Below are 288,358 nucleotides of genomic sequence, written 5' to 3'. Positions count from 1 at the left end.
TACCGAGCTCATCCTGAGTAAGTGCGTGGCCCAAAGCCACAGAGGATGCCCGTGGTGGAGAGGAGAGGACCGCACTGGGAACAGTCAGCGAGGCGGAGGCAGATGACGCAGGACGGAGAGGAAGGAGGGGGCTGGACCTCGCAGGACTGAAGAAGGGACAGACACGGTCTGGTGATCGTGTGAAAATCACTTCACCTCCATGTGGACAACGGATTAGGGACACTAGTGAAGAGGGTCTTACAGGGACCCGGGGAGAGGTTAGGTAGTCCTTAATGAATTAGTTACCTTAATTAAGGGGACCCTGAATTAATGAAGGGTAGGCTCCTGGTAGTCGAGATGGGAAAAGCCATCTTTTGGAGGTTGAAGAGCCTCTCGACAGGGCTTGCTAACAGGTTGGGTATATGAGGAGGGGGAGAGAGAAATGAAGAAGTTAACCTTGACGTTCGTCTTGAGCTCTGGGTTGATATGGATCTCACAAAGGCAGGAGGGAGACGTTGGAGAATCTTAGCAGAAGGTGTCCTGCAGCTATTGGGAACATGATACCCGAATCCTACAGGGGGCGCAATTGTGCCCCCATTGCATCCATGCAGGAAGGAAGCCCAGGGAGGTCTAAGGTTCAGTTGCTTGCCATGCACACCCCACTCTATCGTGGAGCTTGTGTTTGAGCCCGGTTCTACCTCTAAGCAACTGAGAAAGTGAGCTCTGTTGCATAATTAAGGTTTTCAAGATCCTGGGTTTATCCTTTTAAGAAGTGAAATATTTGACTTTCAAACGTGGATGGGAATTTGCCCAGACCAAATCAGAGACTTACCGTTTCCTCGATGCCCCCCTGGGAGCCCCGCACGGGCAGCCAGTAATGAACGTAGCTCGGCCCTCGGGTGAAGATGCCCCCTCCGGGTTCTCCAGGGTGTGTGGGCCGTGCCGTGTGCCTGGTGGTCCAGATTGCCTTGCTTTTCCTGGGCCACTGAGGAAAACTCCCTCACGCACCTCCTCTCCAGTTTTATTCCTCATCGCCATCGACGAGAAACAGCAGGCTGTTCCTGCTCTTGCCAATTATTACTAATTTTCTGGGATTTGTCGGCTGCCAATGTAGGTTGCAACATCAGAGATCAAGAACACACGCCTGTGAAAAAAATTGGAAAAATAAGGTAGTCTTGGAGTGAGGGCCAGAGGGTTTCCCTTATGGAATGAATGATGCATCTGGGCGTCGGGCTTTTGGCTGCGCAGAGATCTTCTGGGTTCACATCCGGAATCAGAAGCTTGCGGAGGGCCGGAGAAGTCCGATTTCTGGATAAACAAGGAGGCTGCCAGCCCGAGCTCTCGGCCTCCCTGGGTGAGACTGTAGCTCTTGCTTAGACCACTGTCGCAGACACGGCTAGTTACTGGCTGGATACACATTCCCCCCGTTTTACTAATTAAAGGAATCCCAGTCAGGAAGAGACATCAGTGTGTCCAGCCACATAGTTACCTTCCAGTCTTCTAGGCGTCCTTGCAGCTGGGGGTGGCCCTGTGACATTGTACTTGTTGTGAGCTTAATCGTGTCCCCCAGATCACATGTCGAAATCCTATCCCCAGGTCCCTGGGAACATGACCTTATTTAGAAATGGTATCTTTGCAGACCTAAGAGGAGGTCGTTCCCGAGTAGGGTGACCCTTAGCCAACATGACTGCTGCCCACAGAAGAAGAACAGACACAAAGAGATCAAAACACACAGGGAGAAACTCAGATGACAACAGGGACCAAGATTGGGGTGATGCCTCCAAAAGCCAAGGATGGCCAACCACATGGGAAGCTGGAAGAGGTCAAGGAAGCATCCCCCCAGAGCCTTCAGAGGGAGCGTGGCCCTGCTGACAGCTGGATTTCAGACTTCCAGCCTCCAAACGGTGAGACAAGAGATTTCCGCTGTTTTAAGCCACTTGGATTGGGGTACTCGGTTGTGGCAGACCCAAGAGGCAAACACAGTACTGAGGAATGGGAACAAAAATCTCTAACTGTGTCCCATCCCTTATGGAAAGGGAAGGTTCCTGGCTCTCTGGCCTTCCTGCCTGGTCAGGGACATGCGGTCTGAGGTACAAGCATAGAACCCAAGCCAAGGACAGCAGGGCAGAAACGCATGGGGTAACGTTCCCCACCTACAAATAGAACAGTAAGATCTGAGTGCCACACCCTGTCACTTCCTTTGGACACGAGGGTAAGAGTGTGGAGAGCTGTTGGCATCTGTTCGAAAGGCAGTGAAAGAGGGCCGTCTAGGTGACTCAGTCGGTTAAGCGTCCAACTCTTGATTTCGGCTCAAGTCACGATCTCATCGTTGTGAGATCGAGCCCCACATCAGGCTCCACACTGAGCGAGGAGCCTGCTTGGGATTCTGTCTCTCTCTCTGCCCCTCTCCTGCTCACGCTTTCTCCTGCCCCCCGACCCTCCATCTCTCTCTCTCAAAATAAATAAACATTTAAAAATAAATTAAAAAGGGGCGCCTGGGTGGCTCAGTCGGTTAAGCGTCCGACTTCGGCTCGGGTCATGATCTCAGGGTTTGTGAGTTTGAACCCCGCGTCGGGCTCTGTGCCGACAGCTCAGGGCCTGGAGCCTGCTTCGGATTCTGTCTCCTTCTCTCTCTGCCCTCCCCACTTGTGCTCTGTCTCTCTGTCTCTCAAAAATAAATAAATGTAAAAAAAAAAAAATAATAATAATAAAATAAATTTAAATAAATTAAAAAAAATAAAAGCAGTAAAAGAACATACCACAGCAGGCAAATAAGAATAAACCAGAATAATTGTTATTATTTTAGGGACAGCCATGCTGTCAAACACCACAGCAAAGCATCTGAAGTCACTTTAGAAAACATAATAATCAATATTAGCAAACAAAATCAAGATACTATGAGGGGAATGATTTTAGAAACATGAGAACCGAGGCTGCAAACAGAGGTTCACAGAGTCCGATGAAATTTACAATCAGAGACACTCACCAAGACCATGTCTCATAAAAATTTTAAACCACAAGGGAAAAGATAGAATTGGGCAATCACCCAAGCAGACAAGGCAGGTTACAGCGAAAGGGTATGAATCATAGCTGCCTTTGATTTCTCCAGGAATCTACCTTCCCAAAGACAAAAGAAATACATCTATAGGTCCCGGTGCGGCAGCAAACAAATGACCTGAAAACTAGTTACGCAAACAACTTGTCATTCATTCCTAACACTGCAGAATGATGCCTCAGACCTGCAGAATGTCCTTATATGGCCCTACATAGATCAGAACCCCTAACACGATGCCGTTATGTTTGAGAACCTAACATGCACTAAGATAAGCAACAGCAAACCCTGAGGAAATAAAGGGCTATTTATTAAATGGAGTTAAGCTAATTGCATAGGGATGCGGAAATTAATTTAGACCTACGCCTCGCATCATGCCCCCAAAATAGACTCCAGATGCTTCAAGAAGTTAAATAATTTTAAATATGTGAAATTCGGGGGAAACTTGCTAAAAATAGATTTGAATATTAATCTCAACTTCAGAGAGAGGCTAGCTTCTTCAAAACGGAATCGACAGGAGAAATTGCAACGGCAAAGAGCATCTGACCGCCTCGTTGAAAATTTAAATCCTTAGTATCGCGGAAGCCAAGAAACCTAAAACCTAAAATCATATGGAGCTACGATGTGTCGAGCTGGTGCTGAGCGTCAGGTACGACACCAGCAAGGACGCGTCACCACATTTCCTCTCCGGCAGTGCTACCCCGCTTTGCCAGGGAGGGAGGAGGCTGCGTGCTTCCCAGCTTCCCAAGAGGGGCTGCGGTTCCAGGGGACTGAGGGGGGAGGGGGCGTGACCCGGAGATCGGGGAGCCGCTACATCTCCAGGCTGGAGGTGCAGAAGGGGCAGGGGTTGCTAAGGATACAGGAAAGCCACCAGCACCCCGGGCTGGAGGTCACAGCCTGCGCTCAGCCCCACGCTACTGGAGCTGCTGTCCCCGAGCCACCACCAGGAGCACCAGGACTGACACCTTCACCCCCACTCCTAACATGGTGCCAGGGCCTCCCTTTGGCCAAATCTAGCTGCTCTCCGGCTAGCAAGGGAGGCTGGGACGCATAGTTCAGCGGCTTTTGGCCCTGCACTGTGTGGCAGGCAGAATGGTGGCCCCTATCCTAACCCCCAGCCCCTGTGAATGTGCCCGGGTCGGTGGCAAGGGGGACTGGGGTTGCAGGGGGAACCAAGGTTTATAACCAACTGACTAAAATAGGGAGATTATCGTGGATAATCCAGGTGAGTCCAATGTTCTTTTTTTTATTTAAAAAAATTGTTTTAATGTTTATTTTTGAGAGAGACAGAGAGAGACTGAGTGCAAGCGAGGGAGGGGCAGGGAGAGAGGGAGACACAGAATCCGAAGCAGGCTCCAGGCTCCGAGCCGTCAGCACAGAGCCCGACGTGGGGCTCGAACCCATGAACTGTGAGATCATGCCCTGAGCCAAAGTCGGACGCTCAACCGACTGAGCCACCCAGGTGCCCCAGGTGAGTCCAACGTTCTTAAAAAAGGAACCAGGGTGGGTGACACCTGGGTGGCTCAGAGCGTCGGACTCTTGTCGGACTCTGAGCTAAAGCTCAGGTCATGATCCCAGGGGTGTGGGGCGGAGCCCTGTGTGGGATTCTCTCTCTCTCTCTCTCTCTCTCTCTCTCTCTCTCCCTCTGCCCCTCTCCCCCACTCACATGTGTTTTCTCTCTCTCAAAAAAGAAAAAAGGAAGAGAGAATCCGAACAGAGACCAGAGAGAGGGCAGGGTGAGGATTCGTCTAGCATTGTTGGCTCTGAAAATGGAAGAAGGGGGCAGCGGGCCAAGCAGACAGCTTCTAGAAATGCAGAAGACAAGGAATCAGCGTCTCCCTTAGGGCTCCAGGAAGGGAACACGCCTTCATGTGAGCCCAGTGAGACCCGTGTTGGACTCCCGATCTACAGAACCCTAAATAGTAAGAGTGTAGTGTTAAGCCACTAAGTTTGTGGCAATTTGTCATAACAGCTGTTGGAAACAGATGCACTTTCTCCATCTCAGAGGAACATTCTGAGTCACCCAAAGGGTTGCTGCTTAAAATGAAAAAGCAAAAGGCCCAGGACTCCGAGTTAGCAGAGCCAAACTTCCCTGTTCTAGGGACCTAGAGCCTCCAAGAAAGTGCTATTATTAGCTCTCCTTTCTAAATTAAGAAAGGGAGGCACAGAGAGGTTAGGCACCCTACCTAACTAAAGTCACACAGCTATTTCGCGACAGTTCCAGGATTCGAGCCCGGGCAGTCCGACTGCAGGCTGTGTTCTCATCTACTACCTTATACTGTCTTCTTCATGACGAGCCGTGTAATTTTTGTGTTTTTTTTTTTTTTTTTTTTTGCCATGTAATTTATAGCAGGAAGACACTGGAAAAATCTCATTATCTGACAACAGGATTAAGTCAATTGTTACCATGCCTCAACTCAATGGGAGTTACGGAGGTTTTGAAAATGATAAGTATGAGCAACATGGGGAAATATTTACAATGTGAAATGAAAACAGCAGAATGCAGGATTACTCTTACCCCCTGATCACAATATGCCAAAGCCTTAACAGGAGGGAGAGGAAATGGAGAACTCGCTGGGGAGGGTGCCAGGAACGAGGGCCCGTGGCCTTTCGTGGCTCCTTTAAAATTTTTTTTTTTTCAACGTTTATTTATTTTTGGGACAGAGAGAGACAGAGCATGAACGGGGGAGGGGCAGAGAGAGAGGGAGACACAGAATCGGAAACAGGCTCCAGGCTCTGAGCCATCAGCCCAGAGCCCGACGCGGGGCTCGAACTCACGGACCGCGAGATCGTGACCTGGCTGAAGTCGGACGCTTAACCGACTGCGCCACCCAGGCACCCCTCGTGGCTCCTTTATATGAAGGTGGTGCCAGAGCTCACAGTACGGGATGGTGAAAGAGACGGGAATCTGTTGTCAGACAGACGGACCGGGGCGACCAGGAGCCACTCAAGCTCTGTGTCTCGTGTAGAACGGGAAAACGCCCTCACTGGCTGCTATGACGGTCTCATCAGACGAGGTCTGCAAAACTGTGGCTGCTGTTCGGTAACGTCAGCCCCCTCCCTCTCCCTGACCTTGCCTTTGCCGAATGTTTTTAACAATATAACGGTTTTTGAGACCCTAGCGCTTTTAAGGCTTATGTTGGGGTCACGAAATGTTCCAAGCTCGCTTATCTTGAGGACGATGGGCAGGGCCATCGTGAAGCCCAGGAGGGGTCAAGAGGCTGCACGGGCTCCCGGCTCCCCCGCTGGTGTGTCAGGCGTGTGCCCGTGCTCCGGGGACCCTCACCAGTCGGGTGGCCGCCGTCCGTCACGCAGTCATCTCTAGGCGCCCTGCCGTGCCTCCTGCCTTCCTTCTCCCCTGGCCCCAGGCAACCGCCCGTCCGCTCTCGGTCAGACTGGTGGTTTTGAACCAGCAATTTGGATGTGTTGCCAGTGAGGGCTGCAGTCAGAGTCTACACTCTTTTTGGGTAATGAAATAGGAATGAAATTATGTCGTGAGCTTACGGGACAAGGCAATCGCAACCTCCACTTGTGCATTGATAGCTGAGCTCTGATGAAATAACTGTCTAGAGAACAACTCCTTTTTAAGTCTCTCTCAGGGCGCGATGTGTACTCCAGTAATCAGCAGACAGGTGAGCGGGTCTAAACGTCTCCGCTGTCCTTTAGCAGATATTAGACATCCTGTTGGAGCCCTTTGGGGCTTAGTCAATGTCGCCAACGCGGGCTTAGATGATTGACATCTAAGCCAGGAGCCCTGGTTCCTGGTTTCTACCCGTCTCCTTCCCCGAGCCCTCCAGACCCGACTCCCCAGCTTTGGAAACTCTGCCCCTTCCCAGTGCCTCACTGCCAGGGCCGTCCTCCTCTGCGTAAGTGCCGGGTGGCTCTCTCCCGTGCCTGTCCGGGGCGGGTCCCTAGTCTGAGCCTTCCAGCACCACAGCACCGATCTGATTCCGGCTTGGATGGGGCTGCTTCTGTGGATGTGACTGCCTGGGCTGAAGTGACTCACAGAGAAGCCTTCTTCGTTCTCTCCCTGGTTTCCCTGAGGCCAGGTGGGGTGGGAGGCGGGGGTTCAGAGCGGGCGAGAACAGACCGGAACTACCAAATCTGGGACATCAGGTATATAATTGTGACTTAACACAAATGCGGGAAAATATCAGCCATAAGAACAGCCCTCGGTTGATCCTACTGAGAAGTTACAAAATAATCACAGCCTGGGGACCGGAACCAACAGAATGTGAGGCGGTAACCGACGGCCGGAGGGTGGTTGGTTACCTCCTAGAAAGCACGTTCTAAAAAGCAGGGGTTTGGACCCCTGCTCCATGCCCCGCAGATCGCGTCCTCTGTGATCGTTATGGAAACTCCTAGCCTTGGTTTCCCCACAGGATGACACAGCCACTTCTGTGGATCCCAAGGAAACCATCAAACACCGTAAGTAAAACATCTCAGTGTCCAGGAACAGACCAATAAATGCTCAATAAATGCTCCCTCCTCTCCTTACAGAGCACTGAAAACTCTATTTACTCTTCCAGATGGGAGACTTTTTAAAAAATTCATGACATTCATTTTTTTTTTTTTTCAATTCACAATAGATACACTCCAGAATAATTCCCGGATGGGTAGGTGCCTCCCAGATATCAGTGAGAGTTACCAAGGTGCCTCCCAGTTACCAGTGAGAGTGCAGGTGACAGCTGATGGCCTGTGACTGGCCCACTCCACACCCCAGGAAAGTCGTGACAACCTGATCTTGACTGTGGCTCTAAGGCGCTAGTGGCCCACCCGGAAGGAGGCTGCCCAGCCAGGAGCGGAAGAACGCAGTGCCCCATCTCAAACTCAGAGCGGTACAACCTGGGGTGCGCATAGCCATTTGCCAGCTCCAGAACTGGAAAACAAGAGAAAATTTGCCCAAGTCTGACTTGTTTTCCCAGACCTCAAAAGAAACTAATCTCCATGGAACAAATATCTCATATATTAATCATTTGGAATTCTACTCCACTCCTCTTCAGACATTTAGTGAATGTCTTATTAGCTAAGATGCTGAAAATAATTTCTAAAATAATCAAATAGAAGTCTAAATTATTGTTTTACATTACTTCTACAAGTGTTGGGGGGTACCAGATGGCTTGTAGGAACAACGGATTCTACAACTATTCTCGTGAAAAAGTGAATTACGAGTATCCGTGGATATTCTGGCTCAGAACCTGAAGCTTTCCAATGGCAATTAAAACATGTGACACTGGTAAGGGGATAGAAAAATCCATGGAACAAAGTCGAGAATCCAGAAACATGTTACCTACTAAGGGTCTGATGAAGATGCTATTTCAAATCAGTAGGAAATAGACGGACTAGTCAGCATATGGTAGTGTTACAATGGGCTACCCATTTAGAAAAAAAATTAAGATTGTGCCCTAACTCTTATCTCCTACATGAATTTTGGGCGCATTAAATATCTAAACATATGTCTTCAAATCTGGAAGGAAATTTAATGACCTTTAAAAAGGAAAAAAAAAAAAAAAGCCAAAGCATCCAGGAAGGGTTCACTATGAGGTCTCTCCAGTTTCAACCCCCCTTCTCCCTGATGCCGGGAAAGAGGTCTTTTCCCAGCGGGTCTGCAAGTTATGTCCTTCCGATTCTTGCGCTCATGCCCCTCCTCACCACCACCACCCACTCTAAGCCAAATGCCAACATGGAAGAGAGGACGTAGAAATTACTAAGACCTTTGGCAAGAAAGCAACCTCCAGCCCACCTTCTCCTCTGTAGTCACTTTCAGTTCCTTCCTTGGAACATTTCAATATATTCTGGATGAAAGGAAGTAGGAGGGAGAAAAACATGGTTGTACCCAAATGGGAAAACAACTCAGATGTGCCTGTTTAATGGAGGCTAATGGTAAATGCTAGTTACAGGAAATAATGGAAACCGTGTAAATTACAAAGGCTTCTAGGAGGAGTCACCATGGCTCAGGAAGATGAGTGGGCATTAAGCCAACAACAGGAGGGTGGATGAAAAGGAAATTAACACAGAGACAGAAGGTAGAGGGGTCTCTTTCCATCTGAGAGATAGAGAGAAAACAATCAGCCCCAAAAAACGTTCCCAACAGACAACAAAGACTCAGAAGAGAACAAGGAAGATAAGCGGCGGAAGAAAATTCAAAGGAAATCAGTTCGTATGAATGAACCAGCGTTAAACGGGCTTCAGATTTGCTGACTGTGGCTTTGTGCCTCATCCTGACCCTGCCACGTCATCCCGATGGCTCCAGAGGGAGTGAGCAAGCCTCCGAAAAGTTAGACTTGCCCAAGTTGGCATGGTCAGTGAAGGCTGGAGCGGGGACGCAGACCCAGGCCTTCTGACTTCACATACGGGACCATTTCTATTGCTTCATAGAGGCTTTGTTGAAAATTAAAGGCAGGGGAGAAGTGAAGTCAGGAACCAAAGGGTGGAACCTCAGAGGTCCCAGAGGGACTCCAAGAAACTCCGGATCTCCACCAGAGCACAACCGAAGACTAATTCTGGGAATTCAGTGCTTCGAAGCACGTATTATATATTTGCTGGCACGCTTCCTATTTTTAAGAGCAAATTTGATGCCCAGAAGACTTGTAATTAAAGCCCACACAAGCAGCATCCATGACTGCACTCTACCCTGGTCAGGGAGAGCATCCGCCTCCCCAGGCGCGGAGCAGGCGACATCTCTGAGGCACCACGCCCCAAAGCATCGGAGACCGGAGTCCAATAAGGGCACTTACAAAGGCAAAGAGCCGCAGCATTTATTTTTAACAGACTTTAAAATGGCATCCTCGCGACCGAATGGTTTTGCTTTGTGACCATGCTGCCCCAATCCACCTTCAGAAGGCAGGCAGGAAGGTCCTGCAGAAATGACTCTCTCGGGGGCGCGGGAGGGACAGGGGTGGTCTGTGTCTGCTCTCAGGATACCCTGCGGTTTCCGACCAAAGAGCAAGGGTTGGAGTTGAGAGCAATTTCCAAAAGCAGGGAAAAGCTGTCGGAGGACTGCATTTTAGCTGAGCCCAAAGGTCAAAGAAATCATGGTCTGTCGGGACTCGATCAGACTTCCAAGCTGGGGCCCTAAGGACTCTTGGCGGGACTCTGGATGGAGCGGCTGGGGAGCCTGGGCAGAAAACTGGCTTTGTTGTTCGACTAACTCCAGGCTCAAAATTGCCAGCCCCCGGGGCGGGGGCTTGAGGGGATTGCCTACCTGTCTGAGACTTGGTCAGAGCAGAGTGGGGGTCGGGGCCTCTACGTTCCGATGAGCCGCATCCCCAGAAAGGAATCGACATGGCATGGTTTTGCTACATTTCATGATTTCCCACAAACTGCGTCGGGTCGCATCCTCCCTTTTGTTCTCTGGTCTGCCCCTGCCCCATCCCGCTGTGACCCTAGGGTCTCTGGCAGAGAGAGCAGGGGTGGGGGCAGGTCCCACAGGCTTCCTCCGCCGCTGACCCGCAGCGGGGATAGATGGATTTCCTTGGGTGAGGGCTGCGGCTTCCTCCGGTTTCTCTGGCCCACCCCAAACCATCCTCTGTCCCCCTGGAGTCCAAATGGAAACGACACTAGTTAAAAGGCGGTTCAACAGGCTGGATGAAAGGCGGTAAAGCGTGGGATTCTTCCAAAGGAACCAAAGAGACAAGTTGGGAACGGGGCAAATGCAGGAGTAGCCGGTTTGTCTCCCAAGCCTCCAAAGACCTCGGGGGTGACGAACCGGCAGTAAACCAAGGACCGCTTAGTGAGGACTCGGGGAGCTTTGCCAACCGGTATTTGGTTCAGTGCTCAGGGTGACGTGGTCAGGTGGATAAGCAGGTGTGAATGTCCCTGTGTGGACAGCGGATGGGAGCCTCTGCTTCCTGACTCCCTGTCCGGTGCTCTTATCATGGCCTCCCCTCCCCCCCTGTCCTGGGCTGTTCTCTGCTAGACGGTGCTAGAAGGTGGGTGTGATATTCAGCCCCCTAGGGGACATGAGGTCTCAGAGAACCAATGAAGACATCTCTTCCCTCGCGGAAATGGTATCCATACATTTAAATTGGTATCTTTATAATCAGCTTAAGGGCTTCTTATTTTAATATAGCAGCTGAGAGGCAAAATCAGGTCCCACTTCAAGCGCTACCAAAATCTGCTGTGTGGGTAGCTTCTCCGATGTGGAAATGAGGCACCCTTAACAGCCACCCACACAACAGCCTAATTTTCACTCAAGAGTCGCTATTGAAAAAAAAAAAAAGAAGAAGAAGAAAAGGTGACTCAAAACCACCAGCAACTTTGAATTTAACTTCGGAAAATCTCTAGTTGATGGAGCTGGGGACTCGTCCAAGCAGAGTGAAGACCCCAGCGGGGGCGGGGCTGGACTCCAGCTTTAGGCCCCGGTCAAGGTCTCGGACCCGGCCTGTCCTTCAGGCACGCTGCAGCTGGGTCACCGTTCTTGGGGACGAGGGGTGTGCGTGCCCAGACTCAGATCCACGTTTACACCTGAACCCCAGAACCACAGTTGTGAAGGCGTCGTTCACGAGGCAGTCGAGGGAGAGTCCGGGAGGAGGACAAGTCAGCTCTCCCGGATCGCAGGAAACACTGATTCCTTCCGGGCCCCCCAAAGCTGTCGCTCAGCCGGCCTCGTCACCTTCCGCGTGACGCGGGGACGGCCGGCAAGCTGGTCCTCCCGCCTCGGCTAGGCCCTGCCAGTCTCTACTCCTCTGTCAGGCTGTGGTCTCCCTCAAATCCCTGCGAGGACATCCCGGGCTCCCTGGAGCTGACCCTTCCCTCCCCCAGCATCCCCCAGCCCCTTTGGCCTCACATGCACCCTCCGAGGGACCCACATGGCGGAAAGCAGGAAACACACTTTGTAAATACGACGGGCTGGTCAAATGGGATCTGCTACGGGAAGGAACAAAGTAAACAACCAGGAGGGACCAGAGGGAGCCTCTCCCCAAAGTCCTGCTAACAGACAACCGATGATTCCGTACCAACCCTGACCGAGGAGCCGGCCTCAGAGAAGACGGTTCTGGAACAGACTGTAAGGGGTGGGGGAAGCCTGGTCACACTCAGAGGAGCCCCTCAGACGGGGTGAGACGTGCACACAGCACAGCAGGAGTGCTCCCGGCCCAGGCTGTCTAACACGGTTGTCAGTAGGAACCCTCCTGGGGGACCACACGCCCCCCCTAAAGGGTCTTCTGCTTTGTCTTGTCGCCCGGTGAGTTCCTGTGCTCTCCCTCTGCGGTCCCTTCACACACCCTCACATAGCGAGAGGCCGAGCTTTGAAAGACAACAGCTGCTTCTTGTTTTTGTTAAAATATCCCCAGTGTTTGGCTAGGAGAGAAGGAGAGAGGAAGAGAGAGGCAGGGGACGGGGGGGGGGGGGGGTGAAATACGCATTCACACATAGTTAAAAAAATTAATCAAGAGTGATAACAAAAGTGTCATGTTCCCCCTCTCTCCCCATCACCTAGCGTCGGTCCAACCCCAACAATATGCCAGCAATATGTGGGTATTTCCACCCCACAGGTGAGGCTCTCGGCTCCCACGTTCTCCCACCCCTCTCCTCTTGCCTTCCGAATTTTCCGATGATGCCGCTTTGAGTCCTTAACCAGCAATAGAAGGAAGTTGTTCCACATCTTGGCTAATAGTTGTATCTTATGAGACTTTAATTTTTCGTCAGTCTCGGGGGGGGACGGGATATTAAGTGATATCCTACAATGGTTTGAGTCTACATTCCTTTATTTACTAATACGGTTAAGTTTCTTTTCATTCTTAATTGGCTCTGTGTTTCCTCTTCTGGGAAATACTTCCCTCTTCTTTTCTTTTTCTTTTTTTTTTTTTTTAATTTTTTTCAACGTTTTTTATTTATTTTTGGGACAGAGAGAGACAGAGCATGAACAGGGGAGGGGCAGACAGAGAGGGAGACACAGAATCGGAAACAGGCTCCAGGCTCTGAGCCATCAGCCCAGAGCCCGACGCGGGGCTCGAACTCACGGACCGCGAATCGTGACCTGGCTGAAGTCGGACGCTTAACCGACTGAGCCGCCCAGGCGCCCCGAGAGTGATTTTTGTATAAGGGTTGAAGTCAGTGTCTGATGACCAGCTACCCCAGCTCCACTCATCAGACAGTCCGTCTTCCCTCCACTGAACTTTAGGACCAGCTCTGCCAACATCATGTGATCTTGGGAGCCCCGCCACTGGGTCGCCCGTCCTCTGCTTGTGCATCTCTGAGCCAACACAAAACTTCCCCAGCTACCTTTGCTGTGTAACACGCTCGAAACCCCAGAAGGCAAGCTTCCCACCCAGCTCCAGTCTGGTTTTCTTTCAAAGAGTTCTTAACTGTCCTCAGCCTGTCATTCTTCCATATAGCTTTTAGGATAATCTTGTTGGGTTTAAGGAAAAATCCTACCGGGGTTTTAAAATTAGAATGACATTAAATCTATAGACCAATTTTGGAAGAATTCACATCTTTGTAATATGGCGTCTTTCCATCGATAAATGTAGCTGGATGTTTTCCTTAACGTCGCTCAGTAAATTTTACCATTTTCGCCATAAAACTTGGGCATATCTTTGTTAGATGTATTTCTAGGTAGCTGGATTTATTTCTGTTTGTTTGTTTTTGTTTTTGCAGCCATTGTCGATGGTTTTTTATTTTAAATGACAATTTGTAACTGACGTGTGGCGTATGGAACTACAGTTTTTAGTTTAAAAATGAATCTAGTATCTTGTTGAACTCGTATGAATTCTGATTGTCTAATCTCTTGGGTTTTCTACATAATAGTCATATCATCTGCAAAAATACGACAGTTTGGTTTCTTCTTGTTCAATCTTTAAAACTTTTATTTCCTGTTTGCATTGCTCTGGCTGGAACTTCTTGTACCACATAAAATTATATTGTGGGGGTGGGCATCACTAGCTTTCTTTTTCTGGGTTTCACCAGGAATTGCTTTAACGCTTCACCATTAAGTAAGATGGTATCTGTAGGTTTTTTGTAGATATCCGTTATTAGGTTAAACATGCTTTCTTCCGAATCTTAGGTGCTCAGATTTCTTTCCTTTTTTAAAAAAGTCACACGTGGATGTTAAATTGTATCCAATGCTTTTCATGCGTCTATTGAAGTCACTGTATTCTTTCACCCTGTTAATGTGCTGAATTACATGAACAGCATTTCTTTGGGGGCAGGAGAAATTGAGGTTTAAAAAAATGAAGAAATATCCTGTAATCAAAACCCTTTGTGGGGCGCCTGGGCGGCGCACTTGGTTGGGCATCTGACTTCGGCTCAGGTCCTGCTCTCGCGGTTTGTGAGTTCGAGCCCTGTGATGGGCTCTGTGCTGACAGTTCGGAGCCTGGAGCCTGCTTCGGATTCTGTGTCTCCCTCTCTCTCTGCCCCAACTCCGCTTGTACTCTGTCTCTGTCTCTCTCTCTCAAATAAATAATAGCATGAAATAAATAAATAAAATAATTTATGGCATTAAATAAAGCATTAAATAAATAAAATATAAATAAATAAATAAAAGCATTCAAAAAATTTTTAAAATAAAACAAAAACCTTTGCTTAAACCTCAGCCTTTGTTGGCTGATTGGATTGCTAAGCCTGGAAGACACATATATCAAAGTACAACAGTCATGTCGTATGGACAAAAACTGTAGGAACCTGATAGCACCACTTCCCCGATGAAGAAATGAAGGCTGTTGCTCTAAACGTGTGCGTCTGAGAGGGAATTCGGATGCCCCAGTCCCCTGTCAAATGTTGCTTGGAGGAAGAGAGCTCAGGCCCTTAAACTGTTTTTGTCTAATTTATTAATTATTTAAATAACAAACATCGACTTCTTTGTTCCCTTGAATCGCTAACAATGAACACTTCTCCCCCTCGGCAGCCTGGCCCGCCTTGGTCAAGAGCAGGAGATCTCAGACGACTTCAGCTCTGATGGCGGGAACAGCTGTGCCCCTCCTGGGCTCATTCCTCCAACAGCCTTCGCTCTGCTCCATCACCAGGGCCATCATGTCTGTTACTAATTTTCTTTTCTTCTTTTTTTTTAATTTTTTTTTATGTTTATTTATTTTTGACAAGGAGAGAGAGAGAGAGAGAGACAGAGCGTGAGCGGGCGAGGGGCAGAGAGAGAGGGAGACACAGAATCGGAAACAGGCTCCAGGCTCTGAGCTGTCAGCACAGAGCCCAGACGCGGGGATCGAACTCAGAGCGCGAGAGCATGACCTGGGCCGGAGTCGGACGCTCAACCGACTGAGCCACCCAGGCACCCCCGTTACCAAGTTTCTCGATGCCAGGAAGATATCTGGCCTTCGGATAGCCATCCTGCACCCCATTCTCCTTTTTCTGATTAATTTTATACTTCCTGAATATCATTTCAGTGGATGTTTTGGAGACAGGAGAGGTATGCTCGGCTCGCCATTTTGAATCATAACCCAATCAGCCCTTTAGTGCCCAGGAAATCAACCAGGGAGCTCAGAGATAGGATCATGGGTCTCCCTGGCTTCATGCTCCAGCCCCTTTCCTCTGTCCTGAGACCTCGGTTCACATTTGCTCCCTGGAACTATCAGCCTGTGAAAGCAGGAACCAGGTTCTTTCTCCAGCACCAAGCACCCGGGCTTGGCAGACGGCCCCCACGCAACACGCGTGCGTGGCTTTCTGAAAATAAATATCTGTTGAATGACTGAACCAACAGTACAGTCAGATTTTAACAAGGCCTCTGTAAATATATCGGACAAAAGACTTCCTTTTTCTTCTGCATTTGAAAAACCGGGGAGGGAATCTTTTTAATTATGAAAAATTGATTGTTTTCTTATCTCAGTTCCACAGTGCAGTCTGGAAGAGCCCCAGCCCTGCTGAGAAATAATTCACAGACCCCTGCGGAAGGTATGCCATAGCCCAAGCATGAACAGTGTCGGGAAGATTCCATCCCTTTTCAATATCGGAAGCTGTTTTTCAGGTGCAGGAAAAGTCCTTCGGGATCAAAGTTCCCGCCCGACTTCTGAAAGTAAAGGCGGTGATTCTAGGGGGCTTGGCTATCATGAGAAACTGTAAAAATTGCACTAGAAAATGTCTAGGGCGGAAGCCAACCAAATGTATGCATAATGAACCCTCTACACAGCTTTCATGGTTGTGCGGATTGACTATGTAGCAAACCAAACTATGCTACCCCCAAATTCACCAAGTCCCATACCAGAACCTACGTCCTCTGCCATTGACGTACGTGGGCACCTCTGTACGATCTATCTTGCGATGCCCTGGGGGTAGTGTAGGCTCCGGCTTCTCTCACCAGAGAGGAGGCAGCTCCTCGGAGGGGAAAGCTGCAGGGACCCTAGAGATGTGGAGTCTCAGCTTGCTCAGGGCTCTGCCCACGGGCTGGGCCCCACCATCTCCCGGGGACACCCGCCTGCCTCAGCCCACACCCGGCAGGAAGCAGAGAGGAGAGAGACGGCACGAGGGCTCAGTCCCAGGGACCGTGGAGCCCTGGTTCCTCTCTGGAACTCCGGCCTCCCGGCACCAGCTCTCACACCTCCCCTCCCTGGGCCGACACGCCGGGTCTATCCCCTGCCCACCTGCCGGGTCCCACCCAGACATGACGACCGATATAGCCTGGGTCTTCGGGGAGGATCCCGATTTCCAGTTCTCTGGCCCATTGTCCTCCGAGGACACTTACGGAAGGTTCATTGTTTAGAATCTGAGTTTGGTCGTCTCTCCTTCCAGCCCCTCTACCTTTCTGTTCTCAACCCTGTACTCCAGCCTGCTCTGGAATACCGGCCATCCTGGCTCCAAACCTGACGTGTTCCAGAACGTTCAACCTTCCTGCCGCCCACATCTTAGATTGGCACAACTGTGGGCATGTTGGCAACCTACCTAGATGCGATGAAATAACCCAGCTTGACCCTTTACAATATGGACCCTGGCACCTCTACCCTCACTCACCCTGTGCCCTGCCCCACAGGGGCAGTGAGAAGTGAGAAGTGAGCCTTTTAGGAATCCATCCCCAAAGATGAGGCCAGTCTTGCACCGAGCGCCTGTTGCTTTAGATAATAATGGTGTGGGTCTGCATTCATCATGACTGTTTTCTGGGGCCACAGGCTGTATCTGCTGGCGATGAAAGCAGTCAATGAATGGTAACAAAACCTCCTTCAAAAATCAGGCATCTCGTCCCCAGAGCCAGAAGCCTGGTTTCTAAATAGGATTCTCCAATAAAAGGCACCAGGGCTTCCTGGAAAAAACGCCTGATTCTAGGGACGGAGCAGGAGAAGTACAAGATAAACCTGAAGAAGTCTGTAGTTATCAGAAGGTAAAGCAGTCCTCAAAAAACAAAAGGACGGGGCGTGTTAAAGGGACCCGGAATGGGGCGCCTGAGTGGCTCAGTCGGTTAAGCGTCCGACTTCGGCTCAGGGCGTGATCTCTCAGTCCGTGGGTTCGAGCCCTGCATCAGGCCCTGTGTAGACAGCTCAGATCCTGGAGCCCGCTTCGGATTCTGTGTCTCCCTCCACTGCTTGCACTCTGTCTCTCGCATTGTCTCAAAAATAAATAAATATTAAAAAAATTTTTTTTTTTTAGTAAATAATAAAGGAAGCAGCTTGAAAGAGTCAAAGGCTGGGCCCGTTTGAGCAACAGAATAAATAGCATAGCATGGACGACTGCTCGAAGTACAAAATACATCGGCAGGGTCCACCTTGATTATAAAGAAACACTTGAATGAGTAAAGAAATGAGATAAGAGACAAGTCTTTCGTACAGAAGAATTCCAAGAATATATGTACGGATTACCCATCCAACAGGTGGAGCTTTTCCTTTGGGTTCTGGATGATATGCTTGAGTCCCGCATTGGGTGAGCCCCGCTTGTCTCTCTCCCTCTCTCTCTCTCTGCCCCTTGCTCACTTGCGCCCCCCCCCCCCGCCACCACCACTTGTGGGATTCTCTTTCTCTCTCTCTGACCCTCGCTCACACGCGTCCTCTCTCTCTCTCTCTCTTAAAAACGAAAAAAGAAGGAAAGTTGGTGCAGTCCACATAAAGGCCGGGGTCCCAAAGTAAGGTCCCAATGTTGATTTTTGTCATTTTGACAAACAGATCATGGTCATGTACACTATTAACGGGGGAACCCGGAAGAAACTCTCTGTACCGTATCTTTGCAACTTTTCTGTGAACCCCCAAATTAAATTCATTGCAAAATAAACGTATTTAAAACAATTTTAAAACAGGGGTCTCTAAACCCTCAAGCCCTGCACAACTCAACGCAGCCTTTCCAAGGAAACGCGTCCAGGATGGGAACCCCAATGTCGTTTCTGCCTCCAGTGACAAAGGAACCAGAAAACGTGCCGTTCTTCGTTGGCCTCTATTCCCAGGACTGGAGCAGGGCTAGCCGCCGGCCAGGCCTGGTTTTCTGAGTCTTGTCTGCGCGACCCGGAAACGCAGGGCGACCCGGAGGCCGTGAGATCAGGGGTGACGTGAACAGCAGCCCTGCAGGTGGCCCGGTCTTGAGTTCATCCCTCTCTCCGATGGGTAAACCCCAGCACTTCCCAGGAGGTGTGCAGCTGGTGTATAAACAGGGAGGGTGCAGGAAGGGTCAAGAGACAGCGGTGTTGGCTCCCTGCTCCCCAAAGCCTAAAGTGAAAAATCCCGCGGGAAGCAGGCAATTTCGGGGAGCCTGCCGGGAGATGCCAAATGCAAAACGCTGCCATCCCAGCGTCCCAAACGCAGACAGGCCCTTGTTCCTCCGGGGCAGCCACGGACGGTCAACACAGCAGCAGCTCAAGGGTGTCTCCCAACCCCAGGGGGGGAGTGGTTACTTAGCGGTTACCTAGACCAGAGTACTTACCTAGTCCGACCCCCCCAAACCCCGGAAGGTGGAGTCACCATCCTCCTTCTAAAGAGGGCAGGGAAGGGGTGGGCAAGGACAGGGCCGGGTCCCGCTGTCCGGGAAGAGAGTGGGCTTTATCGCCTGAGACGGGAGGAGGTGCCTGGCCCAGAGGACTGAGCCGCACCAGAGGCTGCCCCAGAGAGGCCGGCGTGGGATCCGGTCGATGGCGAAAGCAGACACTGGCCTGCTGGGCCCCCGCCATGGCTGAGCTAATGGGAAAGGCACGGGCGCCGTGGAGTTAGTCCCCAAGGCAGAGGACGCTTGAGGGCACCTGAGTCCTCCAGACTCAGAGGTTGAAGCCCTGACGCCCCTGTGACTGTGTTTGGAGAAAGGGCTTTTAGAAGGTAATTAAGGGACCGATGCCTGGGTGGCTCAGTCGGTTAAGCATCTTGATTTCAGCTCAGGTCATGATCTCATGGTTTGTGAGTTCGAGCCTCGAATCGGGCTCTGTGCGGACATTGAGGAGCCTGCTTGGGATTGTCTCTCTCTCCCTCTCCGCCCCTCCCCTGCTTGTACACTCTCTCTCTCTCTCTCTCTCTCTCAAAATAAATACATAAACTTAAAAAAAAGAAGGCAACTAACATCAAAGGGTAATGAAGTCAGAAGGGTGGGGTCCTAATCTAGTAGGATTGGTGGCTTTATAAGAGGAGGAATAGAGAGAGATTTCTCTGTCTCTCCCTCTCCACGTGCATGCACTGGAGAGGCCACGGGGAGACACAGAGAGAAGGTCGCCATCTGGAAGCCAGATAGATAGAGAGTGCTCACCGTAAATGGAATCCGCCAGCACCTTGAATTTGAACATGCGGCTTCCAGAACTATCTGTTGTGTAAGCCCCCCAGTCTGTGGTGTTTTGTTATAACAGCCTGAGTCAACCAAGACCTCGGTGCAGACGGGGCTGCTTCACAGAGACACATCCGAGCCGCCCTGGGGCTTGCTGGGCAACCAGAGAAAGCTTCCTGGGGGAGGAGGGCCTTGGCTGAGAAATGGGGATGGAGAAAGGACGGGGGGGGGGGTAGGGGGGTGGGGAGACCTCCCCAGGAAAATGGTGATTGAAGAGACAAAGCCATCTTCCGAAAATATGTTCTGGAAAGATGCTGTGCTCTTTTCTGTGGTTAAAATTCCACGTTGTGTCAAGAAGATTTATGTTTCCATCTTAAAAAAAGAATCATGCCAGGCATTTTAAAAAAACCTCTTAAAAATAGAAAAATGAGGAGAAACGAGCGGTTGGAGAAGTAGAAATGTGAAGCTGATGTGTTTACTGCTTTAGGCCAGAGGAAGAGTTGAGGGGGGTGGTTCGTGGGTCTCCCCTTCTTCCCGCCCCGAACCCACACACCGGAGGTGTGGTGCATGCACCTGCTGTGAAGACGGCCTGCCCGGAGCGCAATGAGTAAGCAGCGAACCCATTTTCTCGGGTCGGGAACGTGCCTGTTGCTGAGGGAACCAGTTCCGAAAAGAAGGGAATCTGAAGTGAATGCCTCGTCTCCTCTGTTTTGCCCCAAAGTGACTGTCGGAGCTGGCTTCGCAGAGACGAGTAGAGTCTGGTTTGATTCCAAGTTAGGAGACATCCAAAGTTGCAGCCAAGTACGATCAAAGAGGCCAGTGTCTGAGCAAAACCCCAGACGGGTGTGTGGGATCCCCGTGCAAAGCAGGACTGAGGCCGGAGGGCCCCGAAGAGGGGCGACTGACCCTGCGGTCAAGGGTGGCACCGTCCTAGAAGGCCCGCGGGGTGGGAGGGTTCCCAGGCAAGCGCGACGCAGACCCCCGGGGCCCTCCCGTGCGGCAGAGGATGGGGCAGCGGTGAAGAACCAGACAGGGAGCAGGTGTCCGTGTGGACACAGAGCGCCGAGTACCCGGGGCCCCGACCTGCCCTAACTCCCCTGGTACCTAGAAGCTACCCAGGAAGAAGGAGGAGGCCCCAGACTGACCAAACCTAGGTCTCTGCCACTTCTGGTGAATGGCACTCTAAGTTTAAATTACGAATAACAGAATAAAAAGGAAGATTTATTTCTTGAAGACCACTATCGGCTACACTTCATTTCGTGCAGCCAATTTTATTCTAAGTTCCTACCGTGGGAAGAAGTACATTTGGAAAGAAGGAAGATAACTCGCCCGTGGGTCTATTTCCTGCCCCGGAATCGGGTAACGAGACCAAGGAGAGGATTTGTTTCCGGAGAAAGAGTAACAGAAGGTGAGGGTAGAAATGTGCGCGACTCAGGCCTCCTGATGGCCTCCTGGGTGCCATCCGGGTGCCCAGGGCTCCACAAGAACTCTGCACCTGACTCTCCCTGGCCAGGAAGTGCCTCCGGGTCACAGCCCCACCTCCCTTGCCCTGTAGACCTTTGCAGGTGGAGGCTGTGTTTGCTCCTCTCTCCGCCCGCGCTGACTGCAAAGTCAGCCTTCACTGAGTGAGTGTTCACTGTGTTTGGGGAAAGGGAACGAATGTAACGAAACAGCAGAAAACAGCATCACAGGTGTTTAAAAGGAGAAAGAAAACTGAAGCCTGTGTCTCTTGAATACCACCTGTGGTTCACTCCCACAGGTATTTAAATATATCAATTTGGGGCGCCTGGGTGGCCCAGGGGGTTAAGCGGCCGACTCTTGATTTCAGCTCAGGTCATGATCTCATGGGTTCGTGAGATCGAGCCCCGCATGGTCTCTGTGCTGGGATTCTCTCTCTCTCTCCGTCTCTGCCCCTCAGCCCTGCTTGCCTGCTCTCTCTCTCAAAATGAATAAAGAAACATTAAATATATATATATATTCTTTCAATATACCCAACACCCTAAGGTAGATACATTAATTGCATTTTGCAGATGAGGAAACACGCCCAGGGAGGTTAAGTGGTTTTCCCAAAGTCACTCAGCTGGTAAACGGCAGAGAAATTCTTTGAACCCAAAGGTGTCTTGCTCTAAAAACCTTTGCTCTCCCCACTAAATTGGTTGCCTGTGACAACTGTGAAGGAATGTCTGTGGGGCGAAGGGCCACTCACCTCCTCTTTGAAAGTCACACCCCCTTTTACAGGCCTTACTCATGGAATCGCACCCACCACCGAGCATCTTGCTTGTGTAAGGTGCCCGCCGCAGGTGCTGGGGGGGGGGGGACAGTGGCACCAGGCACACAGCCCCGCCTTCTGCTGCTTGTCCGGGACACCCGGGGCCCCGGGGGCGGTGGGAGGATGTGGGAGAAGCCCCCTGACTCAATCACAAGTCCCAGAGCTTAACTTGAAACCCGTCAAGTAGGATCTGGTTCAATTAGCATAAAAGCAAATTAGCAATTACCAAGCTGTCAAGTCACAGCAGAGGCTCAGGAATTTCAACAACTATCAAGACATCATTTAAAAATATTTAATTCCACTTACATCATTCCAGCTGGGGAATCAGATTGCTTTTGCTTGGTTAGAGGTGTTCTTTGGGGAAAAGCTTGAAAAGTGCCAAAAAGTTTCTCCCCCCACATAATGAGCAGACACGCGGAGAGCTGTGTAGACACGTTAGAGAGTTACATGGAATAACAAAGCATGTTACCCAGCTTCCTGGAGACAGTATAAACTTCAAATAAGATTGGAAATCCATCATGCCTATGTTGATCAGATAATTAACAACATTTGCTGTCAGTGCCGTCTAATGCTACAACGCCTCAGGACGGTCCCTTTCTGCACTTAAACTTCTGAATCAGGCTTCCGTGGACAGGTAGTCACAGGTCCTGGTTCTCCGAGGGCGAGCAGCTCTCTCTGAGGGTGTGTCCCCAACATCTACAGACAGCAACCCTGTGAGATAGAAATTATTATCCCCATTTTACAGGTGAAGAAACCGAGGCATGGGATGTTTAAGGAACTTGACCAAGTGATAGAAGCCATATCCAAACATAATGACTGCAGATCTAGAAAGTGCTTGGATGAAAAAGCCAATCTCAAAAGGTTATATACCGTAAGGCTCCATTCGGCAACATTCTTGAAATGACGAAATTCTAGAAAGGAAAGCAGATTAGTTGTTGCCAGGGGGTGGAGTCGGGGTGCAGGGAGGAGGGAGGGGGGTGTCATTATATGACAGCGACAGGAGGGATCGTTGTAGTGTTGGAACCATGCTGTGTCTTGACTATGGTGTCAGAGATGCGGACCTTCACACGTGATAAGGTTGCACAGAACTAAACATGCACAGAATCGAGTACGTGTGAAACCGAGGTATCTGAATCAGAGGCACAGGTCTATGTCGATATGGCGGTGCTATTGGGCTCAGTTCTGAAAGATGCACCCATTAGAGGAAAACGGGTAAAGAAAACATGGGGTCTCGCTGTGCTGTTTCTTAGAATAACTTATAAATGTATAATCATCTCAAAATCAAAACTTCCAGTTTAAAAAATAGCATTTATAAAAAGTGCATGGGGACACCCATCAAATGTAGTATATATCTAAGAGGCTGTGATGTGATGTGCAGAATTTGTAGTTGTTTCCATCTGTCTAACAACATGTGTTTTTTAGAGAATGAACAACTGGGGTGGGGGGAGGGCAGGGGAAGAGAGAGAGAGAGAGAGAGAGAGAGAGAGAAGTTCAAGCAGGGTCCATGCTTAGTGTGGACCCTGATGTAGGCTCGATCCTCTGACCCTGAGATCACGACCTGAGCCCAAATCAGGAATCAGACTCTCAACCGACTGAGCCACCCAGGCACCCCTTCTCTAACAACTTTTACAAATTCTATTTTAAGGTTCTATACATGCTGTGAACTTCAACTAAAAAAGGTATAATAAAAATAAATGCGTTTTGGCTTAAAAAAAAAAAAGTGCTCAGAAATTTAGAGGAACGATTCCCTTCTTGCTGAAAGAATGATGAGGACGATGTTTGAGTTCGGTCTTGAAGGATAAGGATAAGGTGTGTCTTGACAGGTCAGGTGAAAAGGAAGAATGTTCCATGGCGAAAGGACAGAAGCCAAGTTCAGACAATTCAAGACAAATACAGTCTGGGTTTTCGAGAACTGGTCCCATTCAGACAGGATGCACAGTCCCAATCCATACTTGCTTAATCTTCAACAATGTTGATTTTTTTTTTCAGTTTTGGGGTAAAGTTACATTCAGTTTTTGTTTTCCTTTTGAACGTTTTTTTTCTACTTACTTAAAAATTGCGTGTCTCCCCCTGCGCTTGTCCTCTCAATGCCCTGTTCTCGGCTGTCGAGGAGACTCCGCTCGTGGTGGTGGGAAAACCATGGCTCGACAACCAAAAGACCTCAGTTCAAATCACTATTCCATCCCTCGCTTGCAAGCTATCATCCCACAAGTATCTGGACTTCAGTTTCCTGTTTTGTAAAGTGGAGATTATATTACCTACCTTGTAGGGTTGTTATGACCACCCAGCAGCACGGTATACGTCAAAGTGCTTTGCCAATGGCAAAGTGCTAAAGAGATGTGAATTGCTAATATTGACAAACTCACTCACATGAAGGTATGCATTACTGATAACAGCTTCGTATCCTGCTCTTTGAGGACAATCACTGTGGGAGACAGTACAGGCTTGGAAAAAGGCAGACCCGATCCAGATTCCCGATATGCCACTGCATTAGGGGAACCTCATCCCCTTGTGCAAACCCTGTCACGTTTCAGTTTCCTGATCTGTGAACAGGAGTAAGAGAACCTCACAGGGTTGTCGTAAGAATGAAATTGTGACAAGTAAGCAACATACATTAAGTTCAGCGAGATAATTTCTATAAAGTACGTAAAATATATGTCATTCGCTATTACTATTATTATTAATATTTCAAAGGAGTGTCTTTTCAAGTGATGGGAAGGTAACCCCTGGGCTTGGCTTAGATGCATTCTACTGCCCAACCCACGCTCTTCCCGCCCCGACCTCACCTCGGTTTCAGCCGTCCATCTTCCTCCACGGTCCTAAAATGCCCACCTCACTCCTTGTGCAGAGGCCTCCTCAGTCATCTCTTGCTTAGTGAAGCTCATTCTCTAGTGGATTCTGCCGGAAAGCATTAGGGTGCAGTGTTCCCCAAGTTCTTGTCCGTTTTAAAAACTGTCTTACAGGGGCGCCTGGGTGGCTCAGTCGGTTAAGCATCCGACTTTGGCTCGGGTCGTGATCTCACGGTTTGTGAGTTCGAGCCCCGCATCGGGCTCTGGGCTGATGGCTCAGAGCCTGGAGCCTGGTTCCGATTCTGTGTCTCCCTCTCTCTCTGCCCCTCCCCCCCACTCACACTCTGTCTCTCTCTCAAAAATAAACCAAAAAAAATTTTTTTTAAATTTTTTCTTGGATTATCATTTTGAATATTAGCTCTGTCTCATTTTATTTCTTTCCTTGGGGATTCCAGTAACACGGATGTAATTCCCTCCTTGAGTGTCCTTCCCACAACTTACTCTCTAATTTTAGTTGTTTCCATCTTTTTAAAAAAAATTTTTTTTAATGTTTATTTATTTCTGAGACAGAGAGAGACAGAGCATGAGTGGGGGAGGAGCAGAGAGAGAGGGAGGGAGACACGGAATCAGAAACAGACTCCAGGCTCCCAGCTGTCAGCACAGAGCCCGACGCGGGGCTCAAACTCACGAACCGTGAGATCATGACCGGAGCTGAAGACTGGTGCTCAACCGACTGAGCCACCCAGGCGCCCCTCTCCAATTTTTTTCCTGAACTCAGTCGCCCTTTTCTTGATCTCTTCCTAGTTGTTGTTGTTTACATCTTTCTTCTTAGTTTTTGAACTTCTGATTCACCGTGGTTTTATCCTCAAATGCATCTTTGAGTATATTTAATTCTGTTCGAACTGTCCTCTGGTCTGGGGCGCTGCTAACACTGGGTGGACCCCTCGATCTTTTCCGTATCGGTGCCTGTGGCATCGGTGTTTTGCTGGACTCCCGGCTGAACTTCACTCTGTCCTGTCAGCGGGAAAGTCCAAGGGCTCCAGTGGATGTTTTTGTTTGGTTCGTTCGGCAGCGAGGGCAGTGTTTGCATGTTCTCCCATGTGTGGCCCATTTTTCTTGCAGGACCCCAAACTTTCTCCTCTTGTTCCTGCCCCCTTCCAGCACCCAGTTTTTAAAAGACTCCTTCCTCTCTCCCTCCCTATTTGCCTTTCTAGCCTCAGAAGCTGGCTTTTATTATTTATTTAATGTTTTATGCGTTTTTGAGGGGGGAGGGGCAGAGAGAGCGGGGACAGAGGATCCGAAGCGGGCTCGGTGCTGAGAGCAAAGAGCCCGACGCGGGGCTCGAACTCACGAACCGCGAGATCGGGACCCGAGCCGAACTCGGACCCTTAACTGAGCCACCCAGGCACTCCTAGAAGCTGGCGTTCTTAAAGACAGCTCCTTCGAACTACACGTCGTTTTAAGTCCCTTCCTGGAGTCTGTGTCCTGATCTATCCAAAGACACTCTTCATGTTTTCATATTGAGGGTCCATTTTGTCTTTGTGACGATGGCTGTGGACCAGCTTCAGGCTCCTCACCAGCACCACTCTTCTCTCCTGCTTCTGTTTTTCCTGGTTGACTTCACTGTCTTTTTTTTTTTTTTCAATGTTTTTTTTTTTTTATTTTTTTTATTTTTGGGACAGAGAGAGACAGAGCATGAACGGGGGAGGGGCAGAGAGAGAGGGAGACACAGAATCGGAAACAGGCTCCAGGCTCTGAGCCATCAGCCCAGAGCCGACGCGGGGCTCGAACTCGCGGACCGTGAGATCGTGACCTGGCTGAAGTTGGACGCTTAACCGACTGCGCCACCCAGGCGCCCCCACTGTCTTTTTTTTAAATGGTTATATATTCTTGAGACAGAGAGAGAGAGAGAGAGAGAGAGTGACAGAGCGCAAGCAGGGGAAGGGCGGAGAGAGAGGGAGACCCAGAATCCGAGGCAGGCTCCAGGCTCTGACCTGTCAACACAGAGCCCGACGCGGGGCTCGAACCCACAAGCTGTGAGATCATGACCTGAGCCAAAGTCGGAAGCTTAACCAACTGAGCTACCCAGGCGCCCTTGGACTTCACTTTCTACAAAGCCTGAGGTCGGGTGAAGAACATGAGAAATTGTGTTATTGGATTTGGTGGATTTTTTCTCTCGTAACTTATTTGGAAGAATGGGCATTCTCTGCCTTCGAATTTTTCTGACAGTGAACATATGTACAGATTTTTCCCCAGAGCATTAGAAATGAGGGAAGACTCCCGAATTCCTTTCATGAATCAAGTGTAACATTGGTACCTGTGCCTGATAAAGACGGGAGGAATATAAGATCGCTACGAACCAATATCACTCGTGAGTATCAATGCAAAAATGCTAAATAAACTATTAGCCGGAAACATAAAATACCACGTTAAGAAAACACTTAAGAAATGAACAAGCCGATTTCATCCCAGCAATGCAATATTTACAACATGTGGGGCTACACAGATTAACTACAGGGCTCAGTCGTATGGCATCTGCCAAGGCATCGTGAATATATAGAAAATCAGCTTGCCAAATGAAAGGAGGAATATGAATTATACATCCAAAAACCCACCCAGACAGCACGCAACGCTTTTAGGAGACAATATTTGTCAAAAGTTGAGTTAGCGAACACATCGAAACGCACTTAAGGCAGGGTTTTGACTCTCGCTGGATGAGTTTCAAACACCTTTGTGTCCATGTTAACGCTGGCTCCTTCCCTGAGCTGTGTTCAGATATAGATGTTGTCGTCCTCTTCCAGCAAGGACGGGGCCAACCGTTCTAAGGTGCCCCTTCCCCGGGCCCCGGCCTCCTCTGAGCCACGTGTTCTCCTGAACTGAGCCACGTGTCCGTAGACTAAGCTACCACGGTGGGTTTGGTCCGTCCTTCAGTCCTCCTCCCTCCTGTCTCATCTGGTTCGCCCTGGTTTCCAACGAAAATGGCTCTAACAGTAGGAAAAGGCTAGTCCTACATTCTAGGCCCTGCTGTGCTTAGTAGGTGCAAGATTTTAAACAAAACACAGAATGGTCTACCTCCGTTTCCTCGTCTGTAAAATAGATCTTCATCCTTCACGGGGTTGTCGTAAGGCTGAAATGATCTAGTCCTTTGAAAGGAAGAAAGAAACACACGCAGAAAAGCGCAAACATACAAGTACATGGTCCTTGTTGCATAAGGGGGACAGGGTGGCTGTCATTGTAAGCTTTGGGCCAGGAAGTCTGACAATTACTACAGTTTAATCAAGAATACATCCTGGGGCGCCTGGGTGGCTCAGTCGGTTAAGCGTCCGACTCCGGCTCAGGTCATGATCTCACGGTCCGTGGGTTCGAGCCCCTCGTCGGGCTCTCTGCTGATGGCTCAGAGCCTGGAGCCTGCTTTGGATTCTGGGTCTCCCTCTCTCTCTGCCCCTCCCCTGCTCATGCTCTGTCTCTCTCTGTCTCAAAAATAAATAAAAACATTAAAAAAAAAAAAAGAATACATCCTAATTCCCCTCCCCCCCATCTAAATTTACAGCTTAACAATAACTACTTTAGCCAGGAAGCTCTAACTGCTTTCATTCAATGAAATAAAATGAATGTCTCATTTCGCTCGTTCTTTCACACAGAGAAAATTCCTCTCAACAATTACAGGAAGAAATCACGTGACAGAGACAGTTCTCCGGTGACTAATCTTGTGGAATACCTGTCTGTCTCCTCCTCGGGTTCCAGAACAATCTACCCACTGAGAACAAAGCCGACTGACATGCTCTTCCCCACGCAGAGAATGCACAGGCTGGTTCCCAAGGCTTGAACACCCACCATCTCTCCAACAAACAAAAGCCTGACAATTTGTGCAGTGCTCTTTCTTTCTTTCTTTCTTTCTTTCTTTCTTTCTTTCTTTCTTTTTTAGGTCAAAACACCAAGTAAAGATCAAAGACATTTGAATTTGAAATATACAAATCCTTGACACTTCGGATTGGGATCTCTGCCTGGGACCACAAAAGAACATTCAAGTCTTCTGACATATTTGTAGCACGGGGTAGGCTCCCTCGACCCTCGAAATCCCTGTCAAAAGAGGTCTGCATAACGCAAACCCGCTCATGACCTGGTGGTTGATTAGATTACAACAGAGTCTCTTCAACAACTTCGTTTATTAAAAAAAAAAAAAGTTTTGGGGGCGCCTGGGTGGCTCAGTCAGTTGAGCATCTGACTCTTGGTTTGTGCTCAGGTCACGATCTCATGGGTCACGAGTTTGAGCCCCGCATCAGGCCGTGCACTGGGATTCTCTCTCTCCTTCTCTCTCTGCCCTCCCCTACTCGTGCTGCCTTCTCTGTCTCTCTCGAAATAAATAAATAAATAAACTTAACCAAAAAAAAAAAAAAAAAAGTTTACTGAACTCCCATTATGTGGCAGGCACCACACTGTGTCTCAGCTGCCCAGTGCAGAACACCCAGATGGGGTCCCTGCCTGCGGGGATCTGACCATCCAGGCTGACAGACTCAGACATTAATCCAATAACTAGACAAGCGCCTCGCTCTCCCGAGGCGAGGGTGTCGAGGAAGGCTTCACGGTCTTCATGGTTGCAAAATGGCTGCAGCTGTCTGGGCATCACACCCAAATCTCACAAGGGCTAGAAGAGGTTCCCCTCGGCCAGACTTGTTTCTCATACCTGTGTCAAAGCCAGTCACAGAAAAGAGTGAGACCTCCGTGACAGGACTGCACCTTCAACTAATGCCATGGTAGCATCTAGACAGAACCGGCCAAGATGAGGGAGAGAGAGATTTTGAATGACAAGCCAACTGCCCACTTCCCCCTACTGGGTTCCAGGCACTTCTTTTTTTCTCCTTGTACCGTTTCATTTTTAGTCACTGTAAGCAAGGACTTTGAATGCCAACCGCACAGTCATTACAAAGGACTTTTGCTGCACCAAGAGAACAGGCATGCCCTGTGGAGTTTATTACAATGGATTTCCATTCCATTTCATTTGTTTAGTAGAAAAGTCATATTCAAAACTCACATTTTCCTCCCCTCTGGGGGCCTCCACTGTTCAGATTCATACCATCAACAAGCAGTCCTAAAAGCCTGTCGGATAATCTAAATGAAAAGGAGAACAAGAAAGATTTCTGTGTTGTTTGTCTGTAATATCCTAGGGCAAGACTTGAATTTGTTCATTTGGAACAATATTGCAGCTTGCAAAGCCTATGAAAACTCTCAGTGCTATAAAAACATCTAATAAATGCAGCTCTTAAAAACAAAATTAGTACAGGAACAGAGTTTCTTTGTTATTCCGTAGCTTTAAAAACACTAACAAATAAAGTTAATGTGATATCTTTAACTTAAAAGCATTAGATGGTTTTAGTATCTGGGCTTCAGCAGATGATGTTTCATGGAATTCGCAAGTACGGTGACCACAGTCCATTTTATGAGAGTACTTTTTTAAAGTTTATTTATTTTGAGAGAGAGAGAGAGAGAGAGAGAGAGAGAGTACAAGCAGGGGAGGGGCAGAGAGAGAGGGAGAGAGGGAGAGAATCCCGAGCGGAGCCTCTCTCAGTGCAGAGCCCCATTGCAGGGCTCGAACCCACAAACTGTGAGATCGTGACCTGAGCTGAAATCAAGAGTCGGACACTCAAGTCGGAGTCACCCAGACGCCCCGAGCACCTTTTGTGTGTGAAGATGCCTTACCCAAGGACGCTCCCACCCGTCCCCCTGCTTATAAAGTGTTGCCTTCAATTTCCCGATGAACACCCTCCCACCCTCCCCTAAGCCCCCACCCCACCCCCACTCTCGTCCCCAAGACTCACACATGACTCCTGGACATCGTACCTTGTCTCTTAGCTCCGTTCCTTTGCCCAAGATCTCCCTCCGTCTAAAGTACCCCCCCACGTCGCCACTCCCTTCCTTGCTCAGATAATTCAGCCCATCCTGCTTCTTAGTCTCCGGGAACATGTCCTCAGTGCCCGCACCCACTGCCATCGACCGTGTGCTGGGACACTCGGCGAGTCCTCTTTGCCCCACATGACCCCTCATTGCACTACTACTCTGATAAAGCCAGCTTCGCCACGGACACTGCCCTGGGCCCCACGCTTCCGGGGTGCCGCTCTGACCTTCGCCAGCTACCCCTCCCCGTGGGTCAAGGCCGAGGAGATGCGCCCACCTGGAGCCCATGCCCCTCCCGATCCAGATGGTGCTCCAGGTGCCCAGGCTTCTGGGAACTCCCACTCAAATGACCTCCAGTGTGCTTTGGGCCACCCTCCCGAAGGGGACACAGGCTGGTGGGCACACAGGCTCCTGGGGCCAAGGACGAACCAGGCAGTGGCCGTTGGAGAGGCTGGAGGCAGCTGAGGCTCCTGACTCCCGGGCATGGGGAGAGAAGAGACGGGCAGACCTTGGCGTTGGGCTGGGGCTGGAGGTCACCGTACGGCCGCCTTTCCACACGAAACCCCGATTCACTCAGGAATTCTAAAGGCATTCCTTGCCTTCCAGGTACTCGTGTCAAGACAGGAGAAGGGGTTCTGCTTCCTCTAACACCTCATAGTAGACGGACGGGCCACGGGTGTCCTCTTGTGCCCCCGGCCCGCCCTACAAGCCTTAGGGGCAGGTCTGCGACAAGTCCCCTTGCGTGATGCTCGGTATGATGGGCCCCTGGGAGGGTTGTTGGTGCGGGTTGTCCTCCAGACTTCGGGGGATTGGCTGAGGTAACCTTTACCTCCTGGAGTAGCCAGGTGGCCTTCCCCAGGGGAGACCAGCCCCCACCCTCCAGAACATTCTCTGGAGAACTTCTTACAGCGTTGACCAAGTAGCCTGAGTTCCAACAGCTTGGTGTTTCATATCAATTGTTTCTGTTTGAAATTTGCCTCGCGGTAACACTTAGGTTGCAGTTTTTGTGATGATATTTGATTCTGAGGGAATTCAGTCTGCCACAGTAACTTCGATGGAAGATTTCTTGCGGCGCCATAGAATCCGCTGCCCGCTGAATGTGGGCATCGGGCGCTGTGCCCGCCGGGAGACGCGGCTGGTGGTCACATTTTTGTAACTTGCGACACTCTGGACCAGGGGCTCCCAAGTGCCCGACATATAGAGACGACACAGAACCACAAAAAAATCGGTCTGGGGCAGGCACAGGGATCTGGGTCGGCCAGGATTTTGTGAGTTTGGGTTTTGTTTCGTTTTGGTTTTCTAGCTTCCCGGGCGATTCCAGGGGACTTTGTGGGGCGGTCACTGCCCCAAACTAGCAAGGGGCCCGGGTTTCAATTCCGCAGACCCTCATCACATGCCAGGCCCTGTACCATTTGGTTGCACGCGTGATCTTCTTTTGAACCTTCCCGGCCATCCTGTGAGATAGGAAGACTTCATTCTCCTCTCCAACAGAGGAGACAACGGAGCTAGGGGAAGGCTGAGTGGTTCTCAAGATCACAAGCCGAGTTCATGGTGAATCTAGGGCTTAACTAAAGACTTCTGGCTCCAAGGCCAGCGGCCTTCCGCGGGAGCACCGGCCAACGGCAGCCTTGAGAAATCGCTCAGCCCGCACTGCGTTAGCAAAAAGGTTTATGGCCCAGCTTTCTCTTCGGAGACGTCAGTTTGTCAGGATAATTCCCGGTCGCTGCGCATTCTCCACATTTAAGAAAAAAGCCTGGCAGCAGCACTTAGAAGTTCAGGTGGCTCCCGCCACGATGAAATCAGGGCTGGCCAAGGGAACCATGGCGTTTCTAAAGACGTCGGTCTCTGAGGCCATAATGGGCCATTAGTGAAGGGAAAAGCTCTCAGTCCCCTGACAACGCCGTTTAATGCAAGAACACGAGAAAGCTTTTACAGCTTCAAGAGCAAACGCACGAGGTTTCACTTTTTCAAACGCGGTTCCCCCATGAAAGCTCTGCCCTCAGAACGGTCCCCAAAGGGTATTTCTTGCCAGTAATTTTGCAGTCGTAACGGCATCGGCTTGTTTCCTACGGTTGTTTTCAGAAAAACTGGTGCACGGATCCTGTTTGTTCAAAGGTCCCTTGAGAGATGAAATCTGCTTTTAGGAATTGTTGCCATCCATCCCCCAAATAGCCTCTTCTCTCTGGCAGAAGGAACTGGGGACTCGCCCATCTTTCTTCCTGTCTCCTTATTGCCCTCTCTCCTCCCTCCCTGAAGGCCCGTTGTTCTGCACTCCAAGCACAAAGCACCCCTCTCCATTCTTCTTTCACGTGACCGTGACCCTGACCGTTTTCTCCAACCTCTTTTCTTCCTAGATACGCCGGTTTCTTGGCCGCTCTGATATTTCTGTGGAGCGATCGGAAGGGTCGCGAGGAGTAAAGTTTAGCGCGAAGCCTGAAGATGTCTTTGGGGCTCCCCCTTTTTTCCCATAAACACAAGCTCTTTGCTTGGATAAACATCTCTGGGTAGCTATACGGCTTTACACACAATGTTTACAAACTGTATAACTAGTCCTACACTATGCTTCTAAATATATATGTATATATGATTATATCATATTCGTAATTAATATATAATATATTTAATATAATGCATACCTATACTTGAAGGGTAGTGATTTGTATACACTTTTTTACACAACCACATTTCTGCATTACCTTTGTTTACACAGATTTTGGGGGGGTTCTTTTGGGTTTTTCAGCGATAACATGTGACAATAACGATTATTTTACCTCTTCCTTTCTACTGTGTTTGCCTCATTTCTCTTTCTCATCTAATTGGCATAAGCTCTTTAACAATGTTAAATAATAGCGTGATACAAAGAACTTTCAGAAAATTCACCGTATGTCAGGCCACAAAGAAAATCTTAGTAAACTTCAAAGAATGGAAATTGTACAAGCAACATCCTCCGATGGTAATACGACAAAAGTTGTGATGTCAGCAATACAATAAACAAAAAAATCTCTTCTACCTGGAATTAAGATACATACTATTAAACAAACAGAACCTACAAGATGGGCAAACATCTTGTAGGGCAAACAGAACCTACAAGATGAATTTACCCAGCTTCTTGAAAATAAAATGGACTGAAAACATATCAGTACCGACGGGATATGCAAAAGCAATTATCCAGGGAAAATGTATAGTATTAATGTCATGTAAGTAGAGTACGACTCTGGATGACAGAGTAAGCTAAAAGAAAACAGAAGAAAAAATAAGGATAAAGCAATTTAAGGAGTTAAGAAAAAGAAAAACAGTGGAAGTAATAATAAAAAATCTGGCTCTGAAGGTGAAAACCCTCAGAAAAAAAGACAAATCATCAGCTAACCTAACCAGGAAAGAACTAAGCCATACACCTGATGAGTCTACTCCGAAAAGCACAGACCCATCTCACTAGTGAACGTCAATGCAACACCCTTAACTAGAAAATTAACAGAGAGAATCTAACAGCTTTTTACAAAACATTTGCAATCCAAAACTCGTTCATGTAGAAAACCCAATAAAATAGCAATTAAAAGATATCTCCTTGGGTGCCTGGGAGGCTCAGTCAGTTAAACATCCGACTTCGGCTCAGGTCGTGATCTCGCGGTACGTGAGCTCGAGCCCCACGTCAGGCTCTGTGCTGACAGCTCGGAGCCTGGAGCCTGCTTTGGATTCTGTGTCTCCCTCTCTCTCTGCCCCTCCCCTGCTCATGCTCTGCCCCTCTCTCCTTCAAAAATAAACATTTAAAAAAAGATATCTTCTTAACATGTTTTCACATATATAATATATATATAACGTATTATGTATTATATATATGATATATTATATATAATATATATATATATATATATGATCCAACATTGCATTAAATGGAAAACACCTGAAGATTTTCACTAAAGTGAGGAACAAGTCAAGGATTTGTCAAGGAACAAGACAAGACAGTGTTAGCACTGTATTGGAGTATTAGCCAATGCAATTAGGCAAGAAAAAACAAGAAGAGGCATAAGAATTAGGAAAAAAAAAAAAGGTAAAATTCTCACTATCCACAAATGATGCGATTTTATCAGTGGAAAACCCCCAAACAGCGATGGAAATACTGTTACAAACAATACAATTCAGTTAAGTAGCAAGGTACAAAACGAACATAGAAAAATTGATAGCTTTCATACGTAAGAACAGCAACCACTTTAAAACATACTTCATTCATATCTAAAGCATTCATTCATTCAAGTCTACAGACTTTGTCACAGTTTGTGTTCTCGGGGAAGCAGCTGCCAGGATGGAGTCAGAGTGCAGAAAGTTGAAAGTGAAGGAGGCTGTGTGGGAAAGGAAGAGCCCTCAGACCCCTCATCTGTGAGAGTCTCCACCAGCCCAGCAGGAGATCCGGAGTTAGCGTCGTCCTGTGTTGGTCAGAAGAATAGCCAGGCTATTAGAATGGCCTGACTCAGCCGATGGCCAGGGCCCCCCTGAAAACATAACCAGCACAAGAGGTGGACTCGGATATTTTGTGATGTATAATAAGAAATATATATTTGGTCGTCTTCCTATTTCTGGCAGAGCTCCGGTGAAACCCTAGGAATTTCCTAAGTGATGAGAGCCACAAAGTGTCTTTTGCAATGTTAACGAGGTGACTTTTGGCCCCACTGAGGGATCTGGCTGGTTGCCAGGCCCTTTCCAATTCATGGGATTGGAAGGTTGGAGGCTTCAAGCCCACTGCCTGACCTCCAGGGACAGGAGAGGAATATTGCAAATGTGATTATCAGAGGAATTGACAGCCAATGATTTAACCAATCACGGCTATGAAATGAAAACTCTACAAAATCCCCAAAAGGATGGGGTTCAAAGAGCTTCTGGGTTGGGGAACACACGGAGATTTGGGGAGAGTGGCACCCTAGAGAAGGCATGGAAGCTTTGCACCCCTTTCCCATGCTCTGTGCTTGATGCACCTCATCCCTCTGTCCGTTCCTGAGTTATATCCTTTTATAATAAACCAGTAATCCAATAGGTACAATGTTTCTCTGAGTTCTGCTAATTAATCGAACAAATTAATCCAACCCAAGAGAAAGTCATGGGAGACTCCCATCTGTAGAAACTCCCACCTGATCTGTTGATCAGATGCCCATATGACAACCCAGACTTGCTACCTGTAAAAGAAGGAGGGGCAGTGGCAGGTGGGGAGTGCAGCCTGGTGGGACTGAGTCCTTAACCTCTGGAGTCTGACACTATCTCCAGGTAGGGAGTGTCAGAACTGAGTTGAATTGTAGGACAACCCGCTGGCATGAGAGAATTGCTCGGTGCTGGGAGAAAACCCGCACACGCATTGGAATTGGGTGCAGCATCTTGTCCTGGAAAAAGTACCTGCTGGAGACGATCAGCTAACCGCCTGCTTCTCGCTGGAGAGACATTTGAGCAGCGTGTTTCTGTGTCTTCCAGAACATCCAAAACCCACATGGGAAACAAAACTAGAAAGCGCTCTTGAGACAACAAAAGGATGCGAACAAATAGAAAGACATCCTTTGTTCTGACAAGGAAACTCAACATCATAAACATGTTAGTTCTCCTGAAATTAAGTTAGAGGTGGAAATGCAGTCCAATAAAAATATCATCAGAGTTTTGGTTTGTTTGTTTGCTGGAGCTGAACAAGTGGATTATGAAGTTCATTTGGAAAAACAAACAAGCAAGCAAAAAACAAGCGAGTTTTAAAAATTGTTATTTATCGGAGGAGAGAAGGAATAGGAAGGATAGAGAGAACAGGTTTAGGTGTCAGTCTTCCCTGAATATGCGTGTTTTATAGATTTGATGTAAATATTTTACGTATTTGGAAACAATAATACACTTTACAAAGCAATCCCTTAAAATAAGGGCAAAATAAAACAGATGACCCTCTCCGTGTCTCTGCATGTGACCCATCCCCATAGAGAACACTATTCCAAGTGATTTTAAAGCATGGCATCTTGATTTTACCCACCAAGGGGGATATAGCCTCTGAACAAAACAAACACCCCCGCCGAAGAGGGCTTAAACTGATTTTTGCTATTCATGTTATTGGTCATAGTTTTGTAGCATTACTCCGAAACTATTGCGTGTGCATTTGTGGCATAAAAAAATAAGCATTAGGTTCAACTCACTGAAACTGGAATTTGTGGAGTGGGAGAAGGAAGTGTAGCGTAAAGTCAACAAGCCTAACAAAAACTGCGTAAGTCTGTAATTTGCTAGTGAGGGCCACTAACAAACATGAAAACAATGACTAATCCAGAAATAAGATGCTCCCCCAGCTCCCAGTTGTGGTCACTAACACCATTTCTTTTTATTTATCTGTTTATTTATTTTTATCTTGAGAGAGAGATAGTGCATGAGCAGGGGAGAGGGGCAGAGAGAGGGAGAGAGAGAATCCCAATCAGGCTTCGTGTTCAGTGCAGAACCTGACATGGGGCTCGGTCCCACGACCTGGGATCACGATCTGAGCTGAGGTCAAGAGTCAGACGCTCAACCAACTGAGCCACCCAGGTGCCCCAATACCATTTCTCACTAAAAGGAAGCCAGGCCTCCTTGGAGGAATAACTGATTCCAGGCCTGGGACAGGCAGTGTGATGGAGAGCCCAGAACATATTCACACCAGAGGCAAGGAGTTATCAAAGATTACTAGAGTCATGGTGAATGAATTGACGAGTAAAGAGAATCCCACAGCCCAAAATTGGATAATTTGAGCATTAGCAAGGTTAGTCACCTCAAAAGATCAAAACATACCAAATATGTCTAAAATAGTGAGTTCACAATGATAGGAAAAGCAAAACGTAAAATTCCTCATTGGTCACCTTTGGGGAATACTAAGAAACCAACTCTGGAAAACTGAAAGATTAAGAGACAGAGTCAAGCATTTATCCTACTGTTCCCATATGAAATGTACCTTGGGATAGCCAAAGAGTTGATGAGGGGAATATTCTTTCTACTGAAGGAAGCCAGCTTAAGAAGAAATGGTAGAGTTAGACTATTACCACTTAGCAACCTCTGAGGAATTAATAGTTGTCAGCAATAATCATCGAAGGTTGTTGACGTCACAAAAAGAGACCGCCAGATACTATGTGCCTCCCGATGGAAATACGTAGCTCATCTATGAAGTAGGATTCCCCCCCAAATTAAACCTAAGACCGATGAAATATTTAGATCTAACTACCAATTTACGAGAAAAACAGTGGACAGAGGAACATGTCAAATGACACCATGGAGGGGCGCCTGGGTGGCGCAGTCGGTTAAGCGTCCGACTTCAGCCAGGTCACGATCTCGCGCTCCGTGAGTTCGAGCCCCGTGTCAGGCTCTGGGCTGATGGCTCAGAGCCTGGAGCCTGTTTCCGATTCTGTGTCTCCCTCTCTCTCTGACCCTCCCCCGTTCATGCTCTGTCTCTCTCTGTCCCAAAAATAAATAAACGTTGAAAAAAAAATTAAAAAAAAAAAATGACACCATGGAGATGTAATCAGCGAAATCCATACCATGGGATATTGAACGGGACAAACAGTTGGATTTCCTCACAATAACAAAGAGTGGGGGTGAGGTGGGAGCAGGGCACAAGCCCAGATGACGAGAGTCCTAAATTCTTACGCTGAGAGTTCTGTCAGCCACTCTCAATGTACAGTTTTATTTTCTTATATGTTGAGTTTAAACAGCATTTGGATTTTCTGTTCTTTAAAAATTTTGTAGCATTGTCTTGTGAAGTCATCTGGATCTTGTATTATTTGTTTTGGAGGTAGTTCCTTGACTTTTTTTTTTTTTCATGCCACGTTAATTGATATGTTTTAGGTTTTAGGTTTTCTAGTTCCTCTGGGGTCATTCTCAGTCGTGTGTATTTTCATAGAACATTGCTAATTCCATCCAGGTGCTCACATGTATTTGCAGAGAGTTGAACAAATAGTAGGTTGAACCATCGACATGTGGTTCCATCTAATGATTTTCAGCAGAATCATTTTGTTTTACTTGGGGCACCTGGATGGCTCAGTTAAGCATCCGACTTCGGCTCAGGTCATAATCTCATGGTTCATGAGTTCCAGCCCTCCTCAGGCTCTGTGCTGACCGCTCAGAGCCTGGAGCCTGCTTCAGATTCCGTGTTTCCCTCTCTTTCTGCCCCTCCCTTGTTCTCTCTCTCTCTCAAAAATAAACATTAAAAAAAATTATTTTGTTCCATTATAGTTTCTTATTTTGTATATTTATGCTTCCCTTCTTTTTAGAGATTAGGTTAGCTAATGGTTTATCCTTTTTATTTCATTCTTTACCCCCCAACTCAGCTTTTGGATTTAATTGCCATTCTTATGTGTTTTCTGGTTCATTTTATTTCTGCTTTTATCTTCATTCACTCCTTCTTTCTGTTTTCTTTAGGATTATTTTGTTTTTATTTTGCTACTCATCTGTCTTGAAAGTTTAACTTGGAAGCAGGACAGGGCACATCGGGGCTGCCTGTTTCAGAAGACAAAAAGACGCACGTTAACCGGGGGGCTGGCCAGGAGCCTCTGGCTTGCGTCAGCTGTGACATTCACAGAAGAGCAAATTCCGGGGGCGCCTGGGCGGCTCAGGTGTGTGCGCATCCCACTCTCTGCACAGGTCACGGTCTCAGTTTCATGAGTTCGGGCCCTGCGTCTGAGTGTGTGCTGGCAGCTCAGAGCCTTCTTGGCATTGTCTCTGTCTCTCTCCCGCTCTCTCTGCCCCTCCCCAGTGCTCGCTCTCTCTCAAAATGAGCTAAAAAAAAAAAAAAAAAAAAAAAGCAAATTCTGGCTGCAGGCATGCGACTGAAACAGAGAGAGGAAGCGGAGGGACAATCATTCTGGTTCTAGCAAGTCAGGGCTACTAAGCAGCTCGTTCAGCCCGCGAGCGGCTGCCACGAGGTTGTACGTTTCAGATCCGTTCGCAGGGAACATAACTCGCGCCTGCGCAGATGCACTCTCGGATCCGACGGAGGGGCAGGGACTCGGAGGCAGACGCCCTTCCCGGGAGATGGGTGGCCTCCGACAGGTCACGTGGCTCAAGGACTCCCTGATGGCCACCTCGCCACCCCCCACCCCCCGAAATGCCTGCACGGGGTTCCCCAGCTCGCGTGGCCGCTCCACATTCCGCCCTTTCTTCTCCCACGGGCCAGACTCCTTCTGTCTTTCACCGTCAGCCAGTGTCTGCTTCTCCGGGTTCCCAAACTAACCCCAGAGGTGCGAGGGCTGCTGCAAGAAAACAGGCAGTCAGGCAACCCCTCGGGGGTGGGAGAGTTACTCCTTAGACTGGATTCGAAGTGGGGGGGAATGTTAAGACTGGCAAGCAAGAGTTCATGGACGGGGACACTATCTGGAGACACAGGATTGTCTTGAGACACACAAGGGCCCTTGCCAGGGGATGTTAGGGTCCAGAGTCATAGGGACCCGGTGGTGACTGGACCACCAGAAGCCAAGAGGCCGCAATTCCCATGACCAGCAAGGCCCCTGGCTTCCTTCTTTGTGGTAAAAGACAGTACACAGTTTACCTTCCCCTCAGAGGGGATATCCGTGCCTCCCCCCGACCCGTTCATGGGCCCCGATGACATCCCTGAAGGGGCCTTGGCCCTGAACCGGCACCGAGTGTGTCTGCAGGCATTTCTCCCAGCAAGGGGCTGAGGGGACGGTTAGCAGAGCTGGGTGCCCACCGGGGCGAGATCGACAGGCGGCCAACGGGGCACCGCTGAACGTTTACGTCCAATAAAACACGAGAATGAGGGAGCCAGGGGCTGAGGGCGGCCACCCTAATTTTAAAAATTATGGCCCCTTGCTCTGTTCCCAGGACCCGAACCAAATGTTCAGATCCCAGACCTACTAAGTAAGCGGCCGGTGCCCTCGGGGAAGGTCCCCAGGCAGATTTTGCCTCGATGGTGCCCCGAGTCCTTCCCCGTGGGGACCTGCAGCTCCTCACTCGGGTGGCTGTAGGCTGGGAAGGGAGAGTCGGCAGACATGTTGAGGATGACGGGACATTGGCCTGAGTTGACTCCGATCCCCAAAGAACCACCCTGTTAGAGTGGGGGCCTGTGTGAGCCACGTAACAAACAGGGTCCAGAGCAATACAGCTCACAGAGGCCCTACGGGATCCACGTGCCCCCCCTGCAGTCACTTCCCTTATCGAGGTGCCCCAACTGACCGTGACCCAAACTCACCACCTGCCCTCCACACCTGCTGCTCCTGGATGCCTATCCGAGACCACCACTGTCTACCCGGTCACCCAAGCCATGGTGGGATGGCAGCTGGGCCCTCCGGGTCTCTCCTCAAACCCCAAAAGGAACACTAAGCCCATACAGCCCACACATCCCGCAGACTCTTTCCCAAACCAGGGATGGCCCTCGGGGCCAGGCCTGCTTTGCTTAAAGCAAGGCAGAGACGAGTGAAAGCAATGAAGCGACGAAACACCTAGTCGATCACGGAGACCCTCCCCGCACAGCTGTTCGTCTCAGAGAGGGGCGGCTTTGTCGGTGCCTGGTTTTTGACCCAAGGTGACGTCACACAACATTCAGACAACGACCACGTATGGCTTCAAACCCCTGCGCTGGCGAGGCTTCTCCTTTTTACATGTCAGGCCTATTCAGGACAGGAGTCGCCTTCCTGGGGCAGACTGGGTGGGCGGTCTGCCCACACCCACGGAGAGTGGCCGGGGGCGCCTTCTGGACACAGCTTCCTGAGCAGAATGTCCTCATTCGAAGCAGGTTCCATGGGCCATCCCCTCTCTCTGTTCTTTAGTAAGAACGTTAAAAAACACCCAGGCAAATTCTGGGCAGAGTGATTTCTCAGAGGGATTTTGTAAGTAGTACACGTTCTGGAAATGGGTAATTTATCTTCTAGAAAGGGGCACACAAAGCTTCCTGTCACTTAATGACAGCAGACAGCCCTCCCATTTGCTTCCCAGACGGAAAAAGAAAACAAGTCGTGAAATTGAGTGTCACGTGCCCTGGGGTGCCCTGGTCCTCCCAGGACAGGCCCTCCAACATTCTGGACCCCCAGCCTCCCTGGAGCCCCGAGGGTGAAGGCAGTTGCAAAAGGAACCTTCTGTTTGATCTTCTAATGGTTTCTGTTGGTTTATAAGAAAGCTAGTGATACGTGTGGCTTTTCTGTATGCGGACATTCTAATGAATTCCCTTACCGGCGCAGTTTTTAGCTGATTCTCTTGAGGATTTTGTGTGTCTCCATCCGTGAGCAAATAATGATAATGTCGTCTCCCCTTTGTCAGCGGCTGTGCATCTTAATTCCGCTTTCCGCCTCTCAACAACAACTGTTGTAGATCCCTCGAGTTGTTGGGAATGATGAAAGGGGGGCTGAGCGGCTACCGGTGGATGGGTTTGGAAACAGGAAGTAGCTGGGAGCGTTTGAGGTAAAGAATTAGCTAACAACTTCAGTTCTTCCTGAACATTTCGGTCCAAAGCCCGTAAGCGGTGCTATCAGGCAGGTGGCCCTGTGAGGGCCAGGAGGAACTGCAGGCCCAGGGTAAGAAGTCAGGGTCCGGTCACAGAGAAAAGGGGGTCTCTGAGGCCTGGCGGAAGCAGCCCGCTTGGGTGTCGGAGCCCAAGAGTGTGAAGAAGGTCTTCAGACGAGGAGGTGGCCCAATACCAGTGTCGGAACCAGAGCCGAGTGAGGGGATGTCCACGTAATGGGGGTGGCATGAGATATCGGAACCCAAGCGAGGTCAGGGGGCGTCCCCACGGAGGGAGGGCCAGGAGGCAGCCCAGCTCAATGGGTTGGAGCCCAGGCAAGGTGGACACGGAGAAGGACATCCACGGCGGGTACAGCCTGGGCAGGGCGTCCAGCAGGGTGAGGAGACCTGCCGGGCGATCTCCTGGCGCAGGATCGGAGAGGGGAGCATCTGCTTGGGGGAGGAGGTAGTGCCAGTGAGAAGAGATTGGTCACGTTGCTCTAATAGGTAAACACATAAGGATAACGGGAGGCCCGTCTTCTGTCGTAGAAGTTGAGTTTACAAATTTGGAAAGAGGGAAACTTAAGCGAGCCCTAGGGGGTTGAATTGCATTAGAAAGTATCTGTGTGAACTTGGGGTTTGGAGATAGATGATAGATAGATAGATAGATAGATAGATAGATAGATAATAGGTAGATAGATGATTGATAGATGACAGATAGGTAATATTAGGGGTGAAGATGTCTTTCGACTCTACTTTCCCTTCCTGATTTGCAGTCACACTAACTCATGCACGTACGTAGGTTTTGAGTCTGCATGTTGTTTTTCTTTTAAAGTGGGTAATACCATATAATCTTGTTCACAGCTGGCGTTTTCCACTTCAGAATATCTTGGAGGCCAACCGTCCGGGTCAACAGAAACAAATCTAGGGTGCCTGGGTGGCTCAGTCAGTTGAGCGTCCAGCTCTCGGTCTCAGCGTCGGTCGTGATCCCGAGGTCGTGAGATTGAGCCTCACTGTCAGGCGCCACACGGGGCATGAGGCCTACTTTAAAAAAGGGGGTGTCTGGGTGGCTCAGTTGGTTGAGCGTCCAACTCTTGGTTTCAGCTCAGGTCATGATGTCAGTGTCCCGAGATTGAGCCCCCCCACCCTGGGCTCCGTGTTGGGCATGGAGGCTGCTTAAGATTCTCTCTCTCTCCTTCCCCCCCTCTCCCCCATCTCTAAAACAAACAAATAAAATCCGTATTTAAAAAAAAGCAGGGTGTTGGCACCTGGGTGGCTCAGTCAGTCAAGCATCCGACTTCGGCTCAGGTCGTGATCCCCCAGTTTGTGAGATCGAGCCCCGAGTGGGGCTCTGAGATAACAGCGCGGAGCCTGCTTGGAATTTTCCCCTCTCCCTCTCTCTCTGCCCTTGTCCGCTGCTCGTTCCCTATTTCTCTCTGTAAAAGTTTTCCAAGAAAGTAATATATACCTAAATATCTTCAAACTTCTACGGCCTTAAGGAAGAACCACTTGAGAGTTGGAAATCCCTGCAAGTTTACGCGTCAGTAATTAGCCGTCCCCGCATCCCCGAGGAAAAACTCGGGCTTTTATTTTCAAGGGCAGAACACCAGCGTCCAGCTGGACCGGCTGACGAACCCCGTGGTGGGAATGTCGCCGTTCAGCTGTGCGGGGGCCCCCGCACCGACACCCCTTCTCGAGAAAGGACAAATACAGAAAAACCCCAGGGCAAAGCGCAGGCCCGTGGGAGGCCCGCAGGTGTCATTACGGCCCCCGCTGCGCCCTTCTCGCCGGAGGAAGTGTGTGCTGTGGCCTGTTTTATTCAAAGAGGCATCTCTCTCTGCTGTTGTCTGGGGTTGGCAGCTCCTTCTTCTAATAAATAGCCCAGCTGTTTCCCTTCCCAACTGTCTCCCTCTGACCCAGTGCGCAATTGCAACAGCACAGGCGGTGGGGGATCCTGCCCCCGGAAGGCTAGTTTTGCAGGTGGCCACAGAGAGCAGTGGACAGAGCTCCCGAAGTCGCACCCAAGAGCAGAGAGGTGATGGCCCTGCTCTGCTTTAAGCTGGCCCAGGGCCCCTCCTGGGGACCCCGGACTGCTCATCTGAGCGCCTGGCAGGGTGGCTTCGAGGGTGATGATGTCCTGGTGGACCCCGTCTCCCTTCTCGACGGGCCCGGGTGGGCGGGACGGGGTGGCCCAGCCGGAAGGGGAGGGGACCCGAGGGTCAGTGAGAGATGGCATCCGAGGCGGCCAGGGAGGAACTCCAGAGGAACGGAACGGGGCAGGCAAGTCTTGGGTGAAAACGGAAGACAGAGAAGGGGAGCAGGGTTTCAGGGGAAGCTGGAACAGACGGATACGTGAAGAACGAGAGGGAAACCAACACTGTGGGCCGGAGTACCCGGAGCCAGCTGTGGGGGTCAGCTGGCCAAAAGCAAAACACGAGGCCATGGGGTCACCTCTGCCAGCCCCCATTCACCAGGCCAGTGTACTTCACACCCGCCCCCCCCCCCCCAGCCTGAGCGAGGCTGCCCTGGGGCACAGTCCTGGTGCAAAAAGACTTGCCCGTGGGAGTCACCTCGCCCAGAAATGCCTGTGGGCTGCCCCTCCCCTCCTCCCCTCACCCAGACACCCTTTCACCAATGACTGACCTATATGGGGACACAAAAGGCCGGGGCGCTTCAGCCCTTCTTCCTCTCTTTCTCCTTTTCTGCTGCTTTGACGGTGGACACAATGGCTGGAGCTCCAGCAGCCAGTTGAGACTGTGAGGCTGCCTTGCGATTAGAGGTGATGCGCAGCAAAACAGAAGACGGAAGGAGCTCGATGACTTCGTGCAATCACCACACCAGCCCTGGGTTACCTCATGTCTTAGCCCGTTTGAGCTGCTCTAACACACTACCAAAAACTAAGTGACTTGTAAATAAAAATGTATTTATTTATCTCTCATAGTTCTGAAGCCTGGGAAGTCCAAGGTCAAGGTGCCCAGAGATTTGGTGTCTGGTGAGAGTCTGCTGTCTGGTGTATAAACGACTGTCTTCTCGCTGTGCCCTCACTTGGCAGAAAGGGCTATGGAACTTTCTGGAACTCTTTTATAAGGTCATAAGACCATTCCTGTGGGCCCCACCTTCAGGACCTAAGCACCTTCCAAAGGCGTCACCTCCCAACACCATCACATTGGGGATTAAGCCTCAACATATGAATTTGGCTGGGGGGGGAGGGGACACAAACATTCAGTCTGCAGCAACTACCTCTGAACTTTTGTGTGAACTGATAAGCTAACTTTGTGCGGTTAAGCCTCTGTGATCCGGCTGAGTCACTAGCGGTGAGCCTAATCCTAACCGATACGTTCTTTGCTGTTCCCTGACCTGCTCACAAGGAGAGTCCGTTTGTCCCCTTTCATTCTGTGTTCTCATATTTAATGTGACTTCCTCAGCATCTAGTAATGAGTTACACAGTGTTTTGTTGGGCTTGATTATCTTTCTCCCTTAAAAGCAATAAAACATGAGGGATTCTTCGAGAACATAAAATCAGGGGCACCTGGGTGGCTCAGTCCAGCTGGTTAAGCATCCGACTCGTGATTTTGGCTCGGGGCGTGATCTCATGGTTGGTGGGATCGAGCCCTGCATTGGGCTCTGTGCTGACCATGTGGAGCTTGCTTGGGATTCTTTCTCTCCCTCTCTCTGCCCCCCCCCCCACATAAAATAAACTTTATTTTCAAAAGAAGAACATAATATCAGCCATCACCATCTCAGTAAGTTAAATATTTCAAGAGCAAAAAGGATTAAGTTAATTTATTTATTTTGAGAAAGAGAGAGAGAGAGAAAGCAGGAGCAGGGGGCAGAGAGAGAGGGAGAGAGAGGGAGAGAGAGAATCCCAAGGAGGCCCTGTACTGTCAGCACAGAGCCCAATACGGGGTTCAACCCACACACCGCGAGATCCTGACCTGAGCTGAAACCAAGAGTCGGACGCACAACCGACCGAGCCACCCAGGCACCCCTTAAGGGTGAAAAGGGTCTCTCTGACCCAAATATTGATGATCCGAGTGTTGCGTGGAAATGAGCACCAGTCTGGTCGCACGGGGGGCTGACTGCTCTCCCCCAGACCCACTGCCCCCTTGTCAGTCTGCCGGCCCTGGGGGAGGGGGCAGTAGAGGAATCAGGAGACCCAGTTTCGGGCCACAGCCATAAGTAATTCCCAGATGAGGGGCCCTGGCACCCCCCCCCCGCCACTGCTCCCCAGGGCCTCAGTTTCCTCACCTGTAGAAAGAAGGAATCCTGGCTCCTTCTGAGATGAATGTTCAGTGACTTCAGGATCACATAATAGCCACGGGGGTGCCAGGACTCAAATCACATTTCCATGCAAGGTGAGGCTCCCCAGGTGTCCTGAGTGGAGAGACGGGCCCAGCGCGAAGGTGTGGCCGGTAGACGGGCCCTGCCTCTCACTAACCACCCCGGCACTGACCAACGGTTCTCGGCCCCACAGGCCCTGAGATGAACTGAGCAGTTCACCCTCCCATGGTCCCCATGGCAACAGACACAGAGGGTCGCTCTGCGCGACTGGTTATACAAAAGCAAACGGATTTTCTGCTCCATGTTTCTTAGCGTCTTGGTGTTTCACAAAATCCAAGGACTAACTCGCTCTTGGCTTCTCCTGTGTTTTCCCTGCAGATCCCTCCGCGCACCCGTGGCTCGTGAACCCGGAGTCAAAGAGGACGGATGGAAAAGGAGGGGTCCACCACGTCCCCGGGTGCAGGCGGCCCAGAGGCCTGGCCTCACGCCCCACAGTGATGGCTGGGCAGGGACCCAGGGCTGAGTGGGACCCGTGTGGCCGAGCAGGGCCGCTTGGACCCTTCCCAAAGCCGGCCTAGTGGAATATACAGAACGACGAAATCCTGATAGATGCCATGACATGGATGGACTTTAGAGACATTTAGGGAAATGAGCCAGACACAGAAAGACAAATGCTCTAGGGTTCTCAACTGAAGTACTCAGAGCAGACAAGTTCATAGAGGCAGGAAATAGAGTAGAGGTTGCCAGGGGCTGGGGGGAGGAAGGGAGGGCTATCGTCTGATGGGGACTGAGTTTGAGATGATCAAAAGTTCCAGGTGTAGATAATAATGATGGTTACACAGCAACAGGGATGTTTTGAACGCCACTGAATTTAGTCACTTACAAATGGTTACATTGATAAATACCATGTAATACATATTTCACGCAACTTAAGAAAGATACCCAGGGGCGCCTGGGTGGCTTAGTCGGTTAAGCATCCAACTCTTGACCTTTTTTTTTTTAATGTTTATTTATTTTTGAGAGAGAGAGAGAGAGAGAGCGTGAGCAGGGGAGGGGCAGAGAGAGAGAGAGGGAGACACAGAATCAGAAGCAGGCTCCAGGCTCTGAGCTGTCAGCACAGAGCCTGATGCGGGGCTCGAACTCATGAGCCATGAGATCATGACCTGAGCCGAAGTTGGACGCTCAGCCAACCGAGCCACCCAGGCGACCCTCGGCTCTTGACTTTGACTTGGGTCATGATCTCACGATTTGTGTGTCATTGAGCCCTGCGTTGGGCTCTGTGCTGACAGCATGGAGCCTGCTTGGGATTCTTTCTCCCTCTCTCTCTGCCCCTCCCCTGCTTGCTCTCTCTCTCAAAATAAATAAACTTCAAAAACAAATTTTTTTTAATACCTACTGGTCCAGGAACAGGTGCTTAGTCTTGGCATCAGAAATGGGGCGAGGGGTCGGAAGGGGGGAGAACGGTGTGCTGGGCTGGGAGGGCCAAGTCTGGGCTCATCACACGGCTTCCGGGGGACCTAGAGAAGCTGCACCTGGGTCTTTACCGTTGACCAAACTTGGCCTCCGGGTGCCCCCAGCACTGCCCGGGCACTTACAGTTCACCCGACAGGGCCATCCTCCGCAGATTAGGCAAATGAGCACCCTGGCCTGTTGCTCTGCCCCCAGCAGTGACAAATGATCATTACTAAGGAGGAAAGCATGGTCCATTTGTCATTTCTGACATGAGAAGTCCAGAAGGTCCTGGTGACCGTGGAGTCCCCTTCCTCCAGGATGTGACAGGCCATTTACCAAGCCTGTGCGGGATCTTTTATAGCCGTTCAATTTACACGAAGCCAGCACAGCTTGGGGACTGAAGCAATATAATTTTAACACTTAATTACTTCGCTTCCTCATTGACAAGACAGCTGCATCCGATGCAATTTGTCATTTCATTAGGCAATAAATATTGAAAACAGCAAATAAACCAATGTGTGCCACCACAGCTCGACAGCCCGTGGGCTGACGCAGAGGGAACGGAGGCATTAGGGACCCTGCACCCTTCTTCCTCGAAATCAGATGCAACCGCCTGTTTGGGTCCCATCGGCCACCACCACCATTTCCTACCACGGGTACATGATTTGGGGCAATTTTGACCCCAAACTGCCGGTTCTTTAGTTTGAAGACACGAAGCCACCTTTCTTGGGTCCCTGACAGACAACCCATTGAAAAGGCAGGATTGTTTCCCTGCCCCACCTGCCGCAGGCCTTTGTAACGCTCAGGGCATCTCCCGGCCACGTGGGAGACAGATTTTCAAGGGAGGAGAGAAGTGGGGGGACTCTGGACACCAACGAGGGAGCATGATGACCTGGTGTGGAGGAGGCCGGGCTGGGAAGGATCAGGAGAGGAGTGATGGCTGATGGACGGTCATTCCGGACCAGGGGGACCACGAATATCAAGGGGGGGGGACCCATGGCCTGGCCTGGACAGCAAGGAACCCCAACCAGACCAGACGTACCGCGGGGGACCAGGTCGCTGTGAGCTGATCTCACAGGGTTTCAAAGCTCTCCAGGGACAAGGCCTGGACCGGGACCCTCTCTCTCTTTCACACACACACACACACACACACACACTCCGATACCCAGCTCTATTCACTCTTACAGCTCTTGGGGGTGACGGCGACAGGAAGAGCCCCTGACCCCCTCCCACCAGCTTCCTGGAGGCTGAGGAAGCAGGGCCAGCAAATGGTCAGCTCTCTCTGCCCTTCTACCCTGTTCACGCTCTCTCTACAAAGAAATAAATTTAAAATAAAATGAAATAAAAGAACTTGTTTAAAAAAAAAAAACACATTGACCCTGTGTTACCCATATTCTTATTATCCCATTTAACTCGGAAACAGCCATGTGAGGTAGGTGCCTTTAGCTCCGCCTGCCTAAGGTGACCCAGCCAATAAGTGAGGCGGTGGAGACTTGAACCCGGATCTGTATGTTTTTTCCCTTAGCAGAGCCAGCAAAGCCAGCAGAAGTATCACTTCTCCTCTTAAGCCTTCAACCTGTAGAGTGACAAACTTTCTTCAGACTTAGTGCTCCCTCCAATCCTCCACCCAAAGTCAGCTCACACATCTGGTAGTAGTCGTTTACACTTTAGTGAGAATTTAAGTCCCCGTGCTACTTGTCCCAGAAGCAGTTTGCTTGTTCCAGCTCCTCTGCAATGGGAATTGTCTTAGCCAGCTTGGTCTCCCGTAACAAGATACCATTATGGAGGCTAGAGGTCCAAGATCAGGGTGCCAGGAAGGTCAGGCTCTGGTGAGACCTCTTTGTGGTTGGTAGATGAGTGCCTTCTTGCTAAATCCTCCTACGGCTGAGAAGGAGGGGCCCTCTGGTCTCTTCCTCTTATAAGACTCTCATCCCATCGTGAGGCCTCACCCTCATGATCTCGTCTAACCTAACCACCTCCCGAAGGCCCCAGCTCCGAATGCCAGCACTTTGGGGGTCTGGTCTGACTTGGGCTCAGGTCACGATCTCTTGGTTCACGCGTTTGAGCCCCACACGGGGCTCCCTGCTGTCAGTGCAGAACCCACTGTATCAGACAGGTCCTCTGTCTCCTCTCTCTGCCCCCGCCCCCGCTTGTGAGCGCTCTCAAAAACGAATAGACCTTTAAAAAAAACTTTTCTTAACTTTCTCTTTTATAGGTACACATGTAAGTTTTTACAAAAATGCTGAAGTGGGAACATATCAATCGTACCGATCATACTTTGTTGTATTGGCGGGTTTCTTTCTTTCTTCTTTCTTTCTTTCTTTCTTTCTTTCTTTCTTTCTTTCTTTCTTTCTTCTTTTTTCTTTTTACTTTTGGCTGCCTCCCCCCCCCCGCCCCCACCACCTTTCCCCACCACTGTTTCTCTGGAAAACCCAGCCTAAGACCGACTTGAGAACCCAGATTAATATACCCACAAACCCAAGTTGAGAACTTAGCGTGTATACATCCAGAGTATGATAGGAGAAGATAGGATTCAGTAGGCAGAGAGGGAAAGATTAGGGCCCGGGGTCCCTGGGTGGGGAAAAACACCTATTTAGGAACAATGCTGGGAGTGTCTGACCACAGCAAACCCCCTCAGGTGTAAGGTCCCTCTTAAGAATGTAGGGGCGCCTGGGTGGCTCCATTGGTTAAGCGTCCGACTTCGGCCCAGGTCAGGATCTCACAGTTCATGAGTTCAAGCCCCGCGTCGGGCTCTGTGCTGACAGCTCAGAGCCTGGAGCCTACTTCGGATTCTGTGTCTCCCTCTCTGCCCCTTCCCTGCTCGTGCTCAGTCTCTTGCTCTCTCTCAAAAATAAATAAGTATTGTAAAAATTCAAAAAAAAGAATGTAACAGACCCCACCTACTCCCCCTCAGGGTTCCCCTCAGGAGTTTGACAAAAGACCTAAGTGAGGCCATAGGCCACCCCTGGTTCAATGGACACGAGCCAATCAGGAATGGACAACCCAACACCCAGAGCTATCCGGCCAATAGGGTTAGGACCTGGGAAGCAACGAGGGGGAAGGGGAGGTGGGCGCTGACCAGAACCTTATAAAACAAGGACCCTTGTCTAGAGTCACAGGCATTCGCTTTCGCAAGTCCCCTCTCTGTAAAGAGAGCTTTCCTACTATTCTCCCTTTCTAATCTTACATTCTAATAAACCTTTGCCTGCTGCTCGTTGTATGCCCACCTCTCCATTCTTCGGAGCAGTGAGACGACAAATCCCGGGGACTGTGGTCAAAAATCCTGCCACAATAGTTCCCTCCCCACCCGTGTAATCCCTTCCAGATCAACACACACGAAAGCCAGCATGCTCACTGGAGGTAAATTAGGAAATTTCTCAGAAAAAGGCTCTAAAAATTCTATCAAGTCTACTCCGTCTTTAACAGCCCTCCCCCATTCTTCTAGCCTGTCCAACCCCACCGTGTCCCCCAGGAAAAGACCCCTCCTCACCCCATCTGCAGCCCGTCTCTGACCTGTCTCCTCAGAATCACCCACCCAGCCCCGCAGCTCTTACCAAGCCCCGGCACACCTTCTCGGTGCTCCCAAGGAAACTTCTGTCCGTTCTCCAAACACCAAATCATACTGAGGCATAACTTCTTATTTAATGCTTTCTTTTCTTTTCTTTTAAATAACAAAATGGAAGTTTCACGACAGCAGGAACCACGCCTCTCTCGGTCAACACGGATTTATCAGGCGGTGGAGGGGAGAAACGGGAGGGTCTGGACAATGCAGTCAGGGGACTCCGTGAGGGCGATTTCCACCTGGGAGCTCTGGCAAGATTATTCTGTCCTCACTGCCGTCGATCCCCGCGCGTGGGGACTGGGTGAAGCGGTCTCTAATCACAAGGAACGTCTGTTAAGAAGCTAAGTCTGAATTTAAGCCTCTTTAAAGATACGTGTGATTCCTAACTTGTATTAACTGCTGTGCGGACAGAAGGCTGGAAATACTTGCAAAACCAAATCCATGATTCAGGATGACAGCAAGCAAGAATTTGGAAATCAGTGGCCTGGGTCATTCCTCGAAAATACTAGAAATTGAAATGATTGATCTGTTACCCAAAAAAGCACCCCAGAGAGAACACGAAGCCAAGCAGGAATCCATCCTTAATTCAGAAATGTCCCCCCTCCCCCGCCCCCGTCAAGGAGCAAGGCATCACTGTCCCTCATGACTGATTTTACAGCCCCTGCTTGAAAATTCCTGTGTAAAAGAGGAATCAACAGTAGACCTGTTCTCCTGGAAGCTGGAAGCTGAGAACCACAGGAAGATATAAACACAAATCAGCCGGGAAAGTGATCAAAATCATCCTTTTCAGACGAAGAGAAAGATTGGAGCACATCTTGGAGATTTGGCAGAAATGACTCTTAGCGCGAAAACCTTTGAAATAGACCCACATGATTGCAGGTGTCATGCAGGAAAAACCAGACGTTGTCTAATCCTGGGTTTTCTCGTTCGGTGGAGTTTGCAACTTTCATTTTACGTAAGCTATTCTGCAGGTCTCTAAGGCGTAACTCAGATCTGCTTTGTATGCTTGCCAAGGGTTTCTTTCTACATTGTGTCGATCCTTTTGTATCGATTGCCTTGGTCCATGTGAGCTGCTATCACTCAAACACTGTGACTCAGGTGGCTTATAAACAACTGACATGTATCTCTCACAGTTCTGGGTGCTGGGAATTCCACGATCAAGGCCCTATTTCTGATTCATAGATAATCTTTTCCTTATGTGAGGAGTGGTAGAAGGAGCCAGCGAGCTCTCTGGGGCCCCGGTTGTAAGGGCACTAATCCATTAAAGGCCCCACCCCTCCATACCACCACCCTGGGATCTAGGACTTCAACAGATGAATTCAGGGGTGGGAGGCAATGCAAACATTCGGTCTATAGCACGGGTTAATGCCCTGGGCTTTGGGATCATTTCTTTTTATGTCTATTTTTTTTTTTTTTTTTTGAGAGCAAAGCACCAGTGGGGGAGGGGCAGAGTGAAAGGGGAAGAGAAGATCCAAAGAGGGCTCTGTGCTCATAGCGGCGAGCCCGACACAGGGCTCAAACTCACGAACCACGAGATCGTGACCTGAGCTGAAGCCAGATGCTCAACGGACGGAGCCACCCAGACACCCCAGGATCATTTTTGCTAAGAGATTACCTCTAATGTCTAAGTCAAATCTTAATCCCTAAAATACCCCCCAAGGTATCTCAGATCTGTCTGGACACACCTAGACAGAGAACATTGTCTAAATTTATCGACTACTAAGGGGCGCCTGGGTGGCGCAGTCGGTTAAGCGTCCGACTTCAGCCAGGTCACGATCTCGCGGTCCGTGAGTTCGAGCCCCGCGTCGGGCTCTGGGCTGATGGCTCGGAGCCTGGAGCCTGTTTCCGATTCTGTGTCTCCCTCTCTCTCTGCCCCTCCCCCGTTCGTGCTCTGTCTCTCTCTGTCCCAAAAATAAATAAATGTTGGAAAAAAAAAATTTAAAAAATAAATTTATCGACTACGACATCATTTCCACAAGACCCTTTTCAAAACTTACTAATGAAATTGCAAAACGTTAACATCAGTTTCAGCTAGCCCGCCTAACATCCAGCATGTTGCGGAAGAAAGAGTGTTGGATGTTTGCGAATAGGTGCAAATATCAAACTGGATTGTCTTTATCTGTGAAACTCTTTGAAATGTACAATGAATGGAAAGGCACTTTGCTGTTGACAAACCCCAGATGTTCCTCTCTGGGTTTTTGGGGTTTTTTTTCCATTGCTCTATAAAAACTGATGGATTCCGAAATCTTCAAAATATATCTTAGTGCACAGGGGAGCCCCCAAATGGAGTCAACCTTAGCTATAAGACTGATGGTTCCGCCATATTCGTTTTGCCTCTACTTTGTCCCCTCTCCCGCTCACGTCTGCATCATTATAATTTTCCTTATAAGTGCGTCTGACTCATCTCTCACCTAGCGGTACTTTTTAAAATTGTCCCCGCACAGAAGAACCTCTCAGATGGATAATTAAGGAAATTACAACTTGTATTTGTTCAGTAATGGTTTTTCAGCTCTGTAGAAGGGTAAGGTAGCACCATAATGAATTCAACATTCCCAGGCATCTCTTCGACAATTACCAAAGAAATGAATCGAATTTACCATGGCATCCTTTGGAGCTGCATACACAGAAAAGAGACAGCTGGTCTGTGTTACACAGCACAGAATCCCCGGCACAAAATCTTGGGACAGTGCAGAGCACATAGAAGGCTGACATTTGAGGGGAACGAGGTAGAATTTCAAGGGCTTGATAATAACGAATTTTAGGGGCACCTGGGTGGCTCAGCCGGTTAAGCGTCTGACTTTGGCTCAGGTCATGATCTTGTGGTTTATGCTGACAGCTCAGAGCCTGGAGCCTGCTTCAGATTCCGTGTCTCCCTCTCTCTCTCTCAAAAATAAACATTAAAAAAAATTTTTTTTAATTTTTTGCAATGTTTATTTGTTTTAATGTTTATTTATTTTCGAGAGAGAGAGAGCGTGAGCAGGGGAGGGGCAGAGAGAGAGGGAGACACAGAATCCGAAGCAGGTTCCAGGCTCTGAGCTGTCTGCACAGAGCCTGACGCAGGGCTCGAACCCACGGACCACGAGATCCTGACCTGAGCTGAAGTCGGACGCCCAAATGACTGAGCTACCCAGGTGCCCCTAAAAATTTTTTTAATAAATAAGTAAATTAAATAATAATGAATTTTAAAGCACATTTCCCCCCATATAACTCGGTGTGAACCTCTCCCTTAGGAAAAGATTGCAAAACTGTGCTTATAACTGATGAGCTCTACAGACACATTTTTTCTTAATGTTTATTTATTTTTGAGAGAGAGAGAGAGAGAGAGAGCATGCACGAGAGAGCAGGGGAGGGGCAGAGAGAGAGGAGGGCAGAGGATCTGAAGCGGGTTCTGCACTGACAACAGAGAACCCGACGTGGGGCTTGAACGTAACAAACCACAAGATCATGACCTGAGCCAAAGTCGGATTCGCAACCGACTGAGCCACCCAGGCGCCGCAGTCCCGTGTTTATTTCTGTAACAGGAATGATCCAGAAAACAAGATTTCACCATGCTTCCTTGTCCACCTCCCCTGAAACGTCCGTTGTCTGTAATTTGGCCAAAATACGTAACACTGAAAATTCCAGCAAGTTCAATGTTACCATGTCTTTTCCCTCCTTGACTGATGGACCCTCTGCCAGCATCTCCTCCATTTAGTTAAAAAAAAAAAATTTTATTGTGGCAAAATACACATAACATCACATTTACCATCTTAACCATATGTAAGTGTATAATTCAATTAAGTGTATAATTCAAGGAGAGAGAGAGTCCCAATCCTTGATGGCAACATGGAGCCCGACGCGGGGCTCGAACTCACGGACCGTGAGACCACTCCCTGAGCCGACCTCAAGAGTCAGACAATTAACCGACTGAACCCACCCAGGTGGCCCCAGTATTTGTCTTTTTGTGACCGGCTTGTTTCACTCGGCATAATGTCCTCAAAATTCATCCACATCGCACTACGTGGCAGAAACTCCCTCCTTTTGAAGGCTGCATAATATCCCACTGGAGGCACATGTCACCTTTTGTTCATCCACGAGGATGGGTGGTAGTTGGAGGGTTGGGAGGGTGAAGACTGAGTGCCCCCCGGGCACGGGGTGACGAAAGTGTTCTAGTCAGCGGTGGTGATGGTTGACCAGCCTTGTGAATTTACTCAAACCCGCTGAATCGTCCGCTTGAAACGGGTGAGCCTTACGGCGTGGATGTTACAGCTCAGCTGAAATAGGGCGACTGTCCCGGCCGGTCAGCTTGCACCGGCCGGGAAGAGCTCTCCTGGGGGTGTGGGGCCCAGGGAGAGAAGGATCGGGAATGGAACGGGATTCCAACTGCCCATAAGTAAGGACATGTTCCCCCTCCCCCTGCATCCGAGCCCGTCACTCGGCGCCCATCGCTCTCGGGGCACACACCCCTTCAGACAGGTCCTGCCCTCCCTGTACCTGAATAACCACCAGGTGGTGACGACAGCATCGTGCTCCGGCTCTGCTGGTAGCCGGGCACCTCCCCATCTCGAAGTCCGGTTCCAGACCCGAGCCTCGGCTTCCCCGGCAGATGTCAGAAGTGCAGGATCTCAAGCCCCGCGTGAGACCTGCTGAGTCAGAATCTGATTTTAACGTGATCCCCAGGTGACATGAGCCTCCTTCATCCTCCTAAGCCTTTAGCTTCTTAGGGTTAAAAAAAAAGGGGGGGGATTCATTTCCCATGTATTCTTTTTTTTTTTAATATGAAAGTTACTGTCAAATCGGTTTTCATACAACACCCAGCACTCATCCCAACAGGTGCCGTCCTCAATGCCTATCACCCCACTTCCCGTTTATTCTAACGCAGTGTCATATTACCATAAGCAACGCTTCTGGGTAAGAGGCTTGCCTACGTGTGTGTGTGCGTGTGTGTGTGTGTGTTTGCATGCACAGATGAACACCTAGCAGGGGTCCCGGCCACTACAGAGAAAAGCAGTTCTCAAATGAATGGCTGTTTAGATGAATGATTTGTGAAGACCTAACATTTATTGAACACCTGTTAAGTGCCGGGTTCTGGGCTAAGGGATTTCACGCACATGACCTTTCTTAATCCCCATGCAAACCCTCTGAGCAGGCTGCTTCTACCAGATTTCCAGGTGGTTGCAAATCCATGAACAAACAGGAGCACTTACTGGGTCTAACGGCACCCTTACCAACCGAGGAGCTGGGAGAAACGACAACTCAATTAAACTAACAGATGATTATCCTTTGGAGTGGAAATATTTCTTCTAGAACTCACCTAAGTGGGATTTATCCATTGCATATTACAGTCGGACACGTCGGCCACGATCTTCTTCCGGAACGTGATTAGAATACACGTGTCCGCTTTTTCCCACGAGACCAAGAGAGGGCATTTTCCTTCCTGTCTTTGTGAGTAAACCTCAGCCTCATTGTCTGACCCACTAAGGTAACATTTACAAGTGTAATTCTTTCCGGGCCCCACACACTGCCTTTTCCATCCAAGAGCCGGGCAAAACGGCTCAGAATAATCCAGAAACAGAAACCTATTCTCTCTAGTCGTGTTGTTAGCGAGCCAGCCAGCATGTAGATTGCAAACCTTGGTTACTGAGCGAGAGAGATCGTCACCGCTGAATGAGGAGAGAGCCCACACGGTCCCAAATCCCTGAGCCGAGGGGGAGGGTGCGCGCTGCCTTCCCGTCCCCTTCGGCGACCCCACAGAGGTGGGGGTGGTGAATGCTCTCGGGTCACCGGATGAGGGCACTTGGGACATCCCCAAGCATTCCAGCACCTGAGCCCACAGAGCCTTCACGGAGAAGACACCCCATCTGCTGTGTGCCCTCAGCCAAGTGACTCCAACTTGCGGCTCCAAAGTCCCCTGGCAACCCAGTGCTCTGTGATCATCGCGACAGCTACCAACGTTTGCCAGGCACCGTACTGAGCTTCTAAACTCCAGAAGCACTGTGAGAAACGCCAGTGTTCTTAGACGTATCCATCAGAATCACCCGGAGGATCTCTTAAAACACAGATTAGTGCCCCCCCTGCCCCCATGACATGGCTGCCAGACGTAGGAAATGAAAATACAGGATACTGACTTACATTTGAACTTGAGCTAGGCAACAAATATCGTTTAATGTGCGTGTGGCCCCAATATTGGATGAGTAGTATTCCCCGTCTGTCCGAGATTCAAATTTGCCTGGATGCCTCCTAGTTTATCTGGCAACCTCACCCCCCAGGGTTTCTGAATCAGCAGGTGGCGCTTGAGAATCTGCGTTTTCAAGAAGTTTTCAGGTGACGCTGCTGGCCTGCGGGCCACACTTGGGGAACCCCCGAGGAAGGTAATGTTTTCATCCCCATTTTACAGGGGAGTAGAATGAGGCACAGGGAGGTTCAGCAACTGCTCCAGGGCCAGACAACCGTGACTGGGCCCCGACAGCCTGGCTTCAGGTCTGCTCATTGGCCACCTGGTGGGTTGTTTCTTCACACACTCGCTCCCTTAACTCTGTTCTCCACACAGACCAGAGTAATTCTTCTAAAACTGAAGCCGCATCACGTCACTCCTTTGCTCAAAACCCTACAGTGGCTCCCATCTTCCCCTGAGTAATAGCCACGTCCTTACTGTGGCCCCCGAGGGTATCCGATGTGGCCCTGCCTTCCTCTCCCATCTTATTATCCTCACACTGGCCTCCCTGCTGATCTTTGGACACTTCAGGCAGACTCCTGCCTCAGGGCCTTTGCACTTCCTGTTCCCGCTGCTTGAATACTTTTCCTTAACCCATCTCTCCCCGGGTCTGCGCTGCAACCTCCTTCGTTGGCATCTTCCCCGATTACCCCACCTAAGACAGCACCTCCGTCTTCGTTCTCTATCCCTTCGTCCTGTCCTATTTCTTTTTTTAGGAAGGCTCCACGCCCAGAGAGGGGTCTGAACTCACCACCTTGAGATTAAGAGTCTCACGCTCTACGACAGAGCCAGCCAGGCCCCCCCGCCCTGACAGATTCCCTTACCGCACTTACGACCATCTAACCTTTTGTGTGGATCCGTCATTGTCCAACCCGCCATTGCCAAGAAACGATGCCGACGTGTTATGAAAAACAGAGTGAGGCATTTTATGCAAAATCGTCACTCGACGTCGCTATCAGAAATGTCTGAAAAACACCAATCGTCGTCGGCTTTGGGGCATAAACACGGAGCTCAAGTATCAAGCATACGTCCCGGCCCCACGGACAAAAAAGGCCGTCTTCTTAACACGCAACCGCTTGCTCGGAAGGTAATGTGTTAATCCACATGCATTGGTTGCCAGCGGCAGCTCAACATTCAAGCAGAGGCCTAGAATTAAAACGTCTCCACTTTTCTTTAGCCAGTGGTAGTTCTAATTATAGCATTCAGGCTGGCACGCGCATTTATTTACTCATCTCTAGTCCTGGCTTATAATTACGAGCCAGTGCATTGTACCTTGGGAAAGGGGGTGACGCATTGTTACGGTGCTTTCTGGGGCCGCATGTGATTAGAGCAGGGCGGTTAAGGAAGTTGGGGCGTTATTCATTCCTATAATTATGCCGTCTTCTTCCCTCTAGTGTGTGGGGCCAGGGCCGTGACACACACACGGGGAATGAACCCGTGAGTCTGTGTCCCACGGGAGGAGCATGCGAGCCACCTGCCCCCAGTTCCGGTCCTCCCCCTGCCCTCACTGCCCGGTGAGGTCAGAGAAGCCCTCCGAGGGGCTCACGGTCCCGCAGTTGTGAGGCTTTATCTGACCCGCTGGGAGAGGCGAAAGCAGGTGCTCAATAAATATTTGTAAAATGAAGGAAATGTGTCAATAAATGAAATCATTAAAGAAAAGCACTCAGCCCCATTTTGAACGTTCCTTTCTATTTTTAAAATTAATTTATTTTTTTTAGTGCTTATTTATTTCTAAGAGAGAGAGAGAGCACGAGCTGAGGGAGAAGGCAGAGAGAGAGAGAGAGAGAGAGAGAGACAGAGAGAGAGAATCCCAGGCCGTAAGTGCAGAGCCCGATGGGGGGGGGGGGGGGCTTGAACTCACGAACTGTGAGATCGTGACCTGAGCCAAAACCAAGAGTCTGACTCTTAACCGACTGAGTCCCCTGGGGGCCCCTGAATGTTCATTTCTGACAGCGTATCTCTTATGACAGCGCCCCAGAGTAGTCGTGATCCTACTATAGAGGCACAAGATTCAAATCCGGCTGCGTTTAGCGCCTCACTGCGTTTAGCGTCTCACCGGACAAATTACTGAATCTCTCTGGGCCTCAGTTTGCCTACCTGTCAAATGGGATGCGATGACGTTCGCTTCACACGGCTACCGGGAGAAACGAGGGAGGTGATGCGTGTGGAGCATATGGTGTCAGATGCTCAACGGACAGTGATTCTGTGGCCTCACTTGTGCCCTCCCCCACTCCACCGACGCAGTCACTCAAAGCCGTTCAGAGGGCAACCATGAGCCTAGCCGGGTGGATTCTGTTTCAGGTCACGCTGAGGGCCATGGTCAGTCTTACAACTGTCCTTGTTTCTTCCGCTCCGATATCCTCACCAATGTCCGTCATCTCCTGGCCAGGGCTCAGCTAGGAGGGGTGGTTCGATGCCGCCCTAGAAGAAGAGCAGGGTTGGTCAGTGTTCCCCAGGCCACAGCTCTGAGAGACGGCCCCCTTGGGGCTGGCCACCCTGTCACACTGTCCTAGAAACCCAGGGGAGCACGCGGACCCGCATAGACCAGCCATCCACCCCCACACCTCTTCTTTCCCCCATTAACTCCAGACACACACAGGATTCTCCCCCAACTGCCTTTTAGTGGCCCTGACCTCCAACATGCCTCAAGGCAACCAGCACTTCCTGTCATAAAGCGCATTTCTGGATTGACTTCCCAAATTTGATCTCCGTGGTTTATCACAAGAATCCAAATAATAGCATTGTGTGAAACGAGCGTCATTCGGGGCTTCGCAGAAAAGTAGAGAACAGTGTTTCTCAAGGAGTGTTTCTCACGGCCCCCATGGGAACTAGCTTGTGTTTTCATTTGACACAGATATGGGGGCGCCTGGGTGGCTCAGTCGGTTGAGCATCTGACCTCGGCTCGGGTCATGATCTCGCGGTCCGTGGGTTCGAGTCCCGCGTCGGGCTCTGTGCTGACAGCTCGGAGCCTGGAGCCTGCTTCGGATTCTGTGTCTCCCTCTCTCTCTGCCCCTCCCCTGCTCGTGCTCTCTCTCTCTCTCTCTCTCTCTCTCAAACAACAACAACAAACATTCATTCCGTGCAGTTCTGCAAACATCAGGGTGTGGCAGCTCTGGGTCAATCAGGTACCCACCCCCCCCGCCCCCCACCTGAGGACGGCTGCTGGTTCACACATACCTTCCTACTTCCTCACCACACGCCCACCACAGACCAGACCCTGACGTCAGGAGCCAAGGGCTCGACCTTGGGGAGCTCTCAGTCTAGGGGTGCAGGCTCGGTTCTCGCGCTGGGTAGGGGAGAAGTGTTCTCATTTCTTTCTCTCCTCAACTCCTGTCCCCTAACAGCTGTCTCGGCCTCAAGGCCGGGGCCGGAGAAGGTCCCACTTCGGGAAAGACAAAGATGTGGGACAGAGGCACCCTCAGCTGCCAGTGGGAAGGTTCCGGCGAGGTGGGTGCAGGGGGAAGGGACGGAGGCAGCTGTGTGGGCAGGGGCCACCCCGCGGCTTGGCATTAGGAAGGCTCGCCGGGCGCCGCGTGCGGGCTGGGTGAATGCTGCAGGGTGAGGAAGAGACAGGGGCCCTGGCCGAAGAAGTCGTGCCCCCAAATGTGGCCCAGGCTCTGAACACGATCCAAAAAAGCAGCCTTGGGCGTCCCTCACAGTGAAGGCGCCATCAGGGACGGCCCAGGAGGTGAGGTCCTGGGAGGACCACGCTGCTCCGTGGGGACCCTCCGAGGCACGACCTCGTCCTGAGCCAAAGCAACTCTCATCTGCGAACAAGGGGAAATTCCACGTCAAAAATGTGCTGCAGGCTGTCAGTCCCTCGCCTTCCTTCTGGAATTCAGCATCAGAGCCTCCAACAGCTGTGTCCCTGCCCAACTAAAATACTAAAAGAAACGTTTTCGTGTTACAGAATTCCTGTGCTTTGCCAGACTCATGTTGTACATTTTCGCGACCATTTTCTGGGCTCCCCGGAAGGCTAAGAAATACACCCAGAAGGAGAGCCTAGCCGAGGGGCCGCGACAGCACTACCGATTTGCATACCCAGCACAACGAATCCGAATCCGAGGCTGCCTCTTGTCCTCACGCCTCTGTCCTTGTAAAATCACCTTCCGGTTGAAAAGAAACAAGTGCATGGGAGCCCGACCCTGAGCCAACGGTGCCTGCCTGTCTACACCGAGAACTCCCCCGTGAGGACAGGAATCAGAACTCTCATCGGCCGGGCCCCCTCTGTCTGGCTTTACTTTGTCCATGTGGCTACAGCTGAAGTTGTGACTTGGGGTTACCGTGCAGTTGAACCACTCACCTATTTTACAGATGGGAAAACTGACGCAGAAGAAGCAGGTGCTTTGTATACAGCAGGCAATACAAGCAAATTAAAATAAACTATTTTTAAAAGATCGATGAGGGGCGCCTGGGTGGCGCAGTCGGTTAAGCGTCCGACTTCAGCCAGGTCACGATCTCGCGGTCCGTGAGTTCGAGCCCCGCGTCGGGCTCTGGGCTGATGGCTCGGAGCCTGGAGCCTGTTTCTGATTCTGTGTCTCCCTCTCTCTCTGCCCCTCCCCCGTTCGTGCTCTGTCTCTCTCTGTCCCAAAAATAAATAAACGTTGAAAAAAAAAATTTAAAAAAAAAAAAAAAAAAAAAGATCGATGAGTGCATAGGTTCATGTCAGGTGAATAAATAATTAAATTCCACAGGTGATAAAGCCAGCTGGAGCCAGCTGCCCCAAGTCCTGCTCGGGCCATGCCACAGCATCTGATGTGTCCGGTGGCCGTGGGATTGGTGAAGGCGTGGCCTGGGGAAAGGAAGGTCCCCTGCCCCTCCCTTTCCTGCTCGGAAGGTTTCTCCCAAGTCCTATTCATTCCTCATGGGGGCTTAGTTTTTGAATCAACTCCGTCCTTAAACTTCACCAGATTCCCTGACTGATCTACTATTTAACTTCAACTGAGATCCACACATTCTGTTACCAGACTTCTCACGTCATAGGAAAGGCAATTTTCCAATGAGAGAGAGAGGGTAAAAATGTTTCCGGTCACACTAATTTTACATTTTCCGAACTAGCTTATGGCCCAGGAAAGTCAAAGAGCTACAAGGCCCCATCACAGATCAACCCCGAAACCAGGCAAGGAAGAAAGAGGTCAGTGGTAGATGTAACTAGAGTGTATTATACTAAGCAAAATAAGTCAGAGAAAGACCGACACCATATGATTTCACTCATATGTGGTATTTAAGAAACAAAACAGATGAACATATGGGAGGGGGGAAAACAGAGAGGGAAGCACACCATAAGAGATTCTTAAATACAGAGAACAAACTGTTGATGGAGGGGAGGGGCGTGGGGGGGATGGGCTAAATGGGTCCCGGGCATTTGGGATGATGTTGTACGTAAGTGTTGAATCACTGAATTCTACTCCTGAAACCAGGATTGCCGTGTGTTAACTAACTAGAATTTAAATATACATTTGAGAAGAAAAAAAAAAAGAGTGGTGGAAAGAATTAAGATTTTTACAGAAATAGAAACTAATGAATTGACCAAAAGAGCTTCAGGAAACACCAAAGGAAGTATTTCAAAAAGAAGAAAATTAAACCTAGAAGAAGGACTGAAATGAGCAAAGATAGCAAATATGCCAGGAAAGCAGAACCAGCGCTGAGTAAATAAAAGTTATAGTTAATTTGAGGAGAAATAAAGACAAGGTGGAACTCAAATACCACGCAAAAATAACACGTAAAATTGGATGAGTGATTATAGTGAAAACATTCTAAAATTTGTGTATTTTATGGGGCGCCTGCCTGGCTCAGTCGGTTAAGCATCTGACTCTTGATTTCGGCTCAGGTCATGATCTCACAGTTCACGGGTTCGAGCCCTGCCTCGGGCTCTGTGCTAACAGTGCAGAGCATGCTTAGGATCTGTCTTTCTCTCTCTCTCTCATCAAAATAAATAAATCAACTTAAAAAATAAACAAAATAAAATTTATGTCTTTTATACCAAATGTTTGGGTGAAGGATAGAAAAACCGCAGAGCTTTACAAACTGAGTTAAACACATACGTTAAGGACAACCACGAAAAAACATTTTTTTAAAAAGGCAATTTTCCAAGAGCTAAAGAAGAGAAATAGAGTTTATTTCAAAGTAATAGAAGAAATGGAAATTTTAAAAATCAGGCTAAACAGAAAGTAGGAAGTAAGATTGTGGGAAAAAAATCAAAATATCAATAATTACAATAAAAATGGACTAAACTTGCTAGTTAAAAGACAGAATCTGTCAGACTGGATTTTTTGCTTTAGGACAGCCGTATGCTGTTTATAAAAGACTTACCTAAAACATAAGTGCTCGCATTTAAAATAAACGGATGGGGAAAGAAATCACAGGCAAATATTTATCAAAGGAAAATGAGTATAGTTACATTAATAGGGAAAAAAAAGGCCACGTGCTTCATAAGACAGCAGACTTATCATCTCATAATGAAAAGCACACCAGAATGGTCTAACAGTCTTGAGTGTTACACATCTAACAACACAGCCTCAAAACAGAGAAAAACCTGACCTTTTTGGGCCCTCTTTCCTCATTCACAGAAAGAAAATCAAACACGCTGGAGAACCAGCGTTGTGAGGGGTCGGGGAACTGGCGCACGGGAGTCATTAGAGCAGAAAGTGCTGCCTAGAGTAGGTGGCCATTGTCAGGGAGACACCCACCTTGCACGGAGAGACAGGGTAGACACATTACGGCTTCTGGAAGCTTCTGGACCACTCTAGATCCAGGGGTCCTTTGAGAAGCTGATGAAACCGACAGATCTCCTCTGTACCCCAAAACTGTGCACCTGCAGAAAACATCACAAATAATTTCAGGGGTACTGAAGGACACTCCTGAGATTTTTCAGGTTTCTGAGATAAGGAGAGGAAAGTGACGCTCCTTGAGACCATGCCGCGGAAGGAATGTCCAGAGATGGGGGGGTGGGTCTCATCTTAGGGAAGAGGTCTGAGAGCCATCCTCAATTACAGAGAGGGCCATCATGAGCCTTGCTCTCAGCAGGTCTAGGGGGCAGAATTGAGACCAGTCAGTGAAGCTGACTGTGGCAGTGAAGCTTTCTTAGAGGGGGGAGGCAGAGACTATCAGAGAGCTGGGTGGGAGCTCGCGATTAGGCGGTCACGAAAGGAACGATTTTTGAGCTGCGACTGAATGGCAAGAGCGAGCCAAGCACAGCAGAGAGCGTTCCGGAGTAGAACAGCGTGCAGACATAAGGGGTGGGGGGCAGCTTGGTGGAGCGGGAGCACAGGTGGGACACAGGTGCAGTCATGAGGCTGTGGGAAAGTTCTGTTTTGGTGTGTACTGGGAAGGATGAGCCTGTGTTGGCTGAAATGAAACCCAGGCTTTGATCGCTGAGATCGGTATAATCACTGAGAAAGTGAGAAAATTAGCCCTGCTGGCTGGCAAACTGGGATAAACAAGTTTTCCAATGGGACACAGATGAAGCCAACAGAACAAAGGAAACAAAGAAACCCAGGCGAGGCCGTGTTGCAGCTGCAGAAATGACTAACACTCTCCCTCGAATCGGCCGGCACAAGGCTCCTTTCCAAGACTTGAGTTCCTCTGTGGGAGCGCCCCCTTGCTGCAGCAAGCCACATACACCCACTGCCGGGACTACGGGGGTGTTCTTGTATCTATCTAGGGGGCTGCAATGTAACCAGAACCGTATTGGCCAGCATTGTTCTTACTAGCCCGAGGGCAGTTTGCTAAGAACCTTATAAAGAATTTGTGACATTTCATGTTGCCTTAACCCTCTGCGGTGACCGCTATTATTACCACCTTCTTCCCAGGAAATGGCACTGAGGCTTAGCAAGAAAACTAGAAAATAGCCGAGGGGGATTTAGACCAAGCCCACCCCCACAAGGAAGCTGTATTCCCGCGGCTACACATGAGCAAAGCTACTCTCAGCATTTGAGGGTTGGTGAGGGCGAGAGCTGGCGCTCCGATCCAGGTCTGACCCCTAAGTGCTTGCTTTTAACCAACATACTTTACCACCTTCCGGGGCAGAAAGCCAGTGAGTGAATTTCAGCCCTCATGCAAAATGCAACTGGCTTCCCCATCTCCGATCTCGAGTGCACTTGGTCCCAGAAATGTACAAGATGCAAAAGTAGATACGTTCTCCTTCCCTGGAGGCACTAACCCCTCCACCAGGGAGGGCCCCCGAGTGCACACGCACCACTGGTGTTGGGGATCGGGAGCAAACATCTTTCTTCCAGTGCACAACTGTGACACTTTAAGGGGCTTCCTCAGGTCCCGGCTGAGTTTGCGGTCTCCTGAGGACCCCTCCTGCTTTACAGATTCCCCACCAGTTTGTGGAACCCACGTGTGAGAGGCAGCTGTTGGCCTCTACCGGAATCAAAACAAGGCTACTATCGGCTAAATGATCAGCAAGCAATTGTGCACGAAATAGCCTCCTGCCCACGTTGGTTTTGCAGCCCGAAAGCTAACTCCCCCACCGTTTGCTTCAAATATTACTTCCTGTTCCGAACCACTGTCAGATCGTCTCCTTTAACAAGGCTTCCCTGCCTCCCTGGGTTAGAAGAGAACAGATTCCACCTGAGCAGCGAGGGAGGGGCGGCAGGAAGAACTCGGGCCCCAGGAGGACTTGATGGGGGATCGTTTCCAAGCTGCTCGACTTTCCAGTTTTGAGAGAGCGGGCAAGCCCTCCGAGCCCATCCCCGCCTCCCTCCCATTAGATCTGATGTACAGACGCCTGTCCTCCTATTTTCCCTCCTGCTTTGAAAACCCAGAACGGGGACACCTGTGAGTCCGGTCCTCTTCCCCAGCCTTCGTCCTGGGAGGTGACAGCTCACTGCGGCCCTTGGGGATCTGCTCCTCGTGCTTCTCACCAGAAGGCCGCAGAGGCAGACCCGGAACCTGGCCAACAGCCAGAGCACGGTGGCCAACGGCTAGGCGTGCGGCTGAACCCAACGAGAGTCCCCTCGGCCGATGTGCAGCGAGCCCACGGAAACCACCACCCAGTGTCGCAGTGAGGAATGACGGGCTAAGTGTCGGTCTGGCCCCACCCGGGAAACTGGGAGCCAGTGCTCTCAAGTCCCGAACTCCCTGACGGCTTCCAAGTGAGGGTTTTTTCAAGGGCAACACCTGAGAAGGTGGGCGCCGTTGACTGGAGCCCCGTGAGGTCGTGTTAGAAAAACTTGTGTTGCTGCTTCATCCGGGCCCCTGGAGGTGATTCCCTGTCAGGAGATTTGCAGTGTGAAAAATGCCTCCATTCCTCACGTTGGGGGTGTCACCAGGTACGTCTGGTGACTATCTTTGCGGTAACGCGGATTCACTACGTGTCCTACGGGCTCCCGTGAATGACAAGCAAGCGTCCCTATCTCTTGGGCTTAGGCCTACACGTCCCCCCAGCCGGGCCGGGGGGTGCTAGGACCTGACAAGATGGGTGCCGGCTTCAGTGGACCTGTGTTCCTCTGACTCTGAATTCCCACCCTCCCATCCGAACGCTCGGGACTTGTTTCCTCATCTGTGAAACAGAGAAGGGAAGACCCATGTCTATTACGCAGGGCTCTCTAGAGAAAAAGATGTACAGATTTAGACACGTAGAGTTAGGGAGATCGATGGCCAGACACAGATAGATCTGTTGTAAGGAGCTGGCCCACACGATCACGGAGGCTGACAAGTCCCCAGAGATGAGGTGATGAGTTGGAGACCCACGAGAGCCAATGGCATAAGTTCAAGTCCAGCAGCAGTCAGGCAGGAAGAGTTCTTCTCCTCCTTCTTTCTTCCTTCTTCCTTTCTTCTCCTTCTTCTTCTTTTTCTCCCCGCCTCCTCCCCCCCTCCTCCCTCCTCCCCCCTCCTCTCCCCTCCTTCCCCCCCTCCTCCCTCCTCCCCCCTCCTCTCCCCTCCTTCCCCCTCCTCCCCTCCTCCTCCCCCCTCCTCCTCCCCCCTGTCCTCCTCTTCCCCCCTCCCCCCTCCTCCTCCCCCCCTCCTCCCCCCCCTCCTCCTCTTCCCCCTTCTTCTTCTTCTTCTTCTTCTTCTTCTTCTTCTTCTTCGAGTTCTTCTTGCTCCGAGTTTTTGTTGTATGCAGGTCTTCCGGTAACTGGATGAGGTGCACAGGTAGAGTGATCTGTTTTACTCAGTCTGCAGATTCAGATGAGCTTGTTCTTAGGAGGCAAGCTGCCGGTGGTTGTTGTGCTTCGCTGGACTTTAATCCTCGGTCTCTCCCTCCTCGGCCGCTTCCACATTCTAGACCGGATCCTCCCTGGAAGAACGAACTGAGCACGGACACTCGGCGTGGATGTGCCCCGCACTTCCGAGTTGGCAGGGCCGCTCACGTCCACCCTCCCATCCTGCCCTCACCAGCAGGACCAGGTCAGGGCGGAAGACGGTGGCTCGTCCACGGTCTCCCGGGGGTGGGGCTGGAGCTGGGACGGAGGTCTGGCGGACACAAATCCCACGCTCTGTACCTGGCCAGGTGCTCTCCTCCACACCCCCAGGCTGCCCAGCTGCTCCCAGCTCCCAGTCTCTCACCTGGGAGACGGTCAGGAGCAGCTGGAGGAGCTCGGGGGAGCCCAGGGGCAGGGGTGAGGTCTGGCAGAGCAGGCTCCTGGGGCTCAGACCTGCTGGGTCAGTCACGGGGGCTCTGAAAGCCAAGGGCAAGGCAGCCTGACCTGCTGTTAGAGTGTAGTACATCCCCTTGATTTGCAAAAAGCTCCTGTTCTCATAACTCCCAATCCTATAAACCACTGGAACCACAGAGCTTGGGCTGAAGGGATCCTAACACCATCTGCTTCAGGCCCCCACAGACCTCATCTGGGCCAATAATCAGACTGTAACCACAGGTTCCGTTTTTAAATATCGAGATCCCGAGGGGTGGGGGAGAGGGGAAAGAAGGTGATGGGCATCGAGGAGGGCCCTTGTTGGGATGAGCCCTGGGTGTTGTACGGAAACCAATTGGGCAATAAATTATATTTTAAAAAGTAAAATAAAATTTAGCTCAAATTAAAAAAAAATCGAGATTCCTTCATACCACTAGTAAATAGCTGCCCCCGATCCGCCCCCCGCCCCGTCCCCACGACTCCCCTCTCACCTCTCACTCCTGCACACCTGCAGGCAGCCTCCAGTCCTTTCTGGCTGGTGCCTGGGCCACACCTGTGGTTGACCATTTGGGTATCACCCCCCCCCCCCCACCTCCACTCAGAGCCACTGCTGCCTGAGGGCTCCTTGTCAAGCACGGGCTTCCCCCAGGGCCACTGCTGAATTCCTTCAGGGACCCCTTCTCTGGACATCACATTCATTTCCATAGTATCTCGCCTTCCCGACGCCTGGCTTCTCACAGGGTCTGGGAGAACAGAACAGGAGGAGGGAACCGCCGAGATGAGAGCGGACGGAGGAGGCAAAGCTACATGCTGCCCCCAGCTGCCCAAGATGTGCATTGCAACCACCTCCAATTCAACTACTTTCTCCTCAAATGCATTCAGCTGCCCATCAGTGGGAAATTACAGAATAAAGAAAATAAAGACGATGTCCCCGGGATATTTTTTCCAGTGCTTAAAGTGCCCCCAACTTCCGGGGATCCAGAGTCTTCAGAATATAAACCACTGAGTTTATAGGTAAAACTGTTTATGTGGGATGCTTTTCCTCTGCAAATAATAATTTAGGAAGAGATCGGAAATGGCAGTCAGCAGGGGCCCTGGTCCTGGCACCTCATTTCCTGCCCATGGAACCAGTGGGGGACGAATCCAGATATGATCAACCACCCCTAGGAGGCGGTTATACTCCGGTGAGAAATGCAGACGTACTCTCCGACCTGAAGCGCTATGCGATTATTATTATTTAGTAGGCTTCGTGCCCAATGCAGATCCCAACGTGGATCTTGAACTCACAACCCCGAGATCATGACCTGAGTTGAGATCAAGAGTCAGAGGCTTCATCGACTGAGCCCACCCAGGCTCCCTGACAATTATTATCGTTAACGTAAACGTCTATCAGGGAATATTTATATTATCTCCCAGAGCCTAGATTGGTATAGAGTGCCTAACTGCTGAAAATTATCAAGGATGTTCGTGGGGAAAATGGGGACTAGTTAAGTGTTAGAAAGCGAAATCACGGAAGTGCAAAAAAGTTAACACAGTGTGGCTGAGACCACTGTCCTCAAGAAAGGCCTGCTTGCAAGATTGGCCCTTCGCTGGTATCTGGGAACCCAGATTTTGGGAGGGTTCCCTCCATTCCCTGATAATAGGCTCCCTATGCCTACGCTGTGCTACGATAATTCCTGCTGCTGAGAACCCGCTTTCCTTCTGGGAATCTGGAATTTGGGGACGTGCCACACGAGGTGCCTATATGACTTGCCCCCAGTGAAAGCCCGGGGAGCTGACTCTCTAAGGAACCTACCTGGTCGGCAATCTTTGACACGCACGTTGCCACAACTCATTGCTGGGCGGCGGGTCCCGAGTGACTCCACAGGACAGGGTTTAGAAGCTTTTGCCTGATTTCCTCTGGACTTTGTCTCATATGCCTTTCTCTTTCCTGATTCGACTTCCTTTCCTCTGGCCAAAATAAATCAGAGCCATGAACATTGCCATATGCTGAGTCCTGGGAGTCCTCCCAGCAAATCATCAACCTGGGGGTGGTCCCAGAGACCCCGATCGACACCCAGCTTCCAGTTCTGGCGGGACCAGCAAAGCTGACACACTCATGCCTGGCTAGAGAGCAACATTGCCCTGTGTACTGCGTGTCATTAAGATGTCCCTATCCTCTGACTCCGTCATCCCATTTTGGGAATATGTCCTGTTGAAACAGTTCCACAGAAAGAGGCACAAAGATATTCACCGGAGCTCATGCTAAATCCGGAAACAAAGTAAATGCCCAGGAAGAGGGAAAATGGCTAAGTAAATTATGTCACATCAATTCTAAGAAACGGATTAAAGTGAGATGTATAAAGATCACGGAGAAACACATGAAAAGGTGTTTCCGATGTTAACTTTTTTGAAGCTGAATACAAAACGGTGGGTACACTGACAGCAAAGAAATAACAAACAGTGACATCAAAAGTGACTCTTCCAAAGTGAAAATGGCCTGGGATGCCACGGGGGTGTGGACTTATCCACAAATAAATTAACCTTGACCGTCGCCGTAGGGATAAACTCAGAACTCTCTGGGGACTTGGTAGGAGCCTCTGGAAAGGTGTGAAAGGTGGCCCCAAGTCCTCTGGCTTTCATCACCTTGGATAAAGCGTTCAGGGTGTGCGCCTGGGGGGAAATGGAGGTTGGTGTTAAGCCAAAATTTTTATCCGGGTCGGCGTTCCAGGGCACAGGAGGGAAGCCTAAACTACACAAGCAAACACTTTCCCCACCGCAGCCCCTGCTTCCTGGAGCCCCGCCGCCCTTCCCCTGAGCCTCATTTGTCTCGTTCCCAACTCCCGCAACCCACCTCTGCACCGGCTCCCTGAGGCCCCTGGGCGCTGCCCCGCAGCGGGGAGCTCCCCCTAGGGACCCGCCCTCCGCCAGCCAATTGGGGAAGGGGCGGGGTCTACAGGAAGTGGGCGGGCTCCTTGAGCCAGCCCCACCCACGTTTGCCCCTGAGGCTCCACCCCACCCGGTTTAGCGAATTCTCCCCTGTTGCTGGCACTTGGCCCAGTGGGGCCCCACCTGTCACTGCACGTCAGAGGCTAGGCTGTAGAGTTCTACCAGAACCCACGTTAAGGTCCTTAGGGTTGCGAGAAACCCATTAAAATACAGCCCCAGCAAACCCCCAAATCCAGGCATTTTTGTCCTGTCCTGGAGAGTTGTATATAAAGTTAAATCACAAGATGTGGGGTGTGGAAGGGGCAATGACTTGCTCAAGGACACCCAGCAAGTCATTGGAAGAGTCATTGGACACTGGAACCCAGTGTCCTGATTCCCTCCAGGCTGGGCTCAGTGACACCCACCCAGAGTGGATCTGAACACTTTTCCAGGTCAGTGACTGAGGAAACAGAATGTGTTCAAGCAGCACCGGCAGGTGAAATCTCCCCCAAGCCCCCCACATTTTTTAATTTTTTTTTAATGTTTATTTATTTTTGAGAGAGACACAGACAGAATGTGAGTGGGTTAGGGGCAGAGAGAGAGGGAGACACAGAAGCAGAAGCAGGCTCCAGGCTCCGAGCTGTCAGCACAGAGCCCGACGCGGGGCTCGAACCCACGAGCTGTGAGATCATGACCCGAGCCGAAGTCGGTCGCTCTACCGACTGAGCCACCCAGGTGCCCCATGCCCCCCACATTTTATTTTGAAAAATGTCAAACACATAGAAGCGTTGAAAGAATGGTACCGTGAACACCTATATACCCATCACCTAGATTCTACAATGAATGTTTTGTTCTATTCGCTTTGTCGCATTTCCATCCCTCTACCATCGGTCAGTCTGAAATGGTTTCTAAGTTAAATGAAAAGCCAACCCCCACAGAAATATTCAGCCTCTACACTCACCAAGCCCTGGTTCATCCTGGAAGCACCTGCTGGCCTTGTTGGTCCTGTTCCTTGTCTCCGGAGCGTGTGGCCGGGGGACCCGGGCCAAAGTATCTGAGCAAACCACATTGCTATTCCAGGCTGTTCCAAGCTGCTCTACGTCACAGCCTGTGGTTGGCCTTACAAGAGGTGTCCCACGCGGCAGGCACCGCCGTCTCTAAACACGCTCACGGGGCCCCTTCCAGAGGTTCCAGGAGGTAGGAGCTGCCACTCCTTGGCAAAGCAGAGACCCGTCCCCGCTGTGCTGAGGGCACAGACACCAAAGAGACAATAGCCACCGGGAAAGCCTGTTTCTGGGCCCCCGGGGTTCCACCCAGTTCATCTTCATTGGGAAAAACGTCAAGGTCACTGAATGCCAGCCTGCGCCACAGGCTCACGCCTCCTCCAGGGAGGAGGGCGCATCACACCGGCGCCCGCCCCGCGCCCGGTCGTCCACACTTCGTCCACCTTCTCACGGGAGCCCTGCATCCACGGGGGAGCCGAAAGGATTCGGGTTGCCAGTTCCCAGGCTCCCAAAGGGGCAGGGGCTGCTCAGGGTCACGCGGCAGTTGGGAGGCTGGGCCCAAAGCCCCACATCCTGTCTGGGAGCCAAAACAGGTGTCTTTTCTCACCGCCCCAGAAGTCCGGGCTTTGATCCCTCTCCCCCTATGCCGTATTGAGGTCTCCAGCCAGGCGGGCAGGGGACAGAACTGAGGGGCAGCTGAGTTGGGCCTCGCACAGACATCTCACACACACACACACACACACACACACACACACACACGCCCTTCCTTTTCTTTCCGGAGCTCACGTGGGTGCCGCCCAGTTCCCAGGACAACAGTGAACACAGACAGAGGCTGAAAACGAAGCTGGGCTCAAGGGCTGTCCCACCACTCTGAGCTTGGGGTCTTGAGGGGCGGCGACCCCTGCCAGGCTCCCCTGGGGTTCAGAGGGAGGGGGGATCCCAGGAGGGTTCCGAGCTCAGACAGGAGTCTCTCTGTCTCTGTCTCTCTCTCTCTCTCTCTCAGTCTGTGTTTTTGTCTCTTTCTCTCTCCCTCTTCCTCCCTCTGTCTCTCTCAGTCTGTCTGTCTGTCTCTCTCTCTCTCACACACACACACACACACACACACACACACACACACACGGATCCATGGGGAGTCACCCCCACCCTGGGTTCCAGAGAACCACATCCGCTGGGTACCGGCTCCCCTCCACCAGGCCGTCCGCCTGACACAACTCCACTGCCCGGAGCGGCCCCGCGGTGAGCAGGGGTCTCGCTGGCGGTCGCCGAGCCCCCCGGGCCCCTGGAACTGATGGTGTGCAGCAGGATCAACTGTGGAGGGAGCTCCTGGAGGCCGAGAGACGGGGCCAGCGGCGCCGGTGAGTGCTCTGCCTGACCCCCAGCCCAACTCAGGGTCTAGGAAGCTTCTGGAAACAGAGAGACCGATGAGAAGGAGTAAGCCAGGCAAACGGTGTTGATGGAGAAGTGCTCGGGGCCAGGGGGCCGGGAGCACATGCCTTGGCCGGACTTGAGCCGGAGGGTGGGAGAGGTGGGCAGGGGCCAGGTGACCCGCCTCGTTCATTCTGGGGTCCCGTCTGCCTTTGGAGTGGCCCCTCTGGCTGGCGCTCCCGGGACTGACTGCGGGGGGCCGGCCAGGACACGGGGCGGGGGGCGGCTTTCTGGGGGAGCCCTGGCCCTCGGACCAGGGGAAGGACGTCCCTGCAGGCACCACTCGGTCCAGACGCCGTTAGGAGGGCCACCTTGTCGGGCCGCGACACGGGACGGCCTGGACCTGGCTCCCGGAGAGTGCACTCTCAGCACAGGGCGGCCAAAGAGCTAGCGGACAGACGGAAAAGTAGAGTGTGACTGTGTCATGGGGAGAGAGGCACTCCGAGGGCCTCCGGGACGACACGGCACTCAGGAGGTAGGGGTGACGCGTCTCCTGCCTGGATGATTAACGGAGGCGGCTCTGGGGTGGAGACTCGGAGGGCCGGCTGGCTTTCAAGCCCCCGAACCCCGTCCAGGTAGAGCCGGACATCAGTAGTCCAGAGCTGGGCACTGGACCCACAGGGACAAACAGCAGAGAGGTGGCCAGGAGTGGAGGGGAGGGAGAACGGAAGTGACCGCCAAGAGACACGGGGTTTCTTTTGGGGGCGACGGACATCGTGGCGATGGTGCACAAGTCGGAATATACCGGAAACCACTGGACCACACACTGTAGGAGGATGAACCTTATGACATGTGGATTTGATCTCGAGTGAACCAAAAAGGAAACCGGTGAACCGAAAGAAAAGAAACTGGCCCTGGAAAGGTGATAAGCTTTCCCTGGAAGGGCATGACGGGTCTCCAGCGGTGAGGTCATAGCACAGAGCTGGCAACGTTCAGTCGCTGGACGGAAAAGTAGCCAGGAGACTGAGAAAGGCGGCCAGAGAAGAAGGGGTCCCAGAAACCAAGAGGACAGGGACATCCAGAACCGTTCAGCACGACAGAAATACGAGTCACAGGCGTACTTTTCCATATTCTAGTAGCGACCTTAAAAAAATGTAACAAGAAATTAGGGAAATCCATTTTAATAACACACGTTTTTGTGTTTTTTATTTATTTTTGAGAGAGAGAGAGAATGAGGGAGGGGCTGGGAGTGGGGGGTGGGGGTGGGACAGAGGATCGGAAGGAGGCTCTGGGCTGACAGCAGCGAGCCGGATGCGGGGCTTGAACTCACGAACTGTGAGGTCATGACTTGAGCCAGAGTCGGACACTCAACCGACTGAGCCACCCAGGCACCTCTTCATAACATATCTTACCGGAAATATTATCTTTTGGGCATGCAGTCAATATTTTAAAAAGAATTAAAGAGATACTTGCCTCCTTCTTTGTACCAAGTCTGTGAAATCCGGTCTGTATATTTGGCACTGACAGCAGACCTCGACTCACAGGTGCTCGGTAAACCAACCTCCTGGGGTTTTACAGACAGAGAAACTGAGGGCCCAAGAACACAGTGACCTCGTCAGGGCCACACAGCAAGCGGGCTGCAGGCAAAGCCAGGACAGGGGCCCCGAGTTCTCTCCTCATACCTGCTGCCTCCCGCTAAGTCTTAGCCAGGCTCTGAGGCCAAGGCCCGTGCCTTCTGTCAACTCAAAACCAAAGCTGTTGAAACGTGGCTCCCTCGTGACAGGAAAGGGGGTGATGGTGGGGGGGGAGGGTCAGGACACTTGGGGAAGATGGAAGGAAATGAACGGGCAGAGCGGGGAGAGTGCGGCATAGAAGGGCAGAGGGGAGACAGGCCCCCAGGGAAGGCTCGGGCAGGAAGGTTCCAGATGTCTCCAGATGGCTATACACAGGAGACTCAGTTCAAAGCCTGAGCATGGACTTTGAACAATCAGGCGATTTGGAGAACAACCAAAAAGAACCTCTAGAAATAAAAATCTGTAACGTGGAAATACAAAACACAACTGGAATGAGGATTCATAAACTCAGATAGACGCGTTGCAATTACTCAGAAAGACAAGGAGGGGGACCCCACGGAGGGATCAGAACCCTAGAGAACAGAACCAACATACCCTTCACCAGAGCTCCCCAAGGAGAGACTGGGAGAGATGAAATATTTGAGGAGAAAATGTCCAAGAACTTTCTAGAATCAAAGAAATGCATGCCTCCACAGACACTGGAGGATGTGCTCCACGGCAGGAGAGTGAACAAGGAAGGAAGGCCCGGGATTCAGAAAGAGAGAATCCCCGGAGTGGAGGTCGGGACGGCAGGAGCAGGTCCTGGGCAGCAGCCCTGGTGGGCACTGGGCGACCCGGGCTCCTGGACGGTGGCCTCCGGAGAACAAATGTGAGAGAGACAGCTGATTACCTGTTGCATCTGATTGTGCAGAAAATCTTGCCGCAAGGGGCTTCACGATTTTGTTGGAGGGTTTGGAATCAGTGATACGAACAGAGAAAGCTAAAAAAACGAAGGAGAAAAGATGGGAGGGGCGTCTGGGTAGCTCAGTCCGTTGAGCGTCCGACTCTTGATTTTGGCTCAAGTCATGATCCCGGGGTCATGGGATCGAACCCTGTGTCGGGCTCAGTGCTGAGCACGGAGTTTGCTTAAGATTCTCTCTCTCCCTCTGTCTCTCTCCCATTTGTTCTCTTTCTCTCTCTTTCTCTCGAAAAAAGAAAACAGGGACAAGATGTGATTATGAACCCTAGAAAAAATTTTAAGCCGTACAAGGAACTGAGCTCATATGATCTTAGGTAGTTGCTCCGTGAAGTTCATTTACAGAAACCCGACGATGTAAACAATACATATCAATTGAGCCAAAATCTAGCACAGAATAATTTTGGAGGAAGTGAGGGGAAGGAAAGGGGCAAGAGAGCTAACTCAAAATCTCCCATAATTGAAAGTCCACAGATACGCTTAACAGTTTCAAAAACTCAAGAAATGGCAACCTAGGTTTATTGTTCCAGAACATGGTGGCGAGACGCCCAAAGAAACAGCCAAAGCCTTTTAAACTTGACCCCAGGCTGGGGGCGCTCAGGGGCTGTGAGGACGGGGGCACAGAAGCCTGTTTTTATTATGTCTTATGGAATTGTTCAACTCCTTAGGAACAGATTAAAATAAAAATTACCCTAGCAACAAAGGTAACGCCCTTCTCCTCATGATCCCTGTGTCTGTCCCTGTCCCCTGCCCCTTCCCGCCTTCCTCTGCCGCGCGCACCGGACGCGCAGTGGGTGAGCGGAAACTGGTTTTTCTTCACAAAATACTCGGGGGCTCCCCTGTGGCCCTAAAGATGCAGAGGCACACGGCGGGGGGGGGGGGCGGGGGCTGGCACCACTGGGTTTCTCACCGCAGGCTACGTCCCCTGGCACCGTTCATTCCACCCAAGGAGACGTCAGGAATGCTGGAAATATTTGTTCGTTCTGTAGGACGCGCACTGGCTGCGTTTTCCGTGTTTGTTTCACTTGATCACGGAAGCTCCTTCCATGACGTAACACGTGCATCGGCGGCCTCGACTCATTCCCTTGACGCCGCGAAAGTCCCTTATAAAAAAATGCCACAGGGAGATGCAACACTGCCCACGTGTTTTCCTTTCCAGGGCTCAGAACTGGAGTTTCTTGAAAGACTGTGATCCCCTGGTAAGGCCAGCGATGTTCCTGTCGCGCACCCTTGAACCGGGAATGTCCCCGCACTCATCTGACATTGATTGAGGACCTACTGTGTGTTAGATGCTGGAATGTGCAGAGACAAAAACCAAAATGCTCTCTTGTTTCAAGACACTCGGGGTCAGGGGAAGAGAAAATGCTTCGAGCATTTAGGTATTAGTTCTCCCCAGTGTTTCTTGATTTTATGAAGATGAACCAACTAGAAATGTTTTCCCCCGTATGAGGACGTCAGCCATGTGTAGTGAGGGGTATGCGGTGTTTTCCGTATGGAGAATGAGCTTGGGCGGGCATATTTGTAAACCAATTCCCCGCTTTGACATCGCCACCTCCGATCCATCCTCCATATTGCTACTGGAGTAATTTTCCCAAGCCACAAAACTGGCCATATCCCTCCCCTGCTTAAAATCCTTCAATAAATCTGCGTGTCTCGGGGTGGCTTACAATGCTTCTCGCGATCTAGCCCTGCCTGCCTCCCCACGCTGACCTATACGCTGTTTTGGTGAGGCCTCTGTGCATGCCGTTCCCCTGCCTGGCGTGCCCTTCCCACCTTGTCCGCGTGAGGGGCTCTTAAGTCTTGGTCATCCTTTAAGACCCCACTCAAGTGCCTCCTCCTGTGACATCTTTCCTGAGCGGGCTCAATCAGATCACTCTGTTCTTGACTGGCCAGCGTATCCAACCCCCCCCCCCCTTTGGTAGAGCGCGTCGTGTTTCAATGCTCAGTTTCACCAGGCAGTGGGCTCCCTGAGAAGGGACAAAGATGGCTTCATCGCTGTACCCCACCCGCCAGCTGTGCCCTACCCTCCAGCGTCCAAAAAATAGTTGGCGCTCCGTTAATGTCGGAGGAGTGACCCAATGGGAGAATGGATCATGAGACCTGAAATCCTACACTGAGCTCCTGGTCTGGGCTCCCAGCCCCCGGAGTCCCCCTGCCAGGAGCTAGGTGTTAGCCACCCGATCACCGAAACCCGAGTCACGTCCAAAGGTGGGGCCCCCCGGGCACGGGCCTTCCTCAGTGAAAGCCAGCATCCTATTATTTCACTGGCCCGGCAACTTCTATTCGACACGGGGTAGCACGGAGTTAACCCTTGTTTAAACAAGGGCTCACCCGATTATGCTCAGCTCATGCATTTACTCACCTCTCAGTCACCAAAGTCACCAGAAACACGTGCGCAAATGTCCAGAGCGGCACCCCCAGACTGGGAATCAACCCCAACGCCGTCCGCGGCAGCAGGGGTGAATGGTGGGGAATGTTCGTGCAAGCCACGCAGTGGCACGCGGGGTAGCAAGGGCAACGAATGCGCTGCAGCCACACCCAGAACAATGTGGATGAGCCCGGAAAACGTTCAGGGGAGAAAGGAGCCACGGTCTTCTTAAGATAAAAGAGAAGACCAAGTTCAACACCGGGCAAAACCCGGGAATTAGAGAGGGAGCCCAGGACGCGTCGGGGGTGGAGACTGGCTGCGGGGTGGGGAGGAAGCGTGTCCGGGTCCTGTGGTCATTTCTCGATCTGGGTGCGGCTGCCCAGACAGGCCCACGTCGTGGCGGCTTGTGGAGCTGCACGGGCACGATTTTTCCTGCGTGTGTGTTAGACTTCGAGTAAAAGCTCACCCCGAAACCAACCCTCTGCGCTCCCACCGGACGTGAGGCAGCGTCTCAGGTCACGGGGATAGAGAGAGGAGTCAGACCCGGTCCCTCCCGGGTCCCTGGAGGTCAAGCATCAAAGTGAAGGGGTCAGGGGAGCGGCCGAGCTAGGGAGCCCCGGGTGAGGAAGACGCATTTGGCCATAGATGAGGAGTCTCCTGACCCTTCCGGGCTCCCAGGTCAGAACTGGGACGGAAGCAGCCGGAGAAGGCAGCCTGCTGAGGCCACCTGCCCCCTGCTCCCTGTGTCCCCTTCCCTGCTAAGGGCTTGGCCGCCTGCAGGCCTCTCCTGCTTTCCCTGCCGCCTGTGACACAAACTGTCCCCGCTCTCAGGGCGAGAAGAAGGCGCCTGTGACGTTGCCGGAGAACGTGCCTTTCTTTTCCGACGCAGTCCCCAGTTCCACGAACCAGGTGGTGGGCAGCAGGGTGGACACGCCCCTGGGGCAAACCCTCGGCGGCATGGACTTCTTCTTCGTGGAGGGGGTCCGGAAGAAGAACCTGGAAGCCGAGCTGCAGCCCATGGAGGAGGAGGAGGGCCAGGGCCGGCGGGCCTGCCCCAGGCGGGTGTGCGAGTGGCGTGGGGAGGCCGCGGCCCGGGTCAACCGCCCACGCGTGCCAACCAGCCCCACCCGCCCTCCCGCGGGGCCCTTCCGAGCGCCGCACTGGCCCATTTCCACACACGAGATCAGAAGGACTCCAGGAACCCGCCCAGGGTCATAGAGCAGGTGGCGGTTGGGACTCCCTCGCAAGGTCGGTGACAGGCCCTGTGTGGCGTTGAACAGGTTGTTCGAACCCTCTGTGCCTCCATTTCCCCACCTGTAGCCCGGTGCGTTTGTTTCCCCTTAACGAATGGCCACCCAGCGAGTGACAGAAAACAGCACATATGTATGATCTCACCCCGCTGGTTGTGCCCGGGCCTGGAGGCCAAAGGCCTCTTGCCGGTAGGGTAACATATCCGCGGGCCCCAGGGATTAAGACATGGGCGCCACCAGTGGGCCAGGTTTTCTGCCACCGCATACAGAAGTAATAAAAGTACTGATTTTATAAAGTTGAAATGAGCTTCCGCTCAGAGCAGCCCCCGGAACCATGGCCTGAGGGTGTGTTTGCGGAGGACGCCCCTCTTTTAGGAGGGAGAATAGCATCCCGGCGAACCATCCAGGGAAGATGCGGGTCCCCACACAGGGGCCGCGGAGAGGTCCGCTCCCGGGTCAGTCTCTCCGTCTCCCTCGTCCCCCGCGTGATGGTCTGCGAGGTCACGGTCAGGCTGGAGCTGAGCCGGGAGGAGCCGTCCCACGGAGCCCGAGCTGAGGCCCCGTCAGCTGCCCCTGGGAGCCTGTGACCCGGACCCACTCCAAGCCCTCTGTGCTCCGGGGAGGACACGGAGGGGCGTGGGCCCGGGCTCAGCCACAGCAGGAAAGGGGAGCAGGGCGCCTGGGGTCCAGATGGGGTCTTTTTTATGTTTATTTATTTCTGAGACAGAGAGAGGCAGAGGACGAGCTGGGGAGGGGCAGAGAGAGAGGGGGAGACACAGAATCCGAAGCAGGCTCCAGGCTCCGAGCTGTCAGCACAGAGCGCGACGCGGGCCTCGAACTCACGAGCAGTGAGGTCATGACCTGAGCCGAAGTCGGCCGCTCAACCGACTGAGCCGCCCAGACGCCCCAGGATGGGGTCTTATTTCCATTTGAGAGAGAGGGTGAAGCAGGAGATATTCTGGGAACTCCCAGGAGGTGGGAAGGGTCGAGGTTAAATGCAGATGCGGGGAGAGGAGCCCAGCAGACCAGAGGGAATCATCCAGAATCCAGAGCTTCTCTGCCTGCCCCTGGAGGGAGGGAGGGAGGCCCGGGGACGGGCGTGGGCTCCGCCACTCCCTGGGAGAACAGCCACTTAACGGACAACGCGATTGTTGAGCACAGGCTCTGTGCTTGGCACAGGACCTGAATGGTCTCTTTTGTACGGATCATTGTCACCGTTTGAGAGGTTTGGAGACTAAGCCAAAGCTCCATTCCGTCCGGCCAGGGTCCCACAGCTGGCAAAGAGCCAGGCTAATGCCTGACTCACCATCCTCTCCTCTCCGGGCCTCAGTCTCCACAGCTATAAAATGGGGGAGGAGGGACTGATTGCCAGGACCTCACCAACTCAGGGCTGTACCTCTGGGCACGCAGGGGTGCAGGGGAGTACCGAATCCTGCCGGTTTACAGGTGCATGCGTCGGTTGCAGTCGTGCTGACATCCCACTCCGTCTCTGGCTCCCGGGTCCCCATGATCTTGACTGGCTCGGCTGGACTTGGCTCGAAGCTGCAGGGGGGGGTCCAAGTCCGTCCATATGTCTCTCATTATCTCGGACCCACGGCTTCCTGGGGCATGTTCTCATGGCACACGCGAGTCTTCTGCGTGTGCACATCCACTGACGTTTCATCGGCTAAGCAAGTCACGCGGCCGAGCCCAGCCTCCCGAGGGCAAGAAAGCACACTCTGCCCACAGCGGGAGCATCAGAAGGCAAATCTGGGCTGAATAATCGTCCCAACTAGGACGCAGAGGATCTGACCAATTCCATGAGGGCCTCTGGGCAATAGTTAGTTCTTTGTAAACTGAGCTGGTCCTTGAGAAAAGGTCAGGGAGATGGGGGAGGGGAGGGCTTTTCTGCTGGATGGGAGAGACAGTGCCAGAAAGGGCTGCAAGGCACGGTGGGGGGCGGGGGGGGCGGGGGGGGGCAGCCGGGAGACCAGCGCTGAGCAGAGAGCCCTGGGGAATAGCCTCGTTCTGCACCCCGCCTGTGCGTGGTACCATCACGGGAGACCCCTCCTCACGGCCGGCCAGCTGTACCTTCCCTTCCCTGCCCCGTCTGCCCTCTTCTTGAGAGGATGCCTGCTTCCACCTTCCCACAAACTGGCCACGTCACCCACTGGGAGCCAAGAAGATCGGGGCCACGGGGCATCTGCTAGATGTCTCCTTTGGAGCGGAACGAAGAAGGATGGATGGGCCAGGAGGAGAAGTGGGTACCAAGCCAGCACCAGCAAAGGCACCAGGAAAGCCGAAAGGGGCATGAGAAACAGGGAGATGAAGCCAAGGCCAAGGCCAGGAAGAAGCTGGATACAGCTAATGAGCTAGTGAGGCTGAAGGGTTCTTTCTGCCTTTTTTTTTTTTTTTTTTAAGTAGGTTTCACACCCAGCGCAGAACCCAGCGCGGGGCTTGACATCATGATTGTGACATCAGGACCTGAGCTGAGATCAAGGGTCGGATGCTTCGCCCACTGAGCCACCCAGGGACTCCTCTGTCCTCGCTTTATCACTGCTTCTCTGAGCACCCCTGCCTCATTCTCCTCTCTGAGGCAGAACCAGATTCTGGTTATTAATAATTAAGATGATTATTAATAATAATAAAGAAGCCATGAGTTCATATCAATAAATGTTTTCAATCTTAAGCAGAGGAAGAAAAGCTCTTCTCTACTGGAAAACGTAGAATAAATGATAAAAACAGAAAATCAGGGGCGCCTGGGTGGCTCAGTCGGTTGAGCGTCCGACTTCAGCTCAGGTCACGATCTCGCGGTCCGTGAGTTCGAGCCCCACGTCGGGCTCTGGGCTGACAGCTCGGAGCCTGGAGCCTGCTTCCGATTCTGTGTCTCCCTCTCTCTCTGCCCCTCCCCGTTCATGCTCTCTCTCTGTCTCAAAAATAAATAAACGTAAAAAAAAAAAATTAAAAAAAAAAAACAGAAAATCACCGTTTTATCACCGACTTCAGTAAGAATCAGTAAAAGACACTAAACGCACTGGGTAAAGATTCACAGGGAGTGATAAAAGGTGACGTCTGGGAGACTCCCCTTAACCACGTTGTTAAACTTATCCTCACTAACAAGAGTACAGCTGACATCGTGTGGTGTGACCCGCTTCCTGCCTGATGGGACCCCCTGTGGAGGAGCACCCACCTGGGGAGCACTCCCCCCCCACCCCCTATAACCTGAGCCACATCATGAAGACACGCTAGGCACAACCCAACGGGGGGGGGGCATTCTGCCGAACAGCCGGCCCTGATTCTTCAAAACGTCAATATCAGGGTGCCCGGGGGGCTCAGTCAATCGAGCGTCTGACTCTTGAATTTGGCTCAGTTCATGATCCCAGGGTCATGGTCAATTGAGCCCCACATAGGGCTCCACGCTGAGCATGGCCTGCTGAAGATTCTCTCTCTCTCTCTCTCTCCTTTCCCTCCCCACCTTCCTCTGCACGCTCTCTCTCTTGCTAGAAAAGATTTTTTAAATAACGAAAAAAAATTTTAAAAAGTCAAAGTCGTAAAGGACACGGGGTGGCTGAGAATGTGATCTACATTACAGGCGGCACAGAGCACGTTCTGGACCAACTCCCACGACAAAGCAAAAGTGTCTAAAGGACACTTTGCAGACTAAAGTCAGAGGACAGGCACTAAATATTAGACAATAGCACTGCACCAATGTTAAATGTGCACGGCGCGATAATCACATCAAGGTTATGTAGAAGAATGCCTCCCGTTCTTTTTTTAAAATGTTTTATTTATTGTTGCAAGCGAGAGCGAGTGTGAGTGCGGAGGGGCAGAGAGAGAGGGAGACGCAGAATCCGAAGCAGGCTCCAGGCTCTGAGCTGTCAGCACAGAGCCCGATGCAGGGCTTGAACCCACAAACTGTGAGATCATGACCTGAGCCGAAGTCAGACGCTTAACCAACGAGCCACCCAGGCGCCCCTGAATGCCTCCCATTCTTAAGGGATGTACGAGGAGTAGTTAGGGGGAAAGTGTCCCGATGTCTAAAACTCCCTTGCAAATGGTTTGACCACAACAAAATGTGTGCGGTATGTAAATAGAAACAAAGCAAATGTGGACAAGAATGTTAACAATTGATAAACCTAAGTAAAGAGCCTACGGATGTTCACCGAAGTGTTCTTGCAACCTTTCTGTCGGTTTGGGAATCTTAAAAACAAACACACATGGTGACAGTGGAATGGCCACGGCCAATGGTTCCTGGGTTGACGGCTCCCCTCCTGAAAAGCTGGGATGATAACGGAATCCGTCAGCGCTCAGCCCCGAATTCCCCGGGAAGATGTGGCGTGACCAGCTTCCGGGGTGGGGGTCAGGCTGGTGTGACAGGTTGTCACCCGTCTAACCGTGTAGATGGGGAAGAAGCACAGGTCTTCCAGATGGGGACAGGTGTTGTGGGCTGGAGAGATACCCCATTGGGTGTGCACTTAGCCCCTATCCTGGCAACTCCCCACCCGCCTAGGATACAGAGGAGTCCCCAAGGTCAGCCACTCGGATGGGCCAACATGTTATGGGATGTCCCAGCTGGGACCTGGGGCCCGGGGCTCCCCACCTTCCTGCAGGGCCCAAACCTGACTCCACCTAGAGCCACCCTCTCCCCACACAGCCTCAGGAGCAAAGCCAGTATTCACGAATCCCAAAAATACTTTGCTAGTTTGCACTCGGTAGGGAATCACCATAAATGAAACGCCTACTGTGTACCTCGCAGGAAATTTGTGAGGTGCATATGATTATCACCATTTTAAAATGAAGAAATTGAGGCCTAGGGAAGCTAAGGACTCGACCATCTCGTGTAGCCGGTGAGGGCCATGCTGGGAAGACAGCAGAGGCTTGCAGGACGCCTGGGTCCCGCGCCCACATCAGCCACATCCGGGGCTTCATGCAAAGCAGCCAGGGCAGGGAGAGGCTCACAGCCAGGGGGAGACCCTCTTCCTGCAGCCCCACCGCAGCCGGCGGACCCCCAGAGCTGGCGGCTTCTGTCTTCGGCCTGGTGGTTGTTTGTCCCCCACCAGAGAAGGAGAGCTGCGTCTCACAGAGCTGCCTTGGGCGGAGAGCGCTTCCAGAAGGGAAGGGGCAGGCTGGGCCCCGGGCTGGAGCCACTCTCTCCTGGAGCTGTTCCTGCGGAGCCAGGATGAGCAGAGGGAGAGCAGATGAGGAGGGAGAAGAGGGAACCGCAAAGTGGAGAAAGCCTCAGAGCTTCAGCAGGTAAGGGGAGCGCCATGATGCAAGCCACGCGGCAGGCCCTCTGCAGATTCTAGATGCTTCTACCGTTGTCACTCCTGCTACCGCAAAGCCTTTGATGCTTGCGAGAAGGCTCCTGACTCCCCCGTCTTACTTCCTACAAGCAGCAACTGTCCGCTGATGAGCAATCAAACCCCACCGCACGTACGAAAGCAGGAACAGCTTGCACCCACATCACATTGTCTGAGAATGCGCTGCGTTCACTGAAACCGGGGGGGCACCTAGTCAGCTGTGTGGGTTCCCCTTGCCGTGACGCCTCCACAGCCCTGAGACACAATCCCGGATCCAGACAGAGCAGAGGTGCTCCCCGTCGGTGCTCCTGAGGGCAGGCTCACCACCTCCTTCTCTTCCAGGGGTGTCCTCTTCCCCCCTGTGTGGTGCCCGGCATGCTCGTGCCCTCTTCCGTCTCTATTCTCAGCTGCTCACGGGACAGAACCCAGAACTCAAAACCACAGGTCCACGGCCAAGTCCAGACAAGTCCTTTGTGTTCAGAGCAGCAGGGCACTCTGGAAGGGTCAGGGAGAGTGGGTGCGGAGGGCGGGGAGTCCCCTTTGCCCCGAGATGGTCGCAGACACAGCCGTGGTGATGTCTCTGCCAGACTTCCTGCAGCCTTGGTCCTCGCAGCTGGCCCCTGGCCCTGGGGCTCAGACACTCTCTCTCTTCCCCACGCCCTGGGTCCCAGGCCCTCTCCAGTCCGCCCATCTCCTTGCACTGGGAGCCCTGCAGCCTGTCTGAGCCCTCCGCACTGGAGGGAAATGAGATGGGAAACTGTGGGGAATAGGCTTAGAAATCCCCCGGGCTTACACCAATGGGTTAAAAGGCATAAAGAATTGCAAAGCCATAGGGTGCTCTCACCTAAGTTTGGGTAAATGAGATAAGACCCCCAGAATAGAGAGGGAGGGGCAAAGGCCCCAGAATAGAGAGGGGGGCAAAGGTCCCCGATACAAAGGTATATGAGGTAAGCAAGATGAGGCGTTCAGGGCAGAAGCGCCCCCCAACTTAGTACTATAGCAGGAAGCTGCTTACACAGGAAGGAAGGACCAAATTAGGTAAGCAGGTAAATAGAGTATAGACGGCTGTGCTTCGGGTGAAGCTGCCCAGAGCAAAGATGATGAACAAAAGAAAATGTGCCTTGTTAACCCTGAGGTTAAGTGTCCTACCTGTCTCATCCCTGAGGCTAAGATAAACCGAGGTGGTGCCTCGTGTAGTGTCCGCTGTAAACATCCTTCCACCTGACTGCCCAGTGCCAGGATTTTGTTTTGTTATTAACCCGACCCCCTAACCCTGAATATCTTCAAGACCCCCTTTCCCTCACGTCCATGAGTTAATGTTCATAGTTTCTCTGTGCACGTCCATGGCCATGTTTGTAAGCCTTCTGATCCTAATAAAAATGGGGCAAGGACCCTTACTCGAGGCACTTGTCTCCTCCCGGACGTTAGCCATCTCTCGCATTTTAATCCTGCGTCCCGCTCGCTTGCTGGACAAGAGAGAACTTTAGACCCACAGTCTGCGACAGGAAATCAGGGCTACATGGCATGGACTTTGGACAAAAAGCTCCCACTCACCCTATGGTGGCCTCAGCCCTCAACCTTCAGCTTCGACACCCACACATATCAGAGCACCAACAGTTTAGACCGGGTCCGCCCTGCATGACTCCCCCCCACACCCTAGCATCCAGGGAGGCACGAGCAACAGAAATTTTGTCTTGTGTCCGAAGCTCCCCAGATCCTGCTAGCTTTGCCCTGTAGTCTCCGTGCTGCAAGCTGAGGGCGCGGCCCTGTGAAGTCACTGTCTGTGACGGTGGAGCCACAATGAGGCTGGCCCTGGCAATCGGGCCTCTCGCGTGACCAAGCTCCTGCCGAGCAGGTGCGTCCCCAGGAGGCCCAGAATGCAGAAGGCACAACCCCAGGACCCTTCCGCAAGTACAGAGACACAGCAGTGGGTCCTTCTGGGACAGCTGGGCCGGGATGCCCTGTGGCAGGCCCCAGCTTCGAGAACACTGGGCAGCAGCGGAGGCAGCCTCCTGCGGTGGGGGACACACACACACACAGTTCGCCTCCCGGGGACGTTCTTCAGCGAGTTTTCTGTTCCTTAGAGACTCTTTCCAACATCTGCTTCCTCGTTCTTACGCTGCTCAACACTGGGTGACCATAATTAAGCTAACGAAAGCGGGGGGCCGTGTGGTCTGTAACTGAACCTTCACCAACACATTCTTCTTGGCAGAGAACTTCCGGACCCCTCAAAGTTCCAGAACGTCCCGTCGTCTCCTGGGACCCCGTCTGGGAGGCTCGCCCAGACTCGTTTTGAATTTACCATAGGGAGCAATGTCACAAGCGTGCAAGTCTGTGACGCAAAGAGAAGTTCCGTTGACCCTTTGGTTCCCACGGGCCGTGGCGACCAACTGAGCCACCCAGGCGCCCCTGGGTGTTTTTGTTAAAAGGAAGATCCTGGTTCAGCAGGTGTATGTGATACATGATATATATATGTGTGTGTGTATATATATATATATTTCAATATATACAGAGTATTATGAATATATATATTATGGACTAAATTCTATCCCCCCCCCAATTCAAATGTGGAAGCTCTAACCCCCCAAACTGATTGTATTTGGAGACAGGACCTTTAAAGAGGTAACTGAGGTCATAAGGGTGGATCTCTAGTCCGACAGGACTGATGTCCTTATAAGAAGAGCGAGAGGGGGTCACCTGGGTGGCTCAGTCGGTTGAGCGTCTGACTTTAGCTCAGGTCATGATCTCAAGGTTCATGAGTTCGAGCCCCACATCGGGTCTGCTATCAGCACAGAGCCCACTTTGGATCCTCTGCCCCGCCCCCTTTCTCTGCCTCTCCCCTGCTCATGCACATGTGCGCACACACACTCTCTCAAAAAAATAAACATAAAAAAAAAAAAAGGAGACCAGGGATGTGTACACACAGAGAAAAGCCTGTATGAGGACACAAGGAGAAGACAGCTGGGGAGAAGGGTCTCCCCAGAAACCAATCTTGCCAGCATCTTGCACTCCCAGCCTCCAGAACCGTAAGAAAATAAATTTCTGTTGTTTACGCCACCCAGTCTATGGTATTTTGTTAAAGCAGCCTGAGCAGACTAATACCACACACACGCGCGCGCACACACACACACACCCCTCACCCTAGCTTGGTCTCCTAAGAGGGCAGATTCGCCTGACGCCTCAACAGCACTGAGCACATCTTATCATACCAGGTCTTTGTTTCTAAACACCAAGCTCTATTTATTAAAAGGACTCGAGGCTCCTTAGGCGAATGGCTGGTTCCTAGAGAAGCCAGGGAGCCCTATGTAGTAGTCAGGGCACGACTGAGCCAGAGAGTCGCAAAGACACACGGCTGGTGGTGCCAATCCAAGAGCGCCAACGTTCCGATGAGTGCGGGGAAGCCGCTGATGTACCCACCCTGCGGAGGAGAAGACTGAAGGACCAGGAGGTTGAATGAATCACCTACAGTCACACAGCTTATAGGTGTCAAAGCTGGAGCCACCAAGCCAACCCAGCGTCTCGGCTTACACCAAGCTGGGGTGGGGGGACAGGGGTGCCTATGGAGAGTAGAAAGGGCGCTGAGCCCCGGGAACAGGGAAGGGCTCCAGCTGGTGCTGGTCCCTGGACAGGAAGGACGCTGCCTCCCCAAGAACAAAGGAAAGGGGTTTACGTCCTTGCCACGGTGATGCGGGAAAAGAAGGCAAATGAAAAATTAAGTTCCCTTCCTGCCTAGAGCCCACTGACAAGTCCTTGAAAGGCAGAGTGACCTCCCTCTAGGAGCTCAGCTGCCTTCAGGGTGACACTTCGCTGGGGGCAAAGGAGAACCTTGGCTTAACTTTGTCCCAACCTCAAGGATACTGTGAGTCTACCTCCTTTACCTAAACCGCCCCAAGACATATGCTGGGAATCCCACGCCAAGCTTCTGGCCGCAGTATAAACATCTGAAGGGTCTCAGGACTGAGGTTGTATTAAACGGTTTCCCTAGCAACAGCTAGCCCCTCAGGGTCCTGGAAACTGGAAACCTTGCTTCCAAAATATCTTAGAGACTTCCTTTATCCCTGTGCCCCTCCCAACCTGAGGGTATACAATGAGTTACCCTTCAGGACCCCAGTGAGGCTCCTCCTGCCCACGGGTCCTGTCCCCGTGCTATAATAAAATCACCTTTTTTGCACCAGAGATGTCTTCAAGAATTCTTTCTTGGCGGCTGGCTCCGGACCCCTCGACCCCCACCATCACCCCAAAACTTCATCCACAGTAAATCCCCCCCATTCCCATAACCAACGCCCAAAATTGTCAGCTCACAGCTCGTCTTGTTTTGTCCACACTCCCACCCTTCCACGCAAGCCCCCAACCTTTTGAAGCAAATTCCAGACGATATTAGCTCATCTGTGAGTATTTTTCCGGAGCTCTAGAAGATAAGAATTAAACACGCACACTCTTTCTTTTCCTCTTAAAAGTTTCCTTCTGGGAGCGCCTGGGTGGCTCAGTCGGTGAAGCCCCCGACCTCGGCTCAGCTCATGGTCTCATGGTCCGTGGGTTCGAGCCCCACGTCGGGCTCTGTGCTGACAGCTCGGAGCCTGGAGCCTGCTTCGGATTCTGTGTCTCCCTCTCTCTCTGTCCCTCACCCACTCACGCTCTGTCTCTCTCGAAAATAAAATAAACTTGAAAAAAATTTTTAAAAAGTTTCCTTCCGAACATCCTGTTTCCCTTAGCTTAGAAGGAGGACTCGATACCTGTTTTTCTTCTTCCAGGGTAAGGTTTTTGATGGCCAGGTGAGGGCTGGAGGCGCAGGGACAGACAGAAGGAAAGCCTGGAAGCCTGGCTGAGGTTCACGGTACCAAACCAGCCACCGTGGATTCTGGCGTTGCATTTTGGTGCCTTTTTTTCTGCTCCATGACCGGGACCTGCTTCTGCGATTCTGAGAGCTTGGAGAACACACCCCGCCCCTTCATCTTCTGCCGCGTCTACCTTCTTTGATCACAGAATCTATTTAACCGCCTTAAGAAAAAACGTTCCCTCTGAAGTGGTGAAGGGCGGGACTTCCAGGGGCCTGGAGGGCTAAGGCCCGGGTGGCGGGGAGGGGCGCCCCCCCCCACTCAGCTTCGGGAAAGGGCAGGAAGTGAGCCGACCCCGGGCCATTCTGGCCCCTCAGTGACCCCTCAGTGACGGCCAAAGCCTGTAAACGAAGTTGGGTCCTTAACGTCCTTCCAAGTTTTCATCTCTGAAATGCATAGTCAGAAAAACGAAGAAAGGAAGGCGCTTAGGGAGTGCAAAACCCCAACGCCACGGTCCAGCCCCCCGTGAGGGGGTGCACGTCCGCCCTCCCGGGATTCAGCCTCGGGAAAGCGGAACCGTCTGGGGGGTCTCGGGCAGCTCGGCACCCCGCGAGCTTAACACGGAGAAGTGACTCCGCAGCGCGTCCGGTCTGCGGAGGGCACCGCCCAGCGGCCGCCCCGGGACGGGGCGGGGTCGGGGCGGAGCGGGCAGAAGGGGCGGAGCGCTCCCCGACTGGGCGGCCCCGGGGCGGGGTCCCGGCGAGACCCGCACTAGGTGGACGGCGGGGTCCGGGGTGGTGAGGGGCGAACGCCGGCGGGGTCGGGAGCGGAGATCCGGATGGAGGAGCGGACCCCGGGCGAGAGTGGACCCGAGGCGGACCTGGGGAGGGGGCGGGGCAGGGGAGAGGAGCACGGGCGGGGCGGGGCAGGGCGAGGGAGGGGGCGGAGATCCGGGCGGAGGAGCGGACCCCGACAGGGCGGACCCCGGCGGGGCGGCCCAGGGCGTGGGCGTGGGCGCGGGTGCCCAGGGAAGGCGGAAGGACGCGGCGCCCCGGGAGGCCCAGCGCTGAGTCGTTCCCCCTCCCTCGCGCCGCGGCCGCCTCCGCCGAGCCCCCAAGCCCGGAGCCGGAGCCCCCAGCCCCGCCGGCGCCATGGAGAAGCTGCTGCTGTTGTTCTGCAACTGGAGCACGCTGGGCGTGTGCGCCGCGCTCAAGCTGCCGCAGATCTCCGCGGTGCTGGCGGCGCGCAGCGCGCGGGGCATCAGCCTCCCGAGTTTACTTCTGGAGCTGGCGGGGTAAGGCCGGGGCGGCGGGGGCGGCTGCCCTCCCCGCTCGCCTCTGCGGCCCGGACGGCCCGGGCGCTCAGGAGCGCGCCGTGGGTCTAAGTAGGGCCGGGGAGCGGGGCCGAAAGCGCCCGGCCGCTGGGGGGCACTTCCCGGGACCGCTCGCCTCCCCTGTTTATTTGCCGCTCCCCGCACGGACTGCGCGTGCCCAGCTTACAGATGGGGGAAACCGACCCCTGGCCAGGCCCTCACCCCGCCCGTTAGCCGCAGCGCAACCGCGCGGCTTGGAACTAGGCCATTTGCACCTGAGGCCCTCTGATACACATCCGCCCTGAGTTCCCCCTCCCCCCGCCGATACTCCTTAGCTCGGGTCTCGGTTTCCTCGCGTGTAAAGCGAGGCGTTGATCCTCCGCCTTTAAAAAGTTAACACCTGGGGTGGGAGGATTCCGAGAATGGGGGGGCTCTTTGGAGGAAGGGCAGAAAGACGAATCGGGCCAGAGCCAGCCAGAGAGGAGCCAGTGCCGCTGGGAGAGCGCTTATCCGTCCGAAATCGGGAGTGGATGCCTTGACTCAGTATTTAAAGATGTAAGCGCGAAAAGCAGAGTTCTAAAACTCGGTTGGGAGGCCTCGAATTGGTGGGAGAGCGGGGCACGTGAAGCCCGGGAGTCTACCCGCGAGTCCCTGGCAAGGCCGGTCCTCCCCACTTTGCTCCTCGCCGCCCCCCTCCCCCCGCCCCCAACCGGGTTATCACACGGCGACCGCGCGGGCGGGTCCTCCGCGGAAGCACGACCCCCGGGGGCCTGGGCTGGAAAGTAGCCTGGGGCAAGGGAGGGAGAGGAAGACCTTGGGGGTGGGGGAGGTGGGGGGTCCTGCGCCCGGCGCGCCCAGTGGGGGAGATGCTTTATCAAGAGAGTCGCCCGACTGGCGGATGTGTGACCCGGCTCTGATTTGCAAACGACCCCACAACGCTGGGACCCCCCCCCCCAAGGCTGGATAGCGAGGATTGGAGAGTTCTCCACCGCCTCGAAGTGGCCGCCGCGTCTGTGCGGGTGGGGAAGGGAGAGGGGGAGGAGCGGTGGGGGAGTGTCCGGGAGGGCGTGGACGGCCTGGGGGAGGGCCACGGTTTTTAACGGGTCCCTGAGCCTGGGAAGGTGGGGCTGGCCCATTGCGGGGTGAGTGGAAGTCCGACTGATGCCCAAGGAGGCGAGTCGGGAGCCTGCCCACACGCTACATACAACCCGGCAGGCGCTGCCAGCAGGTGTCGGCTGTCACTCTATCCAACCGTGCACCTCGGCAACACCTGCCCTCCTGGCGATGGACTTGGGCTCGCGTGGGCGGGGGAGCCGGAGTCGGCGCGGGAGGCGGCCTCGTGCGTGTCCCGCGGGGATCGCCGTGCAGGCGGAGGGCCGGCCGGCCTGCCGCTCACGCTTCGTGGAGGCCCAGGCACGCAGGGTGCTGTGTGCGCCTGGCTGTGTCTAGGCCCGGCCGGATGCCACCCTCTCCCCGAAGCTGGAAGTGGTCAGGCGCTCCCTCCTCTGGATTCCGAGGTTTTATCTACACCTCGCTTTATCTTACTAGTGGGTCTGTGTGGTGGCGCTATTTTACTCGATCCTCAGGGCGCCCTAGGGAGTAAGCATTGTTTTCATCCCCAGAGAATAGTAGTAGCCTGAGGCGGAGGAAGTGACGCACCGTGCCCAAGTTCACCGGCAGCAGCAGGGCCCTAGGTTTCACCCGGGGCTGGCCCTTTCCATCCTGAAGCCTGGCTCACCCCCGCTCTCCACGCTCACTGGGTTTTTCCGCTTCCTAGACTCGTCAGGAATATCGTGGGTGGGGGAAGCGGGTTGGCAACACCCTGCCCCCTTCCCTTTTCCTTCCCCAGCCTTCGCTGGTGAGGGCCCTGGAGAAGCTGGGGGGCACCGCAGGCCTGCCTGTGCCTGGTGCCCGCCTGCCCACCAGCGCCCCTTACCGGGCCAGGAGCAGGGTAGCAGCCAGAATTCCGGCGGACAGAACCCGGAGGGCATCGCCATCAGGGGGACCCTTTATATCCTGGGAAGCAAAAGCCAGAATAAATTTCTTGGGGGACGTCTACCTGCCTTGGGTCCTGATCTGTTAACGCTGAAAGCCCATTTTTGAGAGAACCGGGTCAGTGGGAGCATAAGCTGTATCTTAGTGAGACCAGAAAATGGCTTTGAATGCGCATCGGCGTGAAGTGCAAGAAAATGCCTGGATTGTAGAAATGCCTCCAGACGTGTGCAGGGCGACAGCCACACGCCCGCGTCAGCAAAGAAAAGGAGCTGACCAAACCTCCACTGGAGGCCCCACGTCTAGTGAGGGGGAGGCCTGCGGGGCAGACGAAGATGGCTCAGCCGGCCGGGGGAGGGGGAGGCTGGCTGCGGGCCGCACCGTGTCTGGCGCAGAAGGCGGCACAGACGGGACCCCAGGCAGACGGGGTGGGGAGGGGGGGGGGTGCGCCCTGCCAGCAGGCTGCTCATTTTCTCCGTTGCTGGAACAGGTGTCCCAGACAGGTTCCGGGGAGGGGAAGCGGGGAGGAAGTTGGCAGGAAGTGCATAGCGGGCACCTCTCTGCCCAGGCTGTGCCAGCCTGACGTTCCGCCTCCCCCCGCCCCCGCCCGCGCCCGGGTTCCCCGGCTGATGGGAGCGCGCCTGCCTCAGCAGCTCCAACACCCCTCCTTCCGGGCCTTCCAGGCATCCCTCCTGCTCTGCCCCCTTGTGCCCTCCTGGGTTCCAGACACAGTTCGGCTCTCTGCACCTGCTCTGGAACCTTCCGTGGATGGCTTTTCAGACTCCCGATTCAGGCTTCCGCCCAGACAAGACAGCCCTGGGGGGGGGGGGGACCCCTCTGCTTCCGCTCCCCAGGCCCAGCAGGCCGACTTCTGGTGTCTGGCTAAAGATTCCTTTGGAAGAGGCTCCAGCGGCTCTCGAGCCGCTGCCTCTGTGAGCGCATGTGTCGTTTTTCGTTCAGACCTCTAGCCTGTGTGTGGAGGAAGGAAACTCGAGTCACTTTGCAGAGCGGACCAGGAATACCAACAGGTGTGTGGGGCCGCGGGTCAGACACCGTTCGGCCTGACTCTATTGTAAGGAGGGTTCTAATGTATTACTTTTTGATGAAAAGAAGGACATTAAAAATCAAAGAAGGACACCTAACTGCCCCCAGGCCACAGGAGTGGCAGATGGTTGTCTTTGGACGTTTGGATCCCCGAGAGAGAGAGAGAGAGAGAGAGAGAGAGAGAGAGAGAGAGCGAGCGCGTGCGCACTGCAGCCTGGCCACCCGGCCTCCCTGGAGGGCCACAGTGGGGTGGGGTTGGTGGCAGGCACCACTGCTGGTGGCCAGGGAAACTCATGCGCTCGTCTTCGTCTTTTCCCTGAATTCTCATATGACCTTGGTTTCTTGGGCCTCAGTCTCCCCAAGTGGTCTGTAAAATGTGGAGGGCACGGTGGATGGCCGTGACCTCAGCTCTGACACCCTAGGGCTCGTGCCTGTCCTGAAGGTCTGTGGCTGTACTCTGGGGGGGGGGGTGCGCTCAGTGAAGAGCGAGCAGGTGGCAAAGACCCCCCAACGCCTGCTCGGATGTACCGCCCGCTCATTCGGCAGGGTCCTTGTCCAGGCTTCCCGTGCCCGGGGCCCCGCTGGCTGCAGCCCTGAGCTGAAGCTGCCCCCTCCCCTGGCCCCCTGGGCTCCCCCTCAGATGTGGACCGAAAGGTGCCAGAGGCCTGGTCTGGAGACCCCCGTCCCCGGGCCACCGCTGGCCTCCCCCACTCCCCCCATCCTGTGGCCCTCGCCCCCAGCTCAGCCAAGGTCGGAAGCAGGATCAAGGGCACAGGCTCCCCAGCCCACTGGGTGTTTTGTGAACCCCCCCCCCCCCGAGCTGAGGAAATGAGAGGGGGTTACGTCTGGATGAGTGATGGAGGCTCTGGTTCACCTGGGGGATGAAACAGACTCTGAGGGGACAGCAGGGGGACTTAGGTTCTTAGGGAGCTGACTGGCTGGGCCGAGGGCTGGAGAGGCAGGAAGCTCAGGCCTTTTGTCCCGACAAGGGTCGGGTCCTGGGGTTTTTACTTGCCACTCCCCACCCCCCAAATTCCAGCCTCTCAGAACTAGAATTTTCTTTTTTCTTTTCTCTTCTCTTCTCTTTTTTCCTTTCTTTCTTTCTTTTTTTCTTTTCTTCTCTTTTCTATTTTTCTTCTCTTTTCTTTTTTCTTCTTTCTTTTCTTCTTTTTTCTTTCTTTACTCTTTTTCTTTCTCTCTTTTTTCTTTTCTTCTCTTTTTTCTTTTTTCTTTGCTTCTCTTTTCTTTTTCTTTCTTTCCTTCTCTTCTTTTTTTCTTTCTTTTCTTTTTTCTTTTTTCTTTCTTTTCTTCTCTTTTTTCTTCTTTCTTTTCTTTGCTTCTCTTTTTTCTTTTCTTCTCTTTTTCTTTTCTTTTTCTCTTTGCTTCTCCTTTTTCTTTTCTTTCTTCCTTCCTTCCTTCCTTCCTTCCTTCCTTCCTTCCTTCCTTCTTTCCTTCCTTCCTTCCTCCCTCATTTATTTTGAGAGAGACAACAACATTGCGAGTGGTGGAGGGGCAGAGAGAGAAGGGGAGAGAGGGAATCACAAGCAGGCTCCCCGCCACCAGCGCAGAGCCTGTCGTGGGGCCTGAACTCACGAAACCGTGAGATCACTACCTGAGCCGAAACCAAGAGTCGGACGCCCAACTGACTGAGCCACCCAGGCGGCCCTCAGAACTGGAATTCTCTTAAGGAACTGACGACTATTCGTGCCTCTCGCCCACTGCTCCTCCTCGACGGGCCAGCCTGGGGCCAGAAGTGCCGTCTCTTCTCGTCCTGGCCTGCCGCTCGGGCCTCTGTGAAACTCACTTGTGCCACCATCTCTGGGGACTTGGCAGCGACCACGTGCACCACGCCCAGCTCCCAGTCAGTCCCGGATGCTCGAAAAGCTGTGGACAGTATTAAGTTACCGTGTGCGAAATCTCCCCCCACCCCCTGACGTTTCCAGGTGCCAACCAGCAGGTCCAGGGTTTTGCACACGAACCCGGGCTCCTGGGCGCTGGCTGGGCCTCCCCGCCGCCCTGTGCTGGGCTGGCCCCAGCTCAGACGCTCCCCCTCTCTCCCCAGTTTCCTGGTGTTTCTCCGGTACCAGTGTTACTATGAGTACCCGCTGCTGACCTACCTGGAGTATCCCATTCTCATCGCACAAGGTAACCGGCCCCTCGGACCCCCTCCGTGTCGGGCAACAGCCCTTGGGCCCCCCTCCCGCCTCCCTCACAGCCTTTCTCTTTCAGACGTCCTCCTCCTGCTGTGTGCCTTCCATTTCAACGGGAACGTGAAAGGAGCAGCCCCGTACGTGGCCGTGTATCCTTTGTCCAGGGATCCGATGGGACTGGGGAGTCAGGTGCTTTTGCCAGATCTGCGTTCTTATGGTCAAACTAAAAAAGATCCCAAATGCGCGTGAGTGAATATGTACCCTGCCCGGGGCCTCCCTCCCGAGCCCCAGGCACCAGGCCGGTCCCAGCTTCATTCTTCAGGGGAGGCGGAGACATTTCTTCTTCCCTGAGAAAATGTCGCCAAAGTATGTGAAGTCATAATAACGGGAATGTCTGTCGTGAACTCCGAGGCCACTAACGCGCCCTCTCTGCCCGACAGTGTGGGCGTGCGGGTTCTGGACGGCTGGTTCAAAGCGAAAATCGTGGCCAAGACATTAGAAGGGTCTTGGTGGTGGCGGGTGGGCGGGGCATCTGGTCGTGACACAGACCTATGCTCACTCACGGTGCCTCTTCTGTGAACAGGGGCCGGGCTCTTGTTTCGGTTCTGTAAACCTTCAGAGGTTCTCTTGGGAATTCACGGCCCTTAAAAAGCCAGGAAAGCCTTTCCAGTGGCAGCCAGTTAATGCGGCCGTGTCTGCGAAGTGACCCGAGCGGGTTACTCGTACACCCGCAGGGTGGAGGCGAGAGGGAGGGCACCCTTCCTGTCTGCGCTGGGCTGGGCTGGAGGCTGGGGGACACCTGCTGCGCCCACCCCCTGGGTGTTCGTGGGCACAGGCCGGGAGCTCCCTAAGCTGCAATCGTCCTGTCCCGTCCCGCCTGTGAAATGACACAGTCATGCCTACCTTGTGGCAAGGATCGCAGTACCAGGAGCACAGGACAAGCTGGGCAAGCGGCAGCCTCACGGCGGCTGTCCGACTGGGCGGCTGTCCGACTGGGCGGCTGTGTAGGGAGGGGACTGAGTCCTGACCCCCTGCTGTCTGTACCCATCCTCCCCACTCAGCTTCTCTCTGCGCAGCTCTGCCCAGCCGGCAAAAGGGTCTTGAAAACAGCACTTTGAAGATGAAAAGCATCGTGCCGTTTACCGTTTAAATAAAATACGACAATTTGCCTTTGTACGGGTGGTGAGGCTGTGGACTGCAAAAACTGGGCAGCTCCCTGGGTGAGCGGAATACTTATAACCTCCTCCTGTGAGTGGTGATGAACCAGAAGTAGGGTTACCATAGTAACTGATTTTTTTTTTTTTAAGCATAAGTATGTCCCAAATATTGCGTGGGTCATACTATACTAAGAGACTATTTTTGTTGGTCTGAAAATTCAAATTTAACTGGGTGCCCTCTGTTTAAGAAACTGAGTTAGAGTGTTTTAAAAACAGGATTTCATCTGCCTAGGTTCCAGCTGCCATTCTGGCGTTGACCAGGTTGCCAGGAATTCGTTCTAGTCACACCGGGCATTGTCTCTTTCGATCCCTCCATTTAAGTAATGTCATTCATTATAATCGTAGCGCGTTGGGTCCCTGTGACGTGCACCGAGGCACTGAGGGGGTAGATGGGGCAAAGGAATGTTAAGACCATTTTGCGGATAAGCAAACCAAGGTCAAAAGAAGGAATGGGACTTGCCCAAGGTCACAGCAGAGGCTGGTGGTCATCCCCTCACCGGCCCGGCTTCTGGAGCCGGACTTTCTGTGCCTTTTGCCGCCTCACTGGGCGTGATGAAAATCCGCTCTCGTTCCTCCTGTCCCCACCTGGGTTTACACTGGGGTTAGCAGGAAAGGGGGAAAGAGAGTTTCACGTGACCCCAGTTTTGCAGAACGTGCCTGCCCTATAATGTTGAGCTGCTTCTTTAAATGCCTCACTTTTGACATCACCCTGGAGAGGTCTGCATAGCTGGGAATGAAGTGGGCGGGCAGAATCGTTCAGAACCACAAAGGCAGGGCGCTTGGCAGTTTTCTTCCGTGATCTGCTGTTATGTTGAGCCATTTTCGTCTTTTCCAAATCGGACCGGTCCTCGCAGAGCCTTTCCCAGGTTGGCTTATGTGCGTCACCTCCGTGCTCTTGGCGTGTCCCCACGGGCGCGGGGTGGGGGGCGGCCGAGCCACTGCTGTCTCCCTTAGCGCTCGGTAGATTTGTGGCCTCGTGGTTCGTCCTTCCCCTGCAGAAGTGGATCATAGATCTGGCCATGGTAAGTGCATCGCCCCTGGAGAAGAGAGACCGCCGTTCCTGCAAAGAACTTGATGGGCCGAGTGTTTAACCTGCTAATTGAAGGATAAGGGGGTGAAAGCGCAGTCCTACCCCAATGTTACAAGACGTTAGTCTCACTCAGGCGTTTGGTAACATTTTCTTACTTCCTTTTTGGGGGGGCCATAGAGCACCTGGCTGGGGAGGTAATTAACAGCAACAGAACGAGCGACGGTGGTAGAATGAGCCTAAAATAAAGAGCTTCTTACCAGGTTAATGATTACACATTGGCTACATACTCATTTTTTTTTTAATTTTTTAATGTGTTTTTTTAATTTATTTTTGAGAGAGAGAGAGAGAGAGAGACAAAGCATGAGTGGGGGAGGGGCAGAGAGAGAGAGAGGGAGACAGAATCGGAAGCAGGCTCCAGGTTCTGAGCTGTCAGCAAAGTCTGACGAGGGTCTTGAACTCACGAACTGCGAGATCGAGACCTGAGCCGAAGTCAGAGGCTTAACCGGCTGAGCCACCCACAGGCCCCATACTCATGATTTTTTTTTTTTACCTTTGCCCCTTTCCCCCCCCGAAACATTTTTGTCCTTGGAAAACGGTTAGCCCTGTGCGTTTATTCTACCTTGGGTAAGGCCCCAAAGTCCCATAGTGTGAGAATAGGACTCCGAGCGTGGGTCGGGGAGCATTTGAGCCCAGATCCTCTCTCCAAAGTGACTGGATTCCGCTTCTCCACCCAAAGGGAGAAGGAGAAGGATCGGTGGTCACCAGTCACTGCCTGCCACACCCAGGCTCATGAACTTCACCACCCCCTCCCCAGCGCCTTGGCTGTGACCCTTGCTTGGAAAGCAAACTTGGCTCCGTGTTACATTCCAACCTTGTGACCTACGGGGAGCAAATGGGCAGGGTTTTAGCATAAATATGTCCCAAATACTGCACGGGACGTACCTATGCTAGAAATTACTTGTTGTTGATCTGAAATTCAAGTTTCCCCGGGCGTCGTGTATTTTTATTTGCGAAATATTTCTGGGCCTTGGTTATGAAGATTCCTTCTTCTTGATTCCGAAGATGGCATTTCCTCCTGAAGACGGATCCGGTGGAAGGTCCAGCAGACGCGGTTAGCGTATCTGCTCGGCAGTGGCCTTCCCCCCTGACACGAGTGGCAGGGCCCTACCTAAGTCCTCGTGCCCAGGCTTTCCGAGGCCCGGTCCTCCGTGCTCGCGGTCCCGACCGGACTCCCCACCAGCCGGGGCTGCAGACGCCGTCTTCCCACCTGGGGTCAGTCGTCCGAGCCATGTGCTCCCGGCGTGACCTGTCTTCGGATCTGAGCACAGGCCCTTGCTCTCTGCCTGGAGTGCTCACTCGCCCGGACTTCTCCACAGTCCTCCCATGTCCCAGCCGCCCTTCCCTCCTCCGCCTTTACCAGTACGTGTTGCTGTAACCCAACAAGAACGGGTCAAGGGCCAGCCCCGCGACAGGTGCGGCGGGGGAGCGAGCAGAGCCAGACCCGATGCCCCACCCCCCACCCAGTCACGTTTTCCTCCTGAGGGTCGGAAGTTAAACGAGCTGCTCCGGTCGAGGACACCAGCCACTTGCATTCGAGCTAGAGCCAATGGCGCTTGCTGGTCTTCACCTTGGCCTCTCTGTAGCATTTGCTGCCCCAGCTCAGGATTCCTCCTTGGATCCTTTGGTTCTCTTGACTTCCGGGGCGCCTTGCCCCTGGTGTCCCCTCCACCTACAGCACCGGGCCGGGCCCCGCTCGCCGGGGAGGGCGCTGTGGCGCCGCAGGCCAACTCGTGGTGGTCTCTTACCTCGCGGGGCAGTAGAGGACCTGAGCGCAGCCCCTCAAGGACTGGTTGGAATAGCTAGAAATTCAGAGCCCGTGTGCCTCGCCTGCTGCTTGGACTTTATGAGTCTGTGTGTTCAAAGCAGCATGGTTTTCCCCAGGCTCTAAAACACCCTATCTCTCTATCATCTGTCTGTCATCTATCCACCCATCTGTCCATCTATCCATCCATCATCTATCTTATCTATCTACTTATCTATCCATACACCTATCTTATCTATCTTATCTCTCCGTCTATCCATGCACCCACCCATCTACCTTATCTATCCATCCGTCTTATCTCTCTATCCATTCATCCATCTATCTTCTCTATCCATCTATCTTATCTCTCTCTCTCTCTCTCTCTCTCTCTCATCTGCTTTTATTGGCAGGTGGTCAGATGGATAAGCCTTTGTGGCCATGCAGTGATCCTTACTCCCACCTCCGCACCAGCTGCACGCCCACCAGTTACCCACTGAACAGTGGGATTGGTGCATTTATAAACCAGCATCTCGCTGCTGCCTGCTTTCACCGAACCCGGGCTTTGTCCTTGTACAAACCGGTTGTCTCTTGTCCTGACAGTTTGGCTTCAGAAGCGCGCTCAGTACATGGCGCTCTTGTTTCTTTAACTGAGGGACTCCTAACTTTCTCATGTTTTGCCTGCAAACAGAATCTAAGTACTTTCATCAGCGTGGCCAGCAAGTTTGCTCAGCTCCAGTACCTGTGGAAGACCAGGGACTCAGGCACCGTGAGCGCCCTCACCTGGAGCCTCGCTGCATACACCTGTGCAAGTAAGAGCCAGACGCCGTCCCCCCTGTCACGGTCCCACAAGCTTTAATCCTTTGCACATAGAACCTCCAAGTGGATCCGTATTTATGATTCTGATGGCACGCGGGCTACTTTCCATTCTCTGCAAGATCCCTATCCCACTTGCTAAAAACAAATGTGAAACACCCCTTTCTCCAAAAATTTGGCTGAACATCAACAGTCCTCTTTTGCTCTTTGAAAAGCATCAATAGGTTGATTGTATTGAATCCACTAACTTGTTTTTAAAATATGACCCTTTCTGATGTAACAGATGAGAGATGAGAAGCATACATTGGCTTTTGAGAATGAATAGACTTTGCCAGGGTGTTTCCCTGGAGCCATGTTGTTTGGTCTCAAGTTCAGAATTTCCACTGTTCATCTGGATTCTTGCAGGAACCTAAAATATATATATATATATACATATATATATGTATATGTATATATATATACACCTATATATATGTATATATATACATATATATACATATACATACATATACATATATATACATATACACACGCTATTTTAGGTAGAAAACTTTAAAAATTCAGGGCTATGACGTTACTTAGATTTATTAGTTTTAGGTATTTGAACTATGCTTCATGTTTCTTCTGTGTATTAATGGACCGATTTCTCCATCAGGGGTTTCTGGAAGGGGTCTTTACATCCCAAGTTATGTAAAATTAAGGCTTCTTGGGTTTTATTTTTAGCTTGAGATGTTGAAGTGTTATGATATATATATACACACACACACACACACACACACACAATATATATATATAGTTAGGAAATATATATACATATATACATGTATATATGTATATAGATGTAGATATATGTTTCTGGAATTGCTGATTTGATATATTACTTATTAGCTCCCTAATTTTACCTTCAGGTAATCTTAAGTGTTGTTTCTTAAATTTTCTTGTAGGAAATCTTCGGAACTTGTAACTTTAAAGACCATGTATTACATTTCCATCTGTTTTGCATGGTACTCTGTGCTTGCACAAGTCCTTAAATACATATTGGATACATGACAAACCGAGGATTATAACTTTATGGCGAAAAAGTGAACTGGCTTTAAACCTAATTTCCTAAATGTGTGATGTGTGAGGCAGAGGGAGAGTTTTGTGTGGGTGGGTTCGGGTCAGGAAGGAAGGGCAGGCGTGGAGTTACAGGTAGTGTCCTCGAAATCCCACGTCACATCTCCCACACGTGTCTCCTGTGGCCACGAAGGAAAGCGCTGTACCAGACAAACGAATTGAACGGAACAGTTCTAGTTAGACCTTTAGGGAAATCATTGCCCTTTGCTGGGCCTCAGTTTCCTTTACCTAGACAATCTCTACAAAAGAAGGGGGTCAAGTTCAGTCATTTAAAAACCTTGCTTTTCGTTAGTGGAAGCCTTTCTTTATTATTATTATTTTTTAATTTATTTATTTTGAGAGAGACGGCGTGAGTGGGGGAGGGGAGGGGCAGAGAGAGAGGGAGAGAGAGAATCCCAGGCAGGCTCCGTGCTGTCAGCACACAGCCCGATGTGGGGCTCCAATTCATGAAGCCGTGAGATCATGACCTGAGCTGAAGTCGAGAGTTGGACACTTAACCGACTGAGCCACCCAGACATCTCTGTTGTTAGTAGAAGCCTGTCTTTAAAGTAAACCTTACCAGAAGTCCCATACGTATGAGATTTTCCAAACGTGCTCTTTGGGGTGGGGGAGCTGTGGCTGGGCACACACCGTGGGTTCTCAGCTTCTCCCCGGTCCCTTGGGCAACACTGCTTCTGCTCTTGGGAGAGCCTCAAAACCACTGGGCTAGGACGCGTGGCTGGCTTTGAGAGGTTTTATAAAATACAGTACCGATTTGGTGTTCCGTACTAGCAAGATCTTTCAGGAACAGTTAGCATCTATTCCTGTATTTGAAATGGGAAGACGTTAGCTGAATACCGACATAGCTGAGAAGCAAGTTGACATTGCTGAATATCTTCTCTTACAGCAAGAATAATAACAACGATAATGACCACCGGCGATCTTACGAGTAAGCGAAATCTTTTTTCTTCCCATTTTTTTGGACTGCGTGCCCTTGGTGGCTCCTTCCAAGTTGTCTCAGGGTTTCACGGATCAGCTTGCTCCACGTACAGTTAGAGGCCACGGTGTATTCCCGGGCGTCAGCCCCTGCTTACAGGGCTGAGCACCTACTTCGTGTTAGCGCCGGGGATCCGACCTGCAGCACGAGGTCGTAGACTGCCGTTTCGTGACGCTTCCACGCCAGCGGTGGGTGGAGACGGACGGTGCGGTCAGCGCACAATTAGCTACTCAAGAATACTGGGAAATGTGTTCTGGAAAAGCAGGCCAGGAGGAGCACCTGATGGGGGAATGTGACCTGGCTGGAGGAGTCTGGGGAGGTGAATTTGAAGAGACAGATGGGGGGACGGGGGAAGAGACGATGACAAGCCCGTGAGCGGGAGACACGTGGCTTAGCCATGGAGAGTGAACAGGAGGGCTGGGGGTGAGTGAGGACGGACTCTACTGAGGTGACAATCATTTGACCCCCACATCCTTTTTTCAGGGGGACACTGTGATGGAGGAGAAAATACGTGGGTTGATGTAAAAAGAACTTAGTAATTCCCTAGGCTGTTTTCCACTCCCCAGCCAAGCGTATACATTTTTGGAAAAGAATGAAAACAAATGGTGTCACCCGTTCTATGAAGACTAGAGACATGTCCCTGGTACACATACCGCTTAATTGTTCCTTGAGAAATATGGCTACAGGAGAGTGAGGCACCCCTGTCCCTTTGCAGAGACTGTGTTTTGGGCTGCAACACCTTCTGTCAGCAGTGAGCAAAACACTAAAAGTACTGTGGTCAAACCATAAACTTGGGTCAAGTGGGGAAAGATAGGTCTGAGTCTTCTCCGCAGGACTTGAAGAATCCTGTGTATGGGAAGAAGAATCCAGCCGTAAGGAAACAACAAAACGAACCTACGTATTACAATTTTGGAAGATTGGGAATGTTCTAGCTATGGTTTGCTTTGTAAATAAAGTGACAGCTGTTCCTGAAAGCAATCAGTGTATCTGGGGACAGTCTTTTAAGAACAGCTTAGCTGGTATCTTACAAATGTTTCACAACCACAAAGATACATTAACTGTCCTCAGGGGAGTGTTCGTCGAGTCCCTTAGGGTAAAGTGCTCTCCCCCCAGAAATATTTGGAAGCAGGGTTGTTGAAAAGTTCCCACGAGGCGGTGTTGTGAATCTTACGTGGTAGACGGGGGTAGGGGCGGGCAGTTATTTAGGCTTTTAGGCTTCTACTTAGAGCGGTAGGGCAGGAGTGATTTTGCATTAGAATGTGAAAACAGTACTCTTTAACATACTTTTTCTTTTTGATCGATTTCAGTTCTTACACGTTTCGTGATCATGCTTGCTTTAAACGTGTGGGTAACCACCACGGTCCTTCGCTACAGGAAGACGGCGGTAAAGGCCGAATAACAGGTGCGCTGCCCCTCCACACGAAGTGGATTCCTAATAACTGAACCAAAGCTCACTGCTCAATCAAGGTCTCTTATAAGTTTAGTCAATGGCTTCAGAAACGCTGAATTGAAGCCAGATGTATTTTGGACAGGAGCCACTTAAACACTTGTTGAGAAATGTTGATTTCCTTCCCACTCCTCCCCTTCGTGAGGCGGAGGCAGGTCTCGGACACCGGCAAGTCGGGCAGTCAAGACAATGCTTTTCAGCTTTCAGAATCTTCTAAGAAATAAATCCTCTCTAGAGCACAAATGATTATGAACGGAGTGGGATTTTACTCAGTCAGAAGTGAAATTGTAGTAAATTACCAGGGTCACTTTCTGGGGCGGTTTTTTTTTAATATAGATGTAACAGGATGGCCTTGCTGTATCACAATACATGATAATGCCTCCTTAGGCTATAGGAAGGATATCGAGGCAAGCAAAAACGTAATTGGCTCGAGGTTATATACCCAAGTAGTGCTGTAACTTCATATAGTGCCTTTAATTCCTAAGGAAAGGTCGATTGGCTGCAGTCTCTACAGCAGTAGGATGAGGCAGTCCCGATGAACTTTCTGATTCAAGCACAATGCTGCCATCTTTAAGAGTCACACCTTTGAAAAACAAAAATGTCCACTGAAAATAGATGCAGTAAAAGGTATTGCTGGGGTGCTGTCAACTTCTTACGGATTTTCTCCTTGTTATATTCTAAACGTGATGTTAGGATTATCGGACACTGCATTTTACCGTAAAAGTTTATAAACGCTAGAATTTAAAAGCTCTTTCCCTTTATAATTGAATGGCATTGTTATACATAAGTAAATGATGTTTATTAGAAAATGTCTTAGTGTCCTATGTAAGTTAAATAAATCATTCTGTAGTTTTTAAAATCCTAGTTGTCATTTTTTTATTTATGTAAGCTCTACACTCAACGTGGAGCCTGAACTCACAACCCCGAGATCGAGTCACATGCTTATATTAACTGAGCCAGCCAGGCGTTCCTCACAGTTGTCAATTTAAAAAAAGTCCAAGTGAACCTTTTCTCATATGTAATTATAATCTAACCATTAGGAATAAATAAATTAGGTGATTTGAGTCCATTTTATTTAAATATACTTATTAGAAATTTATCATTGCTTAAAGCTTCTCCTTTAAGAAAATACTATCTTAGGGGCGCCTGGGTGGCCCCGTCAGTTGAGCGTCTGACTCTTGATTTTGGCTCAGGTCCCCATCTCATGGTTCGTGAGCTCAAGCTCCGCGTCGGGGTTGCACGCGGACAGGATCCTGCCTGGGATTCTCTCTGCCTTCCCACCCCCCCATTCCACACACTCTATGCCTGTCTCTCTTAAGTAAACTTAAAAAATAAAAATACACACTCTTAGGTGAAGAGTTCCCCATTTTTCCCCCCTTTGGCAGAAAAGGGAACAAACATTTGAACTATTCCAGATATCCTACACACATTATCATATTTAATCCTACAACAATCCTGTAAGGAAAAGTCTCCGTTTTACAAAAGATGTAAACACTGAAGCTGAGTGAATAACCCGTCCCGGATCCGGCAGCCAGTAAGTATCCTAGATAAGAACCCACTGGTTACAGGGGCGCCTGGGTGGCTCAGGCGGTTGAGCATCCGACTTCGGCTCAGGTCATGATTTCGCGGTTCATGGGTTCAAGCTCTGTGTCGGGCTCAGTGCTGACAGCTCAGAGCCTGGAGCCTCTTTCGCATTCTGTGTCTCCCTCTCTCCTTCTGCCCCTCCCCCCGCTCATTCTCTCTGTCAAAAATAAAACAACAAAAAAAAAGAACCTACTGATTACCAAAGAAATAACTTTCTTGAAAACTACCTCTCAGCAAAACAGGCACTCTGCGTCTTTTCCTTATCCTGGACACTCAAATGGGATTGTTCGATTTGCAAGTCCCTCAAAATACCTAACTCAGGCCAGCAACAGACTCCTTATTGAAATTCTATTTTTATTTCTCCACGGACTAAAAGACACGGCTGAGCATTCACAGGTCTGTGACCTTAGTTATGATTTGTTTTGCTACACACCCATCTTTTTATATGTATCTTTCAGGGAAGGCAAACATTCTGGGTAAGTATCAGAAGGCCGCAGCATTCCGGGACTATTTCACAGGAAGAGTATGAAAATGCTCAGGTCTTAATTTCTTTTATTTAATTTTTTTAATATAAAAAGCAGGCATAAAATACAATTACATTACTACAAAGATGCAACAAAAATTTTTTTAAAAAGATCGGGGGGTACGATTTTTGTTCAGAGGGGACAGCTGATCAAATATTTACGATTATCTAAACCATGCAATTCATAACTTAATACAATTCCAAACAAAACTCATTACTATGGGGAAGGGAATCAGGGACAGGCCCCCCAAGCATAATATTCAGCACTGTCACACAGCGCCTATTTTCAAAGTGCTTTGTGAATCAACTATGGTGTCTTCACGCCAGAGGGAAACTGGAGCCTTCTTCCAGGGGAGGAGACGTGATTCAGTAGCAGTGTCGACACAGACCGAGAAACTCAGAAGTGACTTCCTCTCACAGAATACTAAACATGTTATTTAAAGCATGTTTCAATAAAGTAATACAGCGTCTAAGTTTCTCTATTTTACCACCAGAATCCTGTGGGAACAGATTAACAACAGCAGCAAAATTTCTTCAACTGTGGTTTGGCAAACCTAGAGTATTTCTTTTTGAAGGTCTACAGATGAACCGACACAAAAGACATCGTTCAGAGCCAGATTTGTGACTCCAGCACAGGTCAATTTTAAAACACTCACCTTATTTTAGATTTCTCGGTATCCTTTAGATAGCTAAAGGCATTTACAAATTTCAGATTTTTTAAAAATCTTGCTTCTAGATAGCACGTTTTAATACTTTTCAAAACCTCACTATACATTAATTTTTACCAGTAACACCGGCACCAGTTTTCCTTCTACTTCGGTCTCGCTATCCCCACTAAAGAAAAGTACAAAATCCAACTAAGAAAATCCCAGTATTCACTACTTCTTAGTTCTCAATAGGAGGTATTTATGGCTCTAGGAGAAATCAGGTGTGAAGAAATAAGCAACTTTCGGTCTTGCATTTATCTGGGAAGCTTTGGAGCCTCAAGAAAAAGAGAAGCTGGCACAAAATCGGGTTGTTAAACCGAGTCAATATTGTATTTAATGAGTGCTGGGAAGAGGACATTTGGATAGGGGTATGCATTCATGCACGTACGTGAAATGAGCAAAAGGGTAAAAAGCAAACTCTTACCCAAGGTCAGAATTTTTATTAAGCGCATTTCCATTAGCTGGAGAAACGACCTAAAAACCCTTATGTTAAACCATATAATGTGAAGAATCTCCATGGGAGAGATTTTTTCCCACCCCTCAGAATACTTTCTTTTCCCCAAAAAACTTCACATTAATTTTCCTTGTATAGTTGCAGCACACCATGATTCTCCATATTCTCTAATATATACAGCATTCAAAATTTAAACTTTTGCCATTTTTACTCAAATATTTCAATTACTCATGTGTAAACTTCAAATTATTTCACCTTAATAAAGTTTATTAAAAATATATATATATATATACTCTCCAATTCAGAATAATATGATAGAACCTCCCATAGTGTAACAAAATCTTTATATAAAATATTAATTCAGTCTCCTTTTAACAAGTCTAATGAATGGAAATATTTATTCTATATAAATTTTATATAGTTCTCATTTTTAAATCTTAAAAACAAAAAAACAAAAACAAAAACAAAAACAAAACCCCAAAAAAACAAAAGCTGTGTCCCCAAGCCAGAACCGCAGAACATCCCGGGGAGGGAAATGGCATGCGTGTCCGGACTCAGCACAGACAGCGTGAGAGAGCGTAGGCGGGACAATGTGAGAATGACAAGATTCAGGTTTAGTCCATCAGGCCAGAGGCCACGGTTCAATTTCCACAACAGTGTCTATATTTTGGGGGTCTAACTCTTTAACCATTTCTACACTGACCCCAAGGGGAGTCAATGAAAATATTTCCTTCATTGAAATATTAGATGATGTATTTCAGTATCACACCAACTCTGTATGTATATAAAGAGACTAATAAAAGACTACATACTTTTTTCAAACTTGATAACTTAGCATTGATGCATACTGTAGCAGTAAAAAACACATTTTTCTGGGATAATGAGAAATATGGCAGAAGTGGTCCTGCATAACCTACAACTTCAACATCATTTAAAAAATAAAAATCAAGTTAAGAGCCTCTGAGGCCACTTCTTCCTAGTCACCAGTTTTCTTAACCCAATGCTGAAATATTGCCATACTCAGTTGTGTGTTTGAGGGATCACATTTAAATATTTAAAATATATCTACAGTATGTCTTAGTTTTCTTTATATTTGAGATAATCTTAGAATCTTGAGTGTGAAAATGTAGCAACAGTCACAAATGTCTCTGCCAGAAATAAAAACACATCTAGGGTAGCCAGCAAATTCAAAGCGAAGCAAACATTTCCTACTCATACACTAATACTGAGGTCTGTAAGCAGAGTGGGATGAATAATAAACATAAAAGATATATTAGTTCCAATATTATCCATTATTGTTTCTATCACGGGTACTTAAAAAAAAATTCTGTTATACAATCAAGATAGTCTGACACTGATAACTATTACATGTAAAAATAGTGCACTATTTTTCTTTTGCAAAGCGAATTTGCATCCTAAGAGCTGGTAAACACTTTTTGTTCAAAATACAGAAAAAGGTGAGACATTAAAAAAAATTAAATTAAGGCATTCAAAATGGGTAAAGTTGCCTATCATGAAGCATTAGGAAACTGACAGAATTAACTTCAAACTTCTTGTTACAGTAACTGCTTAAACATGATCATGCAGCTTCCATGGGGTATACACAAATGAGGGATACAAACTTCGTTATGGCTTTATACAAGTGCATAGTTGCAACTGCAGTTTGTTATGATATCTGATTACTGTATGTAAAAAAATAAATGGGACATTTGAAGAACCCTCTTGCAGTAATACAGTACTATGTATATGTGTGTGTGGGGGTGTGTGTGGGGGTGTGTATGTATATATATGTACATATATGTATATATACATACATACCCCCACACACACCCCCCCACACACAGTATAATGGTCACTTCTTAAAGATGCAGTCTCCATCACTGTAGTGGAACCCATTCCCAGACTCTTCTGGTGAATGTGCTGGTGAAATCTCTCTGTTGAAGCTGAAAAGATGATTTCTTTAACTCTTCTCAAGCCTTTTGTGCAATGTAGTGTGAGTGACTGCCAAGAGAGCTTCATGGAACAACTTTGGAAGAGTTGCATGATATTCTTACTCTATTAACCAATCACTGTTGGTTCAACATGTTGCTCCAAAGGAGAGCAGAAAATCTCCAAGATTTATAATTTATATTGCAGGAATAAAGGGAAATGTGTGTGTGTGTGTGTGTGTGTGTGTGTGTGTATCAGTCTCTCAGGAAAATATAGCTTTTTAAGAAATTTTGGGCCATCATATTTCAGTCTTGTTTTAACTGGAAGAATATGACCACCTTGAATAACAACTGCATTCACAGAAGGCAGCTAGCTGGAAAAAAAGAAAAAACAAAGTTAGTTGATACAGTAAAATACTTTAAGAGACTGTTAAATTCTTTGAAAAGGCATTCTATTTATATCATTAAACTATGTAGTCTTCCAACCCCTATGCTTTTAACACCTAAATCATACATAAAACATATTTACTATATTACTTTTCTGATTTTTAGGTACATGCAATTATATCCTTATATTTTCCTACAAACACAACACACAAGTTTTAATACGGTTAACTGGCTATTAGGGTTAGATAATACGTCACGGAGTAAGTCAGGGGAGTGTTAAGTTTGCCTTGGAGATTAAGTGCTCCCGACTCATGTAGCTGAACGAACAGTGGACTTTTGGATCAGGTTCTATTGGACTATTTGACTCTTAGTCACATTTTTTTTAAATCTATGACATGGGAACAAACACATTGTTAACAGTAAATATATGTAAAAATCTCTGTAAATCTTGGTTATAAACACCTCCCAATGATACATGATTTAAGTCTATTTTTGCAATATGCTCCCTTAGGTTAAGGCAGATATTACTTCTTTTAAATCCATTCTACGTAAAAGGTTTAATCATGAGGTTCAAATTTCCTTTAGCCACCGTTAACCGAAGTATTTTTTTTTTTTTTTTTTGTAACCGAACTATTTTATTTGTTCTACAAGCACAAGAACTTTCACAGCATATCAGCAGCATTCTTCGGCAAGAGTAACATTATCTTTTCACAAAGCAAACGTTTCACAGCATCACAAAGAAAAGCCAAATCAGAAACAGCTATTTCACAGCACTAATTAGACTTACAAAGTTTTTACAGTTTCAATTCTTGCGGGTTAGAAAGAAAGAGGAGGGAAGGAGAGAGGGAGGAGGGAAAAGGAATTCCATGCTATGTTCACAAACTAATACAGTTGTAGGAACTTGAAATCATTGTAAATTTCACTTGTCTGAATATCTGAATATAGATTCTTTGGAATGAAAAAAGTACTAGAATTAGCTTCTTTTGTTATGTCTGCATGTTCTATTCCTAAGATAAAAAAACTAATTCAACTGTATTGAAAATATGTAGCTAAAAAAGATTCTGAACATAGCATTTCACTTTTATAACTTAACATGGAAATTTCAGTTAGAAGCTTTTCTGAAAACTACTTTTCAAATATATTATTAAAAATAAAAACTTAATAAAATTCAAAAACTAGTCAAAACCAATGAAAACCCAAGTGCAAATCACATGCACTACTTGGAAATACTAAGATAACTCATTTTTCATTTTTTGATTTACCCCATTTATTTCTTCAGAAATCAAAAACATCGTCATCATCATCACCACCATCAACATCATCAAATGACCAATCCCAGTCTTTAAATGCCAAATCAAGCAATCTGCAATAGGAGGTTTGTAAATTTACACTCTGACACTTTAGAAATAGCAGTTTAACATGCTAATTATCTAGAAATCACACTTTGTGCTCCCTTCATCAGTAACAACACAGTCAAAATTACGATGGTAGCACACAGGGAACTCTTCTTTCCCTTTATATATAAACGCATATAATGTACATATACAAGGTATGCTTTCCAGAATACCAGAGAACCAGATGATATTTGTGGATAAGATACAATCTTCTCCCCACTGGGCCCAGATGATGTAATTAACCATCCTGATGCCTACTCTGATTTGAGAACTATGAAAGCTCAACACCTGTCCACACTCCCTTCACAAAAGGACCCAGAGTACCAGCTCACATTTTTCTAGAATAGTACCACAAGTCCTAGTTTAAAGAGAGAGTAACACTAAGAATGCAACTTTCTCGATTCTAGCAGGACCCTATTTGTTCAATGGGTCACTGATAGTGATGCTCTCTGTGAACAACTATGAACAAGAGAAAAACCACAGGTATACAGTAAAACTTGGATTGCAAGTAACTTGTTCTGCAAGATGAGCAAACGTTTCTAATAAATTTTAACTTAATGAGCGAGCAGTGTCTTGCAATACAAGTAGTAGGGGAGGTTGAATGTCATGTGATCACAACTGAGCCAATGGTGTTCTCCCTCTCTCTCTCTCTCTCTTCTCTCTCTCACTGTGGGATTGTGGGTGATCATCTCCCATGCTCTGATGCTTGGTCTCAGACCATGGTGTTTGGCAAAATCAGTGATTTTTCAGAACGTTGGAAGGTGCCCACAACTGGCACTAGTATATTTTTTGTCACTTCAAAGCATCTATGGAGGGGCACCTGGGTGGCTCAGTCAGTGAAGTGTCCAACTTCAGCTCATGATCTCACAGTTTGGGAGTTTGAGCCCCATATGGAGCTCTCTGTTCTCAGCACGGAGCCCACTTCAGATCCTATGTCTCCCTCTCTCTGCCCCTCCCCTGCTCGCTCTCTCAAAAATAAATAAAAACATTTAGAAAATTTTAAAACAAAACAAAGCGCCTATGGACAGTCCCTTGCTGTTCCACACGAGAGTAAGCTTAGGAATGCTTTGCTTCATTCTAGGCCAGACTGCCTGCAGATACAGACCCTTTCCTCTGCTGCTTTACTGCCAGTTTCATGAAATACAGTATATGGCAAGAGTTTAATAATAATGGACTGTAGGCAACATCAGTGCAAGCTTACACGATGGCCCCCATGCAGAAAAAGGTTCCATTGAGCCAACAGATTGTAGTGATTCCATTAGTGACAGTGAAAGTCATCCTACACAATAACCCTCCTCTCTCGTCTCCCTCACACCAGCCACAAAGGCTTTCAAAGGTAGGTAAATACAGGCTAATCTATTTTTCTTTATATCTTGTATTTTCTTTATTATTTTGTATTATATTACAGTACTGCAATCATTTTTATATGAATATTTTTGGGTTTTGGAACAAATCATCTGAGTTTCCATTATTTCTTACAGGGAAATTCACTTTGATATACAAATGCTTCAGATTACAAGCATGTTTCTGCAACGAATTATGTTCACAAACCAAGGATTTACTGTATCAGCATCATAGCTACTTATCTTCGCTGAGTAAACTGGACTTAGAGCAGGGATATATGTGGTCTTTTCTTTCCAATCTAATCCAATCATCTAATGCAACATCCAATGTAGTGTTAACTTTTTCATTGTTGTAACTGTGATGTTCATGAATCAACTTATGCCAAGGAATTCATATGGCCCCTAAAGTCTCATCTGTGACTTCAACTTTAAAGTTAGTTTCTGAACTTTAATTTATATGATTTACTCAAAACTATTTATAATGCATATTCACAGGTGTCATCCCAAGAGATTCTGATATAATTGGACCACAGGGGTAGTGAGGCCTAAGTATCTGCATTTTAAAATAACAAACCTGAAATGAATTCTGATGCAGCTAGTTGACTTTGGTAATCACTGACAGAGTATGTTGATGGATGGTTACCCTAATTTAAAAGTAAACAAACCCACTCAAATTACTCTACTTTAAAATGTGCTAACTATAGAACAATATATAAGAAAACACACAAATACAATTATTCACTTAGACACATATCACATTTTTCTAGGCTTACACAGACAGTAACTGATAGCTAAGGTACTGCTTGGGAGATCAGTGGGCCTTCCTGATCAAGCCCCAGCTTTGAAAAATCTGCATTTCATATCCTTCCAAAACCTTTGAAGTGTGTGTGAAATGTGCACCTGTGTCCCAGTCTTCAAATTTCAAAAGTCTGGTCACTAGGCTGTTAGCACGATGTCTGGCAAGACTTCCCTTACAGCATCACCACCCCCGCCCCGCCCCCCCCCCCCCCGCCAGCCCCTTCCAGTCAGCCATCGAATTATTGTCATTTCACCTTAAGAAAGCTTTCTCTAACTTGGTTTCTTCCCTCCATTTTCAATATCAGTACCTTAGTGAAGGAGCTCATTAAAGTCAACACATACCAATCTCCTGCTGAAAGACTTCTATCTGAAGAACAAAATAAACACTCCTCTAGCATAGTGTACCCGGTCCTTTTCAACTTGGCTCAAAGTTTTCTCTCCAGTGTCAGCTTCTTCTCCCTGTCATACCCTCGCCCCATCTTAATCCAGCACATTATAAACGCATAATACGCAAGTAATATTGACAACTCAGTGCCTCTACAAGTCAACATTTTGCCTACCACCGTCTTTTCCCTTATTATTCTTTTTTTTTTTTTTAAATTTTTTTTTTTTTTCAACGTTTATTTATTTTTGGGACAGAGAGAGACAGAGCATGAACGGGGGAGGGGCAGAGAGAGAGGGAGACACAGAATCGGAAACAGGCTCCAGGCTCTGAGCCATCAGCCCAGAGCCTGACGCGGGGCTCGAACTCCCGGACCGCGAGATCGTGACCTGGCTGAAGTCGGACGCTTAACCGACTGCGCCACCCAGGCGCCCCCCCCCTTATTATTCTGCCTGGAAAATTACTGATCTTCCCTTTTTGGAGACGTTTCTTGATACCCTTAGGCAGAATTCTCCATGCTTTCCTTTGTTCCCCTCTAACACTCACTCATGCTTCTTATTATGAAAAAAAAATTTTTTAAATAGTACTGTAACTATCTGTTTGATTTCCTATCTCCTCCCTTAAATTGATCAGTAGGGATACACTTCAGGCCCATGAAAATTATTGCCAAAGACTGCTTTGGAAAGGGAGCATTACAACTTTGAGTTCTGCTAGAAGTATAGTAGACTACCCATTTCTTTACATCTCGCCAATACTATGTTTCTTAATCCTTACCAGGTTGGCAGTTTTAATTTCTTTGCTTAATAATCAACTTGATCTCGTTTTTGTATTTATAGTAATGCTGCATCTGCATGTTCCTCAGTAATGTTTATATTGGGAAGAGGCAATCTTCTTTTTCTTAATGACTTATCTATATACAAAGATACTAACCCATCTTTCTTATACGTATTGCAAATATATGGTATTTTTAAAACTTACGAGGCTTTAGCTTTTGATTACTCAATCTCTAACTTTCTTTGCTTTTACTCCTAAGAAGTTCTCCAATCCAAGATCAGACACATACTCCCCTATTTTCTTCTACTTCACTGAATGGATTTGTTTTTGACACTTCAAGTTGTATATAGTTTTTTTCATTTTCCCCGAAATAAGCAGTCTGTTAACTTTCTAATGTTTATAAATGGAAAAGAACAAAACTAAAGTAATGATGACGTAAGAGCTCCCCCGACACTTAAGTTTTAACAGGGCTGGCAATGCTTTATTTCTTAAAACTGGGTAAATGAGCATTTGTTGTATTTTTGCCTTATACTTTTATGTGTGGCTTAAACACTGGATTTTTAAAGAAGACCTTGAAAAGGAAAATAATTAAAGAGAAATGCCCTCAGCAGAGACCAGCATTCTGTGTCCTGCTTTGGAACAAACTAAGGATCTCTCCAAACTATTTTGATCACAAATCAGTATTTTATTCACAAATTTCCTACTTTTCTAGCAAGGTTTTTTTTTTTTTTTTTAATTCAAAATTATCAAGAAATCATTCCCCTGGAATAGCATTTCTACACATTCTGCCTTATAAGCTGTCAATTCATTTCTACTGTTCTCACTGTGAGGCAACGTGGTATTACAGCAGAGGATGTGGGATCTGGAACTAGACCATCCGGACCTGAACTCACGGCTTTGCTGCGTGTTAGGTGTGTGACCGCAGGCGCACAGTGCTTCTGTGCCTCAGCCTCCACATCTGTTAAGTGGAGACATTAACGGCTAAATCACAGGCTGGTTATAAGGACAAATAACTTACATAGTTAAAACTCACAGAAAGAGCGCCTGACATAAAATATGCCCTCAAAAATACTATTTTACATAACAGTAGCTAACACTTACTTAACCATCAACTTAAAACACTTCACTACAGAGAAAAGGAAGTGCTGCAAAGACAGTTAAGAGGAGAATGAGAACCAAGAATGTCACAAAAGCCAAAAAGAAAAAAATGTAATGGTGTGGTCATTAACAAAGACAACTACTGAGGAAAAGTTAAAAAAAAAAAAAAAAAGACAGATTAGATGTTTATGGGTATTATCTTTTAGTGTACACATAAATACGTACATACTTATATATACATATTTGATGATGTCTAACAAAGCCAAACATTTAAGAAAGACACCGTGCATATTAGTTCAAATAAAGCTGGGCTGACACAAAGAGCTAGATATTATATTACTGCTGACGTCTACCAGAAATGCTGTTCCTAGATGTTCCTGAATGATCCTTTAACAGGTCTACCCTTTTATCTATAGGAATGTTATAAATTTATGAGTAGAATGTTAAAGGCCATCAAGTCCAATGCTTGACTCCCCTCCAGAGCCGTGTGGCTGTCAGACTACACACACGTGACAGGCTGAGGAGGGTGTTCTTCCACAGTGTCACCCAGCAGTCACTTGACTCAGGTACCAACAGTGGTGACAAGGCACTTACTATTCTAGAGCAAGCCCAGCCTTCCAATTCTGGAAATCTCTGATTGCCTGATACCTTTCCCTTGCTGAGTTACAAATGTGCCTCTATGTTTGGTTCTTGTTCTAATATGTCATCCACAGAAAAGTTCTTTAAATCTTTACTGCTATTTATGATCTCCCATCCTTCCAAATCATTTCTTCAGAAGATTAAATATCTTTAGTCCTTAGGGCATCTGGGTGGCTCAGTCAGTAGAGCGTCCTACTCTTGGTTTTGGCTCAGGTCATGATCTCGCAGTCAGAAGATCAAGCTCTGTTTTGGGCTCCACGCTGGGCACGGGGCCTACTTAGATCTCTCTCTCTCCCTCCCTCTCTCCCGCTCACATGTGCGCACGTGCACACTTACTCTAAGGAAAAAAAAAAATCCTTAGTTCCTTCACTTGCTACACGTGTAACACTTTCAAATGACCCACTACTACCTCGGTTACTCTCTTCTGTATACCCCCCAATTTGTGTATGCTACTCTTAAAATGCGACACCCAAAATGAAATGGAAACTGGAGGGTGATTCACGTAAGACAGACACAGATACAATTCTATGAGTTAATGAAGCAATGGAGGCACAGATGTTAACAATGAAAATAATGCTGCAGATGCATAATAAAGTACAAAATTACATCCTAAATGTGCCCATCTCTATGCTTTAAGCTTCAAAGAGTATATATTAGATGAAAAATATTCACAAAACACCCTATACATTTTACAGTCAGTTTTGATATTAGTTTCAGCTACATGCATAGTTGTGAGAGAAAGAAATCCCTATTACTTACTGTTGCTATGCAAAATGTATTAAAAAATCAGTGAAGAATGATTCGAAGGGCGGGGCCAGAACTAAAATAAAACAAAAAGCAACAAAAATAAAAAGTAAATGTGCCTCCAATAGACCATAATGCTGAACTGGAGGGAAGGGGATGACAAAGAAAGTATTTACAAGGAAGTGAACATGAAAACTGTTATGTAATTGAAAATATGCCCCAGTTGGTCTGAAAACTGCTTCATAAACGAATTCTGTATGTTATCACAAGTAGTGAAATCATTAACTTGTCAAATTGCACAGAAGAGTAAAATGTATCAAAAGGATTGGAGTTCTTATGGTCCCGACTCTGAAATTATTTGCCCTTCTAGAGTCTCAATCAAAAAGAAAGACAATAATACCTATCTGTTCTACTCCACAGAAATATTTTAAAGTTCCAATGACAGAATATATGGAAAGCTGAATGAGAGAACAGATTATAGAAGCACTTTGGAAGCTGTAAAGCATGAGATATTGTAAGCTATTGAAATAGCACAGCATCTATGCATTAATTGTTCAATATTAATAACAGAAATTTAATTTTTAGATGTTTTGCACATGGCACACAGAATGACCTTCAGTGTCTCTGAATTCTTTGAGCTTCTTCAGCTTAATTACTATCATAATCGCTAATTTTATAGTATTTAATTTTCCCATACCTCACAGAAAAATTCAGCATTTTCCCTGCTAAAACCCCAATTCAACCTTGAAATACTAGTTTCAAGAAAAGTTTCACTTAAGATGTCTGTGGTTAGAATGCAAAGGTCTCTGATAACACAGCCAGGGCACATCATTACTCATGCCCTGAAGGCCCTGTGTTAGGGAACAAAAAGGATGCCCAAAACTGGATACCTGATCTCAGTGTATACTTTATCCTTTAGCCAACCAAATCTTCACATTCATTTCAATAAACAGCAATATTTACAAATGTCGTAGTAGCTAGTAAGCCAAGAAATGGTTATTCTGAACCAAGAATTAAATTACTATGACGTCGCCATATGAAAATGGTACCATCGAAATGTTTTTTGCGTTCATCATTACCTCTGGATTTACTTCCTAGTCCCAATTCTGCCTCAAATATAAGGCACACCCACTTTAACCATTAATCAATATCTGCATTTTTAAGGTTGATCTCTATTGCTCTTTAAATGAGAAACAAGTTATTATTCTAAACTTATAGATGTGAAATTAAAACTTAAGGAAGATTTTGATCCTGCCTCCCAAGTTGTCTAACATAAAAGAGGTTTGCAATATTAAACACAATATGCATACCTGACACTTACGGATCTGTGCGTACATCCTGTCTACTAAATCACTAAATCAGTCAATATGCTTACAAAATCTCAAAATATTATGATTATATACATAAACATGACAAAAATGAACCCTTTATGTATTTTAGGTTGAATTTAATATGTGTGTGATTTAGTAAACAAATCTGTGTTACGTTTAACTGAATCAATGAATAAGATATATACACTAAGATAGTTTCCAACATTTGGTAGTCCACAGTTCATTAAAATACCAAGCAAAGGTACATTACCATCAGGAAAATTTGTAGTTGAACACAAACAGCGAAATATTAAAAAAGACACTGTAATTTTTAACATTTTTATTTATTACCTTGGTTTGTTTGGGGCAAGCTGTCGACTTGGCCGTCTAATAGACTGGTTTTGTTGTATCTTCATTGAAGTTCTAGGAGATGACCGTGCAAAAGGGTCTGGAGCTGGAGGCTTTTTAGGTATCTTTTTCACCAACCGACTAACCCACTTTTGCTGCTCTTCTGTAGAATTTGCCAATAACAATAGGTTCTTGGCCGTCGAAATATCGTAATAAACTAAAAAGAAATATTTGGAAAAAACTAATGTGTTTAAATGGACCAGAATGTAAAGAACATTGATGGAACAAGTAATTTACTATTTACCTTTGCAAGGTGCTATAATCTCCTCCTTTCTGTCCATGTGATCTTTATGACATTTAATGTGGCAGCGGCGGCACTCTAACGCAGGGGGGGGTTTGAACATATGCCATAAAGGCTTCATACAAGCCTCACAGTTGGTTGGGAAATGATAGAGGGTAGGAATGAACTCATGTCCCTTATGGCAAATATAATTTGACTTTTCTCCCACGGGCTCCACGGGAAATTCTTGTTCCTTCTTACTTTCTCCTTCATTGGCATACAGAATCTATAAATAGCAAAAAGAATGATGAATGATTTCCAAACAGTTTTATGTAGTAACAATTCTTACAGTGTAAATAAAATAAAAATTAGCCTAAATTATTCAATGAAAAGAAAATGACATTCAAACATTAGTAGGTTCCGTCTAATCAAAAGCTTATATGAGAAAAGCCTTTAGACAGTCACTTGGTTCCCTTTTCAGGAAAAAATCTATCTTGTTCAAATGTGCCTCCTTATTTTATCCAGGAGCTCTTACTGTGTTTCAGCAATTTTATCAGAATAGGCCAAAAGGTAAATTTTTGCTTGATGGGTATCAGAAAGTTTTTCTGGGAGGGAGTGTTCAACTCAATCCCCCCAAAGGGATGTGGCAATTATACAAAGTGATGCTCTATGATTCTCAAAAACTGACAACTGGGTGATAACTGCTAACATAGCTTTAATGGCAAGATTTGTATTTGGAGAGTTGAGGAAGAAAGAGGAAACGATGTATAATACACCCCAAATAAACATTACAAGTATCCAGAAAATAAGTGGCCAACTCTCCCACAGTACCCCAAGCACAATGGTTTTCACATAGAAGGAACTCAGTAATTGTGGGTTTGACTAATTTTAAAACGAACGTAGAACAGGGAAGCATTTGGCTTCACTTTAAATTGGAAGTAAAAGGGCTACTGGGTGCAAAATTCAACTTTACAAACAACTTTAACTTTATAGAGAGCTGAGCTTAAAATCAGAAACAGAAGAGAAAGGGTATAGTTTAAAAATGTCGTAATGAGGGGCGCCTGGGTGACTCAGTTGAGCGTCCGGCTTCGGCTCAGGTCACGATCTCACGGTTCCTGAGTTCGACCCTCCCATCGGGCTCTGTGCTGACAGCTCAGAGCCCGGAGCCTGCTTCGGATTCTGTGTCCCCCTCTCTCTCTCTGCCCCTCCCCCACTTGCACTCTTCCTCTCTCTCAAAAAAATAAACATTAAGAAAAACTTAAAAACTAAAATAAAAATGTCGTAATGAACCTTGAACAAAAGGAAAGCAAAGGCCAGAAACAGGATATAAACATACTACAGACTTTACCAAGACAGAGAGGAATAAAGATGTATCCAAACAGAAAAAGCATGAAAGACACAGAAGGCTGTTTACCTGAAATATCCTTGGAATTTCTTTAGCATCTGCTCTATATACATCTGTTTGTGTAACTGGTCGGACATGAAATAATTTGCTATAAAAGATTTTTAATAAAGGAATAAAATATTACTAGAGGATCAAATTACATTAGTTATCCTATACTTATGTCGGAAGTTAAAATGGACTACTTTGACCCACGTTAGAGGATAGGATAGGATACCTTGCTTCTATTAATTCAATCACTCCTTGAGATTTTGAGTATTTCCAGGAAGTCAGAAATTTTCTAATTAGCTTCAGAAAACATGTTTTAGCTAACTCTATACCCCAGACTTTCATCTCTATGAGGCAAATATGAGAAAATGTAACAACAGTACAGTAGGAGCTATACTATATATATTTATGTATAAATAGCACTAACTTAACAAAAAGGTCACATTTGTCTCATACACTTTACAAGAGAAAGTTTCTAAATAGTCCAATAAAAACACTTACTCTATATCTAAAACCATGTAAGGATTAGATTGTTCTTTATCTTGTTCACTGTCATAGAAAAGAATCTTCTTACTGCTTACAATCACATACTGTTAAAGAGGGAGAGAAGGAATTAATGACTAAAGTTAATCTATGTATCACATTTATTTTCTTTGAAAACAAATTCTACAGCAACAAAAATCATGTAATACCTAAGTTAAATAACTAAACAGTTCTCATTATATCCTTAAAAGGTCTTCCTTAAAATAACAACAAGTTTATAGTTTGCATATATATTTTTTAAATAAGCAAATTGGGAAGGATATTAATTCAAATATTTTTTAGACTGATTTAGCTTCAAAATTCAGTAAGCACAGGTAGCCTTATTGCTATGGTCTGAATGTCTGTGTTCCCCCCAAATTTTTATGTTAAACCCTAACACCTAATGGAAGGGGCTTTGGAAGGTGAACAGGCCATAAGAGCAGAGCCCTCATGAATGGGGTCAGTGCCCTTACAAAAGGGGCTCCAGAGAGATCCCTAGCCCCTTCCACCACGTGAGAACATAGCACGAAGTCTGCACCTAGAAGAGGGCCTTTACCAGAACCCAAATATCCTGATCCTGAGACTTCCAGCCCCCAAGAACTGTGAGAAATAAAGTTCTATTGTTCATACACTACCCAGTCTATTCTGTTATAGAAGCCTGAACAGACTAAGATATTTACCAGAAATGAACATAATACCAATAATCATAGTAACAGAGGAAAAGAAATAAATAAGCCTTTCTATCATAACCACAGTTGTTTTCCCACTGAAATAGCAAAACACTGAAGTCAATAGGCTTCTGTTTTCCTAGCATCAAAACCTGTTTTATTATTAACAGCACATTAATGATGAAAGGCTTTTTTCACAAAGATACATAAAATCACATCATTCCAAATCAAAGTCCAAAGTTTTATGCGTCTAAAAGTTCTAGTTATATGTATCTTACAACTACAAAAGTAAAATGGCTAGAGCCAAACCAAAAGCAAAATAAAAGAACCATATTCAAAACTACCAATTACCTTTTTAACCCATCCAAATTTCTTAGTGTTGTTTCGCACAGGCAATGAAAGCCATCCTTCTAGTCTTGATTCTATCAATAAGCACAAGATATGAGGATAAATATAACAATTCTCCTAAGAAAATGAGAACTATGATAACATTTTAATAGAAAAGTCATGGAACAAATCAAGTACGCCCCTCAGAATTTATCATTATATTATTATCTAGGCTGTAATAATGATGCAGGATCAGTATAAGCAAGTTATGAAATGCAAAACAAAATCCAGGTTATACCACATTGGAACTACATATGCTATAGTTTATATGGTCAAATGCCCCCTGCTGATTAAATTCGTGCATCTGCAAAGTTCAGCAGAAAAGGTGCAAAAAAAGAGAAGCAGTTCTCTATTCTCACTGATACAACTATATGAGAAATTTTTTTCCTTTGGAAGAAGGCCTAATTATAGATTTACTGCATATATATCTTCTTTGAAGAGAAAATCTTTTAAGTTATTAATTACATGTTCAGAGAAAATGGATTTTTTAAATGGCTAAAATAAAATTAAATGAAGTTGTGTAAATTACAGATCAAATGTGGTTAATAAGTAGCAGTATAACCAGAAGATTTCTAAATTCCAAAACAGCAAAATTGGTAAAATTCTAGTTCAACAAAGGAAACTGCCTGAGTCCTTAGAATTTGTTTCAAAGGCATTTGATCAGTATCATTTAATGAAATAACTAGGGGCAAACCAGCATTTTTGGAGGTTATTCTAATAATCACCTACTGAACTATGCTAGGTGCTTTCCATAAATTGCGTCACACAAGGACACAACTCTGACTCCAGTACCTATCTATACTCTCTTACATCAACAACCTCCAGACTCTATAACAGAAATGCTGCCATTAAAAACAGCCCATATACGGGCGCCTGGGTGGCTTAGTCGGTTAAGTGTCCGACTTTGGCTCAGGTCATGATCTCGCGGTTCGTGGGTTCAAGAGCCGCATTGGGCTCTGTGCTGACAGCTCAGAGCCTGGAGCCTGCTTCAGATTCTGTGTCTCCTTCTCTCTCTGCTCATCTCCACTCACACTCACTCTCTGTCTCACAAATAAATAAACATTTTTTTTTATTTTTTTTTTTTTCAACGTTTATTTATTTTTGGGACAGAGAGAGACAGAGCATGAACGGGGGAGGGGCAGAGAGAGAGGGAGACGCAGAATCGGAAACAGGCTCCAGGCTCTGAGCCATCAGCCCAGAGCCCGACGCGGGGCTCGAACTCACGGACCGCGAGATCGTGACCTGGCTGAAGTCGGACGCTTAACCGACTGCGCCACCCAGGCGCCCCTAAATAAACATTTATAAAAAACAGCCCACATAATGTGAAATGTCTGGATGTGGTCCTACACCAACTTAAGGGACTTAATCAGATGATCTAACAATTTGAGCGAGACTGAAATTTACTGCTAAAATCTAAAACTTCAATACAGTTACTTATGATTTATATTATATACTGTTTTATACCTGGGAAATGTGGCAACAATATAAAAAAAACTATAGCTATTTCACTTTGCATTCAATTAGTAAGGGATTAAATTTTACCTCATAGTCAGCTGCTCATACACTGATTTCCCACGGCATTTACATTAGACCTGCACTTATACTAACTTTGTGTTCAACATAGTGATTTTATGTTTTCCGTCTAGTTTTTCACTTAAACTCTAAGTCCTTTCAGGACCGAGACTGGGTTGAACTGTCTTTTAAGGCTTAACACAATGTTGACTAGCTAAGCACTCAGTGAAAACCTATATACATCCTCGCAAACAGTCTACGTGCTTTTTTTGTACCGTCACTCTTGATATGAAACTTCAGGAAGAATTTCTTGTTGGATGAAAATGGACGAAACAGACGGTAAAACCATACGCTCTTTAATGATCTGAAGTTGACAAAATAAGTCTATCAAATATAGTAGCAATGCCATGTGACAATACCTTTAAAAATTCTTTATTCATGCAGCACTTTCTTTTTAACGGAGACCAGAACAATTGGTTAGTGGATAATTAGTCAATGTTACAAAAACTTTGCAGAAGGACTGAAATTAAGGGGAGGGTGACAAACCCCAAAGGTGAAAGATTTTCAGGATATCACCTGTACCATCAGGTTCCGATGAAATAGGTAAGTAAGGCAAAGATTCTTCTTCTGAGTCAGAATCAGAGTCAAGAAGCATATGAGAACTGGAAGGCTTAGTGGCAATATTGAGAGAAGTAGAGGAACGTTGGTAGGTGAATGACAAGGATTCCATAGTGCGTGACTGAGTGATATGAACTAAACATCCAGCATGAGAGGAAGTAAGAATGCAGAAAGAAGTTAAGAGAAAATAAAATGAAAACCTGAAAAGAGAGCTTCCTGTAATACATAAAGAGCTAACTTAAGCAAATATGTGGAGTTTTCTTTTGCATTGTTTCGCAAACATTTTTCTCAAAAATCAATAAACACTGTAAGTTTAAACTGTCATTTGAATCCCCACTCCAAGGAGTAGGCTTTTCTTAAAGAAATGACAAACATTTTTCTCAAGAGCAGAATCAATCATAGGGCTTAAAACAATCAACTGCTTTATCTTTAAGACGAAGCCGTTTAATAAAAATAGCCTAAGAGCTGAAAAGAAATCCATACCTGGAAAGCCATCATCTGCCTCAGCATCCCCTGGTCCACTGCCTATACTGGAACTATCCAGACCAATATGCAAGGCCTGGAGCTGTGACCGCAGCTGCTCAATGTCACTGTCTTTACTGTCCAGGGCCATCTGCAGTTCAATTCGAATCTGGCTCTCTTCAGCTATTTGCTACAAGAAATTAAATTACATCAAATTAATCTGATGCCACATACCTCATAATTTCCTTTAATTCAATTAACAATTATGAAGTAACAGAAATGTCCTATAACCAATAAAATACGTGCAGACATGAAAATAATTCTTCTTAAAAAGAAGTCTTCGATCTAGAGTTCAGAAAGTATTCTTACAGCCTGCATTTCATTCAGTTCTTTCTGATACTTGATCATCTGCTGGGTCAGTTTTTCACGTTCAGATTTAAGCTCCATGTGTAGCTTTCTATTCTCTTTCTCTTTTCTCCGCACATCAGTGTCACTACCACGCTTGACAGGTTCTTTTCGATTCATGATCTCGGCCAGCTTGTTCACAGCCTTCAAAACATAAACATAACTATGTAATAAAATACATCGATGCTTCTTGATAACTCACCAAGAGCAAGTTATATGACCACTAATAATCTCCTTCCCTATACATACAGGGTGACAGAGAAACACTGTCTGTATTAAGTAACACACCCTCCATTACTCGTTACCCTTCTCCAACCTACATTTGTTTCTCACGCTCATGTTTTCTAAGAAATATAATTTAAAATGTTTAAAGTACATCAGGTATGATCTAATGTCACTTTCTATTACTGTGAGTTTTTAGTTCCTAGAGAGACTTTTACAAGGCAGATCCACTTTTATCCTGGAGGAAGAGAATGCGGCACTGGCATCACATTAATAAAATACAGTATGTTCAACCAGAGAACTAAGCACGTGGGGCCCACAAAGATTCACGCAGCATGTACAACCATAAATGTTGGCAGAAGGATGCTCAAATGTTTACTCTCTCTAGTTTCTTAAAAGCAGAAAAACTTACCAGATCACAATAAAAAATTAGGAGGGAGTGTGATTCCATATGGAAAAAATAAGGAAACCGTAAGTAAACACTGAATTGGACAAAGTTAATAACCACATCTAGCTTCTTCTAATCTGGCAAAAATCAGGTAATTGTGATTGGTTCACAAATACTGATTCACTCAATGACTGCTACAGCCAATCTGTAATGCTGGAAGTAAAATGTAAAAGAGAGAAGAAACTGAAAGAATTCAAAATCATATTTAGACTTTATTACACATACTTGAGTTTTCAGTGTTCTCTCTGTTAATAGTTGCTTCTCAAATTGTGCTTTAATAGCGGCTGCACTTATCTCCTCATCTTTCAACCGTGATAGCTCTGAAATATGGAAAAACGCAAAAATTATATTAATAATTACAACAACTGACAAAACATCAGGCATATTTAAAATATAAACCTTATTCTTTGTTCATACATACGTTCTTGGGCATCTTTTAATTTGTTATTTAATTCTTCTTTCTCATTTGCAAGATTGGCAACATCACTAGTTAGTGTCCTGTTAGTTTCTTCAAGCTAAGAACGAAAGTGGAAAGAAAATCATATCACAATTTACAAAATCTAAGTTATAAAGCAATAATTCAAAATGAAAATATCCTAGAATGTTGCTAAAATTCTTATTTTTCTAAGTACATCTATATCTATGCTTCGTGGCTTTGTGGAACCTTATCGAAATTCACCCTTGGTGAAAACTTCACTGACTGTGATAGACTTCATATGCACCCCAGGAAGCAAAAACATTGCCCTTCTCTCAAAAATCCTTAGCGGTATTTTTAATGAGAAAAACATTTAATAAACTAAAAACAAACAAATACTATAACAGATCTCTGCATTTCATCATGCAGAATAAACAAATTTTTAACTGTAGTATTTCCTCCAGGACATTTTAAAACGAAATAAAATTTTACTAAAGAAGCTGACATCCTTTTTTATTCTCTCCAAATCCTATTCCTATTCTTCCTTCCCCAAAGAAATTTTATTGTGAATGATATGCTCATCCTTCCCATCAATGATTATATCCTTTTATTACAAACACGTAACATATAGCGTGGTTTTATGTGATTTTAAATTGTCCATAAGCAGCATCACACTGTATCTTTCTGTAAATGCTTTCACTGGAGATCATATTAAGAATTAAATTGTTGGGATGCCTGGGCGGTTCAGCATTTAAGCATCCGACCTTCGACTTCGGCTCAGGCATGATCTTGTGGTTTGTGGGATGGAGCCCTGTGTTGGGCTCTGTGCCGAGAGCACAGAGCCTGCTTGAGATTCTCTCTCTCTCTTTCTGCCCCCCACTCTGTTCTGCTCAAGCATGTGTACTTTCTCTCTCTCCAAATAAGTAAACTTAAAAAAAGAATTAAACTGTTGATATATAAAGATCTAATTAAATCATTTTAACTGATATAGCAGTCCCATCTTCTACCACATACCATTTATCCATTCATTCGTCTACTGAGAAGACTGACTGCTAAGACATTTGAATTTCTTGCTATTACAAACATTTATGCTGCTATAAAAATTGTACCTGAATTTCTCTACCATATTTATCTTAACATCAACTTTCTTTGCATTATGTGAATATTTCATTTTTCATATTTAGAATAAGTAATATTTAAATTGCCACATTATACACTATACTATACCATACTAAATCTATACTCCTCATAGCTTTAAATAAGAATGTCATTTCCCACACACCCTTCAAACACTTGAAATTAGATACTGAATTCTGCCATCGTAATGAATACGAAATGGTATTTCAAAGTTATTTTATCTAGCCTTTCTTAAAGAGTATTTAGGTTAAGCATCTGCTTATGTTTTTAGGGTTTTCTCTTTTGGCCAATTTTTCTCTTGGATTGTTTAACTTCTTCTCATTGAGCTCGAGAGTGCCACATGTGTTCTAGATACAAATCCCGTTTAATGAAAACATTACAAGTGTCTTCTCCCTGCAGTTTGTGGTCTTCTGCTACGGTAAGTTCTGGATTTTGTTCTGTTTAAAGTTTTTTTCATCTTTAGATCTTTAAGATAGCTAGAATTTATTCTTGTTATGTTGTAAAAGGTAAGGATCTAACTTCATTCCTTCCCACACAAAAAGAGTCATCCCAAACCTTTCACTGCATCTGTATCCTTTCCCACCGATGTGTCTGTCCGCACTGCTCTCACAGACCAAGGTCTTTACGTGCGAGAGTCTCCTTCTGGCCTCCCTACTTATTTCCGCTGAACGGGAATAAGCATCCCTGGCTCCAATGCCACACTTGCTAATCAATGTACCATTTTAATGACCCGGATAACTGATAAAACAAATTCAACTACTTGATGTTTTCCTTCTCTTTGAAATTCTCATTATAATTTTTTTTCAACTTACATATGACTACCTTCATGGTAGTTTCAAGATTCTTTTGAACTAAGATTTGTTTAGCAAGAAAAAAATGGTTTACACTGTCTTCTGCTTTGGCTTTTTCCCTTTCCCTTTAGTCCTTTCACTCCGAATTTACCAACAGGCAGAGCCATTGCAAGTAGTTCTTTTTTTGAGCCTCTTTCTGCCAAACGACACCGAGAAGCTAGTGGTTAACTGGATAAAACGTCCCAAAGCCAGAATATACAACTTTTCATTTCTGTCTGCAGTACTTTCCTAGAACTTCTAAGTAACATGTGTGATACAGTAATTTAATTAAAATCAAAAAAGGACTAAAAAACTTTACTTACAGATGCAATCGTAGCATCTTTTTCAGTGAGCTCCTGTTTGTGTCTAGCCATCATCTCTTTGATCTCAAGCTCTTTCATGATTTTCTCTTTTTCCAAATCAGAATATTGCTCTTCAGCAATTGAACGAGCCAGCTGCTCAGAATCTGCTTTGGTCAAGGTGATCTCCAGTTGAGCAGCCAAGGAGTCCCTACATTTTAATGATACATAATTTTAATGTTCAATTTTCACTAGGAAGTCAAAGTTTCTAATACACTTCATCGACAAATTCTTACTGAGGGCACAGCAGGTACTGTTCTAGGAGCCGAGTGCCCAGTTATCAACAAAAGGGATAGGAATCTCGGTCTGTACCTTTCGTCCTCAAATTCCTGTTTCTTCTGCTGTAATTCTTTACAAAGTTTAGTCTTTTCTTCACATTCTTCTTTAAGTTCTCTCACCTGTGTTTTATAGAGAGTCTAAACAGCAAAATAGAACAGAAGAAACACGTCACCGCCATTATCACCATCAGCAGGAACATTATTTCTACATTCAAGGTCTATCTGCACAAAAAGTCAAGCTGAACACAAATATGTTCCTGAACACTGAGTAATGTTGGGCCTCCGAGCAAACTAATAGTTTAATGGGCTTTTCTAGTAATCAACCAAGTAACTAATACAAGTTCTGCTAATAACTTGGAAGCTGGATTTAAATTTTTTTAAATTAATTATTTATTGGGGGGGGGGAGAGCGCGCACACACGCAGGCCCGTGTGAGAGAGTGGGGGAGGGGCAGAGAGAAAGGGAGACAGAGGATCTGAAGCAGGCTCTGTGCTGACAGCAGAGAGCCCAAAGCGGGGCTTCAACTCACACACTGTTAGATTGTGACCTGAGCCGAAAGTCAGACGCTCAATGGATTCAGACACCCGAGCGCCCCAAGAAGCTTGCTTGTCAACTGGGTATCAGAATTTCTCATTAAATGACACAGATTGGTAGGATAAAGAGGCAAAGAAGTATACTAATTTAGACAAGGCAATTTGTTGGCTTAAATAAAACAAAGGTGACATTACTACTTCATATTTTAAAACTGATTTAAAAAATGCAAACATTAAAATGACAATTTCTTCATGAAAATTCTTCCTCAAAAAGCAATGTTTTTTTAAATCAACTTCACTGATGTGCTTAGAACTATTTTTCTAGCAATGATAATAGATTTCTGTTAAGCTATCAATAGTCATTTGCCCAGCTATTCTTTCTACATGGATTGTGTGGTACAAAACATCCTATCCCAATCTGTCTGATGTTTGCTAGAAGAATCTATCCTAAAGACAAGAATCGTTTTCCTCATTCTGCAGCAAACTTTTAATTCTACAAACACGACAATTTTTCAAACTAACGTATCCGGAACTTACTGAGAAGTACTGCTCTGCTTCAAGCTGATCTTGGAGTTCCTTCATTTGCCCGTCTGCATCTTGACGTTCTCTGTGGGGACATTAAAGCAAAGGTTCAAATAAGCTACCTATATATTAAACCAGCAACTCTTGAAATGTGGCCTAGGGAACCACTGGGCATCCCTGGAGCCTTTAAAAAAAAGAAGTCCCAAGAGGTCAAATTATTTTCGTAATACTAATCACCAGTGTGGTGGGTTTTTTTGTTTTTTTCAAATTCTCATTCTCTCACTAGTAAGTATAGACTTTTTTTTTAAGTTCTATAACATATGATGTCATCATTCCAACAGCTAATGAAATATGTTTGTATGCTCTTGTGTTTTACAATTTTCTCAGTTTTGGGGCTCAGTCAGCCGAGCACACAACCCTTGGTTTTAGCTCAGGTCACAATCTCACGGTTCATGGATTCGAGCCTGCATCCGGCTCTGCGCCGATAGCACAAGTCTGCTTGGGATTCTCTCTCTCTCTGCCATTTGTGCTCCCACGCTCTCTCAAAATAAACAAACATTTAAAGTAAGTAAATTAAACAAATAAAATTTTCTCTGTTTTGATTTCTAACACAAAAAATATCATGAGATATAACTCACATAAACAAAAATTTTGGGGGGCCCTTCATAATTTTTAAGAGTGTAAGTGGGTGCTGAGACCAAACAGTGATATATTAGAACAGTAATACTAAATTACATATTCTCACACGTTCACTGTGATCAGCCATTTCTGCCCAACTAGTAGAATTAAAAGAGGACCTGAGAATTGGTCATCTTAGGATGAGTGAAGAAATAACTGAGAAGGGGCCAGAGGGGAGGAAAGACACACAGGTTTTTATGTTTATTTTATTAAAAAAAAAATTTTTTTTTAGTGTTTATTTGTTTTTGAGAGAGAGAGACAGAGTACCAGCAGGAGAGGGGCAGACAGAGACAGAAGAGGAGACACAGAATCAGAAGCAAGATCCAGGCTGAGCTGTCAGCACAGAGCTCGACGAGGCACTCGAACCCATGAACCCACCCAGGCGCCCCTAGCTTTTATGTTTAAATGTAGATGTTTAAATTGCACAGATCTGTACATTTTGTAAAAATTCACGAAGCTCTACATATCATTTGTGTATTTTTTCTGTATGCATTATTACATATATGTATGCATATATCTTCAATAAAAAAATAAAATTAAACAAAAAATACGTAAAATAAAAAGTGAGCCTCACAACCCATTTAAGAGGTTGTGTTGAAATGAATTCTGGAGTTGTTTTTTTTCTTTTTTTTAATGTTTATTTATTTCTGAGAGAGAGACAGAGAGAGAGAGAGAGAGCGCGCGCAAGCGAGAGAGCACGTGCAAGTAGGGGAGGGGCAGAGAGAGAGGGAGACCTGAAGTGGGCTCTGTGCTAACAGCAGAAAACCCAACGTGGGGCTCGAAACCCACAAACTGTGAAATCATGACTTGAGCCGAAGATGGAGGCTTAATCGACTGAGCCACCCAGGCACCCCCAACCCTAGGGTTACTAAGAAAACATAAAAATCACAATTATTCCAAGTCTAAGCTAAGGGGAAAAAGGCAAATTGGAGAAGAACACCACATATATGATACAATTAGAAAACAAAAACGCTCCAAAATCTACAAAAAACTCAACCCTACATACACTGTACAGATACAGAAGAGTAACGAACTATCACAGTAGATTCTTTCTGGCGAGATGAACTACGTCTGCAGTCATTAAGGGGAACATTTACTGTTTAGTCTGAGTATTTTATAGGGAAAAGACATTTAAATACCACCTAGATATTTAAAAATATACACAGCAAGAAAGACTCAGACCAAATGATTTAATCATACTGTTTTCCATCTGTGTGTTACTTAAGGCTTTTATTCTTATTCTCATTTAACATAATTTGGTCACTTTGTTTACTTACTGGCTCTTAAAACCTCCACATAAAGAAAGTTATCACTCATTGTCACTTTATGTGTTATATCTGTATTTTACTATTGAGGTGCCTGCTATTAAAAGCGAGGATTCTAATTTTTCTGAGTCAAAAATGGGAAAGATGCTGATTAATACTATATAAAAGGTCAATTTCTGGAATGATCTCATCATCACTGGCTAAGCCCATTTGCAGCAAACCTCAGTATAATTTTAATATCCTCGAAGAGCTGCCATCATCCACTTACGTGTAACTTTAAACACCTAACATTTATTAGGTATTTAAGACAAGTACTTTTCAAAAAAATAACCCATTATACGTACATGGTTACAATGAAAAAGTACAGAATGGCACAGAAAACATCGGCCAGAAAGGTAGCGGTCTCTCTTTCCACACGTCTTCACACCCTCAATTCACTCCCCTGGAGGAATTCACTTCGTTTCAATTCTGTTTTGTTCTTTTGGTAACTACGTCCACATCTCAGCTTATTTCTTGACACAAATTTAAACTCTTCTTTACTAGTTCCCTGCTGCCAGAGTGGGGGGTTAGCTCTTCCTATCCCTCACCTCTCCCCAGCTCTCCTAACACAGCCGTGTCACTGGCCTCAGCCATACAGCCAAGCCTCACTTCCTGCTCCATCAACCACAAACCACAGCTTCCCCAGTCCGGGATGAGAACCGCAATACTCCCACCCACCCTTTCTCTTGTTTTTGAAATTTGACGAGAACACGTCCAAATGCGGGTCTTTTCTTCACTTGTTTTCGGTTGAGTCCTTTCAATCTGACGACTTCTCTTCCCGCCACGGGAAACCGGTTTTCCATTATTTCTCTAACAACCTCCTCCTCTTCCTTCCTTCTCTAGACTTCTCTGTCTGGGGCTAGAACCCCTGGGCCACACACATCTTCTTCGTCATGCCCTCTTCTACCACAGTCGATGAAATTTCTTTGAACTTTTCTTTAAACCATCCTAATAAATGTATATGCGGTCATTTTTCATCTTTAACAGCTCGTTCTCATTCTGGCTGCCCTTTTTGCTTTATGCCGGCTTCTTGTTTAACGGAAGTACTATCTCCTAGAAGTTTTGATCAATACTAATTATTACTAATAGGCTTTTTTTTATTTGTTTGTGCTTTCCTCTTCTTTCCTTAATATATTCCTCATCTGGGGGTACGTTTCCTTTTTCTTTATCACAGTCTTTCTCTTTAGTACTGAACACTTTCCTCAAATGCCTGGTGATACTTGGTTATTCATTTACAGAGGCGGCAATAGGTAGAAGTGGTAAAAAAAATCGTTGGGGAAGCAAATATAATCTCGAGGATAACAGCGGCACTGAACACATTACTTAAACAGAAAAAGAGAGCAAATGTGGTCAAGCGAATGATCAAAAGAAAACCCCCAGGTAAACCAAAATTAAGATAATTTACATGTGGATACTCATATATATGAATAAAACTTTGTCTCAAACAATTTACTTACTTTCGAAGTTCAGCATTCTGCTTTTCCAAGCTCATTTTCATTTCCATGAGATGATTATTCTCCTGTTTTAACTGCTTTTCTGACATTTTTAGTGTGTTAACTTGCTGTGTTTGCATCTTCAAGTCATTTTGTGTAAGGCAGCGCTTTTGAGTTTCTTGCTCTATTTTTAATGTCAAGTTTCTGATCTAAAAAATAAATTGTATACTTGGTATATAAATAAATTACTTTGACTTTGATTTATTTTTTTAATGTTTATTTATTTTGAGAGAGACAGAGAGAGAATGAGAGAGTGAGAGTGAGAGTGAGAGTGAGAAATCATGAACTACAAGATCATGACCTGAGCTGAAGTCGGACGCTTAGCCGACTGAGCCACCCAGGCACCCCTTGATTTTGATTTTTCTTATCAATGAAGCTTGCAGCAAATATGATCATGCAAAACAGATTTTTGTCCTTAGGCAGCTAATTCACTTCACAGTAAAATATTTTTTGTATTTCTGTTGTCGTACTTTTTAAAATAAAATATGGTCGTTAGGGTAAAAACTTAAAATTTTAAATTATGATTCATTTAGCTATCATCCAAATTCAGTAAAATTAAAGGTTGCAGATTGTAAGAAAAAAATTTTAATTATGAAACCAACATTATGGATAAACCTACGTGGACTATGAATTCATTACATAGTTTATTATTACTTATTAGTAAACTTCATACTCACATCTTCATTTAGCACATCTTTCTGCTTAAGGAGTTCATTTATTTTCTGCTGTGACTGTTTGAGGTCACAGTCTAATATAGAGCATCTCTTCTCAGCTTCCAGCAACAGGTTTTCCACCTTCTGCTTTAACGTCCTTTCCTCTGAGAGGTTTTTCTCCATTTCTATTGCCACAAAAATGGACACAGTTGTGCATTCACATACCAAGAAAGCGTATCAAATACGTGGCACCATGCTATGAAAACCGTTGTAAATGATGCTGCCTTAAAAACATTTTTTTAAATTTCTAATTTAATATTTTCATCACTCTCCCTAATGTGTTTGAAATGTCAACAGTTTCACGCTTAGAAATCAGGAGTTTTATTTCCAGTGTCCAGAAAAATCGACCACTCTGCAATATTACATCTATTCTAACTGAAGTAAAATTGTGCCTTCACTTATGATTCTAAAAGAGGCTTACATCTTTTTAATAAAGACATATTTTATTTTCCTGCTACCCTGTGCCTCTTGGTGTTACTTTTCTTACCCTAAAACATCCCAGGTAGATTCTATGACGTCTATGGCTCTTTCCATATTAGCATATTACTATGCAGAGAAGGACAATTACGCTTTGGGGAAATGGCAAAGGACAAGCCGCTGGGACCAAAGTTCCTAAGGTTAAACCCTGTCTCTGACACATCCTAATTATTTACAAGGGCACGTTAGTTAAGCTCTCTGAGGCTCATTTTCCTCATCTGTAGAATGATACCAGTACCTGTTCTCCCTTACAGGGATGTTACGAAGATTCTTAGTTACTATCTGTGTGGCACTTAACAGCTGGTTGGCATACAAGAAGAATTTGATAAGTGCTCAGTATTTAAGGACAATGTTAAAAAGACCTAAAGAGAATGTTCACAGTATTATTTTCAAAGAAAAAAAAGCAAAAAGGGTATAAAAATTTCAGAAAATATACAAAATAGCATCCTGATTAGTAAAATTGTGGTTAATCTTTACTTACTTCTTTATACTTTCCTGAATTTTCTAAATGATTTGTAATGAACTTTTAATTTGTTTTATTAATCAGGAAAGGCTTTTAAAAGTGAAGAACAGGCAAAGTTTATGTCTAAACAAGTGATTTCATATTAAATGTCAGTTATTACCATTAAAGGATTACCTTTTGATGTACTGATTAGAAAATCTTTTCAAATCCAATTGGGCTCCTCTGCTGTTTCATACCTCATGCTCGATATTGAATTATCGTATTACAAAGTTATATAAGGGAAAATTAAGCCTATGAATTTTCACTTTTTAATGAATTGCCTTCAAAAGTGTGGAAAAAATGAAACTATTCTTCACATTCTACTAATAACAGCTAATATTTCTAAGCATTTTCACGTGTCATTGCACTTGGTCTTCAAAACAACCTAAAACTCTTACCTGTCTAAGAAGAAACAAGGCACAAAAAAGGTTAAGTAACTAGACAAGGTCACATGACTAGTTTTCATTAGTAAGCCATAGTCTTAATCAAAGGAAGCTACGGAATGGCAGTGGAAAAGCCAAAGGCTTTTAGAGCCGGTCTGAGCACCAGCAACATTTAAGTTTTGTGTACTCCTATAAACTACGAAAGTCACCATACATCTTATGTTAGTATTCTAAAAAGGAGTTTGAAAAAAAAAATGGTAGGTACTATTACTCTGAATTGGTTCATTTTTATCAGTTCAGAGATAACACATGGACAGATATACTCACTTAAAAAAACAACCACTCTAATGTGGGCACAGAGAATAGACAGGGGCATAAGTGAACTTACTGAGTAGGTGATGAAAACACAGATTCTATGACTTGTTTTGAGTGGTGGTTACACGTGTGTATTACAAACGCGAGAAGTGCAACGTGACTGCACTTGAATTACACCTCAAAAGAAATTCAACTCTATCTTCTAGGCCCCTGACAGGGAAACATGGCCCACTAATTTCCACTCTTGTAATTAGATTTTTCTAAATAAAGCACTCATTTCATCTCTTAACATCCTTAATTACTGCCTTAAACTAAACTGATTTTAACCAAGAAAGCTCCAATTTAAATTTCATTCATTAATTAAAAGGCTATTTTTTTCCAAATTATTCATAAATGTTATGCTTCAATTTAAAATAAAATTTCTGCTTAAGAGTTCTATGAATCTTTCGCAAGAGTCTTTTATTAATTTCCTTTGGAATTTCAAATCCTTCGTAATTATGAACAGTCAGTTAGGAAAACAAGAAATTATCCTAAGACAATTCCAAGATACAGGCTGGTTTGTGGAAAAGTTAACTCTGTTATTTTACCCTATATTCATTAGTGGATGACTTTGACCAGATCTAGCTAGTATCTTCACCATGACAGAGTTCAAAATATTCAATGAGCTTGTATTCTAGTTAGGTCAACTACTATTTCCAAAATACTTATTTTGCATAAACTGGCAACAATTTTGTTATACAAACTGGTAAATGTCAAACTAAATATTACAAAAATAGCAAATCCCCCCAAATCTGAAAAGATACATCTAGAACCTCATGCTCTTTATGCCTGTTACTTTTGCTATCACTGAAATATTCATTTCTCTCTGATCCTTATATTTGGTTGAATAATTCGGTATTTGGGACTTACATCTTAGAAATGATCATTGCCATAAAGAGAAAAAATGATATGTATGTAAAGCTTCCCTAATGTTTTTCTTTCCAGTTCTCAATATTTGACAATAAAATATAAAAAAATATTTTTCAAAATCAAGAGTTGACTACAGAATCCATTCTTAGGAAAATGCTGCAGAAAAACCCTCTTAGAAAAAAGGCATACCTTTCATGGCTTCTGATTTTGCTTCTTCAATGGATTCATAAATTTTATTTTTATCTGCCAGCCGTGTTTTTGTAGCCTTATGCTCAGCTTCTTCTTGTTCTAAGCTCTGCTGTATAACCTTCAGTTGGTATGTCATATCTATTTCCATGTTGTTCTTTTCCTATTAAAGATTTAGAATAGCAGCGATCAACAAAAGAGACTGGCTCACAATTTCAAAAACTTATAAAGCTGTTTTTTACAAGCTAAGAATGTTCAATACTTTCCCTCCCCCCTTCACTCAAACTTCTTGTAACAATGATCCACGGAATCCACCTGTTCACCTCCTGCTGAACCTACGGCCCATCCCTCCACGCTACCGTTTGGAGATCTGCACTGAGAGTGTGTGATCTCAAGGAAGTAACGCATGATATTCTCACCACCAGATTCGACAAACACTTTTCAGTAGTTACCCCATTTTGACTCACTCTTGCCCTGAAACTATTTCCTTGACATACCTGAGTGCACTCACTTGGCTCCCTGCTTCCTGTTCTCATCTTTTCTGTCACCTATGAAGTTTCCCCCCAGCTATTCCTTAAATGCTGGTCTTCTCTGGAGGCAGCGTTCTTCAGCCACTTCAAGCTTCTATATCATTATTTCTCACCTTTAAAACCTATCTAATATTTCCCTTTGCTGTATCTGATGACAAATTTTCAGGATCCTCTACCACTTACCCTGATGTTCCACATAGGAGACTTGTTTTAAGTTGGGACACTTTAATAATAGAAGTCAATCTATTTTCTCTATATCCTCAAAAGATTTTCTAATTCTTTGTTTCTATAGTTTGTATCATATATGTAAATATTTCTTTTGTTTTTCAAATAAATCCTTAATACTGAAAATGATTTTTTTCTTTTTTTAAGTTTATTTGAGAGAGAGAGACAGCAAGTGAGCATGCGCAGAGGAGGGGCAGAAAAGCGGGGGAGGGGGAGAGGGAGAGAGGGAGAGAGGGAGAGAGGGAGAGAGGGAGAGAGGGAGAGAGGGAGGGGGAGAGGGAGAGAATGAATCCCAAGCAGGCTCTACACGGTCAGGGCAGAGCCCGAGGCGGGGCTTGAGCTCACTAACTGTTGAGATCATGACTTGAGCCAAAATCAAGAGTCAGATGCTTAACCAACTGAGCCACCCAGGAGCCCCTAAAAATGAGGTTTTTCAATCCAACAACAGAGGAATCAACTCTGCCCTGAAAAACCATTGCTCTAAACAATCTTTTCTGAGATAGGCCCTTGCATTCACACAGCTTCAGCTACTTCTGTACCAATGACTCTCAAACATTTCTAGCTTCAACACAGTTTACTCCTTTACGAACATCCTAAGGCACCTCAAACTTAGGACTAAAATAGATTTTGTCATCATTTCTTCTAAAAGAGCTATTTCCCTTCATTCTTCTCTCCCCTTTATTCTTTATGAATTACTGTTACCATTATATATCTTGTCACCATGTAAGAGCCTAGAAGTCCTCCTTAAATACCACACATATGCCTTATCTGAGCCATCACTAAGTGCTACCAAATATTCTATCTCCAGATATTTCTCAGATTCACCCCCATTTTCCATCCTTTTAACCACCGTACCAGTTAAGTCTCCATCATCTGAATTACTGAAAACATCTCTGACCAGTCTCCCCCCCTCTTATCTTGTCCTCCTCAAATTTATTCTCCACACATGGAACACAACGATCTATCTTAAATTAAATGTATGTCTAAAAAGAGCATCTAATTTAAAGCCCTTCAGTGGCTGGGTCCGTTGCCTAGAGAAATTAAGTTTAACAGAACATTCAAACTCTCACGTGATCTAGCTCATGCCTAGGTCTGTAGCTCATTCTGGTCAGTGAATTCCTCACACTTGACATGAGAACCACACTGCAGTCTTCAGGTGCATTTTGGCCTGATGTCTATTTTTATAAAATTTCACTGGAACACAGCTACACCCACTCCTTTACGTATTGGAGCAGAGCTGAGTTGCAACAGATTATATGGCCCTCAAAGCCTAAAATATTCATTGTCTTTTGCTTAAAAGATTAAAATCTGTTGGCCCCTGCTCTATACTCCAGAACTATTGAGCACTTAGCGTTAAATAAACCAGCTATGCCTTTTCTGTTTCCCATCTTATACTTTTGCTCCTGCTGTCCTGCCCAACTCAGAATGTGCCTTTGCCCTGCCAACCAATCCTGCCCTGTCAGATTAGGGCTTCGTCCTGTGCGTCCAATATACCCTGTCCATTCTTCGAGCAGTCTGTTTACCACGCTGTGTTAGAATTATCTGTGTACTTTATTAGTGACTTTAGGTACTACTCCTTAGATTGTATTTTTTTTTAATGTATTATTTTTTTAAGTAGGCTCCACGTCCAACGTGGGGGCTTGAACTCATGACCTAGAGATCAAGAGTCACATGCTCTACCATCTGAGACAGCCAGGAGGCCCCACTGTGGGGCTGTTAAAGGCAAGCAAAGACTGCATCCTGATATTTCTACCACAGATGATACATTAAATACTTGAAAGAATGGACAAGTGAACAAAAATAACACCTTAACTGCACACAGCCCAAAAATCATCCCTGGCTTACAGAAGTTTTAAAGAAAAACTTTTCAATGCCAAAAGCCATTGTAACTTTCTATCATTTTAAAGATACGTTGTAGTCAAAATCTAAGTTTTCCTTGGGTCCCTAGGGAGAAACATCCACTGAAACCATACCGATACCCCTTATTTTAGAGTTAACTTTTCCAATCTAAAACTCTTTGTCATTTTCCTACAAAATATAAAGCTGAACATGTTTTACCTTCTCCAAATCAGTAAATCTCTCCTGTAGTTGTCTCTTCTCCATCTCTACTTTTGCTAATAAGATTTTGCCATTCTTTAAGTCTTCTTCTAGGCCAGATATTCTACCTAAAATTGCAACATTTTAAAAACAATAAGCCCACAAAGTATATATATGTTAAATTAAGAGTAAAAAATTTTGAGAAGTTTTAGAATTGTTGGTAGAGTGCTTTACGGCTAAGTCAACTGGAACCCAAACCGTCACTCTGGGAGGTGGTTTTTGATAATTTAAAATATTTCACACTATTTGAAAGCAAACCTTCTATTCATAAAATTTTCTATCAATGCATTCCATATGTTATGCTTCACATAACAGAGTAGTATATTCAGAAATGTGCTATTCCAGCACATACATCCATCATCTAAAGTTATTTCCGAAATATAAATCATCAAGATGAATTCAAGTGCAAGCTCTACTTTATAATACCTTGTAAGTCATTAATTATCTCTGATCCGTGGGTTCGGTCCCTCCTTTCAGATTCTAGAACTGACTGAAGATTGATAAATTCCTTTTCAAGTTTTAACTTGGCAGTCTCCAGCAGACAATTTTTATCTTGAAGATCTCTATTGTTAGATTCCAGCTGCTGAATCTGTTTTGTACTTTCTGCCTGGGTTTTTCTTAATCGGGCTGCAGTATCAGATTCTGTTCTCAGCAAAGCATTGGTTTCATCCAGCTGTTATTCCATTCAAAATCAAACAGACAACAACAAACACGAGTGTATATAATGAAAATACTTCTGTTTATCAGCCTGTTACAAACTAAAGTAAGAAACAAACCTAAAAATAGTTTCCTAATGATTTCCCTTTAAAATCAGAGGCAAAGGCCTTTCTGTAACATTTCCAATTAAAATTAGTATGAGTAAGTTATCATCAAGAAAATTCAATATCCTATTACAAATGGAGATTGACCTACTTGTCTCTGGAGTTGATTTACTTTCTCAGTGGATATTTGAGAGTTCTGATTCCTTTTTTTCAAATCTTCAAGTTGATCCTTTAAACTGTTAACTGTGATAAAAAAAAGCATTTCAGTGGCAAGCTTCGACAACACACACGTACATACACATTTAATTTTTTTCTTGGTAAGTATTTAATATTCTACACCACAAACCATCGTTTTCCAAATTTCGTTTCTTGTCTGCTTCGTGATCAGCTTTCCGCTGATATTCTGCATTTTTGTGCTGAAGAAGTGCCTTTTCTCTTTCTAATTGTCTTAATGCTGATTCCACATTTTTCCTTAAGGTAATCTGAAATAATGTTTAAAGTTACTATCAAAGGAAAGTATGTATAAAAATCAAATGAAAACACTATTTTAGTATTTCAAGCAGATAAAAAAGAACTTTAAAAAAGGCTGTAACTGCTGTTTTGTTAAAACTTACAGTAACGTTTTCCATTACTTTCAAAATAGCACACCTCTCTTAAATTACTAAGACCATACTGTTAATGGTTTACTACTGAAAGTCAAACTTTCCGTAACTTCCATTACCACTGAACCATCTTCACTTAATATAAACTATGGATCTGAAATGTTAGGAACAGAAATTTAAAAGAAGAAACAATGGTCACTTTCTGTTGTTAAGCCAAGTAATTGACACAAATGCAATTTTTTTCACGTGAAATATCTACACATTCTAAATTCACTCAAGTTTGCAAACCCATAACAAAATGAGGCTTATCACCAAGGTTATCCTGTAACCTGTTCGCCAGTGCAACATAAGGTGGGTCTTACTATGTATCAAGATGGGTGTTAATATGGTTCTCAGACAACTCTCTGCAGGGAAGGCAGGCATCACAACTTGTAGCAAACAAAAATATTAATGAAAAGCACACAGCAACTTTACCTCCTCTTCTAGCTCCTTTGCTACCTTCTCAAGGCGAGTATTAACAGATCTAAAGGATTTCAAAAGAAACAGTGATTTACAATAAAAACATTTACTTAGTATAAATTCAAGATGATCATATAATTACTTTATAATTCTTCCTTTTTGGTAAAACGTTTGAACTTAAATTTTAAAAGACAACATTTCGTTATCTAAACAACATACTTGCACTTCTGCTCTAATTCTTCTTTGGCTTGTATCTCAGTGCTAAGGTGTTCTTCTAACGTGTATAGTTTTTTCTGAATCTGTCCGGAAACAAGAAACTACAATTATAAATTTTGGTCACATTTAAAATATGAGAGGCTTAAAGACAAGGATAAGCTGTTTTTTAAGCTTCATATAAGATCCTTTATAATGGTACAGTTTTTGTACCTTCTTAATGTGACTTTTACCAACATAAGGAAAAAATTCTCCATCTCTTGCTTTCTATGTATGTAAACATGACGTAAATATACGAGTGAGACGCTCTAATCTTGGCAGAATTCTTCTATGACGCCAAGTCTCTCATTCATTATGAGTAAAGGAGACCCTCTGATATGCTCCACTGTTCTTCTGCAGATTATTTATGTAAAAATACTGTCACACAGTGTACTTACAAGATGAAAAGGTCTATATCTGAAACAAATATTTGGAATATTTAACTGCACTTGCTCAAAAATATATTACTTCTCTTAAAAATGAGAATTTAAGTTCTTCTTTATATCTTTCTACACAGTGCCAGGAACACTACTATAAGGAGTTACAGTCAATAAGTCTTCCAGGAATGACGGCTAATTGATTATAAGTCATTTCCTTGCCATGCTTTACATCTTCTTCTAGGCCAGATATGTTGATCTTTAAACCAACTGCAATTATATTACGTACTAAATAATCCATTTTTGGAGCATCATTACCTTCATAAAGGGCTCAACTTTTTGAGTGCCTTTTATGCCTTAGGTACCATGTTAGGCACTTTACAAATACTGTCTCATCAACCCTAACAACAACCCTAAAAAGGTGGTAGGTAGTGTTGTATGTACTCAATAAAGAAACTGAAACTCAAAAAAGGTGAGTAACTCTCTAGATGGCTTAGCTAATAAGTGGCTGTGCCAAAAATCAATCCAAGTCTATTAGATTCCAAGGCCAATATTCTTTCTAGTGATTAGGTTTCTTTAAGAAACTCATGGTTTCTTAAATATTTTATACATCTTAAGCAAAACTATCATTTTTCCCTAATAAGAACACACAGGCCAATGAACAAGTCATGTTTAACTACTTTTGGCTATTATTACATTAGTATAATTTGATCACGCTTGTTTTCACTTGTTCATTCAAAATTCTTACTATCAGTTATATATCCTTAATAAATAAAAATAAGAAAATTACATAATAGATACTTAAACAATAAATCCATAGGGGCAATAATAAAAGAAATACTTGGTAGAAACAAGGCTGGGAACTTCTCTCTTAAGTAGATGTAGCACTCCAAATGCTAGGTGGAAAATGGCTCTATCAAAACATTGTCAGAGGGATGTGTTTTTCTCAGTTTTTCAACATAAGTGACATCAACATACCTCTTGGCTTTCCTATTTAAAACAAAACAAAAAGGAAATTTAAAATGTATGCATGCTTTATAAAATTCCTAAAATAAATCACGCCAAAATTATCTAACCAATCTTTTTACTTTCTATAAATTTTAAGGAGAAAATGTTAGCATCCTCATTAATGTGTATGCGTGCGCACGATTTACTTTTGTGTATGGTTACAAATTATAGAGGCCGCAAAATATTGTTAGTTTGATAAAATTAACCTTTGTTTGAATTCATTCCCACTCAAAATATTAATTTCTCCACAATTTCTGTACCCTTATAGCTTATTATCTATATTCTTTTAGAGTACTAAGATTATGAAATTTTCTGAGATTGTAGATGTTTATAAACCTATCACTTTTTTGCTATTAAAACTATGCCTAAAAGCTATGTTTAATTCATCTTTTTACTAGCCACCTATCTTCCACAATACTACCTGTCAAATAAATCCATCATCTCAATGTTTTGTGAACTGTATTACAACAAAGAACACCAGAAAATGGTTCAAAAAGTAGCATCAAATGAACTTTTTAAACACATGGATATTACTAAATTAGTCGAACATGTGACTAAATAGTAAAAATTTATACATACTTCATTTTTCCTTGACTGTATTGAATCATTTTCTCTGCAAGATGGAGAGTCACTTAATAACCTAGAGGGAAAGACAGGAGATAACTTCTTTGCATGTCATTTTAATCCATTTTCTAATATCCCCAAATTATTCTCATAATTAAACTCCAACCACAAAGATTTCTCTTGTTTATTTACTTCAACATATTTTAAATGAAGCACTGTTTTCCCCCTTTAGACATTTATATCATTCTCAATAATTTAAAATGCTGCACTTGTTCTGCCCCCCACTCTTATCTGATGTTCTAGTCTTTAATACTGTTGAGACTGGAGTCACTATATGGCCTATACCTTCCCCCTCTTCATCTCATTTTGAGTTCCTAGAACTATCTTATCTAGATATCTTCTAGAAAAGAGACCCCTCTCCTCCTTTTCAAAGATAACATCTCTTGATTCCCAGGTCTTAATACAGAAGTCATCACTTCTATTTAAATATCAGTATCTCACTTTAACTGGGTCCTTCCTCACTGCCTATAAATATGCTTGGGTTTCTCCATGCACTCATATCCTCATCTCGGTGAGCATGACAAGAGTTTTGAGAGTACTACCGTTGGCAGGGTGTCCAACTCATCCTGGTCTACCTAGAATTTTCTCAGTTTCAGCATGAAAGTCCCTGGCCACATCCCAGAAAGCCCCTCGGTCCTGGGCAAACCATAATGGTTGGTCACCCCTACCATTCCATACATGGAAGTACCAAGTTTCTCAAATATGTTTCTCCAATGTCTTTAATGCCTCGCTACGTGTCAAAGTCAAAAGTCCCTCAGTATAGCACACAATAATCACCTGCTGCTTAACTCCAACAGTTTTTAATCTTTACACCCAATACTCACTGCAGTCAATCAGTATTTACTGGTCTCGTGCCAGGCTCTGTGCTACATGGAGAGATTGTAGGCAAAACACTCGCAATCTCATTAGGTCTTCCAAATGATCAAAATACAGCAATAAGCACTTTGTGTTTGCGCCCTAGGACCACACTACTCTGTCCCAACGCGTGCTAACACGCCACACTTTGGCTTCCATGGTTCACCTGCCCACAACTGTCACCTAACCTCCCCACATCTCGGCCACTCAAAACCCTTTCTTGTTTTTACAAACGCCACCCCTTCCCTGAGGTCTTACCTGACTTCGTACCCTCACCCCAAAGATGTGACTTTTATTTTTCTTCAGAATCATTCTATTTGAACCACCTCAGATATTTTGGTGCCCTTCTTTTTTTCCTTTTTTAAATGTATGTATTTTTTAATGTTGTTTTTTTTTTTTTTTTGGTTTTTTTTTTTTGAGAGAGAGAGAGAGAGAGAGAGAGAGCGTGAGCTGGGGAGGGGCAGAGAGAGAAAGGGGTACAGAGGATCTGAAGTGAAGCAGGTTCTGTGCTGACAGCAGAGAGCCCGATGAAGGGCTCAAACTCACAAACTGTGAGATCACGGCCTGAGCTGAAGCTGGATGCTCAACTGACTGAGCAACCCAGGTGCCCCAAGATTTATTTATGAGAGAGAGGGAGAGAGAGCAGGGGAGCAGCAGGCACAGCGGGGGGCGGGGGGGGGGGCGGGGAACAGAAGACCCGAAGCTGGCTCTGTGTGACAGCAGCAAGCCTGATTGGGCTCGAACTCACAAACTATGAAATCATGACCTGAGCCAAAGTCAGACGCTGAACCGACTGAGCCACCTAGGTGGCCCAGTACCTTTCATAAGGCAAATATCACATTCTACCCTTCATTATGACTATATTATTCTCTTATATCCCTCATTAGTTGATAAGTTCCTTCAAAAGTACGTATTTGGTCTTACTCTATATCCCCCAAAGAATACAGAACAGTGCCTTGCATTCATTTGTAACTGAATACAACATTCAGAAATAATGGAATTAAATGAAAAGTAACTTTTGATAATCCTTTTGAAAAAGTCAGCAGTTTAAAACAAATGAGCACTTTATCTTCTATAGTCCAGAGTATCACAGTAAGACAACTCTTACAGCACAATCTTGAAAGCAATAAAAATGTAACAAACAAATCACATACAAATTTTCTCTATAGTAGGTAAATCCTATAAAAGGCAGCTGATTTCCCACAAAAGCTTTAGGAATTGGGAAGGTTTCTACATCTCCTTTATCATCTTCGATGTCATCAAAGTTGCTGCTGTCTATGTCACTGCTGAGTTCAGGTACTACAGGAGCTGCCGCTGTTAGAAGAAAAGAAATGAATTGTTTTATGCATAATCCAAATATACACTAGCCACCCAGATTTTGTTTTATATCAATTACAATATGTGATTGTGTGATACTAGCACATGACATATTAATAATATATAACTAATCAATAACATTATGATTTACCATAGAAAATTCTGGTAACATGGTTTACATTTTATCATTTCAAAAAATGAAAACCTTATTAACTATTTATTACTATATCAGATCAGCTTTATCTATAGATAAATCTACTAAACAAGGAGAGGAATATGGTATTATTATAGGTACTAAAATTGAAAGCAGCAGTAACTTGCACATACATTCTTCAGTCTTCGGCTTTTTATACTCTGTAAGTAAAATATTTCTTACTCTTAAAATGAATTAATGTCAAATATATATAAAGTTAAAATGAATTACTATGCTTATTCTAGTATTCATCAAAGTGTGCTCTCCATATAGTGATTTATTAATTCAAACTCATTCAAATTCAAGGCTATTTCCCTGATTCTGAAAGTTATTTGGATTCATAAAAAATGTGCCAAATTAAGAAATCTATTATAAAAGTATTAAGAAATATTGCTAATAAATACAAATTAGTTTAAGATATTGAGGAACATTAATTTAGTTATGAATACTGCCACAGAACAAGTTTGAAATGAAACCTCCCAATTTAAAAGTAGTATCATTAAGAATATCAAACATGCTTATTAATTCAAAAGAGGAATCAATCTTTGAGGTTTAAAATGTGATGGAATGGAAATATTTAAAGTTACTGACTTACTCTCTCTTATGTTATCCCAATTCCACTGATCATTCTTAAAGAAAGGATGTTGTTTGATTTCTTCTACCCCATTTCTCCCAAGTCGTACCTCCCTAAACAATACAAGTTAAGACTGTATTATAAAAAGATTATGAAAAAAACAAAAAAAAAATAACTCTTATCTTGACAAGGATCAAAATAAGGATCACAAATGACTTTGAGATATCTTAAAAAAAAAATTTTTTTTTTAACGTTTTATTTATTTTTGAGACAGGGAGAGACAGAGCATGAACAGGAGAGGGTCAGAGAGAGGGAGACACAGAATACGAAACAGGCTCCAGGCTCTGAGCTGTCAGCACAGAGCCCGACGCAGGGCTCGAACTCTCGGACCGCAAGACCATGACCCGAGCCGAAGTCGGCCGCTTAACCGACTGAGCCACCCAGGGGCCCTGAGATATCTTTATCAAAAGTTTCAAGCTTAAATGTTTTTCAAAAACAAGCAATGCCAATTTTATAATATATGATCTCTCTAGATTAAAAGGACTGTATAGTAAATGCCATGGAAAAGGAAATGTATTTCCCTCTGTAGTTTGTATCAAACAAAAGTACACATGAGGCTTTCAAGTAAAAATATTCATCTGCATGGGCCAAAACTGCATGACCAACTTCATGATGGAAAATGAACACAGGTCTAACTTTGATACAGAAGAGTTACTCAAAGCCTCTCTAATAAAAATGTTATTTTAAAAATCTCTTAAAAAGAATTCACACATTGCTAGAAGCTATCAGTATTAACTCTGATGAACAATTTCATTCTTTGACCTTTTGAGTCTTCAATGAAGATTGTATGGACATAAAAAGCATCTTTTTTTTTAATATATGCCCCTGGAGCTATGTTTAATAGAAACAAACAAAAAAAAAAAAAAACCTGTAAACTTTAGAGGGAAGTACTGCTAGCACAATGAGGGCATTAAATTCTTTTCAATAATGGAAAAGAAATTGAAAAGAAAATATCTTTTCTCCATCTACAATCATTCCTTGGACTGCACCACCACCCTGCAATAAACTGTTTAGGCAAATTTCTCATGAATGGTACTCCTTTCATTAACATGTGCTATATATCCTGTTTTATATTATACCTTTCAGCACAAATTATGGTCATCCTCATCAACCCATCTAGTCCCAAATCAAACACTATACAGGATCTGTTCTGAGTTTATCAGCATGGATTGGTAATCACATATTAACAAATCTTGTAATTGATAAACATATTAAAATGACTAACCTCTCTAATGAGAAAAACTAACAATGCTTCAGATGGAAATAAAATCATGATATTCAGTTTGATGAAAATGAAGAAGTAACTATAATCAACGGATATACACCCTGATGTGACTTCTCTGGGTGTCAATTTTGCAACATCACCTCATTTTAATTAATTTTTTAATTACCATCCAAGTTAGTTAGCATATAGTACAACAGTGATTTCAGGAGTAGATTCCTTAATGTCCCTTTCCCATTTAGCCCATCTCCCCTCACAATCCCTCCAGCAACCCTCTGTTCCCTATATTTAAGAGTCTCTTATGTTTTGTCCCCCTCCCTGTTTTTATATTATTTTTGTCCCTTCCCTTATGTTCATCAGTTTTGTATCTTAAATTCTTCATTATGAGGGAAGTCATATGATATTTGTCTTTCTCTAATTTTGCTTAGCATAATACCCTCTAGTTCCATCCACGTAGTTGCAAATGGCAAGATTTCATCCTCTTTGATTGCCGAGTCATACTCCATTGTACATATAGACCACATCTTCTTTATCCATTCATCCATCGATGGACATTTGGGCTCTTTCCATCCTTTGGCTATTGTTGATCGTGCTGCTATAAACATGGGGGTGCATGTGCCCCTTTGAAACAGCACACCTGTATTCCCTGGATAGATACCCAGTAGTGCAATTGCTGGGTTGTAGGGCAGTTCTATTTTTAATTTTTTGAGGAACCTCCATACTGTTTTCCAGAATGGCTGCACCAATTTGCATTCCCACCAGCAGTGCAAAAGAGATCCTCTCTCTCCACATCCTCGCCAACATCTGTTGTTGCCTGAGTTGTTAGCCATTCTGACAGGTGTGAGGTGGTATCTCATTGTGGTTTCAATTTGTATTTCCCTGACGATGAGTGACGTGGAGCATTTTTTCATGTGTTGGTTGGCCATCTGGATGTCTTCTTTGGAGAGGTGTCTATTCATGTCTTTTGCCCATTTCTTCACTGGATTATTTGTTTTTTTGGGTGTTGAGTTTGATAAGTTCTTTATAGATTTTGAGTAATAACCCTTCAGCTGATATATGATTCGCAAATATCTTCTCCCATTCTGTCAACTGCCTTTTAGTTTTGCTAATTGTTTCCTTCCTTGTGCAAAAGCTTTTTATTTTGATGGTCCTAATAGTTCATTTTTGCTTTTGCTTCCCTTGTCTCCGGAGACATACTGAGTAAGAAGTTGCTGTGGCCGAAGCCGAAGAGGTTTTTCCCTGCTTTCTCCTTGAGGATTTTGATGGCTTCTTACATTGACGTCTTTCATCCATTTTGAGTTTATTTTTGTATATGGTGTAAGAAAGTGGTCCAGGTTCATTTCTCTGCATGTTGCTGTCCAGTTTTTCCACCATCATTTGCTGAAGAGACTGTCTTTATTCTATTGGATAATCTTTCCTGCTTTGTCAAAGATTAGCGGGCTATATGTTTGTGGGTCCATTTCTGGGTTCTCTATTCTGTTCCATTCATCTGAGTGTCTGTTCTGGTGCCAGTACCATACTGTCTTGATGATTACAGCTTTGGAATATAGCTTGAAGTCGGGAATTGTGATGCCTCCAGCTTTGGTTTTCTTTTTCAAGATTGCTTTAGCTATTCGGGGTCTTTTCTGGTTCCATACAAATTTTAGAATTGTTTGTTCTAGCTCTGTGAAGAATGCTGGTGTTATTTTGATAGGGACTGCAACATCAACTCATTTTAAAGTGTGTATCCTAGAATTCTACCTTTAAGATCTTATCCTCCAGAATACATGCAAAGATATGAATACATGAGGACAGTCACTGCAGGACTCCTTGTAACAGCAACTGGCTAACAATCAATATGGTTTGCTGAGAAATCACAGCACTTTTGAGCTCGAAATGCCCTCAGCTATCATTGATTGAATCTGACCCCATCATTTATGGATAAGTAAAATTATTTCCCCCCAAAGTAAAATAATTTCCTTAAGATCATAATGCTAGTGTGTCAAGTTTGGACTGCAGTGCACACACCGGTTATAAATGTTGCCCTTTGATAGAATGACTCTTACCACAAATCTAAAAGAATTAAATAGAAAGGCCAAGGAAGAAACTCCAAAGAGTTTCTATCTTCTCCTTTTGAGGCAGGTTTTCACAACACTGTTCACCCATTTTGTTTTAAAAAAATATTGAATTTCCCAGGCAGACTTACTCATATTCAAATGCAAATATAAAAGGGCTGGGAAGGGGGCACTCCCAAGTCAAATACAAACAGCTTTTGAGATTATAACCAGTCAAGTATGTATCTGCACAAAACACCCTTCTCTCAAAAGATGTACAAATAAGAGTCCTATGGCTTAATTACTTTTAAGGATAAAATGTGAATAACATAAGCCTTATTTCTTTCAAATACATTATCTTACCAAGTTCTATTTTTCTCTTTTTAGACACGAAGGTTAAGGTCAGAGTTAAGATTTCAATGGGATTGCGCACACATAACTACGAGAGTAACCCAACACCAGGCCTAGCAGTAGGAAAAGCCTCACCCAGAATTAAATGCAATTTGGATAAAGAGAACGAGATTTCGTATGCAAATAAGAGATAGCTATGCTTTCGTTTCTACGAATTTAGAAGTTAAGGGCTCTCTACAAAGAAATTCAATGTATATTACCTATCTGTTAAGAAGGCACAGATGAGATTCTTCGCATGTTTAGAAATTTCTGCATCTTCTGGGAAACACAGTGAGTTTTTATGATCCATAATTTTGCTATATGTTCCTACAAGTGAATCTGCATAAAATGGAGTATCCCCTAGAATTCCAAGAAAGAAGACACAGAGTGTAACAGAGAATGCAAATTAAACACTTTTCATAATATTTAAGTATGTTAACTTTAAATTTGTCAAGTGCATGGAAGGACAAATGAATTCAAGATTTTTCTAGGGCCATTTTTAACTGCAATAGAATCCTTTAAATGAAGTCCAGTGCTAACTAACCTGAGCAGGCAGGCACCAGAGTAGGCTCAGAATACTGTAAATCAGTGTCATTCAAACTCATTAAATTCAACTCTCAGAGTTGAAAACAATAGCAGGAATTTAAATGGTCCCTTCAAAGGTGTCATGTGAGTTCCTCCAAAGTACATTATTTTCTAAATCCCTAGAAGACTTCAGGCAAATCCTAGAATATATTCTACTTTCAAAAGATTACAAAATGCACCTAACGTATCATCAGTTTGGGCCAGAGGTGGGGAGAATGGACAGCTACCAGGGAACACACTCTGCATATAAAGCAATGGTGGGGTGCCTGGGTGGCTCAGTCAGTTGAGCATCTGACTTCGGCTCAGGTCATGATCTCACAGTTGGTGAGTTTGAGCCCCGCATCGGGCTCTGTGCTGACCGCTCAGAGCCTGGAGCCTGCTTCGGATTCTGTGTCTTCTCCTGTCTCTGCCCCTCCCATGCTCATGCTGTCTCTCTCCCTGTCTCTCAATAATAAATAAACATTAAAAAAATAATAATAATAAATAAATAAAGGGATGCACTTCAATAACAAAGGCCCAAGACAATGTAGGTCATACAATAACATGAGTTTAAGCATAGCAAGATCAGTACTACACACACAAGATGGTCACCAAGAGAAGGCAACTTAGGCCACAAAAACGGTCCATGGCTAATTATTATTTAAATTTGAGACTTACCAAAATATTCTCATTTTTTTTTTTCAGTAATAATCATACTCAACTATCCCACAGATTTCACAGATTTTCCGCTACCAATTTTTTTAGGGACATCCTCTAGAAAATAAATTCTTCAATTTCTAAAAATATATTTTCAACTCTGAAGTTATTTCATATAATGTTATCAGCCTTATCACACTTGCCCCAGAAAGTAGATTTAGCTATATCTGCCCTCATCCCCAAGCCAGATGATTCAGTCATTGGCTTCCTTAGCCACAAGATATTTTTGTGACCCCAGTACTTTGGAATCAGAAATCTTAAGAATGAAAGTGATGATATAAAAAAAGTTTTGGACTACATGAGCCTTTCAAATTTTGATTTGGTCACAGTGAAAGAAATTATTAAATATGCCTCTGAGTTTTCTGAGAATGAAATACTATTATAAAATATTTTTATCTTGATAGTCAAATAGGTCAATTAACTATTAACGATTTTACTAGATTTACTAACCATAGATAAATACAACAGAAGAAACACAGTTGACAAGAATCAATTAGGTAACATAATTACATAAACTAAAGAGTACTTTTAATCCTCTATTATTATTGAAACAAATATTAACAGCTTTACATTTAAAATATTTACAACAAATACTTGGTCAAGAAAATCTTGGACTGGAGGCCCACTGCAGTTGTATACTTGCTTCTTATTCTAACACTGTCTTTATACAAAAAGGTCTACTGAAAGATTATTTCCAGCAGTATACTTTTAATTCCTTTTATAATCCACTAAATCACTCTGTCAGTACAAGGCTTGGTTTTAATTTTCCAATAACAACCTGTCATAACTGATAAAACTAATTCCACGTTTTAAAAAATTCCACTTCTTTCCACAGCACACAATTAATTTCCTCATATTTTCAAATTCTTCACTTAAAACTAAAGTGGTATCAGGTGGGTTTTTAAAAACAGAACAAGTTAAAATATTTACTTACCCACCAGCATCTCAAAAAGGAAAACACCCACAGACCACCAATCACATTCTCGCCCATAGTAACCATCACCCCCTTGTGATTTGAGAACCTCAGGTGAAATATAATCAGGTGTTCCAACTGCTGTATCACAATGCACCATGCCTGTCTGGGTAGAGAGCAGAGATCAAGAAAAACAGTTGTATGTAAAACCATAGACACATAAATGCAACGAACTCATTTATTATTATATACATAGTGGCTACAAATTGCTACCAATAGAGCTTCATTGCTGATATAGCTTTAGGAGGACAGGAGGTAAATGTATCACGAAATGCTTAGAAGTGTCAGGATTACGGGAAATCAAGGGTAACTTTTCAACTCTAAAATATAGGAGGCTTCATCAATGAAAGAAGTAAAAAGTGGTACACTGCATGGGAATTCCATGCAAATCAACACCTTTTGTTACTTTTTCTTACACTACTAATTAGTTAGGAGGGCAGTTACAAGGAAGTACAAAATGTGATCTTAAGGCACTAACCTGGAGAAAAGAATTAGGAAGCTTTGGTATTTTCAAAGGAACCGGCAGTATTTAAGATTACAAAGAGCCTAGTTTGGAGGGTGGATAAAAACGGTTCTTATTATTAAGAAAAAAAATGGGGGAAATAGATCTAATGTTTAAATTAAAAGATCTTAACAGTTTGAAAGCTATACCACCAAGCTGCATATTTAGAAATACAGAGCTGTGGCACGAAGGTTATTTGACAAAATGATAAAAACACCATTATCTGTGTTTAGTTTTGGTGTGTAATAAGATACTCCCTATCTGATGTCTTTTTGACAAGGACAAGAACTATCATAAATACAAGTACGTGTGTGCGTGTTGTAGCATATATATGTGTGTGTAGGTTTGTATATGTGTGTGGGCTGTAAAATTAAATCAGTATAACAATATAACACTAAATAATACTCATTCACCTTTAGCTCTGTCCAAACCTGCTAAGATTTTATAGATGAATTTAAATGCCCTCCATTTCCTTTCCCTGCCCAGTGAAAAGTATGTCACCCACGCTGCTCATAAGGAAGCTACATAAATTCCCCCATACTAAGTATTATGACTTTTCTTTGGGAAAAGGAAGTTCCATGTATTTTATAAATATGATTTATGTAAATGTATTTAATAGCAATAAAATATGTTAATCATAGGAAATTAATTTCAAAAACAATCTTTTCATTCCTCATATTAGCAACAATTCAATCATTTTACTTTCCCAAGAATACAGCAAATAGAGCATAAAAGCCATTTTAGTTTGAATACAAATAAAATAAAATTTCTGAAAATAATGGGGCAAATTATGAGGGTGATAATTTGTATGGATCAGTACTTAGGATAAAAGATGAAAAAATCAGTACCTGACTTCAAAATGCAGAGCATAAAATCAATTTTTATCATGGACTATCCTAAACTTCTACTAGAGGAAACATTAAGAGATTTATTTATTTATTTATTTATTTATTTATTTATTTATTTTCTATTTGAGAGAGAGAGAGAGGGAGGGAGGGAGGGAGGGAGGGAGGGAATCCCAAGTAGGCCCTGCACTATCAGCCCGGGTGGAACCTGAGGCAGGGCTCAATTCCACAAACTGTGAGATCACGACCTCAGCCAAAATCAAACGTTGGCCACCCAACCGAATCACTCAGGTGCCCCAGAAATTAGACTTAAAACAAAATTAGTTAGCATTCAAAGGTTTAGAGGAAGGAGAGGAAAGGGTAAGATACAAAAGTAACTGGCATAAAGTTAGGCTGTAAAGGCTTGGATAAGTCAGGCTTGAAAGGAGAGCCCATGACATGACAGCTAGGGCAGAAAAAGAGCAAAAGTCAAGAAACAAGAATGACATCATATAAAGCAAATTCAAGAAATGCAGTGAAGTCCCAATCAGCGAACAGTAAAGCTTCACAACAATGAAGACAGGAAAGGTAAGATGGAGACCAAGTTTAATAATCACTTGCAGAATACTTTCACAGGACTAAAGAACTGACTTAATAGCACTCTGCTTTTGGAAAAATATTCCAACCATAGTTTCTGACCAGCATATTGGAGGTTGAAATTTTTTTAAAAAAACATTTGGGAAAGATATTTTAAAATTATCTCCTGGAGAAGTTCTCATATTATGTGAGTACAGAATCCACATTTATGACAAGTCTCTTAACGTATTCTAAAGAAATACAGGAAGGGCAAACCAGACACTAAAAAGACCTGGTTTACCTAGGGGTGGTGGGTGAGAGGGTGGAAAGAAGGAAGTATGGGAGTGGGTAGTAGGAGTAAGGAGGCAGGGATCCTTCTCTGAGCATGCAGTTGTACAGTTTTAATCTTAAAACCAGGGAAATGTTTCACACATCTTAAAAACTGTAAACAAACAATTAATATCAACCAGGATGTGTGTGAGGGAGGTACACTAAATGGAATACATATAGTAAGAAATGAACCTGTTTTGTACATTAACAACATAACCACAATAAATGGGGTAAGGATAAAAGAAATGACCTAAGTAACTTTGGAAAACAGTATCTTTAACATATGCTATAAGGCTAAACACAAAAGGAACTGCACAAAAAATAATACATTCTAATTAATAAATCAGTTTGTCACAGAGGTAGGAATTGGTAATTCTGAAATAATTTTAAGTGTATCCTAGAGGTGAACAAGTAGGTAAAGATAGTGTAGACAATGAGAGCCAGGTTTCTCATTGACTGAAAAAGCAATTATCAAACAGAAAGGAGGAGGATGCGAATGAACCCTGCGGTGTAGGACAAGAATCAGAATTATCAGTATGAACTCAGAACTTTCAGTAGCCTATATATACAGACCCATAAGTACAGAATTAAATACGAATGTGTGTGCATGTGGATTAGCACATATAGTCTATTTGGTATACACGTGTCTGCTGTCCAGGGCTAGAAATAATGACACTCCAGGGGCAAGAAGCACATCGAGCGCCCAAATACTGATTTCTAAATACCATTCTTTTTGTTGTTAAGTTTTATTTATTTATTTTGAGAGAGACAGAGAGCGTGGGGTAGAGGAGGGGCAGAGAAGGAGAAAGAGAGAATCGCCAGCAGGGTTTGCACTGCCAGCAGACAGCCCGACATGGGGCTCGAACCCACAAACTGCGAGATTGTGACCTGAGCCGAAACCAAGAGTCAGACACTCAATCGACTGACTGAGCCATCCAGGCGCCCCTCTAAATCCCATTCTTGAATAAAAGAAATCTGAGCTTCTTAGAGAAGCAGCTGATTCCAGAGCTGGGACAGAGAAGATACAAGACAAGTCTTCGACTTACACTGCCAAAAAAGAAGAAAATGCTCCAAAAAGGAGGTGTGTCCAAAGGACACAGGAGTAACCTGAGGAGCTTTTGCAAGATAAGAAAACTTTGGAGTGAGTTTCAAGGTATGAGTAGGAATCTGCCAAGTAAACTGTATTCGACATCATATATGAAGGCCAGGAATCATGAAATTATTGATTTCATGGCATAAAAAACAACTAAATGTAATTTAAGACCCCTGAACCATAAGGTGCAAAAGGTCAAATGATAGAGAATGAGGGTGAAAAGTGGAAGGGATCATGTCATCATAAGAAGCTTTGTATGATGGGGCGCGTGGGTGGCTCAATCAGTTAAGCATCCGACTTCGGCTCAGGTCATAATCTCACAGTTTGAGTTCAAGCCCCGCGTTGGGCTCTGTGCTGACAGCTCGGAGCCTGCTTCAGATTCTATGTCTTCTTCTCTCTCTGCCCCTCCCCAATTTGTTCTCTATGTCTCTCAAAAAATAAATAAACGTAAAAAAAAAAAATTTTTTTTAAAGAGAAAGAAAGAAAGAAAGAAAGGAAGGAAGAAAGAAAGAAAGAAAAAAAGAAAGAAGCTTCATAGGACAAGCTAAGGAGTTTGAACTTTATTCAGTAGATGACAGAAATCTAAGCAGGAGAGCAACATAAACAGGTATGTATTTTCAAAAACTTCCTCAAAAATACTTTAAATAGATCAGATTAAATGGTTGCTAAAATATATCTGGCATTTTATAATGGATAAAGTATCATAAATGAAGAGATTTACTAAAAACACAAAATCAGTCCATCACAAATCATGAGGTTGGTCCAGGAAACTATTCTTAAATGCTTCCTGTAATGGGGTACCTGGGTGGCATCTGACTCGGTTTCAGCTCAGGTAATGATCTAATGTTTCTTGGGTTCGAGCCCTGCATCAGGCTCTGTGCTGACAGCAGGGAGCCTACATGGGAATCTCTGTCTTCCTCTCTCTCTCCCAGTCCCTTCCCCACTCACATGCTATCTCTCTCAAAAATAAATAGACATTTATGGGGCGCCTGTGTGGCTCAGTCGGTTGAGCGCCTGACTTCGGCTCAGGTCATGATTTTGCTGGGTTTGTGGGTTCGAGGCCCGCGTCAAGCTCTGTGCTAACAGCTCAGAGCCTGGAGCCTCTTCAGATTCTGTGTCTTCTCCTCTCTCTGCCCTTCCCATGCTCATGCCGTCTCTCAATAATAAATAAACGTTAAAAAAAAACCCCAGACATTTAAAAAATAATAATAAATGCTTCCTGTGAACGTGGGAAAACTTGTAAATGGCGTTCTTAATTATCAGACACATTACGGCCTCAGCTTGACTGCTACATAGGCAGGAGTCTATTTGCTTCATTTTAATAATTAAAAATAAGTACTTGCACCAGGAACTCCTTTCTCAAATAGGCACATCCCCTGCCTCATAACCTTCTTGGGCTAGCGGAAAGTCCTACTTCTTCTTGTGTTCTGTCTAAAAACAGCCCAACTGGTTTAGAAGCCCATCTCCGTTTGCACTACACAGCGCCCAAGGCACAAAAAGCTGCCTGTTATTCCAGTTATCTCCTGGGGTACCAATTATTACTTTCATTTGGGCTCTGGTTACAAAGCTGCATAGCTTTTGAACGGTCTGTCCCGACCGCGTCCAAAAACCTGTTCTTCTTCATGTATAATTTTGCAGAAAATAGGGTTTTTTTCAGAAACCCGAGTAGAAACACCTCCATTTTTAAAAACTGATGTCATTTCTAGAAGGGTTAAGAACAGTAACAATTTGCCAATTAGCTTTTAAAGAAGTATAGCCTCAATTTAATCAAATAGTATACACTAGAATATTCAGGGTTATAATTTTACATTATTTCTAAGTAATTTAAAACACTAATGTAAAATGTGCCTTAAAAGTTGGAAAAGTGGCTATGAAGTGCCTAATGACGAGCAAAGAAGAAACTCAATTTACCCAACACAAGCAAGTAATTTCAATAGCAGTACTTCTCGGCTATCATGGAGATACACCTAGATATAAATATACCACACTGGGGCATTCACGTACATCTACATATTTTTTCCAGAGAGAAAAAGAATAACAGCATCAAAAAAAACCTGTATTAACCACAGTTTATTAATGAGCGAACTTAATGAGATATACCATTACTCTTAATGAACTGTGACAGTAACAAATTAGTCTAGTCCTTGTATAATTTTTAGTTGTATTTTATTTTTGCATTTATCCATGGCATATTGTTTCATATGATGCCAGAAGAGCTAAAAAATAATTTGAGAATCTCGGTCAATATTGTAGTAAAGGGTTGGCAAACTTTCCTTTAAAGGGCCAGTAAACATTTTAGATTTTGTGGCCACACAGGATCTCTATCTACTACCTTCTCCCTCTCTTTTTTTTAACGATCTTTTAAAACCGGACAAACCGTTTTTAGTACAAGACAGGCCACAGGCCAGACCTGACCCACACCCCAGGGTGCTGATCCCATCCACAGACAAGCAGATGAAAGAGAATGAGCCAGGAGCACCTCTAACAGCTTTGAGGCCATAATGAGAATCAAACAGAGGCAGATAAAGTGATGAACCTGAAATATGCAACAGCACTATTTACATTAACGGCTAAAATAACAAGATCATGAATTCTATGTACTACAGTTTTTAATAAAAAAACTCCTTTGTTCTTCAACATACATAGTTGTTCTCATCATTATTATTACTTGAGGCATGGAAGTTTGGGGTAAAACAAACAACATTTTTAAACTTCAATATTTAAAAAATACCTATTTCGCTACATGGAAAATAAGAATTTCTGTTCGAAAGACACAAACGGGTAGCTGACCGGAAGATCTGTGGAGTCACTGTCGAGATTACATAAGGAATTCTTCACTTCAACAAGTTGCTTTTAAAAGGGTCAAAAGACACACACAAGTAATTCAAGAGATAAACGACTGGCAATTACATGAAGAAAAGTTTGCTATCATTAGTTATGAAAGAAATGCAATTTCTTTTTTAAGCTACTACCTTACACCCATGGAACTGGTAAGAGTTAGAGAGTGAGTAATAGGAAGGGGGAGTGACGACACGGAGACAGGGTCGCTAATGCACTACTAGCAGGGGCTGTAACAATCACAGCCATTCCAGAGGTCAGGTAGTTCGTACTTTACATATCCTCTGAGTCAGCAGTCCCACCTCTAGGTATGTATTAGAGGAAACCCTTGTCAGAATACACATGGGCCACACCTAAAGATGTTCAACATCTAAGTTTAACTAGGCTCAACATGGCACTGTTGGTGGCAGGGGAATGGATGTGGTCTAGGAATCCAACATAAGGGGGAATAAGTAAAATTAACAGATAGACCCTACGGAATACTAAGAAGCAATGAGCTAATTTACATATATTAGAAAAGATATAAAACAGTGTTGAGCGAAAGAAGTTTAAAAAAATTACATTCATGCCATGATACCATTTACACATATGTACATCATATCAATAGCGTGCAAGAACTTATAGTAAACACATGACACTGGTTGTTTATCAGGGAAAGAGAGAATAAGACTGAAACAGAAAGGGGGAAAACATTATAAAATAAAAACAAGATGAAGCCTTTCTGTTGACTACTAACAACAATAAGCGATGAACCAAGGATTATGATTAGCTCAGCTATATGTACCTGACTTAAAAAATAGTACATAATTATATAAACCACGTTTTATTTTGTCTTATTAAGAGACAATTTAAGATATTTAAATTGCTAAATTTAGTATTTACTTACATGCTTGTAAGATTATGCTATAAATACCATATTCTGTCCTGTTTCTCACACTCTATATACCCCTCTTTCCTTAGTCATTTTCATTTTCACTACCCTAAAAACATGTGACGTGACTTATTTCTCTACACCCTCCCAAAAGTTTTTGGTTTAATTAAAATCAGAATACACTCATGGAAGTTCAACACATAAACATCACTCACTTTGTACAACAGACATAAAAAAGTTTAGCATCCTATTAGAAATTATTTTATACTTTATTTTCATTGAAGATAATTTTTACTATTAACCATTTCATACTATTTACTATTAACCATTTCATACCACAAGAGGGAGCTCTGGGGACAAATGCTCCATCTATTAAACACGGACTCATGAATGCAGAACATGGACACAAGGACAAAATCCAGGAAGAAGACCAAAGGAGAAAGGAATGTTAAGTATTAGTTGAGTAGACAGGGCATACAAACCTAGATACGTGAAAATGGCCTATGAAACAGCACAAATTCTAAATAAGTGAGAACATTAGGAAAGTGATCCATCAGGTTAGGATTATAAGGAAGACTTTCTAAATGAGGTAAAATCTAAGCTGAGCTCGGGACATTACAGATCGCTGATGGGGGCAGTATGAGCTATAGAAGTGAATGTCACACAGGTGGCATGAGTAAGAGGCAAAGAGAAGGAAAATCAGCTTACTTCAAAATAAATATCTTTACAAGATATTCTTTTTTTCTTTGGTAAAGTATTCTGGTTATGAAATATGAATAGCTATACAGGCATACTGGAAGGTTAGAAACACCATACAAAAGATGGCATCCGGTTTGCTGTCAATTTACATTAACGTTTAGAAAGTCTGATGGATGTAAGTCACCCCCCAAGATCCAACAGGGAAACTAAAAAACGAAACAGGAATTATACGGTACACTTATAGAGAAAAAGAGATAAATTTTACAACAGGAATAAATCAACATAATCAGCTATGACGTTAACACTACTGAATCTATTGATCAAAATGTGAATTGTTTACCAGGTAAAGTACACAACAGATGACGTCCCCAAATTTATTCAATGTGGTTGACGCAGACAGGGTTAGCAGGTGATAGGATCATAAACTTCTTACCTTAGCTTTTTTTTTTTAAAGGAAAAATACAGAAATAATAATGGTGATGGAAATACCCATGTACCTTAATTTACATTTTGTGTCTTATTTCTTCACCCGGATCATTTTACACATGCAGTAGTTTTGATTGGTAGCAACTGCTTATCAACATTCTATGAGGAAGATGCCTAAAGTTATTTGCATTCTTATTTCTCTTATATTCACCAAATCCAATGCTACATAATTATAAATAAAGCACTCTGTAACAAGATGATCAGTTAAAAAAAGTTTTGTTTCAGTCACTACACAGTTAGCAAAACTAAATTTATCTTTGCTCAACAAAAATAAAGATTTGAAGTTTCTTTTATTTTTGTTTTTAAAAAGTAGCATTTTGGGGGGAGCCTGGTGGCTCAGTCAGTTCAGCGTCTGACTTTGTTTCAGGTCATAATCTCGCGGTCCGTGAGTTCAAGCCCCATGTCGGGCTCTGTGCTGACAGCTCAGAGCCTGGAGCCTGCTTCGGATTCTTTGTCTCCCCCTCTCTCTGCCGCTCCCCAGCTCATGCTCTGTCTCTCTCTCTCTCTCTCAAAAATAAATAAAGATTAAAAAAAATTGCTTTTTAAAGTAGCATTTTTTTACTTGCTTATTACTTACTTCATCCATCTTCATACATGTGCCAAAATCTGCTAACTTTAGATGTCCATGTTTATCCAAGAGCATGTTGTCAGGCTTTACATCTCTGTGAATGAGACCCATGGAGTGTATGGCATCCAGAGCAAGAACAACTTCAGCAGTATAAAATTTGGCCCACTTTTCAGGGACATCGTAGTTACTCATAAGGTTTACAAGATCTCCACCAGGCATGTACTCCATTACCATGTACAGATACTTATCATCTTGAAAAGCACAAAAGAGCTGGAAAACAAAATGGGAAGGAAAAAACATTTTTTTAGAAAAAAGAAAACCAAAAGCTTAATAGGAACAAAACCCAAAAGTATCATTACTGCTGAAAAAGGCAAATTATTTTACAACCAAGAGAGTTTAATTCTATGAAATCTTTGATTTTAGATTTGGACATCTTTAATGGAAAAGGAAGTATCAGACAAAACTTTTTATATGGTTATCTTCCTCATGCTTATTGACAAGAAACACATAAATGAGTCATTTTCCCTCTTAGAGAATACAAAAATCTATTTAAATAGAAATATTTTAAAAGAGGGGCGCCTGGGTGGCTCAGTCGGGCAAGCGTCCGCCTTGGGCTCAGGTCGCGATCTTGCAATCCATGAGTTCGGGCCCTGCATCAAGCTCTGTGCTGACGCAGAGCCTGGAGCCTGCCTCAGACTCACTCTCACTCTCACACTCTCACACTCACTCTCTCTCTCTCTCTCTCTCTCTCTCTCTGTCCCTCCCTTGCTCATGCTCTCTCTCGCAAAAATAAACAAACATTAAAAAAAAGAAAAGAAATATTTTTAAAAGAGAAACAGTAAAAATGAGGAACATAAAAGGTAAAAAAAAAAAAAACCCAAAGAATTCATAATTTAAAAAAAAAGCTTTCTGAAAACAAAACAAGTTACTGCACCTAATTCACAGAGAAGAAAGCTGAGGAGATAGAGGCAGTTGAGAAAAACCTTTGAGATACCACATTCGATGGACAGAAGAAGAGGGAGTGAGTAAGCACCACACCACTGGAAAAGAGCAAGTCCCTGGTAGCCACAGTTAAAACAGGGCCTTCTCTCCTATTCTCCACGATTTGCTCCTAAGCAGCATATGGCAGGTGCTACCAGCACCTAGACTAGAGCAGTGGCAGTGGGACCAGAGATATTACACCTAGCTAGGTTGCTACTGACCCCCCCCCAAGAGACAGGAATCACAAATTCAGAAGAAAAGTTATTTGTATATTCCACCCACGTCCCACCCCACCCCCCCAAGAAGCAAGCAACGCAAACAGAAAAGGTTTCCATAAATAGGGAAAAACTAGAACCGAAGCAGTAACTCATGCTCAAAGTAAAGAAAAAGAATTCCTACAAATCAATTATTTCAAACAAACAAACAACGTAATGGGAAAATGAGGAGACTTAAGCACGCATAAGAAGATACTCACATAAGAAGATATTCAAAGACGAAAAGGCATGAAATTTCATTAAAGAAAGGTAAATTTAAATCACTGGAAAAGAAACGCCACTTCACAAGCACAAAAATGATCAACTTTTAAAAGTGACAATACCAAGTGCTGGCAAGGACAAAGGGAACTTAGAAACTAAACCTCTATAATCACATTGAAAAAAAAGCTATTACCACCTACTAAGATAGACTACAGGTACCCAAAAATGCCACTCCTAGGAATAAACGCAGCAGAATTAAGTACAAGAACATTTACAGGGCACCTGGGTGGCTCAGTTGGTTAAGCGTCCGACTTCGGGTCAGGTCATGATCTCACGGTTCGTGAGTTCAGGCCCCGCGTCGGGCTCTGTGCTGACAGCTCAGAGCCTAGAGCCTGCTTCTGATTCCGTGTCTCCCTCCCCTCAGCTCCTCCCCTGCTCACACTCTGTCTCTCTCTCAAAAATAAATAAAGATTAAAAAAAAGAAATTAAAAAGAAGAAACATTTACACTACTTGTAACAAATAACATTTTGAAATATACCAATAAATTATGATATATACATGCAATGGAATAAAACACAGCAATGAAATTAATAAACTGTAGCAATCTAGATTAGATAACTCTTTCCAACATAATGCTGAATAAAAAAGCTAGATACAAAAGAGATATTCAGCGATTTCACTTATATAAAGTTCAAAAAACAGGAAAACTAAAGATCACGGGTGCTTGTTTAGGTGATACACGAGAAGGAAAAGCAAGGAAATGATTACTAATAAAGTCAGAAGAGTGGTTATTTTCGGCGGAACACACGAAGGTAGTGATTAGGAAAGAGTGCAAGAGAACTTCTGGAATTCTGGCAATGTTTATTTTTTGACCTGAGTAGTAAATACATGGGTGTTTGCTTTGTGATAAATCCTGTTGTTTGTTTTATATATTTCTCGGTGTCTGTTTTATATATTTCTCGGGTATGTCACAAATAAAATCTTTTTTTTTGTTTTGTTTTAAAGTATGACATGGGGCGCCTGGGTGGTTTAGCCGGTTAAGCATACAACTTTGGCTCACAGTTCGTGGGTTCGAATCCCACATCAGGCTCTGTTCTGACAGCTCGGAGCCTGGAGCCTGCTTCAGATTCTATGTCTCCCTCCCTCCCCCTGCTTGTGCTCTTTCTCCCAAAAATAAACATGAAGAAAAAAATTTTTAAGACAAAAAAAATATTTTAAAGTATGACAAAATTAAAGCAGGACTCAAAAGGAAATTTATAACTTCAAATGCATTTATAGGTATTTCTCCTTATCCTTTCAATATGCAATAATCACACAGGTCTCTGCACTGTAAAGTAAGGACAATAAAAATTAGGCAGATAAAGAAACTAGAAAAGAACAATATACATCTAAAGAAAACTGGAGCTATGGAATTTTTTTAAAGCAGTAAATAATCACACACAAAAAAAACAAAGTAAGGGTGTATTTTGTAAATAAAACAAAAAAAACCACGTTAAGACTAAAAAATGTACATATACTCTATTCAATACAAAAGTGGAAAAGAAGACGGATACCGTCACAGAAAATATAAACTGACTCAAGAGGTAAATAAAAACCTGAATTAGTCAAAAATCACATGAGAAAAATAAAAAGGATGATAAAAGATCTAGTTGGGAAGAAGGAAAGGAGGGATCGAGTACAGAAAAAATATCCGAGTTTTAGGACAGCAAGCGCTCTCTCAGAAGAAAGGGAGAAAAGATTGGGTAGGAGAGCAAAAAGTCTTTCAAGAATTCTAGTAATTTTTTAGTACTTCAAAATTAAAAGATTAAAATTAGCTATGGAAAAATGTTAAAATTTTCTAAACATATGTAAGACCAAAACCAAAGAATGCTTCCAGATGGCTTATCAGGCAAGCAAGAAAAGCCATTTACCAATAGCGAATTAATTAAGTTGTGTTTCATTGCATCAGCAGAAGAAATGTGTCCAGCGGAAATCAACTCAAGGCTATCAGTCTTTCAACAACAGTTGCTCAAGGAGTTGAGGACACTGGGGGCAATATCAGTAGTCAATTAAAAAACAAGGTAAATGATTTTGAGTGGTTTTTCTCAGCTCTTGGTGAGTCAACAGATGTTGCTGATACTATGCAGTTATTACCATTTATTGGAGGAGTAAGTGCCAAATATGAAGTAAAGAATTAGCCTCTATAAACAGTCTGCATAGGTCAAGTACAGGCAAAAATATTTTCGAAGAAGCTGAGAAAACACTAATTCAGTACAAACTGAAGTAGGTGTGTTAACAAAAGACGGTAGTAAAAATATATGTGGAGCAGAAAAGGTTTTCATTGGACAAATTTACAAAGCTTGTGAAAATGTATGACATTTAAGTCTGTAGTTAGTCTCTGTAATACTGATCTTATATAAGAACTCAGTGGAAAATACATTTGAATCTCATGTAATAAATGAATACTGTTAATGGTTGTTATTTGCTCTTTGTGGACTTAACCATCTTCATCTGTTTTTGTCAGAAATAGAAGATGTGTATCCTGACTCACTTTCCATACAGCAGTTCAATCAACGGCTTAGCACTGGGAAAGTTTTATTGCAATGATCTGCGCTTAGAGCTGAAACTGAAATTTTTCTCATCAAGACCATCCTCAACTACTATTACTGAACACTCAATAGCATGGAAATTAGCTTTAGCTGCAGCCTTAATAATGTTTCGTAATTAATACAACCTAAAATGACAAGGTAAAATAGGGCTTATATACAAAACTTAAACTTTTGATGACAGCTAACATCAAGCCCCTTTTTGTACTTCCCATTGCTATCAAAATCAAAACAAGAAGTGAGCTCTCCACTCAAGTGCACAAATTTGCAAGGGATGTATTTTCTGAGCTCAAACTACAGTCTCACAGTTCCAACGGTATTTTTTTTTTCTTTTTGCTGTTTCATGTTTCAAAATCCATTTAAACTCTGTAATTGAGAAGCTTCTACCCAATCTGCAGTTGGAAGTAACTAACCTGCAGTGTGATGACATTGTTACAATGTAAATATCAAGATAAGAATTTAACAGAATTCTATAAACATCTTCCAAGTGATAAATATGCTCAATCAGAATCCTCTGCTCGAGGTCAGCATCAAGTCATAAATAAAGTATTGGGGGGCGCCTGGGTGGCGCAGTCGGTTAAGCGTCCGACTTCAGCCAGGTCACGATCTCGCGGTCTGTGAGTTCGAGCCCCGCGTCAGGCTCTGGGCTGACAGCTCAGAGCCTGGAGCCTGTTTCGGATTCTGTGTCTCCCTCTCTCTCTGCCCCTCCCCCGTTCATGCTCTGTCTCTCTCTGTCCCAAAAATAAATAAACGTTGAAAAAAAAAATTAAAAAAAAAAAAAAAAAGTATTGGTATATACTCTTAACAAGTGATGAAAATGGCACTTTACCTCTGTAGTCTTCCCCTAAAAACTCATAACCTGAATCTAAATAATGAGAAAAACATCAAATTCTAATAGAAGACTATACACATATCCTACGATATTAACTGATAAGTAATCCTTAAAGTTGTAAAGGTCATCAAAAACAAGGAAGTCTGAGAAATTCCCATAGCCAAGAGGAGCCTAAGAAGATATGATAACTAAATGTAGTAACATGCTATCTTGGATGGGATCCTGGAACAGAAAAAGAGCACAGGTAAAATGAAGAAAATCTGAATCAATTATGGACTTCAGTTAATATAATGTATCAATACTGGTTCATTATTTGTAACAAATGTACAAAACTATGATGTTAATAGAGGAAACATTACGGGGTGGGAGGGTGGTGGTATTATGAGAGCTCTCTACCATCTCCTCAAGTTTTTCTATAAATGTAAAACTTTTTAAAAATAAATCCTATTAATAAATAAAAAAAATATGCTGATGGATAATAGTATCTGGCAGTACCTACCTGTGTGAAAAGGTATTTTCTAATAAAATATGTAAAAAATCTTATTACACATTAGCATTAATAGAACATCTACAAACATTGACTGTGAACCCCAATTCAACAAAATGTTATTGCCCCAGAAAATAAATTCACTCTTCTCCTTAACAGACTTGTATTTTAAAAAATTGTACTTTTTATCACATTTTGAATTTCATCAACAATGTGAAGAAATGTGTTTTCTCATTATATAAACTATCAGCGTAAAAATCTTTGATTTGTGGACATCTTGGGCCACAAAGTTTAAAATATGTACTAAATGCCCCTTTACAAAAAAAAAAAAAAAAAATTGCCAATTTCTGGTGTGACTGAACCATGGTGAGACCGGCCATGGTTGGTAACTGTTGAGGCTGACTGAACAGTACACAGGGATTCAATATACCTTCTTTCTACTTTGGGGTACATTTGAAATTTATCATAATAAATTTTAAAAGCTAAAATATTTGTCATTAAATATACTGAAAATTTTTGCTTAAAAGATTTGCAAGCAAGGGGCACCTGGGTGGCTCAGTCCATTAAGTGTCCAACTTCAGCTCAGGTCATGATCTCGCAGTCAGTGAGTTCAAGCCCCACATCAGGCTCTGTGCTGACAGCTCAGAGCCTGGAGCCTGCTTCAGATTCCGTGTCTCCCTCTCTCCCTGCCCCTCCCCCACCACTCAAAAATAAACATTAAAAAAAAAAAAAGATTTGCAAGTAAGTTCAATTCAGCCTCAGGGAATGAAGAGTTTCTATTTTATATAACTGTACCAAAGCTCAGAAAAAAGTGGTATGTTTCTCAACTATTTATTAGGGTAGTCTCACCATGATACGAAAACCAATCAAGAAAGCCCATGTGTTTTTTTTTGTTTATTTCTATGAATATAATTTATTGTCAAATTGGCTTACATACAACAACCAGTGCTCATCCTGCCCTCCTCAATGCCCATCACCCATTAAAAAAAAAAAAAACTTTGAATTAAATCAAAGGTCAAATGTCACTTATACACACAAACAATTCCTTAAAATATTAGTAAATCAAATTCAGTACTCTATTCAGAATACAAAATTATAGCAAGTGGCATTTTCTTTACATGTTATATTACCTTGAAAAAAAATTTAGTGTACTATAGTAACAGATTAAACAAAAAAAAAAAAACCATCTTGAAAGCAGCTAAAGAGAACATTTTTAAATACTTCAACATTATTCCTGATTAAAAAGTACTTGGTGAGCTAAGCACAAACAGACCAAATCCTTTACCAGCTTACTCAGAAAGCTTCAACAAACATCAGACTTAATCATTAAGTTTAAAATAATGAAAAAGATACGGATAAAAATTTCTACTAATTCAACACTATACTGAAAGACTGAACCAGTGTTATTTTTTTGGCATTTTATAACGTCTACATTTTTAAAAACCAATTTTCTTATGCCTGAGTTTCTTCTGAACATATTTGATGGCAAGCAGTTTACTGAAAAGCAAACTGTATACAGAGAGATATACTATCCTGTTATGGGAGGGCTTAATATTCCAAAATAATCCAAAGAACCAAAAATATCTATCAATTAAAGCAATGCAAGAAAAAATTGTAGTGTATTTTTTTAACAGAATGAAAGGCTAATTCTAACTTCATAGAGAAAAATGATTAAGAACTGCCACAAAAATATTATAAAAGGAAATCAATGAGAAGACGTGCCCTACCAGATACAACAATGTGATTTTAGTGCAGGAACAAATAACAAACCAAAATAACAGAACAGAGTCAAAAGAAATTCATGTGTATATGGTAATTTAGTCAATGATATAAAAGACATTTCATTTATTTCATGGGAAAAAGGCATTTCTACAAATGGTATTGGGCGTGGCTGCCCATTTGTGAAAATCTCACACATATAAAAAAATAAATTCCCGGTGACTCAGAAATAGACTCCCACTCCTCTCAAAATTAAAATATAAAAAGTTAGGGGCGTCTGGGTGGCTCAGCTGGTTAAGCTTCCGACTTCAGCTCAGGTCATGATCTCACAGTTGGTGGGTCCAAGCCTCACGCTGGGCTCTCTGCTGACAGCTCAGAGCCTGGAGCCTGCTTCAGACTCTGGGTCCCCCTCTCTCTCTGCCCTTCTCCCACTTGTACTCTGTCTTTCTCTCTCCCTCTCAAAAATAAACAAACAGTAAAAATAAATTTTTTTAATAAAATCAAATATAAAAATTTAAAGAAAGTATAAAGGAATATTTTTATAAATTAAGGATGGGGAAGGTATTCCCCAGCAAAAATCAAAATACAGAATGCATAGATATGACTACATTTATGTTTAAAGATTCAATAAGCAACAGACAAGTAATAGTCCAAGAGAATATATTTCCAACATATATAACAAAGAATCATTATACAGGGTCCATTATCATTCTAATAAATCACTTTTATTTTTTTAACGGTTTTTTTATTTTATTTTTGAGAGAGACAGAGACAGAGTGTGAGTGGGGGGAAGGGCAGAGAGAGAGAAGAAGACAGAATCCGAAGCAGGCTCCAGGCTCTGAGCTGTCAGCACAGAGCTCGACACGGGGCTCGAACCCATGAACCACGAGATCATGACCTGAGACAAAGTCGGGTGCTTAACACTTAACCAACTGAGCCACCCAGGCACCCCATAAATCGATTTTAAAACAGCGAAACGACACAGAGAAAAATGGGATAAGCAATAAAGGAATACAAATTACTAACAAGCATATGGAATACCTTGAACCTCATAATTAACCAAGGAAATGCAGCTTAACACAATAACATCTTTTTTTCTTGAGGATATGACTAATACAAATTTTAAATAACTACAATTTCCAGTATTGGCTAAAATGCAGTGAAATAAAAATGTTAAATAATTAGAGTAATATAAACTCATACAAACCTTTTTTTACACAGTAATTTGGCACCATCTATCAAAGTGTCAAATGGGCACACCATATGACCTAGCAAATCCAATGCCAGGGATCTAAAGAAATATTCATCCACGTATTAAAAGATGGAGGTGTAAGCATGATTAATTCCACATCAAGGATAGAAAATGTACAAGATTGGTCTGGAACTTCCCACAATATCAGATAGCAAGCTATCAAAGACGGCTAAGTTTACAGCAAAAGGACTCAGGAACTGGGGTGTCTGGGTGGCTCAGTCGGTTGCACATCTAACTTGAGCTCAGGTCATGATTTTGCAGTTCTTCAGTTTGAGCCCCACATTGCAGTCTATGCTGGACAGCTCAGAGGCTGGAGCCTACTTTGGATTCTTTGTCTCCCTCTCTCTCTCTGCCCTTCCCCGACTTGTGCTCTATGTCTGTATCTCTCTCAAAAATAAACACTAAAAAAAAAATTTTTTTTAATAAGGAAAAGAAAGGAAAGGAAGAAAGAGGGGAGGGGAGGAGGGAGAGGAGAGGAGGGGAGGGGGAGGGGGGAGGGGAGGGGAGAAGATGGGAGGGGAAGGGAGGAGAAGGGAGGGGAAGGGAGGGGAAGGGAGAGGAAGGGAGGGGAAGGGAAGGTAAAGGACTCAGGAACCAACCTGAACAGGACAAAGGTGTCAAACTTTGAGCATCAATAAGATATTCAAAGGACTGAAACATCAAACAGGTTTTAAGACTGAGTTCAAAGTGATACATCACCCCCAAAATTGTTCACCTTTAGAGAATAAAAGGAAACTAATCCTTTATTTTGAAAACTGGTAAATATAAGGAAAAAAATAAAGGATTTATCCTGTCCTTCCTGTCCTTCTCTACCCAGAATTATACTACTAGATAACCAAATAGTAAATGGGGGAATATTTTTCTTTATAGAACTATTCCAGTCAATATAGTAAAAAAAGAACGACTAGGAGGGTAAAAAAAAGGCATGACTGAATTGGAGCATCACCATTCTGAAATCCTTAACAAATTAACGGACCTAGGCATTAAGCACAAGTAGCTGGTAAAATAACAGAGAGAAACCAGACATTAGCCTAACAGAAAAAAAAAAACACTGCCCATGAAGTTGCCCTGCCACCCTCTCCAAAATCATACCTGATTCTGATCCTCTATATCCAATTACCAACTTACAAAGTTAAACTACACAAAGACAAAAGCAGCAAAATCCAGGTTTCTTCCACAAATAAACTGATGAGACAAAAGAAGAGGAGGGAAACCCTAGATTGAGAAACTTTAAAAGAGATACCTAAACTTAAATTTAAAAAAGCTAAAAGTAAACTGAAGTACTTAAGGGTACACACCTACTTAGCTGTATAAAACTATAAAGAAAAATAAGGAAGTGTTCACCATAAACATATGGACATTAGAAAAACAGGCAAAGAACACAGTAAACTGTATATAAGAGATGGCATTAAAAAGTCTTCTATATCAGCAAAGGAGTAAGTTTTTTAAAATATGCCAATATTCCTCTATTAAATTCAAATCACACTAAGAATATATATTAAGAAATAGAGATGGGCCAAAAATATATGGTGTATCATAATTTATATAAGAAAAATTCTTAAAGCCCTTTCCAACAAGAGTATAGTAACAAAGTATGGGGACCTTCATACAATTAAATATTGAATAGTCATGAAAAAATAAGCACTGAGATGTGGGAAATAATCTGCTAAAATTGATTACAGTATATGCTATGACCCATTCATTTTACTGCAAGGTAGGTTCCTAACAGAAATGTGTGAACATATGTACCAAAACCCATATGAAAGAGTTCATAACAGCACTATTCACAACAGACAAAAAGTAAAAACAACCCAAGTGTCCATTAACTGATGAGTGAATAAAATGTGGGATATCCACACAATTGATGATTATTCAGCCATAAAAAGAAACGGAGGGCTGACACATGCTATTCATGAATGAACATTAAAAACATTATGCTAAGTGAAAGAAGATATCACAAAAGACCACATACTGTATAATCTCATTTATACGAAACACCCAAAATGGGCAAATCACAGACCTAGAAAGCAGATTAGTGGTTGCCAGGAGTTAAGAGTTAGGGTGAATTGGGGAAAAACTGCCAATTGTTTCAGGGTTTCTTTCTGAGATACAAAAATGTTCTATAAATGTACTGAAACTCTGTAAATATATTGAAAATCACTGAAAAATAAAATTAAATCAATAAACAGAAATAAGTCAGTCATTTTTACAAGGTTTCACACAAAATCACACATTTCAAACATATAATGGTGCATGGAATATCCTTTATCATAGAGATAAATAAATGAAAGCCAGACTTATGTTACTTTTTCAATTGTACCATGTTTCACTACTGACTGGCGTCCACAGACCCATTAACTTTTTATCTCAATGAACATTTTATAAGGGTCCACTTAGCAACATTAAAGATCAGAACTAGAAACAGCAATGATTCTGTTACTATGAAAGCAATTTAAAGCTAACAGTGGAATAATTTATTACCATCATTCCTTAAGTAAATTATTATGATATACGATTTGCTACAAAAATTTTAGTTTTCGGTACACATATAAGAATTTCTATTCACTAGCTACAATAACAGAAATTAAGTGGAGAGAAAGCACTGAAGCTCAACACCGTTAAAAAAGCAATAGTAATGAGCTTTTAAATTACATCGTCATTCACGTGGCAAAATTTTTTACCCGCAAATTGCCTTCCACAAGCAAGGTATCAAACTCCCAAACCATTTAGTAAGCATTCTGAACATGCATTCGTACATACCTAATCTTACTCGTGATACTCGTTCAAAATGGTTGCACAATTAGATATTAATATAAAAACATCTTTAGAGAAGCAAAGCTAATAAGGGATAAAATTGACAAGGAGGCAAAATACAATTATAAATTCCTCACTTCACAAACAAGAGGCTGACTCAGGAAGCACAATGCTGTCGTACACAGTAGGTAATATATAAAGGACTCGGAGGATTTTCAAGATTTTTATTGTAGGAAGTTTTGGGTTTTTTTTGAGACAGGCTGGTTCTTGTTCCTATTATGTAAATCGTGAGAAAGTGTAGGCAGGGAATAACGGCACACTGGTAACCGATCTAATTCTTCATAAAGGAATTTCTAAAAAGTTGCAAATAATACTTGATTTCACACACCAATTTAAGAATTACATGTCATGTCTATATGACATACTATTTAGGAACATTAAACAAGCATATCGAATCAGATCTTATTAAAAATGACAGCACTGTTACTATAGGAGATACAGGACTTTCAACATACAAAATCACATCTCATGGATAATAAGCACTTACAAAAGAAGGAAATAAACTTAGAAAAGTTTGTAGGCTTACCTGAACCACCCAGGGACTGTTGGCAAAGGCCATAATATCTCTCTCTTCCCAGAAAAAAGCAGAATCTGATCTTTTTATCATTTCAAACTTACTAAGAAGCTTCATAGCATAAACCTTCTGTGATGCCTTATGACGAACCTATAGATTTTTTAAAAACACAAAAATAATTTTATGAGAGAAAGGTGAACAGATACTATTATTCTATTATTAAAGACTTTCAAAGAAAAAAATGGGGAATAATTCAGATAAAAGGAGTATAATTCAACAGAAAGGCATAAAAATTCTAAATATGTATGCATCTAATAAATAAGCTTTAAAATTCAGGAACCAAAAACTGACAGAACTAAAGAAAGAAACAGACAAATCCATAACTTAAGTTGGAAATTTTAACATCCCCTCTCAATATTTGATATAATAAGTAAACAAAATATCACTATGGATATAAGGAAATTCACCCCAGAATGAACACTGCTTAATCAAAAGTCATGATTACAAAGGTTTTTGTATTAAGTTACATCACTTCTCATTTTAAAATATTTTAAAATTTGAAGAATCTTGACATATTTTAATTTTACATAAAAAGAATCCTATATGCAAAGGGTCAAATTTACGATGAGGGCCATACATTATATCTATCTTCTATATTAAATTACTAAACTGGAAACACAATTCCTTCTTTTTGAGAGTGTTAGGACATTTATAGAATGCTGAAAATAAACACATGTGAAAGCAATATGAAAACATGGACGGTGGGCAGGGGATTAGGGCACAAAGGATCCTCATCTGAAAACCAGAAATCCCTTCCACAGCAGACAGACCAGATTTTTAACTGATTTGTATCAGATTAGCAAACTATCTCAAAGCAAATTCCAACAACGCTGTTAAATGTTGCTTTAAAAAAAAAATGTTTACAATATTATTAGAGGAGCGTGGGCAACCTGGGTGGCTTAATCGGTTAAGCGTCCAACTCTTGATGTGGGCTCAGGTCATGATCCCGCATTTGGTGGGATCGAGCCCCACATGTTGGGCTCTGAGCTGACAGTGTGGAGCCTGCTTGGGATTCTCTCTCTTCCTCTCTCTCTCTCTGACCCTCCCACACTCGCTGTCTCTCAAAAATAGGCAAATTAACATTTAAAAAATAAAATAAAAGATTATTAGAGATTGCTAAGGTACTCCTTCTATATTTATGTCACTCTTCAAATCTTCATTTATTCTAAGAACAAATCAGATTTGGAATGCTTCCTAACTTCATCAGAAAAAGTAATCCATTAAACATTAAGGGTCACGCAATCACTTTATACTGTGATATTACTTATGCTGGACTCGTACCGTGACAAGAGTTTTAAAAATTTTGTAAAGCAAAGCTATGACCAGAAACTAAAACCTCTTTGTCAGCTGATAGAAAATAGAAAATAGAAAATAAAAAATTAAATATTTTTAATGTTTTATACTGAACCAAAACAAACCAGGAACAAAAAGACCATTCAAATACACAAAAATTTATACAACATAGGTATAATTCTCTGAAGATGAGAAACAGACTTATTCACTTTACTTTCGCCGATTCTTTATGCAAATCTATTCCCTCTCTGTGCTTCCACAGCACTTACAACAATCTAGTTACGTGTCTGCTTCATAAACTCCTTTAGTCAGAGTATAAACTTTCATTTGCGGGGGGCTGTCTGGTGGTTGGCAAAATGCTGAATATGCAATTCAGCAAACTCAACAAAATTATGTCTATTTCTATATGAAAGCTTTACATTTTTAAAAAAAATTTAAGTGTTTATTTTTGAGAGAGAGAGAGGGAGAGAGAGAGACAGGGCACGAGTGGGGGAGGGGCAGAGAAAGAGGGAAACTGAGAATCCGAAGCAGGCTCCAGGCTCTGAGCTGTCAGCAGAGCCCAGTGAGGGGCTCGAACTCACAAACTGCGAGATCACGACCTGAGCCGAAGTCGGCCGCTTAACCAACTGAGCCACCCAGGCTATCCCTGAAAGCTATAAAATTTTTAATAAATAAAAGCTATTTTGCCTAGATGCTCTAGTTAATGAGGCCTGAGTTTCATTTAAATTACTATGATAGGACACTTAACTGGCTCGTAACACAAGAGTCAGGAACCACCAGCTTGTAGCCTTTGACTTGATCTATAGAACAAACATTAAGAGGCAATAGTTGTATTCATGCCAAACAGCTATCTCATACTTTGAAAATTCATTAGCACTAGTATGACAGCGAACTACAATAAAGCGCTGTTACTTTAGGAAAGCTGGTTTCCACTGATCTTCCTTCTGAGGATGTCTCTTTCTGAAAGATTCTATTATAATCTCCCTCAGCATCTCTGTACACTCCCCTTTGTTCCTTCTCTATTCAATATGGATGGATAAACAGTCAGATATAGTAGCCATTCATTACCACACTGTACAGAGTACTGCTTAAAAGCAAGGATTTAGATGTCAACAAACCTTTGCAAAAATCCTAACTATTTGTGTGAACTATGTGGCCAACTTACTTAACCCCTCTAAGTTTCAATGACTTCATCTACGTAAGAATCTCACGGAACTGTTGCAAAGACAAAATGAGATTATGAATAGAAATACTTATTAGCACATAGAATATACTCTATAAAAATGTTATAAAAATGTTAGCTAACACTGCCATGTTCACTCTATTATGAACCTTTACCTGACAGACAAAAAAGTTGCTCTTATTCCAATGTTTCTATTTGTTAGAGAAATGATGTTTATATTCCTCATTTTCAATTTCAAAAGTACACAAGTACAAAAGCACTATCTAAATGATTCTCGCTCTCATGCACTTTCTCCCCCTTTCTCTCTCTATATAATATAAAACACACTAAAAACAGGTGAAAGAGTGAACACCGGTTTTATCTCAACTGATGGAATTCTAGGTGACTTCTATACCCTTATATTTGCTTATTTGTACCTTCTACAGCAAATATGTACTTCTTAAAAAAAACTTTTAGGTAGATGAAACATTCCTAAATGTACTAGAGACAAGACATGTTTGGAAAATCCTGAAATGGACCTAGATCTCATGGAACATTTGCGGACAAAAACTTTCAAAAGACATTCTGTTTTGTTGTTTTTAAAATTTTTTTTATGTTTATTCATTTTTGAGAGACAGAGCATAAATGGGGGAGAGGTAGAAAGAGAGAGGGAGACACAGAATCTGAAGCAGGCTCCAGGCTCCAAGCTGTCAGTACAGAGCCCAGCATGGGTCTCGGACCCACGAACTGTGAGATCATGACCTGAGCTGAAGTCAGACGCCTAACCAACTGAGCCACCCAGGTGCCCCTCAAAAATCATTCTTAACAAAATGCCTCATTTGAGGTTTTCAAATTGATTTTATTTATTTATTTTTTTTTAGCGTTTATTTGTTATTGAGAGACAGAGAGAGACAGAACATGAGCAAGGCAGGGGTAGAGAGATAGGGAGACACAGAATCTGAAGCAGCTCCAGACTCTGAGCTGTCGGCACAGAGCCTGATGTGGGGCTTGAACTCACAAACCGCGAGATCATGACCTGAGCTGAAGTCGGTGGCTTAACCGACTGAGCCACTCAGGTGCCCCACAAGTTGATTTTTAATATAAAAAAATTACAACTGGGGCTCCTGGGTGGCTCAGTCAGTTAAGTGTTCAACTCTTGGTTTCGGCTAAGGTCATGATCTCGCAGTACATGGGTTCAAGCCCCACATCAGGTTCTGCACAGACAGTGCAAAGCTTGCCTGGGATTCTCTCTCCCTCAAAGTAAATAATAAACTTTAAAAATCTATGTATCAAAAATTACACTAGATTATTTTAATAAGACAATCCAGTTTGACAGACCTGGAGCAGTTAGTTTGTGTTGCTAAGGTTTCCACTAAAAATGCAAAACGAGCGTCTTCATGCTTTTGTCTGGTCTGGTTGTGGCAGCCAAGACTGAACGAGGGAATACAGGAATCACAAAAACATGGAGGGAAGGAGATAATTCTTGCCAACTCAGAAATAACCTTGTAACCAGCAAATTCACTCCAAAAAAGGAAGTAAAAATTTGAGTTAACGTGACAAGTGTTAGAAAATCATTTCCCTTATACTCTTTCCTTCTGGTTGATTCTACTTTAAAAGCTTAGTTTAAACCAATTAAATTAAAAGCAAGCCAGTGGGAAGGGAAAAAAAGAAGATCCTCATCTCACAGCTGCCTTGAGTCCCGTCACTGATCATCTGTATCCCTGAAGCACACTGGATCCCAGGAAGCCTCTCTGCCCAGGGATCATGAAAGATCACAATTAATTCACTTCAATAAACACTTTCTATGTTTCAGGTTCTGTGTTGTACAGGATATAAAAAGACAAGAAAAATCCAATCACAAATATGATCTGGCTGCACACACATATTGCTTACCAATGTCTACAGCCGAACTGACAAATGGCCACATGGTGAGGGCTCTCCCTTTTTCCTTGCTGTTCTACACATATTCTTCCTAAACTGTGTACTTGACTAAACATCATCTCTCCAGATTATAGGCAAACTATTTTCATATAAGTGGCTATGAGCCCCAGATGGGAATGCCAAAAGTATCTGAAAGACACGATACCTACTCTCAAAACAACATATAAAAGGATTCAAAGAAACAAACATATAAACTACAGCACAAGGCATAATATGGTAAATTACATAAATTTATGGAATTAAAAGATGCATAGGAAATATCACACTCAGATAAAGGGTAGGAAGAAGAAGAACAGGAAAAAGTTTTCTTTCAAAATGAACACAGAGAAAGTGAAACATGATTGAAGAAAGAGACAAGAAAATAAGGAGCATGCTCTGAAATGAGTAGCATGCCCAGGATGAATAGCATAATGGAAAATAAGATTTCAGAAACAAAATTTGTGACATCTTAAAAAAGGGCCAAGAGGGCCAGGATGAAGACTTCATGCTTCATTTAGTAGTTAAGGGAGCCATGAAACACAAATGAGAGATACAATAAATACATTTTAAAAAGATCAAATTGACAGCAGTTTATATTAGGCAAATCAGATCTGTATTTCCTACCTTTTATGTATGTCAGAAAGAAAACAGAAAACATGTTAGAAAAGCCCCTGATTCTACTATACCCATACCCAAAATGGGGGTTAAGATAGGAGTGATACATGAAAACACAAGAATATGAAGAATGGGAAAAAAAAAAACAGTCAAATAGCAATGTGGGTCCAGCTGAGCCTGAACAGCATGAATTACAGATTTAATAAGCACGGTCTTGATAGTTTCTTCATCAGCACTTGCCAATCCAAAAATCAACCGTACAATGGAGAAACATTATTACAGCAGTGGAAAACCAAAGAAAATACTAAGGAGATACTTATACCTGACTAGAAATCAAAGGGTGTCTTGGATGACAGTGATGACAGTGAACCAAAAAAATTAGGCTGGAGAAACGTTATGAGTAGGACTCACTAACAAGTTAAATTTCTTAAAATGAAGAAAAGAGAAATCAATGACTTCCAATTTTTGGCTTGAGCAATTGGATTAATAGTGGAGTCATTAATTAAGATGGGTTACAACTTTGTGGAAAAGTTAGAGAGGGAATCAAGCATTCTAATTTTACATGTTTCAGATGTGACACATCTTTTTTTATTTTTATTTTTTAACGTTTATTCATTTTTGAGAGACAGAGACAGAGAAAGAGGGGGTGGGGCAGAGAAGAGGGAGACACAGAATCCGAAACAGGCTCCAGGCTCCAAGCTGTCATCACAGAGCCCGACGCGGGGCTCGAGCCCACGAACCACTGAGATCATGACCTGAGCCGAAGTCGGGTGCCCAACCGACTGAGCCACCCAGGCGCCCCTTACATGTGACACGTCTTAATGGAGATATCAAATAAGCCACCACGGACAGGAGTGGAGAGCAAACAAGAAAATTCTGAATAGCAGCTATGAATCTGAGCCTTGACATCATATGGACTATATTTAAAGGTTGAACTTTAAATAGGAATAGGTTGAACGCACCTCAGGAGAGAATGCAGATCAAAGAAACAAGAGCCTGGTCTTTGGAACTACGATATTTACAAGTCAGGTGGAGAATGAACCACGAAGGAAACTTCGGAAGAGCCAGGAACACCGGAAGAAGTGGTATTTCAAGAAAGGAGAGCAGAATACTAGTGAGAGATTGAGTAAGAGAAAACACCGTGCAACCAATAAGGTTACACAAAGTCTCTATTTCTGGCACAGAAAAATGATTATGACCATCCAACAAAGAAAACAGACTCTGGAGTCCTCTACCTAGGTTCGAGTCTCAGTTCAACCACTTAGTGGTTATGTGAACTTCAGCAGGTTATTCATCCTGTCTGAATTTCCCTCTCTGCCAAATGGGCATGATAGTAATAACATCTATCTGAAGGAGTGCTGTGAAGGAAGACTGGTTACTATACAGAAGTTGCTTAGAAGCCTGCCTGGAATGTAACTGCTATAAACGTGTGTGTTATTATTTAATATTACATTAAAAAACCACAAATTACAAAACCATGTATATGATTCCTTAATACACATATAAGACACTCATACATTACACAAATCTTTAGAAGAAACAGAAGTGAGAAAGCCATACATCAAAATAATAAAAGTAATTATCTCTCAGTAGTGGGACAATCAGTGATTTTAAAAAGCATAATGCTATCTCGCTTCTACTAGAAACGTATTTGTCACATAAATAAAAGAATTTTTATTTTTAAGGAAGAATAATCGGCATTGATGCAATTTTTATAACTCAATAGGGAAAGGTTTTAACTTTTCTAGAATGAAAACAATTACAATAAAATATAAATACCCACTGAAAATAATTTGGTCCTAGTTTTGTATCAGTTCCCAATGTTTCCAACTATCAAAGCACTAAAAGAATACCAACAGGCTAGTTACCTTTATGTTTGAAAATGAAATAAAGAGAAGACATGATAAAAGGAGATTTTCACATTTTATCCTACCCAATTCTAAGCAATTTAGACCTTTGAGAGCAAGAATGCATTCATATATTAGTTGTGTAGTTTTACATAAAACCACAGGAAAAATTTAATGAATACTTTTCTTAAGAAAAGTGAGCAGGGAACATCACAAAACCAACTAAACATGTGGCCCCGAACTCCAAAATAAGATACAACTTCAAAAACAAAAATGCTAAGGGCGCCTGGGTCACTCAGTTGGTCGAACGGCCAAGTTCAGCTCAGGTCATGATGTCGCAATTCGTGGGTTCGAGTGCCACATCAGGCGCTGGGCTGACACCTTGGGAGCCAGGAGCCTGGAGCCTGCTTGGGATTCTGTGTCTCCCTCTCTCTCTGTCCCTCCCCCACTCACACTCTCTCTCGAAAATAAGCATAAAAGATTTTTTTTTTAATGCTAAACATATTTCCACTATTGAACAGGAAAACTTTTTATACATTTCCCCAATAAAGAATCATAAATAGGTAATTCCTAAGATACATGCATTACATTTAAGAAGGTTAACTTCGAACTCTCTTTTAGAAGCTAGGCCACTATTTCTTTTTGACACTATAATAGTGGCCAGCTCAAAATAAAAGCTCCATGAATGCAGGTGCCTTGTCTGAGTAGTTTACCTATACGACGTATTGCCAAAGCTTATAATGGTGACCTGACATTAAATAAACATTTACTAATCAATTAACAAAGGAATAGTAAAGAACAATGTATATTCTATCACCAGAGATGAAGACTAAATATGTACCTTAAGAAGACATTTGCCAGGCTAGAATTCATACCTTTCTTTTTCAAAGAAAAGTAGATTATGTCCTATGTAACTGTAAACAAAGAAATAAGCATGCATACCTGTTCAAAAAGGTAATTTCACTTGAAACGTTCATCCCAACACACATACACATGCTGCTATGGGATGAACTGTGTGCTGTCTCCTTCTGACCCCCCATATTTTGAAAGCCAACCTCTAGCACCTCAGCATGTGACTGTATTTGGAGACAGAGCCTATAGAGAGGCAAGTAAGTTAACAGAGGCTATTAGGGTGGGTCCTAATCCAATCTGACTGGTGTCCTTCTAAGAACAGGCAATTAGGACACACAGTGACACAGGAGGCACAAGCAAGCACAGAGGAAAGACAATGTGAGGACACAACAAGGCAGCGCCATCCACACGCCAAGGAGAGGCGCCTCGGGAGAAACCAAACCTGCCAACACCCTGATGTTGAACTTGTAGCCTCCAGACGGTGAGAAAATTAAGTTTTGTTGGTTAAGTCACAGTAGGTGCTTTTTGTTAGGGTGGCTCTAGCAAACCAACACACATAAATACATATAAAATTTAGAGCAACACTTCGGATTATTCATTTACCATTAAAACATTTAGGGGCGCCTGGGCGGCTCAGTCGGTTAAGCATACGACTTCGGCTCAGGTCATGATCTCACAGTTCATAAGTTTGAGCACCGAGTGGGGCTCTGCGCTGATAGCACGGAGCCTGCTTCGGGTTCTCGGTCTCCCTCCCCCCCCTCCCTCCCCCACCCCCTCTCTCTCTGCCACTACCACTACCACCCCCACTAGCTCATGCATGCTAGCTCTTGTTCTTTCTCTCTCTCCCCCTCTCCAAAATAAACATTAAAAAATATTTTAGAAGATTAAAACATTTAAATTTATAAATCCTTAGAAACTGGCAAAAGTGACAACAGACAGTATTTACTTAATACCTACAATGTGCCAGATCCCTCCCTGGTAAGTACCACACATGTAGAGCTTAATTTAGTCCTCAAAAAATTTCTTGTATGTTCCATTATTACTGCTACTCTGAGATAAGGAAATTAAAGCTTTGATGACAGAAAATCTACACATGATAGAATAGAAACAAAAGTAGTTGACTCTGACTATTCTTCCGAAGTATCGCTCTTAATCAACCTCATATACAGAATATTATTATTTTCCATAAAAATGAGATGTGATAAATGACCTAAACAGTAGAATCTAAAAATAGTGGTATCAGATAAGATCACCCATGTTACAGACTTTTCATGATATAAAAACATAAATACACATCACCTCTGTAGATGGGAGAAAAAAGACAATAACCAATTCTGCCCACCTAGAATTATAGAACTTTTCAATCTATAAATAAATGCCTTTTTCAGGTGAGGAAATTTAGGCTCCAATAAATTAAATGACTGAGCACCTCCTCTTTTTTTTTTTTATTAAAGTTTATTTATTTTGAGAGAGTGTGTGTGAGCGAGGGAGGAGGGGGAGGAGGAAGAGAGAGAATCCCAAGCAGGTTCCACACTGTCAGCTCAGAGCCCGATGCAGGGTTCGAACTCACGAACCATGAGACCACGACTTGAGCCAAACTCAACAGTCAGATACTTAACCGACTGAGCCACCCAGGCACCCCTGTACTTTCTTGACTCATGGCATTCTTACATGCTATTCCCTCTGTATTTTGACTCCCACCCCAGTCCCTCTTCTTCATGTGCCTAACTTCTTTACATCTAACTCAAATGTCATTTTCTCACAGTGAGGTCTTTCCTAACAACCCTACCTGAATTAAGCACATCCCTCCGTTATTCTCTCTCATAACATCCAGATCTTTTCCTTCATCGTATTTATAATTTGAAAATACTTCACTTATTTAAAGTAAAATTCCTTATCTCTTCCACAGAAGTACCACTTTTAGAAAGATTGAGGCTATATTATCGCATCTTTAGAAGCTAGCAAAGCTCCTGAAGCAAAACAGATCCTGATTAAATACTTCATTGATGGAAGGATACATGAACCATTTCATGTGTGGCAATTAACTGCTAATATTTACTAAGCACTTACTATATTGTAAGAAACTGTTCCAAATTTAATTACATATATTTCTTCCACTAATGCTATGGGGTTTAAATGTTACTGTTATCTTCATTAGCAGATAAGACACTGAGGCAGAGAGCGATTAAGTAACGTGTCTGCACGGACAGCTAGTCAGCAAGTCAGAAGTCAAGTGTAAGCAGTCTGACTCTAGCTCTTAAATACTACAGTATAGTTGCTGTGGCACACTAAAGTTACTTTTACAACGAGAATTTTCTTTGTAGAAACGGACTAGTGGGCCCTCTGTGGTAATATATTTTTAACCTGACCAAAAAAAGTATTCCATAAGACAAATCTGCACCTACTATTGTAAAACTTTCTTTGGATGACTAGAAAAACATAATCATAAAGATGTGCCAAATGTGGAATACTGCCTACACAGCTGTCAAACTAATTTATCTAACACATGCAAATCAACTTTAAAAGACGATGGAAGAAGCACTTGGACCTTTCATTTTGAATCTTCTCCTTCTTTTCAAGACTCCCTGCCAAAGGTAACAGAACAAAGAGCTAACGCCAAAACAAACATGCTCCAAGTTCTTAGGTCAGGTCAGCAGATTAATGGAATGTTAAAGTGTTTCTCATTTTTAAAAACATGTGAATTTGTTTTATAGAACATAAAATTTGGAATGGAAAGTTAACAACAAAAATAAAACCCTCTTCTTTTCCTTTCCTTTCTTGAACGTACTGAATTTGAATTATCAAACTGTCACATTTCCTTCAAAAACAGAATTCCAAATTCTATTCTCTCTTATCTACACTGAATCCTGATTATGAAGAAACAATGTATTTATTTCAAATACTAGTTTTATGAATTTATGTATCAAATAGGCAATAATTTTAATAGTGGCTAACAGGGAACACTATAACTAGGCTTATTTTTTTTTAATTTTATTTAGTGTGTATTTATTTTTGAGAGAGAGAGAAAGAGGGAGAGGGAGAGGAGGGAAGGAGAGAGGGAGGAAGAGAGAGAGAAAGAGAGACGGAGGGAGAGAGAGAGAGAGAGGGAGGGAGAGAGAGAGGGAGGGAGGGAGAGAGAGATCGAGTGTGAGCTGGGGAGGGGCAAAGAAAGAGGGAGACACAGAATCTGAAGCAGGCTCCAGGCTCTGAACTGTCAGCACAGAGCCTGACGCAGGGCTCGAACTCACAAGTGGTGAGTGTCAGAGCCAAAGCCTGACACTTAACCAACTGAGCCCCTCAGGCTCCCCAGGCTTATTTATTTTTAATTCACTTAATCCCCTATAACAAACCCATGACACAGGTATTCTATAGTTTGGAACTCAGAGAGATTGAGAAACTTGTCTATAGTCACTATAATCTTTGGAGTTAGGCCAAGGCAGAGATAAGATTCAACTACTTTATATTTTCCACTATCTTACAGGACCTGTCATAACTCAACTACCATGTAATCTAATCTCTGACCCTCCCCCCGCCCCCGCTCCCCCCTCCAAGCGCATTCTACTAGCCGAAGTTACACCACTTTCACAGACTCAAAACAAAACAAACAAAAAGCACATTACCTTCCAAGGCAGCCCACTCCTCAAATCTACTCCAAATTAACTTCTCAATCCCTTCAACCGCACCTCAGATGGCATCATTTCAACTCCCTGAGCGTTCTATCCCTTGAGTACCCTCTACCAACATGCCTTTTAAGACAGGGCAACAGTGCACAGAGAATGAGTTTTCCATTATGGCCCAATCATCTCAAAAGAGAGAACACAACACCTATATCAAAGCAATCCAAACTTCCTTTACTATTTTGGACAGCCACATCACCAATGACTCTTGCTTAGTTTACATTCAAGGAAAATTGTTCTTCAATTTATAATTACTGTTAAGGAATCTATTTCTTGAGTTCTTCACATCTAAGTACAGTTCTTTATTCTGGCTAAATTTCACTTCTATTGGCCAATGGCCTTCCCAACTAATGTTTTCTGGATTTTGACTTATCATCTGAAATCATCCTCATACTTCAGTTTTAACTCATTTGCAAAATTATTCACCGCGTCACCACTGCCCCCATACAATAAATGCCTTATTAATAAAGTGGTGAATAGGAGAAGAGGGAACTCTAAAATCTGTCCCTGGGCATCTCTGTCCAAGGTACAATTCATGCCTTCCTCAGTCTCCTTAGGATACAGCTATTAAATTAGCTGTCTATTAAATTATATGTCTATGAAATTATAAAACTGTCTGTCCACATGCTTATTCATTGACATTTCTCCACATCCTCTTCAAGCATGACAGACTTTTTCAAATATCTTATAGATATACATCACACCTATTACACTACCCTGATCTACAAGTTCAATAAACCTATCAAAAAAAGAAGGAATGAAAGAGAAGCAAAAGTGACTGGTTCCTAAAGAAATTATGCTAACACACAGTGATCAGTGTTTTTCTCATGCAGAAGAACACTACTGAGCAAAAGACAGAATTTGACCCCATAATTTAATCAAAGAGATTAAGATTAATCTCTCTAAGATAGTGGAAAATATAAAGTAGTTGAATCTTATTTGTAAGGACAAAAAGAGTGGAATTTCGTATTCGAGTGACAAAAACAGGAATATTATTACAGTTCCTCATGAATACAAATGACATTTATTACAAACATTTATATTTCCAGTTGGTACCACTTTCATCTGCAAAGATAAATTTCATATGTACTTTCAGTTATTCTTATGGCTTTCAGTTATTGCAATGTTTCTCATATTATCCAAATAAAATCTGTTAAGGAAGAATAAATATTATTAATCTGAACATATTAAATAAAAACACAATAGTTCTTGTGGAATATTAACTGCTGGAAAGGTCATGTACGAAACCACACTGGCCTGATTCTCAATCTCAGTGTTTCAGAGTTACAAGAAACGTGGGTATCCGTTTACGATTATCTCCTTTTACAGGTGAAGACACTGAGGGTTTTCGGAGATGGAATGATCTGACCAAGCTCACAAAACTAATTCTGGCATGGCTGGGCAGAAAAATAACATCGACTCAGGGGCTGTTGGTAATATTTCACAAAACCCTGTCTTTAAAAATGATATAAAAGAAGAAAACAAATACTTTCTTACCAGCTGCACTTCACCAAAAGCACCTCTCCCGATCACTTTTACAACATCATAGTCTTCTGCCTTCATCTGTAGACCTCTGATTTTTTTCACAATTTTCTCATCTGCAATAAAGAAGATTCCATTTATAAACAATACGTTACAATAATCACCATATTTGTAAACAAATTTTCATTTCAAGAAACGGGGATTAGTTTTTAGCTAAATCTGTCAGTTCTCAAAGGTTGCTATTTAAAAAGCTAAGATACATATTAACTTTACATGAAAGACCCAAAATGCTACGGTTTATTAACACATATAAAACAAACAGTACTGACAACCAAAAAGTAAGAATTAAGCTATTCTGTTGCTTGACAAGATGACAGCTGAACAGTGAGGATCCACGCGTCCTAGCAGTGCATTCTGAATCACGGCAGAGAGCTGCTATGAAATTACTTGCAAGGCTAATCTTAGTAATAAATTTTCATAGTCTACTTCTTTGGGAAGTAGCAATCACATATTGTAGATATAGTATCTAAAGACAAGATTGTTTAATCATGAAAATAGCCCAGTCTCTAACAATTCCAACTTAAAAAGCTTACTATGATGATATAAAGTGTGTATTAGATTATTTTGAGAATTTATTCGTAGAATTCAACCTCATTTACACCTTCACTCCAACATCAATACTGGCAAATATTAAGTTACCGTATATATGACAATAATTGTTATCGCATTATCTTTCATTACCTAGACCGACATGTCTACATTCATACAAACATAAGGCTCATTAAGTCTCCTAAGTAGTATAAATCTAAGTCTTAAAATTGTTGGTATTAATTTAAAAGTTCTCTTTGAACTGCCATAAATAACCTGTGCTAAACTTAGTCTGAATAATTTATATAAAATCTTGAACTTTAACATACTGCAACTAGATCTGCAGTTTTTCTTTAAAAATAAAGAATGCTAGCATTTAAATGAATCAACTAGCAAACTAAATAGTTTATAGACTATAATATTAATCAAACATAAATCTCTTATCAAAAGTATAGTTATAGGATCAAATATGAAGGTTACTCACATCTATTTAAGAAATTATCTATATTCTTGTTTTTCCTCAAAGCAGGAAAATCCAAATCAAGGACCAAGGAATTTAAGCCATCCTGTTTGACAAAAAATTAAAAAAAGGAAAAAGAAAGTTGTTACAATTTCCAAATATTAAAAAAAGTCTTTAAATTTTATATGTTGTTCTTGCTAAATAAATATCAATCTACTTTGATATAAAATTGTCCAATGGTTCCATATCCAACAGTTTTAACTCATTTCCTAACTTCTGCCAGAGAATATTATGAATGATTGTATCATGTTTTCCTTTGTTATTTTAGCCAGTAGAAAAATATCAGTTTAAAATATGCACCCACTATTATTTCTGCTAGTCAGATGTCTTCCTTTCTCTCTTTAAATGCCTAGTAAAATTTCACCACGCTTTTTTGACTTTAAGAAATGCACACAGGGGCGCCTGGGTGGCTTAGTAGGTTGAGCATCTGACACTTGATTTTGGCTCAGGTCATGATCCCAGGGTCGTGGGATCGAGCCTCATGTTGGGCTCTGCGCTGAGCATAGAACTGTTAAAATTTTTTTCTCTCTCTCCCTCCCTCCGTTCTCCCTCTTTCCCTCTCTCCCCCCTCTCTCTGCCTCTGTTCCCCACTCTCTCTCTCTCTCTCTCTCTAAAATAAGAAAAAGAGAAAGAAATACACACAGACTAAAGAAATTAAGAAAATAATCCCATTTACAACTGCATCAAAAAGAATAAAATACCTAGGAATCAATTTAACCAAGGAGGTGAAAGACCTGCAAACTGGAAACTGTAAGATATTCATGAAAGAAACTGAAGAAGATACAAATAAATGGAAAGATATTCCCTACTTATGGATTAGAAGAGTTAATATTGTTAAAATGTCCATACTACCCAAGCAATCTGCAGATCCAATGCAATACCCATCAAAATTCCAATGGCATACTTCACAGAACTGTAACAAATAACTGTAAACTTTGTATGGAACCACAAAAGGTAACAAATAGTCAAAGCAATTTTAAAAAGAACAAAGCTGGAGGGATCATCCTCCCAGATTTAAACTATACCACAAAGCTATAATAATCAAAACAGTATGGTATTGGTACAAAAACAGACACATAGATCAATAAAAAGGAAAGTCCAGAAATAAACCAATACATATATGGACAATTAATCTTTGACAAAGGAGGAAGAACATATGATGGAGAAAGGACAGGGTCTTCAATAAATGGTGTTGGGAAAACTGGATGGCAACGTGCAAAAGAATGAAACTAGACCACTGTCTTATACCGCACACAGAAATTACCTTGAAATGCATTAAAAACTTTAACGTAAGACCTGAAACCATAAAATTCCTAGAAGAAAACACAAGCAGTAAGCCTTTTAACATGGTTTCAGTGACATCTTTATATGTATCTGACTCCAAAGGCAAGGGAAAGAGAAACAAAAATAAAGGAGACTACATCAAACCAAAAAGCTTCTGCACAGAGAAGAAAACGTACTGAATGGGAGAAGATATCTGCAGACCACATATCTAATATGGGGTTAATATTCAAAATATATAAAGAAATCATACAACTCAACAACAACAAAAACCCAAAAATTTGATTTAAGAAATGGGCAGAAGATCTGAAGAGACATTTCTCCAAAGACAGATAGTACATGAAAAGAGTTCAACATCACTAATAATTAAGGAAATACAAATCAAAACCACATTTCTCCAAAGACAGATAGTACATGAAAAGAGTTCAACATCACTAATAATTAAGGAAATACAAATCAAAACCACAATGAGATTTCACCTAATACATACTAGAATTACCAAAGAAAAGAAGTAACAAATGTTGGAGAAGATGTGGAGAAAAGGGAACCGTCGCACGCTGTTGATGAGATTGTAAAGTGATGCAGCCACTATGGAAAACAGTATGGAGATTCCTCAAAAAACTAAGAATAGAACTACAATATGAGACAGATATTCCACCTCTGAGTATTGATCTGAAGAATATGAAAACACCAATTTGAAAAAATATTTACAACCCTAAGCCAACTGCAGCATTATTTGCAATAGCCAAGATATGGAAACAACCTAAGTGTTTATCAACAGATGAATGGATAAAGAAGATAGTGTATATACAATGGAATACTAGTCAGTTAAAAAATGAATGAAATTTTGCCATCTGCAATAACATGGATGGACTTTGAGGATATTGTGCTAAGTGAAATAAGTCAGAAAGAGAAATACCCTATTTTCACTCATATGTGTAATCTAAAAAAACTCAAATGGACAAAATAAAACAAACGCAGACCAGTAGTTACCAGAAGGGAAGGGGGTGAGGGGTGGGGGGTAAACAAAATGGGTAAAGGGGGTCAACTGTATGGTGATGAATGATAACAAGACTCGTGGTGGTGATCACTTTGTAGCATATACAAGATGTCAATTATAAAGCTGTACACCCGAAACTTATACCATAAAACAAAAAGAGAGAGAGAGAGAGAGAGAGAGAGAAAGAGAGAGAGAGAGAGAGAGAGAAAGAGAGAAAGAGAGAGAGAAAGAGAAAGAGAGAGAGAGAGAGAGAGAGAGAGAGAAAGAAAGAAAGAAAGAAAGAAAGAAAGAAAGAAAGAAAGAAAGAAAGAAATACAACCCGACTAAGGAAGTTCCCATTCACTTAACAAGCATTGATTTTTTTTTTTTTTGGCCTAATGCATACAAAGAACAGAACAGAAAAATCCAAAAATAAATGACACTAACTATCCTTACACTCAGGGAACTCAGTCTCAAAAGTAAATTTCCCCTAAAAACATAAATACAGGAAAACACAATGTTCAGATTTCTTTTCAAGTTTTCTATATTTTCTATACTTTTTACAAGCATACATTAAATTTATAGTCAAAATAAGAAAAAGTACATACATATAACTTGATGAGGGTTAAGAAAAACTAATAAGAAACAAAGTCTTTAATTACTCAAAGGATATGTCTATGAAGGTAACAATATTTCTAAAACACTATTGCATATACTGTCTTCATCCCCAAGTAATTCTGAAGAGGGCATGAAGAAGTACTCTTCATTTTAAAATATAAACTAAGGCTTAGATAGTAAGTGACTTTGACTTGTCCAAGTTCATGCCCATTAGGAAATGACATAGCAAATACTACTTAAAACTTAAAGGTCCAATATACTTAACTCATCCCTAGTGTCAATGGCCAGACTAACACCAAGAGGAGCTTGGAAGAGTAAAGAAGGAGCTTAAAGAACTGAAGGATTGCTAAAAAATAAAACAGCAATTAAAAAGCCTTTTAGGAATGTGAGTACGGTGGAAAATGGGAAAATTAGAAAGGCAACTTGAGTTTTTAATTTACTAATTACAGAGAAACTGCACATCCTATGTTTATTTACCATTCAGTTATACTTCATATTTTTAATTTTCATTCTTCAAATATTTTGTTCACATTTTATGAAAATATTATTTAATAACAGAAAGGGCACAGGTGTTAAGAGTAAACTACAAAAATTTTTTTATCAAAATTAAAATTCTTTATAACCCACTGATATCATCAATGCAGACACATAAAACAATCTTAATTCTCCTGAACTGAAAAAAAATACATTAAAAATAATAAATATTCAACTCCCAGTGAAGCTGAGATTATTCAAGTCACACTTTGAGATCCCACACATATATACACCCACAATTTCCCTCTCCAGGACAGATGAACTGCTTCAAGGATTCCAGCATTTTAGCATACTTGGCTATTTTTAACTACCAAATTATTGCTATATCTTTTGGGCATAATTTTGCTATTGTTAAACAGCAATAAATTTACTGGTTTAAAACGTAAAATCTGAATCACTTATTTTTTTAGGTATACCCATAATTAATGGCTTTAAATCAAAGAAAGGTGCATTTATTTGGAAAGCCTTCTTCTGTACCTCCATAACCTACCTCTACAAGAATTAAAAATTTTAATTGACAAGGCAAAAGCTTCTATTACAAGAAGAAATTTCTTCTTCTGGTTCAGAGACTTTTCAAACAAATGGAATATGAACACTTTATACAGATATGATAAAAGTAACTGCATTAAAATCTCCATCTACACATTGGGGTGCCTGGGTGGCTCAGTCAGTTGGGCGGCCGCCTTCGGCTCAGGTCATGATCTCGCGGTCTGTGGGTTATAGCGTCAGGCTCCGTGCTGGCAGCTCAGAGCCCAGAGCCTGCTTCCGATTCTGTCTCCCCCTCTCTCTCTCTGCCCCTCCCCCTGCTGTCTGTCTGTCTGTCTGTCTCTCTCAAATCATAAACATTAAAGAAAAAAATTAAAGTCTCCATCTACACATAACGATGAAAAAAGAAATCCTTTGGGAAAAACAAAAAAAGCTACAGCTTGACATTAATAAAAGGATTGAATCCCTGCTTATCCCACATCCTCCCTACAAGTTATCACAAGAAGATGGGATCATGTAAAGATTAAATAGTCAAGAAGAAAATCTGGAAATAACTTATAAATGTTTCCCATAATATATCCTACCAGGGTAGAGTCAGAAAGCTTTTTCAGCAGTTGTTCAACTCATCAGTAATACCATTTTGGTTTTCTTAAGCCATTTTTAAAGATCAAATAATACCTCACCTGTGCATTGTTTTTTTTTTTATATAGCATTTATTTTTGAATAATACTAGAATACTTTAATCTGCTAATAATTTATATCCGAAGAAAATGTATGGGGTAATATATATTTTAAAATGTACATTTATACTTGAGGTTTTATATTTATAAATTTTCACATCTGAAATGTATTCTATTTAGTATCACTTATCAAGAAACAAATTATGAATTTTTTTAAGACACCAGTATCTTCAGTATATGAAATTAATACTGAGATCCAATGCCTAGGTTAGCTCAGGACTTAAAAACCTGTGTCTCTGATCGTCCTTGTTATGTACTTTCATATAAAGCCCAGGCAGTGAGATTTTTTTTTCAGTATCTGTGATTTCAACAGATTCCCTTTGTAGAAAGTGATACTAGGCTGAGATAAAAAAAGTTTTTTTAAAGAATAAAACTGAAAGAAAAGCCTACTACCAAAACTCCAAAGCAATGAACAAAATTAACACTACTTGTCCCTTTCATCACTTCCAAGTGCATATAAATGACAGGACCACATTTAAAAGAACATTCAAAAACAAAACAAAACAAACAAAAAAGAAAAGCCACCTACCACTGCCAAAAAATATTCAAGGGCCAAAGAGAAAAATGCCAAATAATGAATAGGAACTAAAGGCACAAATATATAGAAGATTTAAGGGCAGGGAGCAGTAAAACCAATGGCGGAAAATTAAAAGGGCCTTGATGTGGTAAAGAACCAAAACCAGACTGATTACTGGGAAAACAGTAGCTAGAACGAAAATCTCAGCCCCAAAAGAAACTGAAAGAAGTCTCACTGCCCAAGTTCTATACAAAACTGCACAACTAGGTAAGTCAGATACAGCTTTCAATCAAGTCCTGAGCTAACCTCCGAAAACCTGCCCGGTTACTAAATCCTCCACATCTCTAATATTACTGGCCGAGAAAACATGAATCTCCTCCAATACTGGACTGTGGTTATCTACATGTGAAAAGTTAACATCAGAGGCAGAGGAAGGCAGAGAACAGTGCATTATACTACTGCCTTCCTGAACAAATAGGTACAAGCCAACACCCAATTTTTCCCATTATAATGATCATGGTGGAAAATATATATGTAATGGCTTATTTTCCTAACTTTTCCTGAATGCAGAGCCTTTAAAATTTTAAATGCCAAGAAAGAATGAAGTGCTGGACTTGATTTCACTTTCACTATAAACTGCCCCTAAATATCTGTTTTAAAATATCCAAATAAATGGGGCGCCTGGGTGGCTGAGTCGCTTAAGTGTCTTTCAGCTAAGGTCACTTTCAGCCCAGGGTTTGTGAGTTCAAGCCCTTCATTGGGCTCTCTGCTGTCACCGAGCCTGCCTCAGATTCTCTGTGCCCCTCTCCTGCTTGCACTTTCTTTCTCTCTCAAAATAAACTTTAAAATAAAATAAAGTAAAATAAAATATCCAAATAAAATGCATTCCTCCCCTCTACTCCCCCAAAAGGAACAAGTTTGGAAAGACTTCACCAACTGGGAATGCCTGAAGTGATAAGCAAAATGATAGAGACACTATGCTAGGAATTTCAATTGTTAAATGCAGCCCAAAATATCCTTTAACTGAAAATTGTATAAAATTATGAGTTGTCAGCATATGGATAGTATTTTTTAACTGGGTAAGATCACTAAAGGAGTATAGACAAATAAAAAAGGACCAAGGGACTGAGTCCTGGGATATACCAACATTAAGAGAATGAGAAGAGGGGACTAAGAAGGAACCAATAAAGGAACACTTGTGTTATCTTAGCAGCAAGAATGAGAGAGTGATACATACATAGTCAATGTGACTTGTTTCAAATATAGTTATTTAAGGCTGTGAATTTAGCAATGTGGAGGTCATCAGTTACTTTCATAAGAGCTATTTAAACTATAAATTTGTTATTTTCAAATCACCATTCATTACCTTCTTACTACTTCTGTTTTACTATGATTGCTGTACTCGCATTTAAAAAACAAAACAAAAACCTTCTTGAAGACATTATTTTGGGTTCACACTCACAGACCTTAAATAATACCTAGCATTCCAACTTGACCATAGTCAATATAGTATTTATTACTAACAAAAGGAAGTTTTCTAGACTTGTTTGTGCCATGTACTGTGCAATGCATTTTTACATGCAGTCAACATTTTAATCCTGATAACGAAATATAAGCTAGGTTACTACAGTTATACCCACATCAGTAGGCACAGAAACTAAAGTTATAAGGCAGGTTAAACATCTGCCCAAGCCAACAGTTTACAAGTGACAGTATTAGAATTTTATGATACATTTATATTTTAAACATTACTGAACTTAATTAAAGTTATTCCTCTAATAGAACACTGAACAACATCCAGGTTTTAAAGTTAAGAGCACAAATGAATACGAAACGTATTTTCTGTGTATCTGCTATACAGATAAGTAACCAGGAAATGTTATTTAAATGAATTCTTCATACATTTTCTCCTTCTGTTATTCCAACTCCAACTACAAATACAAAACTAAAAACTGTGGGACCAAAGAAATCCAACTTAGCAAATAAAATATAAATTTTTAAGCCACCCATATGCACGTGGAGAAACTTCTGAAACTTAAGTATACTCCATATTATTTTTACACTATACCCTCTATCTCACCTAGAAAAATCTAAGTCATATTAATAGATCTGCTATCATTTATCAACATCAGATGAGTAAAATCCTTAATGCTTATTTTACAATATTTAGTCTAAGATCTGTCAGTCAAATTAAATTAAATAAACTAAATGTATCCTGTCACCTAACAAAAAAGAATCTTTAAAGAAAAAAAGTCATCGAGGAAAGTAAGAAATAAGAGTATTGGGTGAAAGTGTCTCACACACATTTTGCATCCTATAAATTAACTCCACTATATAAACTTGAGTAGCTAACTTAATGAAGCAAAAGAGAAATTTTCCTATTTGCTTATATATATTTTCAACTACCTATAGTTACCATAAAATGAGTTCTTAAAACTCCCTACTGCCTTAAAACAATATATATGGTACATTAATGAAGTAATACATTTCTAACAGTAACATTCATATTTAGAACACTTAAAGATGAGTAATTATGGGGCGCCTGGGTGGCTCATTTGGTTAAGTGACAGACTTCGGCTCAGGTCCTGCTCTCACGGTTTGTGAGTCCGAGCCCTGTGATGGGCTCTGTGCTGACAGCTCAGAGCTTGGAGCCTGCTTCAGATTCTATGTCTCCCTTTCTCTCTGTCCCTCACCTGCTCGTGCCCTCTCTGTGTATCTCAAAAATAAACGTTAAAAAAAAAAAAAAAAGAGTAATTATATCAAAACGTATTTAAAATCTGAACTCTGAATTGTAGGGGGAAGGAGAACCTCCTTGAACAAAGAATACAATTTCCACTGATACTAAGCCTTTTTTTTTTTTTAATTTAAGAAAGAGAGAAAGCGCGTGAGCCATGGGGAGAGGGGTAGAAGGAGACAGAATCCTAAGCAGGCCCCAGGCTCAGCGTAGAGCCCAATGCTGAGCTTGGTCCCACAACCTTAGGTTCATGACCTGAGCAGAAATCAAAAATGGACATTAAACTGACTGAGCTACCAAGGCACCCAGATCTTAAGTCTTTCCAAAGTCTCTGTATTTGAACAGGTTCCTGATTTCTAGAGCCCTTTTTACCCTCACATACCAATGTGGCTCAGCACAGCATTCTTCCAGTTCCTGACTTTATTTACAATTTTGAGATTTCTATTTTGTTCATCATTTTTTTTTTACATTTTTTAAATACTGTGATAAAATATTATTTATCTTGATTAATGTCGGTTTGGGGCACCCGCTTCAGTTTTGTGCCTACGGCAAAGTGCCTCACAGGCCTAAGCTTGGCCCCGGCCCTGGTGCTAAGAGACTGAAATCTCTGAGACACTCATGAACAATTTCATATTTTAATTTTTTAAAACTGTGCAAAGAATCATAAGTTGATTTGATCAATGCTTTAGAAAAAGAATTAACCGAAATATTAAGTGCAGAGTTAATGGCGAGTATGCCGTGTTAATAAAGCAGCTACTGTATACAGACAGCTTGCGTACCAGACACGGTGGCAAACACTTTCTATAACATCACTTCATGTAATTCACTGAATTTTCCAAGTAGACTGTAGAAGCAGGTGTTATTAACATCATTTTTTTTAATTGAAGAAATTAAACTTAGAGAACTTCTCAGAATCGCACAGTTAGAAAACAGCAGGGTTGGGACTGGGTTCAATGCTCCTTCAAGTAATTACTAGTTTGTTTGGTTTTTAAGCTTATTTATTTTGAGAGAGAAAGAGAAAAAGTGGGCTCTGAGGAGGGACAGAGAAAGAGAAGAGAGAGAATCCCAAGCAGGCTCTGTGTTGTCAGCAAGGAGCCCAACATGGGGCTCGATCTCACCAACTATGAGATCATGACCTGAGCCCAAGTCAAGAGTAGGCCGCTTAACCAACTGAGCTACCCAGGAGCCCCAGTAATTATTAGTATTTTTAGTATTTAAACTAAGTTCTAAATTTTTTCTTCTAAAAATATTAAATCAATAGGAAGATATGAATCAAAGTACTATGCATAACGTAGTATATTGTTCAGAAACACATGAATAAAATTAAGATCAAATTGTACTTGTATTACTGTACTTTGGTTTATAAATCAAAATTGTATATCTTTTCTTCTAAAAATAAAGTTTTCCTCCTCAAGGAATATATAGTATTTTACTACTCCCTATAGAATAAAACAGAAAATCAGTTACTTTCCTCCTCATTATAAAATATCAGAAAAGTTGTGGCGCCCGGGTGGCTCAGTCGGTTAAGCGTCCGACTTCGGCACAGGTCACGATCTCTCGGTTTGTGAGTTCGAGCCCGGAGTTGGGCTCTGTGCTGACAGCTCGGAGCCTGGAGCCTGCTTCGGATTCTGTGTCTCCCTCTCTCTCTGCACCTCCCCCATTCATGCTCTGTCTCTCTCAAAAATTAATAAACATTAAAAAAATATTTTTTTGAATTATCATGATAGTTAATACATCATCTGATTGAATCCTATTCCTAATTTAACACTGGTATTCAGTTGAAAAACTACTAGCAGATAAAATTAAAGTTGTTATTCTAATACTGATTGTAGATAAATCAAACTTAAAAAATATTTTGCGTATCTGTTACTCACAAAATTAAGTACTATACATAGACTTTGGGACACGCCCCACTAAAAAAACTCTGCCCATTCAAGGTAACAAATATATACAAAGAAAATAATTAGTATTATTAAGAATAGAAAGGTTGGAGATGATAATGGCCAATAACACAAAGCAATGTTTATTATATCTTTGTGGATGTATGCACAGAGAAAGCGAGAGAGTCAAGCCACTCTAACAATAGAGCTATGCCAGCAGTTTTCGAATTTTGAAGGTAAAGTTTTGTTTACTAGTGCCTTCTTTACTAGAAGGTAAGACAACTTGAGTCACATTTTCACTCAAAGACTAAGAACAATCCTCCAAATCTCTGTTTCCAGTCAATTGTTTAATTATACAAACAGAACCATCTCCTTCATTTTATAACTAGAAGTCTGCCCATAGGATTTCCACCCACCAAGAACCTAAATATAGATCATTTCCACAAGTTGTGAAATTAAAATTTAAGCTTCATCTCCAAACAGACCTTATCCATTTGATCCATCAATCACTCAATAAATGTTAGTTATTTTTATTTCCAGAATTTTCAATACCACCCAAATAGATATTTTGCATTTACAGATTACATTCGAGAGATGTAGGGGCATAAAGTGCTTTATATTTGGCTTTTTCATCTAAGCCTATCAGCACATCTTTGATACTAACAGATGGAACCAAAAACAGTTCCTGGGGCGCCTGGGTGGCTCAGTTGGTTAAGCATCCAGCTTCGGCTCAGGTCATGATCTCATGGTTCATGAGTTTGAGCCCCGTGTTGGGCTCTGTGCTGACAGCTCAGAGCCTACAGACTGCTTCAGATTCTGTGTCTCCCTCTCTCTCCGCCCCTCCCCCACTCATGCTCTGTCTCTCTCTGCCTCTCAAAAATAAATTTAAAAAACATTTAAATAAAAGTTACATTACTAACTTAATGTGTTCCATAAAGAAAACTATTTTACTTCTTTAAATTTCATTTTCAACATCAGTATAATACAACATCTAAATCACAGGGCTAGTCTGACAACTAATCATGTATTGTTTATAAAGGTTAAATCTGAAAATGACTAGTCACTATACCTATTTTTTTGTTATGAATGTACTTACATTGTAATCCACTTAACAAACTCTTTTTATTCCCAAGTAGTTTTCAATCTTCAACTTTATACAGCTTGAAATTTTATTTCAGCCAATTAAAATCTAGGAATGATGACCTACAACACATAAGTGTTAGGAGCAACATTTTGATAGCAAGAAATTCAAAGCAACCTAAAAATTTGGTAAAGAAATACTAAGATTTTATTAAGGCTTGTTAGAGCTATATTAAGCAACCATTAAAAATGATGGTTATAAAGATTATGTAAAAACTAATATAAAATATTAATGCTAAAAGAAAGCACAGAATATATTGAATGTATGATCATTCTACTTAAGGGAGTACGCATATGAAAAACTTTGAATGGAAATGCAACAAAGTAAATATAGAAATGTGATATGATCATGGAGTTATGTGGTTTTGTTCTTTTCTTCCCCTAAATTCTAACATTTTTTTGAGGTACATTTTGTAACTGATAATATAGTATAAAATCTAAGTGTTCACTAAGTGTCCAAGATATAAAGTACTAAAGAACACACTTTAACAAATTTAGATTTCAAAAAAGTTACTCATTTATTACCTCTAGCTTTCCTTATTTCTACTGAAACATGTCCTATTTTAAATTCTAAAACTTTTCACTGTTCTGCCTCCTACAAATCATATGTTCTTTTTCTCCCTGAGAGCTCTCTGGAATTCAAATAAATGTTGCTTCTACCCAAAGCTTGAACAGGAATTTTTATAGTGGTTAACAGATTAATTTGGGAAGACTGGACTTTCCATCCAAAAAGCAAGGTGGGTCGCTCCATCAACTTAAATTCTCTATTTCCTACAATAAAGTATTATTTACATATATTCTATATATTTCTTGTCCAGCCTCCTCCTAAGTATTTTACATTTTTGTGGTTATTATCACATTTAACTAGGTTGGGCATGTGAAGGACACCGAGCTCCTTTGAGAAAAAAATTAAAAATTTTTTTTAACGTTTGTTCATTTTTGAGAGACAGAACGTGAGCAGGGATGGGGCGGAGAGAGAGGGAGACACAAAATCTGAAGCAGGCTCCAGGCTCTGAGCTGTCAGCACAGAGCTCCACGCAGGGCTCAAACCCATGAATTACGAGATCTTGACCTGAGCCGAAGTCAGACGCTTAACCAACTGAGCCACCCAGGCACCCCTGAGAACAAAATTTTAAACGTTCCCAAATGAAACATATTTGATATACCCCATTTCTTACTAATTAATGTTCAAATACATATTAGGCAATTAAAAACAAATGTGATTTCCTTAAAATTCTGTTTAAAACTTGTACAGAAAAGTAGTATAAACTTCATGAAAAACATGAATGAGGGGTGTGGGGCCGGTGAACTTTATACTCCAGAACCCCCCTCATCCTGACTCAGGTGCTAATTATTACATCATAAGATAAAAATGAGTAAGTAATTCCTCTTCAAGTTTGCTAAATTTCAACCAAGGTTTTCTATTACAAAGACATCCTCCACTTTTAAATTCTTACTTGTGTTTGAAATGCTGGCAGGGAAGGGGTAACGTGAAGTCATATAACCTTATACTCTGTATCACATTTCCCAGGTGAAGAAAAATACGTTTCTTATAACTCTTAAACTTAGATGAGAAGTGGACAACTGAACTGCTGGGTGAATGAGATGGAATGAAAGGAATTTCAAACACAACACTTATCCTTGCCTATTATTAGAATTTGGTATGTCACTAGCTCCTAGTAGTATTTTTTTAAACTATAGACATTTAAATCTCTCATTTTATTATTTTAATGTTTATTTATTTTTGAGAGAGAGAGAGAGAGAGAGACAGAGCCCTAGCGGGTGAGGGCCAGAGAGAGAGGGAGGCACAGAATCTGAAGCAGGCTCCAGGCTCTGAGCTGTCAGCACAGAGCCTGACAAGGGCTCGAACTCATGAACCATGAGATCATGGCCTGAGCCAAAGTCAGACGCTTAACCACCTAAGTCACCCAGGCACCCCTAAACCTTTCATTTTATACCCCACATAAAAGCAATCATTGGAAATATTCCAATCACATCATTATTCTGACACATATAATATCCTCAGTTTTCCAGTCAAATATTAATCACATCTAAATAATAAACTTCTGAAGGCATAACCAAGTTTACAAACCAAGCTCTCATGAAAATCAGAGGGCAAAAATATATACCCACAAATCACATTAGGACATCAATGTACATTGAGCACCAACTCTGTGCCAAGGGAAGTCACTTTCTTTCTCATTTAATTCTCATAAAAACCCCCACTGTGAAAAGGAATGTAGATAATGGAGAAAAGCTTTTGGACAGAGCCATTTAGCTACATAACAGAAGCAGAAGTTCTAACCAGAAGCAGCTATTTCTACTCCCCATACAACTACTACTAGAAAAGAGCAAAATAAAAAGTGTTTGTAAAGTATACACCCTTTTCCTTCTAATTATATATGTAACTCTGCAGACTCAGTGGCCCCATACTTTTACTGAAAAAGTAAAATATTCTTCTCAACAGGGGCGCCTGAGTGGCTCAGTCGGTTGAGCGTTCGACTTCGGCTCAGGTCATGACCTCACGGTTCCTGAGTTCGAGCCCTGCGTCGGGCCCCGTGCTGACAGCTCAGAGACCGGAGCCTGCTTCGGATTCTGGGTCTCCCTCTCTCTCTGCCCCTCCCCCGCTCGCACTCTGTCTCTGTCTCTCAAAAATGAATAAATGTTAAAAAAAAATTTTTCTTTTTTAAATTTTTCTCAACAGAAACTACAGAAGCAAGGTATATTTCATCCTCACCTAGGAAGCAATGTTTCTTCTCCACATCTGAGGGGACTTTTTAAGTAACACTTCAACAACTAGAAAAAAAATTTTAACCTTTTAAATTAAGTATCTGTCCCATCTCCCTCTCCCTTCCTCCCTCCTTCTCTCTCTCTCTCTCTCTCTCTCTCTCTCTCTCTCATCTACTGTATCTACACTCACTCCCCCATAAATAAAAGAGAAGACGAGCAAGTCTTAAGGGAATCTAATATACTATTTTTTGGTCTGTTTTACATTTTGGTAGTACATACATTATTACTTGGCAGACAAAAGGTCGCATTGCTAAAACAATCTGAAAACCATACAGGCAAATCTAGAGTTTACAAAGGCTGATTATCAACTATCATTTCATTCATCACTCCTCTACATATTGCTCAATTTCTGGCAATAACAACACCCCAAATACAAATAAGGACTTCTTGTCAATTCAGATACACATTAGTAACCCTGGTTTAAAAAAAAAATACCTAAAAACACTGAACCTAAATCATCCTTAACTTGAACTCACAAATCACCATAATTTCTCCTACACTCAAAAGGAAAAGGTAATAATACAAACACACACATGGAGTTAATTTTAATGATCGACTTCTATGGCTGATAATTCTATCTACTCTCTATACCAGGACCTAGTACCGTATTTCCAAGTATCCACAAGATGCCAACAGACCTCAGAAATCTCCTAAGTTAGCTGTATGTACTCAATTGGAATATATAAGATGATCCACTAGGGTGCAGGAAGACGATATTACAATTTTGCATATTTAACCTTAAAACATTTTAAGTTCAATATAGGAGTTTTCAGTAACATCGCACTCTTGTTAGCTTTCACCGAAGTGTGAAATACTACAGTTTATATGCATCTTACCTTATTATAGGTAAATATGACCTACTAAATTCTTTTAAATTCCCCAGTAGAAAGATTTCCAAGGAGATTTAAGACAATCCATTTTGGGGTGTAAACATATGCCAAAGCTTACCAGACTGTAAAACTTAAATATGTACAATTTATTATCGACTATACTTCAACAAAACTACCCGAAGATGAATGTAATATATATATCCACAGATTTAAGATAATACTAAAATGCAAATTGTACCAATAGAAAATGGCAGTGTTAATCCCTTATCTGCTCCTTCTATAAGCTCTTATGGCCCAAATTATAAAGCTAAAAACAATGGCAAGCTAATCCTATCACCCCCCTAAAATTAAAAGTTACCTGAAGCCTACTAAATCGCATTCATAACCATTAATAACATATAATAGTTCTGCTATAATCTGAACATCTAAAACAATCACCTCATATGCAAATAGACAGAAGGGAATGATTAGAATATTAAGTAAAATACATGATTTTTTCCAGCTTGTTAATGTTTTTAAATGACAGGCAAGCTTTCTCAAATTAAAAAGAAAGTCTTCGAAATATAAGACATTATGAAAAAAGCCAAAATTCATGCCAAAATGCTTTCCTAAAATATAAACAGTAGCTTCAAAGACCCCTACACTGTTCATGTTATTAAGCTATCAAGGGAGGTTCCAAGTTCAAATGAAAAAGATGAGAAGACATTTTTCCTTTGTTAAAAAAAACAAAAACAAAAACATGATAAAGAAGGTTATGGAAGTAAAGGCCTTTGTGGGCCTAAATCTCAGAGAAAACAGCACAACCCTTAAGATTTAAGGCTGCAGAAATTCAAATGTCTGTGATAGTGTTGATATTTTTATTCGAATTGTTACTGCTCTTGTTAGCGTTCTGGTTGCAAGCCGTGTAGGTTTTACACAGTCTGATCCTATCCCATTTCTTCTCCTAAACCTTGTTAGTTATGGCACATGATTGTTCCAGAACACAAAGCTTTTCAGAATCTGTATTTCATGTCTGTGACTGGACAAAACCAAAGCCACCACAACTAGAAAGATATTTAAAACCTGAACAACAAGAATACGGAAACAAATCTCTATAATTCTTTGCATAATGTCTCCTGCCTGAATTCTTTCCAGCACTTTACCAATTTTCCTTTTTACCAATTAAACTTTACCAAGTTTACCATTAAACTTAATGATAAATGTTTGGAAGCCTCTTTTATGTTTCAGTTTTTTTGTTTTGTTAGTTTAACATCAAAAGAAGGTATTTTTCTTAACGACTCACACACCACTGGGAAACACTAGTTCTTCTTACTAAGGTTTTTTTTTAATGGCTAAAATATATGAAAAACAGGATGGTAAAAAACTAAAGTGCATTTTCTTGACAGCTGGTATCTTTGGAAGATAAACAAAAAATAATTGAAATGTTGAAGAAATAAGTAACAAAATAAATTCTACAATAAGAGAGGTTTACTAGACAGTTGAAAGAAAGTACTCACTTTTTCTAGCCTGATCAGTTTAAAAACGGTTGTATACCGGGGCACCTGGGTGGTTCAACTGGTTAAGCATCCGACTTCGGCTCAGGTCATGATCTCACGGTTTGTGAGTTCGAGCCCCATGTTGGGCTCAGCACTGACGGCACAGAGCCGGCTTCGGATTCTGTCTTCCCCTCTCTCTCTGCCCCTCCCCCTCATGCGCATGAGCTCTCTCACTCTCACAAACAAATAAATAAATAAACGTTAAAAATAAATAAAACACTACCCTTTTAATGAATGAATGAATAAATAAAATGGTCAGATACTATTACAATGAAGAAATATATAACTAAAGAAAATATATTCTCAACAGCAAACTAATGAAAACAATAGTTAAAAAAAAAACCTTTGTTAATAGTAACCACTGATACTTTTTATTTATTTATTTATTATTATTTTTTTAATGTTTATTTATTTCTGAGACCGAGAGAGACAGAGCATCAGTGGGGGAGGGGCAGAGAGAGGGAGACACAGAATGAGAAGCAGGCTCCAGGCTCTGAGCAGTCAGCACAGAGCCCGACGCGGGGCTCGAACTCACAGACCATGGATCATGACCTGAGCCCAAGTCAGTCGCTCAACCGAATGAGCCACCCAAGCGCCCCATTAACCACTGATACTTTAAATGAAATATAAAACTGCCTCTGGAACTACATGTGTAGCATTACAAATTGAAATTCATTCACTGCATCATTCACAGAACAAGTTTTTACAACTAAGAAGTAAAAACCCTTAGGAGGGCAAGGTAGTACAACATTTCATCAACACCAATATTTACGATAATAGATTGTTAACAGAATTTTATACTTTGTGAGACAAAGTTTCATACAGCACTGCAAAATTTATAAAAATAAGATCATTAAAGTATAAAAGAGTTTTATACTTTGTGAGACAAAGTTTCATACAAAAGTTTTCTGGCTACCTTGTCACAATGAACTTTTAAAAGTTACGGAACTTCTGGATGAATGACTGTTTTTCTTCTATAAAAAAAACAAGTACTCCAACCTGTGGCCTTGCCTATGATAGCAAGTACCCATTAATAGTATGCTGGCAGATATTTCTGGAAAAAAATTAACAGGTTTTGTCTAAGTAAAGGTGATATTTTAACAATCAAGAGTCTCTTGCTTAACCTGGCTTGCACATGTGCGCATGCTCTCTCCCTCTCCCTCTCTCTCTCTCAAAATAAATAAATAAACTTAAGAAAAAACCAACAAAACCACGTTCTGGGTGCTAGGTGAGCTCACTGCTGTTGGAGTATTTCTGTACTTAGACTCTTCCAGCGGACAGATGAAGGAAGCACAGGTATGTGCGTGTGCACTCACATCTACATCTCTATTTGCATATATCTTTATTGAAAACCATGTGTTTATTTAGACTGACAGCCCCACTTCCATTCCAATACCATGTGTTCACTCTAGCTTTTGTCTTTTCCCATATTTGTACCTCTTCTCCCAATAGCAAAAGCTGATTCCTTCTCCCAATATTAAAAGTTATTAATTTGCTCAGTTCTTCCATATGTTGCCAGCTCCCTACTCTTAAGACTTTGGTGTGGCTCACACATTCCATCTTGTGAAAGCCCCAGCTGCTCCAGAGCTACCTCGTACCCCACTCCCATTGACTTGACCTCTGTCATGATTTTAAAACCTTAAAAAGTGGCTAGAGAAGATAAGGAGAGCTTGAGACATACAGATTTAAAAAAAAATTTTTTTTAAGTTTACTTATTTATTTTGAGAGAGAGAAGGAGAGAGGGCGAGTGTGAGCGGGGGAAGGGCGGGGGGGGGAGAGAATCCCAAGCAGGCTCCACTCTGTCAGTGCCCAGCCCGACTCAGAACTCGATCTCACAGTGAGATCATGACCTGAACCGAAATCAAGAGTCAGACACTTAACCGACTAAGCCACCAAGATGCCCCAGAACATGGTTTTGAAATAGTACTCTCCTGGGGCGCCTGGGTGGCGCAGTCGGTTAAGCGTCCGACTTCAGCCAGGTCACGATCTCGCGGTCCGTGAGTTCGAGCCCCGCGTCAGGCTCTGGGCTGATGGCTCGGAGCCTGGAGCCTGTTTCCTATTCTGTGTCTCCCTCTCTCTCTGCCCCTCCCCCGTTCATGCTCTGTCTCTCTCAGTCCCAAAAATAAATAAAAAGGGAGAAAAAAAAAAAAATTTGAAATAGTACTCTCCTCTAAAAGGAATTAAGGATCCTTAGAGAAAGGACTGATTCTAGGGCTAGAGCAGGAAAATTATAAAATGAGCCTCTAGCATCTTATGGCAAAAGTAAGGATATGTACAGGTGACAAAATGACATGAAACTATATACATGCATCCTATCAATGCAAATAACCTAATTTTGATAATGTAGTTATGGAAGACGTAAACATTGGGGGAAATTGGGTAAAAGGACAAAAAAAGGAACATTCTGTATTATTTTTGTAACTTCCTGTGAATTTATAATGATTTCAAGTTAAAGTTGTTACTGTTGTTGTTTAAAGTAAAGAAGTACACTGGGGCGGCTGGGTGGCTCAGTCAGTTAAGCAGCCGACTTTGGCTCAGGTCATGATCTCGCAGTTCCTGGCTTCGAGCCCTGCGACGACGGGCTCTGTGCTGGCAGCTCAGAGTCTGGGGCCTGCTTACCTTTCTGTGTCTCCCTCCGTCTCTGCCCCTGCCCCACTTGTGCTCACTAGCTGTTGCGCGAGCTCTCTCTCCCTCGGGTGCCTGGGTGGCTCAGTCGGTTGAGCGTGACTTCAGCTCAGATCATGATCTCACAGTCCATGAGTTTCAGTCCTGCGTCCGGCTCTGTGCTGACAGCTCAGAGCCTGGAGCCTGCTTCAGATTCTGTGTCTCCCTCTCTCTGCCCCTCCCCTGCTTATGCTCTGTCTCTGTCTTAAAAAAAAAAAAATTAAAATTAAAAAAATTAAATAAACATTAAAAAAAATACACAAAGATTGACTGGATCACATCAAAAGGGCATGCAAGCCAATCTGAAAGGGCTCCCAGTGGCAAATGGGGGACAATCTGAGTATTGAAATAAATGATGATAATAATGAAGTATAACCCATTGAATAAAAAAAGAATTTCTGGTATAAATAAATGTATACGAATTCTTTTTCTTATAGTAAAATGCCAACTAAAAAGTGTAGAAGAAATATTGAATCAGAATATCAGTATTTGGCAATCCTCACAGTAAAAATTAATTTAGGTGAGAAACTTCAATGGACACTAAAACCAATGGGTGAAAGCAGGAACAGACAGAAACATGATTTTACACAGTCCCAAAGTATCTCCCCACAAATACTTATTAGTTACAAAGGGAGGAGGGAGTAAACAGAAACTTGGTAGACATCACCTTTTTTTTTTTTTTTTAACTTTTTGTAATGTTTATTTATTTTTGAGAGAGACAGACAGACAGACAGACTGTGGCAGGTGAGGAGCAGAGAGAGAGGGAGGCACAGAATCTGAAGCAGGCTCCAGGCTCTGAGCTGTCAGCACAGAGCCCGAGGCGGGGCCTGAACTCACAAACCGTGAGATCATGACCTGAGCTGAAGTCAGATGCTTAACCCACTGAGCCACCCAGGTGCCCCAGCAGACATCACCTTTAATCAAGTGATCTAAGTTATTAACATTACCTAATGGGATAAATTGTATACCACAAAATAGGATCCATTAAGAACACAACATCATTTCTGTGAAATCGCAGCTAAAAATACCTATCTTGGGTCTAATCATCAGAAAACATTAGATGCACCCAAATTGCAGGATATTCTACAAAATGAGTGGTTTATAACCTTCAAAATTGTGAACAGCATGAAAATCAAGAAAGACTGGGAAACCGTTCCAAATCGAAGGAGATTAAAGAAACATGAGGGTTGGCTGTAATGCATGATCCTGGATTAGATCCTTTTGGTCTAAAGAACATTATTTGGGCAATGAACAAAACTTGAATGAGGGATCTCAGCAAGGTGATACAAAAGTTTTGAAAACTTTTTCTTAAATTGGAAAATTGTTTCCAAAAAAAATTAAAAAAAAAAAATCACACCAAGGCATGTTCTTGACTCAAAGCCTTTGAATTTGCTATTTCTGTCTGAAATGATCACATCCATGTATCTGCATGGCTAACTCTCCTACTTCCACTGGGTTTTTAGTTTTCAGAGAAGCCTTACTATCTCAACTGTCAACACTATATATATTCACATCTTTCTCCTTGCTTTACTTTTTTTTTCCTTATCATAAAATCACTATCTTATATACAATTAAACTATTATTATATGACTGCCCATTAAAATGTAAACTGATGGCAGGGACTTTTTGTTTTGTTCACTGCAACATTCCCAGGGCCTAATCCAGGACCTGGCACGGTATAGACACATATTTATTAGAACAAATGTACACAAAGTCCTTGGGACACAAAGGACTTAAGATACAATTACAAAATAAGTTCACTTTCTCAATCACAGCAAGTATACTGAAGTAGGTAAAAAGACCTCTAGTGTTAATTTGATAGCTCTGGAGTATCATTTCAATAAATATGTCTGTAGCATAAACAAATGACCTAATGTCCCCCCTCTGAGGAGCTTAGTGAGCAAATTGGATTTCCATCAGAAAGCAAGCTGTACTAATGCAGCCAGCTAAGACAACAATATTTACCAACAGCACGTGGAAAATACAGTATAAACGCTCTAAACGCTGAGAGACAAGAATTAATTGTATCAGACTTGATTGAAAACTACCGATAAATACACAAAGAAAGCAAGTTTTCTCCGGGAGGGAGGGAAGGAAGTAAACTCATATTCAAAGGAAGTCAGTCCATAGTGCAAACCAAGGGACATATATAACTGAGGTCTCTGATTTTATTACCACATTTCCTCGAAAAACTACCGAGACTATAACTAAACTAACCACAATGATCTCAATTAGTTTACAGTATTATAAAACATACCAAATGGTTTGTATTTAAGAAAAAAGTATAACCCAAAAATCTGCAAAATGATCTTATGGTTTCTACACATGGAGTGATCAAATCACTAACATCTCATTTTACAAATTTGTTTTTCTCCTATGCCACCAAATAATATAGATGACCTTCCTTTCTTGCATACCAAAGACAGAAAACATTATCTTCAAGAAATTCTTAAATAACATACCTGAATTCAACCCAATACTTCAAAAAATGAAACACAAAAAAGAACAACTATGTATGTGTGTGTACACACACATATAAATGTATTAATGGGCATGGTTTGATAATCATTAAGTTACACACATGACCCCATCTATCTTACAACCAAACTGGTTCTCTGAAGGTGAATGAAATCCAAATTTATAAAACAAATTCTAATTTCCAATAGAAATAATATTTGTAAACCTAAAGTTGACTACAACGCTGCAGCTCAGAAATTGAGAAGCTGAAGAAAGCTTCCAGAACTCTCATCAGATTGGGAACACAGAAATTAAAATTTGGGACTCACAAAGAAAAAGTCCAGGCTAAAGGGCTACACCCCAGAAATAAAGAAAAAACAGAAACCAACCAACCCTCAAAAGATTGAAAATCGACCTCAAATCTGTTCAATCATTGAGTAGATTAAGGTGGTCTGTCTCAAACCTGACTGACAGAAAATATAAATCTCCCTAAAGAAAGTTAACATTACCTAATTATCTAAGCATTTTATCCACACACAATATCCAGCAGTCAAGCAAACATTAGCAGTCATACAAGATAAAACAAAAATACCATAAAACCAGAAGAAAATTTTCTAAAAAATCAGAGCCACAGGAAATTCAGAAATTTAACACAAACCTCAAAGTCATTGCTATTAATGTGTTCAAAGTAAGATGGGAGAATTTCAGCAGAGAACCTGATATTTTATCAAATAATCAAATGATTGAAAACTCTAAAACTTAAAAACAAAATGAGTGAAAATTAAGAACTCGGTAGAAAGGAGTGAAGGTGAGTGGGAAGTACAGGCTTTCTGGGTATGGACTAAGTCACAAGGATCAAAGGTACAGCATAGGGAATAGAGCTAATGGCACCTTAAGAGCCTTCGAAGATCACAGACGGTAGCTAGACTTGTGCTGAGCATAGTATACCATGCAAAGTGGCCAAATCGCTATGCTGTACACCTGAAACTAAGGTAGCATTGTATGTCAACAACACCTCAATTAAAAAAAAAAAAATTCAACAGACAGATTAGATACAACTATGGCCTTTAGTGAACTGTCTAAATCCTTTAAAACATTTTTCTATTGCTACTTAAGGTTGTTAGGTGAATTTATATAAGCTCTTTTTTTTAAGTTTATTTACTTATTTTGAGAGAGAGAGAGAGAGAGAGAGAGAGAGAGCGCGCGCGCATATGAGCACAGGGGAGGGATAGAGAGAGAGGGAGGAAGGGAGGGAGGGATGGGGGGAGGGAGGGAGAGAGAGGGAGAGAGAATCCTAAGCAGGCTCCATGCTGTAAGCACAGAGTCCAACTTGAGCTTGACCTCAGGAACCATGAGATCATGACCTAAGCCAATATCAAGAGTCAGATGCTTAACCCACAAGCCACCCAGGTGCCCCTAGAAGTTCTTTATATTAAGAATATCAGTGCATGTTCTGCCTTTTTAGTCATTTATTTTTTCTCAGTTTATCTTTTAACTCTTTTTAGTTTTGTTCATTTTCAGCAAATAAAAACTTTTTTTCTCTATAGATGCTTTCTTATCAATTATGTTTAAATCAAATGGGCATGTACACAGAATCATTTTGTTTGTGTTTTTTTTAAGATAACAGCTCTTTATTTAAATTTTATTTTTAAAGTAAGCTCTATGCCCAACGTGGGACTGGAACTCATGACCCTGAGATGAGGGGTTACATGCCTGACTGAGGCCAGCCACGTGCCCAATTGTTTATGGTTTTTCATTTTGCCTTTATCCCCTTTGACTATTTGGAGTTTATTTTGGTGCATATTACAAAGTGAGAAAATACTCTCATTTTTTCCCTCAAATACTTAACCAAGTTTTTAAAGGAAGTTTTTCATTATAATAATAAATTTTATTTTGTTCTTATTGTAAGGTTATATAACACTAATTGAAATGTGTGAAATAACAAAAATAAATTCTAGCTTTTTCCTACTACCTGCATAAATACATAAATATGTATTTGTAAGAATATCTTTTGATACCTAGAAGTAATTAAAATGACTCAAAACTCCTTCAGTACAGGTAATGGATAAGTAATTTAAAATACATCCATGGGGCGCCTGGGTGGCGCAGTCGGTTAAGCGTCCGACTTCAGCCAGGTCACGATCTCGCGGTCCGTGAGTTCGAGCCCCACGTCAGGCTCTGGGCTGATGGCTCAGAGCCTGGAGCCTGTTTCCTATTCTGTGTCTCCCTCTCTCTCTGCCCCTCCCCCATTCATGCTCTGTCTCTCTCTGTCCCAAAAATAAATAAACATTGAAAAAAAAAATTTAAAAAAAAAATAAAATAAAATAAAATACATCCAATGGAGGGGGGCAACTGGGTGGCTCAGTTGGTTAAGCTCCCGACTTCAGCTGAGGTCATGATCTCGCGGTTTGTGAGTTCGAGCCCCACACTGGGCTCTGTGCTGACAGCTTGGAGGCTGGAGCCTGCTTCAGATTTTGTGTCTCCCTCTCTCTCTGCTCCTCTCCCCTTGTGCTCTCTCTCTCTCTCTCAAAAATAAATAAACATTAAAATAAATTTTTTAATATAGCCAATGGAGGGGTGATGGGGTGGCTCAGTCAGTTAAGAGTCCAACTCTCGATCTCAGCTCAGGCCTTGATCTCACGGTTGTGAGATCAAGCCCTGAGTTCAGTTCTGTGCTGGGGATGAAGTCTACTTTAAAAAAAAAAAAAATACATCTAACGGAATACTGTAGAGATATTAAGAAGAATGAAGTAGACTTAAATGTATTAATGTATAAATATGAAAAGGGTATACTGTTGACTAAAATACATTCTGAAAAAACTATCTAGTCAATAATTTGCATTTCAGAATAACAATGATGCTCTCCTCATCATTCAATGTAGTAATTACCACAAATGCCTTTGGATTTGCTGCTCTCTTTATACCAATTTTGACTATGTGTTTTGTCTACATGTTCTAAAAAGGAATTTGATTCAGACTTTGCATATACTGGCTTTTTACGAAACAGTACTATTTAAAATATCATATGAATGGTTAAGGACTACATTTGCTGGCACTAATATAATTTTCAAAATATAGCACACTATATTCATGCATAAAATAAGGACTCATATCCTCGACATTTTATATCATCAAATCCAGTAAGTTTAAAAAACAAAATATTAACTATACATATCGTTAATTTTGCTTTTCATGTTTCCTTTTATTAGAACACGGTTGAAATCAACTTATAAAAGTTACAAAGCTATATAATTAAATTTGGCCAGTATCTCAGCACCCATGATTCACTGTTATGTGTTTGCTACTAAAGATGTTCTTCAAATAGCTAAACCATATTGTGGCAGTGATATAGCCAGGCAAATATGCTCAAATATGAATTCCTTGAAAAATTATTCATCTCCTTAAATGGCATAACCAAAAACTTTCTCCCATGAAAAGAGCTGTGAAAAAAGGAAAACAATTACAAATGAGACTACAGTCCCTAAAGGCAAGGAATGTGTCCAAAAAACTGAATTATTCTTTTATTAAAATTTCATACATATTCTTAGCTACAGGCAAAAATCTATGAGAAGGGATGAGCCACTTATCTAAATTCAATTCATCAAACATAAATGAGTGACTACATGCCAAGCACAGTGCTATAAATTGGAAATACAAATGTAACTAAAATAACTTTATTTATATCCTGTCTTACTGCAAAAAAGATCTAAGGTAATCAAGACACAGTCCTTAAATTCAAGTGGTTTATACTCTAGTAGAAGACATAAACTTAAACCAAATACACATTATAAAGCGTAAAAAAAAAATTTAAAGGATTATATTCAAGTTATAGAACATACCCTTGTAATCAGTGCTACAAAACAAAGAGCACTATTACACAGAACATGATGTCCAACAACGGGCATGGTCAAGCAAATTATGATGGAAACCACTTAATTCAGTATTGTAGTACACTTGTTTAAAAGTTTAAGAAAAAAATTAACAGTATCATAGGAAAATCCTTATGCTACCATATTAAAGACAAAATTAAAATTAGGAAAATAGCAAAAAAACAAAAAAAACAAAACCTGAAAATGGTAGGAGTAATTATCTTTGGATGGTTATAAGGTTTTATTGTTTACTCTTTACATGTTCTAATTTTCCATAATAACCATATATTACTCCTATAATCAGGAATATAATAAACATCTAAAAAAACAACCATAATTTTTTCTGGCAAGCCATTTAAAAGGAGCAAATCCTATTTATCTGTTAACTAAGCAACACTGTATAATGACACTGAAAATTTCCTGCAAATAAAGTGAGAAAAGTTTCATCGAAATGTAGACTGGTAAGAAAGGCTTCAGAGATATGAAAGACCTTACTTTTCCAAACGACCTCTGCTAGAAATTAAGACTAATAATTACATTACTAAACGACATAACTAAAATAATAAAAATCACATTGGGTACCTTCTTCAGGTCACACACAATCCGATTAGCTGCATTTCAGATACTCAAAAGATGTTCTCTCTGTGTGCTGTCCCATATGGTAGCCCCCAGCCACATGTGACTACCCAACACTGGAAATAAGGCTATTGCAACTGAGGAACTGAATTAGTTTAATAGTTTATAACTTAGCCACTTGTAGCTAATGGCTACCACATTGGCCAGAGGCGTGTTTAGACGCATTGTAAGAAAGCTCTCTTAAAAGGGATTAAGAGGTACAAACTTCCAGTTATAAAATAAGTTAAGTCACAGGGATTAAAAAAAAAAAAAAATACACCGTAGGAAATATAGACAATACTGTAACAACTTTGGTGACAGATGGTAACCACACTCATCATGGTGGGCCCTGCGAAGTGTATAGAATGGATTGTCGAACCACTCTGTTTTACACCTGAAACTAATGTAACATTGTGTGTCAACTATAACAAAAGAGAAAGAGAGAGAGAGAGAGAAGAACCATTCAGTAAGACTACTCTCAACTGGTAGTGCTCAAACTTGAGGAACTGAAAAAGTAGGTTAAGTACTGGGAAAGAAAAAAAAGAAAAAAAAAATACTACATGTATCCAATTAACAGAGGTTAGTGGAAGAGAAGATAATGGTTAGTAGATCTTCACAGCTGAAGAACATTCAGAATTATACATTTATATAGAGTATTACCAATTTTAAATTATTTTCTTTGTTAAACTTAAATCTACACTTTGTCAATTACTAAAGAGAAAAATCATGTCGGATTTGTAAAATTATAAATGTAGCATTAAGAAATTCTATAGCACAGTGAACATGTGACCAGCTGGGAATGCCAATTCTTCCATAGCGTTTAATTTCCTGTACTCCAAAAAAAGGAAAGACCCAACAAACTAAAAGGTTACACAAACAAGGACTTATTCTCAATAGTTCTGGCATCTGTCTCTTCCATCAGTGAATTTCTTTTTCAGGTATGCAATCAGTCTTCATTGCACTTAAGAGATAACAGGTTAAACAGGTTCTGGAACACCCAGGCTTTAAAAATATTTTGTCATAACAGATTACAAAAATTAAATTTCTTTAAGAAGTAAATGTTTTATATGATCATATATTTCAAGTAGTTCTTGGCACTCTTAGCTCCTAGGATGTGATGTGTTTGTCCTATGAATACTATTATATAATAACAAAATACTGTAGTAAGAATGAAAACCAAAAATGCATCAAAATTTCTCTGGGGCACCTGGGTGGCTCAGTTCGTTGAGCATCCAACTTTGGCTCAGGTCATGATCTCACGGTTCGTGGGTTCAAGCCCCAAATCGGGCTCTGTGCTGACAGCTTGCTCAGAACCTGGAGCCTGCTTTAGGTTCTGTATCTCCTTCTCTCTCTGACCCTCTCCTGCTCATGGTCTGTCTCTGTCTCTCAAAAATAAATAAATGTTAAAAAAAAATTTTTTTTAATTTCCCAATGAATTAGAAACTTAGGATAGACTAGAAGATTCAACCTGTTTTCCTCAGATCATAGGTGCAGTAATTAAAAGCTAACCATACCTAAAACTAAACTTTAACTGATGAAGACACTAGCATAGTTGAAAGACTTAAACAAAGGCTAGGTTGAGACCTTCAGAATTAACCATCATGTGTGATAGAAACCTTTAAGACTGAATTACTACTAGTCTAGGGTTTACAGTGGTTTTCAACTTTGTAGATTCAGGGAGGTTTATTTTAACTTCTCATTCTTCACTAATAAGCAAAAGAAATAAGTGACCTGAAACAATTAGTCACTTGCACAGGGTACCTCCTAGATTAATTTACCAACCAGAGGTGTCTCAGAAATAAAGATGTAAAAGAGAGGCATTAGAAAAGATACCGCTTAGTGAAAAAAGTGTGATTTGGAGTCAGATTTGAAAGGGAATATGAACTCCATCACTACTGCCAAGTTACATAACTTCTTTCTCTAAACCTCAATAGCATCAATAAACAGAGACAATAATCCAACACTGCAGGACTGTGATGAAAAAGACATGAAAGAAATAAAATGTCTGTAAAACACAAGCACATACATAAAAGGAATTCTAATGAAGGGTAACTATCAATTTTTTAAAGCCATTAAAAAAACAAGTTGCCCTTTTCCACTTATTTCTAAAAACCTACCTCTTTGACAATATAAAAGAAATGATGGTAATTTTTAAGTATCAGTTTGAACTGGGGTCAGCTGCAAGTGACAGAAAATGCCCCTTAGTGCCTTTATGTCTGCTTTAAAACAGTTAAGGGTCCTTTCGAAGGACAGTGAGGTAATCTTTGGAACTGCCCCAGAAGCTGAAGCCGTCATATCCCCTCCTCTCTTTCACTTCCCATTACAAACAATAAAGGCCATTTGTACCATTCAACAAAAAAAAAGGAAGAAAGAAAGAAAGAAAAGAAAAGAAAGTTAAGCGTGGATACAGTAGCTCCCATGATCATCGGAAATTCGGCTCCTCAGCTTTGTTGCCATCAACACGAATACACTGCTTCCACCTCCTGATGACGGGTAAGAGCACCGACACCAGCCATTAAAGAGATGACAAGAAAAGGATACAAGCTCCCCATAAGGACTTTGCCTCGACGCTACTCACAAACCCCTTTTGTTCACATTCTGTAAGCCAAAACTACTCGTGTGGTCAATCACACACAGCAACAAAAACCGCTTCAAAAAAAATCGTTTGTGGTGATGGTTACACAATATTGTGAACATAATACTAGTGTCACTGAATTGTATACTCAAGTATGGTAAACTTCACGTTACATACATTTACCACAATAAATAAAGAGATTTAGAAAACACTGAAAATGTTAGAGACACTTGATACATAAAAAAGGACCCAAATAAAAAAATCTAGAGAGATAAAAATGTTATGTGTGAGATGAAAAAATACACTGGATGGTGTTACCAGGAGACTAGAAACTGCAGAAGAAAAGACAACAGAACTTGAAGACATGACAACAGAAATTATCCATAATGAAACCCAGAGGGGAAAAAAAGACCAAAATAAGTGGGTATCAGTAAGTTGTGGGCCAACACGAAGTAACCTAATATACATACAATTGGAAGTCACCAGAGAGGGAAAAAGAAGAGAAAAACACATGTGAATAGGGCTAGAAATTCTCTACAACTGGTAAAAACTAAAACTATACAGATAGAGGCTCAAACAAAGCCAAAAACAAGAAACACAAAGAAAACAAGGCATATCATAATGAAACTGACTAAAACCAGTCAGAAAAAGAAACTCAGAAAGAAAAAATTATGAACAAAGGAATAACACAAGTCATAAGACAGTGGAGGGATATATTTAAAGTACCAAAAGTAAAACAAAACTAGCAAGTTAGGATACTATATACAGCAAAAATACCTTTCAAAAATTAAGGTGCCACTAAATAAAAATAAAATTACAATTTCTCAAAATGTGTGGGTGGCAGCAAAAGCAGTATTTAAGAGAAATTTATACCAAAAAATGCAAATTTAGGAAAAGAAAAGATCTAAATTCAACAATTTAGGCTTCCTGAGGAAAAACCTGAGAAAGAACAATTTAAGCCTACAAACAGAAGAAAAATAAATATAAATGAGAAGAACTTCATACTTATTAGGATGGCTACTACAAAAAAACAAAAAACAAAAACAAACAAAAAAAAACACCTTAAAATGACAAGTGTTGACAAGGATGTGGAGAGATCCCAATCCCTGTGCATTACTGATGGGAATGTGAAATGGCGCAGCCACTATGGAAAAGTCTGGTAGTTCCTCAAAAATTAAAAATAGGATTATCATATGATCCAGCAATTCCACTTCTGGATATATTCTGAAAAGACCTGAAATTCTGTCTCCAATACAGTGCACCTGTGTTCATAGCAACATGATTCACGATAGCCAAAAGGTGGGAGGAACCTGTGTCCATCTACAAATAAATGGATAAACAAAACTGGTATACATACAATGACATATTACCCAGACTTGAAAAAGAAGGAAATTCTAGCATATGCTACAACATGGATGAATGAACCTTAAGGGCATTATGCTAAGTGAAATGAGCCTTTTGACAAATACTGTAAGACAAATACTACACAATTCCACTTATATAAGGTACCTAGAGTAGTGAAATTCATTGAGAGTAGAAGGGTGGTTGCCAGGGGCTGGGGGGGGGGGGGGAGGAGGGAATGAAGAGTTGTTCTCTAATGGGTATGAAATATTGTTTTAAGATTTTATTGTTAAATAATCTCTACACCCAATGTGGGGCTCAAACTCTGATTTCAAGAGTTGCATGTTCCACTGAATGATCAGCGAACAGTTTCTACACTAACAAACACTAGTGGGCTTTAAAGATACTGTAATTCCTTGCTCATCATCACCAACCTCTCCCTAATTCTGCTATCCAAACATAAAAAAAGACAGACATTTCCATCATCTCCTTTTACTTTAAGAGACATGATTACCAATTTCCTTTTATCCAGCCAGACCTAGAAGAGAAGAACTGAAGATGTCACAATTTACATGAGCCGCTTGGCTACCCTGCAGTCTGACAGCAAACCAGTCTGAAAGAAAGAATAAGAGCAGCTCTCCTTATAGTAATCCTTTTCAATAATTTGGGATATAATACTGCCTATCACCAGCAGTGGGGGCGGGGGGGGGGGGGGGGGGAACAGGCCAAAGCCATGCCAAAAAGAAGAGAAAACTAGATACACGAAAGTCTAGGATTCAGATTGCAGGTTCATCATCGTAAGATTGATTAATTTGCAGAATTCCATACATGTCCATCTTCAAATGTTCCACACAAGCCCTTGAAAGACTTACAAACAAGAAGGGATTAGATAATGTACTGTTCTTGAACTATCCATCATACTGTAGATCTCCAGTAAGGGTAGACCATACAGAATTAATTATTCTCTCTACTTGGAGACATTAAAAAGATTAATTAATTAAAAACAATGAAAAACCCACAACTTACTTTTGGAGAGGCTCAACCTAAACCTAAGAAGATGTGGGGGAGAAAAAGTTGAACCATCACTGATTTTAAAAATACTCTAAAATCTGAAATCCTTTTAATGTTAGAACATTTTATATTAATTACTTTTCTAAAATAACCATCCAGCTTGTCCAAAACTAACAGCTACCAATTTCTTATACAGAGTTTCAAGTTTGTACTTTAGAAAATAAGCATAATAATGAGAAGAGAAAAGGACACTACCTTAGAACTCTAACAGCACAGATCCTTTCATAGCTCTTCCATTTATTAGCTGTATTTCTTTGAGCAAATTATTTAGCCTCTCCAAACCTCAGTGTCCTCATTCACGAAAACAGGAAGAATAATATCTGCCCTACGTATTTCACAGATTGTCACATCAAGTGAGACAACACACAAAAATGTTAAAACATTAAATCTTTTCACTACGGAATAAATAAAACCTTTACTCATAGAATTAATGAGATTATACTAATGGATATAGGCTACTCAGACTTTCTGACTTTAATACGACTTTAGCACAGACAGGTAACACATTTTTCATTATGTTTGCAAAAAATGGGCAAGTAACTGTTCTACTTAGAAGGTCATAATATTTTTTAAATGTTTGAAACTAAGTATTTCTAAAGAAAGAATATTTTTAAAGAACATGTCATTTTGATGTGACTAGAAAATGAAACAGAAACCTAACAAATTAATAAAGCACTTCAGAACAGTGCCTGGCACATGGTAAGAACTACATGTCTCTTTTTTTATTTCCAGTAGAATTAACATACACTGTTATATTAGTTTCAGGTGTACAATATAGTGATAAAATACGGAGTGCTTCCCGAATCTGCTTGTTATCCTTGTGCGGGGGCCACGTTAATCATCTCTGTATTGTTCCAATTTTAGTATGCATGCTGCCGAAAGCAAGCAAGAGAACTACATGTCTTGCTAACAGTATCATCACAATAACTTTTAATGATATATCATAAAAGACCCTGTATTCAATGTGCTGTTTCAAGTACCTATCATTAAGAATTTAAAATATCTATCTTCTATAGTTTAAAGAAAATTTTATGTACAGCATTTATATTACCATTTTCCATTAGCTATATTTTATATGCACTTCTCATAACAGATATCTCACAAGAAGCATGAGTTCACACTGGCAACCCCTACTTGGAACGCTCCTGTAAGGAAATCCTCTTTTTGATTTCTATAAACCAACCATCTGTTACAATTAAATACATAACTAGGTCAGTTTCTAAAAAATATCATTGTAAATACATATTTGTCTTCTCCATCCAAAATCTGAGTTCAAACCAAACTAAGGACAATGAGGCAGAAGTATTTCCACATACTGCATATTAGTAATATTTGGGGTTAGTACTTTCATTCCAGGCAGAGATCTACATGTTTAAAAAACAAAAAACAAAAAATAAACAAAAAAAAACTTGGAAATGAGAAGAAAGCAGCTTCAAATGAAGTTATTTATTAATATGGATAAAATTTGGGAGGAAGAAGAGAAGTTACAAGAGATATGGTTGGAAAAGTCAAAACTCAGGTTATTACTCTTGAAGAAACTATTAGCATTTTGAACTTTTCCCTGAATAAATAGGAAATTAGTTATTTAAGTACTCTGAATTTTGGAATAATATGACTAGATCTGCATCTTATAAGAAGTAGTTTGGTGGGAGAGTAGAAAATGGATAGAAAGCTAGGAAAGAATAATGGGGAAGAGAATATCATAACAACCTAAGAAAAATATGATGGTCACTTGAAGTGGGAAAGTAACAGTCAGATGGGAGAGAAGTAAATCACATGTTGGAGGCAACACTGACAGGATTTGGGGACTTACTGAATGGGAGGTCAAGGATGACATACCCAAATAGCCAGATTTCTGGCTTGATCCAAGCTAGATGGATAGTGGCATTACTGAGTCTAAGATCACAGGAAATGAAGGAGATCTGAAAGCAAAGGGGGAAAAATAATATTGTAGATATGTTGATCTTGAAGTATCTCTGGTATAACCAAGGGGAGATGCCTAGCTGATGTAGGACCTAAAGCTCAGAGGTAAGCTTTCAGATGGAAAAACAGAAATTATCAACATATAAATGATAAAGAGAGTCCCCAAAATAGACACAAGCTTAAGAAGTCAAAGAATGAGTAAAAAAATAATAAGCTGCCATTTTAGCAGTGGAAGAGAAAGCAAAGCCTGAGAGAAACAGCTGAAGATGCTCTGAGTAATATCGTCAAAGCCAAGAGGAGAGGGCAATTTGAGAAACGTCAAGTACTTCTGAACATTTGATAAAAATGACGGTGTTTGCAGCAAGGAAATCAGCATGATCTTGCAGTGAGCAGTGTTAGTGATGGGAGAGGATGGGAGGGAGATTATAGCAGACCAAGGAGTGACCAGAAAGTGAGACGGCAGAGTTTGTTTTGCTGAGGGGAAGGGGCAAAAGGTAGAAAGAATCGAGATTTCTTTCTAGGGGTCATTTGTTTTTTTTGTTTTAGGTGACACATTTGAACAAGTTCAGCCAAATGAAAAAGAATCCAAATTAAAAGAAAGATGAAAGACAAAGAGAATCAAGCAACGGAAGGAGAGAATGAGATCCAAACACAGTTGGAGAATCAGCCTGAGACAGAATGACAGACACCTCATCCACTGTAACAGAAGGAAAAGGAAGAACAAATGGTACAGAGGAGATAAACTCGTGAGTCAAGTAACAGGAAACTTAAGAGATCTCCTTTGATGGCTTCTATTTTCTCATGAAGGGAGAAGACCATCTGTAGAGCATACTTTGTTCAAAGAAAGAAAAGAATGTTTAAAACAGACCCTACGGAGAATGACACAATTGCTCTGCCACCCTGACAGCTCTTACAAGAAACAGAGACCACAAATTCACAGAACCACCAATCTGCGTAGTAATTTTTTTCTCCATCAGAGCTCAACAAATAACCTTTTATGCAGGCCAAAGAAACAAACTAATCCAAAATCTAGGTGCAGACGCATATGACAGAAATTCAACAGGGCAAGGAAACTGAGAATCCTGGCAAGAGGTCTGAAGTAATGGCCAATGGATTCTTACCTGCTTATTATCTCAAAAGCATCAATGAATACGTTTAATAAAAGGGTAAGAGCTCAGGAGCAGGATGTTTCAATTAATGATCTCAAAGGTAAAACTGATTTCAGGTAATGGTAAGGTCCAGAGTAGCTTCATGAGAGTAAGTAAATGAGTTAAGTGAAGAGCTCCACTGAAGATGAGAAAACTGTGAAGCCAGGTTCCTGGGTATTCTATTCACATAAACACTGATTCACCTAGAATGGTGGCGCAGCCCTGCACGGAAAGGAAGACTGAGTCAGAAGTCTGTGTCTTCAATGAGCAAGCAGAGACCCCAGCGACAGTATACCCCAACTACATGAGACTCAACAACGGCAATTTTAACAAGAAGGTATTACCTTCTTGTTGCTACAAGGTACTACCTTGTAGTACAAGATAAAAAGGAAACCACCTCCTATCCTTTCCTAACTGGGATCTGTAGAGAATAAAAGAAGGTACAAGTTCCACTAGAGAAGGCTCTCCCTTAAGAAGAAGACAGGTGTTGGGGCGCCTGGGTGGTTGAGTCACTTGGGCGTCCGACTTTGGCTCAGGTCATGATCTCACGGTTCGTGGGTTTGAGTCCTGCATCGGGCTCTGTGCTGACAGCTCGGAGCCTGGAGCCTCCCTCTCTCTCTGCCCCTCCCCTGCTCCTGCGCTCTCTCTCAAAAAATAAACATTAAAAACTTTTTTAAAAAAGAAGACAGGTGTTACTACTTAAACAAAGATAAAAGTAACATTCAACATTGGGCGCCTAGGTGGCGGTTGAGCGTCTGACTTCGGCTCAGGTCATGACCTCGCAGTTTGTGAGTTCGAGCCCCGCGTCGGGCTCTGTGCTGACAGCTCAGAGCCTGGAGCCTGCTCCTGATTCTGTGTCTCCCTCTCTCTCTGCCTCTGCCCCGCTCACGCTCTGTGTCTCTCTGTCTCAAAAATAAACATTAAAAAAAAATTCTTTTTAAAGTATCATTCAGCAAAGAATTTGAAGATGCAAGTGATTATGTTTAACTTTAGAACAAGGGTGAGAAATACTTGAAAAGGAAGGGAAGAACAGGTGAGGGAACAAGAGTGAGAAGAGATGTGTATAATGACTTGTATCTTGGGCAATACATGAAAATACATGAAGTGGGATTTGGTGGGATCACTTCATGGGAAAGTGGCTAAGAGGACAGGTTTTAGGAGTTCTCTAAAAGAAAAGGCATCAGGCCTCTCAAGAGTCAGCCAGTGCTAGCAATTAGAAAAGTCTATGTCTAGTGTGTCATAAGACTCATAACTCTTTGGAAGGAGCCAAATGAAGTCTGGATAATTTGTATTGGTTTAAGGCTACAAGCCAAGACTATCAGGCAAAAGTCCCACTGGTTAGGCTTAATCCGTAAGAACTGAGAAAAGCTTGCCATCTATCTTAGTAGAAATCAGTATTTGTCCTTGACCATAAGTAACCCTGTTTGGAGCTGTGCTGTTTCAAAACACCTCGTAGGGTATGATAAAGAAATAAAAATATCTCATTAACCAGATAAGACATTAGACTTAGACTTCAGACTTAATTCCTCGTTTGTAAAACAAAGGGGTGTCCTAGAACCATTACCATAAGAGCCAACCCTCCCCCCACCTCCAAAAAAGAAGACAGCAAACCTTACATATAGACTCCCAGTTGGAATCAGACAAACCATTTAATAAAGCTTCCTAAACAAATACTAAATGCTACATATAGGCTCTGTGCTAGATAGACACCGGGCAGAGACATAAAGATGATACTACAGAACTACATTTACGTCCAGCCATTACGTCGTGTACCTTAAACTTATACAGTGCTGTATGTCAATTATTATGTCAAATAAACTAAGAGGAAAAAAAAGAAATTACCTTTAAAACATTTATGCCCCATTGCCTAAGAACTAGTTTTAGTTCCCAAATTTCCAATAAACTGATATCCAAAATTTAGAAAAACAATGAATACTACATGGTCACAACCTTATGAGAGCCCATGGTCTGGTATATAAGAGGTAAATAATCATAATACATGATGATTCTAATAACTTACAACAGAGAATATTATGTGGGCAGAGAAGAGAAAGAAAATCATTGCCTGGAGTTAGAGAAAGGGAGAAGAATTAGAGAAGACCTCACAGAAAAAATATATTTGAGATGGATCTTTAAAAAGAATTACAACTATGACTAACAAGTGCTTGATCTCATTAGTAATCAAATACTGAAATGCATCTTAAAAAACAAAAGGAGCTACTGAGTTTTCAACTATGAGCCTGGCAAATAATGTAAAAGATTCATGATATTCAACTGGCAAAGATATGGGAATATGTGTATTCTCACTACTATTGAGAGAGTTCAATTTACTTCTAAAAAAGGCAATTGAGATTATTTTGGAATTTTAAATGTGCACATGCTCTAACAATTCCATTTCTAGAAATCTACAGAAATATTCACATATGCACAAAAATATTTAGTGATGTTACTGCAGCAATGTTTACAATAGAAGAACCCAACCTAAATGTCTAGTAATAGTGAAACAGTAAAGTAAGTATGGCAAATCCAGGAGCACCTGGGTGGCTCAGTCGGTTAAGTGTCCAACTCTTGATTTCAGCTCAGGTCATGATCTCGATCTCATGATTCCATAAGAGCACTCTCTCTAAATAAATAAACTTAAAAACATTTTTTTAATAAAAAAATATTATGGCAAATCCAGACAATGGAATACTCCTTAAAAGAACTGGACGTGGGGCGCCTGGGTGGCGCAGTCGGTTAAGCGTCCGACTTCAGCCAGGTCACGATCTCGCGGTCCGTGAGTTCGAGCCCCGCGTCAGGCTCTGGGCTGATGGCTCGGAGCCTGGAGCCTGTTTCCGATTCTGTGTCTCCCTCTCTCTCTGCCCCTCCCCCGTTCATGCTCTGTATCTCTCTGTCCCAAAAATAAATAAACGTTGAAAAAAAAAAAATTAAAAAAAAAAAAAAGAACTGGATGAATTATAGGTTCTGATTGGATTTACTCTCCAAGTAAATGAAAAAAAGCAAATATGATAGATATGATATAGTTGCATTTTGGTTACAAAAAAAAAAAAAAAAAACAAACCCCTGTTAAGTATTCATGTTTTTTATATGCAGGAAAAAAAGGAAAATGAAATACCATTATACTGTTATAGGCACAAGAAAAGTGACACACTGATGTGTTCTAAAGTAGTTGTTTCAGAGACGCCCGGGGGGCTCACTCGGTTAAGTGGCTGACTTCGGCTCAGGTCATGATCTCACCGTTGGAGTTAGAGCCCTGCATCAGGCCCTGTACTGACAGCTCAGAGCCTGGAGCCAACTTCAGATTCTGGCTCTCCCTCTCTCTCTGTTCCTCCCCTGCTTTCTCTCTCTTTCTCTCTCTCTTTCTCTCTCTCTTTCTCTCTCTCTCTCTCCCTCCCTCTCAAAAATAAAGATTAAAAAAAATTTTTTTAAGTAGTTGTTTCTGAAGACTGAGATCAAGGAGAAGAGCTAAGAGAGAACTATACTGTATATTCACTTCTGCAATTTTAGTTTTTAAAAGAGGCATGTACTGGGGCGCCTGGGTGGCTCAGTCGGTGAGCATCCGACTTTTGCTCAGGTCATGATCTCTCAGCTCATGAGTTCAAGCCCCGTGTCGGGCTCTGTGCTGACAGCTCCAAGCCAGGAGCCCACTTCATGTCTCCCTCTCTCTCTGCCCCTCCTCTGCTCATGCTCTTTCTTTCTCTCCCAAAAATGAACATTAAAAAATCTAAAAAAAATAAAAAGTAAAAAATTAAATAAATACATAAAAGAGGCATGTATTACTTTTGCAATTTTAAAAATGAAGTTTGTTTTGCGGTTTTCTGTAAGCAGAGAATGAGAGGGAGCATTCCCATTAGAGACAGGCAGAGAGTATAAATAAAAGAACATAGCATACTAAGTCATGGGCAAAAGGATGATTGCCTCTATCTCTGGTCCTGCTCACTCTCTTCCTTTTCACATCTCTGAAGACAGAAGTCTATTTCCCCAAAGCCCATCATCTGTGAGCTAGAAACCCCATCAGGACTTTTCCCTGCTAGAGGCGGCTGGCTGGCTCAGTCAGTGGAGCGTGCGACTCTCCATCTCTAAGTTGTGAGTTTGAGCCCCACACTAGACGCAGAGATTTTTAAAAACAGTCTATGCTGAAGTCTCTCTATTCTAAGAAAAAACACTGAGATATAAAAAAAGCAGAAGCAGATAAAATTCATTTCCTAATTCATAAATGCCACAACAGGGAAAGTATACAATGTACCATTATAACAGTAGCTACTCCCATATAGGTTTCTCCCCATATCCATTTTAATTATACCCAGATGCTATTGTTTTTCCTAGCCTACAGAAATACAAATTCTTATTCCACGAGGTTGGCAAAGAGTTGACAACAGACTTATGTAATAAGACCCTGCTCTGTTAGCCAGACCCTCCCCAAAATCAGCTTTGAAAATTACATGACCCAAGGAAATTAAACAGTTACTAATTATAGTAGCCATCAATACAGAATGATAACATATGCTATTATGCTACTTGTATGTATTTTCCCACATGATAAAATTATAATTACCCTGGTATACTTACGGACCAGAATCGGTATCAGAGGTAATACGGCATAATACCTGCAGTTTACATCTTCCAAACCATTCTGCTAGCTGTTCCTAAGCTCACTTTTGTCACTAAAAGTAGGCCAAAAGTTGCTAAATTCAAGCCACAGATAAAAAAAATCTGGTAAAACCCAAATGTTCTTTTAAGCCTTATTTACAACACTTTTCCAAGTGAATAATGCAAAGGTTTAAAAATTTTGTCATGACTCTTCCTAGTAGTTATATTCTAGGATTTCTGAAATTTAACATCACTTAAGAACACCAGACTCTGTTTTCACAGTTCAATATCATACCTACTCTAAAAGAATAAACCTTAGCTGAGAAAAATTGACACCTGGAATACAATAAGCCAAAAAATGAATATATGCAAACATTCACCCAATGAAACTAATTATCCTCAGTGAATTAAAAAATAAATATGCTAATTTTTATTCAGTGATTTGATACTTTAGAGAACCTAACATGTGCCAAATAATGTGCTACCATTTTTGGGAAAAACAGGCTAACATCAGGAGACTGACTGTTTGCACATACCTTTCTGAAGACAGTTACAGACATATGCAACTTAGCCTATTTTACAGAGAGTTCATCTGTGTGTAAAAAAAAAAGCTTAAGTTCGGCACAGTTTACAGAACACTATTACATAGAATTAGCTTCCCACTGAATTTGATCTTCACATCTCCTTGAGAAAGACAGATATAGTCTTATAAATTATCATAGTCAAGAAGATAATTAATAAAACATGTAATTAATTAATACCAGTCTTAGCTCTTCTGACCCCAATCCAGTGTTCTTGCCAATATACCGCTGTTTCTTTTTCTAAAGAAAACACTTGAAAATTATCAAGGCACTTCCCTTCATTTTTTTCCACCTTTACTACCCTAAATAAACAAACAAAAAATCTTCAGGAAAACAATTAATTTGTTTTTTCATATATTAATACAGGTTAAACTGGATCCATTTTATGAACTTATTTTAATGGAATTTTGCTTACAAAAACTTATCTGCAATAAGTATGCTACTTTTCAGATTCTTACACTTTCATTTCACATATTTGTTATAACTTGAACCAGACTGGACGATTCTGTTTATAAGAGGAAAAAAAAGTAGCACAGTAAAATATTATGCCAGCAACTTACATTCTCCATATAATCTTAAAAGATTAACTTACCTATGATAAAAGTTATAAAAATCCCTTCATACTAACTCTCCTCCAAAAATTGAGTAATTAACTTGTTAAAAATGTATTCAGTGTCTTACTTATGGCCTCCCTCTGTAGGAAATATCATATGCCAATTTTTACTAGAGTTTCCTTTTATTCGTTCTAAATTTAGTTTTATTTGTATCATCCCTTGTTCTATTCTGGAAATGTCTTCAATATGGAAAGCCTGTTTTCAGTAATGCCCTCAAAATTTTGAATTTTACAGCTTCTCCTTTTTAACAAAAATATATGCTTTTCCAGAAAAAAAAAATTTGCATAAATTGTCTTCCAGAACTCACCAAAATCCTTTGAGTGAGCTTTCTCATTCTTTTATAATGTAAACATCTTGCTTTTATGACTAAATTCTTGTTTAGCCAGAATACAAAAACATTAACAAAACATAGTCCTATTTTAACTGTTGTAATCATGAAATACATATTCCATAGCTGTAACTGAATTAATGCCTCAGAATGCTTCAGCATGGACATGATATCACAAATCATGAAGTCTAAAATTAAACTGCATTTTGCTAACTTTTTAGAAATGTTGGAACATCGTGTGCAACACTGAGGTATTACGGATTAGGATTCTAATGACCAGATTGCAAAATGTTTCTAAATTTGAAAAAATACTTCCAATGAAATGTTAATAAGTCAGTCACATGTAGGAAACATTTTTTTTTAAGATTTTAAAGTAATCTCTACACCCAACATGGGGCTGGAACCAACAACCCCGAAATCAAAAGCCCCCCCACTCCACTGAGTAAGCCAGCCAGGTGCCCCACATATAACAAACTTTTAAAGATAACTGAAGTATATTAGTCAGTGAAAGAAGGACCACCCAGTTGCAGATTTGTCTCACATTTTAGTTATCTTATTCACTAATAATTTGGAAAGGATGGACAGATTTTAAAGTATAAACTGCCACAAATCTTTAGAGCTTTAAAGATACTATATGTCACTCTATAGTCTCATAAATATTAATATTGCCTTGACCACCAGAGTGTACAATCTTATTAACTACAAGATAGAATCTATAAAAAGTGAGCTGCTAAAGATTTCAAATACTAAAAGAAAAAACAAAAATCACAACCGCCATTCCTCTAATAGCTATAACTATAACAAAAATCAGTAAATGCAAATTTTCAAATTTCTAAAATACCTACATACTCCTTAACCACAAAATTAAAATAGACACACAAGAGGAAGTCTGATATAGAATGCTGAAGAGAATGAAAAATATGGACAACTTATCCACTATGTATGAATTGTCTGGTTTTCTCTAATTTTCAATGATGTGAAGAGACATAACTGCAAAGAATGTGCAGTAAAAAAATCTAAACAGGAACATGTTAACACGAATGTTACATAATGTAACCAATAACCTGAAGGCTGCTCTGAAAGTGAAATTTCAAAATAGTTTAATATAAAGACTTTGAATATTTTATAGCATTTTATTTTTTGCTTGCTTTTAAAGGGACCATAAAATAATTTTTGTATGCTTTTACTAATTTTTAAACACAGGCACATTCACAGATACACATACCATGCTGTTTTAGGTGCTATGCTCTGAAGGACCATACATTTCTAGTGAAATTTTCCTTCTGAATAAAATCACTGTCAGTGATTAAACAGGCTGCCACTATTTTCCCTGTTGCCATTTATTAAATGTGAAACATCAAAATTTCCAGGCCAATCAATAAGTCTCTGTAGACTACATTTCTCATGAAAGGGTATGATGCAATAACATTCCTACATTGTAATTTTATACAATGTATATTTTACCACAATAAAAATTGTTTTTCATTTCTATTTGGTCTATCTTGTCTGATTCTCCCTTCAGAAAAGCTCAGCAAAGCAATTAAATTTCCTTCTAAAATAAGAAAAAGAAAAACCTTGGTCTGACTCCTACAGAGCCCTAAAAGAAGACAGAAAATGTGATGACCCTTGATATTTCAGAAAATCTGGCATCCCTCCATTCACCAGCCTTTTCCACATATACAATTCTGTGTGCCAAAGAGATCTGGATTATTTGTTTTTGGTTTTGTCAAGTCAGTAAAAGCAGCAACACCTACAAGTTTCTCAAACTTTGATCTGCAGATTACCCTGCACTGAATCACCTGAGATGCTTTTTAATTGCAAATCCCTGCCCCCACCACAGGCCAATCTAAATCAGAGGATCTGACACCATTTCTACCAAGTACTCAGGGTGTGATTCTGACTTCCATCAGATAATTCTGACTTTCTAGCTTTATCCAAAAAATAAAGGAAGAAAAAGAAATAAGTATTCTCCTTTTCTCAGATACATTTTGGACCCAAGTGCCCTCTGTGCCAATCTTTAAATTTCAATATTGCACCTCTCAGCTCAGTGGTTCCCACTCTTTTCTGCACTTGAGAATCACCTGTGGAACTTTTAAAACTCCTGGTATCTCCAGGTCACATTACATACCTATTACATTAGAATGTCTGGGGGGGTGGAAGCCAGACATTAAGGATCAGTAATTTTTTTTAAGTTTATTTATTCATTTGTAGGGGGGAGAGACAGGGGCGCCCGGGGTACTCAGTCAGTTAAGCGTCCGACTTCGGCTCAGGTCACGATCTCGTGGTCCGTGAGTTCAAGCCCCGCGTCGGGCTCTGTGCTGACGGCTCAGAGCCTGGAGCCTGTTTCAGATTCTGTGTCTCCCTCTCTCTGACCCTCCCCTGTTCATGCTCTGTCTCTCCCTGTCTCAAAAATAAATAAAAAAACGTTAAAAAAAAAATGTAGAGGGGAGAGACTAGGAGGAGCAGAGAGAGAGGTAGAGAGAGAATCCCAAGCAAGCACTGGACTGTCAGCACAGAGCTCGACATGGGGCTTAAACTCACAAACCACGAGACCATGACCTGAACCAAAATCAAGAGTCAGGCGCTCAACAGACTGAGCCATCCAGGCACCCCAGGCATCAATATTTCTAAAGATCTCTAGTTGAGTGCTATGTATAACAAGATTTTTAAACCACTGCCTTAGCTATTGGATTTATCAGATATAAATTAGAAAATGACCTATAAGGGCCAAGATATAAACTGTATTGGTATTAAGTTTTTAAATTTCCAGATACATCTATCTATTTCCTTTTTATTTTAATCCAGTATGAAAATTTTTGTCAATGCATTAAATTAAAGGCTCTTTAAAACTGCTTTTGAAAAAATGTAAGACACACTTTCACGTTGATGCAATTAAGATCATGCTATGCATCTAAAGTTCAGAGAAGTTTATCATTATTTCATCTGCACATTAATTTTGGTGATTTTATTTTGAGAAATATCATCATTGAGAAGCCAGCCAAGACAAAGAGTCAAAGTTCATGTCTTAGTTACTTAAAAGCGACTCCAAATGTTCTGTTAACTCCAGACAAATTTTGCTAAATTTAAAATAGCTACAATATGGTTACATTTTGCATGAACTCTTTCCCTAATTTCTGACTTGATATCTAATTTCTCTGAAAGAAAATAAGAAGTTTGATATATTGGGGTGCCTGGGTGGCTCAGTCAGTTGGGCATCCAACTTCGGCTCAGGTCATGATCTCGCAGTTTGTGAGTTTGAGCCCCGCGTTGGGCTCTGTGCTGACAGCTCGGAGCCTGGAGCCTGCTTCAGATTCTGTGTCTCCCTCTCTCTCTGCCCCTTCCCCCTTCATGCTCTGCCTCTCAAAAATGAATAAACATTAAAAAAATTAAAAAAAAAAAGAAGTAGGACATATTTTCCTCTCATCTTCACTAATTCCAATATATGCTGATTGTATGATCGATTAGTGGCCCTTAAAAAAAATCTAATGATTTATACAAAAAAATTTCTTTAATCTGACTCTTTCAACACAGGCAAACTGGCCAATCACAACACATCATTTTTAACCATTCAACTTCAACTTGAACATCATCCACTATGCAATACAATAAAATATGGCCATATAATGTATATAAAAGTTCCAAACACTACAAACTATAACTCTGTAAGTTATCCCAAAACAGTAAAATTTTTCAAAATCATACTGATGTTTACACATTTAATACCTGAAATATTTTTGCAAGGGTTTCAATATATACACATTTCACTACATCTTGCAGGCCTCAGAGCTCATGGCAGTGCACTTTCCTTTTAGAAAAATAATTATCACTACAATCAAAATTTTAAAAATTCATGCTTAATAAATTAAAGCATCTTAAATACTAAAAGAATTCTTTCCTAAATTTTCCTTTCTGCTCAAAAAAAGTCCCATTTGGAATTATCTTTAATAAAACCTCAAAAAATACAATCTAAACTAACAACTTCTATTTCAATAAGCATACTTTTAGTACAACCTCTAAAGGAATCATACAGGGCAAACTGTAGGGTCATATCCTGACACAGAATGCACAAATATGGCAGCTCCTTTTACATCTGAAAAGAACTCTCTTGGTTAAATTCCAAAACTCTGCTCATTATTTAATCCCACAAGTCAATATCCAATGCCACCTATGAACAAAAAAGAAGTAACATTTGTATCTGTATGTTAAATCAGAGGGGTACTGAAAGTATAAGCCAATAGTGAAGTGGAACACATAGTGTTTAAAACACTTTCTGGGGAGCCTGGGTGGCTCAGTCGGTTGAGCGTCTGACTCCGGCTCAGGTCATGATCTCATAGTCAGTGAGTTCAAGACCCGCATCAGGCTTGGTGCTGACAGCTCAGAGCCTGGACCTGCTTCGGATTCTGTGTCTCCTTTTCTCTCTGCCCCTCCCACACTTGTGTTGTGTCTCTGTCTCTCAAAAATAAATAAATGTAAAAAATAAAATAAATTTTAAAAAATTAAAACACTATCATAGGAATCAACTTACAAAATTAAAAGTACGAATTGTTTTTTACTTGTTAATGTTTATTTGTTTTTGAGAGACAGAGACAGAGCATGAGCAGGAGAGGGGGCAGAAGAGAGAGGGAGGCACAGAACACAAAGCAGGCTCCATGCTCTGAGTTGTCAGCACAGAGCCCAAAGCGGAGGTCAATCTCACAAACTGTCAGATCATGACCTGAGCCAAAGTCAGGTGCTCAACCAAGTGAGCCACCCAGGATCCCCAAGAATTTTTTGTTTTTATGTAAAACAGAAAAGTTTATAAAGATGAATGTTGGGTCAATATGAGAGAAATCAGTTTATAAGCTTACTCAAGATGCTCAAAATAATCCAAAAAAAAAAAAAAAAACGAAAAAGAAAATATCAGCACAAAACAGAATGAAGAAGCAATCAAAGGCCATACATTTAAGTCAGAAGTACTTCAACTTGATCTGTAGCTTAGAAATAACTCAACTAGTAGAGACTTCACTACCATTATCCGGGCCTATACAGCTCAGCAAGACTCATTCATTACTTGGAAGCAAAAGGTACCACAACAAGGTTTTAAAAAAAAAAAAAATGCTGAGTATTAATTGGGCCTTTCAGGTGGAAACACTAGCCAGTAGGATAATTCCACCTATAAAGGGCTCTGATCTATATCTATTTGTTTCTATTTATAAACACTGAAATTGGTCTGGGGGATGCGAAATGAAACTCCTTTTACTAGACCATACTCATGATACCTTGGTAAAAAATTAAAAAACAAAATTAACAAGCACATGAAGTAGTGCTCAGCATCATTTATCATTAGTAAATAAAATGCACTATCATGGTTACTGGTTATCACAAAGATAGGCAATGCCAGGCATTCTCTGAACATGTGGAGAAACTAGAACCCTCATACATTGTCGGTAGGAATGGAAAACTGTACAGCCACTTTATACAGTTGCTTAAGAGTTTAAGCATTAAGAGGGGCGTCTGGGTAGCTCAGTCAGTTAAGCATCCAACTCTTGATTTGGGCTCGTGGCATGATGTGGCAGCTCGGGAGTTTGAGCCCTGCATCGGGCATTGACAGTGCAGAGCCTGCTAGGGATTCTCTCTCTCCCTCTTTCTCTGCCCCTGTCCTGCTTGTTCAAGCTCCCTCTCTCTCTCAAAATAAATAAATAAACTTAAAAAAAAAAAAAAAGTCAAGCATAAAAGAAGAAAAAAGGAAAAAGTTAAGCATAAACTATATATATGGTTTATATATATATATATAAGCATACTATATGACCTAGCAATCCAACTCATTAAAATCTAGCCAAGAGAAATAAAAACACGTGTCTACACATATGGTGAATTCATAAACAAAATATGGTATATCTATACAATGGAATATTAGTCAGCAATTAAAAAGAACAAATTACTGGGGCGCCTGGGTGGCTTCCTCTCTCTGCCCCTCCCTCAAAATAAATAAACTTAAAAAAAAAAGACCAAAATACTAATACACGCTACAACACAGATGAACTTCAAAAACGTTATGCTAAGTGGAAGAAGCCAGAATAAATGACTGCATATTGTACGACTCCACTTGTATGGACTTCCAAAAAAGAAAAACTTAGACACAGAAAACAAATCAGTGGCTGACTTCCCTGGGAGTAAGGACGGACTGTAAACATGCTCAAGGAAATTTTGGGGGGTTAATGAAAATGGATTGTGATGTTTGCACAACACTATAAATTTACTGAAAATCAGTAGTACGTTGTATACTTACAAATGAGTGAATTTTAAACTATGCAAGTCATACCTCAATAAAAAGAACTAATAAATCTAGTAAACATGATACCTATGTTCAACACCTGCTGACCACTCTCAACTGCCAGACTTATATTTCACAGCTTATTCCAAGGGCAAAGAAGAGATTGAAATACGTTTATCAACTGCACTACATCTACAGCTTGTAGTTATCATTCAACCAACAATAATCAAGGACTTACTACAAGCAAGATACTGTGTATTGCTCTCCTTTGCTAAATGACGGCCACCTTCAGACATAGAAGAAAAACCATACTCTACACTGTCTTTTTTTCTACAGCTGTTTTAAATACAATGCAAAGGGAACAATAAAAATCAAGCATTTGGGTTTACTGAAGGATGGATTATTACAAACAATAAACTTTTTTTTTTAATGTTTATTTATTTTTGAGAGAGACAGAGACAAAGCACGAGCAGGGGAGGGTCAGAGAGAGAGGGAGACACAGAATCCGAAGCAGACTCCAGGCTCTGAGCTGTCAGCACAGAGCCCGACACGGGGCCTGAACTCACGAACTGTGAGAACCTGACCTGAGCCCGAAGTCAGTTGCTCAATTGACTGAGCCACCCAGGCACCCCCCACTGTGAACACACTCACCATCATTTCATCTGCCCTTACTCATGAAGCACTGCTTCAACGCAGGCATCACCTAGGTATATAAGAAGGAACTGGATATATTTTACCAGAAGAAAAGTTAGGGGTTAGGGGAAATAGAAGAAACATAATAAATGATAAAGGCTAGGCAGCCCACCGAAGTGTCTTTAACTTCACCTAATACACTGAGTAAAATCAGCTAAATCCTTTCCAAAACAAATTGTTTCACCACAATCCAGAAAATGTCCAATCATTACTCACTTTTCCTGCTTGACCTCCAATTCTACCATTTAAATTTATCCTCTTTGCATATACAGATGTTTACTTATCCTCTTTCCTATAAATTGTAAGAAATAAGTGATAGGAACACATAACAATGTTTATTTAGGGAATACTTTAATATTTCTTGAAGCAGGGATATATTTCTACAGGTTATCACTCCTGTTACTTAAAGGAAAACTGTTCATTCAACAAATATTTACAGGGCACAACAACAGGAAGACAAGAAAGACACATGTCCTAAAAGAGCTTATATTCTGTCCACTAAGTAAACTCAAAAACCAGGAAATATATAAGAAAACACTTAGTGGGTGCCTGGGTTGCTCAATCGGTTAAGCCTCGGACTTCAGCTCAGGTGATGATCTCACAGTTGGTGAGTTCAGGCCCCACATCGGGCTCCCTGCTGTCAGCACAGAGCCTAATTTGGATCCTCTGGGCGCCCCTCCACCCCCGCCTCTCCCTGGCTTGCACTTTCTATCTCTCAAAAATAAACATTAAAAAAAAAAAAAGACAACACTTGGTATATTAAGCATTCCTTATTATAATCATACAGGTAATTAAGATAATGCCAACCCTGTTCTCCTGTTTCCATCTAAGGTACTGCTGGAGGAGGCTCTGCTATTCATCTGCATGGCATTTCAAACCACCCCTAACAACAAAGTGTTAAAAATTCACTCGAAACCTATCATCTCTTGAAAATAAAGAAACTTTCTATCAGTTGCTTTATAACTAAAAAAGCCTAAACTCTTAAAGAATAAAGGAAATCAGATATTGAATAAGTCATCAATTAACTATAACAAAAAATTATAAAGCACCTCAGATATCTGAACAAACAACTCCTACCTTACCAAAATGAAGCAACAAACCATAAAATCATTCTTGGAATTAGAGAAACGTTCCCCCAAAATATTATCAAAGATGAACCAAAAATGAATCTCAGTATTTCCTTTTTGCCTCTCTCTCTCTCTCTCTCTCTCTCTCACACACACACACACACACACACGCACACAGAAAGGAAGAGTGAGCAAGGGGGGAGGGGAGAGAGAGAAAACACAATAAATGCTAACTATTATGATCCAAATGCTTTCCAAAAAGATGAACAAGGGTCATCTGGGACAGCCAGTTGCAGAATTTACACATATATCTCCATGATTCAATCATATTTTTAAAGAAAAAAAGTACAGATGAAAGGGAAGAGTAACTACAATCAAGGATAAAGAGGAGACAGTTTTAGTAGAGTCCCAAATGCCACCATGATTTCACAATTTAAATATTAAGCTCCAAATAATAGGCTAACTTGCCAATGGAAAATGTTATTTTGTGGGTTTTTTCTCAAAAGCCGTAAGCTGCCCTAAGTCATCCACATTCTCTTCACCAGTAACCTTTATCACTAACAGCTTATAGATATATTTTTTGAAAGTTAGCACAGAACAGGATTTTTAAGTATAGTTCTGCAGTAGTATTCCATAAAACAACTCAAGACACCCAAATGAAAACCAAATCTATAATCATTACCCTCTCTCTTCTCCCAAGCACCACTCTCCAACTAGACAGTGATAAGACAAGAATACAAAGATATAGGGGCACCTGAGTGGCTCAGTGGGTTAAGCATCTCTCTTGATTTAGGCTCAGGTCATGATCTCGAGGTTGTGATACTGAGCCCTGCGTCCAGCTCTGTGCTGAAGGAGGAACCTACTAGCGATTCTCTCCTCTCTCTGCCCTCCCCTGCTCATGCTCTCTCCGTCTCTCTCAAAATAAATAAACTTTTAAAAGTAAAAGGAATACATACAGAGATATAAACAAAGGCTTCTAATTATTATTTGGGGAGCTCTAATACTTAGACAAACCTCCTGATAAAATCTTTGTACCCCTATTTCACAGTTTCCAACAGAATTCCAAACGTAATAAACATAAAATCATTAGAGTACTAAAAGAAAATTGAGGTATATGATACCATGATCTTGATGATGGAGGATGTCCTAAACATAACATCTAAGTCAGAAATCAGTTTTTAGTGAGAAGATTGATAAATTTGACTATACAAAAGCCTCTATTATTAAGTGTAAAAAAAAAAATGGCAAAGCACATGTACAATGTAATTCTACTTTTTTTATATTTTAGTTTTTCAGACAGATTATACCAAAATGTTAATTTAACTCTACGTGGGGAGACTATATATGTTATTTGAATTTATACCTTTATTTCCTAAGTTTTTTTACAATAAGAACATATGATTTTTATAATTAAAAAAATTTACATCTTTCTTCCCTTCAAAAAAATAAAATCTAGGTTTTTCAGCCATGGCTGTCTGCCCATTTCATTCAGGTAAAAAGATTAAAACTAAAAAATAAACTGAGCATGGGTTAAATAACAGAACCCACAAATGAATAGAGCATGAGTTAAATAACATAAGTGTATCTAACAATTTAATGTAGTTACTAAGCAGTAGAGAGACAAATAAAAAAATCCACCTATCAGCATATTCATTTTCGACAAAGGCACCAAACCCATCCAATGAGAAAAGTATTTATTAAAAATTGGTGAATTTGGTGGTGACTATAGTTAACAATACTGTATTGTATACGTGAAAGTTGCTACTAAAAAAATCTTAAATATTCTCACACTGACAAAAATAGCAGCAACCACATGGTAAATATGTGAGGTGAAGGATGTGTTAAGTAACCTCACTGTGGTGAACATTTGGTAAAATATACATGTGTCAACCGTACACCTTAAACTTATACAATGTTATATGTCAGTTATGTATCAATAAAGCTGGAAAAAAATGGTACGGGATAATCTAAACAACTGGATATGGGAAATATGGGGGGGATGGGTGAACCTTGACCCCTAACTCACACCATACACTAAAATTGGCTTCACATGTATCCTAGACCTAAACATAAAAGTTAAAATTATAAAACTTTCAGAAGAAAGCAAAAGAGAATATCTTTGTAACGGGGGATAGCAAGCCTCTTAGGCAGGAAAGGCAATAATCATAAAAAATTGACTGAAACAAAACTAACAAACAAACAAAAAAAAAAACATGCCATAGACTAGGGGAAAAATTGGCAAAACATATTTGAGAAAGAACTGTATATAGGATACATAAGAACTTGTGTAACTCGATAATAAAAATAAAGGGGAAAACCCCCAATTTTTTTAATGTTTACTTCATTTATTTTGAGAGTGTGGGGGAGAAGGGCAGAGAGAAAGGGAGAAAGACAGAATCACAAGCAGGCTCCAGCTGTCAGCGCAGAGCCCAACATCGGGCTCAATCCCACAAACCGTGAGATGGTGACCTGAGCCAAAATCAAAAGTCAACGTTTACCCAACTAAGCCACCCAGGCTCCCTAAGAACCCAAATTTTTTAAATGAGCAAAAATCTGAACAAATATTTCACAAAGGAAGGTACACAAATGGCCAGTAAGTGCCTGAAAAAGTATTATCATTAGTTATCAGAGAAATGCAAATTAAAATCACACCGAGATACCACTACCCACCCACAAAGTGGCTAAAATTTAAAAATCTCAGTGTTGGGGCACCTGGGTGTCTCAGCTGGTTAAGTGCCTGACTTTGGCCCAGGTCATGATCTCACAATTCGTGGGTTCAATCCCCACTTTGGGCTCTGTGCTCACAGCTTAGAGCCTGGAGCCTGCTTCAGATTCTGTGCCTCTCTCCCTCTCTGCCCTTCCCCTGCTCATGCTCTGTCTCAAGAATAAACAAACATTTAAAAAATAAAGTAAAATAAAGTAAAGTAAAATAAAATAAAATAAAATAAAATGAAATGAAATGAAATAAAATAAAATAAAATTCAGTGTTGAGGAGGAACTGGAATGCTCATTCACTGTTATGGGAGTGTAAAATTATATGACCACTTTGGAAAGGGATCTGGAAGCTTTTTTTTTTTTTTAAGATTTTATTTTTAAATAATCTCTACAGCAGCCAGCCAGGCGCCCCAGTCTGGCAGTTCTTAAAAATTACATAGACACCTCCCTCTAGCAGCTCTTAAAAATTAAACACACACCTATCCTATGACCTAGCAAATCCAATACTAGGTATTTACCCAAAAGAAATGAAAACATGTCCTCATAAAGACTTAATATAAGATTGTTCTTAGCAAGCTTTATTAACAGTCAAAGTACATTGAGATACCTGGGTAGCTTAGTCAGGTAAGTATCTGACTCTTGACTTCAGCTCAGATCATGATCTCACGGTTTGAGAGTTTGAGCCCCCACGTCAGACTCCCATACTGGTGGCACGGAGCCTGCTTGGGATTCTCTCTCTCCCTCTCTGCACCTCCACTACTTGTGCTCTCTTTCAGAATAAATACATAAACTTAAAAAAAAAAAAAAGCCTAAGTATATTATATATACTAGCCAAAAACTGAAAACAGCCCAAATATCTATTAACAGGAAATGGCTAAAAGACTATGGTTTATACATATAATGGAATGCTGCTCTCAGTCCTAAGAAAGGAATAAACTGTTGATATACACAATAACATGGCTAAATCTCAACAACTATGCTGAGCTAAATAAAATAAGCCAGATACAAAAGAGTACACGCTACATAGGATTCCATTTATATGACATTCTACAAGAGGCTAAAGTAATCTTTAGTAGGAAAAAAAATCAGAAGAGTGATAGAATCTAAGGGAATGGGATGTGGAATTAGCTGAAAAGCCATATAAGGAAGATTTTGGGGTTAGTAATAATGTTCTGTATCTTGATAGGGATTTGTATTACACAGGTGTGTACATTTGTCAAAAGTCATCAATAGTACGCTTAAGATCTGTGCATTTCATTGTATGTAAATTTAATCTTTAAAAGGCTTAAATAAATATTGAGCTCTACTCAACGGAATGCACGCTAGGGGCCCCTGGCTGGCTCAGCGGGGAGAGCGTGCGTACACCTTAATCTTGAGGTCGTTAGTACAAGCCTCACGTTGTGGGGGAGACTGTACTTTAAAAAAAATTTTAACTTATTCAGGGGCACCTGCGTGACTGAGTCAGTTAAGCGTCTGACTCTAGGTCTCAGCTCAGGTCTTAATCTTAGGGTGGTGAGTTCAAGTCCCATGCTGGGTTCCATGCTGGGCACAAAGCCAACGGAAGGAAGGAAGGAAGGAAGGAAGGAAGGAAGGAAGGAAGGGAGGGAGGGAGGAAGGAAGGAAAAGAAGAAGGAAGGAAAAGAAAAAGAAAGAAAGAGAAAGAAATGCATGTTGAGGTATCTAAAAGACAAGCATACTGATAGCTACAACTTAAATGAATCAAAAACAAAAAAATGTACTGATAGATGGATAAAGGATAAACGTACTGATAGATGTAATAAAGCAAATACAGCAAAATATTAATTAGTTGGAAAGTATACAGATGTTCACTATCAATTCTCTCAACTTTACTATACTTTGAAATTTTCCATAATAAAATGTTGGGGGAAAATTTTAACTCTACCCATTACTTTGTTATGTTGAAAATAGCGTATCTGAAAACCCAACAAAGTCCACTCCTAAATATATACCCTAGCCTACAGATAGCCTAGTCCTTCACATGGACTCCAGTGATGTTCACAGCAACAACGTCCATAACAGTAGAAAAGAAAAGAATAACAATGTAAATATCTGTCAAATAGAGCGGAGCACTGAAGACTGGTTTCCGTAGCACTGAAATGAATAAACCACACTGTGGGTGCGTCTTAGAAATAAAACTTTTGACTGGAAAAGGCAAGTCACAAAAGAACACACTACATACGTTTTAACTTTTTTTTAAATGTTAAAGAAATAAGTAAAGCTAAACAATACTGTTTAGGGAAATATACAAATGTAATTTACAAAATAAAGCAAAGAAATAATACAAAAATGCCAAGGCAATAGGAGAGGTCGCAGAAAGACTGATGAAGCAGCAGCAACACCCAAACACAGTAACTTCAAAATGTTAGTGTTCTGTTCATCCAATTGGGCAGTGATTTCAAGGATGTTTGTATTTTATGCTTCATAATTCATATTTGCGCTCTATATTCTCTTAATGTTTAGAATATTTCAGAATTCAAAATGGGAAAAGAGAACTATGAGCTCATGACTCAACCAAAACAACTTAGGTTTCAAGATAATTATTCCCAATTTCTTTACAACTACAGTATTTAAAACATATAGAAGTCTACACTACCCTTATATTAGGGCAAGATGTTTCCAAATTCAGAATATTTTAGATTTCAGAATGGTAATAGAGTACATATACCATATACACTACATTCCTGAAAACCCTCTTTTGAGTCTGCAGTAGTACCCTGAAATCAAACACATTAGTGTTTCCCCAAGGAAAGCTATTCCTACTTACACCAAGAGGGACAAACTGATTATAAATATTCTCACATCAGATACGGGCAGATGTTATCATCACGTAAGTTTTACCAAAAACTTGGTTTTGAGAGTTCTTTACATATAGCAAAATTGTGGGTGAGGGACTGTGAACCTGTACTTTCAAAGACACTCAACTTCACCTAAACAGCAAATGCCATAAATTACTTTTTGAAACCTCTCCAGCCAATTCATTTTCTTTAATAATCATAAAAATGCAAGTTCCTTAAAATTTTTTTAAGTTTATTTGTTTTTGAGAGCGAGCGAGTGAGAGAGAGAGAGAGAGAGAAAGCACACAGGCATGGGAGGGGCAAAGAGAAAGACAGAATCTAAAGCAGGCTCAGGCCTCTGAGCTGTCAGCGCAGAGCCTGATGACATCATGACCTGAGCCGAAGCCGGATGCTTAACCAACTGAGCCACCCAGGCGCCCCAAAAGAGCAAGTTTTAAAGTAAAGTAATCCCATTGATGCTAAAGATGCCCAATTTTTATTTCACAAAGAAGAACGTGTATAAAACAATTTTTCAATTTTTATTTCACTTCACTTTTATATCTTTATGGTAGTTGCACTTATTACATGGTGGGGAAAAAATACACATAAAATTTTACTATAATTAGGTCGATAACCAGTACTAAGCTGAAATCTAAGCACTGTGGTAAATATTTTCATATAGTTTACCAGAATAATGAAATCAATCAAGTAAAGCATTTTGTATTCTAAGTCACTCAAGTTCATAAATAAAATTTTAATCACCTTTCCCCATCAGCACCAGTCTTCCGTAAGTTTACTCAAGCCTGAATCCTACAGGTTATTATAACCATCTACTCTTTTAAAAAATAAAACACATCAAAACCCAAAAGCAGAGCTTAGGAAAGACATCTTTCCAACTGCACCTGCCTGGCTCAGTTGGTAGATCTTGAGGTTATGGGTTTGAGCCCCACACTGGGTATAAAGATTACGAACTAAACTAAACTCTCTCCAGCATAATGCTAAAGTACAATTCTTTTTAGCAGATTATTTGGGAAAACAGTACGAGAAGCTGAGTCCTAACAACAAAACATGGGTGTTTACCAAAAAGTTTCAAACACTACAAAAGCATACCACTGAAATCCCTCCCCTCCAAAAAAAGTATTATAGAAACAAACCTCTCTCAAAACTCTATTTTTAAATAATACCAAGCAGCCCACAACCTGCAAACACAAAAGGGATATACTCTCTTCAGATTAATTTAAGGACCCATGTAGTAAAGCAAGGAGCCTCTGTAGAGAAAATTTAGCCTTTTAACACTGACATGGTCTTAGAATCCAGCTTTATCTATGCTTGATGATTGCTAGCACTTCTCTGATGGCAAATTCAGATTATAATGCTGCTTACTGAAAATTATATAGCAAGGAGTAGTTGCCAATAAAATCATTTTCCTTTTCAAAGGAAATTTAAAGCAATTAACTATGCTAAAGGCAAGCACAAGTGAGCTAAATTTAACGAGCACAACTACGCACCAAGCACGGAGTTAAGCGCTTTGCGTGTAATCTCACGTAACATTTTTTCCTACAGATTTTACCCTCTAAGAATAATTATACAGTAACTTCTGGTGTATTTCATCTCCATACTTTTGTCATCTTAGTACGGGACTTTAAATGCTGCTCTCTGAACTCCTGAAGGAAGTAACTGAGACCCACGCTGTGTTCTTAAGATTTTTCCTCTGTTAAAGGAAAAAACACTCGTTTTCTATAATAAAACCAAAAGAAATGCCGTATTCGGTGAAACAACAATCAACGGTGCACGCAGGCTGCATCCCAACCATTCTATCATGAGTATTTCAAGAAGTATGTTTTTGTAACACTCTTGTAAAGATTAATTCATTGAGTTTCTGTCTAGAAGGATAAAAAAATTTCTGGAAATGAATAGAGTAGTGGTGACGGCTGTACAACAACGTGAGTGTAATTAATGCCACAGAACTGTACACTTAAAAATGGTTAAAATGGTAAATTTTGTGTTACACACACACACACACAAAGACGAACTCATTCTATCTTGCACAATAAAACACACGTAACTTAAAACTAACTACAACACAGTTGAGATTTTTTTTCAGCTCATCAATTCGCAACAGAAGCACTGCAACCTGGCTCCAAAGAAGAGTAAGGGCCAGTTTTTGGCCTGGTTAGGTTCACTCCAACTCAGAAGAACCACAACACTCAATCAACTGAAACAGCAACAGCAAAACGTGTCCGGTCAGCAGCATCTAACGTCAGCTCTCGCACCAACAACACGTCACCTTACTGAAAGCGTCAAGTGTCCCGGCAGGACTGAGCACGCCATCAATGAATGGGCCCAACTGTTTACTAAACATGCGTGATGTTTCACTTTCAAAACCAGCCTTCGTCTTAGTGGTTTAGAAAACACCGTAAGAAATGGAACGACGAACACGTCACGGGCAGAAAACAGCTTGGGCTCGGGCTCAAAATAACCTGGAGAGCGAACATCGGTCAAGACCCAAGAAATGACAGTGACGTGCAAAACCTTTCTGTCTGGGGCTGAATACGAACCTGACGAATCCTGGAGGTTCGCGGCGCTATTTTTAACTGAACTTTCTGGCCTTGGGTCAAAGTTTTGCTAGCAAAATACCGCAGCGAAAATGCTGGGAGCGAAGCCCAGAGTCCCTGCTCTGGCGCAGGAAGAGCTATGCCCTTCACGCAATCCCTCCTGCCCCCCGCCGAAGCCGCCCGAAGCCCGACCAGGGGGGCCGCCGTGCCCGGAAAACACACCCACGGCAGCACACAAAACGCGGCGGAGGAAAGCGCCCAACGCTCGAGCCAGGACGCGGCGCATCGCCGCGTTCTGCTCCCCGCACAGCAAGAGACGCGCTCTTCGGGCAGTTCCTGCACTTTGGCCAAAGTGAGCACTGAGTCACCCTGCAAAGGGCTCCAGAAACCTCAAAAGATGACCGGTGACTTCGGAAGAAAAGTCAGTTCACCACTGGAAAGGGAGGAGGCACAGTTCTCAGCACACACAGTCGCCCGGTTTCCCGACGCGGGGACTAGAACGGAACGTGGGTTCCGGGCGAGAAGACCCACCGCATCCGAGCGTCACCCACACAAATTCTGGTCCTCCAGGGCTGATCTAACATCCGGAGCGTCTTTCTCACTTTCTCCGCCTCCCCAGGGTAAAAATCCACACCTCCTTTTCCCACAAAGAGCACACGAACCAAAGCGTCTGAAATACAATCGTCTAACCTAACAAAACAAAAATAAGAAATAAGCAATCCCCCCTCCCCCCACGGTGCATTTCCAGTTGGTAAAAAAAAAAAAAAAAAAAAAATACTCCTTCCTTAATCGAGGGCCAGCTAGCGGACTTCACGTGCTTATTCACTTGTATTTCACGGGCTGTCTTAGGAGACAGACGCAATGAAAAGGAGAGATTGATTCTACTCGGCAATGCAGACTGGAGTCTTCGGCTCGGGCTCAACAACCTCGCACAACTAAATCTGCAGAAGTTACAATGCACTAATCGCAACCCTGGAGGTTCAAGGACACCTGAAGCCACACGAAAACTTTAGCGACGCGTTTCAAGGTGGCAGACTGCAGGGAGAACGAGGACAGCTCTTTGTCATCCACCCCAGGTGGGGACTCCCCACGGAGAGAGCATCAGGTTTCGCCTCCCCGGCTCCGACCCCGCGTCCCCACGCAGCACGCCGCTCTTTCAAACTGGCTAGTCCGCTGAATGAAAGAGCAAATCCTGCACCCCCACCTCCCCAAACCGAGAGGGCAGGCGGGAAGGAGAAGAGGGGTGTTCCCTCCCAGGGCTCCAGGAAAGGGGGCGGCCGCGGAGGACACCGGCGCCGGGAGGTGGAAGGGAGGGAATCAAACGTGGGTCCCTCCTGCTGGAACTTAGTCGCAGGAGTGTCTGGCCTCCGACCCGGGGCCCGGCTGCCGGAAGCTGGGCGGGGTGGGGCGAGACCTCCCTCCCACGGATGGGTGGGCACAGAGGGGGGATCGGAGGCAGGCGCTCGTAGAGCGGGGAGGGCGCCGGGGGCCCCGGCCACCTACCAGCAAGCTCTCCACGTTGATGGGCGAGCGAGGGTCTCGGATCAGCGCCTCCAGCTTCCTCTGGCGGCTCGCGCCCGCCCCGTCCCCCGACACGGCCTCGGGGGCGCCGGGCATTTTCCCCGTCGCCGGGGGCCGGCTCATGCCGCCGCCGCCCGGCCCCGCACTCCCCGCTCCCCGCGCTCCGGCCCGGGCGCCTCGGGGCCTAGCGCCGCCCCCGAACCGCCGGCCCCGGGCGGGGCTCCGCCAGGGCCCACCGCCCGCCTCTAGCCCCGGCTTCGGGTCTCCGCGCCGGTCCCGGGCCTGGGGCCGTCCGAGGGGCCGCCCGGCCCGGCCGGGAGCGGCGAGGAGCAGACGGCGTCCCCGCCCCTCAGTCAGATTCGCGCCGCCCGGTCCGCTCGTCCGCCGCGGGCTCCCTCAGGACTCCGAGGGCGGGAGCGGGGAAGCGGCGCGGCCACCGCCGGGCCCGGACCGCCCCGCCCTCTGGGGCTCCGGGAGGCTTGAAGCCCGGGCTCAGACAACTACGGCCGCCGCCAGCCCGCCCCCATGCTCGCCGCGGCCGCCTCGGTCCCACAAGCCCGCTCCCCTCGCACACTCCCGCGCGGCGCCCGTCTCCGGCCGCGCGCAGCCGCTACCCACAAGCCCCTCGGGCCGCGGCCACCGGCGCGCGCCCCCGCTCGCCCCGCCCCGCCGCGCGCGCACGCGCACGCGCGCCGCCGCCCGCCGGCCTCCGCCTGCCGTCGCCCCTTCGCCTCCATTTTTTTCGCTTCCTCTAGTCCGCGCCGCTTCGCGTTTCTCCTTTTGGAGCCTCCTTCCTTCCCCGCTTCCTCCTCCCCCTCTTTGAGTTCTCCGAGGGTAAACTGCCGGGCGCGCGGTCACCGCCTCACTTGACCCGCCGAGCTCCAGCTGGGGGAGGGGAGAGCGCGCCCGGCGCGGGGGTCTTCCGGCGGCCCAGCTCCCGCCTGCCCCTGCCCCCGAGGGCGACCCCGCGGATTCGGGGGTCGGCCCGCCGCCCCCACCCCCCCACCCCCACCGTCCGGTTCCGCCCGGGGGGTCGTGGAGGCTGGAGTTGGGGGGGGGGGTTGGGCCGGCCCGCCCCCGCTGACTCAGCGCGCAGCTATGCGGGCCTTGCATCACCCGCGCCAAAATAATAGCGACCGCCAGTCGCTGCCCTCGCCTGCAGAGCCGTGCGCTGGCGAGGGGCCTGCCTGGGCCGCGGAGGTTTCAGTGGAAAGGCAGGGGGAGGGTGCAACGGGAGTCGGGAACCGGAATGCTAGTCCTGGGATGGAGGGCCTGGAAGGGTTTTTTCCGCCCCCAGGGCAGAAGTGCTGGAATCCGAAAAGGCTTTGTGCACGTCCCCGGCAGTCTCCCAGCCTGGGCTTAAACACTAATCAGGAAGAGAACAAGAGGGCGATAGAAAACTGCTTCCATCCGCAGGCCTTCTCCAGGTCCTTGCCTTTGGGGGGACGGAAGATGGGTGGTTATAGGGGCCGCTCCCCCGCATTCCTGCCCTCTCGCGGCCCGTGCCATTGGTCAGATCCACCCAGGGCGCAATCTGAAAAATATGTGCCAAGAGCTATAAAATTGTTCATTGAGCCCCTTTGACCCAGTAAACCCATTTAAGGAAATACGTTTCTAAGGAAATGATCCAAACGGGAGGGGAGGGGAGAACTTGCATAAAGATGTTTATAGCAGGGCTATTCAGAATGTGCATAATGACTAAAACCTAGAATGGGCCCAATTGTCCGACAATTGGGGAAGAATCCAAGCTCTGTCGCGTTAACAGAAAGAATCCTGGCAGGTATGTTGGATTTATGTCAAGCGCATGAAATTTTGGCAAGTACGTGAAAAGGTGTGTTGGAAATAAGGTTGAGTGAACAACAGATACAAAATAGTTTGCACACACTACTTACAACTGCAAAATGAACAGCCGCGAGAACAAGAGAAAGACAGTCTGAGTGAATAAGAGTTTTTTGTTTTGTTTTGTTTTGTTTTTTTTCCTGTAAGGATGCTTAGGAGAACATTAAAATCTCAAAAATTGGAAAACTGGAGTAAGATAGATGGGCCACTCCAAAAAAGCTACAATCTGTTATCCATTAAGTAGTAAGAATCTTAAGAACCTTTCTCGCTGGCACGTGAGAGATAAGCTCACAAATGGAGCGTCTGAGTCCTGAAGCCCCAACCTTGTAAAAGTAGCAATGTAATCGGTAAATTTTCCAGCAGCAACATCGTTTTGCTTTGTGTCAAAGCCACTTGGACTTAAGCAGGAAGAGGCCCTGGAGGATCCCGTACAGCCCTTTCCTCTCAGATAATAACACTGACTTCTGGTCAAAAGGTAAGTCCTTTAAATCTGTATGTTGAGTGACTCATTCCTGCCTTCACAACCACACCAAGAAAACAAGAGTGAGCCAGACACTCTTGCTTATGCATTGGAGCAAAATAAGAGATGATCCGTGATTATGGACCTTTTTCCCTGAAGACAATAAAATACGCAAAGCAAAAGCACCCTGTGGTTCGCAGTTTCCAAATTAATTTTTCAATGACTGGCTGTATACTTTTATGACGCTCCGCGGGCTAACAGGAAGTCATGGTCCCAAATGCTCTACATGAAAACCTTATTTGAGAAGAAAAGGTACTGATCACCAAGATACAGTTAATGGGCACCTTCTACAATAGGCTAGAAAAAGCCCTACCGGAGAAGATTTTTGTCCAAGACCCCCACCATTGTTCACGTGCAAGAAAAGAAGACTGATTGTTGATATGAGTTAAACCTTTTTTTTTTTTCTTGGCCAATAGAACAATTCTTTTTTACCAAAGTAATGCACACATGCGTTCTTCTAAAAGTGAAAAGAAACCAGATATATATAAAACATGCCTCAAGCAGCACTATCAACAATAGCCAAAGGATGGAAAGAGCCCAAATGTCCATCGATGGATGAAAGGATAAAGAAGATGTGGGCTATATACACAATGGAGTATTACTCGGCCATCAAAAAGAGGGAAATCTTGCCATTTGCAACTACGTGGATGGACCTGGAGGGTATTATGCTAAGTGAAATTTGTCAGTCAGAGAAAGACAAAAATCCTATGACTTCACTCATATGAGGACTTTAAGAGACAAAACAGATGCACCTAAGGGAAGGGAAACAAAAATAATATAAAAACAGGGAGGGGGACAAAACAGAAGAGACTCATAAATATGGAGGACAAACTGAGGGTTGCTGGAGGGGGTGTGGGGTGGGCGATGGGCTAAATGGATCAGGGGCATTAAGGAATCTACCCCTGAAGTCATTGTTGCACTATATGCCAATTTGGATGTAAATTAAAAAAAATAAAATTAGGGGCGCCTGGGTGGCTCAGTCGGTTGAGCGTCCGCCTTCAGCTCAGGTCATGATCTCGCAGTCCGTGGGTTCGAGCCCCGCCGTAGGGCTCTGGGCTGATGGCTCAGAGCCTGGAGCCTGCTTCCAATTCTGTGTCTCCCTCTCTCTCTGCCCCTCCCCCGTTCATGCTCTGTCTCTGTCTCAGAAATAAATAAACGTTAAAAAAAATAAATAAAATTAATTTTAAAAAATGAAACCGAAAAAAAAAATATTAGTCTCCCAAATCTCTCTACACACTACACATTCTCCTGTCACTCAAGGCCTTTACCTTATATTCATACATATATATTTGCACTTATACACAAATGTACTTTTTTCCCCACATTGACGGCATTATATCAGGTCATAGTGTTTTGCAACTTGGTTTTTCCCTTAATTAATAGCACGTCTTAGCTCTCCATGTCTGTAAACAGATTTCCCTCATTCTTTTGAACTGCTGTGCTATATTCCATGGTATGGACTTTTATTTACTTTCCTTTAAACAGCATAGTAGTTAAGAACAGATTCTGGAGACAGACTGGGCTGAAATCCCATCTCTGCCAACACCCTAGCTGTCAATTCCTCGGGTTTCCTCCTATGGTCTGTTGTTACAAAGTGCTTAGGAGAGTGCTGCCCTTGCTTAGATGTTATCAGTATTTTCTCCCTATCACAACATTGTTGCAGTTGACATGGCTATGGTTTTTTGGGATTTTTTTTTTTTTTTTGCCTTCATGTGGACATACTTGAATAGCATAGATTCCTAAAAGTGAAATTGTTGTATCAGAAGGTAAGCATACTTTAAATAGTTATAGATTCTTGGGGCGCCTGGGTGGCTCAGTCGGTTAAGCGTCAGACTTTGACTCAGGTCGTGATCTCACTGTTGGTGAGTTCGAGTCCCGCGACGGGCTCTGTGCTGACAGCTCGGAGCCTGGAGCCTGCTTCGGATTCTGTGTCTCCTTCTCTCTCTGCCCCTCCCCAACTTGTGCTCTGTCTCTCTCTGTCTCTCAAAAAATAAATAAATGTAAAAAACTTTTTTTTTAATAGTTAGAGATTCTGTCAAACTGGCCTTTAAAAAAGCTACACCAGGGGCGCCTGGGGGACTTGGTAGGTCACATGTCTAACTCTTGATATCTGCTCAGGTCATGATCTCACGTTTCATGAGTTCAAGCCCCACATCAGGCTCTGTGCTGAAAGTGCAGAGCCTGCTTGGGATTCTCTCTCTCCCCCTCTCTCTCTCTGACCCTCCTACACATGCTTTCTCTGTCTTGCTCAAAATTAATAAATAAAACAGAAGAGGCTACACCAGTGGGGCTCCTGAGTGGCTCAGTTGGTTGAGCGTCTGGCTCTTGGTTTCACCTCAGGTCACAATGGTCATGATCTTACGGCTAACGGATCGAGCCCCTAGTTGGGCTCCTTGCTGACAGTGCAGAGCCTGATTGTAACTCTCTCTCTCTCTCTCTCTCTCTGCCCCTCTTCTGTGCACTTGCACACACACGCATGCACACACTCTCTCAAAATAAATAAACTTTAAAAACAAATAATAATAAAAAAGCTACACAAGTTAGCATTCTCACTATCAGTAGAGAAAACTACCTTTACATTTGCCAGTATTCACCGTTATAAACCATTTTGATTTTTGCCAATCTGATGAGCAAACAAAATGACATCTGTTTTCAGTGGTATTCCTTCAATTACTATTGAAGATGAGCATTTTGTGTTTCTGTTTCTTCTGAAGTTATCTGCTAATACATTTTGTCCATTGGCCTTTCTTGTTGACTTATAGGAGCCCTTTATGTATTGTGGCTATCCCTTTTTATTATAATGTTAAAATCTGTGTTATAGTTTGCAAACATTTTCCTCCAGCCTGTTGCTAGTCATTCAGTTTTGGCTTTGGTACTTTTTGCCACCCAAAGTTTTTATCTTTTATGAAACCAAATCTATCAACATTTTCCTTGACAACTTCCGGATTTTTGTGTCCAGATTGGGAAAGATCGTAAACCCAGTTTTTCGGACACACAGAGGACTGACGTCGTAAGAGGCTCTATGAACTGGCAGTTTCCTAGTAATATCAAACATATCTCATCCCAAATGAGCCATAGGAAGAGGGTCTCCCTATGTTTGCACTTCTCAGGGGCATTCCCTTGGCTCTCTCTGAGGTTGGCTGCTTCCTTTTTAACACTGTCTCCGATACATCCTGAGCACCGATGCACAGGTGGGAACTTGGACAAAAATCGTGTTCAATATGAAGGAAGAGTATTGGGAAAATAAACAGAGAATAAAGGGAATTTCAACAGGCCAGACTATCAGTCTATACGGTTTTGATTCTACCATAAACCACTAGATAGATGTGCAGGACTTAGAAGCTCCACCCCATTTCATCTGCATTTTTTCTGCTTTTTTTTTTTTTTAACGTACATTTACTTTTGAAAGAGAGAGAGAGAGAATGGGGAAGGGTGGAGAGAGAGGGAGACACAGAATCTGAGGCAGGCTCCAGGCTCTGAGCTGTTAGCACAGAGCTTGATGTGGGGCTCGAACCCATGGAGGGTGAGATCATGACCCGAGCCGAAGTCAGACGCCTAACTGACTGAGCCACCCCAGGCACCCCTGTCTGTGTTTCTTTTCTGTGTCTCTTCATTCCCAGCCCATTTCTAAGTGGCTGGTGTCAATGTTACACCCACTACCCAAAAGTACCTTCCTAGCTCTCCTGACACTTCATGGTCCAAATTCAAAGAACCCCAATCTGGTCTACCCGAGACACATCTGCTCTGTTCCAGTTTTTAATTTGAGGGCACTACCTCTTTCTCAGGAATTAATCCACCCTTTAGATGCAACCTTACCTTCTCCACCCATAAATAGGGCTGTGAAAGAACCATTTTTTGTCTTTCCATCTGGCACTTGAAATCACTCATTTAATGACAATAACTATTATTTTGAGTAAGGGCTTACTGTGTGCTAGACAATGTGCTTTATCGAGATTATCTTACTTCTCAAAACAGCCTTTTACTAATGGTAATATTACTCTGCCCATCCTCCAGATGATGTAATAGGGACTCAGATATATGATAATGGAATGAATTAATAAATGGGTGGATGGATGGATGAAAACAAGAAACTCTGAATGGCCTGGGCATCACCAAAACACACAACAGCTTTTCTCATCTCGCTTTGCATTGCAGAACAACTCAAGCTGGCATTGTAGTGAGATGCTTCTGCCCCTCATAAGCCAAGATTTAATAATAGAATAAAGGAATCAACTCTCAATACAAAGGTGTCATTATAATAGTAAACTCTACTACTATAAAGGATACATGGTTTACTGGTTTATGAATTCAAGTTTCATCCTGGGTTTCATTCATGGTTCTGGTAATAACTCTCAGCATGAATGAGAAAATTGCCATACCCTCTGTGAGTCAGTTTCCTCATACACAAAACAGAAATAATGAAGCTTGGTTGTCATTAAGGCTCCTTAAGATCTCTAGATGAAAGGTACTAGACGCATCCGAGACAAATTATTCACCAGTATGCTATGAAAGAAACTCAGAGGAGAATAAAGCTGGTCATGGCTCAAAAGTGTACTTGGAGGTAAATGGTAAGTCACTCCAAAAATATATGCATGTATATGTTTGAGAAGAGTGGTCCCAAGAACTGGAAAGCCCAGCTGTGATCCTCATCCTGCCAGTTTGGCAAGAGACCTCGATGTCATCTCTGGCGATCTTATTTTCCCCATTGGTGAAATGGAAATGTCCTCAGGATGCTTTCTGAGATTTCCCACTGGATTTTGTGTGATTATGCATGAAACCTTCAGCCTGGAATCTGGGCCTTTCTACAAGGTGTCCTCAGCCTCCCTTTCCAGGCCTTTCTTCCACTGCTCCTCCTTACTTTTTCTCAAACTGAACCCACTTGGCTCTTCTCTTCTTCACTCTTTGGTTAAGCAAATTTCCATCCATGTGGAATGTCATTCCTCCTTCCCTTCTCCACCCACCAAGCTTCTAACCCCCCTCCTCTGTTCCTTGAATGAAGGGCTTGGCTCTTCCTGAGCTCTGGATCCCTGGTGCTTGGAACAAAACATTTAGCAAGGTGCTTGCCTCACCTACATGAAAAGAGCAGTATCTTTATTTTTCTTTTGGTGTTTTGAACATCTCCCCAAATGGGTCTGTTATGTACCTGGAGTAAATTAGTGACATCCCATCATGTACCATCCACCACGCGAAGAGTCCCTTCCTACCATTCCATTCTTTAAACACTTTGGTCCAGCAAACTTTAAACCACATAGAGCACACTGTTCCCAGCATGCCATCCCCCACTCTGAGCTTTGCTGGTGCCATTCTACCTCCCTAGCCTCTCCCTCCAGGTCCGCCCAGCTCTAACCACCTTGGAAGTCATGCTTCCTCCAGGCCAGTCCCCCATGTGCTGCTTTCTTTCTAAATTCAGCTTGAGCATTGTGCTGGTTCTTTGGCAGATTCTTCCTACATAGAGTTTGGATTCTTCCTACATAGAGTTTGCAATCAAGAAATTATAAATGGCAGGGGTGGGGGTGGGGGGAAGGGGTGGGTGCCTGGGTGGCTCAGTCAGTTAAGCAGTCAACTTCAGCTCAGGTCATGATCTCACAGTTCATGAGTTCAAGCCCCACCATCGGACCATCGGGCTCTGTGCTGACAGCTCGGAGCCTGGAGCCTGCTTTGGGTTCTGTCTCCCTCTCTCTCTGCCTCTTCCCTGCTCACACTCTGTCTCTCTTTCTCTCTCAAAAATAAATAAACATTAAAAAAAAAAGAAACCATAAATGGGGGTGGCTGGCTGGCTCAGTCAATGGAGCACATGACTTTTTTGTTGTTTAATTTTACTTATTTTGAAAGACATCTCGTGCGTGTGCACATGAGCGGGGGAGAGGCAGGGAGAAGAAGAGAGAGAATCCCAATCTGTCAGTGCAGAGCCCAACCTGGGGCTTGATCTCACAAACTGCAAGATCATGACCTGAGCCGAAATTAAGAGTCAGGCACTTACTGACGGAGCCACCCAGGGGCCCCATGCAACTCTTAATCTCAGGGTCATGAGTTCAAGCCCCACGTTGGATGTGGAGCCTATTTGAAATAAAAAATAAAAAACACATTTTAGAAATGGCAATTGAATACTCAGTGTTCGTTTAATGACCAGATGGTTGAATGAACGTACATACCAAAACACCCACAAATAAAACTGTAATTCGGGAATGGTAGGTGCCTGAAAAAAATCCACAGATTACATGCAAAGAGAATGCAAAGGGTCCTGGAAGCAAAAGATCTTCTAGCAAGGGGATCCGGAAAAAGACATGGCATGTGACCTGGGTCCTTCAGATTCAGTAGGGTTCAGAAACAGAGAGACAAGAGTCTTCTAAGCAAGACAAGGACAGATGTGGAAATCATGAGGTAAATAAAAGGAAAAGTAAGCAATGACTGGAGAGCAGGTGCATGCGTGGTTCGAAGTAGAGCAGAGCAGGAAAGGCCTAGAGTCTGGACTTACATGCTGTGTGACGTCACTCAGCCACGGCTGTCCTCCGGGAGTCGCTGGGATTGAAGAAACTAGAGGAGGCCACCTTCCTCTGATTCCGTCACCCTGTGTGGTGGGCACCAGGGGAGTCATCAGCAACGATGGGCCTGATGGGGGTGGCACTTGGGACTCAGCAGCCGTATGAGGAAGCGAAGGTGGAAGGAGGCCGGTTGGGAGACATTTCCATGATGGGCAGGCCACCATTTGTAATTGGGTGGTTTACAAAGTATACAAAGAAGAAAACGAAAGTGGATGGTCGTTAGAATACAGGGATAACGCTTAGTTGATCCATAAAAGCCTGCCTTATGGTGGAATGAGAAACTGCTTTCTTTTTTAATGTTTATTTTAGAGAGAGAGAGAGAGAAAGACAGAGCACAGGCAGGGGAGGGGCAGAGAGAGGGAGAGAGAGAATCCCAAGCAGAATACACCACCAGCTGGGAGCCCGAGGCCGGGCGGGAACTCACGAACTGTGACATCATGACCTGAGCTGAGATCAAGAGTCGGACACCTGATGGACTGAGCCACCCAGGCGCCCCAGAGCTTTTTTTTTTTTTTTTTTTAACCAAGGAAGGGCATTTCGTAACAGACAGGCTTAGAGTTAAGCACCTTTGCGTATGTGGTTTGGTAGGAGTGACACCATACCACGAAAACTACAGGTCCACGACGGGTAGAGAGAAGTCACCTGTTCTCCCAAAGCGCTGCAGTGTGGCCTGGCCAGGTTTGTCCCCGACCCTGAAGATTTGCAGGATTCTTCGTGGCCATTTGTCTAAGTGCTTTTTGTAGTAATTCTTGGAAGCCGGTGAATGTAGAAGCACTCTGTCCGATAGATCCTTGTTCTCATCACCATAGAGACAGGGTCCAGCATCCTTCGTCTGAGGCAGCAAAACCCAATGGGGGAGATAGAAGTTGGACACATGAGACCTGGGTTCAGGCTTCAGTGCCACCATTTATGGGCTATGTGACCTCGGGCAAGTCACTTACCCTTGCTGAACTGCACTACTCCCTCTGTAAAATCTACTCAGTGGAATGGATTCCAACGTTAAAACAAGAGAACGTACATGAGGGGGCTCTAGAAATATGACTCCTGGCACACAAAGTCCTTTCTCTCAAATCCTGCTAGAGTCCCCAGCTTGCATTCTGGGCACAGAAGAGAGGAGAAAGGAGGTGTCAAGGATGGCCTGCAGGATTTCCTAGGCTCCAGGTAATAAAGATCACCTAATGCATCTATGAGCTGTAAGTGTATTTTAACATAGATAAAAATGGAGAGGGGTTAAAAAACACTAAACAGAAGCAAGTGATAGGATAGTCCTTTGTGATTCTTTTGCACTTTTCCAGAAAGAAAGAAAGAAAGAAAGAAAGAAAGAAAAAGGAAGAACAGAAAGAAAGAGAAAGAAGGAAAGAAAGAGGAAGAAAGAAAAAAAGAAAAAACAAAGAGAGAGAAAGAAAGAGAGGGAAGGAAAGAAAGAGGAAGAAAGAAAGAAAAAAGAAAGAAAAACAGAGAGAAAGAAAGAGAGAAAGGAAGAAAGAGAGAAAGAAAAAAACGAAGAGAAAGAAAAAGAGAAAGGAAGAACAAAGAAAAAGAAGGAAAGAAAGAGGAAGAAAGAAAAAAAGAAAAAACAAACAGAGAGAAAGAAAGAGAGAAAGGAAGAAAGAGAAGGAACAAAGGAGAGAAAGGAAGGAAGGAAGAAAAAGAAAAGAAAAAAGGAAAGAAATAGACTGTGACAACACGGGAGGCTGACTGCCGACGGCCACAGTCTTCAAATCTTTCCATTTCTTGTTGACATTCTCACTGACGGTGTTTGAACAGGGCCGGGCTGTTTACACACAGCCGTGGTTTGCTGTAGCCCGGCAGATCCTGTGAGATAAAGCCGTTCAAACCTTGACATATATCACTCTGTCACCGGGACACAGTCTGGAGGAAGGGGGCAAGCTCGGCTTTCGGGGGCTCGCCCGCAGCCCTCACAGACGTGGCCTGAGACTTTGCGGCCAGCGTGGAGAGCCAAGAGTGAGGACGGGCTCAGCAGAGTGGAGACGTTCTGGAACTGAGACACCGGCCTCCCAGCTCTGTCGTCGGAAGTGGCGCAAATTCCCAGAGCATCAGAGGCCTCAGCCCTCGAACATACCAACAGACCACACGCTCTCCTTCCCAGGCCCCATGAAGGTGACTGGGGCACCAACACTCCCCTCAGGGCTCGCTCTGGCGGCTTCCTTCGCACTTCCTAGTGGTTCTCGGGAGCCCTTGATGGTCAACGTGGCTGGAATGTCCCCCAGGGCCCAGGGACTGTGACCGGAGAATTCAAAGATAAGTGAGACAAGGTCGCTGAGCTCATTATTTGCAGACGTCGGTAGGAGTCATGCACACAGGCCCTGGCAAGGAGTAAGCGCCCAGCTTGTTGATGGTTTAGCAGGAAGAGTTGACTGACTGAGGTAGCCTAAGGTCATCGATGCAAGCGAGTCCCGAGCGCAGGATTAGGAGTCCCAAGGCACAGTTGACCTTCCTGCTCCCCTACTTTCCCTCTGGGCATGAGGCTAGATACTCCTGCTTGGTCCAAAGTTATTGTCTGCCCTGCTCTGTGCCCCACGGGCTGACCTCTATGAACGACCTCCCCTGGGCTCCCTGGCCGTACGTATTCTGGCTGGGCTCAGACGAAGGGGGTCCTTGGAAGGACACAGGGAGAGGAGACAGCGTGTCCTCCCCTCCATCCTGGCTCATCCTCTACCAGCAGCTCAGGACCCAACACCGACAGCTCCCCACGCACTGCGCCCCGTTCTCTCTGAGCTCCAGCTCCCCTCGCCCCGCGGTCCTAGCTTCTCACTGCTACCGATGTCTGGGTGCTTCGTTACGCTTTGTCTTCCTTCAATCCTGTCTACACCTCTGGAAAGAGCTCCTTCGTGGAAACCACCTGAATCAATTCTGTTTCCTATTGAGACCCAATTTTTTCAGTAAATTCGAGCAAGTCGTGGAACTTCCTTTCCACTACGAAATGGGAATAATAGTCTCTAGCACCATGCTTGAATACGGGCCTTCAATAAATGTTGGCTACCTGAATAAATGAATGAATGGACCGATGCATGGGTGGGTGGGTGGATGAAAGAATATTTATGAGAATTAATGACAAGATGTTAATGCATTAGGTACAAAAATACTGGTTATTAAAATTCTTTCTTTAAATGTTTATTTATGAGGGAGAGAGATGGAGTGGGAGGGACAGAGAGAGAGGGAGACAAAACTCTGAAGCAGGCTTCAGGCTCTGAGCTGTCAGCACAAAGCCCGAGACGTGAGGCTCAAATTCACGAGCCAGGAGATCATGACCTGAGCCGAGGTCAGATGCTTAACCAACTGAGCCACCCAAGTACCCCTGGTTATTATAATTCTTAAGTGGAAAGTGAATGTAATAAATGGTATAAACTATCTTGATATCAAAAAATGGGCATGGGTCAGGGCTCCTGGCTGGCTCAGTCGGAAGAGCGCGAGTGAGACTCTCGATCTCGGAGTTGTGAGTTCGAGCCCCACGCTGGGGGTAGAGATTACTTATATAAATAAAAAACAAACTTTAAAAAAAATGGGCATGGGAATCGGGAATCAGGAAAACTGAGTCCTAACTTTTGTCTTTTTGTTAATTGTGTGATCTCAGGCAAATCATTTTCCCATTCTGTGCCTCTATTTCCACTCCCCTAAAACAAACAAAAAAATAAGAGTAACCTCTAGGAGCTGTTGAGCTTAGACATCCTATCAAGTACTAAGCACTCCAAAGAAACCGTTTGAATTGGAGAAGTTAGGGATGTGCTCGGGGCAGAAGCAGGGGCTTGAAGAACACAGTAGGGCCAAGAACAGCAGGACGCTCCAATGAGCAGAGCCTTGAGGGGACTGAGCAGGGAAAGTCTGGTCAATTCTGGCGACCGAGAATAAACATCTGGCCAGAATGGAAGTTGCCTGTGGGAAGTCAAGGGACACTGAGCATCAGGCCAAGGAACTAACACTGTAAAAGGAAGGAAATGGGACTTCCTCGAGGTCCCAGAAGCCAACGGAGAACTCAGATTCTAGTTTCCTCTTACCCCTTACCAGGATCCCCGTCTTTATCTCCTGACGGCAGCTGCCTTCTCTCTTTTGTGAACCCGAATCCTTTCTCTCAAGGTCACTTGGCAAATTAAGAATGAGGGAAAATTTACCGGGGAAGGGAACCCTTTGATGCGAGATGTCTTTGGCACTGTTCAAATCTTGGCAAAGGACCTGTTCCTGTCATTAGCCTACTTGCATTTTAAAATCCGTTTGTTTCGCAGGAAAGTCAAAGGCGAGATAACCAGAAGAAAGTGATTTTTTAAAAAAAACGACTGTGAAAATATAAATCCAGAAAGCATTTTTTTACTGGCACTTGAGCAAGAATATCGCCCTGAAGGATCCTGGGCACTAAGTCAAAACACTCAAAAAAAGTGATAACATTTAACAATAAGAATACTAATGTAGGGGCGCCTGCGTGGCTCAGTCAGTTAAGCGTCTGACTTCAGGTCATGATCTCACGGCTTGTGGGTTCGAGCCCCGCGTCCGGCTCTGTGCTGACAGCTCGGAGCCTGGAGCCTGCTTCGGATTCTGTGTCTGCCACTGCCCCGCTCATGCTCTCTCTCTGTCTCAAAATAAATAAACATTAAAAATTAAAAAAAAAAAGAATACTAATGCAAAACTGTTTTGGAGTTCATAACCACACAGAGTTATCTGATAATGGGGTTAGCTGTACGAGTTTGGGCGTGTCCCTTCATCTCGGGTCTCAGTTTCCCCCTATGTCGAATAGAGGAGTCAGACTCAAACGAAGGTGGGTTCTGGAAGCCTCTCCTGCCCGGGCAGGACTGGCAGCTCCCATGCCACTGCTGTCTCCCCTCTGTTGAGAACAGCATTCCTCAGAGGGCACAAGACAACTTGTACTACTTTGGTTCCAGCTTGCCTGACCTCTGTCCGCTGTGTGGCCTCTCGGAGCACGGGAGCCAGAGACCCGAGGCAGCAGCTCAGCCCTGGCACACTGTGGGGCTTAGAGCAGGCGTGGAAAGCAGTCAACACCAGCCTGCCGTCCAGCTGGGCCTCTGAGAAGGGGTCACCTAGACATGAGCCAGCCTCACCGCCCCTGCCAGGGACAGGACTCATCACCTCTGGTGGCTGCTTTCTGGGGTGACCCCTCATCCGCACCCCACAGGGCTCACTCCGTGGTCTCTCCGAGATGCCCCTCTGTGGTCGGTGTTATTCCCCAGCTCAAAAATGTTCTCCGCACCTCCTTGCTGAGCTACAGCGGTGTATCCCCAAGTGCCCCCCTCTCCTGTGAGATGCAGAACCCCCAAGCTGTGTCACTTGAGCTCAGAGAATGCCACTCTCTCTGCCTTTCTTCCGCAGGCAGAGTCCCGGTGTCCCCAAGATCCCAGAGGAAAGAGACCCATTCAGGCTCAAGGAGCCCGGCATATTTCCAAAATATATTTGACCAAAGGAGTCTTCTTAAGGAACTCCAAGCAATGGCCCTCAGAACTGCAACTCCAGACAATATGTTTTGGGGACCACTGCCCTGTGGGTTAAAATCCAACCTTTCTGGAGTTTGGGAATGGCTCACTTCCGGCTGCCCCCTGCTACCTTACAGCCCCTCTCCCCACTTCTCCTTTGTACCCCTGCAAGCCCAGCGCCATTGAGTTATCAGTTGGCAGTTGATGACTTCCGTGCAAGTGAATGTTGCAAAAACGGGAACTTGGAGAAAGAAAAGAGGAAAGAAAAAAAGAGCAGGGTCTTAGGCAAGGATATTACCTGAAGGATCAAAAGTCCTCGAAAAGTGAAGTTGTATGAACCATTCTCTCACTTTTTTTTTTTTTTTTTTTTTTTGGTCAATAAACCACGTGCATTTCACCTCTCCAGGCCTTTGTTCATGCTGTCGCCTCGGGCTGGAAAAGCTTCCCCTTTTTTTTTACCTATGAAGGGCTCATTCATCTTGCAAAGCTTAACTCAAACACCACCTCCTCTGTGGACCCTCCCCAAATTGCCTGCTAAGAAGTTATTACTTATTAGTGAATTCCCAGGCACTTTTCGAGAGCTTCTGTTAGAGTACTTTCCGTTCTACTTGCCCTGATAGTAACATGTCATGGCTATCGTCATGCTCTGGGCCGGTACTGGGTTGTGTACCAGTTACCAGTGTACTGGTTAGAAAAATAAAGGCAGTCTCTGTCCTCTGTTTCTGGCCCCTCTCTTCTCATCTGGGAGCTCCTGAATCATATTCTGGGAACCTTCTCCCCCCACGCTGTTCCATTGGAATCTGTCTCAGCCACAGGAGTGGGATTTAGGCATTAACTTGCCTCCAGTGTGATGATCTGTTGAAAGCAGAAAGAAAACGGATCTGAGCCCTAAAAGGAAAGAAATAGATCCCAAATTCAGGGGTTCAGTTATCTGGCATTCAGACAGTCAGAAAAGAAGTGGAGAATGAACGACAGGTCTTATCTGAGGAGGCAGAGCGGATGCCCCGGAGTCCCCGGCAGGAAAATTTAGGCTTTTGCTTGGGTTGTTTTCTCCTGGACCCGGTCCTCACAAACCCATGGCACATTAGACACAGCAGATGAAAAGTGCAGGGTGGTGATACAGACACAATGCCTGAGTCAGCAGGCTGCAGTCGCTGACTGGCTAGCAGATACGGGGTGAAAGAGAGAGATCTGAGACGGTCTCAGCCTCTACGGATGTTACTGCACTAGAGTACAGAGCTGAGAGCCACAGGGGTGCCCGAATGTCCAAGAGACCATTGCATCGCCTGCCGTATCCCCTCTTAGAGGGCAGCGAAGTGTATAGGAGCTATTTGGGAAAAGTCTATTTTTATTTGGGGGCAGGGGGAATTTATTTTGTAAATTACGAGCGTTTGTTCAAAAGGGGAAGATTTTGGGGCGCCTGGGTGGCGCAGTAGGTTAAGCGTCTGACTTCAGCTCAGGTCACGATCTCGCGGTCCGTGAGTTCGAGCCCCGCGTCAGGCTCTGGGCTGACGGCTCGGAGCCTGGAGCCTGCTTCCGATTCTGTGTCTCCCTCTCTCTCTGCCCCTCCCCCGTTCATGCTCTGTCTCTCTCTGTCCCCAAAATAAATAAAAACGTTGGAAAAAAATTAAAAAAAAAAAAACAAAAACAAAAGGGGAAGATTTCCCCCAAAGATCCTCACAGTTCACTCTTCTTGCTCGCGAAGGTTTGCTCAAACGTCACCTGCCTGAACACCTTGATTTAAATTCCAGCCCCTGGGGCACCTGGGTGGCTCAGTCCCTTGGGCGTCCGACTCTTGATTTTGGCTCAGGTCACGATCTCGTGGTTTGTGGGTTGGAGCCCCGTGTCGGGCTCTGTGCTGACAGTGCAGAGCCTGCTTGGGTTTCGCTCTCTTTCTCTCTCCCTCTCCCACTTGTGCTCTCAAAATAAGTAAATACACTTAAAAAAATAAATAAATTCCAGCCCCACTCACTCCTGGCATCCCTTAGCTCCCTTTCTTTCCACATTTTTCTTCACGCCAATTATCATCTAATATACTATATAACTATATAACTGTATGGCTATTAACCTTCTCTCTTACCCCAAAGGAGTATAAACTCCACGAGGTTAGGGTTTGTCTATTTTGATCGCTGTTGTATTTTAGGGGAGCTGCATCTTGGTACTAATAATAGGCATTCTTTATTGAATGAAAGTGTGAATGGATGTAGTTATTTGGAATGTACATTTAGATTTTTTAAAGACTCTATGGAAATACTGACTAAATGCAGTAGACTTATATGAGAACTTTTTAGACACAAGGCACATTAATTCATTGGCAAATATTTATTAAGGTCATAATCTGACCGACACCATGCATTGGGGATTTGCTTATTTTGTTCACAGTCACACTTTTGAGTGCCCTAAAGCATCAAGTATTCTATATGCAGAGTCACTGACATGCTTCACACACACACACACACACACACACACACACACACACTTCCGGTTCCTCGTGTAGCTTACCTTTGATCTTATCAGCTAAGGTTTGACAAGTCTGGTCTACGTCTCCTTCAGAAAATTCTTAGAAGTAGGAAATGATGATATCGATTAGAGATGCTAGTGTTTCCCACGAATGAGCCCAGAATCAATATTTAACCAGTGTTTATTGTGATGTTGGAGGCAGATATTATATCCTGGAAAGTGCACAGAGCCAGAAATCTTGAGTGCTAGGCCTAGATCCATCGCTTCAGAGCTAAATAATCTTGGCAAGTAACTTAACCACAAACACCTAGCTCAGAATTTTGGTGTGTTTTTTTTTACAGGACTTTGTAAACTATGAAGTGCTATACAATTTTAAGGAACTGTTATTATTGTGTTAAGAAATGAAAACTGCAGAGGTGCCTGTGTTCCTCAGTTGGTTAAGCATCTGACTTTTGATTTTGGCCCAGTTCATGATCTCGTGGTTTGTGGGATCAGGGCCTGCATCAGGCTACGTGCTGACAGTGCAGAGCCTAATTGGGATTCTCTCCCTCTCTCTTCCCCTCCCTGCTTTCTCTCTCTCTCTCTCTCTCTCTCTCTCAAAATAAATAAATTTAAAAAATAAAGAAATGAAAAGTGTATTACAGGCCACCTAAAATAGGGGTGACATCAGATGCGGATGATTAATGACCCTTGAAATGCCTGGGTATCGATCTTGATATCTTGACCAATTTCATTATTGTGCAATTTGCTGTGTAACCTTCCCATGTAGGACCTCAATTGCACCAGGCACAAGAAAGGATTCTACCTCGTTCCAGCATGCTGGGATGATCTCTCTGATTCTGATTGCAAATGACAGGGTCTGTAGGTCTGTGGCAATAAATTGGGATGGGTTCCAATTGATTTTGCAGCCTACCAGGTAGTATTCCAAGAGCAAAACTGTAAACGTCCTTCATTCATTTATTTACTCGTGCGTCCGTTCACTCATTCCTTCCTTCCACAAATGCTCACTAAACGTCGATTATGTGGCAGAGGCTGTGTTAGATGCTGGAGACAACCAGTGGATGAAGGCACAGTGCCAGCACCATCAAGGATCCAAGGTGAGTCAGAGACCCAGCTTTGTCAACACATCATAGTTGTATATGGTAGGAGCCATATCAATATGGTAGGAGAACATATCAATAAAGGGCAACGAATGCTGTGACCGTCCAAACACTGGGCCGGAGGGCTTAATCTGGGAGCACTGGGGCTTAATCTGTCCGAGCACTGTGAGGAGGGATGGGCAGAGGAAGACTTCCCAGGGGAGGTGACATTTCAAGCTACATCTCTAAGGGTAAACGAGAACTATCTAGATGACTGGATCAGGGAGCGTTCCAAACAGAAGCCAAAGCTGTGCCAAGGCCCGGAGACCTGAAGATGTCAGTGTGGCTGCGGTTGAGGACCCTCGAGGGATGTGGCTGAGCCCTCGGGGCCTGGGATCTATGTAAAGAGTTTGGGCTTCACCCCAAAGGAAGCCATTATGGATTTTAAGCAGGGGAGTGATGTGACAAGATTTGTAGTTTGAATATGTGTATCTCTATCCATGTAATTGACATTTCCCATTCACCAACTTGGTCTACAAAATCAGGGGCGCCTGGGGGGCTCAGTGGGTTGGGCGTCCGACTTTGGCTCAGGTCATGATCTCGAAGCTCGTGAGTTCAAGCTCCGCGTTGGGCTCTGTGCTGACGGCTCGGAACCTGGAGCCTGCTTCGGATTCTGTGTCTCCTTCTCTCTCTGCCCCTCCCTGGCTCACACTGTCTCTCTAAAATAAGCAACTAAGTAAGTAAGTAAATAAATAAAGTCACCCTTCCTTAATATTCAAATCTTAATGCTAGGAGCCCTTACCCACCTAGATTAGAAGAAAGAGTATCTCTGAGATTCTCTTCCCTAAATGTTTCTCTTTCTCTTTTTTTAATGTTTACTTATTTATTTGGAGAGACAGAGAGTGCCCATAGCAGGGGAGAGGCAGAGAGAGAGAGAGGGAGAGAGAGGGAATCCCAAGCAGGCTCCCTGCTGTCGTCCCAGAGCCCGAGATCAGGACCTGAGCTGAAATCAAGAGTCAGACCCTCATCCGATTGAGCCACCCAGGTGGCACCCCCAAATATTTCGAAAAACCTACCTGTGAATCTGTCCTCACAGACATAATCCTTGCTGCCCTCCCTCCAGCCCCCCGAAGAACATACACTTGGCTGTGTCCTCCGAGGCTGTCCCCATCTGTGGACGACCAGCTTCTGCCGGCGGCCTCCAGGGTGGCCCCCCTGCAGTCACTAAAGCAGGGGCTCCCGGTCTTCCTTGAAAGGTGACCGTCTGTGCAGCCAGTGGAATTACAGGGGTCCCATCTGTGGCCACGTGAGCATCATTGCCTCCGTGGTGGCCGATGCTTGGCCTGCTGCATCACCTCGGCGTAAAGAGAGGACCCTCCAGCCCATGTCACTTTCGGGAGAGGCCTCCGGGGGCAACTCTGTCATCCCTGACCAGCCCCTTCTATGCACCTAGGCAGAGGGCCACGTATCCAAAGGCACGATGGGGCTACGTTAGGGGCAGCTCTGAGGTCAGCTGCGTGCTCTGCCCAGACAGCAGTCCTCTCTGACCTCAGGGTGGGGACACAGTCCTCCTCCTGTCCCGGCATCATTCCTAATTGCTTTCACTGTCTTCCAGGGTGAAGAGATCTTTCGGGTAGAGGTCGCGGTCAACACCACGCATTCACCACCTACTGTTGGTGGACTGGCTGCCTACAGGTAGTCAGGCCTCTTGCTCCCACTGCAGGCGCCACTCTGAGGCCCCCAGGCAGGTCCTGGACCTGTGCCCTCCTCCCTTCGCCCAGAGACCGGCCTCATTTCCTGCCCGGGATTACCCACTTTTCAGAGCGTGTTTCCTTCGGGGACGCGGTGCCCCTCCCATAGCCTCTGCAGAGACTGACGTCAGCGTGTTTATCAAGCTAGGCTCAGGACCTACTACGTGTACCTCTATGTGTGCGCAAATGTCCACATGGCCCTTTTCCCACATTTTAGCAGCGGTATCTCTGGGTCTCAGCGAGCTTTACGATCTTTAGTATACTTTAGTGTTTTTTCTTTCTTCACAATCGCTGTGCATCATCTATTCAGGAACTGAATTTAGGTTTTGGAATCAGAGGCCCTTTAGGAAATCAGATCACCCGTTTCCTCATCTCTAAAGTGAGAAACAATAACGTTTCATAAGGTTAAAAAAAATCGATACTATTTTAATATTTCTGATATTTGTATTACTTTAACTGGCACAGATGATTCTATATAAATACATAAACACGATTCTATAATATATCCTGGTGGATTTCAGATTTCCTTAAAGTGGAATCCTTTTCCCCTTCTCCTTCGTTTGATTCCTCCCTCGCCCTCCAGGCTGCTCTCCTCACATCACAGCTCTTGCTCAACCTGGGCCAACCGCACATCCCACATAACCACAGGACACCCTAGAACGTACGATCTGTATTTTCCTCCATGATACTACAGTACGAAAAGCATAGCGATATTTACACTTCACTGAATTTATATAATCATACAACAGGCTTTTCGTCCTTGTGAAGAAGAAACCCTATGACACACGATTTTATGCATTTTCCTTCTCTCGCTCAATAACAATTTCTGCAAATCCATTCCGGTCGTTCGGTAAAGCTCTGACTTGAACGGCGGCATAATATTTCATGATTTGAAAATAATATTTTTTATTCATCTGTTTCCATAGTTATGGATATTCACCTCATTTCTGGTTTTGCCACAATGAGCAATGCTGTAACACGCACGCACACACACACACACACACACACACACACACCCCTTTGCGGCATAGGGGATTTTATTTCTTTGCAATAGACTTTTAGGAATGGAATTTCTGGGCGAAGTGGATATAGCCAGTCAACAGTGTTTCTAGAGTATGCTAATTGCTTAGTAAGTGCCTGTAACATGGTAATTGCCTGATAAAATGGGCTCTGCTGTTATACTCATTATTAGCTGAGGAGTTCTATTTTGGAAAAGTTTAGTCATTTATTAGATCTCCATTTAGATAGACTCCATTTACTTGAAAGACATGGGTTATCTGAAATAACCAAACCAACAACTGTTCTCTCTTTGTTTATACAGAATCCAAAGGAAATAGGACCTCACCGGAAATCTAAAATAGACATGAACGTTTACCTCCTGGCATTTCAAATCCATTTCCTCAGTACGGCAGGAACTCAGAAGCTACAGGCTTTGCTCCCGTAACTGGAGATTCTTGTTTTATATATTCTGAAAATTGTTATCAGCTTATTTGTATATCTGATTTGAAAGACAAAAGAAAAAAAAAAGAGCTCATTAAGCCGTGTTCCCTGTTGTGAATAAAGAACCAATTTGTAGCCTCTGAATGAGGTTAATGAATAAGTTCCTGTGTCAACAGCCTCGCCCCTGCCCTCCCAGGACAGAAGCGCTCCGGGAGAACCCGGCCAATTTCTGGTTTGAAGATTCTCGTGTATTTAGCCTCTCTCGCTGAACACGGGGGCTACACCTTATGAAGAGGGAGCAGTTGTACAAAATGCAGACTCAGTGAATTCCGGACAACAGCGCTCTTAAGCCGTTTGACCAAAATGTCGACGCATGACAGATTTCAAACTCCAAACTGAAATGGAATTTTGCAAGTTGGCCGAGGGCCAGGGGCTGGGCCCCGGACACAGCCTGAGCCCAGAATGTGACAGAGATTCACAGTTTTCATGAAATGGGAAACAGGAACTTCTGTCTGTCCACGGCTTGGTTCCCTTTTTGTCTGGATACCAGTGAGCCAAGGGAAGCCGCGGAGGCCCGCGTGGGTGTCCTTAGACTCTAAGCCATCAAACTGGGCTGAGCCCCAGGCCCCAGGGCCCCACCAGGAAAGAGGTGCTGCAGGGTCACGAGTCTCTCTGCCGCCGTCTCTGCTCCTGCTGGCCTCTCCTTGTCTATCTGGTCTACGCCTCGGAGAGGGCCTGACTCTTGTTCTGGCTTCCACACGCATTTTGACTCCATGCTAACCCCTTGGACAGAATTCTGCTCCCCTGCTTCGATCCTGTTGCTTCCTAATTCAGCTTTTTGCTTGTATGCTGTGGATCTTGCCACCGCGGTCTAGCTCCAGTGCTAACGCGCTACGAATCCTGCTGGGTACGGGCTGCCCCTTGGAAGGGGGATTGGGCATTGTAATGACAGGGTTGCAGAACCCAATTCAGAACCCGAAGGAGCAAGAGCTGATTCACAGTTTACGCCAACTCGCTTTCCTAGCCTGTTCTACATCCATCGTGCCTTGGCCTATAAAGGCTCTGAGGCCTGATTTACGGGGCGTCTACCACAGGCAAGGCCAGGCCTGAGACCAGCGCTGTTAACGCACAAGAACGTTAAGACTATGACACATTAGGCTGAGTCCTTGTCTTCAAGGAGCTCACTCACAGACTAGATTTGGAGACCAACAGGTGCAGAGGAGAAATGCCCCAGTTCAGTTTGCTGGCTTGCTGGCCAATTGCAAGGGGAAGGAGTCAGTGGTGGGGGAATCTGAGAAGGGGACGTACCTGGGGACCGGGGTGGAGAGGCCGCGGGCCGGGGCCCACCCTTGGCAAACGGGCAAAGGAAGGGAGGAAGTAACTACCAAGCACCTACTACGTGCCGGCAGCAGGGTGAGAGGCTTGCCTACTTATCTCTGATGACTCCCAGGACTGGGGTTGGAAGAGAAGAGGGGGAAGAAGGCGTTTCCAGCAGGTGCAATGAACGTTAATGCACACTGATGACGGTAGTGACAGCATGCTCCGAGCTCTGGCCGACCCTATTCTCGTCATCAGATGTTTGTATAGACAAAACAGGCTTCTCGGCCAGGGCAGGGACAGACGCCATCTGCGTGCGCGTCACACGGCTAAGCAACAAGCTTAACGTGCTTACTGGACGGCCTCGACGAAATCCTTGAGCACCTGCAGGGCTCCGGAGACAGTGCAACTCACGAGACGGGAAGAGATGATTGAGGGTCCCGGGATTTGCCGAGGCCTCCGTCACACCCCGCAGCCAGGTGCTCCGTGGTCTCAAGATGAGTAAGATTGTGGGAACTTTGGGGTCTCATTGCAAAGTGCCCCCTGAAATATCACGTCTCCTCTCGGATCCGGAAAGAAACGTGGTGAAAAATGACGAAGAGGAAAACAAGAGGAAGGCAGGCAACGCGCGTTTGAGTCCCTACTGCCTGTGTGTATTCCCACACTCTGTCCAGCAGTGTTTTCCTGAATGTCTCCAAAGCACCCTGAAGACGGCGGTGACAGAAGAGACGGGGCTCCTGTGCTTACGGTCCAGGCGGACATCAGGGACAGCAGCACCAAGCAGCGTGCAATCCCAACGTTGCTACGTGAAAGATCCAGGCGCTGTGTGAGAGAAGGAACCCGGGAAGGCGTCAGGAGGAGGTGACGTTTCAGATGACACCCAAGCGATGTGGACCCAAGCGTCACAAGATGGAAGTAACGCTGCTGCCTCAGCCAGGCTTGTCATGCGGATTATTTAATGCACAGAAGGCAGCGGCCCCGTGCCTGGTGAGAAATGGAGGCGCGGAACCGGTGTCTGCTGAATCTCGTTCGTTCAAAGTCCCTCCCGGGGTTCTGAGTTCCTCTCTGACTTTGACCCCAGGGAGCCCCACCCTTGCTGCAGGGGCCTCGTGTGGCCTCTCTGGCTACCTGAATGAGCACAGAGGAGCCGGGAGCACGGAGCTTCCCGGAGCCCCGACTGTGACTTCCTCGTGACGATGCTCGCGGGGCTTGGAGTCGGTGTCCCCGTCCGGGTCAGCAGAGAGGGCACATTCCGCTTCTCTCCGGGAAGAAAACTACCAGCTCTTTCCCACTTGGCCACGTTAAATGGCAATAACCATCACAGTGAACTAGGGACAGATGCGTGGACATCTCTTTTCTGGGGGGCGGTCACAAGGTGACTGGTATTTATCCACTGGCCACCACCTATAAGTCTGTGAGCCAGACAGGCAGGTTCGTAACCATGCTGCTCACAGACGAAAAGACTCCAGGAGGGACGCGACATGCCCAGGGTCACACAGATCAACAGTGGCCCAGACCCGGGTCTCCTGACGCCCCTCCGGCACGCTGTGTTGCTGTTCAAGAGCAGGCCCTGGGGACAGGATGTGGGTGGAGAGGTGTGTGCTTGTGCCCCTTTCGTGCTCAAGTGCAAACACCTCGTGCGTGTTGTCTTCTGTCCGGCACCAAGCTAGGCCGCGGAGGCGTCGGCCTCTTGGACGGTGTGTTTTGCAGCCTGGAATGGCAGACAGGTGTCACGGGAATGAGGGCGTTTCCGACCACTGCTGGAGGCTGACTCTGAATCCGAGCGTCCTCTGATCTGAACGGCGTGCCAGCCCTGTCCCAACGCGGTTAACCTTTGGAACGTAATCTGATCTGCTGCCGTCCTGGGCGTCCGTACCCAGGTCTCCCAAGGGGACTGCCAACAAAAAGGCTCAAATTCCTCCCTCATTAGCCCAAAGTTCCAGAACAAGAGGCAGAAACCCAGCCGTGACCAAATCGTCAGGGGTGAAGTTCTGCCTTCAGGTTTCCCCTTCCTGGCCGGGGGCTGAGTGTCCAGAGCTCCCAGGAAGGAAGCTCCCAGGACACTCCCTCGGGCTACCCCCTGTTGGATCTGGCAGGGGGTCCCTAACGCCAGCCCCTGTAACTGCAGGCTTCTGTAAGCATTCACTGCCACGTTCAAGCTCAGCCTCTCAGGGTCTTTTGAATGCTGTTCCCTGTGTTTGGAACGCCCTTCTTCCTCTGGCTGGTCCTTTTCCAACTCGACCTTCTGATACCCGCAGGGGCTATCCCTTCCCTAATTCCTGTGCACGCCTGGAGTATTTTGCACTGGCTCCTAGGGCCTCAGAGACTTTGGTCATTAGCTCTCCTTTCTCTACATCCCGATTGGACCATTGCACCCACAGTGCCCAGCCCACATAGCAGGTCCTCATAGCACTCAACGAACGAACGAGAGTGAATTTCCCTTCTATACCCTCAGCCACGTGGCCCCCGCAACGCCACAGCCCCCGCTGGCCTTGCACCAGGGTCTGAGGCATCAGAATCAAAAGCCTCCGCAGGGTTCATCTCTGACCCCTCCCTGCAAATCCTATCCACCCCCCCCCACCCCCACCCCGGGGCTGTCCTCTTTACTGGTGCCTTTGACACAAACGGAAATATGTTGTGGTTTTCTCAAGTTCTGCTGCTTGCTTGCTGTCTCTCACTCTGCTGGTCAATACAATACCATGATGTATGAGGGAACGTACACCCATAGGGGTGTATGGCAAGATAGGGTTAGGATGATAGGGGGAGTCCCAGCCACTGGTGGGTTGACCCTCAAGGATTTGCCGATGGCCACGCCTTCCCGGCCTTCGGGGATTTCAAAGATGAATGAATCGGTCCTTGCCCTCCAAGAGCTTAGCCTGGGGGTCTGGAGGTGGAAGATAGAATCAACGCCAGCAATAGCCTGTACCGTTTAAGCACCTGCTGTGTGCGTGTGGGGGCGGGGGGGCACATAACAGTCACCATCTTTCATTTGTACGATGACCTTGGAATTTGTGAATTCGTACTATTCGATAGGCTATGAAATTAAGATAAGTGAGCTGCCCTGTATCCCGGAAGCTTCTGGGAGTAGGATTTGAAACCAGACCTTGCCAAGGAATGGCCACAATTTAGGCCACTTCAGACCTCTACTCTTAGGAGTGTCTGCGTTCTTCTTCTCCCCGTCCTGACCATCCCGGGTTCTCTTCCTCTCGTGGACCCTCACCCAGGAAAGCCGGCAGGACGGGCCCTCAGCCACATCTCTCAACTCTCTGGGCTGCTGAGAACACCTGTGTCTAATTCAGGTCGTGACTCAGAAGTTCCATTCCCGAAATAGGCAACACTGGGCCGCTCAAAGCTGTGGTCCCCTTCTTTGACCTCATGACAATAACCCCAAACTTCTGACCTTGCTTTCTGTGATGGAAAAAAAAAAAAAAAAAAAAAAAAGGAAAGCTGTTCCCAGCCTCAACCTCGTACCCAAATTATGCCAACGGGTACAAACCAGTGTGCCCGTTATTAAGAGACAAACAAACTAAAAAGTTTAACTCATTAGGACTTAGTAAGTGGCGGGGCGCTTTGGTGGCTCAGTTGGTTAAGCGTATGGCTTCAGCTCAGGTCATGATCTCGCAGTTTGTGAGTTCGAGCCCCGCGTCGGGCTCTGTGCTGACAGCTCGGAGCCTGGAGCCTGCTTCGGATTCGGTGTCTCCCTCTCTCTCTCTCTCTCTCTCTCTCTCTCTCTGCCCCTCCCCCGCTCATGCTCTGTCTCTCTCTCTCTCAAAAACCAACAAACAAAAACCAAATACTGGCCACCCCTCCCCTCCAAGGATCTTCAGGCAGTCAGATATTTTAGGGGTCCAGTCCCAATGCCACGCTATGGCAAAATCCCACCATCGTAGATGAGAGAGAACGTGACGCAGGGGGAGGCGAGCCGGCCCGAGATCGGGCTGTGGTCCCCTGCCCTCGTTCCCAGGGCCCACAAGGAATCGCTACCCTCATCTAGGCTGGCCTGAGAACCCTCGGTCTCTTTCGCGCGGCTCATTTCTCTCTCATGAAGTGCTTCCTTTAGCAGACACAGCGCAGTGCTCTTTTTGAGGTCTCTCTGTGGCATTTCTGGAATGTCTTTCTTCCCCAGTTCTGCTGTTCTTTCTCCTTCGCGTGAAGGCAGAGAAATCAAGAGGCCTATTTATACTGGTCCGGGCTTCCGTGGAGCCCATCTCATCGCTGAGTAGCTAAGACAGTTAGTGCTCTAGGGACAACCTATGAATTGCCTGGTGCCTCTCCAAGGGGGTGGGTATGGAGTTGCCACAACCTTGAACTTGACTCGGGCTGGGTGCCGCCTCCAGCCGGGGGAGCGTGGAGTTGCCCTGCACTGGGTGCCTCCCCCCACCGCCCTGCAAAGATGCAGTGCCCCCCTTCTTCTCCTCCCCTCAACTTAGGGCATCGAGGAGCCCACGGTCCACGTCGCAGGGTCAGTATCTCCCTGATGAGAACGGTCACCAGGCTCCAGACAGCCGCTTGGAGTTGACATTGTGCTTGTTCACGGAGCTCGCTTTCTCAGAGAGGTAGGCGTTACCATCCCCATTTTAAAACAGAGCAGCACATCCGTTCTGCATACGCTATCAGACTGTTCTAGATAAGCTTTGGAGTGCCCGCCTCCCATCATACTCCCCGTAACATGAGAACTGTCCCCACTCACAGCCGTGCTCCTGCCACTGTGACCTCGTGTCTCACAAACTTCGTTTAATTCAACCAGAGATGGGCACACGCCCCAAGCAAGGCCAGTCGGATATTCTCTCTCAAAGTTTAGCTTCTGGATCCCGAGATGCTTCTCAGGGGTGCCTGGGCGACTCGGTCGGTTGAGTGTCTCTCTTCTGATTTCGACTCAGGTCATGAGCTCCTGCTTGTGAGATCGAGCCCTGCTCTGCACTGGCAATGAGGAGCCTGCTTGGGATTCTCTCTTTCCCTCTCTCTCTCTGTCTCTGTCCCTCCCCTACTGGCTCTCGAGCACACGCACGCATGCTCTCTCTCTCTCAAAATAAATAAATCAACTTAAAAAAAAAAAAAAGAAAAGAAATACTTCTCAGCCTCTGTTAGGTCCTGAAATGGGAAGGGCCGGTGATGATTCTGCCATATGCAAACAGAAGCAATGGAAGGAAGCTTGTTGTCCACAGGGCAAGCGATAAAAGTGTCAGACGATGACCCCCAGACACCCAGAGAGAGGGTTCTGACAGCTTCCCTGTTGGTAGTTCTAATCACTCTTGGGGTCCTTCGGTTTCCTGAAATATCCCTATATCTTTTTGTAACAGAATGTTCTATTAGGGCTTAGACTTACGTAACACAATGATCTATTAGAATGAAAAAAAAATTTTTTTTTAATGGAAAAATCTACCAGCTGCTATCTGGAGAGACAAAAACAAAAGGTCACCACGGGGCAGGTCCTTGGTGACCTCACTTAACACAAGCGAGCCGGGACTTGGCAAAGCCAGCCCCTCCAGGTGGTCTGCAGAACTCTGGAAAGGACGGGGTCAGTTTGTAGAGTGACCTGGGAAACTCCGGCAAAGGGAAAGGGTGCTTCTTCTTGATATTTGGAGATGGGGTGGGGGGCGGGCTGTGAGGTGATCGGAGATGTCCCAGCCAAAGCTCGAGGACATCAAGGCTCTAAGTAGCTAGGGTGTGTGGAAGGAAGACAGGTGGGGCTAGCTGCGATGTTTCCTTCCTGACTTCTAAGAGCGTCCAGGTACTTCTGGGCGGCCGGCTTCGCCATCCAGGTTAAGGTCATGAGCCTGGGCTCTCCGGTCCCTCCAGGCCCCCGCTTCCGCATGCTGCTGGCACATGGGGCCATCTGCACGTAGAAGAGGAATCCGCTGGCTTTGTCAAGTCAACATTTCTGTCTGAGAACTGGTTTCAGACTTCAAAGTAGACCCCCGATATGCTTCCCATAATGTCACCCTTCTTGCTTAAACCAGTCTAGGTGGCACTGTGTCCCTGTGATCAAAGTGTCTTGTCTAACTCACAACCAGTGGGGTGGGGGTGGGGTGCCGGACCCAGGTCCAGGTCAGCCAGACTCAGATCCAAGGACTTCCCACTATACCCCTTGTCCTCTCCGTTGACCTCCAGGGGAAGAGCCCCTTGGTGCCGCTCCGTGGTTCCGGCTCCTTGTTCTTAAAGAGGGTACCGCGGTGGCATCCCCTGGGCGCTTGGTCAAAATGGTGACTCTCCCCTGCCCCCGACCTGTGGAATCAGAGCCTCGTTTCAACAGGTTCCCTAGAACCTTCAGGTAGCACTGCTCCATATCCTCACCCTCCCGTCCCTGCAGTGCTGTCCCATCCGCCACTAGCTCCCTAAAGGACCACAGCCAAGTGCTTGTCCTCTCGGGGCTTCAGGAGGGCCCTCTTGATTCCGATCTGTGGAGGAATCAACTGTTGCCTTCGACAAGATGGTCCAGGGAGCAGGGGAGGAGCAGTGATGGCTAACAGATGTGGGATTTCTGGTGGGTGGGGGGGCGGATCATGGAAATCCTCTGGGAGAAGTCAGTGGTGGTGGCTTCACAAAACCCGCTAAGTTGTGCACTTTAGTTTTTTATCCGTCGCTAAAAATGGGGAAATTTTAATTTGTATACACCTTTGAAACACGATGACAGTAAAGCAGTTAGAAAAGTGAAATCATTTTGAAAATATCGAGTCAAAGGTATATTTTTATTGTGAGAAATTTAAGCATTGTTTTTCTATATTTTTGTTTTATTTTTTTAAACTTTTGTTTAATGTTTATTTATTTTTGACAGAGAGAGAGAGAGAGCATGAGTGGCAGAGAGAGGAGGAGACACAGAATCCAAAGGAGGCTCCAGGCTCTGAGCCATCAGCACAGAGCCCGACGCGGGACTCGAACTCACAGACCGCGAGATCATGTCCTGAGCCGAAGACGGACGCTCAACCGTCCCAGGCGCCCCTGTATATTTTTGTTTTAAAAAATTCTACATCTACCGTACGTTGTACGCTCTAAGAGGGCACATTTTAATGGGATGTGAATTATATCCCAAGACAACTATGAACAGCAGTCCTCACGGCTGCCCTCCAAAATGCCTCCCTGCCTCTCACCACCCCCACCCCTGCATCTTGCCTCTAATCTCCACATAACTTCCTTAGGCAACCAGGCCATCTGGGAGAAGTACATAAATATTGCATTTCTTTGCAATGCCAACGACAGCTCGCCAGATATTGCAGAATATTTACTTTAAAAGAATATTAAAAAAAAAAATCTAGAAAACTGAAGATCTAGCCACTGAGACCCTAGACACCAGGCCTGGCATGCATCTTGGGGAATTCCTAGCCTTCAGATCCCAGTTCAGATGTCACTTCGTCCAGGAGCCTCCTCTGACATTCCCCCCCGCTCCCCCCCACGCCCCACCAAGGTTGACTTCTGTCCCCAGACTCCCCCGGCAGACGCCCAGTAGTATTTATTGAATGCACAACTCTTGCCTAAGGCTAGAGGCAAGAGTTGGAGGAAGGACATTCAAGAAAACGAGACAATTTGGGGCGCCTGGGTGGCGCAGTCGGTTAAGCGTCCAGCTTCAGCCAGGTCACGATCTCGCGGTCGGTGGGTTCGAGCCCCGCATCGGGCTCTGGGCTGATGGCTCGGAGCCTGGAGCCTGTTTCCGATTCTGTGTCTCCCTCTCTCTCTGCCCCTCCCCTGTTCATGCTCTGTCTCTCTCTGTCCCAAAAATAAATAAACGTTGAAAAAAAATTTAAAAAAAAAAAAAAAAAAAAAAGAAAACGAGACAATTTGGTAAGGCATGAAACCTCGGTCTGTTGAAAGCCGAGCTCACGTTCTGACCGGGGGGAGCTTAGCCGCTAGCTTCCCTGGAGAACTGTACGTTCCCCTCTTTGCTGCCAGGTTCCAAACACTGATGACCCACTTACCCGTGCTCGGCATTCGAAGCCACCCAGGCAGGGCTATGACGGGCATGGGCACATCTCAGGAGACGGATTTGATGTGTCATGTGTTGAAACGCTCCCCGTCTGCCTCATTTTTATTATTAGTGCGCCTATGAGGCAGGCAGAATCCATCAAAGATTAGCACTCGGCTGGAGTTTCTGGGTCAAGTGATAAAGCACAAATACTTCCCTTTCCGAAACTTTCTTTTTTTTTTTTTTAAATTTTTTTTTCAACGTTTATTTATTTTTGGGACAGAGAGAGACAGAGCATGAACGGGGGAGGGGCAGAGAGAGAGGGAGACACAGAATCGGAAACAGGCTCCAGGCTCCGAGCCATCAGCCCAGAGCCCGACGCGGGGCTCGAACTCAAGCACCGCGAGATCGTGACCTGGCTGAAGTCGGACGCTTAACCGACTGCGCCACCCAGGCGCCCCGTTTTTCCGAAACTTTCTGAATGCCCTGTGATATCTCGACTGCCTTCACTCTCCAATCACAAAAATAAACGCAGGCTAAACCAAGCTTCTCTTCCTGCCTTTGCCTTTGCAAACCTTGCGGTGTCTGAAATAGTCATATTTTTGTGGTGGCACGTGGTGACATCGCCCGCTGTGACGAACGGCCCCTTCCCCTCGAATGGTCACCGCACCTTCGGTGCAGGGAACTTGGCTCTCGGGCTTTGACGAGGGGGAATCTGGGGTGGGCCGCTGGGCCCTGGGGCCTGGGCACCGTGGCTGGCTCCTTTTGCCTAAATGTGGAGCGAAAACAGGTTTGAGAGTCAGACTGAGCCTCTGTGTCTTAGTTCATTCAAGCTGCTCTAACAAAAATACCGCAGACTGAGGGGTTTCCACGACCAACATTCATTCCTCACAGTTCTAGAGGCTGCCGGCGTCTACAGAGAACCCCCTTCCTGGTTCACAGATGCCTTACTGTCCTCCATGGTGGAAGGGGTGAAGGAGCTCCCTGGGGTCTCTTTTATGAGGGCACCGATCCCATTCGTGAGGGTGAAGCCCTCATGACCTACCCACCCCCTAAGACCCCACCTCCCGACACCAACACGCTGGGAATTCGATTTTGCACACAGGAGTTTGGAGGGGACACAAATATTTCATCTACACCACCCGTCAAGCTGCTCACTGACCGTACAACTCTGGGCAACTTGTTCTACCTCTCTGAGCCCCAGGTTCCTAACTTTATTTGGTTGAGGTGAGGAACAAATGAGATCATATATGAAAGGTGCTTGGCTCTGACCAGACTTCTAATCAATGATAATCGCTACTGGCCTCTTTGCCCAGCAGGGAAAGATGGGGCTCTCGCCCGCTCGCACAGCCCGACCCCTGTCACCCGGTGTGAGCACTGCCACCAGTGCTCTCGGGGCAGAAAGCTCAGGGAGGTAGGCCACCGGTCCCACGTGCTGCCCTGTGCCGACTTCCGGAGCTGGGCCACCGAGTGGCTCACTCCTTCCTCACTCACTCTTTTGTTCCATAAACATGAAATGGGTAGACACTGTGGGGCCACGGGGAATGTAAACACCGGGAAGCCATGTTCCCTGCCCTCAAGTACACAGATCTTTAAAGGACACGTGTGACCTCACATAGTTGCGGACACTGGGCATACAGGATGCCATGGGTTGGAGGGAGAGAGGCCTGACATCCACCAGAATCTGCTGGGAGGGCTTCATGCAAGGAAAACCTGGTGGTTAAGCTCCTTGGAAGCTGTGGGGTTACGGTTCACAACCAGTTTGCAAACATTTATAGTTCGTTTCTTCTGGCCAAGTGGGCGGGCCGGGCCTCAGAGACAGAAGGAAAAAGGACACTGTGGGCAGGGAGAGTCCCGTCTCAAAGGCATGGGGCCCAAAGCTGTACGTGTTTAAGGAATGGCCAGTAATCCCACGTATCAAGAGTGCCATCGGGTGCTTAGTGGGGAGAGCGTGAGGTGAAGGGGAAAGGGCCTTGGGGCAGCGCTTCAGACCTGGTTCACCTGCTGCTTCTGAACGAGGGCCCGGGGGGCCTGGCTTCCCTCTCCAGGCACGTGCCGGCAGTAAAACCGGGCAGCGGCCAGAGAACAAGGGCTCGCGGACTTGGGGGGGGGTGGTTCTCGCACATCACCAAAAATAATTTCTACAAGAGAAATTGGGGAGGGTCTGGCGTGGGTTGATGACATTTTATTTTGCCCCGAAAGAGCAAATCGAACAACTCCCAGGGCCAGCATTTCGTAAAATAAACGGTAAAACCAAAAAAGGGAAGGAGTTTGGTTTCTTCGAACACTCACCACACCCCCGCCCCCCCTCATTCTTCTCACTGTGCTTAAGACCACCCAAACCACCGAACCGAAAAATCCATTTTCACGCTCTGACCCCCAGCTGCTGTAGCAGCATTTGGGGATCCGGGGTTACAGGGCCAGATAACGGCTTACGAGCTTCAGGGCTGACACAGAATTGAAGCCCTAAGATGACACTTGTTGAAATATACCTTGCTTCTCTGTCAAACCATCTCCCTGGGCTACACCACCGTCTCCTTGATTCAAAAAGTCAAGAGGCAAGGCCATATCCTCCCCTCCAATGCTCAGGTCCTCTGCTAAATCAAAGCTCATCTCTCCAAACGTGTCCCAGACGCCCGCTGGACTCTGTCTCCTTAGTTAGTGGAAGTGACCTTAGTTCCCTTCCCGCGAAGTCTCAGCGACACTTTGGGCTATTGGAAGACCACCTCTGTGCTCCCGTTCCGTTGAGCTCTGATCTGTGCCAACCCTAGATTTGCAGCTTCCCGATGTCAATGACGCAAAGGGACACACTTAGGAATAAGCTACATCAGGGATACAGGGCGGCTGAGAAGAAGTCCAGGATGGACCAGAGGCCTCGATTTCCCCATATGTGTGTACGAGACCGCATGTTCTCTAGGGGGTCTTGCGGTTCTGACATTTCGGAGCCCAGCGATCCTAAAAGTTTATTGCTCGAAAGGGGTCCTGAGTTTGGGTCTACATCTCCTAGCAACTGAAATGAAGCGAGGAACATACTGGGTTACACAGTTTAGTTTGTCTGACAAAAGAATGCATACAAATTGATTTGCAAGAGCCGGACATTTTCCTGGAATAAAGCTCTTGCCAAAACTTCTGAGTGTCCTTGTAAAGAGACCCTGGATTATGGAACGGACCATGGCTGCCACTACAGTATTACACAAGACCCACAGACATTGTTCAAACAGATGACGCCTGGGGCGCCCGGCTGGCTCAGTTGGTGGAGCGTGCGACTCTTGATCTCGGGGTTGTTGAATTCGAGCCTCACGTGGGGTGTAGGGATTCCTTTAAAAAAATCTTTTGTTGAGCCTGGGTGGTTCAGTCGGTTAAGCGTCCAGCTTCGGCTCAGGTCATGATCTCGTGGTTCACGAGTTCGAGCCCTGCATTGGGCTCTGTGCTGATGGCTCAGAGCCTGGAACCTGCTTCGGATTCTGTGTCTCCCCCTCTCTCTGCCCCTACCCAACTTGCATTCTGTCTCTCTCTCAAAAATAAATAAACACTAAAAAAAATTATTTTTAATCTTTAGAAAAAATAAATAGTAAACAAAGAGATTATGCTTGTAGGGCATTTCCAAAAAAGGCAGAGGTCACCGGGAACATCATAACTCAAGGAAGGCATTTCTGCCTGTCATGTTCCTGCACTCTTAGGACAACTACAGGAAGAACTTACACTTCAGAATCACAACAGAGCCCTCAGCGTGGCTTTACTGTGAGGACCTGGGGTCTCCATTTAAGGGCCGTGGATGGCTGACATTTTATTTTAAGGAAACCAACACATGTAGCCATACACGTACGCATGCACTTATATATGCATGTTTTTTATGATTATAAAAAGAGTACTAATGTTCAGTGTAGAAAAATTTTAAAGGTAGAGAAGCGTGAAACGAAGAAAATGCCAGTAACAGCAATTCACAAGATATGTGCCCTTCTAGTCATTTATGTACATGTGATATATCTATACATACATATCTGCCTATGACCCTAAGGTCATTCTCTGGGTCTTTTTTTCCTCTCTCGAGATTTTCATTTAACAAAATGTTCTTCAATTGCGTTATGTAGGATAGTAGTTTGGCAGAATTGTAATACGTATTCCATGAAGAGAGAGAATTAGAGTCAAGTAAATTTGGGAAATGTTGATTTAAACAGTTATTTTTTTCTTCTTCTAGGGCTTCTTGGAGACTTTACTGTTCTAATATTATCATACATTTCCAAAGCAAGGATATGGGTGCAATATTTAACTCTGGAACATTTTCCTGCAGACATTATATAAAACTAGCGTTTTACACACATAAGTAAGTGGCACCTAACATATGGTGTATCTTGTAATAAGTGTCACCCATGGTGCCTGGGTGGCTCGGTTGGTTAAGCGTCCAGCTCTTGATTTCCGCTCAGGTCATGACCTCACGGTTCATGGGTTCAAGCCCTGTGTTGGGATCTGCACTGACAACGCAGAGCCTGCCCTCCCCTGCTTATGTGCTCTTTCTCTCTCAAGAATAAATAAATAAAAACTTAAAAAAAGTTAAAAATCTTTCAAGTCTATGATTTTTAATGACCGCATACTTGGCCAATGTATGACTCTTCTAATGTTCTAGAAGTAGAATCAAGAGGTTACAAGGTTTAAAATCTTTAATACGTATTGCCAAATTTCCCTTGCGGGAGATTGTATTAATTCAGTAAGGAGTAGTTTAGAAGTCTAATAATTCAGGTTTTTTTACCAGCAGTGGGTACCATTATTATGTTTTAAAAATCTCAACTTGAGGGGCGCCTGGGTGGCGCAGTCGGTTAAGCGTCCGACTTCAGCCAGGTCACGATCTCGCGGTCCGTGAGTTCGAGCCCCGCGTCGGGCTCTGGGCTGATGGCTCGGAGCCTGGAGCCTGTTTCCGATTCTGTGTCTCCCTCTCTCTCTGCCCCTCCCCCGTTCATGCTCTGTCTCTCTCTGTCCCAAAAATAAAAAAAAAAAAATCTCAACTCGAAAGGCGTAAAATCGTGATTTTTAAAAACCTTATTATTTGTTTTGTTTCCCAGATGTGGTAGACAGACTAATGACCCCCAAAGATATTGCTCTGGACAAGAGTTTGGTTTCACCGACCAAAACTAAAGACAGGCATCCCCAACAACCTGAAATTTTACTCCGAAGCATCTGTCCCCCGGAAGTGTGTGCTCACCGAGAGACATATGCAGAATATTCATGGCAGCATTATTCATAAGGACTCCCAGACTGGAAGCAGCCCCGAATTCCATCAGCCGGAGAATGGGTAGAAACAGCCATGGGACGCCCCTCAGTGAAATACTATGCGGCAAGGAAAATGGAAGACAGCATACGGATTTTTACAAACACAATGTGCAGCAGAAGAAAGCAGACACAGAAAAACCCACATACTTTGGATTCTATTGAAGAAAAGGTTTATAAACACAGGCACAACTGAGAGGTAATGAATGATGGAGTAAGTGTTTATCTTTAGGGAGGAGGAAGGAAGTCATAATTGGGAAGGAGGCCATGACGGCCATCTAGGGTTCTGGCAACGTGCCATTTCTTGACTTGGGCAATAAACAGTGACTAAGCTATACATTTATTCTGTGCCTGTCTCTGTGTGTATGTTATGCTTCGCAGTAAAAATTAAAAAAGGAAAACTTGAGGGATTTTTTAAAAAAAATGTACAGGGTTTTTTTTAGCCCACAGTTAATTCATGATGGTTTAGTTTTCTTTTTTAATGCATATTTTTGAGAGAGAGAGAGAGAGAGAGAGAGAGAGAGAAAGAGAGAGAATGAATGGGGGAGGGGCAGAGAGAGGAGACAGAATCCGAAGCAGGCTCCAGGCTCCGAGCTGTCAGCACAGAGCCGGACGCGGGGCTCGAACTCATGAGCTGTGAGATCATGACCTGAGCTAAGATCGGACGCTTAACCGACTGAGCCAGCCAGGCGCCCCTCTCCTATATGCGGTTTTGCACTTATACCCCCGCATGAGTTTGCTAACAATGCAAAACCAAAGTGCCACAGGCTGGGCGGTTTAGACAACGGAAACAAATTCTCTCACAGGTCTGGAGGCTGCACTTATGAGATCAAGACCTCAGCAAGGTTGGTGCCTGTTGAGGCCTGTCTCCTTGGTTTGGAGGTGACCGTCTTTCTCCCTGTGTCTTCTCCTCTCTGTGCGTGCCCATCCCTGGTGTCTCTGTCCAAATGTGCACTTCTTATAGGGACCTCAGTCAGATGGGTGGGCTTCTTCCTGTGTTTGTCCAAATCTCCTTTTATAAAGACACCAGGACCTACTCTTAGGCCCTCATCCTAATTTAATCACCTCTTTAGAGACTGTCTCCAAGTCCCGTCACATTCTGAGGTACTGGATGTTAGGATGCCAACAAGTGAATTTGGGGGACACAGTTCAGTCCTCAACAACCACCCACATACTCATTGTCCTGTGGACAGACTTTTCGGGATATAAACAACGCTTCAGTGAATATTCTCACACAGGGCTATGTCGCATCTCCCAACTGGAATTGAGTGGGCATACCTCGGAGTGGAATTGCTGAGCTCTTTGGGTTATTTAAAAATTTTTGGGGGGCCCCTGGGTGGCTCAGTCGGTTAAGCGGCTGACTTCGGCTCAGGTCATGATTTCACGGTCCGTGAGTTCGAGCCCTGCGTCGGGCTCTGTGCTGACAGCTCAGAGCCTGGAGCCTGTTTCAGATTCTGTGTCTCCCTCTCTCTGACCCTCCCCCATTCATACTCTGTCTCTGTCTCAAAAATAAATAAATGTTAAAAAAATTTTTTTTTAATTTTTTTTAATGTTTATTTTGGAGAGAGAGAGAGAGAGGGAGGGAGTGGAAGGGCCAGAGAGAGAGGGAGACACAGAATTGGAAGCAAACTCCAGGGTCCGAGCTGTTAGCACAGAGCCTGATGGGGGGGCTGGAACTCACGAACCACGAGATCGTGACCTGAGCCGGAGTCGGACGTTTAACCGACTGAGCCACCCAGGCGCCCCATCGTTGGGTTATTTATTGACTAGCCCACCCTCTTCTTGTTGACCCATGATACCATGTGTCATGTTGCCAAATCCACACGAGACTAAGCCTGAGTTCGTCAGCTTGTGGGTCTCTCTGTCCTTCTGGACCAATGAATAAAGGAGGGGCCTCTGCTATAAGCTGAATCTTCTGCCCCCCCCCCCATTCATATGCTGAAATCCTAACCCCTCAGTCCCTCAGAACGTGAACCTATTTGGAAATAGGGTCAATTGCAGATGTAATTAAGGAAGATGAGGTCAGCCTGGGGGTAAAATGGGCTACTGACCAATACGCGTGGCGTCCTTCCAAAAAGGGACTCGGGACACACACACACACACAGGTTGGACTCTGTGTGAACATGAGGACGGCCATCTACAAGCCAAGGAGAGAAGCCCGGGGCAGACTCTCCCTCACAGCTCTGGGGAGCAGCACGCCCCGCCGACACCTGGATCTTGGACTTTAAGCTTCCGGCCTGTGAGAGAATACACTTGTGTTATTTAAGGCACCCAGTGTGTGGTACTTTGTCACGACAGCTCTAGGAAACAAAGAGAGTGTCTGTTCCACCTTCCACTTTTCGTTCCCCATCCCTATCGCTTTTCCCTGCTTGCAAAGCCAGAGGTCACATAGGATGGTGATTTATTACCTACAGGTTCAAGTCCGGACTGGCATCGCTCGGGGATCCCGCTGACCACGCCCTGTACTTCTGGCCCCACGAATAAGAGAAAGGAAAGAGCAACGCAATGGACCAGGATTCCCGGGACCTGGCTTGAGTCCTCAACCAGCCACAGATGGCCTGCATGTCTTTAACAAGTTGCTGGCCCTCTCTGGGCTGTGGTTTCCTTAGCTGTAAAATAAGAGAGTTAGATGGGAGTTGCCAGGGGCCAGGGGAAGGGGTGAATGGAGAGTTATTGTCTCATGGGTGGAGAGCTTTAGGTTTTTTTTTTTAATTTTTTTTAACGTTTTTATTTTATTTTTTGAGAGACAGAGAGAGACAGAGTGTGAGCAGGGGAGGGGGAGAGAGAGAGGGAGACACAGAATCGGAAGCAGGCTCCAGGCTCCCGGCTGTCAGCACAGGGCCGGCCGCGGGGCTCGAACTCATGAACTCAACATCATGACCTGAGCTGAAGTCAGATGCTTCACCGACCGAGCCACCCAGGTGCCCCTGAGCTTTAGTCTTCCAAGAGGAAAGAATTCGGGAGTCAGCTAGTGGTGATAATTGTACCACACCACGAACATATTTAACACCACTCAAACGCACCCTCACAAACGGTTACGATGGCAAATTTTACGGTATACGTACTTTACCACAATAAAAAAAAATAATTGGGGAAAAAACATAAGGCTGCTGGGCTTGGGACCTTCCGACTGGTCTGTTTATGACACAGCATTTAGGTCACCGGGAATAAAAATATCCCTCTGCCTCCTACTCCCTGCAAACTTGGGAGGCAAACATGATTTCAATTCTCCTAATTATCTGAGCCACGGATGGCTCTGTTCTCACCCTTGAAATGAGTTTTGGGGGTTTTTTGGTTTGGTTTTGTTTTGTTTTTATGTGAGCCTCCGCTGGTTTTACAGATGGTGATCTGTGAAAATCTGCCTATTCTAAGACAGTGTGTGTGCGTGTGTGTGTGTGTGTGTGTGCGCGCGTGCACGTGTGTATTGGAACTGCTTGTCGTAACTGCTTCTCCAGCTTCACGAGGGTGTTGTCCGGCCAGCGTCGCTCAGGATGACCGAGTCCCCGCAGATTTTGGCCAGATTTGAATGAGAGCCCCAGGTGATGTGTGTAAATCTGCCCCATCCCTAGCGCAAGGGTAATGGAGTCCTCAGTCACAGAACAACCAGTGCGTTCCAAAGGTTTCAGGAATAAACGTCAGTTTTGTGGTTCCCTGCCTGGCATCTGGCTTCGTTAGGCCATAAAGAAACAGAGGTTGTGGCCCTTCTGGTTGGAACCGTCACGTTTATGATATCCACGGTGGCTGAGTGTTTATCAGCGAAAGCCAGCCAGCCACCTGACTTGCTCTGTCTCCTTGCTCTGCGCCGGCTGGTGCCGGCCACACGTGTGAGCTTTTCGATCTCGAATCAACTCTGCCAAATAGGTATCACGGTTGCCATTTTCAGGCCTGGCTCAGAGAGGCTCAGAGGCTTCCCCAAGCTCACACAGCCCGCAGAGCCTGGTTCGAGTCCGGGTTTTCTGATGCCTAGACCAGCTTGCTTTTTTTTTTCTTTTTTCCCTTTTTTTTTTCCCTAGACAATTGGGTGACAGTTCTACTTGTTGAAATTTGATGTCTCGGTGAAACCCTGAGCTCTGTAGACTAATGCCTCTCACTGCTGGCTAACATGCTCAGGTTTCGGCGTATTTTTGGAGGACACCGTGATGTGCCACCAGACCCTGCTTTTCCTGGAGAACTTGCTTCCCCCAGCTGCTGGGAAGGCTGTCCTCAGACAACTGAGCTGTCGGCTTCCTCGGGGTTTGCCTCAGTGCAGACAGCTGGCTGGTCCGAGGCTCTACCCTTTGTGTGGGAGTCGCATCTACCGGGGAAGGTATAAAGGCTTGGTCAGCTCGGTCCGAACGGAGACAGCTGCGAAGGTCACTGTGTTCTCTGTGGGCTCTCTTGTTGGGCCTCACCTTCTCCCTCTGCCCAGTCCTGTTTCCCTCCTGCCCCCTCCTCAGGGGATGGTTCCGGTGACGCTCCTTCACAGACATCCTGTCCCTAAACTCTTCTCCGAGCCGGCTTCCTGGGGGGCCCACCCTGTACCAGCACCCACCTCTCCCTTCTTCCTCATGACAGACCTTCAGAGACTGGCACCCAGAGGCTCCTCGTCTCTGAGCTACGCCGCTGCACGACCTTCGGCCTGGCTCAGGCTTCTGGGTGCACCGCCATCTTGGGCCTTCTCGCGGGTGATTCTGAATTCACGGTCCTAGGGGCCCAGGGGACGGCTGGGTTTCTGGAAAAGCTGATGTCTGCCTGCCTTTGCAGGGTCTTTATGTTGAGGAGGGTCTGAGATGAGAAAAGTTCGTGACCTTGTTGCACAGCAGGTGGGAGTTGCCTTATTATTATTTAAAGTCTGGGGAGTGAGGGGCGTCTGGGTGGTTGAGTCAGTTACATCGGACTTCGGCTCAGGTCACGATCTCACGGTTCGTGAGTTCCAGCCCCACATCGGGCTCTCGACTGACAGCTCAGAGCCTGGAGCCTGCTTCGGATTCTGTGGCTCGCCCTCTCTCTGCCCCTCCCCTGCTTATGCTCTCTCTCTCTCTCAAAAATAAACACACAAAAAAATCTAAAGTCTGAGGGGTTGTACCTTGGTGAACCGAATTCCTTCAAGGGGATCATAGCATAGTCTCTGCCCTCCATCCTGTGCCTCCCTGCTGTAAGGGATTACGTGGCTCAGGGTACTTTGGTTACAAGTGACAGAAAGCAACTTGACTTAGTTTAAGAGCAACAACAGAAGCCAGAGGGGGGATTTATTGTACGGTGTTTCACCAAACCCAAGGTCAGAAGTGTTGCCAGGACTCAGAAAGCGATCCGCTCCGTGATCCGAGACCTCTGTCCCCGAATTCTGCACCTGCACACCAATGCGAGTGCCTGCGTGTGCACGTGTGTGTGTGCCTCCCCCCAGATCAAGGGCCTCGTGATGGCCAGTGGCTAAACATCCATTCCAGGCTTTCTATACAAGTATTTGAATGATATTAAGAAACTAACTCAACTCTTTCTTGGACCCAATCCTAAATTCCTGGGTGATACAATTTTATTGGTGGACTGTGGTCGGATATTAACTTCTGATGCAATTAGACACGGGTGCTGGGGGTGGGGGTGGGAGGATCATGCAGTCCAAGCCAGCCAGGACCCAGTCCTATGGCTGTGACCGACAGCCCTCAACGTGGGCACACCCAGCCAGCCTTGGAGAGCATGCTGTGAAAGGTTTTAGCTGAGCAGCTCCCTGTGCTATCTGACCTGGGTGGAGATGACCGGCTTCAGGCTGAAATCGTTAAGCTCCTCTGCTCCCAGCATTGCATACGAAGGAACCAAGGGCCCGTGCTGACCTCAGCGAACCCTTCCCGAACTGTCCCCTGCAGGTGCAGCCGCAGAACCCCGTAAGGCATGGTCTTTCCTTCCTGGAGCACACCCCCAACAGAAGACGGACAGGAGCCGCGGACACAGAACAAGCTGTGAAACGTGACGAGACCGCCTGTGTCTAACGAGAAAGGCGACCCGTTGTTTGAATGACTTACGCGTGCCAGCCGTCTTAGATACATTATCTCCAAACCTCACAGCAAATTTGCCAGGAGGCGTTATTATCATGCGGCTGTGTCACAGGTCAGAAAACTGATGCTCAGATAGGTTTGTGAACTCGCCCAAAGTCACACTGCTCGTCCGCGGTGGAATTTAGCATTTGATTCCGGGTCTGGTTAGTTCCAAAGCCAGTCGTCTTCCCAGAATGATGTATCGCTTTCTACATAACTAATGGATCACACAAGTAAAAACCTTAATAATTCATAAGTTGTATGATTCAGGAATGCCATTAGAGGCGAGGCGATGCCAAAACCGTTTAGCAAAGCAGTGAAGCATTCCATCAGACTTGCGTCTGGACTGATTTCAGTAATTTATGGCATGGGAAGACTTGGCTAAATGAACTCACTATTCCCATCTTGTGCTTATTAATTGTTCTGACCGTCATCCAGAGGCTCGTGGTGACGCGGTTCAGCCTTAACGGCGCGACCCGTGGGAGCCGTGGGGGAGGGAGGGACTAGACGCTTTGCTTCCGGCCTCTCTGATTGAGGCGGGGAGACCAGGGCAGGCCCGGCCGGCGGCCGGGCGTGCCTACTGTGCAAGAGGAGAGGGGGTGGGTGGAAAGAGCGCTGGATTTCGAGTCCAAATATCTGGCTTCCCGCTCCAGCAGAACTTGACCATGCTGGAACTCAGGCCGTCGCTTGCCATCCCTGGGCTCCTGCTTCCTCTTGCCTAAAATGGTCTTAGTACATTCAACTTGCCTCCCTTTCTGCCTTGTAATAACAATGGTTATTAGCGTGCGAGGGTAGTTACTGCCTAATAACAACGGTTACCCTTCACTGGCACGTATGTTTACTTTCCTTACGGCCGCAAGAGGTTGATCCTAACATCAGCCCCATTAGATCCTATTATTGCCCCATGAGGCAACGAAGAACCCCAAAGGTGACCTAATGTGCCGCACCCCAAGCCCGCCTGCCAGGGTAGGACCTGTGCTGGGTGGGAGCGGGGGCAGAGGACAGATACTCTTGAGTCCCATCGCCTCACTTGCCTCGGCATCACCAAGGCAACAAGCTCTCCCTTGCCGTTGCCAGGGAAACCGGCCGAACTCTCGCTTTCTCGCACCTTCACCATGGAGACAGCCAACTGGAAAGCCGCTCCTCGAGTGGGAGGGGGTGCCGCAGAGGCAGAGGCGAGAACGTGCCTCCAGACGCTCCTTGGTAGGTTTGAGAGGCAGCATCCGGTAGGAACCCAAGGCCTGGAAATTCCCATCCCGTTGAAGAATGTGGAGACATTCCCGGAGCCTACACCGCAGTACAATGTCACAGCCAAGATGTCCCTGGGGAAACATAGGTTAGAAGAATCGTTTTCTGGATTTACTTCTAGAGGCTGTCTTTCTTTGAGTCGGCCATTGTCCAGATCAAAGGAAACCCCCCAATTTTCTTGTCTCACAAATACTGAAAATCTGTCTTCTCTTTGTCTAATTTTGCTCCAACCTGCTGGGAGACACTGGGTGGTAGCTCAGTTCGTCTTCCTGGGCCTTGGTCAAATGGATCTGATGGGCTATCTCAATGGCTCTTGGGATTCCTGCTTTCTAGACCAGTACAAGGTCTTTTTTTTTTTAATTTTTTTTTTTCAAATGATTATTTATTTTTGAGAGAGAGAAAGTGAGCGGGGAAGTGCGGGGGGGGGGGGAGGGGACAGAGGATCTGAGGCGGGCTCTGTGCTGACAGCAAGCAGCAAGCTAGATGTGAGGCTTGAACCCACGAACTGTGAGATCGTGACCTGAGCTGAAGTCGGATGCTTGACCGATTGAGCCGCCCAGGCGCCCAGTACAAGTTCTTTAAGGAAGCACCAGGCTCCAGCAAGTTTTCCAGACGTTCGTTTTGTGAGATGAAGACATAACAATCCAATTGCACGTTTACTCTCCAGAAGCAGGATGGTGAGATGACTAAGTGTGTTCAGTGACGTCACAGGGCCACAGCTCAGGTCCTAGCTCCACAGCATGTGCTGTGTCTTTGTTTCTTTGGAGATAAAATTGGATTCACACTAGCATCTACCTCGTAGGGTTCTTGTGTCGATTAAATGAGACACGAGGAGGGGCGCTTGGGTGGCTCAGTCACTTAAGTGTCTGGCCCCAGCTCAGGTCATGATCTCCTGATTCACGAGTTCGAGCCCCGCGTCGGGCTCCGTGCTGACAGCTCGGAGCCTGGAGCCCGCTTCGGATTCTGTGTCTCCCTCTCTGCCTGCCCCTCCCCCACTCACGCTCTGTCTCT

At 44.1% G+C, this 288,358-nt stretch overlaps 3 protein-coding genes and 1 non-coding gene across 6 annotated transcripts; 2 read left to right on the top strand and 2 right to left on the bottom strand.

Moving 5' to 3' along the window:
* The first annotated feature begins 73,111 nt into the window (after positions 1 to 73,111).
* Positions 73,112 to 79,466, top strand: CUNH2orf50 (chromosome unknown C2orf50 homolog). The gene is given in 3 exon segments (XM_047069235.1): positions 73,112 to 73,341; positions 77,040 to 77,079; positions 79,080 to 79,466. Coding segments are annotated over 3 exon segments (657 nt in total).
* Positions 79,467 to 90,534: 11,068 nt separating this feature from the next.
* SLC66A3 (solute carrier family 66 member 3) lies at positions 90,535 to 105,309 on the top strand. 3 transcript variants are annotated; one of them, XM_047067793.1, is made up of 7 exons: positions 90,548 to 90,846; positions 95,963 to 96,045; positions 96,130 to 96,199; positions 98,232 to 98,289; positions 100,787 to 100,907; positions 102,914 to 102,955; positions 104,311 to 105,309. In XM_047067793.1, the coding sequence occupies exons 1-7, from the start codon at positions 90,704 to 90,706 to the stop codon at positions 104,400 to 104,402; spliced, it is 609 nt and encodes a 202-aa protein (XP_046923749.1). In that variant the 5' UTR covers positions 90,548 to 90,703; the 3' UTR covers positions 104,403 to 105,309. The 3 variants fall into 3 exon arrangements, with proteins under 3 accessions (XP_046923750.1, XP_046923749.1, XP_046923751.1); XM_047067795.1 differs by lacking the exon at positions 90,548 to 90,846 and adding an exon at positions 95,493 to 95,843; XM_047067794.1 differs by lacking the exon at positions 98,232 to 98,289 and having other exon boundaries at positions 90,535 to 90,846; positions 96,130 to 96,239.
* Positions 105,310 to 106,569: 1,260 nt separating this feature from the next.
* Positions 106,570 to 244,696, bottom strand: ROCK2 (Rho associated coiled-coil containing protein kinase 2). The gene is made up of 33 exons (XM_047069606.1): positions 244,529 to 244,696; positions 187,072 to 187,153; positions 186,015 to 186,115; positions 173,104 to 173,241; positions 161,440 to 161,700; positions 152,605 to 152,749; positions 150,611 to 150,749; positions 146,706 to 146,797; positions 145,755 to 145,914; positions 143,701 to 143,761; positions 143,092 to 143,103; positions 141,704 to 141,783; positions 141,500 to 141,548; positions 140,770 to 140,905; positions 140,575 to 140,666; positions 140,089 to 140,335; positions 139,624 to 139,730; positions 136,814 to 136,973; positions 134,003 to 134,163; positions 133,290 to 133,474; positions 129,866 to 129,935; positions 128,831 to 128,934; positions 128,483 to 128,669; positions 126,199 to 126,292; positions 126,003 to 126,097; positions 125,072 to 125,251; positions 124,724 to 124,892; positions 122,075 to 122,145; positions 121,035 to 121,123; positions 120,558 to 120,636; positions 119,168 to 119,429; positions 118,867 to 119,080; positions 106,570 to 110,020 (listed from the first exon to the last, which is right to left on the bottom strand). Exons 1-33 carry the CDS (start codon positions 244,667 to 244,669, stop codon positions 110,017 to 110,019), a joined length of 4,167 nt encoding a protein of 1,388 aa, XP_046925562.1. The 5' UTR covers positions 244,670 to 244,696; the 3' UTR covers positions 106,570 to 110,016.
* LOC124504424 (U6 spliceosomal RNA) lies at positions 218,545 to 218,648 on the bottom strand. Its single transcript, XR_006960406.1, has one exon. It is a non-coding gene; the product is annotated as a U6 spliceosomal RNA (small nuclear RNA).
* Positions 244,697 to 288,358: the final 43,662 nt, after the last annotated feature.

This window comes from Lynx rufus, unplaced genomic scaffold (genome assembly GCF_022079265.1).
Source record: "Lynx rufus isolate CCGP_SWC_20201006 ecotype Redwood Valley unplaced genomic scaffold, mLynRuf1.p SCAF_8, whole genome shotgun sequence".
NCBI classification, from domain to species: Eukaryota; Metazoa; Chordata; class Mammalia; order Carnivora; family Felidae; genus Lynx; species Lynx rufus.
The sequence above is the reverse complement of the archived record's forward strand: the minus strand, read 5'-3'. Positions and strand labels throughout refer to the sequence as shown.

What these genes read in the sequence shown, in the direction of transcription:
- SLC66A3 (XM_047067793.1), top strand. Translation starts at nt 90,704, where the DNA reads ATGGAGAAGCTGCTGCTGTTGTTCTGCAACTGGAGCACGCTGGGCGTG. An exon ending in GGATCATAGATCTGGCCATG is followed by an intron (nt 98,290 to 100,786) that starts GTAAGTGCATCG and finishes GCCTGCAAACAG; the next exon opens with AATCTAAGTACTTTCATCAG. An exon ending in CGCTGCATACACCTGTGCAA is followed by an intron (nt 100,908 to 102,913) that starts GTAAGAGCCAGA and finishes CTTCTCTTACAG; the next exon opens with CAAGAATAATAACAACGATA.
- ROCK2 (XM_047069606.1), bottom strand. Translation starts at nt 244,669, where the DNA reads ATGAGCCGGCCCCCGGCGACGGGGAAAATGCCCGGCGCCCCCGAGGCC. An exon ending in CTTTTGGTGAAGTGCAGCTG is followed by an intron (nt 173,242 to 186,014) that starts GTAAGAAAGTAT and finishes AAAAATCTATAG; the next exon opens with GTTCGTCATAAGGCATCACA. An exon ending in GATAATTAATGACTTACAAG is followed by an intron (nt 139,731 to 140,088) that starts GTATTATAAAGT and finishes TTGCAATTTTAG; the next exon opens with GTAGAATATCTGGCCTAGAA.